General features: G+C 47.7%; 5 protein-coding genes across 8 annotated transcripts; 2 read left to right on the top strand and 3 right to left on the bottom strand.

The window, feature by feature from the left end:
- The first annotated feature begins 48,610 nt into the window (after positions 1–48,610).
- LOC111156547 (forkhead box N4) lies at positions 48,611–70,336 on the top strand. Its single transcript, XM_022517514.1, has 9 exons — positions 48,611–48,696; positions 62,565–62,710; positions 64,664–64,788; positions 64,894–65,004; positions 65,330–65,457; positions 66,063–66,159; positions 67,146–67,353; positions 68,620–69,003; positions 70,077–70,336. The coding sequence occupies exons 1-9, from the start codon at positions 48,611–48,613 to the stop codon at positions 70,334–70,336; spliced, it is 1,545 nt and encodes a 514-aa protein (XP_022373222.1).
- A 7,911-nt stretch (positions 70,337–78,247) lies between these two features.
- On the bottom strand, positions 78,248–176,741 carry LOC111156399 (acetyl-CoA carboxylase beta). The gene is made up of 52 exons (XM_022517258.1): positions 176,095–176,741; positions 156,977–157,109; positions 154,041–154,179; positions 151,863–151,972; positions 151,550–151,631; positions 150,214–150,312; positions 148,856–148,965; positions 148,640–148,750; positions 145,678–145,887; positions 145,230–145,400; positions 143,576–143,737; positions 141,745–141,908; positions 139,061–139,211; positions 138,840–138,943; positions 137,588–137,669; positions 134,947–135,092; positions 133,545–133,695; positions 132,074–132,208; positions 129,465–129,611; positions 128,850–129,038; positions 126,920–127,020; positions 124,249–124,337; positions 124,046–124,170; positions 120,620–120,733; positions 120,364–120,477; positions 119,683–119,772; positions 116,466–116,584; positions 112,544–112,681; positions 111,564–111,663; positions 111,365–111,472; positions 107,768–107,824; positions 107,477–107,518; positions 106,272–106,487; positions 104,453–104,608; positions 103,507–103,710; positions 102,475–102,630; positions 96,310–96,432; positions 95,927–96,196; positions 94,653–94,750; positions 93,491–93,611; positions 90,307–90,417; positions 89,145–89,288; positions 88,239–88,359; positions 86,710–86,806; positions 84,791–84,887; positions 84,118–84,253; positions 83,153–83,330; positions 81,915–82,027; positions 80,444–80,598; positions 79,580–79,750; positions 79,344–79,480; positions 78,248–78,468 (listed from the first exon to the last, which is right to left on the bottom strand). Exons 1-52 carry the CDS (start codon positions 176,739–176,741, stop codon positions 78,342–78,344), a joined length of 7,371 nt encoding a protein of 2,456 aa, XP_022372966.1. The 3' UTR covers positions 78,248–78,341.
- A 26,300-nt stretch (positions 176,742–203,041) lies between these two features.
- Positions 203,042–212,493, bottom strand: LOC111156546 (uracil DNA glycosylase). The gene is made up of 7 exons (XM_022517513.1): positions 212,331–212,493; positions 211,492–211,698; positions 210,847–210,942; positions 208,304–208,401; positions 207,305–207,393; positions 205,718–205,896; positions 203,042–203,483 (listed from the first exon to the last, which is right to left on the bottom strand). The coding sequence occupies exons 1-7, from the start codon at positions 212,460–212,462 to the stop codon at positions 203,343–203,345; spliced, it is 942 nt and encodes a 313-aa protein (XP_022373221.1). The 5' UTR covers positions 212,463–212,493; the 3' UTR covers positions 203,042–203,342.
- Positions 212,494–216,352: 3,859 nt separating this feature from the next.
- LOC111156371 (alkB homolog 2, alpha-ketoglutarate dependent dioxygenase) lies at positions 216,353–220,286 on the top strand. The gene is made up of 4 exons (XM_022517199.1): positions 216,353–216,539; positions 216,781–217,212; positions 218,503–218,701; positions 219,959–220,286. The coding sequence occupies exons 2-4, from the start codon at positions 216,936–216,938 to the stop codon at positions 220,263–220,265; spliced, it is 783 nt and encodes a 260-aa protein (XP_022372907.1). The 5' UTR covers positions 216,353–216,539; positions 216,781–216,935; the 3' UTR covers positions 220,266–220,286.
- A 176-nt stretch (positions 220,287–220,462) lies between these two features.
- Positions 220,463–246,731, bottom strand: LOC111156369 (ubiquitin specific peptidase 30). 4 transcript variants are annotated; one of them, XR_002641197.1, is made up of 14 exons: positions 246,603–246,731; positions 243,708–243,817; positions 242,445–242,627; positions 237,089–237,192; positions 232,932–233,030; positions 232,286–232,331; positions 230,809–230,903; positions 227,113–227,172; positions 226,521–226,607; positions 225,851–225,931; positions 225,538–225,757; positions 223,331–223,451; positions 222,251–222,781; positions 220,463–222,043 (listed from the first exon to the last, which is right to left on the bottom strand). XR_002641197.1 is itself a non-coding variant. In XM_022517197.1 (13 exons), exons 1-13 carry the CDS (start codon positions 246,683–246,685, stop codon positions 222,517–222,519), a joined length of 1,551 nt encoding a protein of 516 aa, XP_022372905.1. In that variant the 5' UTR covers positions 246,686–246,731; the 3' UTR covers positions 220,463–222,516. The 4 variants fall into 4 exon arrangements, 3 of the variants coding, with proteins under 3 accessions (XP_022372905.1, XP_022372906.1, XP_022372904.1); XM_022517197.1 differs by having other exon boundaries at positions 220,463–222,781; positions 232,286–232,328; XM_022517196.1 differs by having other exon boundaries at positions 221,239–222,781.
- Between the last annotated feature and the right edge of the window lie 12,756 nt (positions 246,732–259,487).

Genomic DNA, 259,487 nt, shown 5'->3' with positions numbered 1-259,487 from the left:
GTGGCTCAGTCAGTTAAGCATCTGTCTTCAGCTCAGGTCATGATCCTGGGGTCCTGGGATTGAGTCCCGCATCAGGCTCCATGCTCATAGGGGAGTCTGCTTCTCCCACTCCCTCTGCTGCTCCCCTGGCTTGTGCTCTCTCTTGCTCATGCTCTCCCTCAAATAAAAAAAAAATTTTTTAAAAAGAGGGTCTCTATATCGTAAAGCCTCTATGAAATGTAATTAGAAAATACATTTTAAAATTTTTTCTTTGAGGCAGTAATTTCATTCTAGGTGTTTATCCTATAAATAAGCTCTCTATCCTTATTAGACAAAATCTAAATTTCCACTAATAAGGAACCAGTAAATTAAATTATGATATAGCTAATACAATGGAATACTATAGAGGTAAAGAATCTCCTGAAAAGAATGCCACAATTTTTAAGAAATACATATGCCCTTATAAATTCATGACATCTCCCTGAAAGATGTTCAAGAGATTAGCAATAGGGACTCCTTCTGGGAAAAGAGGCTTAAGTTACATTGTATACGTGTCTGTGCCTTTTGGATTTTATATGTTGTATCTGTATTATCTATTCAAAAACAAAAGTTATAAATAAGTAAATGTCCCTAATATCCAAGATCTCTGCATTCCATTTTCATAGGACTTTCTACAACTTGCAGTTAATTACATGATTTCTTGATCTTAGGCTGACCCTTTCGAGAAGTCTCTCAAGAGTAAACCTTGTTCATTGTGGTATCCCCAGTTTCTAGTTCAGTTCTTGCCACCTAAAAGGCACTCAGGAAGTTTGTTGCGTGAATTAGAATTTTATGCCAGCCCTGTACCTTGCGTTGATTTGAAACAACCTAGAGGGTGCCTGGGTGGCTCAGTTGGTTAAGGTCTGCTTTCCGTTCAGGTCATGATCCCAGGGTCCTGTGATCGAGCCCCACCCACATCAATCTCCTTGCTCAGTGGGGAATCTGCTTCTCCCTCTTCCTCTTCCGTTCCCCTGCTTGTGCTCTCTCACTCGTTCTCTCAAATAAATAAATAAAATCTTAAAAAAAAAAAAAAACAATCTAAGAATTCAAAGAGACCTCATTGCAGTGAAAGCCATTGGTCTCGGAGATATCATAGTTTTAAAAAAAAGGTAATCAACATTGGTTTACCCAAATTTATTCCTCCTGCCAATAAAACATAATATGGATGTGGGTAATAGCCCTTTCTATTTACTGACCATGTGCTATGCACAGTGCACAGTAACTGGGCTTTTTTTTACAAATACCCATCTCTTGAAATACCCACGACCACTCATCCCATAGAAGGTATTTTCCTCCCTTGGTAAGAGTCAAAACAGAGATGACAGCTTGCAGAAAGGACTCAGGCTTTGGACCAGTCTAGAGGCTAGCGCCACTGCTGCATGACTTTGACATTGCCCCCTTTGAAACTCAGCATGGTAGGGCTGACAAGAACTGCCTCCGCACGTGCAGTCTCTTCCAGGGGAATCTGCTCCCTTCCCATTCCAGCTGAAGAGGTGAACTGAACTGGTCACAGGTGTGCCAGGGCATGGCTCTTCCCTGGGAAGGTGAATGGACCTAAATGAGGAGACAGAATCCAGCCAGGAGCATCTAAGCGACTCCATTCTTTTCACCATGGAGGTGTTGAAATTGCAAGGTTATGAACACAATGATGCTGGCCGTGCTAGCCCACGCAGATGCAAAGACATGGATCGACAGTCCTAGAAAGGGACAGACACTAGTTGTTCCATAATACACCAGTTCCCTTAGATCTGGCCATACTTTTCACCACGAGGACAGGGAAACTATCATAAGTTAATATAACTGTACAATTTTTTAAAAGATATTTATTTGAGAGAGAGAAAGTGTGTGCCCATGTGCCAGTGGAGGGAGGGGCAGAGGGACAGAGAATCTCAAGCAGACGAGCCTGATGTGGGGCTCGATCTCATGACCCTGAGGTCATGACTTGAGCCGAAATCAGGAGTCGAATGCTAAACTGATTGTACAAATACAGGGCACCTGGGTCACTCAATTTTTTAAATGTCTGTCCCCCCAAATAAATAAGACATCCTCATCTTTTTAAAACCTCAGTCCCTCTCCCCAAAGGTTTACTGGTGTCCTTCTTGAACACTGGCACATCTGTAACATGTTTCTGTTTATGCAGACAGAACCACATACTACACAGAATTTTGCCTCTTGCTTTTTCCTCACTTAATTCATCTAGAAAGCTTTGAATATCCACGGGAAAGACCTTATTTTTTCAGTGGCTGCACACTCATCGTTTGCTATTGTCAATTATCCACCAACATTCACGGAACTCTTTTTTTAATGTGTCAAGTCCTGTTCTAGAGGCTTCACTTGGGATGCTTCAATGAATAGGCCAGAAAAATAGCCTTGTCCTTGAGGAACTGACATTCCTACAGATGGACATTAGGTTATTTTTAGTTTCTGGTGTCACAGACCATTTGTCATGGGCATCTTGCCAGTTGCAACTTGGCTTTTTTTTTTTTTACGCAAGAGGACCAGCAGGAAGTTTTTACAATGGAGGATCTGCTAGATTAAAAGACAATTTGCAGAGCCAGATTAGCAAACATGCATCAGAAAGATCCCCCCAACTACCCCTTCAACAAATGGGTATGAAAATGCAGTTTTCCCCCTCACGTCTGGGATAATGGGGAGGCCCATAGAGGCAGTTCATTCCTCTCCTATCATGGCTGATGGGTCACAAATGCTCCCCATGTGTTGGCCCTAGGCCCACAGCCTCAATCATTCGATGGTCTCATCTCCTTTAGTTCTCATAAAGCTCACTCCTAGGAGATAAATGCTGGTACCTTGATACCTCAATTGTTCTAAAGGGAAAACTTGTGCTAAACTATCCAGGACCCGGGGGGTGGGGAGGGCGGTAAATGAGGGAGGCAGGATTCATACCAAGCACTTGACTCTGGACACCTGCATCCGGCTCCAAGCTCACCATCTCCAAGGAGGCTCCAGATGCCCCAGGGGAGGAAGAGATGGAAGAAAAGTACTCAGAGGAACATCCCCAAACCATCTTTCTAGACAGAAGCTTGGTCTACTTTGGTTTTGCCTAGATACCATCATCTGTCCGAGAAACATTTTCAGTTTGGCAACAAAATTAGAATAAGGAAACATGCCCCATGTTGAGCTGTATTATTACTTCTACCAGTTCAGTTCCTGGAACACTGGCTGAAGATAGTCTTTTGGTCCTTCAACATGGTATCAAATTCATACAAAGGAAAACTACAAAAGCACCATGTTATTACTATAAAATGGCAAAGGAAACGATAATACACAATACTGGCAAGGCTGAGATGAAATTGAACCAAATGCATGACACGCAGTGTTGTAAATTTTCACTAGCCCTTAGAAGGCAACATTGTCCTATATTAAAATAATGCTTACAAAGAGGGCAACAGAATACAAGTGTTCTCGCACAGTATGATTACAAAATCTGTATGCTTATGGGTGCTTATGGACCCGGACGGGACTGGGACAGGGATGAGACACAGTCATGGGGGGAAGGTGGCATGTGCAGATAATGGATTCCCATTTCTAATGTCTATCTACTTTCCCCACCGACTGGTCACACACTGAGCCCGAGAAAACTTTTGTTTCTTTTTCCCCACTGTGATGCTAGACAACTGTGTTTGCCCTCGCAGAACCTGTACCTCCTCCTTTGACTTCCCCCGGGGGTACATCCTCTTCCCAACTGGAAGGTCTCAGGTGGGACAGTCCAACAAGATGCTCCCATCTCTAGCCAGGAGGAGGTGGAAGACACATCTCAGACCTCCCACCTGCACTCTCCAGGCACTTAGATCTTGATCCCAAGCACATAAAGTAGAAAAATGGCCATTGCTGACATCTCGGTTTGGAGGTAACTTCAGTGTCTTCCACTAGGGACTGGGCAAACATGGGAGAGGCACCCCGCGGAAGAGTGTCGCAGCATTGTGGAAAGGTATTAAATGCTTATGAAGGAAAAAAAAATGTACCATTTAACTCACGGGCGGCTAACTCACATGCAAAACAAAACCGCATGGGGGCGCCCTGGCTGGCTCAGTCAGTTAAGTGCGCTGACTCTTGGTTTTGGCTCAGGTCATGATCTCAGGGTCCTGGGACAGAGCCCCATGTTGGGCTCCACACTCAGCGAGGAGTCTGCTTGTGGATTCTCTCTCTCCCTCTGCCCCCTTCCCACTGACACATTCTCCAACAAATACCTTAATCTTAAAAAAACAAAAAACAAAAAACAAAAAGCAAAGCTGTATACTGCACATGAATTTAGCCATACTTAAAGATGCAAACCAAGTGCACTTGGGGCTGGGGAGGCTGTAAACAGTGGAGATGAACACAGCAGAACAAATCAGCAAAGAGGCTTTACAAAGACCACAGTGACCAGTGTGATGTGTGCTGGGGACACACCACCTTCACCGCTTGCATCTCAGATCAAGAAAAAAAGTACTTCCTTTTTGGAATAAGTGAGAACGGTTTCTGTTGCTTGTAACCAACAAAACCAAACACAACATAGTGGATAGAAGTTTTTTTGGTTTTTTTCCTTTCTTTTGGTTTTTTGGTTGTTGTTGTTGTTGTTTTAATAATAAAATTTAAACTCGGAAAAAAGAGGAAGTTTTGACTCAAACTAGAGCTCAAACTGTAAAACCATACATTGAATACAGGGTTCAGTAAATGTCAATGGAGCCAGGCCCTCCCTCAATGAAATAACCAAGGACCCACGGCTTACCCTGATATTCCCCAATAATTATTTGGTGAGTTGGAGTATTGGGGTAAAAGCTCGCATTCTCATGGACGGAATTACAAAGCCTTTAGTAGCTGACCAATAGATGCCATTGGAAATCTGCTTTCTCTTTCCAAACTCAAACAGAAAGCCATCCACCCCCCACCACCAAAGACGGAACAAAACAAAAAACAAAAAAACACAATTATAAATGAAGCCTGTACACTTCCATTTGAATTTCTGTGTGTGCACATGCACTGAGGTGGGATTAACAACAAGGTCTACTTTTATCTTGTCCTAAGTGATCGTATCTAAGCAGTGATGTATTGGGGTTGCTAGTTTTTTTCCATAATGCACATTAAGACATATCTGCTCATTTCCGCGCCAGCAATGCCCATCTAGAGGCTTCCACTTTGTGAAATTAGTCTGATTTTTCTCAAAGGCTGTAAGTGTTATTTGCAAATGCTCAGTAAATGATTCAAAAACTGATCATGGAAATCCCAATAGTGGTTATCTTTAAGTGGGTATGAAGAAAACGGCATGAAAGAGGCACATGAAGGGTTTCTGGAGTACTAGAATGTTCTAGGTCGGTGTGTACCTTCTAATAATTACACGGCACATTTATTTTATGCACTTTTCTGTAGGTGGGTTATATCCCACAATAAGAAGCCTTTTAAAAACATCACAGGTCCTAATTCTGTTGCATCTCCTCCCAAGGAAAAGAATATGGCACCACAGCAGTCCCTGTGAAGAATTCTGGGCTTTCATTTTTCACTTGTTCTCTATAAAATTGTAGGTGGGGAAGCCAAACTGCTGAGAGGTCTTGTGTTGTGTGGAAATCCAGTTAAGCTTATAGAGATGGCAGATATACAGGATAAGTCAAAAGAGAACAAATCAGTAGACGGGAATTATGTTCATGTGTTGGAAAGGCGACTAGATTGGTTCTCTGTGGTCCTTTCCAGAAGTGTTGCTTTTTGTTTCTATTTCTTCTCCAACACAGAACCCTGTGCTAGTCCCATGTCTGGAGCTTAAAGATCAGCAAGGATTTGGGGCAGAGTCTTGCAGTCAAGACCTCCTTCTGTTGACATCTGTAATTCACAGAAGCGAAACGCTTATTGGTTCCTTTCCTCCTAGGATATTCCATTACCGTCGTGCTCGTGGAGAGAAGCTCAATGGTGGATGTTTTTGGCTCCACTCCACATATTCTCCACGAGGGCCAAGGAGGCTTTTTCTGGGGGACAAGCACAGTTACCCTCTCCCCTATGAAAAGAGATAACCAAAAAGTTGGACTAAACCTTTCACAGAAGCTGAGTCTGTCAGCATCAGCAAAGGGCAGCCGTTCTGTCTTTAGCTCCCTGCTAGTAAAGTTCCAGAGACAAGACCAGGAGAGGGCAGACCCTTGCCAGGGTGGATGACCAACTAGCAACAAGGTAGCCCTGAAATTGAAGTAGACAACAAACCAATTCAAGAAGCCCAGAAACCCCCATCAGTTTTGGTATAAACCAGAGTTAATGCACAAACCCAAGGGTCTCTGTACTTAGACACCGAAGAACCAGTCAAATCCCAGTATCTTTCCCAGTGAAACCCACCGGGAACTTCTTAAGATCACAACAAGATGTCATTTGAAATTCTCTGCCATCTCATATTTGCCTGCACACATCCAGAAGAAGGAGGAAAAAAAAAATGAAGTTCTGCCGAAGAAAAAGTGTCCACCACCCATCTGGGACCTCTTGCTCATCTCTAAGAAATAGGCTCCAAGGATCTTGCAAAGGCTGACCATTCGGCCGCCAGAACAGGACAGAGGTCCAGGGGGGAGCCGCTTCACTTTCTCAAATCAAAAGGCGGGGGAGTAAGTGAGAAAATCTCCCGAGTTCAAACATCCCTTTAAAACCCGCAACTTTAAATACTAACTGTGTTTCATGGCTGCCATCTTGAAAAACATTCGTTTGCCAAAGGCAGCCTTTGATTCCCATTTGGGATGGAAACGCTTGCAGATAATCCATTGAAACAGGTCCGTCACAAAGGCCTTTTTGCAACAATCACGGTGCTTGTGAAGGACAACATTTTTGTGCGCAAAATAAAACATTTTAATGCGCTACAATCCATTACACATATAGTCCTCCATTTCCTTTCAGGAATTATTCATTAGAAAACATTTAACGTCACTGTGGATTTCACACTGGGCAGTCTGGACACAAAGAACAAGAGATGGCCCATTTATAAGGGGCTGGGGCCTTCTTTTCTAATCTGAGAAACGCCAAGGAGGTGGAGCCCACAGGACACAACAGGCCAGCTAAATTGTGCGGTTAACGGTCAAAGGCCCCCCTGCCTACTTTGACACTCATTTAAAGATGACAGGGAACAAAAGAGACTTGTTCTGTGCAACCCTTTCTTGTTACCCCGTCTACATCAGCTCCGCACATGAAACCACCAATACTTTTTTCCACCTGCCATCCCCCTCCCGCCTTCCCCGACTCTCCACTCTGCTCCTTTGCTTGCTCCCCCTTTAACACAAAGAGACAGGTAAAGAATATCGTTAAAAGCGGTCCATTCAGCACGTCAGCTTTCATAATACAATTGCCTGTCAGGTTCCCTAGGAGCTATGAGGCGCTCTAACGTCTGGGTTCAGGCCAGAAATCCGGTCCGCAGTTCGGCTGGTTGGTGGGGGAGCTCCCCAACCACCTCCCCCACCCTCCCGTTGTGAAGGGCCATCTCCCAGGCGGACACCGAAAACCATCTTTAATAACCGCAGTTTGAAACCTTTGCTCCATCAGCAAAGGGATCGCATGTCAACTCCCGAGGGGTTGGATGTGTGTTCCTGTAATGTCTCCATTTGCAGATTTCACGAACAGAAGCCTGTTCCTGGAAAAGGCCGGGAAATACTTATCACAGAGCCATTCTCTTCGTTGTTCTCAACAGGGTAAAATAGTGGAACACGGGGGGATCCTTTGCTAACACCGACGGGGAGAAAACCGATCTCGTAAGTCTCATGAGAGGGACAGATGTAGCTCCTTGTACAGGGATAGGTACAGACCTCAGCCCTGCTCGTGTCATTTCTACTCTGCCCATACTGCAGGGTGGACAGCACCTAGGCGTGCTTCCACAAAGCAGGGGCTACGTGCCACCTGTTAACATGCTCCTTGTTGGTTTCCATAAGAAACCAGCAGGCTCAAATAGGCATTGGCTTTCCCTGATCATCAAAAATGGCTCATGTCCCTGGATTACTATCCTTTTTCCTATCACAGCAATCCTGAAGTTTGAACATCATGCTTGCTTCGGATGATCATGATGTGCTATGGAAAGAAACTGGGTCCAGTCACAGTCCAACAGCAAGGATGTGATGGATGGTATCAGTGGGGACTCAGGAAGAAAGCAAAATTCATAACGAAGCCAGTATGCAGAAGCTTCACCAGCAGTGAATGGAATTCTAAAAACAAGAAACTGATTTTGATGTTCTGTGTCTAAGGAGAGCAAACCATGCCCTGTGGGCCAAGCCCAGACAGCTGCCTGTTTTGGTCACAAGCTACGGATGGTTTTTACATTTTAAAAATATTTTTAAAGATTTTTTAATTTATGTGTTTGACAGAGAAAGACACAGCGAGAGAGGACCACAAGCAGGGGGAGTGGGAGAGGAAGATGCAGGCTTCCTGCCAAGCAGGGGAGCCTGATGGGAGCTCAATCCCAGGACCCTGGGATCCTGACCTGAGCTGAAGGCAGATGCTTAATGACTGAGTCACCCAGGTGCCCCAGATTTTATATTTTTAAATGGTCAGGGGATGGGGTGATGGGAAATCAAGAACATAATGTTTCGTGACATGAGAAACTTACATGAAATTCCAATTTCAGCGTCATTTATTGGAACACAGCCAAACTCACTGTTTCTGTATATAGGTCTGTGGCTCCCAAGAGGGATAAATCCTTGCAACAGAGACTGTGGGGCCCACAAAACCTGAAATACTTACTATCTGGACCTTTACAGAACAAGGTTTCGGATCTCCACACTGTCTCTTGGCTGGCACACATTTCTCTTTTCCTTAGGAGCCAGACCTCTGAATCAATGGTAGTTAAAGAACAAAGACAAAACAAAACAGAACTGCACGCACCAAGGGAATCAAAGTGGAATTTCAAATGGAACACTTCCCAGTGTTCAATGGTTTGTTGATACGTCGCTCAGATCGGGAGGTGTGATACTTCTTAGTTAAGGTTTTCTGGATTCCCAGCAGCTCCACTTTTGTGGTGCCCAACCATCTTGCCAAATGACGTCATTTGGAACTTAAGTGGAGACGTTCCCTTCCCGAACAGAAACCAGAAATTCACTGCAAACAGCAGGTAGCAATTTCAAGCATAGAACTTGATGAGTGTCCACTCCCCGGACAGGCAGGCGTATCTAGCTCTCAAAAGAAGCCCTTCTGAAGGTGCTGTCCCCAAATTCTGGATGACCATCTTCAGTGGCAGCTAAAATTTAAATCAAATGCCCCTTAAGAGAGCGTAGTCCAATATTTTGATTCGAGGGGTCTTAGCTGTGGAACGGACAAGGATCGAACTTGAGCGACAAAAGCGTTATAACACTGCAGGGTTTTAGGTCTCTGATTTGTTCGACAGTGACAGTTCAACAGTTGAAGTGAGGGACTGTCTTTTCATCTCAGGACAAGAGGACTGTTGGCGCTTTATTATCCAACTGCAGCTTCTTAATCACTACTGAATGAGTATAATTATGAATATCAGCAAACAGAATAATGCTCCTAAATTACCTTAGGGATTAGATGGTCTCCTAATTAAAAATGGAGCAGTTCACGGGTTCTTAATTGCCCCATGGGAGTTGCAGGTGGAGAAAACATCTGCAGTTACAGTACAGACCATATCTTCCAGGCTAACTACGCTAAGAAAATACCAAATGCGAGACCTATATGTCACTCGCTAAACTCCCAACTAGAAGTTAAAATACATGTCAAAAAAAAAGATTTTGGAAGATTCATAGCAGAGTTTTTCCCTGGTATATACATTTTTCAATTGAAATGTAATGGACATGGAATATTGTATTAATCTCAGATGTGCAACATAGTTCAATGGTTGTATCCACTATGAAAGGATCATGAAAAGTCTAGTTAATATCCATCACCACATTTACAAAATGCTTTTTTGTGATGAGAAATTTTAAAGATTTACTCTTAACAACTTTCAAATATACAATACAGTATTATTAACTATAGTCACCATGCTATCTATTACAACCTTAGGATTTATTTATTTTATCACTGGAAGTTTGTTCCTTTTGACCCCCCCTCACCCATTTCACCCAGCCCCCACCTCTAGCAACCAACAATCTGTTCTCTGTATCTGTATGCTTGGTTTTGCCATTGTTTTAAGGGTCTACATATGAGTGACATCATACAATATTTGTCTTTATTTGACTTGTTTCACTTAGCGTAATGCCATCAATGTTGTCACAAACGGTAAAATCTTCTTACGGTTGAATAACAACACACACACACACTTTCTCTATCCATTCATCCATCGATCAACACCTAGATTACTTCCATGTTTTGGCTGTTGTTAATAATGCTGCAACACAGCAGTTTTAAGCAGAGGATATTTATTTGAGAATATTTATTTGATATTTTTTGCCTTTCCTGAAGTCCATGGAAGTACCTAGAAATCCTGTTTCCTGAGTTTATAGACCAAATTGTATAAGAGGCATTTTCTTGCCTTAAGAATCTTCCTGGCATCCTCAGCTAGCTTCCCCTGGAACAAAAGATACTTCATGGTCTGTGAGCCTTAAAAACATTTAGCAGAAATTGGATATTGACTGTGGATTACACTAAAACCTAATTGGATCAAGGAATGCAAAAGTGTGGCTTGGAATTTTCCCAGGATATCCCCCAGCAACCCCCCTCCCCGCCCTGCTCCATCTCAGTCCACGTCCTTTTGGGGACAATGAGGAAATTAACAAATGTCCCATAGCAGACCATTTCTATGTGGTCTTTTAACTAGTCCCCATTCTGACATCTGCGCTTAAATAACACTCTGGTGAAAACAGCTAGGACTTCCAGCAAGTTTAGAAATCACTGCCAGTAGAGACTGGCAGTGGTTCTCCAACTTGGATATGGCAGAGGATCACCAGGCGAAGCCTGGGAAAACCCAGAGTGTGGGCACAGGAACATGGATGTTTAACAAGTAGCCCAAGCCATCCCAGTGAATAGGTCCAGGAAGCCCAGGACCATACTTAGAACCCTATTCCTTCCAGCGTGCTCTGTACACCAGCTCTATCAACAGCACCTGAAAAGGTTATTATTGCTTCCACAAACTGCAAGTTCAACTGGTCCTTTTTTCCTACGATTGGAATTCATTGGAGATTTTACAACCCTTCTTCCTCCATGTCCAATACCAGCCAAGTCATTTCCCTTTTGTGATATGGACTTGCCCCCCCCGCTTTTTTCTTCTGGGGAGGTGGACCAAAATGGACCCATCTCAAATCTATAAAAGCAAAGGGTAGGTAGATACCAAAACCCAAATGATACTGCCAGTCTTTCGGTTTCCACTTTCCAAAGAAACATACCTTTCCTGTCCCAAAATTTTAATAAAAAAATGAAACGTATGTACAAGCTCTTTAACAATGGGCTGGATAAACTTATTGGAGACGTTCACTCCATAAAGGGTAGAATTCTTATGTACATACCCCAGCAAATTGTACTCTGGGTGTCTTTGGGCTGGGATTTCTAGGGCTTCTTATAGCAAAGGGGGAGAAAGACAGCATGTAACAGGTACCCCCTAGGGACAAATATACATGAAGTAAAGATACATATGTAAAGTTTTTTTTAAATTTACTTTTCTGGGGAGATACAGGCTTCCAGTTATAGAACGAGTAAGTCGCAGGAATAAAGGGCACAGCATAAGGAACAGAGTCCATGACATCGGGGTAGGAACACGTGGGGACAGATGGTAGCTGTCACCTGTGGTGATAGCATAATGTGCAATATACATACTTGTCGAACCACTATATCCTATACATGAAACTAATGTAAACTATGTGTCAACTACACTCAAGAAAAAAAAGCCTTTTCTGGATTTTTTTTGTTGACATAGGTTCATGATGAGCTTAAGTAGGGAAAGGAGAATGAAAAATATACTTATTAAATAAACATCAATTAAATGTCCCCCACGGATATAGCTCTTTAAAATGGTATCTTTTTTCTGTCTGATTATAAAAGAAATACATATTCATTTTAAACATTCTGGAAAAAAGAGAATAAAAATCATCACCATTCAGAAATTACCACTGTTTTCATTTTGGAATATTCCTTTCTAGTCTTCCTCACCCCAGGCTTGTGTGTATGTAAAAATACTGGGATAATGTTTTATACATGCTTTTTTTTTCTCTTTTAAAAATGACATGATTGGGGCACCTGGGCGGCTATGTTGGTTAAGCATCTGACTCTTGATTTTGGCGCAGGTCATGATCTTGGGGTTATGAGATAGAGCCCCACGTTGGGCTCCACGCTCAGTATGGAGCAAGCTTGAGATTCTCTCTGCCCCTCCCTGATGCCCTCATTTAAAGTTAAAACAATAAATATCATCTTTTTTAAAGACTCAATTAAAAGTGGGATTAGGAACAGAGCCAGACGTCAGTAACAAGACACTGACATCTGAAAAGATGAAAATGACCCTTCATTTCCTGTGTTCTACTGAGAGTAACTTCTTGTTCTGTTCGGTTGTAAAATTCCAAAGCAAAGAAAGAGGGCAAATCTCATCTGACAGAATCCTGAATATCTAGAGAACTAAATGGAGGCAAAATGGAGTTCCACCAGCTCTGACAGTGATGAAAAACAGCATAATTAGAACCAGTTTCTCTGACCGCCATGGGATCCTATGTGTGAGATGCTTGGTTTAAGCAGAAACAAAATGAAATCATTGTATCAAATCAGCTGAAACTCTTGGAACTGTTGACTGTTGAGTCTGTATTGTTAATTTAAGAAGCCCATGATCAGATTAAAATGTTGAGTGGCTTTTAAAATATTTTTAAAAGATTTTATTTGTTTATTTGACAGAGAGAGACACAGCGAGAGAGGGAACACAAGCAGGGGGAGTGGGAGAGGGAGAAGCAGGCTTCCTGCTGAGTAGAGAGCCTGACGTAGGACTCCACCCCAGGACCTGGATTATGACCTGAGCTGAAGGCAGATGCTTAATGACTGAGCCACCCAGGGGCCCCTAAGATTTTACTTTTAAGTAATCTCTACATCCAACATGGGGCTCCAATTTACAACCCAGAGATCAAGAGTCACATGCTTTACCTACAGATTGAGGAACCCAGACACTCCAGAGTTTTTCTTTCTTTCTCTCTTTTTAAAAATATTTTATTTATTTGAGAGAGAGAGAGAAAGCACAAGCAGAGGGAAGAGGCAGAGGGAGAAGGAGAAGCAGGCTCCCTGCTGAGCAGGGAGGGGAGTCCGAGGGACTCTATCCCAGGACCCTGAGATCAAAGGCAGACGCTTAACCAACTGAGCCACCCAGGTACCCCAGAAGAGTTTTTATAGTAGTAATACAAACACACACACATACACACACACACACACACATCCCACACCGGCTTTGTTTAGATGAAGTTTTGCTTTAAAAATAAACCATACCGTGGGCGCCTGGGTGGCTCAGTGGGTTAGGCCGCTGCCTTCGGCTCGGGTCATGATCTCAGGGTCCTCCAATCGAGTCCCGCATCGGACTCTCTGCTTGGTGGGGAGCCTGCTTCCCTCCCTCTCTCTGCCTGCCTCTCTGTCTACTTGTGATCTCTCTCTGTCAAATAAATAAATAAAATCTTTAAAAAAAATAAAAATAAAAAAAATAAAAATAAACCATACCGAATGGGAGAAGATATTTGCAAATGACACTACAGAAAAAGGGCTGATATCCAAGATCTATAAAGAACTCCTAAAACTCAACATACACAAAACAGATAATCATGTCAAAAAATAGGCAGAAGACATGAACAGACACATCTCCAAAGAAGACAAACAAATGGCCAACAGACACAGGAGGAAATGATCATCATCATTAGCCATCAGGGAAATTCAAATCAAAACCATATTGAGATACCACCTTACACCAGTTAGAATGGCCAAAATTAACAAGACAGTAAAAAACAAGTGTTGGCGAGGATGTGGAGAAAGGGGAATCCTCTTACACTGTTGGTGGGAATGCAAGTTGGTGTAGCCACTTTGGAAAACAGTGTGGAGATTCCTTAAGAAATTAAAAATAGAGCTACCCTATGACCCTGCAATTGCCCTACTGGGTATTTACCCCAAAGATACAGACGTAGTGAAAAGAAGGGTCATCTGGGGGCACCTGGGTGGCTCAGTGGGTTAAGCCTCTGCCTTTAGCTCAGGTCATGACCTCAGGGTCCTGGGATCGAGCCCCACATCAGGCTCTCTACTCAGCATGGAGCCTGCTTCCCCTCCTTCTCTGCCTGCCTCTCTGCCTACTTGTGATCTCTGCCAAATAAATAAGTAAAATCTTAAAAAAAAAAAAAAAGAAGGGTCATCTGTACCCCAATGTTCATAGCAGCAATGGCCACAGTTGCCAAACTGTGGACAGAGCCAAGACACCCTTCAACAGATAATTGGATAAAGAAGATTTGGTCCATATATGCAATAGAACATTACGCAGTCAGCAGAAAGGACGAATACCCAACTTTTGTATCAACATAGACAGGACTGGAGATTATGCGGAGTGAAATAAGTCAAGCAGAGAAAGTCAATTATCGTATGATTTCACTTACTTGTGGAACATAAGGAATAACATGGGGGACATCAGGAGAAGGAAAGGAAAAATATGAATTGGGGAAAATCAGAGGAAAGACGAACCATGAGAGACTGTGGACTCTGAGAAACAAACTGAGTATTTTGGAGGGTAAGGAGGTGGCAGGTTGGGAGAGCCTGGTCTTGGGTATCAGGAGGGTACGTATTACATGGAGCACTGGGTATGGTGCATAAGCAATGAATTTGGAACACTGAAAAAAATAAAATTAAATTAAGATGTTAAAAAAAATAAGCTGTACCAAAATAAGTTGCAAAATTTTAAATGCAGACATCAGAAATAAGACCCAACAGCTTATTGAGCCAAACTATTCTCTGAATCCAACATATTACTTTACCTGTCTTCTAGTGACACCGCCTCCTACCCAGACAGAAGTCTATCTTAGGCATAAGGAGCTCAGTGAATTAGCACCTAAGATAACCAGGGTGAAAAGGATTACTCTTAATTGTGGCTTTTGTTTAGCAAATCCGCAGATGTGCTAAAATGGCATGTCGCTACCCAACATCATTTATCCTGCACAACATTGTACGACAGTTATATAAGATGTAACCATTGAGGGACCCTGGAGGAAGTGTACATGGGACCTCTCTGTGCTATTTTTGCAACCTTGTGAGTGTAATTATTTTAAAATTAATAATTTTTTATTTATTTAAAAAGTTACCCATGCATTTAATTAAAAAACTATCCATGCATTTGTCTCTGGTGTGTTCTAATCGTAAAAACATATAGTCACCAAAATATATTTGAACTATGGCAAAGTTCTTATTATTTAAGCATGGTGTGTCAAAACAGACAAAGAAAGGCATTATATTATCATAAAGGGGACAATCCAATAGGAAGATATCACAATTGTAAATATTTATACAGCTAACATGAAAGCACCCAAATATATAAACTAACAAACATAAAGGAACTGATAATAACAGGAGACTTGAACATTCCATTTACATCAATGGACAGTACATTTAAACAGAAAATCTACAAGGAAACTATGGCACGCTGGGCCAGATGGACTTCGCAGATATATTCAGAACATTCCATCATAAAATAGCAGAGGAGAGATCAAAGTGGCAAAGACAAGAAAGGATCAGAGAAAACCTCCAGAAACAATGACAAGACAAGTAATAAAATGTCAAGAAATATATATTTGAGAGAGAGAGCAAGCTAGCGCATGACATGGCGACTCAATCCCATGACCCTGAGATCATGACCTGAGCTGAAATCAGTAGTCAGATGCTTAACTGACTGAGCCACACAGGCACCCCTCTATCAATAATTACTTTGAATGTATATGGACTAAATGCTCCAACCAAAAGACAAAGTGTTGGAATAGATAAAAAACAACAACAAAAACAAAACAGGACCTGTCTACGTGTTGCCTACAAGAGACTCTTTCTAAACCTAGAGACACCTACAGATTGAAAGTGAGGGAATGGTGAAACATTTATGGATGGATGCCGAAAGAAAGCCAGAGTAGCAATACATATATTGGAGAACCCAGACTTTAAAACAAAGACTTTAAAAAGAATGAAAGAAACATGGTGGAATCCATTCTGTATAAACATGGAACATGGCTGGAAATCACGAGTCGCTTCCTCATTACTTGGCAGGGGAGCTTCCTGATTTCTGACTAAACGACAAGTTCCTACAATTCAACTAACTTGGAGGAAAGAGGCAACTGCCCAGATGATTTGCATGAATTGAGCTTTTGAAAAAATTAACCCGTGACCTGAAAATGCCAACATGTGGATGATACTCACTTGAGTGGTATGGACCAAGTGCTCAGTCAACATTAGCATTCATGTTGTTTGGTCCATCAAGCTCAACTCCTTCAGAGGTCATTTCTAATGGCTCCATCCCTAATATTTCCAAATCAGGCTCTAAAAAAACTTTTTATTTGGAAATAATTATAGACTCACAAGAAGTTACAAAACTAGTACAGAAAGTTCCCACGTACCCTTCCTCCAGCTTCCCCCCAAGTTAACAATAACTATAGTACCAGGAAACCAACACTAGGACAATCTTCAGACTTCATTCTGACTTCACTAACTTTTATGTGCAGTCATGTCATGTGCTTCTATATAATTTTATCCCATGCGTGTCTTTGTGTAACCACAATGGCAATCAAGACACAGAATTGCTCCATTTCCTAAAGTCCTTCCAACCAGTTTCTCCAACTCCTGGCAACCCGTGCTCTGTTTCTCAGCTCTGTAATCATGTTATTTCAAGAAGGCTATATAACAGAGTCACGGAGTATATAACCTTTTGAGACTGTCTTTCCTTCACACAGCATAATGCCTTTGAGATTCATCCAAGATGTCGAAAGTATCAATTGTTGGATTGTTTTTATTATGAAGTAGTATTTCCACTCAAATGTTTACCAAAGGAATGTGGGAATTAATTCACAAGTGAAGGAAGGATAACTCGCCTTCATTTTATATATATATATATGTATAAACACATATGGCAGAATCTGTGTGTATACTTCTACATGAATTTTATACTGCCATGACAATGGGAAATGCTACATGACACCTTGCTTGAGGATAGAGCTACTGGCTACATTTCTGTGAGACCCACTCCACAGTGAATACTGCTCTCCAATGAACCAAATTATTTCTTCCCGTGAATCATGTTTCCCAGAGTTACTATTCTGAGACATAATGTAGGAATGGCAGGTAAAATCTGGACCTCTGGGAGTTCAAGTACATTTCTGGTCAAGGGCAGTGCCATTTGGAGTTACCGGTTGCCAAGGCAATGGTATTAGGTGCTATAGAAATGGATTGGCTGAATGGATCGATGACAGGCTGTGGCTAGAGTTTCCTCATTGTGCATGAGAAGTCTGTGGCTGGCTACTAAATTATTCTAGCTACATATATAAATGCTTCTGTGACCTTTTTGGCTGTCTGGAAAAGGAGAAATTATCCTTCCAACAGATAATGCTTCCAAATGGACAATTAACTAGAGATGATCAAGCAAAAGAAAAAAAAAGAATGATCAGGAAAAAAACTTGTCCTTCTACATCTTTAAACTCTTAATGAACTCCTGGAAAAAGTCAGTAGGCTTGATACTCAACTTCTGTCTTCCACTGCCCCATAAGAATTACTGTCATTGTCTATGTGCCTAGGAAAATAGCTCAGTTTAAACTTCTTAGGATGATCGCTCCTTGAGACAATTTGGGGATAGCACATCTAAAAGTAAACACAATGTACCTGGGATAGTCTCACATGTGAGGGTCATTATTCCCCAGGATTTTATAGGTATCTACCTATTCTTTAAGGTTCTATCTGTGCTGCCCAACACATATATGGCTATTCGAAGTAATTAAAATTAAATGAAATTTAAAATTCAGTTCCCCAGCCTAGTAGTCACATATGGCCAGCAGCTACTGCATTGGACGTTGAGAATACAGACCATTTCCATGATCACAGAAAGAATTATCGAGAGCTCTGCTGTTAGGGCAATCTCCAATGAATTGGTAACACCCCACCCTTCTGTCCAAAACGATCGCCCTCCCCAAACAATATAAGTGGGACATCTACCGATCACCTCAACACAATCGCCAAATAAATTTAGAATCTTAACCGTGAGCCCATTCTCGCTCCATCCATCCTGGAGACCCGACTGCTACTGTTGTTTCAACAGCTCCAAATAGAAGAGAAGGTACGGGAGTGAGGCTGCCTCCCAGTCACATTACCTTGGATGCCATCCTGCAAGGAGAGAGCCTTATTCCGCTTGAGCCATTCAAAACTTCCTCCCTGTTGGCTTATGATCCTGCAATGCATAGCAGCAGCTATGATGCAATTCTAGATCACTGGGCGGGCAGTATTAATAATTCATCATAGGAGGCAGGGACTGGACCCTATGGCTGCCCACCTGCGGCACATGGGGTGGCTTGCAAGCGATAAGAACTGGAAACCGGACCTCCCTAGGGATTACATTACAGCCGCTGCTGATCTTGGATTCGTCACCTACATTTCAGAGCAGTCTGAGAACACGGAAGTCAGGACCCTCAGTGAGCTGTGCTGGAGAAACGTGAAGATGCTCTTGACCTCTCCACTGAGACCCAGGTAGGTCTCCAATGAATAGAAGTCACCAGAGAGGCAGAGACTATCTCCCACCCCACCCCTTAGTTTCCCAGACTTCTTGACACAGAGTCATTCTTCTATGTTCTCCCAGAGCTGTTCCATGCTTAACTATGCCAGGCATATGGAAGAGCATGTCTCACTTAAAGATGCCCAACCACGAACATACAATGTAGACGTACTGTGCTCCTGGCTTGTGTGGCTTCCCTTACCCACTCTTGGGGGTCATCCTGTGGTCTCAGTCCACTTCCAGAGGCAGACTGGTGGGGAACTGGGAATGGCACACTGGCCCAGGTGGCTATATATAGGGTATTTACAAATCATAATAAAACCAACTAAAAGTTAGTCTGCTTCTGTATCATCCCGAGACTCCGGCAATTCTAGGCAGTGTCAGGGATAGAACAGTGCATCCGTGAAAGCCTCTTTTGTTCAGCTAAGTCTTAAATGATTACAGCCCCACTATTTCTGCTGTGTTTTCATAATGTATTTGTAAGCCTCAAATTAGCCTATTTTGTGGATTACCCCTTAAAAGGCATTGAATTCTACATAGAACTTGGAGATTTCCAAGGTGTGTGGTCATCCTCTGATTTCTGTAGAAGGAAAACTTCAGAAGTTTTTACTAAATGTGAGGAACCCTAATGAACTGTTTTGGGGGAAATTTTCAACTATGGAGCCATCTGAAAGTTACAAGAATGGACCTGAAGATACAAAGACATGGATAACACTGCCATTTCTGGGATGTATTGTGAAAAAGAGTTTTTGTGATTCTCTACCAAATTTACCCTTTTATTTAAGATTTTTCCTTCTTGGGCTTGCCTGGCTGGTTCAGTCAGCGGAATGTGCAACCCTTGATTTTGGGGTTGTGGGTTCAAGCCCCGGGCTGGTGTAGAGATTACTCAAAAATAAAATCTTGGGGCACCTGGGTGGCTCAGTGGGTTAAGCCTCTGCCTTTGGCTCAGGTCATGGTCTCAGGGTCCTGGGATCCAGCCCCGCATCGGACTCTCCACTCAGCAGGGAGCCTGCTTCCCCCTCTCTCTCTGCCTGTCTCTCTGCCTACTTGTGATCTCTCTCTCTGCCAAATAAATAAATAAAATCTTAAAAAAAAAAAAAGACTTTCCCTGTTTGTATATCTGTTGCTTTATATCTACTGAACATGCATATGAAAAAAAGAGCACTATTGAAGTTGACAAATATGTAGTAGTAAAAGCTTAAAAACATAATGTAAAGTGTATATTCATTATTGTGACAAAGAGGCCAGTAGAACTTTTTCCCCCTTTGGTCCAAAGATCCATTAATTATAAAATACCAATCCAACCAGCTGCGGGGCACCTGGGTGGCTCAGTGGGTTAAAGCCTCTGCCTTTGGCTCAGGTCATGATCCCAGGGTCCTAGATCGAGGCCCGCAACGGGCTCCCTGCTCAGCAGGGAGCCTGCTTCCCTTCCTCTCTCTCTCTCTGCCTGCTTCTCTGCCTACTTGTGACCTCCCTGTCAAATAAATAAAATACCAATCCATTACTTCTTTTCCTATTTTGGACTGTAATATTTTAATTTTGAAATGTTTTACTGGCATGATTTGTACATACAACGTTCAATGAAACAAGTTGCTTTCCATGTAGTTTTCTGACAATTCTGTAAATTTGTTTCATTTCATGATTACTAGAGAATAGAATTCTGTTGTGTAGAAGAGGAAGATGATAGAAGTGACCTCTGCTGGTGCCAGATAGCTTCCACGTATGTAACCATACAGTCTCGCATTCTTTTTCATGGCCCTGTGAGTTCCTGTTGTGCTGAGTCACCATAAAATACTGACCCTGGGGGCACCCAGGTGGCTCAGTCAGTTAAGCATCTAACTCTTGATTTCAGCTCAGGTCATGATCTCAGGCCCCTGGGATGGAGCCCCGCACCCAGTTCCATGCTCAGCGGGGTGTCTGCTTGAGATTCTCCCTCTCCCCCAGCTTGCACACGCTCTCTAAAATAAATAGATCTTTAAAAAATAAGATAAAATATTGACCCAGAAGTGGAGGTGAGTATTGAGGCTGTTATAAGTCTTTTGTTATAGGCTGTTATATTACTTATCACACATCTGACTTTGAAGCACAAATATTTGTGCAAATATTTTTTTTTTTTTTTTTTATTTGACAGACAGAGATCACAAGTAGGCAGAGAGGCAGGCAGAGAGAGAGGAGGAAGCAGGCTCCCTGCCCAGCAGGGAGCCCAATGCGGGGCTCAATCCCAGGACCCTGGGATCATGACCTGAGCCGAAGGCAGAGGCTTTAACCCACTGAGCCACCCAGGCGCCCCGGGGGAGGTATTTGTGCAAATATTTTGAGGAAAACTGCAGAATACTGACGTCCTAAGTGAAACTGTGAAGTGAAGGTTTACAGGTTACTGGTATTTTGCTCAACATTGCCACACTACCCCAAATCAAGAATGCACAAGTTTACATTACCAACAGGGCCCAAAGGAGCAGGTTCTTTCCATCACAATGTGTCTTGCTTTGTATTACCAAAAGTCTTGCTTGTCACCTCTCTGAGGGATAAAAAGGAACATTTCTTTAATTGTAAGGAAGGTTAAGCCTCTTTTCACATGCCTAAAATCCATATGAATTTCTTTATCTTTAATCCGCCATCTCTCTCCTCTCCCCCCTCTCCCCCAACTCCTTTTTGGATTACGGATTTTTCTAATTGACTTGTAAGAACTCTTTATACCTTAAGGAATTTGGCCCTTTGACATGGTTTGCAAATAACCAACTCTGTTTGTTCTTCGCCCTTTGACATTTAGGATTTTTCAAAATTTGTTTTCTACTTGAGTACAGTTAAGCTTGATTTGAAGTCTTTTTCTCAATGGCTTTTAGTCTAGAATTTTGCTCATCAAGGCCTTTGCTACACTAAACACTCTAGACTTTGATGTGCCAACAATGGCTCCAGGTGAGAACATTAACTTTTTAATAGGAAGCCCTTCTTTCCGCCTAAAAATTTACAGAAGAAGCCATGAGGTGCTAGGAACAAACCACCCTTTTATGGAAAAATATATAAGCCTCCTGTAAACAAAAATACTACAGCAGGAACACTCCTGCCCCCCAACCCAGTGCACATACCTACATCTACGTGCACACATGCACACAGTGTTATCCAATGCATTACAAGAAATCAAGGAGGGGGTGCCTGGGGATCTCAGTTGGTTCCTGTCATATCTCAGGGTCATAGGATCAAGCCCCATATCAGGCTCTGCACTGAGTGTGGATGGCACCTGCTTAAAATTCTCTCTACCCCTCCCCGCACTTGCATATTCTCTCTCTCTCTCAAAATAAATTAATGGAATCTAGGAAGGAAGGAAGGAAAGAAGGAAGGAAAGAAAAAAAGGAAATCAGTCAATCGATCAATCAGTCAGTCAGGGAAGCCTATAGGGTAAGAGGCCCAAGAGTTTCAGAATCCAATAAGTAGGGAGAGAGATCTGTCTTCACTGCTTCCTTGACTGGTGACTTTGGGAAAGTGTCTTAATTTGGCTAAGACTTAGTTTTTGCATCCATGAAATGGGAAAAAAACGGTATTCCCTCCCTCCCCAAAGGGTTGTCTTTGGATTGAATGAAGTAATTAGCCCATGGAGCCCAAGATGGCGCACGATATCAGGCACTCCTATTTGTAAGCACCTGCTGTACAGGGATACAAGACACAGAAATACCCACTGGAAAGCGTAAAATGTAGATGTGGTCAGAGGAGACAAGAATACTAGCAACCGGGGCACCTGGGTGGCTCAGTGGGTTAAGCCTCTGCCTTCGGCTCAGGTCATGATCTCGGGGTCCTGGGACTGAGCCCCGCATTGGGCTCTCTGCTCGGCGGGAAGCCTGCTTCCTCTTCTCTCGCTCTCTGCCTGCCTCTCCACCTACTTGTCTGTCAAATAAATAAATAAAATCTTTAAAAAAAAAAAAAAGGAATACTAGTAACCAACATACCAGGCCAAGAGAAAGACATGAGCAAGGGGCTTTCTGTAAACAAGATCCATTTGGAGCCTTTGTACAGGAGGGGATACTGGAGATGGTCTTTGAAGGATGGGGTAAGAAATGCTTTCCAGCACTCCAAAAAAAAAAAAAAAGAATGGCAGAAAAATCAGCAAATGTCTAGATTTGGGTGGAACACAGGATACCTAGGACCAAATGGTTGGCTAGGCATGTCCGTTGTACTCAGTCTACTGTGGTCCTCTGTAAGGTTTTTCAAATGTAGAAAGCACATCTCTCTTTTCTCTTCATGTTGCAAACAGCAGGGACTCTATGTGAGGACTAGAGAATCCTTCCCCAACTGTTAGGCAGGCACATGGCTGGCCAGCTAGAAACTGTATTTCCTAACCTCCCTTGCACTTAGGAGTAACTATGTGACTCACCAATGGAACGTGAGCAGAAGCGAGGTGTCCACATTCTGCATCACTTTCCTAAAGAGGAAATTGTGTGGTCTCCTCCTCCACCCTTCCCCTTCCCATGGGCTGGATTACAGACCTGGTGGTAAGCTCTGACCATGCAAACAAGGACAGCCCCGGGGAGAAGGAAGAAGAAGACGGAAGCAGCCTGGGACCCTGGATGGCCCTGTAGGACAGAAGCACCCAGCCACACTGGGCTACTCACTCATCTCTGGGCTGTTGAGAGAAACAGCTTCTATCATCTTGAAGGCTCTGCCCTTTGGAGGTCTCCATTTCAGCAGTATCCTAATTTATAAGCTTAGCGAGTGCTGCCGATTCTAGATTCCCAGATCTCAGAATGTGGTCTCTCCTACTATCAAACCCCAGTAAATGAGGTGTTAATGGAGTTTGAAAAAGCTGAAGTTCACCAGCCAAGTGAATAATGAACGGACTGTATTGGGATCACAATCTTTAGCTCAATCATTCATTCTTTGACTTGGCATTTCCCGAATCACCGTGTGTATGTCCCTTTGCTTTTAGAATGTATCCTCCAGAAAGAGACAAATCACAAATGTAAGATGCTTTAAGGAGAGGATTTTTAAAAATATTTTATTTATTTATTTGACACACACAGAGAGAGATCACAAGTAGGCAGAGAGGCAGGCAGAGAGAGAGAGGGAAGCAGGCTCCCCACCAAGCAGAGAGCCCGAAGCGGGGCTTGATCCCAGGACCCTGAGATCATGACCTGAGCCGAAGGCGGAGGCTTAACCCACTAAGCCACCCAGGTGCCCCTAAGGAGAGGATTAAAGAAGAAAAAGGTGATAGGTGGTCAAGGTTCTATTCAGACCCCCAGTAGATTGATTACATGAGGCCCACTTTACTCAAGTCTACCAACTCAAATACTAAACTCTTCTGGAAGCGTCACACAGACACATCCAGAAATTAATGCTTCACCAGCTATCCGGGCATTCCTTAGCTTAGGCAAGTGGACACCAAAAATTAATTATCACACCTTGTTAGAATCTTCTTGAGTCAAGTATTAATAACTTCACTTTGCAGAGGGGCAAGCTTTAGATCTGAGAAACCAAGTAACTTGCCCAAAGTCACAGAGCTAGTCAGTGGTGTTATCAGGCAGATATCCAATCCAGTATTCTTAACCGCTGCTCTGGATGCTTGGAAAGTATGGTGGCTCTCATTTAGCAGGTCCTGATATATTTAAAACAAAAGGTTTCTTTTTCTCTCTCTTCTGTTCTATTGTCTTTGGGCTCTTAAAAAGAGTTAAATTAGCATTTTACAACCATCTTAGAAAAGAAGGGATCAAGTTAGAATCCTCAAAGACTACTGAATCCAGGGGAAAAACTTCAGTGAGGTGCAGTGTATCTTCCCGCAGACAGCATATTAGCTGAAAGGAGGAAGACAGTAATTATACGGTGGAGAGCTCAGACAGCTCTCCTGGGATCGAGCCCTACATCGGGCTCTCTGCTCGGCGGGGAGCCTGCTTCCTCCAATCTCTCTCTCTGCCTACTTGTGATTTCTGTCTGTCAAATAAATAAATAAAAATCTTAAAAAAAAAAAAAAAGTGAGCATCACCAATGAGGGCAAATGGACATTAAGAGCCTCCAGGTGGGATTCCTTAAGATGGATGCGGTATCACCTCTGCAGCATTGTGGCCAAGAATGCACAGCCAGAATTGAATTGTGAGGGAATGAGCACAACACGAGGAATGTTCTAGTAATAAAATGGACAGGGACTGCATTCTTCCAAAAGGTCAATATTTTAAGATTTGACTGATTGATTGATTGATTCATTCATTCATTTAAGAGAGAGTGAGAGAGAGAAAGGGAGTGCTAGCTGGGAGAGCAGCAAAGGAAGAGTGTCTCAAGCAGACTCAGCGCTGAGCACAGAGTCCAGAGTGAGGTTTCATCTCCCAACCCTGAGATCATGACGTGAGCCAAACCCAAGAGTCAGATGCTCAATTGACTGAGCCATCCAGGTCCCCTCAAAATGTCAATAAAGAAAGAGAAAAGGTTCTAGTTAAAAGAGGCTAAAGGGGGAAAGAAGGAAAAAGGGGGGCACGGGGGAAAAGGTTGAAAAAATAAGGAGGCTGGAGACCTGACAGCTAAATGTAAACCCTGACCCTACAGCGAATCCTGCACTGGAATGGGGGGAAAATGCCAGAAAGAAAGTGACTTAGAGTAAAGGAAGCACAAATGATTAAACAAATGGGATAAGCAGTTAACGATAGATGAACCTGGGCAAAGGGGACAGGGTCCTCTTTCTATTAATTCTTGCACTTTTCTTATTCTTGCAAATAGGATTTAACATTCAAAAAAATATGTAAAACCATTCTTTCTTCTTCTTCCAAGTTTCTTTTACAGGTTTCTGATGCTTACAAGGGTAATCATATTGTATTTCCAAAGAAATAAACTCTTACCTGTTTTAACTGTTGTAATGTTCTTTGCCCTTCTCTTTGTTGTTTCAGGAAAAAAAAAAAAAAATTTCTCTTTTCTCCTTTCCACCCAATCCCAACATGCAAAACTATATCTGAGATGTGCTTTTCCAAATATTCTCGCTTATATCCTGGCCTTCATAGTAACCAGGCAGCATCAGCACAGAAGTCTCAAGATACTAAATTTTTGACCCAAAGTTCTCTAAGGTCTGGTTACTATTCAGAAGTAGCATATTACCAATAATAAACTTATTCATACTGTATGGTACACAGAAATACTATATTTAAATTTTTAGTATTTTTTATTCATCATGGATTTTTGCATTGTGAATTTTAGAAAATAATGCATTAAAATATTATCTTGAATTTTTTTGGTGATCCCTTAAATTCTGCACATGAGGCAAGTGCCTCACTTGCCTCCCCCTAGTCCCAGCCATGTTGTGATTCAAAGCTTATTTAAAAAAAACAAACAAACAAACAGATGTGGACAGAAAAAAAAATGTATTGCAGAATACTGGTGAATTTATATAACTGTTTGTTATATAATAACAAATTAATTATAATTGTTATAATCAATTTGTGATTGATCCCTTTTACACTATAAAAAGAGCAATTCTGTACAATATTGTCCAAAAAAGCAAAGGAATTTATACATAAGCTGTAAGAAATGTTTTCATTTGCCACAAAGTTTCCTAATCCAGCCAACCTCCCAAAGACCATGTAGGAATCGTGGACTAAGTTACACAGCATGAAAAAAACATGTCCATCAAGTGATACTTGGATAAACAAAGAGGATATATACATGCAATGAAATATTACTGAGCTACAAAGAAGAATGAAGCCCTGACACCTGCTACAACATGGATAAACCTTGGAAACTTTGTGCTCAATGAAATAAACACAAAACATAAAACTTACGTGAGGTGTCTGGAATAGGCAAACCCATAGAAACGAAATAGATTAGCGGTTGCCGGGGACTGAAGGGAGACACAAAAGGGGATTGATTGCTAACGAGTACAGGATTTCTTTTTGAGGTGGAAAAAATGCTCTGCAATAGTGGTGATAGCTGCATGACTTTGTATATACATTAAAACTCACTGAATGGTACACTTTAAAAATACCTATTTTGGGGATATCTGAATCACGCCGATGATAGAGTATGCAGTTCTTGATCCTGGGGTCATGAGTTTGAGCCCCAGGTTAGGGGTAGAGAGTACTTAGAAAATAAATAATAAGAGTAAAATAAATATATTTTAATGGTATGTGAATTGTATCTCAATAAAGCTGTTATTTAAAGAAACAAAAGAACAGCAACAAACACGGGAGAGATTCACCACAGAACTAACAAAGATACTAAATATTAGAAGAGAAGGAAATGTGGCTGTTTGCTGCTGAGACAGCTGGAGGCAGCTGGAGATGGTGAGACGTACAGTAGCCTCAGCTGATGTTTTTAATGGATCTAGTTCTGGCTTTGCTAACTGCTTAACCTTTCTGAGCCATGTTTTCTCATTTGCAAAAACGTGGATAAGGTTTACTTCCCAGGATTAGTATGAGGGTTCATGTGGTCACATGCACACATGCCTTGACACTCCATAATGGGGACAAATTTCCCCCTTCAGGAGGGGGTCAGGGGCCCAGTAAACTTATTTTTGGAACACGCTCTGCCTCCATCCAGGGACAACAGTGCCCAAGCTTGTAGACCTTAACAACCACCAATCTACTTTCCTCCTCATTGCTAAATAGTCACTGAGTATCCACATAACAAAGGGGGTCATAAGACAGATTATTTTTGTTTTTTGAAAAGTGGGAAATAAGTACCCAGCTGCTCAAGAGTACCCCAGGAAGATCTGTGGTGAGTCTCTCTACTTCACAGGGTAATTTTGTTGCTGAAAGTCATAGCACCTCGTTGGACTATCTAGTTGAGACGAAAAGAGATTTCAGAAGGACTCTTAGACATGAGAGGGTGGCAGAAATCCCTACCAGGTTATGGAAAAGCATTAATAGCAAAGGCCCTTACCTCCAGCTAACCCAGGAGCTCATCATAAAACCGGGTGTGGGCGGGGAAATCATTGCATGGGGACTGGAAGAACTGCCCCGGCCATATTGATCCTTTCACATTCCATGGAAGGCCTGCCCCGGCCTTTCTTTTCTGAAAGGTCTAAAAAGTATCCCTGAGGAAGCAAAGGAGGGAGAAACTACTCCTAAAATCCTCCTTCCAGGGTGGTCTGCTTTGCTTAAAGCTCTTGGCTCTAAGGAGGGCCCAGATTTTTGCCTGAATATTTGCTAAGGCCTCTGGGGATGGGAGAGAGCCCCGCCCCAACCAGGCACACTCTCTCAGGGGACAGGACCCAGGCTGGACCTCAGAGCGTCTACCTCCAGTGGGCACAAGTCCTCTGAGAGCCTTTGGAAGGCGTTGGAGCTTGTCAAAAAAAAAAAAAAAAAAAAAAAAAAAAAGAAAGAAAAAAAATTATTTGCCCTCTTGGATTTTTTAAATATTTTAAAAGCGGGGGAAGCAAAAAACCCCAAAAAAAAAAAAAAAAAAAAAAAATCAGTACTGGTGCCAGAGGACACTTCTGGATTTTCTAATATGGACTTCCTACTTCAGGAAGGTAGGAAACAACTGACTGATGATTTAGCAGGATAACAATGACACACAGAAGCATGGGATACATAAAGGATTATCTGTTTGGTAGTAAATTAGAATGAGCAAATATGAGTCCCTTGAAACAAGGCAAATTTATCCATGGCATAACGCCATGCCTAAAGCAGCATTTAAATGATACTCAAATGAGCAATCTGCCAAATTATATCCAGCATTATAATATTCATTAATTTAGAAAGAAAAACTTCCATTACAGTGACACGCGTGCTAACAACAGCAACAAAACCCCTCTGACACAAACACAGACAGTCCCCATTCAATTGTTATTTTTGGTTTAACAACCCACGACTACGACTATAAATCTAGGTGAAACAAAAGGACAGAAAATAGTGTGATTTCCTGGAAATCCCACAATGCAATTTCACTTTGAACTTGCAAGCACATATACCCCCATGATCTGCATACAACTGGGTGGCATTTTGTTCTAGAAGGATGGGCCCCAATTAAAAATAATGAGGCCCGTCTCCAGCCGCCAGACCCAATTAGAGATAATGAGGACTGATAGCTCCCGAAATAGATTCATTTTTCTCTGATAGATGAATTGGGACAGGGGCCTTGGTAGGGGTCATTGGGCCAGGCCTGGCAACAAAGGATGGGTCACTCAGGCTTAAGAAGCCCTTACGAATCCAGTTATTAAATAAGGAAGTAGAATAACCCCATAAGACGTTCATCCATCAGCAGACGTTCATCCATCAGCCACTTATAATCTGCTACATTCGGAGATACATTGCTTGCCAAACATTGTGTCTTTTAGTATTAAAAGTTTTTTTTTTTTTTAAGATTTTATTTATTTATGTGACAGAGACACAGTGAGAGAGGGAACTCCAGCAGGGGGAGTGGGAGAGAGAGAAGCAGGCTTCCCACCAAGCAGGGAGCCCGATGCAGGGCTCGAACCCAGGACCCTGGGATCAGGACCTGAGCTGAAGGCAGATGTCTAACCACTGAGCCACCCAGGAGCCCCAGTATTAAAACTTTCTAAGAATAACTATGTTATTTAAATGATTGTTTTTAAAAAGCACCAAGAACTGTGGTTGACTTCATGTATGTCCGCGTGTTTGTGCTTATGTGGGGCACACACACATACACACATGCATACACACACAATTTGGAAGATTTATAGATTTACAGAAATGTTGCAAAAACAATAGAGGGTTTCCTCAGATCCTTCATCCAGTTTCCCCTAATAACAACATCTTACATAACCCGGCACACTGGCCACAACAAAGAAGTGAAATTAACATTACTGTCAACTAGACTCATTAGCCTGGGAATGGAAGTAGTGAGACCAAGACAGAGAGATGGGATTGGATAGGGGGTCGAGGCAGCCGGAAGTAGTGCTGGAGTTGCAAACTGCGGGGGACCTGGGCAACTGGTCAGTGATGGAACTGCTCACCTGGTGGAAGAGGAGAACACTTGGATAGGTACAAGCACGCAAGCAAGTTGTACCCAAGGACTCAGATTGACCTCTTTGCAAAGGCCACCGCAAGCTGTTAGCAATTCTGTGTCATCTGAGGTCCTGTCTGGACAGGCCCGTGATGTAAGAATGAAGAATAGTTATCAAGGATACAATGGTCTCGTGAAAGCCTTAAAGGAGGGGGCACCTGGGTGGCTCAGTGCGTTGGGCGTCTGCCTTCGGCTGGGGTCATGATCCCAAGGTCCTGGGACTGAGCTCTAAGTTGGGGTCTCTGCTTGGCAAGGAGCCTGCTTCCCCCCTCCCTCTACCTGCTGCTTCCCCTGCTTGTGTGCATGTACTCTGTCAAATAAATGAATAAAATCTTTAAAAGAAAAAAAAAAAAGAAGAAGAAAGCAAGCACGCCTTAAGGGAGGAGATCCCAGGTGCTCTCAGGGTGATACATTTGGGAAGACTTCAGTGTAAATCCATCATCCACTCTTGGGTCCCCGAGCAAGATTTTAACTGCTAGTAAAATGATTTTAATATCAAAGAGATGTACTAAAAAGGTGTATTTTGTCAAAAATATTTTAATCTAGAAGAGAAAAATGTTTTAAAAGTAGGTTTGGCAGATTAGATTTCTTTCTAAAACTAGTCACCACAATAGGTCCCATTCCACCTGCTCTTCTAGATCTTTCCATGCCTCTATAAAAGATGGAGTTTAATTCTCTCTCTTGAATTTAGATGGGCCTGTGACTCACTTCTAACCAACAGAATGTGGCAGAAGGGACGCTGTGTGGCTTCTGGGGCTAGCTCAAAGACACAGTTGCCGTTGACAGTCTGGCTGCCCCAGGGCTGCCATGCTGTGAGGAAGCCTAGCTATGTGGAGAGGCCACATACAGACCCTCTGAATGGTAGGGTCCTGTCCTTCGGTCTACGCCAGCAAGGAGCCAGACTTCAGAGTGAATGAGTCTTCAGATACTTTGAGCCCAGCTGTCAAGTCACTCTCAACCCCAACCCTCCAGTCTTCCCAGCTGAGGTCCCAGACATCAAGGAGCAAAGACAAGACCAGCTGGGATTCATTACCCATAGAATCAGTGAGAACAAGAAAGGGAGGAGGTTTTATGCCACTAAGTTTGGGATGGCTTATTACTCCCCAGGATTAACTAAAACCGTGAGAAATATATTCTCTTACTGACCTCCACCTAAATTAACCATTGCTTTCTCAAACCTGATGAACACACGGAGGACACCCACCTCTGGTGAATTCTCAAAAACAGCAAGAGGGGCGCCTGGGTGGCTCAGTGAGTTGAGCCTCTGCCTTCAGCTCAGGTCATGATCTCAGGGTCCTGGGATCGAGCCCCGCATCGGGCTCTCTGCTCAGCAGGGAGCCTGCTTCCCCCTCTGTCTCACTCTGCCTGCCTCTCTGCCTACTTGTGATCCCTCTCTCTCTGTCAAATAATTAAAAAACAAAAAACAAAAAACAAAAAAAACAGCAAGAGACCTTCTAGAACATTGCTGCCTAAAGATCTGTGAACTAGCAGCGTCAACACCAACTGGGAGCACTCAGAACTGTACAATCTCAGGCCTCACTGTAGACTTACCAAACCAGAACCTGCCTTTGAATAAGATCTCCAGGTGACCAACATTCATTGTGTGAAGTGTGAGAAACTGGCCTCCCTGCTTATGTTCCCACAGGTTGAACTGAATGCTTAAGTATCACCTTTATTTGTTCCCAAACCTATCTGTAACTGGTTAAACATGCTGTTGTAATTAAGTTATTCCTTTCAGCATCAAGCAAACTGATGAAGTTCAAGGACACAGATAGTCCTCAAAGAGAATGTAACCCAGGTGTTTATTTCCATTAAATAAGTTAAGGGGAGAAAGTTGTGAAAGATTTAGGATAAAAATCTAGAAGGATTTGACTCTAGACCATATGCTTGCGTCCTTCCCAAGTCTCTGTGTTGGAGCCCTAATCCCCAAGGTGATGATATCTGGAGGTTAACACTTCTGGGGAGGAAACTGGGTTTAGAGGAGTTCACCAGAATGCAACATCCATGGTGAGATTTGTACCCTCATAAGAAGAACAAGAAAGAAAGGCTGTGTGAGCACACAGCAAGAAGATGACCTATAAAAGTCTTCGTCAAGAACCAAATCTCTTGGCACCTTGATTAGACTTCCCTAGCTCCAGAACAGTGAAAAATAAGTCTGTTCTGTAAGCCACTCAGTCCACGGTGTTTTGTCATAGCAGCCCGAGCAGACTAGCCCACATCCTGTACTCAGGGTCTTAAAGAGCAGTTTCCTGCCATATGATCCAGGAATTCCACTCCTAAGAGTATACTCAAAAGAACTGAACACAGGGACTCGTGGACTCAGCTACTTATACACCCATGTTCATAAAAATATTTCTTGCAAGAGCCAAAAGGTAGAAATAACCCGAGTGTCTATCAACAGATAAATAAAATATGGTATATGTATGTATGTGAACACAGACAATAGAACGAGTGAATATATATTTATATACATGTGCAATCGAACACTATTCAGCCTCAATAAGGAAGGGAAGGGGGCGCCTGGGTGGCTCAGTGGGTTAAAGCCTCTGCCTTCGGCTCAGGTCATGATCTCAGGGTCCTGGGAACGAGCCCCACATCAGGCTCTCTGCTCGGCAGGGAGCCTGCTTCCCTTCCTCTCTCTCTGCCTGCCTCTCTGCCTCCTTGTGATCTCGGTCTGTCAAATAAATAAAAAAAAATCTTTTAAAAAACTTTTAAAAAAAGGAAGGGAAGAAAAGTCTGACAAATGCCATAATACAGATGAATCTTAAAGACATCATGCTAAGCAAAATAAGTTACAAATGGACAAATCCTGAATGATCCCACTTATAGGAGATTCCTGGAGTAGTAAAATGGGTACAGAAAGAAGAATGCTTACCAGGGGCTGGGGAGATAGGAGATGGGAGTTAGCATGTGATGGGGACAGAGTTTCCATTTGAGAAAATGATTCCATTTTGGAGATGAATGTTGGTGATGTTTGCACAACACTGTGAATATACTGAATGTCGCATAATTGTATACTTAGAAATGGCTAAGATGGTAAATTTTATGTATATCTACCACCAGTAAAAAAATTATCTCATCCATGAAAAATCTCTCCCGGGACGCCTGGGTGGCTCAGTTGGTTAAGCAGCTGCCTTCGGCTCAGGTCATGATCCCAGCGTCCTGTGATCGAGTCCCACATCGGGCTCCTTGCTCGGCAGGGAGCCTGCTTCTCCCTCTGCCTCTGCCTGCCATTCTGTCTGACTGTGCTCGCTCTCTCTTCCTCTCTCTCTGACAAATAAATGAATAAAATCTAAAAAAAAAAAAAAAAAAATCTCTCCCTATATTTATTCCTGTCTTCCTTCCAGACCTTAAGAGATTTAAAGCCTTTCTCTGTAAAACTCCTTGGCAACAATGAACTAGAAGAAAAATTAAGAAAACAATTCAACTTCCAGTAGCATCAAAAAGAATAAAATACTTATGAATAAGTGTAACCAAGGAGGTAAAAGATCTATCAGTATGCCAAAAAGTTTAAGATATTAAAAGAAGTTGAACACTAGTAAGTGGAAGTGAATTCCACATTCATGGATTAGAATATTGTTAAAATAGAGATGCCTGGGTGGCTCAGTGGGTTAAAGCCTCTGCCTTCAGCACAGGTCATGATCTCAGAGTCCTGGGATTGAGCCCCGCATCAGGCTCTCTGCTCAGGAAGGAGCCTGCTTCCCTTCTTCTCTCTCTGCCTGCCTCTCTGCCTACTTGTGATCTCTGTCTGTCAAATAAATAAATAAAATCTTAAAAAAAAAGAATATCGTTAAAATGTCCCTATAACCTAAAGGAATCTATAGGTTCAATACCATCCTTATCAAAATTTCAATGTCATTTTTCATAGATATGAAAAAAAAAATCCTAAAATTTGTATGAACCGGGGGCATCTGGGTGTCTCAGTCAGTTAAGTGTCGGATTCCTGATTTTGGCTCAGGTCTTGATCTCAAGGTTCTGGGATCGAGCCCTGCACCAGACAGCACACTCAGCACAGAGTCTGCTTGTTCCCCTCCCTGCTTTTGCTCGCTCTTGCTCTCACTCTAAAATAAAGAAAATCTTTGTTGCATGAACCAAAAAAAAAAAAAACAAAAAACAAAAAACAAAACAAAACAAAACAAAAAATCCTGAATAGCCCAGGCAATATAGAGAAACAATTAAAAAAAAAAAAAGCCAGAAGGTATTCCACTTCCAGATTTCAAACTACATTACAAAGCTCTAGTAATCGACAGCATGGTAATGGCATAAAAACAGACACAGGTTAATGGAACAGAGAGACCAGAAATAAACTCATAAGTATATCAATTAATGAAAAAGGAGCCAATTAATGCACAATAATAGAGCCAAGAATATATAATAAATGATACTCTCTTTAATGAATGGTATTGGGAAAACTGGACAGCCACATGCAAATGAACTGGACCACTATCTTACACCATACACGAAAATCAACTAAAAATGGATTAAAGACATGAAACCATAACGCTCCTAGAAGAAAAGAGGGGATCAGCTCCCTGATGTTGGTCTTAGCATGATTTTTTGAATTTGACCCCAAAAGCAAGGTATTAAGAAGAAAAACATCTGGAACTACATCAAACTAAAAAGTTTCTGCACAGCAAAGGAAACCATTAACAAAGTTAAAAGTCCACCTACAGAATGGGAGAAAATACTTGCAAACTATGTTCAATAAGGGGATCTTATCTGAAATATCCAAAGAACCCATACAACTCAATAGCAAAAAGAAACAAAGAAAGAAAAGAAGAGAAGAGAAAAAAGAAAGAAAGAAAAGAAAAGAAAAAAATGAAAAAAAAAGTGGACACAGGACTTATATGGTCATTTTTCCAAAGAAGACATACAAATGGTCAACAGGTACATGAAAAGTTGTTCAACATGAGCGAGCATCAGGGAAATGCAAATCAAAACCCCAGTGAGATCACCTCATACCTGTAGGATGTCTATCATCAAGAAGACAAGGAATAGCAAAGGTTGATGAGGATGTAGAGAGAATGGGACCCTTGTACACTGCTGCTGAGAACATAAATTGGTGCAGCCACTGTGGGAAATAGTATGACGTCTCCTCAAGAACATAGTAGAACTACCATAGGATCCAGCAAGCCCACTTGTGGGTATATATCCAAAGGAAACAAAATCACAATCTTGAAGTGGTTCCTACACTCCCATGTTCATTGTGTCATTATTCACAATAGCCAAGGTACAGGAACTATCCGAGTGTCTGTCAATGGATGAATGGATAAAGAAGATGTGGGGTGTGTGTGTGGGGGGGGTGTATATACACATACACACAATGAAATATTATTCAGCCTCAGAAAAGAAGGAAATCCTGCCATTTGCAACAGCATGGATGAACCTGGAGGACATCATGCTAAGTGTAGTTATCCAGAGAAGGACAAATAAGGCATGGTATCACTTCTACATGCTATCTAGAAAAGTCAAACTCAACACAACAGTAGAAAAGTGGTTGCCAGGGTCTGAGGGGCTTGGAATATGGAGAGGTTGGTCAAAACGTATGAATTTTCACTTGTAAAATGAGTAAGGTCTGAGAATCTAATGTGAAATGTGGTGACTATAGTTGGTAACACTGTTGTATAATTAAAATTTGCTGAGAGGACAACTTAAATGTTCTCACACATATAAAAAAATAGGTGAGATGATGGACAGGTCAATTAACGTGATGGGAGGAACCGTGCACAAAATACAGGTGTGTCAAATCATCATGCTATACATTCAAGTATCTCACAACTTTGTCAGTTATACCTTAAACTAGAAAATAACAACAACAATGGTTTGTATTCTTTGGCGAATTTTTTTCCTGTTAGTCTGTAACATTAAAAAAAAAGTAAAGTAAATATGTTATTTTATTTATGACAGAGATAGCGAGAGAGGGAACATAAGCAAGGGGAGCCGGGAGAGGGAGAAACAGGTTCCCCGCGGAGCAGAGAGCCCGATATGGAGCTTGATCTCAGGACCCTGGGATCATGACCTGAGCCAAAGGCTGACGCTTAATGACTGAGCCACCCAGGTGCCCCTAACATTTACTTTTCTTGCAGTAAGAACCTTTAACAGGAAGTCCCCACTCTTAACAGTTAACTACAGGCACTATGTTGTACTGAGCTGTAGAACGTCTTTATGTAATTCAACCTTTACATCTGGTGAATCAAGTCCCCATGTCCCCCTCCTCCCACTCCTGGCAACCACCGGTCTACTATTCCTACAAGGTTGACTGTCTTAGGGATCTCACTCCACTTAGTGTAATGTCCTCAAGGCTGACTAATTTCTATTTACTTCTTGGTTCTTGTCACCAGTATGATGTTGTACGCTTCAAATATTTTTTAAAATCCTAATTTGTAACTTAAAAATAAAATCAGCCAAAGGTGTATGAACACCTTACACCAAACACCCCATTCGTCTACCCTCCTCTCCCACCAGGAGCCCAATCCTTTCCAGAATCTGACGGATAAATAAGGTGACAGTGACTTCGCATCTGAGTTTTAAAACACCAACAAGGAATGAGATAGAGCATTCAAGAATGACTTCACCCTATCCCCAAGAACCAAAGGAGAAATTTTTTTTTTTTGTAAAGAAAAACAGTTAATGGACTCCCCTCATACTTAGACCACACAAGAATCTCACCAAGTGTCAGATCTCACAGAACTATCTTCTCACTGAAAGACCCTGTCTAATGCTACTGTGTCTATTTTTGTGACCTCAAAGGTCTTGGGAAAGAGAAGGAGGAAGTCTGCATCTCCCGATTCTGAGACCTAAAGGTGTGTTTGAATATGAACAGCTAGTTTTTACTTGCCTAAGAAAGGAGAGTAGACCTACAGTAGAAGATTCCAGAAACCCTTTCAATGTGCTCATATAATGTAAGCTCTAACTGTGTGCACAATCCTTCTACCCTTCATCTTCAGGGCCAAAGGGACCTTGGCTTCCATCAGCTTATCTGCTCCTTAGGTACCGCTGCTTGGGGAAGACACCAAGATCGTCAGAATTGGGAGGGATTGCTGACTAGGATGGTCTTCAGCTGATGGGTGCTGTTAGATTTTTAAGAGGCAAAAAACAAAGGAGCTCTAAGAGGTGTTTACTGGGACCACCAAGAGGTAGGTATGTTCTTCTCACAAGTTACTTAATTTTGGTCCCCCATTCACTGTCCCTAGGGCAGTAACAAGGGGCAGCTTTGGTAACAGTTACTGGACTGACTAATGGCAGATCTGCTCTGTTGTTCGCTCGCAACATCACCCACACTGACAGCCTGGAAAGGACGTTAAAAAGGAGTACACCCACCAGACAGGTGACAGGAGAAATACAGTGACTGAACTAAACACCTAGATAGAACTTTCTGTGAGGATGGTAATGGTCTTTACATGTGATGGCCAATATGGTAACCATGAACCACAATGGGACCAACAAGCACTTGAGATGGGGCTAGTATGGCAACTTTCCTTTAAATTGTTAAATTTTGGGGCGCCTGGGTGGCTCAGTGGGTTAAAGTCTCTGCCTTCAGCTCAGGTCATGATCCCAGGGTCCTGGGATCAAGCCCCGCATCAGGCTCTCTGCTCAGCAGGGAGCCTGCTTCCCTTCCTCTCTCTCTCTACCTGCCTCTCTGCCTACTTGTGATCTCTGTCTGCCAAATAAATAAATAAAATCTTAAAAAAAAATTGTTAAATTTTAAAGAGCCCCATATGGCTAGTGATTACCATATTGGACAGTGAAGGTCTAGAAAAATTTTTTTTTTAAAAGATTTTATTTATTTGACAAGGAGAGAGAGATCACAAGTAGGCAAAGAGGCAGGCAGAGAGAGGGGGAAACAGGCTCCCCGCCAATCAGAGAGCCCAATTCGGGGCTTGATCCCAGGACCCTGAGATCATGACCTGAGCCAAAGGCAGAGGCTTAAACCACTGAGCCACCCAGGCGCTCTAGACAATTTTCTTTTTAATCTGTTTCCTTTCTTCCCTAGTCTTTCAGTAGACCAGTGGTTCTTGGCCAAGGCAAGTTGCTTCCTGAAACCCAGGGGACATTAATGTCTGAGGACATTTTTGGTTGTCCTGATAGGGGAAGGCATGCTATGGGCATGTGGTAGGGAGGCCAGCAATATGGCTAAACATCCCACAATTTACAGGACGCCCCCCCACCCCGAAGAATCATTGAGGGGAGCCTCAATGGCTCAGTCAGTTAAATGTCTGACTCTTGGTTTCAGCTCAGGTCCTGATCTCAGAGTCGTGGGATCTGCATTCAGTGCAGAGTCTGCTTGTCCCTCTCCCTCTACTCCTCCCCTTGCCCTCTCTCTCTTCCAGAAATAAAATCTTAAAAAAAAAAAAATCATCAAGCACAAATGTCCATAGTACCAAGGCTAAGAACCCAACCACGAGCCTTTTTTTATGGTAAGGAAATGCTTTCCTAATTTGTAGCTCTCCTATGCATTTCCTTGATTAAAAAAGCAAACAAACTTAAATTGAGGTAAACATAGAACATAAAATTTACCATATTATGTTTGCTCCAGTTCGGTGGTGCTAAGGACATTTGCATCATTGTGCAACAAATCTTTAGAACTTTTTCGTCTTTCAAAATGGAAATTCTATGCCCATGAAACAGTAACCCTCCATTCCTGCCCCCACCCCAGGCCCCCGACAAACACCATTTTGTTTTCTGTCACTGTGAATTGGACTATTCTAGGTTAGAAGCGGACTAGAAGAGGGATCTAGCATAGAAGAGGAATCCTACATCATTTATGTTTTTGTGACTGGGCTTATTTAGGAGAATGTCCTCAGGGTTTTTCCTGGATGTAGCCCGTGTTGGAATTTTCTTCCTTCTTTTTTTTTTTAACTTTAAAAAAAAAATTTTTTTTTTAAATTTTCTTCCTTCTTAAGGCTGAGTGTTCCCTTGTGCAACCACACCGTATTAACCCACTTCTCCACTACTGGGCACTCGGGGCGCGTCCACCTCTCAGCTATCGACATCCTACGGCTACAAATAGCGAGGTTTCTTTACTTGATTTCAAATGAATGGTTTTGGAAGCATTTTACATTTACAGAAAAATTGCAATGATACAGAGACCTCCCATATAACCTCTCCTAGTCCCCCCCACCATCCTTTCACATTACAATGGTGCATTTGTCAGAGCCATGGTGGTACATTTTTATAAATAGACTCCAGAATTGATTCAGATTTTATCCCCCCCCCCACTATGTCCTTTTCTTCCTCTAGGATCCAACCCAGGATACCACGCAGCCTTAGTTACCATGTCCAATGCAGTCCCCTTTGGTCTGGGACAGTTTCTCATACTTCTGCTGTTTTTCAGGACCATGACAGTTTTGAAGGGTACTGATCTGGTATTTTGTAGAATGAGCCTCAGTTTGGGATTTTCTAATGTTCTAATGAGTAGTCTGAAGTTACAGGTTTTGTAGGAAGGGGCGAAGTGCCTTCTCATCCCATCACATCCTATCAGGGGGTGCATAGGATCCCCAGGGTATCACAGCCAACATTAACCTTCATCACTTGGTCAAGGTCATCTATGTGCCAGGCTGCTCCACTGTCAAGTTACTATTTCCCTCTCTAAATCCTGCAAGTTGGAGGGCGGGTCGCTAAGACCAGCTCAACAGTGAAGGGGAAGTGGGAAATCGTACCCCACCTCCAGGAGATGGAGGTCATCTGTGTACAGTAATTGGGATTCTTCTGAAAGGAATATTTGTCTCTCATACATTTATCTATGTCTTCCATCATTTATATCGGAATGTACTCATGGATATTTAGCTTACACTGTGGGTTAAAAATCAAAGTTTCTCAGCTTTGGCCAATCCTTCCTTTTTTTTTCCCCCCTCCATTTTCCTCTATTTTTTTTACTATGTTCAGTTAGCTAACATATAGCACATTATTAGTTTTGGATGTGGTGTGCAGCAATTCATTAGTTGTGTGTAACGCCCAGTGCTCATCACAACACGTGACCTCCTTAACCCCTTCCCCCCACCCCACTGCCCCTTTTTGTAAAGAGAAAGAGAAAAGCACTTGCTACCTGCACAAATGGGATGGGGGGGGGGGGGGGTGGGGGGGGGGGGGAAGGGTGGAGCCAAGGGAGAGGGAGGGAGGGAGGGATTCTCAAGCAGCTCCACACTGGGCATGGAGGCTGACCCAGGGCTCAATCTCAAGACCCTGAGACCACGACCTCAGCTGAAATCAAGAGTCTGTTGATGAACTATTGAGTGACCCAGGCACCCCAACCAATCCTTCCTTTTTAAAGGAGGGTATCACCAACCAGATCCTTGATATCGGATGCCATAAGGGGTCTCAAAGCTGATAAAACAGACTTTTTCCAAGGAATGAGCCTTGCCTCCATGTTCCTACTGTGACAAAGGTCACGCTGGTCATTCTTAACAAGCTGTTCTCCAACCCAGCTCCTATGAGTCAAGACTAAAATAAGAGCCAGTTGCAAATCACCTCTGGAATTATCCTGAGACACTTACAAGCGTCCCCTCAAGATGGGGCTGTAACACCCTCCTGGGAGAGTCATTAATGGGTCCGATAGAGAGCACATGGTCATTAGCACTCAGCTAGCCCATCGGGGCCACAAATCCCTGGGTTCAGGAAAAGCAATAAAACCAATCTGGGGTCCATTTGCCTAAAAGCAAAAACAGTTTCTCTAGACAAAGACAACAACCACTTAGACTCCACTCCCGTTTGCTCCGAGCACTGTTGACAAAACAATGTCTTAATCAAGAATATTTGGGATAAAACATTCATTCGGGTAAAGGGGTTTTGTTTTGGAGAAACAAGCCCTAGAAAGCCAAGACAATTGTATTAAATTCTTTGAAGCGTTCCAGCTTTTTGGTTTTCTTCTGAGACAACTTGTCCCTCAACCCCACACACACCCCCAACTTGTTCTTTTTTAATAGGAATATTTCTTACTTTTGAATTTAAAAATCAAAGTTGAGATGTGGGAGGGGACTTCTAGGCATGGATCTAGAAGTTGCATATGAATCTAAATTGCCATTGTGATGGCCATTTTGATTTTTAAAATTTAGTGAGTTGTTTTCAAATCTGTAGAGTTTCAAAGAGATCGGTGTTAGTCGCTGAATCAGTTCAGAGTCCCAGGCATATGACTGGGTGGTCGTTTACTGTACCATGGTCCGTACTCACAGTACTCATACTATGTGTACAAGTACCCTGTTTTCTTAGCATGCATGTCATGGGGTTCACAGTCAGGAGCTCTGCCAAAGGGGTTTCAAACTCTGGGGCACCGTACTTAGGGGTGCTTTCCATTTCGGGGACAGATTCATTTCTGAAGTGCAGAGCCCTCCCTGGCCCCCAGTCCACATGCAGGACAACTTTCTTCCCGGAGCAGCAGGTACTGGTTCTGATAATGAGCTTTCTTGTCTGGGCACATCTGCCAAATTCCCGCTGCACACCCTACTGTGAAATCGCTCTTTCAACAAATTCTAATGGAATTTAGAAGGGTTGAAGGGAAGCCCAGGGAGACAACACTTGGTAGGTTTCAAAGCACATAGGGTGCGCTGCAGAATCTCACACAGGCTAGGTGATCGAACGGGCATTCTTTGGAGCGGAGAGTCCCAAACAAGTCAGGCGCTAGGACCTCCACCGTATTCTCCAAGCTAAAGCTGCAGAGGCCTTTTTGTCCGTTATACCCATGCATGTAATCAGTGATTGTTCCTATTGTAAATCCCAGATTCACCATCTGTACGCTCCAAAGGGTTGGGTGATTGTTACTACCCCATCCCTATGGGATTAATCTGCAATTTCACACTAAATGATTTTTAAGTATAATTTGTTACAATGATACAACATTACCATTTCTAAAACAAACAGCCGGGATTGTTACCTTGCAATAAAAAGCGGAGAGTGTCTACAAAGTGTTATATTTGAACAAGTTTATGTGTCATTCTGTTTTACAATCACTTCGCTTTAGACACAAGTGGGGAGAGATATGGGGGGAAAAAAAAGAAAGAAGGAAACAAACAACAGTCCAGAGCCTTGGGAAGGGGCTTTTAGTAAGTGAGAATGCTGTTTTTTGTTACTGGGGAACAGGATCTAAACATGAAATAGTGGTACTTGGAGTTCCCTGAACCATCCTTTAAAACCATTCAGGGTTGTTTGGTGTTTGCAAGAGAGAGCCGCTTGCAGTGAAAAAACTGGAGCTTGGATTCTCTGTTGAACAATGAACTATTAAAGGTCTTTTTTGCCCACAGGAAGATCAACCCCCTCCCTCCCAAATCAGTCTGTAGTATTAAAAAGAGCTGGCGTGAAGCATGCAGAATATTCCTTTTAAAAAGGCATATGCTCCCTGCCCATGTCTTAATTATACAAAAGGTATTACTCCAAATGTTGTATCTATCCATTTCAAAATATATTGCCCCCCAAATGAGTATGTATTTGAAATAAGTTTAACCAAAGTGAGGATTCCACTTTTTTTCAACTATTTTCCTAAGGATGAAGCCGTTCCATCAGATTAAAACAAATATATCAAATTCATTTTTCCTATACTTTTGTGGGGGGGGGTCCTAAATATTCCCTTTGGGTTCAGACGGTTGAGAAGTTAGATGCGGTTATTTTTATTTATTTATTTTTAGATACGGTTATTTAAAGGAGTTATAAAGCGGTCTGTACATTGCGCTGCCCAGTGCGCTCAATTCCATGTCTTTTAATCTAGCCTATAAATGGAGTGTATGGCCTCTATGGGGCCAGTGTGAAGACCAGCAATTCCCTGGCATGTAGCTGTGTCCTTACCACTGGGACCCACTTTGTCCCAAGCCATGCATCCTAAGAAGAGAGGCCTAAAATACGCTGCCCATGAGAAGCCACTTAGTGCAGGAAAGTACAAGGGAGGGGTCCATAAACAACTTCTTCCCCATCCCCTGATGTGGTCAGACTGAACAGATCAAGTAAACCAAATCAAAGTGAGTGCCTCATCTCTCCTATGCGTGTAGTAATGCTAAGGACACAGTACCGTAAGGACTGAGCTGGATGGGCAAAGCACATTGCTGAGGAGAGGAAGTGCAGAAAAAGGGTAGATTATTTTTATTAGCTACTGATAATCCTCTTCAGGTTTTAATGGCAACGTGGGTGCATACGCGCACGGACATACACATTTTGTTTTTGTCTTCACTCTAAGAAAAATAACAAAAAAAACATATTCAAAGTCAAATGGTAAAGACCTAGACGTTACGGTTGAGCAATAAGGAGTGGTCAGGCCTGTGGCAAATTGAAGAGCATAGAGCCATCTCTCTAACTGGGGGCAGCTACGTTCAGTCCCAGCCGATGACTACCTCATGGGCTTGTTGGCTTCATGTGGCCAACTTTTCTGATTTGTCAAGAAAAGCTGGAAATCCCAGCTTGAAGGATTTTTAAATGCTGGCTTCTAATTCAAGTGGTTTTTGGGTTTTTTTTATTTTTTTAAATTTTTATTGGTTTTTAAAGTCCTTGAGCCAAACGAAGCCTGTCTGTGGCTGAATGTGGCTTGCACACCACTGGTTCAGGATCTCTGATAGACACCATTAGAAAAAGACAAAACATATCATGTAGGATTGCAGGTTAACTGCACCTGTAACATAGGTCTAGTGGTGAGAGCAATGGGACAGGCACAATGAGGAACTGCCACAGGAGCCACCAAGTGGCCGGATTAAATCAATTCTGGAATTTAGGGACAACACAGCTTTCCCCAAATGGTGATTGTCCAGGGGGATTTCCTCATGGAATGAAGGTAGGGGCTTATTGGGTACGATTATGGATTGGAGCAGAAGGCAAGGACCTTAAACATATCTTCATACCCAACACAGCACGGTCTGGAGGACCCGTAATGGAACTGCTCCCTGGAAGCCAGAATAAGTCTGTGTCTAGCCCTTCAGATCACTAGAGAACAGCTACGTTCAGACTTGGCTCTTCAAAATTTGAGACCTCCCCCCAGAGCAACTCAACCGATTCCTCATTTTTTTCCAGAAGAATGCAGCTACTGAACAAGAAGTACCTTTAGAAACATTAAGCCAGGGCCCCTGGGTGGTTCAGTGGGTTTAAGCCTCTGCCTTCAGCTCAGGTCATGATCCCAGGGTCCTGGGATCGAGTCCCACATCGGGCTCTCTGCTCAGCGGGGAGCCTGCTCCCCCACCCCCCCGCACCCTCTGCCTGCCTCTCTGCCTACTTGTGATCTCTGTTAAATAAATAAAATCTTTTTTTTTTTTTTTTTTTTTTTTTTTTTAAAAGGCAGGAGCAGAAACACGGAGCAAAGCTCCTACAACTTGCTTGATGCACATTTGACAGTCACACTAACAGGCATAATATGTATTTCTTAGTTACTAACCTTTCTGAAGAGTAGGACGGGACTGTGGTGGAACTGGGTGTGGGCAGAGGCAGGAGATCACACAGATAGGAAAACGTCATAGTATTCCCTTTCTGGAAACACTGGAGGTTTTGGTGTCCTTTTATTAAATAAGATGCCTGACAAAATTATAACCAGCAGTTCCTCTATGAACGCGCTCCCAAAGAGAACCATAATACACACATATCAGTCAGGCTAACAGGAGCAGAGATCAATGACCAGCGTACTTTCATGTTTCACACGAAAACAACAAATTCTGTGCTCCCATCTTCAAAAACGGCATTCAGACATGGAACAGTGGCTTCACAGTGCTGAAGAACCCACCTCTTAGGAAATCATCAGAAGTGACTTTTTAAGTGTGGCCTCGAGCCTAGGGGAGTAAAGACTGGGTATGTTTTCTGTTGAGAACTTTCTGATAAGAAAATGCCACTTGACTAGTTTCTAACAATGGACAGGGCAGGAGAGTGGGGGGGGATGACAACACTTTTTAAAGCCTGAAAATCTCCAGATTGTCAACTACGTGCCAGACGCAGCTCAGGACACCGTGGTCTCAAGGATCTATTTGTGGTATAATCATTTACGAGAAGAAAACAAAACACCTTGAGCTTTCTGCTTCATAGATGGTCCTGCGGTTCAGAGAGTGAACCACAATCAGAGTGGAAGAAAGAGAAATGATGATTGCCACAAACTGTGTAATCCTGACCATGTTTCCTTTCTCTCCCTACTGTCGGAAACTCTGAACAATATGCAAAGTGAAAGTCAAAAACTGAGGGATTAAAGAAGAAATGGTCAGGGCCCCATAACAGAAAAGATCAGGCTGCTTGAGCAAACAGAAGCCGCATTAAACCTGTTGAGTGAATTAATAGTTTTTAATCCTTTAAAACAAACACTATAATCATATAGTGCACACAAGGAACTGGTCCTCCCAGGTATGAGTGAGTTGGTTTTAAGCAGGTCATTAACCTCATAAACAAATATTTTGCACATAGCCATAGGCACCTTAACTCCGAGCAGACTGGGCAACTGACTGTACCGCTGAGCTATCAAAATTTATCAGAGGCCCAGATGAGAGCATTTTCCACTACATCAACCCAGAGAGTAAGCAGAAAAGCCAGATACCTGTTGTTTGTTCTCTCCTGCCGATTTTCTGTAAAAATCAGGGGTACTGGTGAACGGGGTGTCTGTTGAGCCTTTCGGAAATCTCCTAGCAGAGAAGCAGATATGTTTGCAAAGTCAGGAGTGATCTAAGACGCTCCGGACGCAGAAGCAAATGATAAGGAGCTAAAACACCGTGGACACCAGTGAATTTCATGCCCTTTCATTTAAAGAAGGGCGTTGGCCTATCACCTACTACAGGTGCCCACACTTACTTCATCGCAGAATCACGTGGGACACTTGTTGAACATAGATTCCCCAGCTCTTCCCTGTTATGGTTTTAATTTCCACCCAGGTGACTCTTATAATTCAACAGGCTTGAGAAATGCCATATATTTATAAAAGGGGAAAATGCATTAATGTAACAGAAGAAGGGTTTCTGCTAAGTTACCCATGCACTCAACTGTAGGTGTTGGAGAGGCAATATTTTCACCAACCATTCCTGAAGCTAAGAACTTAAAATGTCAATCTTTAGTAAAATAGCCACCACTCCCAGCCAAAAGTTCAGGCAGAGCAGCCAAATTCTCCAAGGAAAAGGGAGGTTTTTGAGGACTGCCCAGAGGACCCTGAATCTTTTTTTTTTTTTTTTTTTTGGTCTTTTAATGAAGGGTCCCTTCCTGTCTTTTCCATAATGCATGAGTTTATAGAACTCTCAGACTGAATGCCTTTTACTTAAAAAGCTTTACTAAATCTGTCAACTTGCAGAAGACTTTCCAAACTGCTCTAAAGATATAAAATTCTACCTTAGTGAAAAGGGCTGTCATCTCAAAAGGAGGTTGTAAGGTCACCTCCATTTACATACAACTCCATTAAGGATTAACAGAAAGAAACTTGAATACTTTGAATTCTTACAACTTAACCTTCAAATTAATTATTGGTCACGAATTATAGGTCACTAAGGGATACTCAAAGCGAAGTCAACGACCTTTAGAAGCAAGCAAAATGCAAAACGTGAATCTATATAGGTCGGAGAGAAATGAAAACTTAGTGTTTCAGGACCGTGACCTTAACTAACATCTGTAAACTCCACTCTTTCCCCCTAGAGAATGCAAGCTGATCTATTTACTCCTGGCAGAGAAGAATGGAGTAAGGGCGCCCAGGTGCTAAAAGAAAACCATTCAGGAGGACGTGGACCAGCGCCAAGGTCACAGCCCACCTGAATGAGAAATGAAATCCAGGTTCATCCAGCCTAGGGAGACCTGGCTCCTTCCCGGACGCAAGCGCCAGTTAGGAAAGCCTTCCCAACCACGGATCTGGAGACGCGGCCCGCTGCGGGATATATATTCAAGAAGCACTGGATGCCGGGCCTGGGGCCCGGCTCGGCCAGGGCGGCACAGACTTGTGCCCACGTGCAAGGGCTGGAGCCATGGCGTCTCGGCACTCTGGGTTCGAATCCTAGTTCTGCCAGGTCCTGGCCGTGCCCGCCCCTGCCCACCAGGGACAGCTCAGAGCTTCGGGTTCGCCATAGGCACAAAGGGGACCGTCCTGTCTCCCAAAGGGCTGGCGTACAGAATAAACGAAGGGACAGAAACCTGTAAGGAACTCAATCAAGGGTGACCGTGACGATGATGAATGTCGTGACTCGGGCAAATTCTCCCAGCGGAGGCTGGAAGAGCGCGGGCGCCGGAAACGTAGACTTTCTTAGGGGATAGAGCTAACTCCAGCCCCTAGCAGGGGGCTGCGGGGACCTTTGTCCGCGAGCGTCCCGCCCGCGGTCCGCGCCACCTTTCCCGCGGCGGGCGCCGGGCGGGGCGGGGCTGCCGGCGGCGCGGGCCCGGCGGCGGGGAAGGCGGGAGCGCGGGCGCACCGGCGGGCCGCAGTCCCCAACGGCTCGGCAGGCTCGGCTCGCGGCCCCGAAGCCGCCGCGCGCGCTCCGGGCCGACTCACTCTCCACGCGGGGCGGGGGGTGGGGGCGCGCGGCGCGCAGAACCCGGCGCCCTCCACCCCCGGCCCCCGCGCTGTGCCCGTCCCCCCTCCCCCGCGGCCCCGGCAGGTGGAGGCGCCCGGCGCGAGCGCTCCCGGCCCCTCAGCCCCCGCCAGCCAACCCGCGGGCGCAACTTTCTTAAAGGGACAGGTGGCCGGAATCCGCGTCTACCTGGAGCCCGGACTCGGCCTCCTGGCCGGTCCCCGCTTAGGGGGAGAGGGGAGGTCTCGGCAGAGCTCTCCGCCCACCCACCTCCTTTCCCTCTGGGGAGGTGACGGAGTGCAAGTTTTAATGCACCCGGCCTCCTTTTGCAACTTAATTCTTTTGGCCGAAATCACCCTCCCACTGCTCCTCAAAGCTTGCTCGCGTGCAAGCAGTTGCTGCCACCGCTGGCAAAGTTTGAAGAGGGGTGTCCCCACCCCTGCGCACCGCCCCGCCCCCCCCCCCCCCCTCCCCCCCCACCCGGAGCCCCGGGGCGTGCAAGGCTCGCGGCTGCTGGGAAACACCCGCTGCAATCCCCTTGACCCTGCCCTGTAACTGACCCTTGGGGAAAAAAAGCCCCCTGCACGGCTACTGCGCATGCTCTGAGCTGGACAGCTCCAGAGAGGGAAATTTAAAAACGGTTCGAGCCGCTACGGCGGCCAAATTGCGGAACGCGAGGGGCGAGCGCGAGGGAGCCCCCCTCCAAAACCCCCGCCCTCCCCAGGAGCGCCTGCAGCGGCGGCCCGGCGAGGATCCGCGCCAGGTACCACCTTGCAGGGTCGGCTTTGCTCCCTCCTCCGGGGCAGTGCCCTGCATTGCATTTCCAGGGTGGAGACCCGGGTGCAGGGGCCGTGGGGACTACCTCTCTCTGCTCCCCTTTTTTCCTTCCCGGGAGTCCCTGAGTGACTTTTGGGGCGGAACTGAGAGTCTTTTGGTGGGTTTCTGCGTTGGTTTCAGGATTGAAGTTTGAGAAACTCAGGGAAGTTTTGTTTTGTTTTGTTTTTTAGGCTGTGTTTCTGTGTGGCGGGGGGGTAGGGTGCGGGTGGGGGTTGGACTGATTTTCCAGCCAGGGTATGTGGCATTTCTGTAGGCATTTCAAGGGCGAGAGCCCAGCGGGGATTATTCCCTTTGCTAGTGGGAATTTGGTTCCCCCAGAGATACATACATGACACATTAAGCTGTCCTTTTTTTGAAAATTTTTTTTATTTTCAAAGTGATTGTAACAGAGCTGCGGTTGAAAATAGGCTGGGAGGGAATCTGTTTTTTCTGATTCCTATTTTGCAAGTCCACATTTTCCAAGACTTGACATTTGGATTCTAGAGTCTTCCTCCCCTTCCCCCACGAATTCGAAAGAACCTGCAATTCCATTCCATTCTCTTCCTTTGCTTCTGGAAACCCTGTAGACTTGCCCTGGGAAAGTGACCTGTGATGTCCAGAAATCCTCTAGTACCACTTTTTTTTTTTTTTTTTCTTTTTGAAGTGTTCTGCTAGTTGTTTGAGTTCCATCCTTCAGAACTGTGGGAAAACCGGGTTTCTACCCTGTCCACATTGTCACTGATGGGAGTTTTTGTTTTTTGTTTTTTGTTTTTTTTTTTCCCCTTCTTGTCTTTTCCCCGAGGAGATGATAGAAAGTGACATCTCATCCATGATGTCAGGAATTATTCGAAACTCAGGGCAAAACCACCACCCCTCTCCGCAGGAGTACAGGTGAGGGTTGCTTCAGCAATAACTAAGTCGCTATATTTTCAAATTGTGTAAAGTGTTTCTGTGCTAATGTTTATGGTTTCTGCCCAAGAACTATTGTTACATTAAATTCTGTGATTTTGCAAGAGAGGGAGAAGATCTCAGTCTCAAAATTGGCCTCTCTGAGGGTGTCTGGGCTTGTGGCCTGGGGAAATGGGACCTCTCAAAGCCCAACCTTTTGTCTCCTCCAAGGGAGGTCCCCTCCTGGGTGAGAGACAGGGCATCCTGGTGAATGTTAAGACAATAGATTGCTTTCCCTACAATGGCCCAAAAGGGGCTCCAGGAAATGCCCCCCAAAAGCTTCGGGGGGGTTCTTGGTGGTGGGAGGAACTGGCTTACATCCTCTTTGGATGCTGGAAAAGTTGTGAGTGGGAACTCCTGAATTCTTAGCTTGGCTGTATGATTTTGAGCAAGTCCCTTGCCCTCTCTGGGCCTCATTTGCTTGTCAGTTAAATGATACTCTTGAATTAAGGTCTCTCCTGGGTCTCATGTATTTGAGGAATAAATTTGGTGGAGTCTGAGGCCAAAATAAATGATTTCTTGAGACAGGATGAAGCAAGGTACAATTGGGTGGGGGAAAGCTCCGCAGAGCCTTTGCCTTTTTGTCTTCAAACCTCTGAGCTCAAACAGCCCCTAGGGGGTCAACCAGTCCAGTTCCCTGCTTTTATAGCTGGGGAGACTGAGGCCAAGAAGGGAGAAAAGGTTTGTGCAAGGTCACATAGCAAAGAGAGGGAGAAAAAGGAATGATCTGGAGTCTCCTCCCAGCCACTCTCCCTTGAGCCCAGGAGGCTTGAACTGGTTCCCAGTGCCCCACCCATCATGGCAGGCACGTTCATGGGTTGAGGGGGCATGGCCCAGATTATGGAGTAGGGACAGGACAGGGCCTGGCCTGGGAAGAGCAGGCTGTCACCTCGGATCAGCCCTGTTTACCCAGGGGCTGTCTGGCCTCCTGGGGGCCACTGCAACTCCCCAGCAGTGCCCTCTGGGGTGGACCAAGGCCCCCAATTAGAGGGAGGTTGCTTCCTCAGGGCTGTGGGCCTGGAGGCTGCCTTCTGAGATCCAAATGAAGACGCAAATGCAAACAGCTATTTGCTGAGAGCTTACCATGTGCAGGTCCGGGACCCCAGATGGACTCCAGGCATGCAGCACTCTTTGAGCACCTACTGTATGCCCAGCTTGGGAGCTGCTCTGATTAGCCTCCACTGTACAAGTGAAGAACCGAGGCTTGGAACAATGAAATAAAATCTTTAATGGAAAGCAGGAAAGCACACAACCACGGACCTCTAGGCTTCTTTCCAGCCCTGAACGGATTTAAATCATGGCAGGTGGACCAGGGGCAGCCTGAGGGTGAGGAGGAGCTTGGGCTGTGAAATCAATTATGATCCCAGCTCTTCTGGCTGTATAGAACAGTCTGAGTTTCCTTCATCCATAAAATGGGACTAGAAATAGTACCCACCGCATGGAGTTATTAGAAAGATTAAACACAATTTTTAGCTCAGCCACTTGCCAGTTGCATGATCCTGGGCAATTTCCCTTCTGAACCTTCATTTGTCTGCACAGCCGGGCTCATAAAAGTTACCTCTCACTGATTTTAAGTGCAGTATCTATGAAATTGTCTGGCCCGCAGGAGGCACTCCAGGTCTGGGGGTGGCTCTCCTTCTGTCCTCCCAGCTGGAAGCCAGCATTGGGAGGTGAGGGAAGCCAGTGCTTCCCTAGTACCATAGAGGCTTATTGTTGCCTAAGGCCCCCCCGTAAAAGCCCCAGAGTTAGGGAATCGGGATGAGAACAGGGGCTGCTCTGGTGTCGGATGTGTGTGCAAGTTCAAAAGCCAGCTTTGGACAAGTCGAGTTTCCTCATCTTTCAAGTGAGCACAATGAGGGCATGTCCCTCCTGTGGCTGCTGGAAGGACTGAGTCCGTTTTATAGGGCAAGAGACACAGAACCAGCAGGTGCTCTTGTTCTTATGACTTAGTTCCATCAACGAGGCTGGCTTTCTGCAAGAGAGGGGGTCTAGGGAGTTCCTTGGACCCTCATCTTCTCCCAGGTACTGCCCAACAGGGACTCCCACCTGCTCTAACCCTTGGGGTCTCAGTTCCCTGTGTCTTGGCCAGCCCAGCTCACAAACTGTCTGGGGGCACTGGGCAAGCTGCTTGTGTCCAGAAAGAGCAGAGAGCAGGCAGTAAGCTTATGGGGGGGGGGGGGGGGGACTCTCAGTACCTACCTAGTTCCCTGACCAGCTGGCAGGGCTGGGGCCAGTAGAGCAAGGAGCAGTCCAGCCTTAGCCCCCCACCCAGAGTTGCCTGGGCATCCTGCCTTTCCTGTTTGCATGGATCCAGGACTTTCTTGTGTTCCTCGGCGAGCATGCCTGGAAGGCAGGGTAGTAATAAAAAGAATTGCAGCTGGTGGTCTCTTAAGCCTTCACTACCTGCGCCACAACCATCCCCATGAGTGTAGCCTGCCTGTGCCCGGTTTGCAGATGAGGAAACCAAGGCTTGACCTGTTAAAGTGGCTTTACATGATGACACAGTTATGGGTAAAGTGGTGGTTGAACTAGAGGCTGTCTCACCCAGAGGGTATTGTCACCCCCACCTCCACTCCACTCTCATGTCCCACTGGTGAAGAATGCAAGGGCTGGAACAGAATAAGTTGCTCTGCCATTTTGCCGCTGTGTGACCCCGGACAAGTCACTATCCCTCTCTGTGCCTCACTCTCTTCATCTGTGAAATGGAGCAACGAGAGAACCTGGGTCACAAGTTATTGCAAGGATTCTGCAGTGACATTTCTGCCAAAAAGGAGTTCGGCCAGACCTGGAATAGAGTGCTTTATCATGGAGGAGAGCTTCGATGATCACGTAGCACCTCTCTGGCCCCTTCCAACCACTCCCATTTTTCTCCCTGAATAATAGCCAAGGAGAAGTTTATGGGCTTCTCATTGCCTCTCTTGTGTCTCCAGGGAATGGCTCCAAGGACCACTCAGGCTGCTGGTCCAGCCTGTTCCCAGCCCCCTTGCAGCCCTCCACACAGCCCTCCATCCCCAAGGGCTGCCTTTGGCCGTTAGCTTTCAATGGCTGCGTGTGGGGATGGAGGGGGTGGGGCCGGGGGACAGCAGCTGGAGGCTGCCCTGCCCCCCCCCCGCCCCCCCCCCCCCCCCCCCCCCCCCCCGCCGAGAGCTGTCGGGGAGTCAGTGGCTGGGCTTAGACAGCAAATTGGCAGCAGGCTCCCTGCCTGTGACGCTGGGGCCTGGGGCCAGGGCAAGGGCCAGCCCTGACCCCACGGACGACAGCAACAGCTTATGTTAGATGCAAGTTAGCCTGTTCCCCTTTGGCTCCGGGCTGGGAGGGAAGTACGCTCATCGAGGTTCTACAAAATAACGACTTCCTAAGCACCTACTGTGTGCCAGAAACCCATGAAACTCCTTAGGAAGCTCCCCATCCCCTTCAGTCTTTATATAACAACCATGAAATTAGGTGCTGGCATGATCCCAATTCACAGACAAGGAGACTGAGTCCAGAGGCATACATTCAGGAAGGGGCAGAACAGCAGGTTTCCACCCCCTGCCCCAACTTCAAGAACTTATCCTAGAGGTCAGGTCCAGCCACCTCCTTTTACAGATTGGGCAACTGAGGCCCAGAGAACGAAGGTAGACTGCTGGCTCCTTGGACCCTCACCTTCTCCCAGAGCCATATCCCCCCTCTAAGATGTGCACAAAACCCTTCCTCTCTTTGGACAGTGGTTTTTTCATCTCTGAACCACAGTGCTGGCACAGAATGGATGCCTAATAAATATTCATTGGGAGATGGCTAGCTTGCTCAGTGGCATGTAAGAACACATCCACGGAAAGGCAGGGAGGTTTATACTCAAATGATGACAGGACCCTGCCGTGTGGACCAGGGTGGGCAGACGCTACCTGCTTTTCCTCTCGAGTCCCCTGCTGAGCTGCGTGTGTGTGTGTGGGGGGTTCCCCCCATCAGTGTGGCTCTGCCCATGGGTTGTGACCTCCTTGCAGGAGGGAGGGTGGGGGCCCCATCTGTCAGGGGCAGTGACAGTCCCCACATCTGTACACCCCGTCTCTTTCCGGGTGACCAGAAGCTCCTCGGGCTACCTTGCAGGCAAGGAAAAGAGAGGTAGCCTTCCTGGGGGTCCAGGCTTCCTTTGGGGTCTTGGGTTCCACCCCAAGAAACATGGGCACACACATGCACAAACCCACTGCCCACCCTCCCACCAAGCAAGTCCCAGCCAAGTTCTAGAAAGGAAAGATTCTCTTTTCCAGGCTCCTAATCAAATCATTTCATACTAAGCTTACTCTTGGCCCCGAATTCCCGAGCTTGCTAAACTGCATTTGGTTTTCTTTTTCCTGTAAACGGTTACAAAAGATTTCAAAAGCTACGTTAGCTAAATAAACACCACCATGAAATGCTTAGTCCCTTTTGTGTAAAGGTTGGATTGGAAACAGGAACAGTTTGTGGTAATGTAACAATTTCCTACCAACCACATCTCCAGGAGGCAGGTAAAACCTCCGTGTTGTAATCAGAGCGGAAGTGATGTCCCAGGGCTGAATGTGCCTCTGTCTTCTGCTCCGCTGGGATGGTAACCTGTTTCTCCAAAGACAGTATTTGCTGTGGGAACCCCTCCTAGGGACCATGCAAAGCCAGAGGAGAGGAAAGAAGGAACGTTGTCTGAGCACCTGCCATGTGCTGGGCTCTCTTCTACCTTCTCTGATCTTATCCTCACAGCTGTCCTCCATGGTGGAAATTATTAGGAGAATGATTCCATTTTATAGATGGGAAAATCAAGATGCAGAGGGGCGACGTGATTCACCCAAGGTCACATAGCTTTGTTGAGATGGGATTTGGGTCGTAAAAGGTTGTTTCCTTCCATGGCACAATTACTGTATTAACAGCAAGGAACCCCGATATAGGAAACAGAGTTCACTGCGGGCTTTGCACTGGAGCTCTGTAAGCGAAAATCTCCGCAGAAACAGTAATCCTTCCCCCAGTACAGGTGGCCCACTGCAGGCACAGCCAAGTCCCTTAGCAAGGGCTCCACGGAGTTTTACTTTTATAGCAACAGGCTGGCAGGGGTCCAGCTCACCTCGGGGGAGAGGAGATAAATATTTGTCAAAGAATGAAAGCTGTGCTGGTCACTCTGGGACTGTAATCAGGTATAAGACAAAGTCATCCCTGACCTCCAGGAGTTTAGTGTCTGGAAGGCGGGGCTTGGCAATGCCTGAGTAAAATTAATGGGTGATCTCAGGGGTCTATGCTATGTAGACTTTAAGGCTCTAATCATTCCAGGGAATGGAAAGACTGGGAGATGCTGGACGGGTCTGGGAGGCTTCCTGGGGTGGGGGTATGGCTAAGCCAGGCAGGAAATGGCTAGAGACTGGGCAATGCAAGTCACGTTCTAGTTGAGCTGGGCGGCTGGGCTGGAGTATCCTTCCACCTTCTCTTATTTTAGTGAAGAGGTAATAAATGCCCATAGGGTGCCAGGCCCTGTGCTGAACAAAACATAGGGCCTCCTAGTCCTTACCCTCTTAGCGTGGAAAGACTGGAAACATACATAAATGAATACTTGAAAAATACTTAATGTTCTGCAGACACATACAGGAAGAACCCCCAGGGTGTGAGTGGCCAGGGGAACCCCTCAGAGGAGGAAAGATTTGTGCTGTGCTGAGTAGCATGAGGAGGAGCCAGCTGCGAATGACTGCATGGAATAGCATTCCGGGCAGAGGGAACAGCATATGCAAAGAGCACTTAGAATGTTTGAGGAACTCAAGGATAGACAGGTTTGCTAGAATGGAGGAGATGAGGGCAGGAGAGGAAGGCAGGGGTGGGAGGCGGCCAGGCCAGACCACGATGAGTACCTGGACCCTTACTCCCCTAACGGGTTTTAAGGACAGGGCCACATTCTCACGTCTCTTTTGAAAGTCTACTCTGACTGCTAGGTGTTAATTCCATTCATTCCACAAATAGTTATCTAGCCCTTGAGCCAAATGTTGTTCTATACCCTTCCTGTGGTTTGCCCTGAACCAAGTGGCAGGCCCTATTCCCCCCTCTTGTCCACACATGCGGAAGTGGAATCTCACAGGCATTGAGTTACCTGCACAAGGACCTCTGTTAGGAGTAGGGCCAGGCCTGGAATCCAGGTGTCCCCGGGCTCACCCCTGCAGTGCCCTGCCCTCTTGGCTCAGCTCCCATCCCTCCAGCGACACGGCTGATTAATTAAGGACATTGTTAATTAATGTCATCAGGTTGGTCCCCTGGTCCATATAGAATGACAGCCACAGACTCCAGTGGTGCCTCGCTTTGCCCAGGGTCGCCACGGAGGCGCCCATCTGATCCTTCTAAAAATGAGGATACTGACTCACTCTTCCTGCCCACAGCTTGATTTATTTCAGCTAAACTGGCAGAGAAACCAAGCAAAGAGGCTCCGGGGTGGGTGGTTTAAGCCCCAGCTCTTTTGCTTCCATGCTGTGTGGCTGAGGGCTATCCCTTCGCCTCTCTGAGCCTCAGTGATCCCATCTGAGAAATGGGTTTGCTAAGGAGCCATCCCGCAGACTTTTGAGAGTTGAGGGAGGTGCAGACCAAAGAGGGCTGGCAGGGAGGTAGGCACGCTAAGGGACCGACCCTCCATCCTGGGTCACTTAGAAAGTTATCTCCTTGGACAGAGGCCCTTCTGTGTGTTGCCACCCAGCACAGCGAGTCGGAGTTCAGGGAATATTTCAGGAGTGCAGGGACACTCTGATGGTATTCTACATTAGATCCCACTCTGCTGAATTCTCGCTTTTTAGAAGACGGTTATAATCATGCAAACACTGCCATGCAATGCACACAGGTGGGCTGGGAACACACATCCCCCACCCCGCAACAAATACTCTGTGAGAATGGGCACAGACGTTAGCACCCCATGGTACAGATGAGCAAACTGAGCCCCAGAGAGGTAGACTCCTGCAGACCAGTCTCAGAGCTACTAAGTAGCTGGGTGGGATTCAAATCTAGGCCTGGCTGACCCCAGAGCCGACACTTGTCATCCCTACTTTGAAATGCCCCAGAAAAGGCAACAGGGGTGGGGAGGTGGGGTGGTAGTAGCTGGGATAGGCTCAGAGTATGGTATTGCAGAAGGCTTGGGACTTCCGATGAGCAAACTCACAAGGGCACACAGATGAGACATGTAAAATTCAGCACATAGTAGGCTCTTGGAAAATGTTGGCCAGATGAGTACACTGCTGATAGACTATTCCCCTGGCTACCACCTGGCTCCTAACCAGGGTCTAACCACAGCCTCCCGCATCCCCCACTCCCTCTGCAGTCTACCCCGAGTGGCCCTGTAGGCTGTGTGTCCATCTCAGTGGCAGCCCCACCGAGATGGAAGGGGCCCAGACCCGTGGTGTTCCAGATGGGGAAACTGAGGCCCAGGGAAAAGTGCTGGAGCAAGTACCTGAGGCCATTGGCCAGAGGTTACAGAGGCAAATTCTCCTGGATCAGCCTCACCTCTCCTATCTATGAAAAGGGGTGACGACACCCCCCCCAGGGGTGTGTGTGGTGGGGGGTTCTAATAAGGAAAGGAGGGATACATCCCTGTGTGCGGTGGGGAGCTGTTACTGAATTCAGGGGACCCTGGGGAGCCAGATAGGTCTTTTTATTTTCATTTTGCCCCAAAAGCTCTCCACCTGTTAATGAGGAGGGACCCCCCCTATTGATGATAAATGCCCCAGTTGGTTTGAGAAGGGAAGTCCTGTCCAGGATCACCTTTGGGACCCCTTATCTAATAGTTAAACCTGATTTTTCAGCGGAAAACTTAATGTTTCATCTGGTCTGATGCTAATGAACTAGGGTGACATTCTTGCCCATCACTTTTGGGTAGATGTCTTTACTATTCCTGTTTTATACACTGAGCCCCAGAGCAGGTGACCAACACACAGCCAGGAATGTTCAGACCCTGGTCCACCCACCTTGGGGTTCATGCCTTCCCCTAACCATTGTCTACTCTGACACTGTTGCATAACAGATGGGGAAACTGAGGCCGAGAGAGGAAGAGGCACTTCCCCAAGATGATAGAACTTTGGAAATGTGAGCAGAGACTTTACATGCAGGCTGCTCCCATGAGCTGTAGGGTCTTGGCATCAAAGGGAACTTGGAGGAGGCTTGGGCTCATCTTTCATCCAGTAGGGGCCTGACAGGTCATCCCTCAACTCCTGCTTGAATGCCCCCCATGAAAGAGAGCTCTCTACTTTGTGAGCTGCCTTAGTACAAGGCCCCCATTTTTACAGAGCTCTCCCTATAACTTCCTCCCTGGTGGGAGGTAAAGTGGGGGAGTTTTTTATAATGAAATATACTAAAACAAAAATTCCATGAAATCAGCTCCTGAAATTTCCAAACCTTAATCAAATTTCCAATTTTAAGGCAATGTGGAAACACCACAGATTTTTCCGTCATGACTGAAAAGAATGTTCCAGACCACCACTGTCTTGTAAGAACTTTCTGCGGTGATGGAAATGTTCCAATTCCATGCTGTCCAATACAGCAGGCACTGGCCATGTGTGGCCATTGAACCCTTGAAATGTGGCTGGTATGATGAAGAAGCGAAATCTGTACCTAATTTTAGTAAATGTAAATAGTCACGTGTGGCTTCCTATGGATAGCACAGTGCTAGAATTTTCTAGTATCCACAGAAAATATTTCTTTAACTGTTCCTTATGGGGCAGGGAGAGAGAACAATGGGGCTGTAACCAGCCCAGTCCTCAGCTGGGGGGCCGTAGACAGGCCTGTTTCTCCCTGGCCTCAGTGTCCCCATCTGGTAAATGGGAAGGCGGTAACAGTAACCACACCTGCCTGATCGGGCTGGGCACACAGCAGGGACTTGCCCACCCCAAGCCATTTCCATAGGCTTTTATAAAATTAAATAAAATTAAGCTGGGCCTTTTACCCCTGCCTGGCCCTGGGGGGCAGGGGGGCAGTGAGAATGGGGACATCTAGAAGGCTGGGTCTATTTGTTCATTTGTCCAATCCGTGAGGACTTATTGAATACCTGCTGTGTGCCTGGCTCTGTACTGGGCTCTGGGGGTACAGCTCCTCCCTCAGGGGGTATAAGGTTCCCTGCTTCAGCATCCGGTTCTTCTAGGGGCTCCTGCCCCCAGCTGTGGACTCAGCCCTGGTCCTAGCCCTGGTCCTGGCCTCCCTGCCAGAACTGGGGGTGCCTGAGAGCTGGGGGTGGGGTACAGCCCCTGTTCTCTTTGGAAATACCTCCTGACCCAGAGACTGAAAAGACAGACCTAGAGAGAGTGAGCAGGAGGGGGTCTAGGGAGACCTCCAGGATGGTAGGGCTGGATTTTGCCTTTTCCTTTGAATTGCAAATGTCCTGTTTTCTCCCAGCAGAGGGGAAACCCACTCAGGAGACTGGTAGAAGGTCACACATACACATCCCCCAGGGAGGAATCCCAGACCCTCACTGATGGTGCATGTCCCACAAAAACCATGTCCCCTATACACCACCACCCCAGCTCTGGGGGTGGGTACAAGGAATCGGTGCTGTCATTACCCCTTGACCCATCTTACAGGTGGGACAGCTGAGGCTGGAGATTACACGCCTGTCCGAGGGCCTCTGGCTGGGAAGCCAGAGTAGTTCTCGAACCAAGAAGTCTTTCTCAGGTGACACCAGCTGATGACCCTGTGGTTTATGCCATTTACAAGGAAGTGCTAGAAGAGAGTAGTAATGGGGCTCACCGGGGCATCTTTAACAAGGGAACTCTAGCCTTGGTGAGGGACAGGTGGCAGGTGCTTCACACAGCACCAGCACTGTGGACAGAGGGCTGACGCTCCTCTGCAGGGAGTGGAGGAGACAGATGGGTAAGGACCTGGGCTGGGCTATGGGAACGGGACCTATTTAGGGCCTGGCGCACTGCCTCCCGGTTCCTGGCGTGCACGGGGAAGAGGTCTGAATACGGGGGATGAGGGAAGTGAGCCAGGCTTCAGGGCCAGCAGACCCCCACCACAGAGCTTCGGGGCATCCATGTCCATGGCAGGAGACGGGCGGAGGTGAGGAATGCCAGTGTTAGGCACGGGCAGGAGGGAGGACCAGCAGGGGGCACGGGGCCTGGCCACCGACCCCAAAGGGAGAATGGGGACCAGGCCTGGGTTCAAGGTGGAATACACACTGGCCCGTGGGCTCCTTGAAACCACCCAAGGAGATAGAGACAGTTATACTCCCATTCTCCAGATGAGAAAATGGAGACTCAGGGACCAGAAGTGGCTTGTCTGAGGTCTCACAGCTAGGGGTCACCAGGACTTGAACCCAGATTTGTCTAGTCAAAGCTTGCACTGTGCCCGCCCAAGATCCTGTCACACCACCCTGGAGCTGTCCTTCCCCTGGAGCTTTGCCGGGAGGTGCCAAATGTGGCTTCCCAGCCTCACAGCTCATGGGTGGGACCCCAGGCTCTGGGCTGGGTCTTGAACTCTGCATTCGAATCAGGTCTTGGGCAATGCTGGTATCCACAACCCCACTTGTGAGCCGCAAGTTCATGGGGCAGGGGAGCATCACCCCCAGGGGCCCTCTGATTCTCTGCCTGTCCTACCACAGAAACAGCCTCAGACTGGAGCAGATAGACCTGGGTTCAAGTCCTGGGTGGCCTCAGTTTCCCCATCGGTACAGTGGGGCTGCCTGCTCCCCGTCCCTGTCGGAGGCTCTTGCAAGGACTCAGGGAGGCAGAGGCTAGCTCTGTGGGTGTTAAAAGTTCTGGACATGACAGCCACTGTTGCACCATTCTCTGGGTTGGTGGCCTGGGGTTGAGCTTATTTCAACCAGACAAGGAGGCATTTAAGCCCTCAGTGATCCGACAGCGGGGGTAGGGCAGAGAGACAGCAGTGCAAACTCACTGGCCCTGGCAAGGTGCAGGGAGCAGCCAGGATGCGGAGGGGTCCCTGAGCTTGGGGTTGGGGTGGCCAAGACTTACTGGATGACAAGTCACTCTTGGGTTGGAATGAGCCCACACGGACAGCCCGGAGCCCTAGCCCTGGTCTTTCTCTGGACTATGAATCAGAAGCAAAATGTTTCCCTTCTAACCTCAGTTTCCCCATGGGTCAAATGTGTGGTGAGATTAGATGATGTCGGAAGGCGCTTTCGCAGTAAGAGGCCAGAAGACAATGTGCAGTGAGCCTCCAGGGATGGGCACCGTTTTGAAGGTTGGCGGGGCGGGGGGAAGGAAGCAAAAGAGGGGCACTCCCTGCAGGGGGAATTGCTAAGACATGGCGGTGGGACCATGCTCGGGGGTCCCAGGGTGGGGAGGGTGGGTGGAACAGACACTGGGTGGCCACAGGAGTCTGCTTGTGCTCCTCACAGGTTTGTGTGTGTGCAGGGGGTGATGCTGAAGGAATGGGGAGCCGGGGTGGGGGCACACAAACAGCAGGACCAAAAAACCCATAAAAACACAGTCAGAATAGCACCATTTACCCCCCCCAACCCCCCCACCCCCCCACCCCCGCTCCACGAGCTCAGCAGCATCGTTAACCTTCTGCGATCCTCCCTTCGTGGGGAAACAGGCTCTTAGGCATTTAAGTAATTGCTTGGGGGTCTCAGTTTCTCTGTCTGCAGAATGGGGAGAGAGCATATAGTCAGTGCTCAACACACGGGAGCCGCTGGTGGTTGCAGCAACAGAGGCGGGTCCTTGAGACCACAGAGCCCAAAGCTTCCACAGACTTCCAGTTCTCTGGGGACCTGGCTAATAGTAACATTAATACTGGTATGAATGAATCCTGATGGCAGCTGAGTCAGACACCGTTCCAAGGGCTTTCCATGTGATCACTGCTGAATCCCCCTGACACCCTAGGAGAAAGGAAGTGTTATTAGCCCTATTTTACAGATGAAAAACTGAGGCTCACAGAGATCAAGTCAGTGGCCCTGGTACACAGGTAAGTGAAGACTAGGATTGGAAGCCAGAGCCCGAGCTCTTAACCACTCTGAGGACGATCTGTCAGTCACCGGCCGGCAGAGACCCCACTTGCACCCAGAAAGCCAGTTTGTTTACAAGCCCCCTCCCAACACCACTCAGGGGGCTTTGGTGGGGCTCTGGCTTCAGAACCTGCCAGCAGCAGCTCACCTCCATTCCTTCCTGCTGCCCCAGAGCCAGACAGAGCAGCAGGGGCAATGGGGAGCTACAGCAGGTAAGGGAGCAGGAGCAGGGCTCGCACCACCAGACTCTGGGAGGTCGGCCAGTCCTGGGGTGGATGGGGACCGGCCAGACACCCCCATGCATGCGGTGGGCGGCACACCAGGCCCTGCCCCTCAGTCTCACCCCATGGTCTCCACGGGCCTGAGGAGACAGATGGCATCTCCTAGGCCTGGGCTGTGGCTGTCCCTCTCCAGATGAGTTATGAGCAGGCTGCAGGAGTGGCAGCCGGGGGTGGGGTGGGGGGCCACAACGACAATGGCACAGAGACTCTAGGACAATGGGGGCCACGTGCCACGGGGGCAACAGTCGTTTGTCGCACAATGGGCCGCCGGGGGACAGCAGCCCGGCCAACTGCTGCTGCTGACACGGCCGGCCGGGTTTTCAAATCGTTTCCAGGCCCTGTTTTCCTACAAGGCAGCCAATGGCTGGGGCAGCCTGACGGTCACCTGATGCCAGCCTGGTGGGCTGAGGGCCCAGGCCCCGCACCAAGGAGCAGTTGTGGCCATGGCAACGCTAATTGTGGCCCTAAAACAGAAGGAGAGAGAGCGAGGTGGGAAGGAGGGGGGAGAGAAAAGGCGAGGAGGGACAGCGGGACAGCGTGGGGAGAGCCGTCCAGCTGGAGGGCGGCCCGGGGGGGGCGCTGAGACGGATGCCCCATGGTGGGTCCCCTGCCCCACACGGGACAAGGCTGGAGGCTGTGCTGCTCTCTCTCTCCCCCCTTTCTAGGAAGCCCTGAGACTTTTCTTAAACCGTGGCTCTCAGAATGTGGACTGGGGACCTCTGGGCCACACTGCAGAAGAGCCCTGGCCTGGTGGCCTGGTGGGTCTGGCGTGGGCTCTGGGTCAGTTTTCAGCCACCTTATCCCGTGGACAAGACACTGCCGTGGGAGCCCAGGGCCCTTGGAGCCGTGTGGCAAGCATGACTTTAGGGGTGCTGGGGAGGCCTGTTTACCCCACACTGGGGGGACCTGCCTGCCATTCCCAGGGGGTAGCCTTTCTCTTTCTGTGGAGAGTCTGTAGAGGGGTGGTGGACATCGGTCCTATAGGGGGTCTCCAGGGACTGCTGGGGGCATGGTGAAGAGCTTGGGCTTCAGGCCTGGCTGACTGGGTCCCAGCCCCACCACTTCCTGTTATGTGTATCTTTGGGCAAGCGACTCAGCGCTCTAAACCTCAGTTTCCCCAAATACAAGAGGGACCTGTGGGCGTATCCAACCTCTCAGGGCTGCTGCAGGGATTGAACAGGATTGAAAAGGACTGTGCCTGTTGAACACTGAGCTCCTCACCTCAGTTTCCCCATCTGTAAAATGGGAATACTACCACTACCGTTTGCCTCATGGGGTGAGGAGTGTTCAATGACTTACCACCCATGAAGGATTTGATATGGTGTCTGGCACATAGTAAGTGTTCAACAAACATTAATGTTTATTATTTGGGGGCTAGGTAGGGGCTAAGGTAAGATACAGTAAACACAGGCATGACTTGAGGATGTGGGATCTGGCTGCCAAAGTGGGGATCCGGGGACCACGCCTAGCCCAAGAGATGGACACATGAGGGTGGCTCAGGGAGGAGAGGGGCCAGGGATGATTCCAGAGGTGGAGGGGTACCCCCCCCAACCCTGCCAGGAGCCGACCTGAGCTCCCCGCCCCGCCCGAGCTCCTGCCCCTCCCTGTAGGCTCCTGGCTACCTGCAGTGATGATGACCTTCCTGGGGACCTGCAGTCCCTGTCATGGCTCACAGCGGTGGACGTGCCACGGCTACAGCAGATGGCGAGTGGCCGCATGGACCTGGGTGGCCCCGGTGCGCCGCCCCCACACCCAGGTAGGCACAAGGGTGGGGTGGGGGGTGGGGAGAGGCGTGGCGCAGGGGTGGTGGTGGGAGGGGCGCAGCCCAGCACTGCCCCCCAGCAGCTGGGTGACTGTGACCAGGTCTCTCACTCTCTGCGCCTCTTACTGCATTTGCAAAATATGCCTGATGACACCTTCTTCGGAGGGATGGGGGCATTCGTGTGCTCACCAGCATGTGCCAGGCTGTGGGTGAGCTCAGGGTTCAGTGACGAATAAAGACAGCCCCTTCTCTGCCCCTTCCCCGCTTGTGAACAGCTGAAGCAGTTGGCAAACTACAGCCCGCAGGCCAAAGGCAGCCTGCAACCTGCAGCCCGTTTTTTGTATTGCCCTTGTGTTCAGAATGGTTTTGCATTCTTCAGGGGTTGTAAAAAACCCAAAGACAGAAACCATACAGCCGGCAAAGCCTCAAATATTTGCTATCTGGCCCCTTACTGAAGAAGCCTATGGAACTCCGATCTTCAGAGAGAGGATACGTTGGAAGGTGCTGACAGTCCTGGCACATAGTTGGTGCTCAATAAATGGCAGCTAGCTGCTGTGATAGCAAGTGGACAAAATAGCGACACAGGAAGTGTTGAAAACAATCATCAAGGTACATTAAAAGTGCCAATAGATGACAAATTAGGGTCTAGGAATATTTATTTCATTGAACAAATTGTTCTTGGCCAAAACGTCTGTAGCAGGGGTCTGCAAACTCTTTCTGTAAAGGGCCATGTAGTCAATATCTAGACTCCGTAGGCCATAGGGTCCCTATAGCACAAGCCCAGCCCCAGACAATGTAAATGAACAGGCATAGCTGTGTACCAACAAAACTTTATTTACAAAAACATGGCACAGGCTGGATCTGTCTTTGCTGGATCAGGGTTTGCCAAACCCTGATCTAGAACCTCCAGATCCGTGACCTTGGGCAAGTACTTTCCCCTCTGACTTATTTTCTTATCTGCAACAAAAGGATAGCAGAGCTGCCCTTCTGGGGTGTTGAAAAGATTCAATGCCAAAAGTGCCTTGGACACACAGTAGGTGTTGTATGGCACGCGAGAGATGGGAAGCATGAAAGAAGGAAGCCCGTCCCTTCTCCCCTGGGCGGCTACACCCCTCCCACACTCCTGTCTCTATGGGTCATACAAGATGTGGTCCTAGTTCTCAGGGAGCTGAGGGTCTGGTCCAAGAGAGGGCAGAGCAGACAGACCAAAGGCACCACGGATGAGCCCAGGTGGTGGCCAGGACTCAGAAGAGAGCCGAGGAACCCCAAAGGCTTCCTGGAAGAGGTGGCCCCAGGGCAGGATCATCTTGCAGGTCAGCTTGGTTTAATCTAGAAGGTAGCCCTAAAGCAGAATGGTGGTGAGGAGCAGTGTCTTTCCCGGGCCCAGGACTGGGTGGCTGGCATGCAGGCGTGAGGACATCCGCTAGCTTAGGGGCAGGGCTGGGCAGAGGGTAGAGGAGGCACAAAGGCATTCAGAGCGAAGCCTGGTGGCCCTGGGAACCAAGATATGATTCTGAGGAGGAGAGCTGAACAATGAGTTGATGTTTGGGCTTCACAATGGACAAGAATCGAGATACTAATGACATCATCGTTATTATTAGTTACTGACTCCTGTTTACCAAGATGTGGTCGTGTAGCCAACAACGTGATAAGCACTGTATAGACATGACCTCCCTTAAACCCCCACAACAACTTCATATGTAGGTGATCTCGGGAGCTCCCCTGTACAGATGGGGAAACTGAGGCAGGCCCCAGGTCACACAGCTGGTAGGAACCCACGGCTCAGCACTGCACTCTGAGTGGTGATTTGCCAAGCACCTGCCATGCACCTGGTCCCAAGGGTGGGGGTGGGGGCTCTGTCCTCTGGCAGTGTCCAGGGATGGAGCCGCTCTGCCCGCGGACCCCATCCTTCCGGCCCAGCAGCTTCTCCGTGCTTCCCTTTTGCAGGTGCCTTGGCCAGGGCGGCTGACCTGCACGTGGGAGCTACTGCAGGTGCCCTGCTCCACGGCCCGGCTGGCGTGGCCCCCCCAGGCATGCTCGGCCTGAGCCCCATAGCCAATCACGGAGCCACTGTAAGCATCACCGCAGGGGTCAGGGAGCTCGAGCGGGGGTCCTCCAGGGCAGGGCTGACCCACCCTCACCCTAACCTCCTCTATCTCCTCTTGGGGCCCCTGCAGGTGAGTCAGATCCCTGTGGGGGGCCAGCCCTCATCCGGCCTGCAGGACTCGCCACAGCTGTACTCGTCCACCCCCCAGACACAGTTACCGCTCCCCGCAGGCCCGCAGCAGGTACCGGGGGCTGGGAGAAGGGTCCTAGACTCAGAGACACACCTCCCTGCATTGGGCTGGCCGGGAACCTCTCTGAGCCTCAGTTTACTCCCCTGCAACACAGGGATAGCTTTCGCCATGCCCATGGAGTTGTTCACTGGGTTCCCGAAAACCCCCGCAAGGAGCAGAGAGAGACAGGATTGTCTCCTGGGGCTGGCGACTTCACATCTTGCTAAATAGCATCTCCTAAAAAGCAAGCCTGGGGTGGGGTAGTGTTCCTGTGAGTGGCTTATGTCCTTTCTTACCTTCTCTCTCTGCCACGCTTCCCTGCTCTGGCTGTGGGAAGTGCCCTCCCGTGAGCCTGTATGGCTCCCCATTTGGAGCACGGTCTCCATACCCCCAGCCCCGCATGGCTGTCCATTCATCTCAGGAACTGCACCCCAAACACTACCCCAAGCCCATCTACTCATACAGGTGAGGTCCGGGATGGGCCGCGGCTATGGGGGTGGGTAGGGGAGGAGAGGGGCTAGGGCTGCCTTTAGGACAGCTCAGACTTGCAAGGGGGGGGGAGCTTTTGGCGAGTAGAGAGCCCCCAGAAGGGACGTGCTCTAGGAAGGATCAGCTCCCAGGGTGGAGAACCCACTCCAGACCCAGAGCCCGATGCTCTGTTCTGTCATTCCCAAACCACGCAGCCTCGGGGAAGCGGCTTGGCCTCTCTGAGCCTTAATTCCCTCTGATGTAAAAAGCCATCAAAATAATATTGTGTACCCTGCAAGAGTGGGGGGTGGGTGGTAAGCAGCCTAGTTAAGTCTAAAGGCCCACAGACATTCACTATGGGGAAGGAATAAAGAGAAGAAAAGAGTTTTCTCAGACTGGTACCACTGTCTGAGCTCAGGGTCAAGAAGGGCAAGGGGTGGGCAAGACCTAGGGCCATGGAAAGGTACCAGAGCTAACACCATTTGAGTATGGAAGGGCTGGTACTGGTGAGATCAAGCAGGGCAGACTTCCTGGCAGAGGGGACCTTGGGCTGTCAGCCTGAGACCCCTTTACCCCTGGCCTGCCCCACCCTTCACCTCCAGCTGTCTGATCGCCATGGCCTTGAAGAACAGCAAGACAGGCAGCCTGCCCGTGAGTGAGATCTACAGCTTCATGAAGGAGCACTTCCCCTACTTCAAGGTGAGGGGCCCCAGTGGAGTGTAGGGGTGTTAAGAGGCCGGCTGCTCTGGCCTCTCCCTCACACGGCCCCAGACCAAAATGGGTCACTGTCTTAGGTCACCAGTGATGCCCATAGACACCTGTGCATTCACACAGGCATGGCCAAAGAAGCCCAGAAGGAAGAGGGGGCCTTGGAGCCGGACCCTGCCCAGAGACGGAGTTCACCGGGCATCCCGGAGTGGGGGAGGGCAGAGGATGGCGGGGTCAGCTTAGTGATTCCTCACAGACTCCCTGAAACACCCTGATGCATAACACAGACGTGGCAAGAGCTGTTGCTTCTCTGAGCCTCAGTTTGCTCATCTGTAAGATGGGGAGAATGATAGCCAGCTGGCCAGGGAAGTGAGGACTCTGCAGGTAAAGGGCTGTGGCAGCTCCTGGCGTGTGACTGGCCATCACGAACATTATTTTTGTTGGCATCAAAGGGAAATAAGGAGCAGGAGGTCAGAGGGTACCAAGCTGCAGGGTCCCTGACTTGGACAGTGTCCCTCGCAGAAATATTGCAGACAGTGGTGTGTGCGAGTGTGGGGGGCAGGGGCTAGAATGTGAGCTGCACCGTAGTATCTGATTACCTAACAATTAAGTATGAGCATTGAAACACGACTGAATATACTTGGTCAGTTATCCGCATGATAGCATCCTCTTTCTCACTTGCTTCCTAAGGAGGAGAGGAGGAGGGGACGATTCGGCATCCCTGGGCTTGTTCTCACATAGTAACTGTTGGCTGGAGCTCATATGCGGCTGCCCCTTTAAAAGGGCGTGGCCCTCCTGGTGAGCCACAGTCCCCACCAGTCTCTCTTGTCTTCCTAACTCAAGGCCGGGCTTCAGACTCACTTCACCCCACCACTGCCATGCCTTGCCCCTCGAGACCTGTGTCTGAGATGCCCCTGGAGAGGAAGGGCTTACGGGGAGGTCTCTGAGAACATCTGTGTGTCCATCTGTCCCCACAGACGGCTCCCGACGGCTGGAAGAACTCGGTGAGACACAACCTGTCCCTGAACAAGTGCTTCGAGAAGGTAGAGAACAAGATGAGCGGCTCCTCGCGCAAGGGCTGCCTGTGGGCCCTTAACCTGGCCCGCATCGACAAGATGGAGGAGGAGATGTACAAGTGGAAGAGGAAGGACCTTGCTGCCATCCACCGGAGCATGGCCAATCCCGGTGAGGCCTAGACACCCCCACTGCCACCCGCAACACATGTCCCTGCCCATAGGTCCTGGCCTCGCTGGTGGGGACATGGGTGCCTGGTGGACTTTCCTCCTTTCCTCCCGGGAAACATGCCTCCCCTGGGGCAAGTCCACGGAGGGGTCTGATCAGAGGCCTGTGGAAAGCTGTTCAGTCTCCCAACACAGCCCCTAGTTTCTCACAGAGAAATGCCAAACTAAGCAAACATGGGAGGACATCACTTTCTTACTGTGCCTACTGCCTTGGCACCAAGTTTCAAAACAATAAAATAATAAAATAATAACACCCAGTGTGGGCTAAGATGTGGAGAAACAGGCACCTTCATAGTAGGATAGGTGAGATTCTCAGTTAAACTTTTCCAAGGCAAAATAATATATAAAAACCCTGCAAACTGTTCCCTACTTTTTTGGTCCAGTTATTTTACTTCTGGTAATGTATGCTGAGGATATCAAAAATTCCAACAAAAGGTTTACAGACAAAGTTATTTTAAAGATTTGAAAGAGAGAGAGCACATGCAAGAGAGAGGGAGAGCATGAGCGGGGGTGGGGGGCAGAGGGAGAAGCAGACTCTCTGCGGAGCAAGGAACCTGACAAGGGGCTCAGTCCCAGGACCCTGGGACCATGACCTGAGCCAAAGGCAGACGCTTAACCCACTGAGCCATGTGGGAGCCCATAAGTGTCCTCTTTTCTAAAATGTGTGCCATCTTAGATAGGTCCCGGAACCCTGGTGGTCCAGTCTCAAACTGGTGTGACATTTAAGGAGACTCAAGCCACCAACCAGATATAATTTCAGAGTAATCATCTCTCTTGCTTATAACCAAGAGCATTAAGGAGGATCCAATTTTCAACCCACAGCAACACCTAATGTCTCTTTAGTAGCAGGGAGCGGCTAGGACCCCTTGTGCATTCATACATTTTGTCCCAATGTCGTGGGACCTGTCCTCTCTGCCTTGCTTCCTCTTGCAGAGCTGTTAGCTTCAGGGACGTCCTTGAGCTAAAGCACTGTCCCAAAGAGAGGACGTACCGTTGTCATGTGAGGCTCCCTCATTCCTCAAAGACCCTATGCAATCTGTGATTTCATGACATTTCCCCAACAGCACTGTGCAGAGTGTACGGTGCCCTCTCATAGACGAAGAGACCGAGGTTCAGAGAATCTAAGGGAATTGCTAGGGTTACAGGCATGCTAACACGGGGGCCTGGGAAATGCAGGCCGGCTGCTGAGGGACCTCTCCCTTGCCTGCAGAGGAGCTGGACAAACTGATCTCGGACCGACCAGAAAGCTGCAGACGGCCTAGCAACCCCGAGACCACCGTGCTGACTCACGCCGCCACAGTGGCCATGGCCCACGGCTGCCTGGCTGTCTCCCAGCTCCCACCCCAGCCCCTGGTGACCCTGTCCTTGCAGTCAGTCCCCCTGCACCACCAGGTCCAGCCCCAGGCACATCTGGCCCCAGATTCTCCAGCCCCAGCACAGACCCCGCCCCTGCATGCCCTGCCGGACCTGAGCCCCAGCCCCCTGCCCCATCCTGCCCTGGGAAGGGCCGCCGTGGACTTCATCAACATCAGCACCGACATGAGCACCGAGGTGGACGCCCTGGACCCCAGCATCATGGACTTCGCTCTGCAGGGTGAGGCTACAGGAACGGGGTAGGGCGGGACAGAAGGGGATGGTGGGGGTGGGAGAAGCTGCAGGGCCAGAAAGATGGGGGCGGGCAAGCGAGAGGAGGTCCGTCTGCATTTACCCCTCAGCTCATTCCTTGGACAAGTACTTCCCAAGCGCCTCATGCTGGTGAATTATAGCAAGCGTTTCATGAGTGCTTACTGTATGCCCTAGCCATCACCCCAGTCCCACCATGCAATGGTCCTGGCAGGCCACTGCCATTTCCTGTCCCTATTCTGCTGCTGAGGAGATGAGACAAAGAAGTGAGGTCGCTGGCCTGAGGGTCACCTGGCTAGTAAGGGGCAGAGTGGTACCTCCACCCAGGGCTCTGACCCCCAGCTTTTACTCAGTAACCACTTGAGTGTGTGTGTGCCAGCCATAGGCCAGGTCACGCTCTGACCCACTGCCTGCCCCTCGGTCGTGCTTGGCATATAGGAGCTGATCGAATGCCTGCACGGACAAGGGAAGTGTCTTATGATTTGTCTGTTCACAACACGGGAGCTCCTACCGTGCGCCAGCCAAGGGCCGAGGACTCCTCCCTGCCCCTGCCCTCTGGGAGTTCTCTGTCTAGAGAGGGAATGGACTGGTTAGCAGGTTTGTGAGTTAGCTAGTGAGGGTGTTATTTACAGCTGTGAAAGGGTATATTCTGCCCTCCCTGCCTGTCCCCCTGGATTATTATGTAGGGAAATTGTTGTTTTGTCCCCAGGCTGGGCCATGGTGGGAACCCTGAGGGAGAGTCCATGTTTCTACACATTCCCCTGTTGAAACCTTGGGAGGATAACGGGGGTGGGGGGAGGGGGATGAAGTCTCTGATTGTCTCCACTCATCCCAAGGAGCCTGAGGCTCAGAAGCGACACTCCCCGGGATGCCCAGTGGGAAGGGGGCGGGCTGGGGCTGGAACTTGTCTTCTCCATGCCCCCTCCCCTGCAATCGCTGACTTTGAACCCTACACACGGTCTTTGCCTATTCCTTAAGTCAGGACTCGATCTCGGGTCCGTCTGTCCTGAAGCCAGCTCATCCAAATGCCTTTGTCTTTGAAAGGGAACCTCTGGGAGGAGATGAAGGATGGGGGCTTCAGCCTGGACACCCTGGGGGCCTTCGGAGACTCTCCCCTTGGCTGTGAGCTGGGGGCTTCGGGCCTGACCCCCGTCTCCGGCGGGAGCGACCAGTCCTTCCCAGACTTGCAGGTGACGGGTCTCTATGCCTCGTACTCGACCCCAGACAGCGTGACCACGTCAGCCACCACCTCCTCCTCCCAGTACCTGGGCGCCCCAGGGAACAAACCCATAGCCCTGCTTTGAGGTGACGGCCTTGCCTGCCCCCACCCCAGCCCCTGACAGAGAGCTCCCCGGAGCCCGGTGTACCAGGAAGTGAGGCCTCTTCCACCTGTTGGCGCCCCTGGCCCTCTCACTCCCCCGCAGGAGGCCTTCTGGGCAAACAACACCCCCCCCACCGCCAGGTCAGAAGGACAGAGGAAAATGGACAGGCACACCAGCTTCCCCTGACCTCAGTGACGTCCCCCGCACAATGCTCCTCCCAGAGAGTGACTTCTGAGAACGAGATTTCTGGAACCTGCACCCCCACTGGGCTCCTGAGAGGACCTGCAGCCCGCCTTTGAGATGGGACGCATTGGTGCGCCATGGGAACTCTCCGGCGGGGAGGCCCTTGAAGTCATTCCTCTGGGGCTAAGCATCCACTCGGGCCTCCCGAGGCCAGGAGCAGAACCAGCAGAACCGTCAGCTCCCCTCGGCCGGGCCCGGGCTGAACTCCGGGACAGGCATGCGCCCCCCACCCTCCAGCCCTGCTTTTCCTGCAGGCCATTGCACACAACAGATCCTGCGCCATGCTGGGCCCTGGGCCCCTGTGTACCTTTATTTATATTTATTGGAGCCCCTCTGCAGCATCGATTGGACCCCGGCCCCAGAATGAGAGTCCCCGGTCCCTGCCTGCCTCCCGGCAACCCTTCCTCCTAAATTTCTCCAGGGGCTCATGGCGCCAACGGGCTCTTAGAGCCTTGGGCTGCTTTTTTAGAACAAAAAGCTCTTGGGATACTATGGGACATCCTCTTTTTCTAAATCAGAGACCAGAGACGTTTCTGACTGCTTGGTCATGATCCAGATTGCTTCCCACATGCGCCCAAGAGGACGGGAGTGTACCTCACTCCAGGCTTGGGGGCTTCCGAAGGGGAGACCGGGATGGGAATGGGAAGGATGGCGGGGGCCATTCGTGCTGGGATTTAAGACACTGATGGAAAAAAAAGCAAAGGGGACCATGTAGAGCTTGCCCCGCGTGGTGAGAGGGCTGACGAAGCTGCCAGGCGGTGTGTTTATTGGCACCTGTTTGCCTCTTCCTTGCCCTACGGCTGTCTTTATGTGGTTTTCTTTCTTTCTTTCTTTCTTTTTCTCTCATTACCAATTACTGATTTCACAAGTGGTGGATTCTGCAGACCGTGGGTGGGAGGGATAGGAGAGCGGGTCCGGGAAAAGAGAAGGTAAAAGAGGAGGACCCTCCAGCCCCATCGATGCCGAGAAGTACAGTGGTGGTTCGGACCACTGTTCCCTCTTGACCAGCTGGATGTCCGGCTCCTGTGTCTGGGCATCCCCAAACCCGAGGACCAGACTCTTCACCAGACAGCTGCCTGGAGGGCTCAAGGCTGGGGCTTGTCTTAAAGGACCATCTTGAAGTACTTGCTACCTAGTTCTGGAACTTTCTGCCAAGCAGCCATCACCTTTAGACACAGACTGGTGCTGGCCATCTGAGCAAGACCGCTCAGTGGCTTTGTGCGATGTGACCCTCGACAAGTTAAGATGTTTGAGTTGTTGCCAATGAAGACCCCGTGTTCAGGAGACGACAAGACTCTCAGAGAGTAGCGTTGAATAACTGTCTTTTGTCAGTAAAGGCTGAACCGCAGCTCTGTGGCTCAGAGGGAGGCGTGGGCGGAGGTGAAGGACAAAAGTGTGGTTTGTCACTCACTGCTCACAGCTGAGGTGCCATTTACAGACGGGGAAACTGAGGCCCAGAGAGGCAACACCACAGCAACACTGAACCCAGGGATCTGATGCCAGGTTCCCCTTGGAGATTGTCATTATTGGGAAAATCAGCACAGCCATCATTCACCAGCCCTCAGTGCCAGGCTCTTAACAGGCATCCCTAGGCAGGGACGCAAACCCCATTTATTGCTCAGAAAAAAGAGGCTCAGACCAACCAAGGAGGCAGGACTGAGGCCCTGAGTGCCAAACTCCAGAGTCAGTGCTCCATGGCGCCGCCTCTGGTGCGTTCCCAGAGTCACAGGAGGTAACAAGGTGGGAGCAAATGCACCCTTTTCAGCACCACACCCTCCTGGAAATTAGCTCCTTCAACCCTCCTTACGCCCTACCAGGCACCTGGCTTCGTTACTGCATCCGTTTTGCAGATGAAGAAACTGAGGCTTGGGGGAATAAAGGAATGTCTTGCCACCCAAGATAACAGCAGAAGGATGCATTCATTAGGAGTCAACTCATAAGCCCTTCTGGGGAGTGGCTTGCACACTCCCTGGGGAGACGGGTCCATGCACGTGTGACAATGAGCATGAAGGAAGATTAGAAGGATGACAGGGAAGGGGGACCAGGTCCACCTCTGGAGAAAACAGGCAGGTGACAGGGAGAGACTCCCTCCACGGCTTGGCTCCAAGGTGGACCTGTGACCCAAGCCTGGCCAATGAGCACATCACTCCCCCTACCCCCACCGCCCTCATTGGAGGGCGAAGCCTCAGTAGCCGGGTCACCCTAAGGAGATGGCTGAGAAGCCTTTACTTGAGTATGTCCCCTACTCCTTACTGCAGGCAAGCAGGGCCACGTATGTATAGAATCAAGGTGGAAACACCAAGGTCCTAAGGTCACAAGCTTTAAGCCAGAACCCTAATCCCAACCCGAGCCCCACCTGTGCGGGGGCTGAGCTGACCCCAGGAGAAAGCACCAAGGCGAGACCCGAGGAATGAGGCTTCACGGACCAACTTCTCTGCAGATGGTCAACTCTGGAGAAAAATGCTCAGCATTCGCCACCCTCTGAACCCCAGCTGCGTGCTGCACTGAGCTAAGCCCCAGGAAGCCACTCCTGATGAGTACAGACAGCTCAGCCCCGCACAGAGGCAGGAGACTCACCCATTTCCCAGATAAGAAAATGGAGACTCGGCTCGTGATCGTGCAGCTTTTCTTCTCCCTTGGGGAGAAATCGCCCACGTTCTAACCAATGCCGCTGGTGAATGTGGACGGGGGCTTACTTTGCAACATGTGCTGTGACATAGCTTAGTTCATTTATCCTGGTGGGGGGGTAGTAGGTGCCATCCCCCGTGGGAGGCGGAATAGTGGCTTCTGGATGGTGGCCACGTCCTAACCCTGTGACTTGGTTCTGTTACAGCAAGGGCGAGGAAGGGAGCAGGGGGCATTAAGGTTGTGTTTCAGCTGCCCTGAAACTAGGGAGGGGGTCCTGGATATCCAGGTAAGCCCTGTTGTAATCCCGGGATCCTGAGAAGTCAAAGAGGGGACAGGAGGCTCAGTGTCAGCGCTGAAGAGGACACCTCACCGGCTCTGACAAGAGAAAGGGGCCGCTCCACACGGGAAAACACAAGCAAACAGACTTTCCCTCTGAGCCTCCCAAAGGACCACAGGCTTCTCAACACCCTGACTCTGGCCCAGCGAGACCTGTCTCAGACTTGTGATCTCCAGAACTGCGAGAGAACAAGTGTGTGTTGTTTTTCAGCCACTAACCAGCCGTCTCGGGAAACAAACACCCCATTTTACGGAAGAGGAAACTGAGGCTCAGAGAGGCGGAGCCCGCTTACCTGGGAGGAGTCAGGGCTGGAGGTGGGACTCCCAGCAGCCCCTCTGCTTCCCCACCAGCCCCTTATCCATCCCCAGCTGGCTGGTCTGAAGTGGAGCTAAAACTGAGGATTTGACCGCAGGTCTGCAGATCTTCTGGCCCTTTGCATGGCGTCGCCCTGCCTTGAGGAGTGTTTGCTCCTGAAAGGCAGCTGCGGGAGGTTCGGGGAAGGGGACAGAAGGAGTGGACCGAAGGCAGAGGAGAGGAGGTGATGAATCAGGTGTTCCCTCCTCTGGACGAAGCTGGTTGTCCGACACTGTCCCTCCTCTGGGTATGAATGTGGGGCCTTCCCCAGGGTCTCAGCACCTCCACCTCCAGGTGGGGGGTAGCAGGATGAAGCCCAAACTGGCGGAAGGACAAGGCTGCCAGTCCCTGCCACCCTGTTGAAGGGATGCAAGCAAAAAGGTGCAATGACTTCTGAGTTCAAATTGCTTCTAGGCTTGACCTGTAAGGATGGCGACTGTAAAAATGAACAAAAAAGCTGGTACGTGTTGGGGAGGATACGGAGAAAACTGAATCCTCGTGCCCTGTTGGTGGGAAGGTAGGATGGTGTAGCCCCTATGGAAAACAGTACCACGGCTTCTCTAAGTGATGGAGAGAATTGTCATCTGGTGAACAATTCCACGTCTGGTAAGCTACCCCCAGAGGAGTGAAAGGAGGGACTCAGAGATGTCTTTGCACTCCCATGCTCACAGCCAGCATTATTCCCAAAAAGCCAGAAGGTGGAAGAAACCCAAGTGACTATCGATGGATGAATAGATGGATGGATGGATGAACAGAATGTGGGCACTGTGGTCTGAAGTCTGTGTCTGGCTATGCCCCCCATTCATTAGTTGGAATCCTAAAGCCGGCAGTGATGGCATCGGGAGGTGGAGCCTCTGGGATGTCCTTAGGTCAGGAGGGTGGAATCTTCATGAAGGCGACTAATGATCTTAGAAGAGGCCCCAAGAGAGCTCCCTGCCCTTTCTGAACACGGTGAGATGTTTGCGACCCAGAAGAGGTCTCTCACCTGGCCATGGTGTCACCCTGATCTTGGATTTCTAGCCTCCAGAACTGTAAGCTATGAAATTCTGTTATTTATAAGCCCCCAAATCTGTGGTATTTTGTCATAGAAGCCCGAATGGACTAAGACAGGAGTGCATATGTTCCATGGAATGTTATCCAGCCCAAAAAAGGACAGATGTTCGGACACCTGCGGTAACAGGAAAGAACCTTGTGGAACTTGTGCTGAGCGAAAGAAGCCAGCCACAGAGAGACAAATACTGCGTGATTCCACTCACAGGAAGTACCTAGGGTTGGCAAATGCACTCACGGAGACAAAGTAGCTGGCGGTCGCCAGGGCGGGGGGAAGGGGGCAATGGGAGTGTGTAAGGGATAAGGAGTTCCCGTTTGAGACAAGAATGTTGTGGAGATGGAGGGCCGTGCTGGTTGCTCAACTGTGTAGATGTACGAAATGTCGCTCAACTGTACACTTCGGAATGGCTAAAATGGTGAATTTTGTTATGTATACCTTACCCCAATAAAAAAAATGAAAAATGAGACATCCTAGATTCTTGGCCTGTGTTTCCTGGACATGAAGCTGCTTAGAGCTACACGTGGGTGAGAATATCACAAGATACAGATCATCATTGGGAGTGGCCTTTCCTATTATCTCTGGGGGTGACCACATCTCTGCCAATAAGACTGCTTTCCAAAATCCCTCTTCCGCTCAGTAGCCGGAGGGACTTGGGGATCCCTAGGTATACATTTCGTTTTCAAATCCACATTTCATATGTATATTCGTATTCTTTTGCATGATACATATGTATCATGTAACAGGAGAAGCACAGAAGCTGAGAGACCAGCTCCCAACTGGAGGTGGTCAGGGAGACCTGACTGGAGGAAGCACCATTGGATTTTTTTTTTTTTTTAAGATTTTGTTTATTTATTTGACAGAGCGAGAGATCACAAGTAGGCCAGAGAGGCAGGCAGAGAGGCAGGCAGAGAGAGAGGGGGAAGCAGACTCCCTGCCGAGCAGAGAGCCTGATGCGGGGCTCGATCCCAGGACCCTGAGATCCTGACCTGAACGGAAGGCAGATGTTTAACCAAAGGAGCCACTCAGGCAACCCTCAAGATGTGATTTAAAGAAAAAACACATTTTGAGAGATACGCTAATGCCTGCAGTTCACTCTGAAATGGGTCCAAATACGAAAATGGATTGACAGATTGAGAGAGGGTTGGACAGACAGAAAGATAGTAAGCAAAGACAAGCACAAGAGAATGTCAAGGATAGCTGTGAGTATCAGGTGATTAGGGGTCTGCGGCAGAGAATTCAACTTTTTGGTGTTTGGAGATTTTTCATAGTAAAGTGGCAGGGGGAAGAATGACTCTGGGTTAAAAGGCCAGCTGACTTTTGGAGCTGGGGAATTAGGTGGGGAGGGCACACCAAGGGGCAGAAGTTAGGGTGCCAAGTTTGGCAGCGCCGCACATTCATGATGTAGACAAGCTCTTACACTCAAGGACATGGGGCTCATTCAGGTGGTTGGTCGGGGCGCAGGGGCTCCAGAATCTGCTGACCCCGGGAGGGAGAGACTTCACTGAATAGAGAGGATGGCTGGCCTCCAGCCCAGGCCTGGCCCAGGAGGTGTCAGGTTCTTGATGGGGATCCAAGGGATGATGTTGGTTGGATTAGCCCCAGGGAGAGGAGTGGGGCCGGTCTGGATGGTGTCCTTATGTTTCAGGATACAACCTCTGCAGAGGTTCAGGATTTCTGGAAAAGCAAGAAGCTTAGCAAGATTGGGTCTGGCTCAGCAGAGAGCAGAGAGCGACGGGCGCCCCTTCTTGAAGTCAAGCTGAAAAGACCAAGTCTACCTGTGGCCTTTGGGATACAACCTCCTATCAGAGCTGTGCCTTTCTCGGATGGGGGCTTCTTTAAGATGTCAGCTGAGGCAGGAGGCTGGTGAGCGGCAGTGGTATCACCCAGGGAGGCGGCCTGCCTGTTCCGGACCCGAGAATAAGTCAAGGCCAAAGTGTTTCCTTTAAGAAATACTTTATTCCAGGGGCACCTGGGTGGCTCAGTGGGTTAAAGAAATACTTTATTCCACACATCTCCTGGTGGGTTCCCCCACCCACCCCTCCCAGGTAGTAGCTAGTCATCAACTTCTCTTTCCTTCCAAAGCCGAGAGAGCCTCTTGCACCTGGAAACGTTTCTTCAGGTCCCAAGGCAGCACAGAGGTCTGCTCCCTCTCCCGGTTGGCCTCCGGATGGGACAGCAGCTCATTCATCTTTCCCCCACTCCTCACCGCTGCCAGGACAATCTTCTTTGCCAGGGCTGTCATTGGCCGATGGCCCAACTGTATTTTTTTTTTTAACTCAGGCGTCCTCAAGCATCCTGGCTTGTGGGGGCTTCCCTGAGCATCCTCGCCAGCCTCTGAACGGGTCCGCAGGGAAACCGCCCATCCTGGCAGTAGGGGAGTGGCTGGCTGCTCCCATCCCTGTCACCGGGGGAACCCAGGGACGGGGCCGGGAGGACAGGAGGTCTGACGTGGGGCAGCCTGTGAAGCCCAGAGCTGGTGGGCCTGTCACAGAGATCTCCCTGAGCAAATCGGTGTGGCCCCAGGGGCCACAGCTCCACCCGTTGGGGCCGGATCCCTCTGCCAACATCCAGGCACGAGGTGAGAGAGTGACAGCAGAGGGCCTCTCCGGGAGGGGTAGTGTTGATCATAGCAGTGACACTCATGACCCACCTGTCCACGAGGGTGTGTGCTGGGGGAAGGAAGGGGCCGGTGGGGGGCTAGGAGCCACAGGGAAGCCGGACGATTCTGCCCATTTACTGTCTCTCCCTCAAAAACAAAATCTCTGAGCATGGACCAATGAGACATTCCTGGTGACTCGCTAAGGGTGACTTGGGGAATAATAAATCATTTCCTCTCTTAGAAAATTATTCAAACCCGTTTCCGGGTGACTCGACAGCATCTCAATAAGCATCATTACCAAAATAGGGATTTTTGTTTCTTCTTGTCTCTGCTCTTCTTTCCTTGGCCTAGTTATTCTGCTGAAATACAGAAGATGCTTCCATCAGGAATTGGTCTCAGAGTGAAAAAAATAAAAGATTCCAGGATCTGATACAAGAACTCCTGGATCCCGCATGCCAGGCACCAGGAAGCAGAAGGAAACCGGGGCGTTTGGGTTCAGGCTGATTCGGTGACGCAGCAAAACGTGTTCTCTCAAGAGACACAGACCGACCTTCCCCGAAGCAGAGAGGAAGCCGTTTCTGTTTGGAAGGGGACACTCCTGAGACTTTTATTGAGACAGGAGTGAGTGGAAGGCCAACAGCCCTGCAGAAATGTCCAGGATTTTTTTTTTTTTTTTTTTTTAGCAAACCCCCAAGGTCCTGATGAGGCCTGCGGTAGGCGGGTCAGCATGGTTTCTCTTGCCCATGGTCCCGCAAGAGAGTGCGGTGGGCTGGGTTCAGGTGGAGGTCGGGCTGTCCATGGTGGACAGGAGGTGAATGACTTGTGCCCGCTCGGCTGGGCTGACGTGCTGGCTCATGTACACGATACAGTCCGTGGCCACTTCTGGATTGTCCTGTACCAGGCTGCAGGAGGAGAGCAGAGAAGGGCTGGGGTCATCCCTGCCACTTAGGTCAGTGGGCCCTAGGGCAGTCCCCAGAATCCCTGTGCAGGGCCATGTCATATTCCAGGGTGTGTGACAACTCAGAGCTCCCAAATCTCTTCGTGCTGTGGTCATCATGGGGGTGACGGTCCCATGTAGTGGGAGGGATGAGAACACCTCAGAGGACGGTGGAGTCCATGAGTCACTAGCTGTGAGACTTCCCCGGAACCTCAGTGTTGTTCCCCAAATGGGGTCCCACGGGATCACCTGCCCACCTCACAGGGGACCCTGCTGGAATGGGGTGAGCTAATCCCTGGGGAAGGCTGATACCAAATGGGAGGCAGCAACCTAGCACCCAGCAGTTAAGAATGTGGGTTCTCACAAATGCGCTCTAGTTGGGACACCTGGGGGACCTCAGTTGGCGAAGCGTCTGCCCTCGGCTCCAGCCATGATCCTGGGGTCCTGGGATCAAGTCTCACATCGGGATCCTTCCACAGCAGTGGGTCTGCTTCTCCCTGTGCCCCTCCCCCTGCTCATGCTCTCTCTCAAATAAAAATAGGAAATACAGAGTACTGTGAATTGTGTAAGCCTGATGATTCACAAACCTGCGCCCCTGGGGCAAATAATACATTATATATTAAAAAAAAAAAAAAAAAAGGATACACACACACACATAGCGCAACGGCTGTGACCTTGGACAAGTTACCCTATAGACTCCAGCAAGGAATGCAGCCCTGAGCCCAAGGCCCGGGGACCTGCAGCCATTCTGGAGTTGGGCAGCTGGAAGAAAATTGTGGCTCCCGCACTTGCCGATAAGTCCAAGGGATGGGCGGGGGGGGGGGCGACGTGGCCACTCACCCTCTGATGGCCTTGAGGACGGAGTCGCGCTTTAGGCACTTGATGTTCTCGCGGATGGTGGAGTGCAGGCCATCCCCCGCCTGCCAGTGCTGTTCCAGCCACCGCACCACCATCTGGTTGTTGTCCCACATGTAGGCCTGGGGGAGGGGGAGAGGCTGGCTCAGAGAGAGACCCCACCGCCCAGCAGGCTAGCCTCTGCCCCCCACCCCCATCTCTACCCCAGGCCCCAGGCCCACCTTGACGGCCCCCTCGGTCTCCACGAACCAGCGCCGCAGCATGGACTGGATGTGCACGTGGCTTAGCTCCGGGCTGGCCTGCAGGATCTCCTGCCTGATCTGGTCCTCCAGCAGGAGGCGGCGCAGGCGCCAATACAGAAAGGTGCGTGAGGTCTTCCATTCCAAGATGTCCTGTGGACAAGCCCCAGCCAGGCCTGAGCCCCTCTGGGAGGGGATGCAGGGCGCCATCTGGGGCTAGGGCCTGCACGAGGCACGGGCTCTCTGATCATTCCCATTTTGCAGACCAGGCAACTGAGGCTTTCAGGGGAGGCAGAGGCCCCTGCCCCGGGGAGGTGGCAGAGGCGAGAAGCCACCAGCAGCTGACACTGGTTCAGCAGACACAAGCAGAGCTTAGGCTGGGAGGGAGCACCCCACACAGGGTGGTAGGCTGACTGTAGGATATCCTCTTGGGGGTGGCGCGATGGGGTGGGGCTCAGGATCGGCAGTGCTGGGGAGCGCAGGGCAGGACCAACCGGTCCCAAATGCAGCAGCCTGGCAGCGCAGCACGTGCGCGGACACACACACACACACACACACACACACACACACACACACACACGTCAGGGTAGTTCCCAAACCTCGCTGCCTGTTAGAACTTCCTGGGGATTTGAAAGCACACTGATGCCCAGCTCCCACCCCGCCTCCCCCAGACTCTGATTGAATTGGTCTGGAGAGCAACCAGGGCCCTGGGATTTTTTTTTCTTTTTCTTTTTTTATAGCTCCCCAGGAGATTCTAATGTGTGGCGCTCCCGCCCAGATCGCCTCCTGTTTGGAAACCAGGCCACCTCGGACTGGACCCCTCACACCCTGCCCCACAGCCCTTACAGTGAGGGCACCCTTCTCCAGCATGCAGATGGGCTTGTCGTGGAGGCTGGCGAACTGCACCGCCACCTGGTGATAGATGGGCAGCAGCTGTTGCTCCCGGGCTTTCAGCTGGCCCTCCAGGTCCTTGCGGTCCTTGTCCGAGAGCCCTGGTGTTCCTGTGGGCAAGGGCACAAACCAGGCTTTGTGGCACAGTCCTGCACTGGAATTCCGATCGTACCCCCAAATCGAGCGGCTCTTGCCATCTCAGACAGGCACTCACAATGGCAAGACGGCCTTGAGCACGCAACTGTGATGATGCCCCCTTTTATCAGAAAGAACCATGCGCTTTGCATATTGCAAAAGATAAGAAGGGAAGATTATAAACAACTCTTGCCAATTTCACACCTTAGAAGAAATAGACAATTTCTTTGAGATAAATAAATTAGGGAAGCTCTGCCAAGAGGAAACCAGATAACCTGAATAGTCCTGTGTATAACAAAGAGGCATTTGTAGCTAGAAACCTCCCACCAAAGATTTAAAGAAATAATACGAATTCAAACTCAGGCTATAGGAGAGAACACTTCACAACTCATTCTAAGAGACTGGCATTACCCTAACACCAAACCGAAGAAATAACACACACACACAGGGATAAACCTTCTACAGAGCACAGTTACAAAGATATCACCATCTAGTTATGGACTTTTTTTTTTTTTTAAGAGAGTGAGTGAGTGAATGAGCGGGGGAAGGAAGGGCGGAGGGAGAGGGTCAGAGAGAATCTCAAGCAGGCTCCACAGTCAGAGTGGAGCCCAGAGTGGAGTCTCACAACCTTGGTATCAGAACCTGAGTCAGGGGTGCCTGGGTGGCTCAGTGGGTTGAGCCTCTGCCTTCAGCTCAGGTCATGATCTTGGGGTCCTGGGATCGAGCCCCGCATCAGGCTCTCTGCTCAGGAAGGAACCTGCTTTCCCCCTCTCTCTCTCTTCCTGCCTCTCTGCCTGCTTGTGATCTCTGTCTGTCAAATAAATAAAATATTAAAAAAAAAAAAAAAAGAACCTGAGCCAAAATCAAGAGTCAGACGATGAACTCACTGAGCCATCCAGGTGCCCCCAATATGGACTTTTAAACAGAATTACACCTAAGGTTACAGGAGAAACAAAGCTATCACTCAAACAAAACTGGTAAAATATTTTGTCTGATGGACAATTCTAAAAGGACATCTTGTGAAAATGCTCATCTTCTTCACTGGCCCCAAATACTTCCATTTTTTATATTTTGGGTGTGTTGAGAAATAAATACACTAAGGCATTACACATTTTTTTTTTAACGTTAGAGGGGTTGATTTTGCTACACTGAACACTGAAAACATCTCACCATTTTTGTAGCTGTGTTTCTGCACATTTCACTTTGTTTTCACCGTACTAGAAGGCCCCGGTAGCAGAGCAGGCAGGCCCCTCTTGCCCTCTGAGAGATGAAGCACTTCTAACCCTCTCACCTAGCTGTTCCACGAGCTTCTTGTAAGCTGGGTCGATCCTTCTCATGGTCTTTATCAGATCTTTCTTTCTGTACTTAATCTCCACCGTTCCCTCCGGCTCCAGAATATTCGCCCTGAGAAAAGAAGAGGGAGGGGTGGAAGTGTAGGCGATGTTCCCCAATAAGCAACGGCCAGGAGACATGGGGTAGAGGCAGGAGAGCCAGGAGATCTGGGTGTGACCTCTTAGCTCTTTCACAGACTCACTCTGTGACTTGTGCAAGTCAGAGGGGACTCTCCCGTCATCTACTTCTATAGCCATAAAATGAGGGGCTGAGCCTACGTTTTAAAATCAAGTTTTCTGAGCTCCAGAAGGCCCTTTCAGCTCTGTGAGCATATGACTTTCTCCAGAACAGCCTAGCTCTCCTGCTCTTCAGCCTCTCCTAATGTCTGTTCTCTTCAGGCCACAGTACTATTTCTGATCTCCTTAGAGTTCACGGAGTCACAATGCATGGTCCAGTGGGAGCTGGCCTCCCATTTCAAGCCTCTTACTCACACTTCAGACTGCCCCCTCCCCCATCCTTTGATAGCTTGGAAGCCCTGAGGAATACTCCATGGACCTCAGAGCTTCCTGGTGGCCACAGTGAGAAGTTCATTATCACTCCACTGGAGGCTGCTTGTGTCCTGAGCCCTCCTGGAGGCCTGAGCCTCAACAGTGCTCCATGAGGGTCTGGGAGCACTGATGGCAGGACAGGTTTGGCTCATTTGCATATCACGATGTCTGCCATAATGCCTGGCACATAGCAGGTACTCAATAAGTCTTCACAATAAACACTTCACCAACTGACCCACCCAGGCGCCCCTCTACTGAGAAAATCTACTTGTGCACTGGATGCTAGTTTCAGTTTGCTAAAGCTGGATGCTCTCCAACCTTCAGAAAGTCAGAATGCCAGGCACCTGGGTGGCTCAGCTGGTTAAGCGTCTGCCTTCGGCTCAGGTCATGATCCCAGGGTCCTGGGATGGAGCCCCACAACAGGCTCCCTGCTCAGCGGGGAGTCTGCGCTCCCTCTCCTTTTGCCGCTCCCCCTTACTCATGCTCTCTCTCTCTCTCAAATAAATAAATAAATAAACCTTTAAAAAAACAAAAAAGAATCTCAATGCCCTGGTAATCCCTGGCCAGCGGCTCAAAGGTGACAACAGCGTTTGAGGACTGGGGCTGAGAATAAGCAAAGGCTCAGCCAGATTGAGGGAGACACACCCACCTGCTCTCCTTGTCTGCGTACAATTCTATGCACAGGGGATTGATGGAGGAGTCCAAGACCACCCAGGAGCCTCCCCGGAGCTCTGCGTTGGGTGGGATATAGGACAGGATGGGCTGTTTATACTGCCTGAGGCTGTCCACGATGTAGGCTCCGAACTTCAGCATCTGGTCGTACATGTCTGCCAAGCAAAGCAGTCACCTGGCGAGGAGGCCTCCAGCCCCAGCACCTGTCCACATGCCAAGCCCACAGCCCTCATCATCCTGGGGATCTCAAGAAAGTGTGTCAGCCAAGATGCTTGGTGGCACCACGGAAAGAGCTCTGGGCTGGGAGTCAGGATTGGGCATAAGTACAGAGGGCACCCTGACCATACATGTGACCTTGGACATGTCACTCTCACTGCCTGGGCCTCAGTGTCCCCATCTATAAAAAGGAGGCAGAGGGCCATCCCAAAGATTCCTTCCAGCTCTGACTCTGGGATGCCCTCATCAATGCCTGGCCCCCTGCCCAGCAATAACACAGGTCCTTGCCTCCTGCCCACACACAGCGTGGCCCTTATTTTCCACCAAGTACCAGGCACCTTACGTGGTTACAGTGCAACAGTACAATCAGTCATCATCACACCGAGAGCTGACACCATATGCCAGTGATCAGCTCATCAAATAGCCCCCTTGGGCCTCTTGGGTTGGTCTTAGCCTCTTCACAGGAGGAAAGTTGCCAGGGCTGCCCTCCTGGCCCTGCCCCTCACAGTGTGACCTCTGGAATTTCACATGGGGAACCCTCATGTCCTCATCTGTAAAATGGGAAGATGTGACCTGAACTGGTCCCGTCCTCAGGACTGTGGGGACCTCAGCTAAGAGGATGACGAAGCCATACAGAGGAGAACCATAGCACTACATTGAGGGGGCCTCCCTCTTCTGGGTGCTGACCCCACTGCTTTGGGGCACCCAGAGGAGAGACAGCCATACCTTTCATGCCACCGGAGAACCCCCTCCAGTTGGCAAAGATTATCAGGGGCAACTTCTCTCGGTTAAAATCCTTGATGGCCTGGGCTGTCTTGTATGCCGAGTCTGGGAGCCACACCTGGCCCACCTGCTGGATTATCTGAAACATGGAGTGGCCTGATCAGACTCCTCTCTGTGAGAGTGGCAAGGGGACACGGAGACAGCCATCTGAGCCCCACCCTAGAGGGCAGGCAATCTGGTCTGCGTTGGCACCCGCCTCAGAACCAGGGCTCACAGGGAGGGCCCAAAGCTAGTCTGTGAGGGGCTCTGTTTGCCTCCATGAGCTACAGGTTCCTTTTGGCTCATTTCAGGCTCAAAGGGCAGCTAGTCCCGACTACACTGAGTCCTAGGACCCGCCCCTTGCCTTCTGAGCTCCTCCCAGCATGTGCCACGGCCCACCCTAGAAACAGTGACGATGATGGAGGCAGAAGGCAGGGAGGATTCCCAGGGACTTGTCACCCTCTAAAGAAGAAGAAATGCTGTGTGGGGCATTTATGCATCCCTCAGAAACCATGCGGGAGAAATGGGACCCCAGGGCCAAGGACTCACCCCAGGCTCCGGCATGTGACCACCCAGGACCCGCTCTTTGTTGGCTAAGCCAGCTGGAACAGCAGTCCCAAGTTCCCAGACCCCTCACCTTGGCCTCCGAATCCAGGTTGGCAGGGTCCGCAGGTATCACCACCTCCACGGTCCGCGTCTCCACGGCGATCACTCCAACAGGGATACCCCCCAGCCTGTGAGGCCCGGCATGGGTCAGCCAGGCTGGGTCAGCCAGGCTGGGTCAGCCAGGCCACACCCCCCGTGGACTCAGGGTACATGGGTCCTCTCGGCCTTGGGGGACATCCTATGGGCATCCTGGGTACGTGGTGCTCATGGTGGGGAGGGGGGCAGGCAGAAGACAGCATTGTTTTCTCTTGAGTGGGGCATTCTCTTGGAAGCACTTCTTTGGAAGTTTCCAAAGCAGTTAGAGCCTCCTCACAAGCTGGTGGGCTGGAAAGGGGCTGTTGGCGCCCCTCTTGGGGGCACCAGTCGTGGTGGTGACAGGGACGGCCAGGCTACTGCAGGGACAGGAGCAGCGCTGTCCACTAGAGCTTTCTGCGATGCTGGCGCATTCTTGGTCTTGTGCCATCCAGGACAGCAGCTGAGATGAGCTACTTCCTGAGCACTTGAGGCATGGCGAGTGCAACAGAGGAAGGGGGTCTCTTTCAACTCATCTAGGTTTACATGGTCACACGCGGCCAGCAGCTACCACACGAGATAGGGTGGGTCTAGGCACAGAGGCCCATTTGGAAAGGGTTGAGGGATGCCAAGCCTGCAAGAGCTTCTGCTCAGGGGGGATTCTGTGACATCAGTAACCGTCACTGCAAGCTCCCGGCCGGCCCTGTGCCAGGCGCAACCCTGGGTTACTCTTGTTTATGCTCTCAAGGACCGTAGGGATGGGAAGTCTTTCAAAAAAGGAAGGGTCTCCAGGTGGAAGGGGGAACAGATCTCATTTCTGGTTTTAAAAAAATGTTTTTAAAATAAAACACTTATGGAAAAGTGACCAGCTGTAATGCTTGGCTTCATGGTTAGTATTTTAATACATATTTATTGCCTGGAGAGAAAGAACAGCAACAACAAAGACAGTACTGGAGGCCCCTATCACTTACGGAGCATTTGTGATTGATTTTTTTTTATTAAGTAGGTTCCACGCCTGGCATGGAGCCCAATGTGGGCCTTGAACTTGCGACCCTGAGACGGAGACCCGAGCGGAGATTAAGAGCTGGCTGCTTCACTGACTGAGCTTCCCAGGCACCCGCATTTATGATGTTGTAAGTGCTTAACATTCATCGTCAAAACAGTCCTCCCTCGTGGTTTAGTAGGATTATCAACCCCACCCTGCAGAGGAGGACGTGGAGGCCCAGAGAGGGTGAGTGACACAGCCGGGCTTGACCTCAGGTCAGACTCCGGAGTCGGAACCCGTAGCAACGACATCATGCCAGGAATCTGAACGGTAAGTTATAAGGACACTGCTTTGGGCTCCACGTAGGAAGGATCTTGCAGGGAGCGGGATATATCTGAAAAGAGGAGGACTACACCGCTGAGGAGTGAGCTGATCAGCTCTGGGAGCATTCAAGCATTTAAGCCATCCACCAGCTGTGTGTAGACAAAGGGGTTTCTGACCATGGCCCTCCTGAAAGGGAATTCCTAGTTTGGAGTGTATGCGCAGTTTTCTTGCAGGAGCACCCAGAGCTGTCTTCTAATTCCCCGAGGGGCCCATGGCCCCTGTGGCTATGGAGCCCTGCCCCAGGGGCAGACACTAGGGGCCAGGGTACTGGCCCCCAGCAACAAGCTAGCTGAGACGTCTGCTAAGGCCCCAGAAAAATCCAGCTTTATGAAGAAGTTCATCATCCAGAAAACAATCCCCCAGGTTGGTTTTTCTTTCAGAAAATCCTGAGGCCAAAGCAAAATGCTCTCGGGGGTCACCTGAGAGGAAAGGACCCCTGGTCTAGTGCCTGGGGGTCCCGATGCCTGGGGAGGCTAGCTGAGTGCAGCCTGCCCCGTCTTCAAGGTTACCTTGCTCGTCCTGTTACCACGGTCTGGGCCCAAGGTGCCATGATTTCCTTGAAACTGCCATGGTCGAAGAATCCACTCTGCCAGGATCCCTTCAGAGCTGCAGACAGGAGGAAAGAAGCCCAGGCCAAGGGGTGGGGTTGATGAGGGTCCTTAGGGTCTGCCTGGTGGGCCAGATAACCTGGCCTTGACGGCCCAAACACCTGCTTCTCCAGAAAACCATACAGATCCCAACCCCGTTAAAAAACAAAACAAAACAACAACCAAAAAATCCCCCAAAAAACAGAGCTGCAGAAAACACTCCAAGTCGGGAATTCAGCAGCTCCTGTCAACGCCAAACACACGGAGATCCTGATCCTAAGGATCAGCCCAAGATGGAAATAGAGTTGATGGGACACCTTCAAAAGGTGGGATTTGGGAAAGGGACCATGTGCCCTGAAAACTCATATTTGACACGCTGGCTGTAGCCTCACAACATTTAATGTGGAGGCGGGGCGCATCATCAACTTCTAAAAGAAAGAGATAATGAGACAAAGAGAGAGATGGAGAGAGACAGAGAAGAGAAGAGGAGGGGAGGAGGGAGGATACAATGACGTCCGCTGCCGCCATCCCTGGACAGGGAGCAGCGCCGTGTCCATCATGGGGTTCGGAGCCAGGTAACAGGAGGGCCACAAGCTGCCAGGGAGGAAAGCTGAGGGCCCGAACCCCAAGCAGCCTGGCCCCAGAGTCTGCTTGGGGGCTGGCCTGACCAGATGGAGAAAACGGTCAGAAACAAGTTGGATATTTTATAATCAAGTTCAAGCCACACCCCTCGGTGCTCAAGAAAACCCAAGAGAAACCCGAGAGGGGCACACAAGCAGAGGGGCGCCCTGTGCCTCTGTGCCCCATGCTGCTCCTCTGCGGGGGGCGCCCTCCTGCGCCACACAGCTGGACAGCCACGTTCTAAAGGTGGCGGCATCTGACATTCTAGACCGGGGATTGGGGGTGGGGGTAGCTCAGCTTTCCTGCTCTGTTTGGCTGCTCAGAATGTAACCACACACCTCCCAGAGACAAACCGGCCCCTTGCAGAGGGAGGGAGGGACGGAGAGGATGTGTGTGTGCGCACATCTCTACGTGTATGAGTGTGCAGAAGAGGCTGGGTCGTCTGTCCTGGGTGAACCCCTGGAGGGCTACATTTGTAAGGTGGAGCCAAACAGAGAGACGTTAAGAAAGAGGGAGGGGGGGGTAGTCATCTCTGGGAGACTCTGATGTCTGCATTTTCCACCTCTGTAACCACGGGGCAGTTTCGGGAGGGAGACCATGACCTGTGTCACGCTTCCCCTCCATGGACCAGCCCCAGAAACCAGAGGCTGCTTCCACTCCTTCTTGGTTAACAGCTCAGCAGAAGCATAGAGGAGAAAATCCCCATCCTTCCACGCCCTCTACATTTGATCTCGGGTGTACCCCTCTGGGACACGTGGCTAAGGATCCATGCTTCTGAGCGTTCCTTTGTCCCACGTGCAGAAAAGAAACCCAAGAGCTTTAGAACTTACTCGGGTGAGGCTTTCCTGCAAGCAGCCACCGGGGGTCATATGGAGCTTTGGTCGGGTAGTATCCAACTTCTCTGTCAATGGGGTCCGTGGGTGTGATGATGGGGACTGGGCTGTGATTATTCTAGAAAAGGAAACCAACTCAGTCTCCTTGTACTCGCCAGTAATACCTGCGATCTGCTTCTCCCCTCTGACCATGATCACGTCTGATTACGCAGGACAGCCCAGTCCGGACCAGCCAGTCATCACCAGTTTGAGTAGCATTTGGTGCCAGGCTCTCCACATCCCTGCTCTGAATCATCAGGTTAATCCCCCAGGGTAGGTACTCCTGTGATTCCCATTTCACAGATGAGGAAACAGAGGCTCGGAAAGATTAAGAGACTGGCCCAAGGTCTCGCTGCTAGGGAGGAGGAAGCCAGGAATCAAATCCAGCCTGGCTGCAAAGCTCCAGGATTCTTTATTGGTCAGAGTTACCCCTTTCCAAAGCCACCCTTACAAAGGTATTAAAAAAAAAAAAAAAAAAAAAAAAAGGAGGGGCGCCTGGGTGGCTCAGAGGGTTAAGTCTCTGCCTTCAGCTCAGGTCATGGTCCCAGGGTCCTGGGATCGAGCACGACATCAGGCTCTGTGCTCAACAGGAGCCTGCTCCTTCCTCTCCCTCTGCCTGCCATTTCCTCTCTTTGTGCTCTCTCTCTGTGTCAAATAAATAAATAAAATCTTTAAAAAAGAAAAAAAAAGAGCAAAGAACAGTGAGTACAGAGCTGGGTGTCAGAGAGGGAAGGAGGGAGGAGTAACGAAAAATGAACCCCAGCCACATGGCAGAGCTCCTTGTTCCCCAAACTCCCACGCTACCCAGCTGGGGGAGCTGATTCCAGAGTCTCCAGACACGATGCTGCAGAGGGTGTACTGCACCTTTGGCATATAGGACAGCCACTCCAGGATGGTGTACACGCCCTCGAAGTCGTCTGGCACAGTGGTGTGGGAGATGCCGTTGTAATGCATGATCTGCACGCCACCCAGCTGGTTGTTGGAGGTGTAGACCTCTCGGCCCAGGACCTGCTTTGACAGGGCGCATTTAGCAAGCCCGGCCCCTACCCCACCCCGTCGGGGCTCAGGACTCGTCCATCTGTTTGGAAATCAACTCCCTCCAGGATCCTCAACCTGCACATGGCAGTGACCTGGGAGCTCTCAAAAATCCTGCCACCTGGGCTGCACCCAGAACCACTGCAGCAGAATCTTCGGGGTTGGGAGGCAGCATCAGTATTTTCCTTCAGCTTCTACGTAATTCCAACATGCAACCCAATTTGAGAACAAGTGAGCCCACCGATGACTTGGGTCTTCTCACAAAACGAAACCCTACCCTGAGTTTCTGATTCAGCATGTCGGCACCGAGGCTCGAGAATCTGCTTTCCTAACGGGCTCCCGGGGGAAGCTGCTGCTGCAGCGGGTCTGGGGACCAGACTTTGAGAACTTCAGTGGGATTCTATCAGACATTACCTTACGAAGGCTTTACAGCCACTTGGGGGTATGTTTTAATACAGTGAGAACAGCAGAATACCAAACTCCACATTCACCAGGAGTCAGGCAGACAGAAGACAAGAAGGAAATACACTAAAATTTTAATAGGAGCAAATTTACTTTTGGGGGGTGGAGTGTCTCTTTCCAGTTTTCTGTAATATGTAATGCCACGTTAATAATTTTTAAATATTTAAATGGCAGTACACAAGAGAGTTCTACCACAAGAGCCTAGTATTTCTTTTTTTAAATTTTTTTTTGGCTCACGGCGCCCTGGTGGCTCAGTGGGTTAAGAGTTTGTCTTTGGCTCAGATCATGATCTCAAGGCTCCCTCTCTCTCAAACAAATAAAATCTTTAAAAACAAAATAAAGTAAAACAAGTTTTTTTTTGACTCAGGAGAGACCAAGACAAGTGCAAACTGGAAAAAGAGCTGTACATCAGTAGGAAGGACACTGGTTTCATGCTGAGAAAAGGCCTCCATCAGGAGACAGTGGAAAGGTTACAGTGAGTCCCCATCCCCCACAGCCACCACCCCCTGTTCCTGCCCCACCCACTCACCTTGTTTAGCGCGCTGGCTCCCGTCAGGATGATGTGAGAGTTTTCCACCTGGATGACTCGCTGGCCCAGCCTCACCAAGTAGGCTCCGATCCCCACAGCTCGGCAGGTCACCTGTGGAGACGGAGATGGGGCCCCGCTGAATTCCCGAGGCAGGCATGCCCCACTCCCCACAGCGGGGGTAGGAGGAGGACAGGCCAGGAACCCACCGGGCACACATGGAAGCTACAGCCTGGCCACCGGTGACCTGACTGGTGACCAAACAGCATGGGCACAAGCCAGTTCTTCAGGCTCACCTGACCCTGGCTTCCGGAAAGAATGTGGTTAACAAAGAAGAGTGTGGTGAGGCCAGATAGCAGACATGGAATGTTCTGGTTCTTGCTTCATCCAAGGCCTAGCTCTTATACGTACCTCTTCTGAGCCAATGTAGCCTCTCGTACAACCAAAGGATGCCTAGGAGCCAGGGCAAAACTGGTGAAATCGGAGTGAGGTCTATACCAAGGTAAGGGTGCTGAGCCAATGTCAATGTCTTGGTCTTGGTAATGTACTGTGGTTACGTAGGATACTGTTACAGGGGACACTAAATGAGGGGGACAGGGGACCTCTCTGTACTGCCTTGTAACTTCTAGTGAGTTGCAAACTATTTCAAAATTTTATATTTATATATCATTACATAAAATATATACTTATGATACATATATGATATATATAATTATATATATTATATAGGATACATATAATATATATTATATACTGTGATACATATATATTATATATAATAGTAAACTATTTCAAAATTATATATAAATATATATAATTATATATGATACAGATAAAACATCTATTTTAGAATATAGAAAAATATACATATCTTTATAGATTTTGGAATATATAATATGTAAGTTATTTATATATATATATCCAAAGGTATATATTTTTTATTTTGAAATACATATAATGGTATCTAGAAAACAAGCCTAAGGAAGACGCCCATGGCCAGCATTTTCCACCTTGGAAACTGAAGATCCAACACGGAATGTAAAGATAAGGTCTTGAATGACAGTGTACCATGAAAGAGTAGTACTATTACTAGGAAGAGCAAATATTCCTGGAAAGGCTAAGGGAGGGAAAGGGGAGATATTCATTTTGTGCCAATCAAAATCAGATAAAAATTCTCCTAAATACTCAGTACCTTTTTTAAAAATTTAAATTCTAGTTAGTTAACCTACAGTGAAATACTGGTTTCAGGAGTAGAATTCAGGGATTCGTCACTTACCGACAACACCCACCGCTCATCACAAGTGCCCTCCTTAATGCCCATCCCCCAGCCTGCCCATCCCCCACCCACCTGCTTCCATCAACCCTCAGTTTGTTCTCTATCATTAAGAGTCTCTTATGGTTTGTTTCCCTCTCCCCCCCTTTTCTCCCTTTCCATATGTTCATCCATTTTCTTTCTTAAATTACACATGATTGAGATCATATGGTAATTGTCTTTCTCTGACTTATTTCACTTAGCATAATACACTCTAGCTCCACCCATACATTTGCAAATGGCAAGATTTCCTTCTTTTGGACAGCTGAGCAATAATCCATTGTATAAATATACCACCTCTTCTTTATCCACTCATCAGTCAATGGACACTGGGGCTCTTTCCACAGTTTGGCTATTGTGGACATTCCTGCTGTAAACATTGGGATGCATGTGTCCCTTCAAATCTGTATTTTTGTCTCCTTTGAGTAAATACCTAGTAGTGTGATTGCTGGGTCATAGGGTAGCTCTATTTTTAACTTTTTGAGAAACCTCCAAACTGTTCTCCAGAGTGGCTGCTCCAGCTTGCATTCCCACCAACAGCATAAGAGGGTTCCCCTTTCTCCACATCCTCACCAACACCTGCTGTTTCTTGTGTTGTTAATTTTTAGCCATTCTGACAGGTGTGAGGTGGTATTTCATCGTGCTTTTGTTTTTTTTTTGTTGTTGTTGTTGTTGTTGTTTTTTAAGATTTTATTTATTTATTTGACAGAGAGAGATCACAAGTAGGCAGAGAGGCAGGCAGAGAGAGAGAGAGAGAGGAGGAAGCAGGCTCCCGGCTGAGCAGAGAGCCTGATGTGGGGCTCGATCCCCGGACCCTGGGATCATGACCTGAGCTGAAGGCAGAGGCTTTAACCCCCTGAGCCACCCAGGCGCCCCTCATCGTGCTTTTGATTTGCGTTTCCCTGACGGTGAGCGATGTTGAGCATCTTTTCACGTGTCTGTTGGCCATCTGGATGTCTTCTTTGGAAAAGTGTCTATTCATGTCTCTTGCCCATTTCTTAACTGGATTATTTGTTTTTTGGGTGTTGAATTTGATAAGATTGGACCATGATTCAAACACATCAACTATAAAAAGATACATTTTCTGATAATTGTTAAAACTGACTGTGAACCAGGTTTCAAGGATATTAAAGACTTGCCATGGATGTTGATGGGTGTAAAAATAGCACTGTGATTCTGTAAAAAAGCGGTGTATCTGGGGGTCTTTATCTAGCAAAGATCCACCCTGGGCCATCCAGAGGTGGTAAGACAAGACAGGGGGCTTGCTTTAAAATACCCACAAACATGGGATGCCTAGGTGGTGTAGTCGTGAGGCATCTGCCTTCGGCTCAGGTCATGATCCCAGGATCCTGGGATCAAGCCCCTCATTAGGCTCCCTGCTCAGCGGGAAGCTTCCTTCTCCTTCTCCCACTCCCCCTGCTTGTATTCCCTCTCTCGCCATGTCTCTGTCAAATAAATAATTAAAATCTTTAAAAAAAATAAAATAAAATATGCACAAACAGGGGCGCCTGGGTAGTGCTGTCAGTTAGGCATCCAACTCTCGGTTTCTACTCGGGTCATGATCTCAGGGTCATGAGATCGAGCCCTATGTCAGGGTTGCATTCAGCACAGAGTCAGTTTGAGTTTCTCTCTCCTTCTCCCTCTGCCCCTACCCCCCTGCTCTCTCTCTCTCTCTCCCCTTCTCTAAAATAAATAAATGAATCTTAAATATATATATACATATATATATGTATATATGTATATATATATATGGCTACATGTTGCTAATCACGGGAGCTGTGTGATGAGCACACAAGGCTCTTTTCTTCTGAGACTGCTTTAAAGATTCCATGAGACAAAGTGGAAAAGGAAAAGGAAATAAAATAGGAGACTCACCAAGCTGATGGTGACAATCTCTTCATAAGCCAGGGAAGACTCCCCCGCAATCATGCCAGAACCCCGGAGATTCTCTATGCCCACACCACTGTCCTTCCCAATAATATCCGTGATGACATACCTTCATGAACAAAACATGGGTTCAAGATTGAGCTCTAGCCCAGGAAAGTTCAAGGCTGACATATTTCCCCAGAACCCAGGGCAGGGTTGATGAGCAAGGTGAGGGAATAGAAGGTGGTAAAGCAGCCAGAGGTGAAATGAAAGCAGGGGTCTAAGACCCTCATAATTGGCCCAGAAGTTTCTAGAAGGGCAAGTGCAGCATCTATAATTATCACCCTTCCCACCAAAGATGTCTGCCTATTTGGAGGCTGTCCTAATGAAAGGTCACCCCCACCCTACATACCTCCACAAACAATCTAGAATAAAGTTTGGTCTACAGAGTGACGAGGAAAGGTGCTTATTTCACAATCAGTCAGTCAAGATTCTATGGCCTAGAAGTGAAACACTGTACGGCCTAACCCCTGTTACAGATTCACAAGACACTGCTGCAGTCAAAGCTTCTGACAAGGTCTGCAGTAAAGATGCTTGTTAGATCCCATTTAAACCCAGGGTTTCTCAATGTACTTGGTTCTTCACCATCCCCCACAATGTATCACCAACTAACATTCCAGAAAACCTAGCCTGGGAAATTATGACTTTGTCAACTTCATTGGGAAGAAAAAAAAACAAAAACAAAACCCCACAACATTCCCTAGAAAAGACAGCTGGCAACCTTGGACCTCCTCACAGAGCAGACCCCTTCCCTGCCTACACCTTCCCAGCTTTCCAAATCGCTGCTGCATCAGCTAGGCTAATTTGGTCATAGATGTAACCTTGCAGCTCTAGGGACATCACGGGAATCCAAGCTAATTCTTTCCCAGGTGAGGTACTGTATTTGTGAAAGCCATGACTCACTCTGGATGGCAAGGATGGGCTCACCCTGAAGAAAGCCCCACATGTCTTAGTCCCCAGTGTCCGGAAGGCCCGGGGATCCCACTGTACAAACACCATCATCCCGTTTGAAAACATCACCCACAAGCCCGGAGGCAAAGAGAGGGACTACCCGTCAGTAGCTGAAATCAACCACAGGCAAAAGGAAGGAGCTACCTGATAACTTACTGACCTGGATTCTCCATCTTCCTCGATGTGTTTACAGTGGACAGAATTCAGGGAGCTGATTGTGGTGTAGTCTTGGGGGGTCAGGTACAAGTACTTAAATCCCTTAAAGAAATATACACCAGTGAGGCTGTGAATCCAGTTCCCTGCACTAGACAGCCACTGTTTGTTTTTTTTAAATGTTAATATTGTAGGGGCAGATGTTAATAACGAGTTAACCATGTGTTAACAGCACCACTGGCATGTCTGACGTTAATTCCATATCAATAACAGCTACAGACTGAAGGTATGATCAGTGCCAAGCACTTTCCACTCATCCTTACACACGACCTCCCATTTCTCCTGCTCTGAATCAGCTCCTTTTCCTCCAAATCACCTCTTCATCCCTGCTCCCTCAAGGGGTCTGTTCTGACTTTTTCCCCCTTATTGCCAGCTCCCTCCATGAAATTTTGTCATATAGTTTATGTACCACGTGTATATGCATTGTGTATACATATGCATGTACATGTGTGTGTACATATGTATATATGCTTTTTACATGAAAAGATTAATTTTGGGGGGCGCCTGGGTGGCTCAGTGGGTTAAGCCTCTGCCTTTGGCTCAGGTCGTGATCCCGGGGTCCTGGGATTGAGCCCCATATCGGGCTCTCTGCTCAGCAGGGAGCCTGCTTCCCCCCCCCCTGCCTGGCTCTCTGCCTACTTGTGATCTCTCTCTCTCTCTCTCTCTCTCTGTCAAATAAATAAATAAATAAATCTTAAAAAAAAAAAAAGAATAATTTTTGCCCCCCTTTGGCAGAGGCAATGCCACTGCCTGGAGGACGCCTGCTCTGGCTGCAGAAAAGACCTGTCCCCTGCATTTCCACATCACAAAATGTGATCTTTTCACTCATTCGTCGTGTGTTTTATTGTGGTTAGTGTCTCTCCATTTCCCGGATGATTTCTGAGAATCTCCTGCGGCCAGAAACCAAGCCTTACTCACCTTTGCCTCCTTACTGTACGCCACATTCAGGGGATGCTCAGGCTACATTAGCTCTGTGTTTATAAACTTCTCGTTGTTATTATTCCCCTCAGGCGCCTTTCCAGAGACTTTTTTCCTGATCGCTACTCCCGTCTGAGAAATTTTAAGATCGATCTACCATACGTCTTTTCTGTGCTGTAAATGTGTATCTGTGCTTTATGTGCAAAGTGCACCAAGATTCTTCCCGCCCCGCTCCCCCACCCCTGTGGGCACTATCACCCCCACTGTGGGGCATCACATCACCATGCTGGTTTGGGGACATACTTTGTTGGGGTCTCCTGGGTCCACCCAAGCCACCTGGAATATGTGCTTGATCTCCTCTGCAAGGCCAATACCAGCCCCACTGTTGGCTGCGAGGTAGATTTTGGGGATGCCCTCTGCCCGGGCCATCTCTGATGCCCGCAGGTACAGGAGGTCTTCTCCCATGCCAAAGGACCCAATTCGGAACGTGATGTCATTGCTGATGACGATCACGTCCCGCCCTTCCGGATACTCTGGAGTCTTGAACCTCATTTTGAAGGCCACCATGCCCACCTGCCAAGGAGATGAATGCACAAGGAAACATGGCTTGTTTCTTTGGGAGTGGGGGGCAGGGTGTTTTTTGAAAGGGTGAGTCCAGCCAGGGGCACACTCCACGGAGTTCCTACCTCATTTCCCCCAGGAAGGCGGTTCATCTCCACTAGCTGGCCCTGGGGGTCCAGCACGAGTTCAGTGTATGTCAGGATGTCCTTGGGGTACTTGTCTGGGGTGCCCCACAGTTTAAAGAGAGCCTGGGGATAGGGAAAGAAAGAGAAAACCCAAAGTCCTCATTAGGGAGGCACATTTTCTAGTTCTTCCTCTCTTTAAATTATGAACTATGGACGGAGGCTCCTGGGAGTGGCTGTCGATTAAGCCTCTGCCTTGGGCTCAGGTCATGATCTCAGGGTCCTGGGATCCAGCCCCGCATCGAGCTCCCTGCTCAGTGGGGAGTCTGCTTCTCCCTCTGCCTGCTGCTCCCTCTGCTTATGCTCTCTCTCTCTCGCTCAATCTCTATCAAATAAATCTTAAAAAAAAATTATGAACTATTGAAAGCACACAGAAAAACATGCAGAATAAGCAACACCCACGCCCCTATCTGGTGGTTTTCTCAAATCATAATTTCTTCGTGGCCGCTTATGAATTTTTTTTAAAGGAATAAGAGAAATGCAGTTGAAGTCCCTGGTGTACCCCCTCCCCAAGCCCAGATAATCATTGTCTTGAATTTAGTGTCCACTGGTCCTGTGTGTGTTTTTATGCCTTTTGTTATAGAGGCATAAATTTTAAACACACAGGGGCACCTGGCTGGCTCAGCTGGAAGGTATGCAACTCTTGATCTTAGGGTTGTGCATTTGAGCCCCACGTGGGATGTAGAGACATGACTTCGACTTAATTTTTTTTACAAGATTTTGTTTATTTATTTGACAGAGAGAGAGATCACAAGTAGGCAGAGAGGCAGGCAGCGAGAGAGGAGGAAGCAGGCTCCCCGCTGAGCAGAGAGCCCGATGCGGAACTCAATCCTAGGACCCTGAGATCATGACCTGAGCCGAAGGCAGAGGCTTAACCCACTGAGCCACCCAGGCACCCCTTAATTTTTTAAAAAATATTTTATTTATTTATTTGACAGAGAGAGCGATCACAAGTAGGCATAGAGGCAGGCAGAGAGAGGGAGAAGCAGGCTCCCTGCGGAGCAGAGAGCCTGATGCAGGGCTTGATCCTAGGACCCTGAGATCATGACCTGAGCCCAAGGCAGAGGTCCAACCCACTGAGCCACACAGGCACCCCTTAAACTTAATTTTTTTTTAAGATTTTATTTTTAAGCAATCTCTACACCCCATGTGGGTACCCACATACCCCAAGACCAAGAGTCGAATGTTCTTCCAACTGAGCAAGCCAGGCGCCCCCCGACAGGGCTTACACTTTAAATAAACTGTCTTGTGATGGACACACCCTTCCGTACCTTACCCTTTTGGCTCCCCCATGTGTTTGAGAGATTTATCCACACTGAGAAATTTAACTCTATTCATTTTCTCTGCTATTCAGTTTCCATGGCGTGAGTAGATCACAACTTACCTATTCATAAATCTTTTTAAGGAACGTTTAGGCTGCTTCCAATCCTACAGTATTAACAATAGGGCTGTAATAAGCATTCTTTTTTTTTTTTTAAGATTTTATTTTAGAGAGAGAGAGAGAGCTAGCACGAGTGGAGGGAGGGGGAGAGGGACAACCAGATTCCCCGCTTAGTGTGGAGCCTGACGTGGGGCTCAATCCAGGACCCTGAGATCATGACCTGAGCTGCAGTCAGACATTTGATGGACCCCCCCCCCAGGCACCCCTGTAAGGAGATCCTGGTGGTCTCTTCTTATAAACATGGATGAGAGTCTCATCAGGGGAGTACCTAGGAGTGGGACTGCTGGGTCACAGGGTTTGTGAAGCTTCAAGTTCACTCAATATTATCAAACTGCTCTCTCAGTTTTTCAAAATGCTTTACAGTCCCAGGAAGCAAGGATAAGAACTCCTTTTCTCCATATGCTTGCCAATACTTAGTTTTGTCAAATATTTTCACATTTATCCGTCTGCTGGGTATGGGTATTGGGGAACTAAGCCGTACTTCATTGATTATTAGGAAGGTGAGAGCCTTTGAATATGTGTACTGACCATGTGAGTTTCCTTTTTGCCAATTTCCTCCCGTTTATAACTCCTGCTCATATTTTCTGTAGCTTTGTTTTTCTCTAATTGACTAGTGCTCTTTAGACAATCTAGTTGTAATCCGTTGCTAGTGATAGGCATTGGGACATATTCTCCCCGTCTGGGGCTCATCTTTCGTTTTTTGCATAAAGAACTTCAAAATTTTAATATAGTCAAGTTTATGGGTCTTTTCCAGTACAGTGGAAGCTTTTAACTGACTCTAAGTGACTTTAAGCCTCTTGAAACTTACTTCTGTATACTAGATAAGGTAGAAATCAAGATTTGCTTTTTCCAATTAGGTGAGCCCTCCCTTACCTATGGGGGAAATGCTCCAGGACACCCAGTGGAGGCCTGAAACTTCCAACAGGATTGAACTCTCTACGTACTATGGTTTGTTCTATATGTATGTACCCAGGATAAAGCTTAATTTATAAATTAGGCATAGTAAAATAATACTAATAAAAGAACAATTATAACAATAAACAATAATAAAAGTTATGTGAACATGGTCTCTCTCTCCCTCAAAATGTCTTACTGCATTAAACCCACCCTTCATCTTGTGATGATGGGAGATGATCAAATGCCTACGCGATAATGGGGCGCCTGGGTAGCTCAGTGGGTTAAAGCCTCTGCCTTTGGCTCGGGTCATGATCCCAGGGTTCCGGGATCGAGCTCTGAGTCGCGATTTTTGCTCAGCAGGGAGTCGGGCTCTCTGCTTTGCCTCTCTGCCTACTTGTGATCTCTGTCAAATAAATAAATAAAATCTTTTTAAAAAAATGCCTATGTGCCGAGACAAAGTGAGGGGCATGATGTAGGCAATGTGACAGAGCCTTAGGCTAACACTGACCTTCTGAGCATACGTCAGAAGGAGGATCATCTGCTTCCAGATGGCAGCTGACCACAGGTAAGTGGAACGATGGAAAGCAAAGCCATGGATAAAAGGGGCATACCGTACCTTCTAGTGAAGTTGATTCCCTTAATTCATCACCCCACCTCTGCATTCTGTCAAGTCTCCACTTATGAGTGGGTCTGATTTCAGGCTCTGTGCTATTCTTTTTTTTTTTTTTTAAGATTTTATTTATTTATTTGAGAGAGAGAGACAGAGAGCATGAGCAGGAGGGAGAGGAGGAGGAATAGGGTGAAGCAGATTCCCCACTGAGCAGGAGCCCAACATGGGGCTCGATCCCAGGACCCCAGGATCATAACCTCAGCTGAAGGCAGATGCTTAACCGACTGAGCCACACAGGTGCCAGGCTCTGTGCTGTTGTACTGGTCTACTCATCTAGCTCTATTACAACACACTGTAGTAAGTACTGCTACTTTAAACCAAGTAGTGACACTGGCTAAGACGAGTCCTCTTTGCTCTTTTTCAGTATTGTTTTTGCTATTCACAAGCTTTTGCTTTTCCCTATGAATTTTTAAGTTTCACCAAAAAACTTTGGAATTATACTGAATGTATTGATTTGGGCAGAACTAATAGCTTTACAATATTGAATCTTCCCATCATTCATGAGCATGATAAACCCCTCCATTTCTTTAGGCTTAAAGTGTTTCAAGAAAATTTTAAAATTTCCTCCATAAAGGCTTTGTATGTTTTTTGACTTATTCACAAGTAAACTTATACTTGCTTTTACTGTTGTAAACAGTATTTTTTTCCAACTACATTTTACAGGTTCTGCTGTTCGGTGAGAATGCAGTTAAGTTTTGGACACTGATCGTGTATCTAGCAATCTTGCTATATTATTTCATTGGTTCTGTACATTCTTACATTTCTTATATAGACATTTATAACATCTGCAAAAACACCATTTCTCTTTTTTTCTTCTGCATTTCAATCTTTACACCTTTTATTTCTTTTTCTTGCCTAATTGCACTGGCCAGAAACTCCAATAAAAAATGTTGAATAGATATGGTAATAATGGATATATCTGTCCTGTATCTATCTAACATTTATTTCACCATTAAGTGCTATTAGTTTTAGATTACTATCTTTTATAGAGATAAATTCCTTTCTATTCTTAGTTCATTTAAAGTTTTTAGTATGAACAGAAACTATCTTCTCAAATACTTTTTTGCATCTATTGACAAATTTAAATTTTTTCTTCATCTATTAGTCTAAGTTACATTAATAGACTTCCTAATATCAAATCATATGAACAGGATAAATCCTACTTAGTCCAATAAAAAAATATATCATTACTGGATTTCATTTACTAATATTTTATTTATAATTTTTGTGTCCATATTCATAAATGAGACAACCAATTTTCCTTCTTCTAATGTTCTAATCTGGATTCATATTAAGGTAACAATAACCTGATAAAAAGAGTGAAGAAGCATTCCCTTTGTTTTTTTCCTACTCTCCAAACAATCAATACACAAAGGGAATTATCTGTTCTTTAAAGACTAGATAGAAATTGTAAAGCCACCTGCACCCAATTTTAGTGGACAGATTTTTTTGAACTATTATTCAATTTCATTAATGCTAATTATTTATATTTCCTATTTCTTCTTGAGTCAGTTTTGATAAGATATATTTTTCTTGGAAATTTTCTTTTGTCTAAGTTTTCAAATAGTATTTTCCATAGTATTATGTTTCTTTATGTAAAAGAAAAGGGATGGATTTGTTCCTGATTTGTCTTCTTCTTATCCTACGGCCCTTGAGGTCAAAGGTAAAAGGATAAATGATATTCTTAATCATACAAGTTTCTATTTAATTACCGACTTAATTATAAATAGTTTACATATATTCCTCACAATTAACTTTGCATAGGAGGTACTATTATACCCTCACTTTACAGAGGAGGAAATTAGCCCAGAGAGGTGAAGGAACTTGCCCAAGGATACACAGAAAGCAAAGGACAGTTCCAGAAATGAAACCCATGCCTGAGTGACTGCAAATAGCGGCTTTTCCTACCATGCTGCCTCTCCTATGCCTGAAGTGAACTGAGGCTTTCCTGCCTACAGGGGAAGGTCCATGATCACAGATTCATGAACATCATTTAAAAGGCAATGGAAGGGTTGTAAACAGATACCCATGTCACCAGTGCCAGCCTGTTCAGTGTCCCTGAAAGGCCCTACTACATAAAAAAATAAAGGCATAGTAACAATACTTCAAGGAAACACCAAAATGTTACTGTAGTCATCAACGGTGAATAGATTATATAAGGGTGGAATTTTATTTACTGAGTCCTATTTTCCAATGAATACTTTAATATTCAGGAAAACCCAAGACACTATTTTTTTAAAAGTAGACTAAAAATTCCTCAAAGCAGTGAATGACTCCAACCTCTTCCTCACAGGCTACCTGCCCTTAGAATGGAGCCAGGCATGTGGCAGGAACTTAAGTGAGTGTTAGGAAACCCAGAGGAGGGGTGCCTGAGTGGCTCAGTGGGTTAAGCCTCTGCTTTCGGCTCGGGTCATGATCCTGGGGTCCTGGGATCGAGCCCTGCATTGGGTTCTCTGCTTGGCAGGGAGCCTGCTTCCCTCTCTGCCTGCTGCTCTGACTACTTGTGATCTCTCTGTCTGTCTGTCAAATAAATAAATAAAATCTTAAAAAAAAAAAAAAACCCCAGAGGAAAGGGCACCTGGGTGGCTTTGTTGGTTAAGTGTCTGACTCTTTCTTGATTTTGGCTCAGGTCATGATCTCAGGGTTGTGAGATCCAGCCCCACATCTGGCTCTGGGCTCAGCACAAAGTCTGCTTGAGATTCTGTCTCTGCCCCTCTCCCTTGCTCACATGCTCTTTCTCTCTCTCTGAAATAAATAAATGAATCTTAAAAGAAAAAAAAAAAAAAGACCAGCAAGAAACACATCAAATATTAAGCAATGTGTCTTTAGGACATGGAATGATGAGTCACCTTTTCCTTTTTTCCATGCTCCTTTAGTTTCCAAAGTTTCCATGTTATATTACTTTTAATCATTGGGAAGAAAATGGGTTCATTTTAGGAAAAATATTAGGAAGGCAATTTCAATATTGATTTCTTTTTCTCCAAGTAGACCTCATTCTTCCAACTTGGGGTCTTCAGAAGAGTAACTAAGGATAGGGGCCGGGGGGCTGGTGGACTCCCTAAGGGCACCCGGGGTGGTACAGCAAAGCTGTAGGACTTGCCTGCCTGAACATCTCTGGGAAGTCATAGACGTAGGTGGTGCCCAGGGACTGGGCCTGGAATCGCTTGGCCTGAAGCAGATCCTTGGTGACGTAGGGAGTGTTGATCAGCATCCCGTGCTGGCGTCCCTGTTTGTCACCAAAGGAGTGAAACATGATCTGGAAAGGAAGACAGAAAAACAGAGTAAAGGAGGGAACTTTCAGAGAAGCATATTCTTGTCCCTTTTAATCCTACTCTCCTCAAATCATGTCACAAATCATGTCACATCACATGACAAAGTAAGTGCCTCACAGAGCTAATCTTTTCTCTGCCACTGTGGGCAACCAGAACAAGAAGGGACAGTGGCAGGTGTGGGAGCATAGCTCCAAAAATGTGACTATCATAGTACTTTACACACACACACACACACACACACACACACAACCAAACATGAGTGCACAAATACTGGTGAGATCTGAATAAAGTCCCCATTTGAGTTAATAGTACTGTACCAATGTCAATTTCCTATTTTAACAAGGTCCTGTGGTTATGTTGTTATCATTGGGGGAAGTCAGGTGAAGGGTACATGGGAACTCTCTGGAGCATCTTTTTTCCCTCTGTACTATTTTTCTAACTTCCTGAGTCTTTAATCATTTAAAGAGTTATATATTTAAAAATGGAAGCCAACAGGATATTTGATTCAGTTGACAAACGTGTTCTTAAACATGGTTGGGGAAAAGACACCCATTTCCCTAAGTGAACCGACCTAGGAGCTGCATTATAATCAACCATGGTATTCCACATCTTTTCCCAAATATGGTCCTAAAACAGATTAAACTTGAGATCGATTCTCCTTCCCAGAGGAATGAACAACTGGGATTCAGAAGCTAACATTTATTGTAAACTCAGAGGAGCTACCCCAACCCATCATGGCTGGCATGATAGCCACCAAGTAGCATTTTAGCCTGTGTCTTGCTCTCGGGAGCAGATTTGCTCTGCCTCTGCTCTGACTTGGATTATCTGTGGCACCCCCTGCCCCAGCCTCCCAGCCTTACATTTCCAGATCTGGGGTCGGTGACTTCTTTGTAGAGGCTGATGTCCAGGTAGTAGCCCGACTCATTGGTGATGAACAGGCGGATGGGAACAGCATTGCCAGTGGTGGTCTGGCGGATGTTGATCTTGACCTCAGCCTGCAGCACACGGAGTTTCCACAGCCGACTGCCATAGCGCATAACCATGGAACGCACGGACTCCTCGATCTGCCCCAAATGACAGCAATTCCGATCTCAGGGCCCATTCTGTGCACACTTGTAATAAATAGTTCTAGCACTGATAACATGGGAACGATGACATACGCTGAACGCAAAATACCAGGACACAGTACGTATCCAACAACTATTAGCCAATAATAACCAGAGTCGCCATGCTAAGCATGTCAGGAGCATCATCTCCTTTCATCCTCATAATTACATGGAAAGGCCAGCACTTTTATACTCTGGTGACAGACGGAGGCTGGTAAGCGAGAGAGCTACTGTACCTACGTTACATCATGTTTACCTCCACCACGAAGCCCAAATGTTTGCATTTTCTCTTCTGGGAACTATATGGGTTGGTGGAGTTTGGGCATCAGCACGGGCCCTGTGCACCCCATGGATGCCAAACTGATGACCCAAGACTTCTTTTACCCCAGAATCACCATCATCAACTCTGCCTACTCATGAAGAACCAGCCATAGGAGAACGGTTCTCTTCCCCCTTCCCTCCCACATGCACTCCCCAAAAGAGCCAGGAACCAGGGATGACATTTTGTTTTGCAAGACACTTTGGGCATGCATGTCATCCTAAAAGGGAAGTACGCTGTCCATGGAGGGTGACCATCAGAACAAGGATGATCCTAAGGGTGGTGGCAAAAATATGGCCCTGGAATTAAATGACAGAAGGTTGTTCACCCACAGCAATGGAGGCTCAAACATGCACATGCGACCTTGGAGGAGGGTGCGACCTTGGAGGGGTCCATGATGACGGTGGGCACGAAGTTCAGGAAGATGTGGTTGCAGTCGGTGCGCACGTTGGTGTTGTTGAACGCCACCTCCAGCTCGTCCATGGCCTCCAGGAGCAGACGCTCACCCTCATTCTGCAGGTACTCAAAGGAGGCTTCCTGCCAAATTGGGGGTGGGGGCGCAGAGGGTAAAAGAAGAGGCCCACGGCTAGAAACAGAGCCTCAGAGAGAACAGAGAGAGGAAAGAATTTCCCCTCCTTCAGAAAGTGTGGCAGAAGAGAAGGGTAGAGCCCTACCTCCAAGGCTTTTTATAGTCTATTATAGTTATACCTCCAAGATATTTACCAAGTTTTGCATTTTCTCTATTGGGATGCTCTGACCACTGGGCCTTCCTGACACTGGAGGGACTGCCCCTCCCAGGGTGGCCAATTCCTAGAGATGGTAAACGACTCACCCCTGAGTGTGGTTTTCACAGGCAAACCAGCCAATCCAGAGCACACACCTCCTCTCTGGGCTTCTCAGGTCCCAGGTCACTATCCACCTGCCCTACTCACCCCAGGCCCAGGTACCAGACACCTAGAGACAGCCCCTGAGCTCCAGAACCCACTGAAATTATTCAGACTAGCCAATCCCAAGCCTGCCTATCCTGCCTCACTGGTTGTTCTTTCCTGCAGAAATCACAACAAAGACTCTTATCCCATTTCCCTCTCCTCCCCTGCCTCCCCACCATCCCATGTGGCTCCCCTTGGGATGATATGCCCCCTCCTCTTGGAATCTGAGAGTGACAATCTTTTTTGGTGGCAACTGTCTTCTAGCCTGTAAGTAAGTACAGGCCTTACTGTACTTGAAAATAATAAAACCCATTAAAATATCTCATTGACTGAGGTCACCAAAAACTGACATTAGCTTCACATCCATCAGTAGAGGATTTGGGAAAAAAAATTATACACACGGTAGGTACATCCATGCAAGGACAGAGCATGAAAGCAATCATCTCCATTACCACGAGAGATGAGAGCTTCAAGGATCTGACCAGTAGGGGCACCTGGGTGTCTCACTGTGTTAAGCATCTGCCTTCAGCTCAGGTCATGATCCCAGAGTCCTGGGATCCAGCCTGGAAGTCAGGATCCCTGCTCAGCAGGGTGTCTGCTTCTCCTTCTGCCCCTCCCCCTACTCCTGCTTAAATTCACACACTCTTGCTCTGAAATAAATAAAATCTTTAAAAAAAAACAAAACAAAACGGAATTCACTGTGGTGCACCTGGGTAGTTCAGTTGGTTAAGCACCTGCCTTCAGTTCGGGTCATGATCCTGGGGTCCTGGGATGGAGTCCCACATCGGGCTCCCTGCTCAGCAGGGAGTCTCCTTGTCCCTCTCCCTCTGCTCTTCCCCTCTATACATGCTCTTTCTCTCTCTCTCAAATAAATAAAGAAAATCTTTAAAAAAAAAAAAAAGTAGTTCTTAATACTGTTTGAAAAGTCCACAATATAATCATAGGTAATGTGTCTGAATGCAAGAAACGATGAAAAGTGATCATGGCACTCAATAAGCAGATACAAGAAACTGCTTTAATACACTGGTATCTCTCTTCTCAACTCCCTTCTCATGCAGACGGATCCGTGGGACGCAAGAAGCTCATCCACGTGCTGCCAGCCGGGACACGCACAGAAACCACTTTGCTGTCAGCCTCCCCCGTGCTGGCCAGACAGGGGTCACAAGGGCGCACCCCACGGTCCCCAGTACAGAGCGGGGATGCAGGGAAGGGCAGGCCGGCAGACGAGTGAGAGGCTCAGAGGGAGAAAGAAGTGTTCGGTGGCGTCTTACCTTTGTAATGAGGTCCGAGTGCCTGATGATGGCGCGGATGAAGAACCTGTAGTCCGTCACTTCTGCCCCTTCTTTCACTTTGGCGGCGCCCAGGTACAGGTGCATCTTGTGGTTGGCGCAGGGCACCGCGGTCAGATCGAAGCTGCGCATCCGACTGAGCTCCAGCTGGTAGGCCAGGGCGGGCTCCAGGTGACGGTAAATGCGATCTTCTGCAAACTGCAGGGCCAGCCAGGGCACGGAGACAGACAGACACACAGACACACACAGAATGGGACCCTGGGCTGTGTGCCTGCTGGGTCCATGCCCTGTCTTGCAGACCACCTGTGTTTGCGGCTTTCGCATCAGGGTGGGCAGCCTTCATCACGTCACCTGTGAGCAACCCCAGGGCTCGGGGATTTGGGGTTTGGGAAGGTCCAGAGGAGAGCCTCAAGCCCCGCGGATCCTGCACACGCTGGCCCGAGCCTCTTGGCTCCGGGGTGAGCCTACCTAGTCCTCAGCACCTGCCAGGACAACCAGCCTCTGATCGTCACAACACAGAGTACCTCTCAAGAAGTCACTAAGTGCCGATTTCTCTGTGGAGACGGGTCCCCCAAAGGAAGCAACAGACAGTGCTGGAGACCGAAGTGGAGAGAAAATGAAGACCCTCACCGAAGGGCGGGTCTGAATTAGAACTGAAAGGCTTTGGATAAATTCAACTACAAGCTACTGAAGAGGATGGAGTCTAGAGTCTGCGTTGGGAAGAAGCCCACCTGTTCTAAAGCAGGGACCAGCAAAGCTTTTCTTAAAGGGCCAGAGAGGGAACGTGTGAGGCTGGTGGGCCACATGGTCGGTCACAGCCATGCCATCTCTGCCACCGGCACAAGAAAGCCACAGCAGACCAAGCAGATGTAGCTGCATCCCAAGCAAACTTTGTTTATAAATATAGGGACCCAGCCTGCAAGAACATAAGAAAATGAGGTTGGGGGAGCCATCTGAGGACAAAAGTGATCCAGATGAGGGAGACACCGGAGTAAAGGCCGAAAGGATGGGAATCCTGGGGTCCTATTGAGCTCCACAGGGAAACACAATCCCAGAGGAAGGCTGGTGGCTACACATCAGTTACATGTTCTAGAATACAGGGGTACCTTAAGGACTGGGGACTATACTCTTCCTGAAGAGCAAAGACGTCAGGGAAGTGAGAACAGTACTACTGCTCTATGTCATACCTCGTCTCTTGCTCTAAACGTGAAAAACTTGGGAAATTCTTTCTGCAAAAGAAATCCATACAAAAAAACAATGAAATCAACTCAGATTCATTTAAATACTGATATACTTGTTTTGTAATTTTTTTTTAACCATAACCCATCTGCTTCTAGCATGAATCATTTGGAAAGCCTTCTCTTTTTCAGCAATTGCTCTCTTCCACCCCCATCGACAGAGTAATCACCAAATCAACAGTACTGAGTCTTGAGGAATGTTATCATACATTATAGGGTCGTACTGAGAATCACACTGACCTCTTGGGCAATCAGGAATGTGATTCTTCGGAGTCCATAATCCACAAGGATGTTTTTCTGCATTAAAAACAAAACACACAATGGAATATTACCTAGCTACAAAAAGACATGAAGTACAGATACAAGTGTCAACATGGCTGAATCTTGAAAACACAATGCTGACTCAAAGACACCAGTCACAAAAGACCTCATGTCGCAGGATTCCATTTCCATGAAAGATCCAGAACGGGCAGATCCAACAAAGACAGAAAGTAGATTCGTGGTTGCCTAGGGCAGTGGGGAGGGTGGTGGACTGAGGGAAAACGGGGAGTGATTACTAATGGGTTTTCTTTTTGGAGGCAGTGTTGGTGAAAATGTACTAAAATATATTTATCATGATGATGATTACATGACTGTATGAATATGCCAAAAAGCACGGAATTGTGTACTTTTAATGGCTGACTCAGTCAGTGGAGCATGTAATTCTTGTTTGTTGTGAGTTCAAGCCCCACACTGGGTGTGGAGGTGACTTAAAAATAAAATCTTTAAAAGAAAAAGATGAGGGATGCCTGGGTGGCTTAGCTGGTTAAGCAACTGCCTTTGGCTCAGGTCATAATTCTGGAGTCCCAGGATCGAGTCCAGTGGGGAGTTTGCTTTTCCCTCTGCCCCTCCCCCTCTCATGCTCTCTCTCTCTCTCTCTCTTTCTCTCTCATTCTCTTTCAAATAAATAAAAGCTTAAGAAAATTTTTTTAAAAGATGAGTAAAAAAAGCCCAAAAAAGTACACACTGTATGATTGCATTTATACAAAATTCGAGAACAGTTGAGACTAATCTATGTTGTTAAAACTTAGGCTAGTGGTCAGTTGTCTCTGGAAAGAGAGGAGAACATTCACTTTTTGATCTGCATGCTGGTTACACTTGGGAATTCACTATGAAAATTCATCAGGCTGTACTTTTACAATTTGTACACATTTTCCATATGTTAAACTTTAATAGGAAAGTACTCAAGAAGGGCAAAAAATTATTTTTAGGTAATCCCTAAACAAAATAAATATTTTTTGAAGATTTTATTTATTTATTTGACAGAGAGAGACAGCGAAAGAGGGAACACAAGCAGGGGGAGTAGGAGAGGGAGAAGCAGGCTTCCCACTGAGCAGAGAGCCCGATGTGGGGCTCGATCCCAGGACCCTGGGATCATGACCTGAGCAGAAGGCAGATGCTTAACAACTGAGCCACCCAGGTGTCCCCAAAATAAATATTATCATATATAGTATTATGGGGAAAGAAAAACCCAAAAGACAAGGAAATACAGTTCTTGCTTAACTTGTCCACACAGTAAGGAAAATTATTAGGGGAAATGAGTAGTCTTAGCCCATTTCAGAAAGATGTTAAGTAGACAAACAAAAGAATACTTAATGGAATGTGGGTTGCAAAGAGAACAGAATAACCACAAAACGAAAAGGGTTTGAATGAGGGGAAACCAGCCTAGTTATGGGGAGCCTCAATCATTTGTTCTCAACTAAGGATGTGTATCAATGTGTGAATGTGTGGGGGAATGTATATGAATGTGTGTATGGGAGAATATGTATGTAGGTATCCACTTAATGTAAAAAAATTTAAATACAAGAGCAATATGTAACATTAAAAGTCCTTCCCCTAGCAGGTGTATATCTTCCAGCTCTCCTCTCTTCGGTATGTCATATGTATATTACATACTTTTGTACAGAAGCACATATGTTCAATCTTTTCTAGTTCTTGGATACCTTCCTGGGATGGAATTTAGAGGGCGACTTCTTCATCCATGCTTGGGGAATCCTCATGGCCCATACTTTCCGCAGGTGAGTCTGGCATCCCTCCCACTGCTCTCTCCAGGCAAGAAACACCAACTTCCTTGAGCATCATTTGATTTGGCTTATAGGGTAGGATGAGCCCCAACAACCCAAATGTCATCTTATCTATACTGTGGGATGCCAAGTGTCAACCCAGTAAGGACACCAGCTATGTCAAGAAGAAACCTGCAGAAGGGAAATATGCCAGTATCTTCATCCTGGGACTGCATGGTAGGGGTGTGGGTTTTGTTTTCAGATTTGCCTGTGCCTTAAACATTTCCTACAGCGAACATCATTACCTTGCTGATTAATCAAGTCATGTCTAAGTAAATCACGACAATAGTGTTCCTAAGCTTTCAAGGTGTTACCTATGACTCAGCATCGTTCATCATCTCCTGCCCAGGAATTATGAGGCCAGGTCCTCTGAGGGATGCCAAGTCAGAGGAGGTAAGAGATGTCCCTCTCATCTGGATAATACGGAGAGTATAACCAATGTACAGGTAAATAGATTAACAACAACTGGAAATGTCCAACTGTTCTTGAAGTTGAGACCGACTCAGGAGAACTAACATTCAGACCTGGTAGATCTGATTAATTTAAGAGTTAGAAATCTCAGCATCCCATTTTATAGATGGGAAAACTAAGGATCAGAGAGGTACAGTAACCTGCCTGAGGTCACACAGTACCTTCCCACTGTTTGCACTACCTAGGCTTGCCAAGCTGTTCCACATCTGTTTGCGGCTGAGGTCCTTGAGCCGACCCTCCTCCGGGGGTGAAAATATATGCTGGCAGTGGCCACATGTTTATGTAAGAACAGGTTCTTTGCACATAGGGCAGTCAGTATAAGTGACTCTTTAAAGATTTTGAATTTTGGGGGTTATTTCAACAAAAACATTCCCCCCCCCAACTATGTATTGAATATGTCCTCAAAGTGGTATATATCCCACCTCATTTCATCATTCATTGCCCTCTTTCCTGGCTAAGTGGTATACAGCTGACCCTTGAACAACATGGGGGGTCAGGGGTTCCGACCCCCTGCACGGTTAAAAATCCATGTACAACTTTGGACTCCCCAAGAACTTAACTATGAATATCCTACCGTTGACTAGAAACCTTACCAATAACATGAACAAGTCAACACTTTTTGCACGTTATACATATTATATACTATAGTCTTACAACAAAATAAGCTGATAAAAAGAATTAGTATTAAGAAAATTACAACGAAGAGAAAATACATTTGGAGCACTGTACTATACTTGTCGGAAAAAAATCTGGGTATGAGTACACCTGCCTAGTTCAATCCATGTTGTTCAAGGTTCAAGTATATATATATATTTTTTTTAATTTTTTTTTTTTTAAGAGATAGAGTATGGCAGTGAGGGGGCTTTGGCAGAGGGAGAGGTAGAAAGAGAATCTTAAGCAGGCTCCACACCCAGCCTTGAGCCCAATATGGAGCTTGATCCCACAACCCTGAGATCATGACCTGAGTTGGACGCTGAACTGACTGAGCCACCCAGGTGCCCCTATGCATTGTCTTTTAATCATCACAACCCCCGAGGCGAGAGAAATGCTGCCCCCATGTTATTGGAGAAGAAGCTAAGGCTCTACCGAGTTCACCCACTTCCGCCCAAGGTTATAGGCTCTGAGGAGTAGTGGGGCTAGGCTGAGAAGCAAGGTCTGTGACCCTGAAGCACCCAGCAGGCCTCAGGCGCATGGGACACCCTCGCCACAACAGCCGCTCCTTCCTCCTCCAGTGACGCAGAACCAGAGGCGGTGCCCAGCACACCTTGGACTGTACGAACGTCCGGAAAATCGGCACCAGCTCCTCATCTTCCAGGTGGTCCGCATGCTGGATGGCCACATTCAGGATGTGGATTGGCTCTTCTCTGAGGTTCTGGAAGAGCAAAACAAAGGCAGGTGGTAGAAGGACTCGGGGACCCCAGCCTGCCCCCTCCTCAGCATGGGCTCCCTGCTCGGACACTGACCTTGCTGTCTTCCTCACAGTACAGGGAAGTGCAGGCCTTGCTGAAGAGGGGGGCTTCCTGGGGCACATTGGCAAAGCAGGAGATGACTTCATCAAAATTCCTGGAGGTGCAGGGTAGAGAGGTAGGGCTGAGGGGCTGCTGCCCCGTGACGTCAAATGTCAGGATTTTGCTCTGGGCAGACGAGAGACTTGGGTCCTCGCTCCTTCCCACCAACTGCTCTCTGAGCCCATCCAGCTCTGTGCAAAGCTCACGGGGGTCCTGACCAGGTCCAAGATACCATCGATGGGGTCTTTCCCCAAAAGGGAAGAAGGAACCTATGTGATCTGAGATTGTGAATAAAAGGGAGTCCCGCGCTCTGGAACCTCAGGTGGGTTCCCCCTGGGCCTCTGTGCCCCTGCCTCCCATCAGGTGGGCTCCCCTGTCCCCTTGTCCCCCATCAGGCCAGGACACCCTTGCTGTTCACCTCCCGGAATGAACTAAGACTGCTATGGAGTTACACAACAAGATAATCCAAACACAATGCATAACATGGAGGAACAGGTGGGGGGAAAGGGCAGTAATAATAGAACTGACTGCTGACATTTACTGAGCATGTCACTTAGACCTTAACCACACTTTATTATGATTATTTTTTTTAAGTAGGCTCCACACCCAATGTGGGGCTTGAACTCATGATCCTGAGGTCAAGAGTCACATGCTCTTCTCATTGAGCCAGTCAGGCACCCTTCCCCTTCAACTATACTTTAAATACAATATTTAATATACACTATCTCATTTAATTTTCCTGGTGATTCTGTAAAGTAGATCCTTCTCTTATCCCCATTATAAAGATGGGAAAACTAAGGCACAGAGAGGTGAAGTAATTTGCTCAGAGTCTCACAGCATGGAAGCGCACAGCCAGGCAGGCTACCACATAAACAGGTGGGGGCCAGGGGAAGCCCCTGCTGGGGGTGTTTGAAAGACTAGGCCACTCTGGGTACCTTACGAAGTCCTCAAATCTCCTGAAGGCGACCATGGCCCCCATCCGCTGGCACAGTGGGGAGAAGCCGCTGTCCATGAAAAGCTCGGTGCTGTGCCTCAGTAGATCGGGGTTGGTGACGCTGATGGGCACGGCCATCCTACAGGGGGACCGGAAGAGGGGAATGTATCAGCTGCTTGAAGATCTGGCCCCGAGAGCTGTTCCTGTCCGGAAGCTTCGGAGAGCCAGACTAGCACGAGAGCCTGCCCACAGCAGGACGGAAGATTGTGGGTGGAAGGGATGGGGTCTGGGTCTGAGGAGTCTTGTCTGGTTGCTCAGGACCCAGTACAGACTAAGAGCTCCACAAGTGAATGATGAATGGATGAACGACATGCATGTACACAAGTCCAACCTTGACGTGGTCCCAGGCAAGCCCAGATCATGGACTCAGCCACAGAGAAGGAACAGGCTTAGTGCCCACCTCTCCCAGACAGCCCAGCACCAGGCGGCTGGCTGAAGGGGCAGGCCACATGCCAGTGCCTCCGCCCCTGTCAAACCTGCTCCTGGGACAGGGTCAGAAACCAAACCTGGACCCTCGGCCAGCAGCCCATTAGAGCTTAGCTGGTCTCTGCCCCCAGGACTGGCTGCTCACCAGCAGCAAAGAGAAACGGGTCCCCTGGAACTGTGACAATTGGGCCCTGGAATCAAGTGAAAGAGGGGCTATTGATCAGATGGGGTTCAGAAGAGAGTCAAAGAGCAAGCCCAGCGCCGCTCTCCTGAAAAGGGGACCTGTTTACAAGGTTGCCCCTTGGCTGGTGTCTGGGAGCTTGAGGAGGGTCCCCGCCACTCCCTAAATGAGAAGAGGCTCACTGTGCCCAAATTGTCTATGCTGAGCACCTGCTTTCCTTCTGGAGTCTGGGATTTGGGAGCATGCTGAGCTGAGGGTGCGTACACGACCAGCTCCCTGTGAAAACCCTGGGCACAGAGTCTCTAACCAGCGGCCGGACAACACTGCACACAGGTCATCACAACTCATTGCTGGGGGATGAAGATCATCCTCCGTGACTCCCCTGGGAAGGACTCTTGGAAGCTTGCACCAGGTATCCTCCAGACTTCCTCCCCCACCCCCATCCCCCGCACCCATGACCCTTTCTCTCTTGCTGACTGTCCCTCGGCTTTGCTTCATGTCCTTTCACTGGGACAAGTCCCACCTGGACACATCCTGAGCCCTTAAGTCTTCTTACTGAATCCTCAAATACCGGGTGCTCTTGGAGACCCATGACGCAGGTGCGGGGAGGCCTCTGTGACTTCCTGCTGGGTACCCCTGAACTCACTGTCGAGGCCCATGCCCTGCTCCTGGACAGCTAAATGCAGAGTAGCAAACTGGCAGGTAGCAAGGGCTGAGTTCAGCCCACAGATTGACTTGGGTCCCTGCAGCATTTTAAATATATTCTGACACATTAATTACCTATTCACAATGAAGTTGAAGAATTTCATTTATTTTTTAAAGTCTAGATGTCCTGCTTCTCTCGTGGGGGAAAAATAAGGGAAGATTTGGTCGGGCTGACCATTTGCCAGGAACTAGAACAGCATTCCCCCCAGGTAGGGCCATACTCTCCAGGTCCTGCCTCCCAGCCAGACTCCCCATACCTTGGGCCTCGCTCTAAGGCCTGGCTGCCCCATGCACGCAGCTCTCCTGGCCTCCAGTCCAACCTCCCTGGACTGGTCCCCTGAGTCAATTCACAGGGGGTCCGGTGCTATAGCCAGGCCCTGCTGGGAGGTGGGACTTCACTCGTCATGGCCCTTCCTGGAGGCCCTGAAGAGTGGCATTTGGTAGCGACAGCAGGCAGAGTCTGCTCTGAAGACACAGGCCCGGAGCAAGCTTCTGGTACTCCCAGCCAACAGCCACAGCAAGGATCTGAGATGGTCAGGGAATCCCTCCAGGGTCCTCAGTGTCTGTGTGGGTCAAAATAGAACCCTGGACCCATATTGGTCACAACCAATAACCCAAATATGCATGTAAGTTCCTCCTAAGAAACAAGGGCTAACTGACCCACAGGCTTCTGGAGAACTGCCTTCCTATCCTAAGCGGGTTGAACTGCTAAGACAACGGAATCAAGGAAAGAAAAGAATGCCTCCTCACTGGCAGACAGTTTCAAAAGCTCTTGTACCACACCTCCCACAGTCCCCTAAATGATTCCAAGGCCACAAACACTTCGTCTACTTTTCTCTCAACTGGACAAAATAGCATGATCTTTCTTTTCCTTTTTTTTTCTTTTCTTTTTTTTTTTTTTTAAATAAGAAGGGTGGGGCGCCTGGGTGGCCCAGTCCTTAAGCATCTGCCTTTGGTTCAAGTCATGATCCCAGGGTCCTGGGATGGAGCCCCGCACCGGGCTCCCTACTCAGCGGGAAGCCTGCTTCTCCTTCTCCCTGCTTATATTCCCTCTCTCGCTGTCTGTCTCTGTCAAATAAATAAACAAAAATCTTAAAAAAAATAAAACAAAAGGAGCACCTGGGTGGCTCAGTGGGTTAAAGCCTTTGCCTTTGGCTCAGGTCATGATCCCAGGGTCCTGGGATCAAGCTCTGCTAGGCAGGGAGCCTGCTTCCCTTCCTCTCTCTCTGCCTCTCTCTGCCTACTTGTGATCTGTCAAATAAATAAAATCTTTAAAAAAATAAAAATTAAAAAAAAACAAAATAAGAGTAAAAAAAATGACATAAAAATAAATAAACAGTGTATATAAAAGGAGGTCTTCAGGGGGAAGCACTTTGTTTCTTCATCCATAACAGAGTAATACCCTTCTTCTTAAAAGCAATGGAAAGAAAAACATGCTTTGAAACTCCAAGAGATCCAAATATTCCCTGCTTCAAGAAATCATGAGTCCTGCTGCCCAGAGAGAGACAAGATCTGATTAAGTCAACACCCAAATCATGACGAGACCATCCTAGCCACAAGCCAGGCCTGTAGGGACCCCCAGGAGAGCCAGAGCCAGAGGAGTGAGGAAGAAGGAAAGGGAAGGCTCCCAATCCCAGGGAGAGGTATTTGCTTTAGCTGAAGGTAACACACTCTACCTGACCAGGATGGTACTTCAGGTCCTGAAATAAGACGGATTAAAAAAATGGAAGGTGACAGAACAGCACAGGCACACCAGGGTGACCCCAACTGAAAACACTTTAGGGATCCAGACGGGCCAACACACTTGCCCCAGCCGGTGGCTCCAGAGGACCCGCAGGGGCTATGGAGGGCCCTCCGACGGAAGAGGCATGTGCTCAGATCCCTACCCCATGTGAATGAGCACTGGGCCCACACCAAGGGAAGGCCAGGGCTCCTTGTGTGTCAAATGGAGACGACAACACATTTTTGGCCAACAGATGGCGAGGACTGAATGATATAGAGGATGGAAGCACTTAGCATGGTGGCCGACCAACAACATGCCATCGGGCAGTAATAGCACAGTGATCATCATCATAGGGGTCCCGGATGCTCACCAACTTTCTACATGCCAGACACTGCCCTAAATGCCACATGCATCGTATCTCATGGTTTAGGAAAGCACTGTCCAATGGAACTTTTGATGGTGACAGAATATTCTAGAACTGCAATATCCAATATAGCAGCCACAAACCACATGTGGCTGCTGAGCTCTTTCAGTGCGGCTTGTATGACTGAGGAGCTGAATTTTTAACTTAATTTCACTATTTTAATTTAAAAAGCCCACACATACGGGTAGCGGCTACTCTACTGGGCAGGGTGGGTAGAAGCGGTAGACACCAGATTATCTCATCTTAGCGATGAGAGATGGAGAAGTAGGCAGGTCCCACGGTGGAGAAGCGGTATCCCTGATTGTCTTCCCCAGACATAATTGCTTGGTCCCTCCAGAGCCAGGACTAGGGGGCTTAGGGAGAAAAGGAAAACACACTACCCCTGAGTGCATACCACTCCATACCTGTTTGGGTGGGAGGAGGGCAACATGAACTGGAACTCCACCACGCAGGTGCCATCTGGGAGCTCCCGGTGCTGCAAACTGTTTAACTCATAGGCAATGTAGCCCCGTCGCACATACACCTAATAAGCACAGAAGACATTCTCGCAGGGGGCACTGCAGAGTGCCCGCAAAACCCACTGAAGCTCAGGCCGGAGGGATCCAGAAATCATCTCTAAGTGATCCCCAAGCAGAAGCAAAGAATGAATTTGCCCACATTTTACATTACTTTTCTTTGCCAAGGGCTAGACGGTAAATGTTTTAGGTTTTGCGGGATATCTGTCTCTATCCTAGCTATTCAGTTTTGTTGCTGCAGCCTGGAAGCAGCTGGGGACAATATGTACGTGAAGGGGCCACCTGGGTTCCAATAAAACTTTATTTACAAAAACAAGCAGTGGGCCATGTTTGGCCCACAGGCTACGGTCTGCCGATTCCTTCTCTAGAATATTCCATTCTAGAGAAGGTGCCACCCAAGAGAAATGTAACATAGTCACGTGTGCAATTTTAATTTTCAATCTTCTAGTAGCCACTTCACAAAAAGGCAACAGGTGATTATCAGTTTAATAGTATACTTGATTTCATCCCCAATAACCAAATGTCATACCATCTTGACATAGATTCGGTACAAAAAAGTGTTGATACAGTAGCAATTCTTTCTCCATACAGTCTTTGGAATTCAGTGGGCACTGTATACTCAGAGCATAGCTCAACTCCGACCCGCTGCATTTCAAGCCCTCACTAGCCACAATGTGGCCAGTGGCCACCATATCGGACAGCACAGTTCCAGAGGTTAGACAGGAATTTTTTAATTGAATAAGGAATATAAGAATTGTGTAGCAAGAGTTAACATAGCAGACCTTAACTACTATCCTTTAAAACACCCGTGGCTGGCCTCTGGGAACTTGGATTTGGGAGGGTTCCCATTATTCTCCGATAAGAATGGTTCATGGCAGCTTAGTTGTACAAAGAGTGATTTTATGTTGAACATGCACTTTCCTTCTGGGAATTTAATATTTTGTTACATACTAGCACCAGCCCCCAGGAAACCCCTGGGGCACTGAGTCTCTGAGCCTCATTTCAAATATGTTGTCGTGGGGTGCCTGGGTGGCTCAGTTGGTTAAGTGCCTTAGGCTCAGGTCATGATCCCAGGATCCTGGGATCAAGCCTGCATTGGGCTCCCTGCTCAGTGGTGAGTCTGCTAGTCCTCCTTCTCCCTCTGTCCGTCCCCTCCCTCATGCTCTCGCTCTCTCTAAAATAAACAAATAAGATCTTAAAAGAAGGAAAAATCACATGTTGTCATAATTCATTCCTTGAAGAATCTAAAGTGCCTACAGGACCACCGTCAACTTGTACTTGGTTTCCTCTGGATGTCACCCCACGCACTTTGTCCCTCTGCTGATTGTGCTCTGTGTCTTTTCCCTGTAACAAATCAGCCATGAGCATGGCCATCTGCTGAGGCCTGTGAGTCTTCCTAGTGACTCATTGGACCTGGGGCTGGTCTCAGGGACATCCACACATTTAGAGCACAAACGAAACTCTACACATCTCAGTAGACCAAGTAAAACTGTAATGTTCACAATGCTCATCTTGAGTCGTGGAGAAAAGGTTGGATTGTGTTCAATCAACATGCCAAACAAAGGGGCAGGATGCTCAAAGAGATCTGGAAAATTCTCCAACAGAAAAAAAGGGGGGGTGGATTTAGCACTCAAAGCAAAGAAGGTGGGCTGCTGCTTTCCATCTGACATAGGGTTGCCCCTCAAATAGGACAGGTGCTTGGACACATCAGATGCTTACTCATCTATATTCAAATAACCCTGTGAGGTAGGTATTACTGTCCCTATTGCGACGTGAGAAGCTAAACGTCCAGAGAAGGCAGGCAACTGGGCAGAGGTCACACAGCCCATACCCTTGCACCGCTTGCTCCCACTGACTGGAACCTCTTTGCTCTTTCCACCAATTCTGACTCGCTCTGAATGCCTGTTTTCATGTCACTTTCTCATCCAAGTTGGAGCTAACCCTCCCTGTCAGGTTCTATCTGCTGTCTGCTTCTCAGCGTGACAGCTGCATTCCCACTGCAACCTTATCGTGTGGTAAAGAAGAAAGCATTTAGCACGTGTCTCTCCCCAAACCAGAGAGAAGCTGCCTTAGGGCACACTGGCTGTTCCCTGGTTTATCCTCAGCATCCAGCACACAGTGGGTCTCGATATAGTTGAACATTGGAAAGAGGGGGGAAAGGCACTGATGAGTGCTACTGGGTCTCACTCCTAGAAACAGGGAGACCTGAAAAGAATTGGTTTTTTTGTTTGTTTGTTTGTTTTTGTTTTTAATTTGACAGAGAGAGAGAGTACAAGTAGGCAGAGAGGCAGGCAGAGGGGCGGGGGGAAGCAGCCTCCTGCTAAGCAGAGAGCCTGATGCAGGGCTCGATCCCAGGACCCCGGGACCCCTGGAGGCAGAGGGTTTAACCCACTGAGCCACCCAGGCGCCCCTGAAAAGGATTCTTTGAGCTGAAACCAGGCAGGAGGGAAAGACTGCAAGCCAAGGAGACTCTGGGGCTGTGAAATGTTCGCAAGCCCCAAACATTCCCCATGGAGACCCAGTACCAGGATGGGTGACCAGCAGGGTCTACAAAGGTGGCAGAAGAGGGAGTGGGGGCCATACGGGACAGAGACTCCAAGATCAGAGGGTTGTGCTGCTGGTCGCTCCCTTCTCTGCCCCATCACAGCGGGAGGTCACCTGAAATTGCCACCTAGGTTCCTCCCAGCTTTTGTGGTTCCCAGCAGATGAGTCTTCCAAAGGTATGTAATACAGGGAGTCAGGGAGTCAGCACAAGGGCCTGGGCTCTTGGTGGCTAGTATTTAGAAGTGCCCTGCCGAGATGAGGACGGGATGGCACAGGAGTTAACAGGGATTATCAGCAAGGACTCTGGACTGGGACCTCGTGTGAGTCCTGGGCTTGCCACTCCCCAGCTGTGAGACCTTGAGCGAGTGGCTCCACTACTCTGAGCTTCAGTTCCCTTCCCTGGAAGATGGGTATAGCAACAGTCCCTACCTCGTGGAGAGAAGGACAGGATCCCGCACTTGAGGTACGTGGCCCAGGGTCAGGCGCATGGCCGGCAGGCAGTGGGTGCAAGTACTGGTATTTTGGGAACAGATGCTGTTCCTGGGGCCTCCCTCCTACTTACCTCCAAGGATGCCATGCAGACGACTTTATTAGCATGGTAGAAGAAAGTGGGCAGGACATCAAATATGGTCGTTTCGGAGAGTATTAGTTTCTAGGGGATGGGAAGAGAAGGAAGGGAAACATGAGCGAGTTTCAACCACGGGTCAGATGAATGGAGGGATGGGGCAGGGAAGAGACACGCATAGTGGTTCTATCAACAAAACGCTGCCAGCGTGCAGCATCGATCAACGGTTCTGGGAGGACAGCACCTAAGGTTCCCCGTCCAGAGGTGGAGAGGGTGGCTGAAGGCTTGCCAATGATCCCAAGGTGTGGGGTGGGGGAGCCCAAAAGATGAAGCCATGACCTAGCCATGTGAGTGTGCAGGGTTTCCAGTAAGCTCCACAACACCTGAGTTTTTAAAATGGCCCTTCTGGGGGGAGCCTTGCTGCCCGATACCCTGTCCATCCTTGCTGCCCGATACCCTGTCCATCCTTGCTGCCCGATACCCTGTCCATCCTCTCCCAGAGGCTCCCTGAGGCCCCCTCAGGCAGCCCCGGCCACATGGGGCTAAAGCATTAGTGTTTCCAACTGTGTGCTGAACCCAGGTGCGGGTGCACTGATGGCACGGGGAGCGCATCTCCCAGACGCCCCACCCAGGGCACAATGTGTGCTCTGGAAGGGGGACCGAGGGCGGTGGCCTCACCTTGAGGTTTTCTGGACAGAACTGGTGGCCATACATGTCGATGGCAGACAGGAAAATGGACTCCACCTGGTTGTGCCTCAGCTCGTAGGACGGGAGGTGGGAGGCGATCAGGACCTGCAGTGGGTGGGGACAGGGAAGCCAACCTTACAGGGGAGAAGCCAAGGGCCGGGCCCCAAGATGGGTCACAGAACGGCAGCAGAGGGGCTGTGCCCTGTGAGGGACAGGAGTGGGGAGGGATGGCAGCCCATGACCCTACCTGTCTGGCTCTGAGGGCCACTTTGCAATGCTCACTCTTGCTCAGCTGAGTGAGCTCGTTGAGGATGGAGGTCAGCTCTTCCGACAGGGAAGGGTCTGGACCACAGAGCTCATCCTTGAGGGGACAAAGACAGAATCCAAATGGCTTTCCTCCACCAGAATGAAACAAGCCAGCACTCACCCTCAGCTGGGGGGTGCAGGTACCCCAACAAGCCAGATGGCTCCACAGCTCCCTGGGCATCCCTGGCACAGCCTGATAATCACACCCATGCCCTAAACACCCACTTGGACGAAAAATACAATTAAGTCTTTACCTATATCACTATTAATAACCAGCTGTTATCAGGCAAGCAACTCCACACTTGACATTCATTTCCCCAAACCCTCCCACCCTTCTGAGGAGTTACGATATGATTCCCATTTTACAGATGAGGAAACTGAGGCTCAGAAGCAGTGTGCCCTGCCCCCGGGCCACAGAGCATGGGCAAAGCCGAGCCATATCCAAACCCCGGTCTATTCCGTCCTCAAGGCTTCTAACTCTTTCCTGCCTGACTTAAGGGTTTGACAGTTTCAGAGAACAGTGAGGAGGGGGACTAGAGTTGGGTACAAACAAGAGTAAGGTTCACACGGGATGCTCTAGTGAGGGTGGTAAGCCACCTTCTGGGAGTCCCCAGGGGGAGAATTCTGGAGACGTCAAGGGCAGCTTCTTACAGAAAAGAGGATTTGGAGTTGCAGAAGAGGTAGAGGGACTGTGGTTCCCATGAGTATCCCTCCTCCCACTTTGGAACAAGGGACCTTTTGGCTAGAGACCAGAGGGCTGTGAGCACCTGGTCTGCCCTAAATGCAAGCATGGCTTGGGAAGGGCTCAGAGCAGGTGCTCCCCAATACCTGCTAAAGACATAACAATGACTTGCTGGGAATGGGAACACTCCAGCAACATGCCCCCGCCCCTGCCCCAGCCCAGACTATTCTCCAAGAAGTCACCAGATGGGGGGGACCATGGGTACCCCCATGAGCCTGTTCTGTTTTCATGATCAGAACATTTGTAACGCATTAATATTTCACACTTGTACACAAACACACAAGCCTGTTTGTGCTGAAGAAATCACATAGTTATTCTAAACTTTCTCTCCCTTCCCCAGTGTGATTTGCTTTAGAAACTAAGTCCCTCAAAGACTCAAACAATTTCATTTCCAAGTAAATATTCAATTAACAAGTATTTCCGGAAAGTCTCCTAGGCACCAAATACCATCAAATGCAAAGAACTCATCATTTTTAACAAATGGAACCAAGAGAGCCAAAAGAATAATGGATCTTGCCACACATCCCCCAAACCACACCTGGTACATCTTCAGCCCCCTTCACTAAGAAGCCCCAAGCAAGTGTCCTAGTTCTCCGGTCTGGGCCCCCCTCCACCAGGCTGTCCTCTGGTATACATAATTTTTAGCACCTTCCTGCCCAGAAGAGAGTCAGTATGTACACAAAGAGTAACGAATAGCAGGATAATCCACAGCTCTCATCCCTGGCCTTTGAATGGCGAGCAGGTGCTAACAGAAAACAGGCATACCTTGCTTTACAAACACTCAGCTGAAAAAACCTCTATCCAGGGGAGGTATTTTGCAAAGTATTATATACAATTTTAGCAGTGGCCTTTCCTGCAGAGTGGACATCTCTTTAGGCATAAGTTCCCAATCATGGCTGCATGTTGCAATCCCTTAGAAAGCCCTCCCCCTCGCAATTTAATTTTGAATAATTTCAAAAACTACATAAGAATTAAGGATCAGTTGGGGCTCCTGGGGGCTCAGTCAGCTGAGCATCCAACTCTTGATTTCTTCTCAGACCATGATCTCAGGTCCTGGAATCGAGCCCTTGGTTGGGCTCCACACCCAGCGGGGAGTCTGCTTGAGGATTCTCCCCACTCTCTCTAAATAACACTCTCTGCCCCTCCCCCCCAACACTCTCTCTAAAATAAAAAACAAAATTTAAACAAAATTAAGGATCAATACATTGAAAATCCCTATACTGATGATCCAGATTCACCAACTGCTAAACTTTTACTACTATTATCACATCTACTTTTCCTCTGGTAAGCATGCACACGCACACGCACATATGCACGCATATGCGCACATATATGTTTTCTTTCTTTGAAAGTCAGTTACAGACACCATGATCCTTCCCACTAAGATCGTACCTCAAGAAAAAAGATCTCTTAGCTAACTAAAGAGCCATTAAAACACCCAAGAAGTGGAACATTAAACTGATAATATATAACATACAGCTTGCATTTGAGTTTCCCATTGGGAAAGCTTTCAAAAAGTATTAATGCCTGGCCCACATCCCCAGAAAGCCTGATTTAACTGACCAGGGTAGGGCCTGGGCATCTGTGTCTTTTAAAAGCTCCCCTACACCTACCCCGGGAGATTCTCATGTAGAGCTAGGATTAAGAGATCCTCATGTTACCCTAGATTTCAAAATGATTCTTTACAAAAATTTCAGTATTTATGAATCCATCTTGTTAGGGTGTTAACTATCCTATAGGCCCAAGCCCAAATCTGGCCCACTGCCTATCTTTGTAAATAAAGTTTTATTGGCACACAGCCACACTCACTCACTTATAGATTGTCTATGACTTCTTTCATGCTACGACAGCAGAGCTGAGTTGTTGCAACACAGGCTGTGTGGTTCTCAAGATTAAAATATTTACTATCTTTACAAAAAACAAAACAAAACAAAACAAACAACAACAAAAAAACACCTTCTAGCCCCTTCTTGCTATAAGCCAAGTCCACCTCTCTCTTAATCTCTCTTACTATCTGCGGAGTCTACATTTTCCAAGGGGGCCATCAGGAACCATATCAAGGAAAAACATCTTTACCTATAACGGACGCTAATTATCATCTAGTAGGAAGAGAAATAAGAACAAAGAAACTCTACACTTCTCCAAGAAGGGAAAATAAAAATCCTCCCACAAGACTCAGAATCCAATTATTGCCTAGTAACTCACTACTCTGGGGCCAGGCCATGGGTTCAAATCCCAGCTCTGCATTTAGAAGGTGGGTGCCCTTGGGAAAGTGACTACTTCAACTCCGTGCTCTGCCAAAGCGAGTGAGAACAGGATGTGCATTGCTTGCTGTGAGAATTAAATTAGTATTTGTAAAGCATGTTAGGAGTGCTTGGTGTCTGGTAGGTGCTTTGTGTGAATCATGATCTCCTGCAGTGACTCAAAAATCCCACCCCCTGCCTGGTTTTATAAACAAAGCTTCATTGGGACACAGCCACATCCATGTGTTTACATTGTACAAGGTCAGGACTGAGCCAGTATGAACCAGCAAAAGCTGGAATATTTATACTCCGGCCCTTTCCAGAACGTCTGTGGATGCCAAGCCACTCCCACAGTGAGTACAGGGCGCCCTTTCTTGCTTACGATCAACATGATCACCAGCTGGTTCTTCTTGGCCACCTGTGCGTGGGAAAAGATGCAGTCCAGCACCTGGGACATGTCTGGCTTCAGCTGCTCCCTGAGGTTGATCACACACTTGTCGTAGTGAGCTAGAGGGAGACAAAGGGGTAAGGCTCAGGGCCCTCCCGCCCTGTGGGCTTGTCACCAGTGCTGGTGGCAACTCTTGCCTTGTTGGAAATGGTGCTCCACCCGTAAATATCTCCGCAGGAGGTCCAACACCACCGCCTTCATGTAGCCTCGGGTCCCGCTGCGGTATCTGGGGAGGAAGGAGAGGCTGCTTGAACCATCAGTTCCACTTCCTGGGGCACCCGCGTCTACAGCGGGGCTTTTAGGACTTCCAAAAGGAGAAAAATAGTAATCCAGTATCTGGAGGCTATATCTCCTAATCCTCAAGGCTGGGAGCGATATGTGAGTCGGTTCATTTGGATGCACTCTGTAGGCCAAGGACAGCAGTGACTTGCCCAAGGTCATACATACAGCCAGAGTCCAAGTCTGAGCATTTGGATGGCTCCTGCCCATCCCCAGAAAGAAAGGACAGGAGGCTGAAAAGGGTCAGCCTTGCATACACAGTTGATACCAAAAATGATCAATTAACCATCCTAGGTATAAAGAGAGCTTGAAAGATAATTAAACGAAACTTGGAAGATGTTTATCGATAGATCCCTGTGTAAATTTCACTTCCTTTTTAGAAAACAAATTTTAACCTGGATGTTTGCTAAAACATTCTAAATCATTTCTGCATGTAGGAAACTGAGTTTCCTAAGTGATTTAGGACATTGAGTTTTAAGGGCATTAAGACCAGTTTAACCCCAGAGTTACTGACAACAAAAGGAAGAACCTAAAACATGCATTTATTCAAATGTGATCTTAAAAGAATACATAGAACGGAGCTTTGAGGGGCGCCTGGGTGGCTCAGTCGGTTAAGCATCCGACTCTTGGTTTCAGCTCAGGTCATGATCTCAGGGTCGTGCGATCAAGCCCTGCATCAATGACGGAGCCCTGTATCAGGCTCCATGCTCAGTGGGGAATCTCCCTCTCCATCTGTCCCTCCCCCCACTCACGTGCATGCGTGTGCTCGCACTCTCTAAAATAAATAAACCTTAAAAAAAAACAGGGGGAGGAGTCAAGATGGCGGAGAAGTAGCAGGCTGAGACTACTTCAGGTAGCGGTAGATAGCTTATCTAAAGATTGCAAACACCTACAAATCCAACGGGAGATCGAAGAGAAGAAGAACAGCAATTCTAGAAACAGAAAATCAACCACTTTCTGAAAGTGAAATCATTTGGTATTTGTTGAGAGTGTCTCTGCTTTGACTTCTCATATCACAGCCCTGTTTGGAGGACAAAATATTCACTGAAACTATTATAAGCTGGTTATTAGAATGCTATTTGACTAATTGAAAAATCTTCATAATTCATGCAGAAAGACCAACCTTTCCCTTCATGAAAAAGAATTCCATATTCATTTAATAGGAAATGAACTATTTAATTAGGAAATTTAATATATGGTTATTTGCTTTAAATTCTCTGTGAGTCAGTCTGTTCAAAGACTTCAAGTGAATTCTTGATTATTCCAACAAAGGGAAAACTGGCACAGATATTTATCCAGTGAGACTGGGTTCAAGTTCCTCCAAAGAACACTGGAAAAACTATCCTTGGTACAAGTGTAGCAGATTGCGGTGGTTCTCAAAATGCGGCACCTGGATCAGCAGCAGCAGCGGCACCTGGGAACTTGTGAGAAATGCAGATTCTTGGGGTGCCTGTGTGGCTCCGTGGGTTAAGCCTCTGCCTTCGGCTCAGGTCATGATCTCAGGGTCCTGGGATCGAGCCCCACATCAGGCTCTCTGCTCAGCAGGGAGCCTGCTTCCTCCTCTCTCTCTGTCTGCCTCTCTGCCTACTTGTGATCATTCTCTCTGTCAAATAAATAAATAAATAAAATCTTAAAAAAAAAATTACCCAAAAAAAACAAAAAACAAAAAAACATTGCTGTGATATTTATGTTTAACAGAAAAATCTGCTAGGGGATTGTTCATTTTCTTCTAGGTGTTTCTCTGAAGCTAAAGTGTGGGTTTAAGGTTAGCGGCCAAAGAGTTCTGGGGAGGGTCTTCCCTCCTAGCCCTTGGCTGCGAAACTCATTCTTCGTGGGGAATCCACACTAAGACTCCCTTCCTTGGCTCAATCCTATATAGGCAGTCTGAGTCCCCATGAGACAAGGCACTCCCTGAAAAGAAGGGCAGTCTCCCAGGGCCCTACTTCTCTGTGCCTCTGTTTCCAGCACATGGTGACCGTGCATGTACTTCATCTCCTCCAATTTCAAACTGTTTCAATTCTGTCTTCATAAGCACAGCTTTCCTATGAGGTAGAGTTTTCATACAATAGGGTGGTTCTTCTTGTCATCAGAAAGGCTACTCAAAATACAACTTCCTCATCAACCCTCTTCAACAGTGATTTCAAAACCACAGGATAATCTGTAGAGTCCTTGATGGCCTATAAAATCACCACATCCCATGGTCCTATAGGCAAAGCTACCACAAGGACTCACCGTGTATCGGCACTTTAGAAGCGTTAATCCACTCATAACTCAGAGTGACTAATTGTGGGTGAAGGGTTTTTATTCCCATTTTACAGACTGGCAAACTGAGACCACAGGAGAAGAAAGCCTTGCTTGGGGTTTCTGGGGTTAGGAATACCTATGCCAGGATTGTAATCAGGGTCTCTGGACCCCGTGCTCTGTCTCTTGGTTGGAGCCTGCCCTGAAGAGAACCCCAGAGTGCTGTATTAGGGTAATGCACAGACAATGAATGTGAAAACCGCCCCACACAGAGGGCCAAAGACTCACCTCTGGACAAGCTGCACAATGCTCTGAGTGTTCATGAAGAAGACCTCCCGTTCAGCCTTCCGCTGCAGGGTGGCCGCGTGGCAGTCTAGGATGGTGGCTATCTGGATGGGGACAACAGGACAGGCCTGGCCACTCATAACCACACTATCTGGTCACCATGCAGGAGTCACCAGGACGACCCACCCAAGGCTCATTCAAAATCTGAAAATTTCAGCTCCAAAGCCCTCTCTGGCCACCTGGAAATAGCTGTTCATCCCGTTCAACACAGTGTTTGACGAATCTGAGCTTAGAATGACATCAGTCCCATAAAGACCCATGCATTATTCTTCTCCACAAATACGAACAGACTGGGGGAAGGAATGCAGTTTGCAACCCCAGGGAAATTGAAGTGGGCTGGGTCGGGGGGGTCTTGTTTTTATAACTAAATTTAGTGTTATGAAGCATACTGTTTTTGGCAACACAAAGTATTTTTAATGAAAAACCTGTGCCAACAACAAACTCCTAAAAGGTCCAAATAGGCACTTTTCTTAACCGGGGTTCTTCAGAGTTTTATCAAGATATAATTTACATATCATAGTATTCCCCTTATTCATTCATTCATTTTTTAAGTAGGCTCTATGCCCATTGTGGGGCTTGAATTCATGACCCCAAGATCAAGAGCTGTAAGATCTGGGGCACCTGGGTGGCTCAGTCGTTAAGTGTCTGCCTTCAGCTCAGGTCATGATCCCAGGGTCCTGGGATCGAGCCCTGCATCAGACTCCCTGCTCGGCGGAAAGCTTGCTTCTCTCTCTCCCACTCCCTATGCTTGTGTTCCCTCTCTCGCTGTCTCTCTCTCTCTGTCAAGTAAGTAAATAAAATCTTTAAAAAAAAAAAAAAAAAGCTATAAGATTTATCGACTGAGCCATCCAGGCACCCCCGCCTTTACAGTATACAATAAATTGAGTATTTTTCAGTATAGTTGTGCAACCATTTACCACTATCCAATTTGAGAGCATTTTCACCACCCCAGAAAGAAACCTGATAACCAGTCAGAGCTACACCTGAGCCCTCTCCCCCAGCCCCTGGCAACCACTAATCCACTTTCTGTCTCCATGGATTTGCCTCTTCTGGACACTTCGTGTACACAGAACCATGCAACGCGTGGTCTTTTATGACTGGCTTCTTCTGCTTAGCACGTTTTCAGGGTACATCTATGTTGTGGTATAAATCTGCATTAGATTCCTTTTTATGATGGAACAACATTCCAAGCTCTAGAGTGGTTGACCTCCAGGAATGACCTGATCTATGCTGACCGGCAGATCTATGCTGACCCACAGCTCCGCAAATCACAACCACGTGGGTGGGGGCACCATGATGGTATGCGGCCCTTCCAACCAGAGGGCAGAAGAAAACTGACAGAGGAGGTTCTTCCAAATGCAAATTACCTTGAAAATGCTTGATAAAGCAACACTCCCTCCTCCGCAAAAAAAAAAAAAAAAAAAAAGCACAAAATCAGGCCAACATAGAACTCTTAGAGATATGTCATACTACTCTGGAATGCTTTCCATTATTTAAAATTATTCTACATACATAGGGCCCCAAGATGATCACCTTACAGATACCGGAGGAAGAAAATCAGAGCTACAGACTAGCAAGAGAAACCAAACACCCTCTGCTTCAGCCAGAGTGCATTGGGGGAAATGTTCCCTGTATTTGTACCAACTGCTAACTCCTATTCTGAACCCGAGTTTTACGGAGTAAGGCCCCATAACTGTGTTCATCTCAATGACTTTGGGGAAAATGCCGGGGTTCGGTAGCAAAGGGCTCAAAAGGAAATGCTCCCTGGGCGCCATCTTCGGTGCTTGATCAGAGGCCATGGCGGCCGGAAATGGAGCTCCCAAGGCGGAGCCTGCAGGCCCCCCAGTGAGGCCGGGGGTGGGGGGACACGCACCTGTTGGCTGGGGAACTGGCACAGCACTGAGGTGATATTGCTGGCGTACTGAGCCATCACCCTGCGGACAGACTTCTCCACGGGGGCAGGGATGCAGCCAGACACGCTGGTCATGATTTCCTGCAGTTCCAAGAGCGGCAGTGATGGGTGCCGGAGGGTCATCATGAGCTTCTGCACCCACTCCTTCAGCTGAAGCAGGGACCAGAGCATTAGCTGGACGCCCTGTGTGGGGGCATGGGCACTGCCACGCTCCACAGGGCACCCGACACACTCAACCCATCCAGACCCAGTACACAAGGAGCCAAACATCTACACCTGGCAGCCTCTGGAACTGTCCTGAGTGGAATGGCCCCCTGACTCCAAGGGGAATGCCCAGTTTCCCCCACACCCCCTTCCCTCTATGCATCCAGACAGCTGGCATAGTGTGGGAACAGAACAGGAGGCCATGTGAAGAGCTAATGTTTGTGGACACTTTCCACTCTAAAACATTTATTTGTATGTTCTCTAACTTCCTTCACTAAAGACCTCAGATTTCATGGCATAAACCCTCCTGGCTCTTCACACAGACCAGCACACGTGTGTAGAATACACACCTGTCCCTTGCACGTGACTTACCTTTGTGCTAAAAATGGGCTCCGGCAGACAGTAGCCACTCATGACGTTGGTTAGGTTTTCTAGGACATTGTGGAAAACCTGGTGCAGTTTCTCTCCCATGATGGGTAGAGTTTGCTGGGAAGGGAGCTTTCCTGTGAATGGCTTGGCCTGAGGAGACACAAGAAGAACCAGAGGTCAAGGACACCTGCCTCTTGAGAGAGACAAGAGAAACAGAGGAGGGAGGCAGATCTACCAGTACAGTGCACAATCTAATTAGGATGATGCCTGAGGGGAAAAGAACAAAACCGCCTATAAGAACATATATTGGAAAGTCAAAATTGCTAAAATCCCACTTCATGTGGGTTTCCCAAACCTCCTCCATTGCAAATGCCATAGTCTATTGTTATACACTCCTAGTCATTTTGAGGAAGTAAGATCCTTTTGTTTTGCTCTGCTTTCTAATCAAAATTATTTCCCTTGTTTTCCTTATTTATTTTAGGTCTTTACTGAATCCCAAAGATAAACAACTAGCAGGATGGAAATTTATGAAATTCTCATGCAAAGGTCCCAGCTTTTTGTAAATCATAAACATTTGTCCTTAGAGAACAACAACAACAATAACAACAAGCCCACCCTCAAGGGGCAACCTTGACCCCAGGAGCCTGTTTATTTATTTATTCATTCTACAAATGTCCACCAAACACCTATTATGTGCAGCCCTGGGGCCCAGGAGCTTTAGGATGAGCTACTCTTCTGGCCCAGAACCCTCAGCTCCCTGCCCCCTCCCCTGTCCCAACCCTGTGGGCTCATCCCGTCCTTCGAGATGAACTGGAGGGTCTCCTTCTCCACAATCTGGTGCTGGCTTCTCCTGCTGGGCACCCACGGGGGGAGGGGTGCAAGGGCAGCCCCTCTTACTGCACTTACAGCGCCAAAGGACAATCTTGTAGGCAAACATGAACCAGCAACCAGGGACTGGTGGCTGGGCCCTGCCTCCTGAACCTGGCATGGGAAATGGCTGCTGAAAGGAATCGCATACAGGCACACACACCTTTCTGGTGATCTGAAAAGGCTCAGTCTATTTCTGACTTTGGGAACCCACTACAGAGAATACTGAAAAAAATGAGAAGGAAACTGACAGAATATTCTGGGAAAAAAGAGGCGATCTGGTTCCTTTCTAAATGCTCCCCACTCTGGGCACAAGTACTAGCTATTACAGAAAAAAAAACACAATATAGGCACGAATGAGTAGCTACCTCTTCATGCCTTGCTTAGGAGGGTGTAAACATTCATGTATTCAGCAAGACCTGCTTTCTTCTGAGGACCCTGTATGCCCCACGCACTGTGCTAGGCACGAAGAATACAGCGATGAACAAGAAAGTAGTCCTTGACCTCAGAACTCCCAGTTTCATGGGAAAACTTAACAATTAATTATAAGAATCTAAATTGGAGATCGCCCTGGAGCTTGACTTCAGGGCCATACATATTACTGATACTCTGGTACCCCCTACCGCTGGTTCCAAGGACAGGCTACTGCCCCCACAGCACCCGAACCCCTGTAACTATGTGCCTGCCCTGTTTTAGGAACTGGGCATCCAGCAGGGGCGAGAACGACAAAACACACTGGTCTCTTCTGCTTCCCACTTAGCGAATGCCCAAAATTATACCAAAGGGACAATCAGTGAGACACCTTGTCTGTCTCATCATGAATGACAGTACCAGGGAGAGAAGGGTAGCAGGGCAGGAGGCTGGGACTGCAAGGTCAGGTGTGTGTGTGTGTGTGCCATTTTGTAAAGGGTGGTCATAAAAGGGGCCTAAGGGGATGAGGCATCTCTACATGATACGCTAACCTGAATGAGTTCCTGGATTTGGGCAAAAACTACAGGAATCATACAGTTAGTGTCCTAACACTAATTTTGAAAGTTAGGTTAATAAGGTGTAATTTAGGGGTGCCTGGGTGGCTCAGTGGGTTAAGCCTCTGCCTTTGGCTCAGGTCATGATCTCAGGGTCCTGGGATCGAGCCCCACACTGGGCTCTCTGCTCAGCAAGGGGCCTGCTTCTCCCCTACCCCCACCCTGCGGCCTGCCTCTCTGGCTACTTGTGATCTCTCTCTCTGTCAAATAAATAAATAAAATCTTTAAAAAAATACATTTAAAAGTGTTCTAAAAGTCTCTAGAAACGGGTGGCAGTATTGGTCGCACAAGAGTGTGAATGCGCTTAATGGCACCGATCTGCACTTCCAAACAGTTCAAATGCTGAATTTTGCATTGTTTCTCTTACCATTTAAACATGACCACTAAGGAGATCTGAATAATATATGGACATCAGTGAGTAATAACGTATCAATATTGCTTCATTCATTATAACAGTATTAGCTACTCCTTGTAATTATATGCTAATAACTCCATATTACAGTATGCAGCCTGAGTTTTACTCTGGGTGGGCTGGTGAGCTGCAGGTGGGAGGGGTGTGAGCAAAGGGTAGGCGGGCTTCTGTACCCATCACACTGGCTTCTGAGGGCTCACAGAGGCAGGACAAGAGCTGGGAGCGTTCAGCCAGCTCCGCTCCCAGAAGTGGCAAAACAGTGAGCACTCCTGAGCCAGCCAGGGCAGCTGCGCTGGGGTGCAGCGTACCGGGTGCACTTTGGAAGGGTCATCGAGCTCCAGCCTGGCCACCACACAGCCTGCTTCCAGCGCGGCCCCCGGGCGCTCAATGTATTTGATCCGGCCACTCTCCTGCACGTTCAGGGTCATGATCATCTTCATTACCTGTTATGCAGGAAGGAAAAATAAGATGAGCCCACCGGGACTGGCTTGTGTGTGTGACAGCACCAGAGTCATCAGAACTAGGACTCTGAAGCAGCCGGTGCTTGGTCATTTAAACACAATGATTCCCTGGGCAGAGTTCAAGTGTAAAGGACGGAGGGAACTTGCATTTGCCAGAAGCCTGCTGTGTGCCAGGCTCAGGGCTGTTCATGAATGATCTCCACCTGCAAAGCCAGCGAGGGAGGCAGGTTATTTATTGTACCCATTGTACAGACATGGAAACTGATCTGTATTTGTAAAGTAAAGCCCCTCTCTTAGAAATACTGTTAAATCACATGTGGGGGTGCTTCAGACACACATTCCTAAAACATGGTACATTTTGTGACCAGCTCTTTTTTAAAAGGCAGTGAGAAAACCCTCTGGGGAACCTCTGGTGAAATAAGAATGTGCTCCCTCTAGGGTCGCCAGCCCCTTTAACTGGCCTCTCCAGGCAGGAGTCCACGTGCGTGGACATGATGCATTTTGTTACTGTGGTGTGGGCTGCAGACACTCAGCATCGTGCTCCTTTTGCTCAGCAGGTCACAGCTTGGGCACCTATGACAGGCCTGGGCTGGAACCCCAGCACCCACCCTTCACTCTGTGACCTCCAGCAGATGCCTTCCCCTCTCTGAACCTCAGTTTCCCCAACTACCGAATGGGGAAGAATGACCATCTCACCTCATAGTGCTCTTATAAGGGCCACTCAGGAGGAACCTGGTGCATGGCAGGAGGCCGGCTAGCATGAGCTCCTACTTCCGCCCAACTTGCACTGTCATCGTCATTTTCATTGTTACTGACCTTGGCGGCATAGAACGGAGGCCCGGTGTGAACCCTAGCTCTGGGGGACCTTGCATTCCGTAGCCTGCCTGGGCCCCATTTCTTTGTGTGTGAAATGGGGATCCTATCTGTGCCCATCTGCTATGATTGCTGGGAATATGACAGAAGGTAATTAAACAGGTAAAATGCCTAGACTAGCACCTGCCACGTGGCAAGCACTGTGTTAAGTGTTGCCTTACAGCTTTTGAAATCACCGCCATGGTTATTATTAACCCGTCCTTCCTCACTCGCACGGAGGTGTACACTTTTGAGGTTTTTCCCTTTGGATACTGCAGAAAATTGGAGCTGAACCCCATGCCCCGACTCTCTGAGGAATCGACAGATGGTAGCCCAGGGGAGAGGTGAGGCCAGCTGGCCCGGGGTGCAGGGGTGCAGGTGCAATGCGGGATGGTCCCTCCTTGGGGAGCGGGGTGAAGGGGAGGCCTGGCTACAGCCCCAACCTGAGGGCCGGCTCTGTACTCACCTCCATGTCGGCGTAGCTGCTCCCAGCCTCAACATGGCCCCCGTCTTCCACTGTGTACTGTATTAGCTTCCCAGCCGAAGGGGCCCTCAGGACCGTGGGATCGTTCTCCTTCTCAAACACGCAAGTCTTGTTGCCGATGGTAATACGGTAACTGGGAGACAGAAGGGGCGGGTGGGTAGCTGGGGGAAGACCATCAACCCAGAGTGCCCATGTCTGGCTTTTGACAACGTTGTCCCCTTCCTGACGGCAGCCCAGAGTGTCCCCCTCCCCCCACCATGTGTGGTCTGCGGGATTCCACTCACCCTGATGCTAGCATCTGACATTACCACAAAGATACTGGGAATGAGTGGGATGTGCAAAGGGTATGACCCTTTTCTGGCTGAAAACCAGTTCCTTTTCCTGATACAATTCTAAGAGGCTCAGAGAAAGCCACTGATATTCTCCAAGAAATATTTACTGACTCTAAGGCTTCACCTTATAACTGAACTGGCCAGAGTACGTCCCAGGAGGTGGGGGGTTTGGGGGGAAGTCTATGATAATCTTGAATATTCTTGGCAGACAGAACATGGTTAAAAAGAGGTAATATAACAGTGCTCTGGTTGGCATGAATCCAGTCTGCCTTCTTTCAAAACTTCGAGGATTGGGAAGGGAGACAATTCTCTAAGTGGAGCTTTCCAGGCATGGGGCCTGTGGTGCAAACCACCCCCCTCCCCACCATCCCCCAACCCTGGCCTGATTCTCCTGGGCTGGAGGGGCAGAGGAAGTCTTGGCTGCCCACTCAGCCCGGCTGGACTACACTTCACTGTACAAGTTCAAGTGTGGTCAAGTGCACTGCAAAGGGAGGGGCTCTGGGGGAGAGCTCATGATGCCTCCGTGCTAAGTACTTCCTGCACTTATGCATCCTGCATTTCGCTTATCCAGGTGCACAGTGATCAGTCCTGCTCCTTCTGCTTGCTCGATATGTCATGTTCACCAGCAGGCTCCATGAGTCATGACCGTGGTCTTATCCCAAAACCTTGTCCTGTGCCCGGTACATCCAGCCCTAACTGGAAGGCTGCCTCTCCTCCAAGCCTGAGCTCAGACGACTGTGGGCGCTGCAGCTCAGACAAGGAGCAGCTGACACGCTGTCGTACACCTTGCAGGCCCTGGACTTGGGAGTCACGGCCCATTTGGCTCTGGACCCTCCCACATTACCAGAAGCAGGCCTCTTGGGAACCTTCCGAGTACGTCTGCCAGCTTTGAGGTTGTCCAGCCAAGAGACTGTCCTCTCCAGGGGCCCCAGAATCTACTGGGGAAGGTATTTTTCTAAGACCCTTGGGCTGCACAGAGCTGGCTTTATATCTTTGAGCCCCGTGAGAAAGCGTGGCTCTGCGTCATGCCCCTCGCCCCGCCCCCTACATACCTGTCAAACTCTTCTTTCATGTAGGTAGTATAGCTGTTACCATTATAGGACAGCAGCAGCCCCCCGTCGCTTAGCCGGTGGGCATCGATCTCGATATGACAGTCGTTCATGATGAGGATGAACATGGTCAGAGATTGCCGGGCCACCTGTGGGGACAGGTTCAGTGTCCCTGCCTGAAACCAGGAGACGTGCTTGTCCCTGGGCCCCAGGGCACCGTCTGCCCCCACACTACCACCACCAGGAGCAAGGGCTACGGTCCATGGTGGAGTGTACCCTCGGGGAGCAGCTGATGGGACCACAGTCAGCGTGCTGCACCTGTCCCACAGCAGGGCTAGTGGCCACCGTCTGTGGGTGCAGCCCAGCCTGGTCATCTCCTGCCAATCACATGCCCTTCTCATTCCTGCCTTTACGCATCAGCCCCAAGCAGGGCCCCCAGGAGCAGCAGGGAAGGTGCAGGGGTTGGGGTGGGATCTCACCTTGGATGAGACAGCCCTGGAGACTCCACCAGTGACCAGGACTCTGCCCCCCCAGCCCAGCTCTGCCAAGGGGCACACAAGACCTTTGGGACCCTCAAGAGAGGCCAGGTGGCCAGGCCCTGGCCTCGGCTCTGCATTTCGATCTGACATACTAGCCCTGGATTCATTCTGGGTGCTCTCTCTCAGAAAACAGATAGCCCTAAAGAGCCCTCGACCTCTAAGATACATATGTTGAGAGGAAAGGTCCCAAGAAACAGAGGAATGTTTATTGCAACATTATTCATGGTAACAGTAAGACTGAGACACAAACTAGCTATTCAGCAACCTTGCAATGGAATGCTCTGGACCCCCACTGTCAAATAGAGCTAGGCTGGCTATTTACATGTAAATTAATTTAACTTAAATAATGTATAGAATTCAGTTCCTCAGTGCTCAGTAGCCCCCCGTGGCCACACTGGAAAGCACAGATACAGCACATTTCCGTTCCTACGGAAAGTTCCATTGGGCCGTTGGCTCTAGACACCAAACTGATATTAAGAAAACTGTTTAGGGGCGCCTGGGTGGCTCAGTGGGTTAAAGCCTCTGCCTTCGGCTCAGGTCATGGTCCCGGGGTCCTGGGATCGAGCCCCGCATCGGGCTCTCTGCTCAGCAGGGAGCCCGCTTCCTCCTCTCTCTCTGCCTGTCTCTCTACCTACTTGTGATCTCTATCTGTCAAATGAATAAGTAAAAAAACAAAAAAAAAAATCTTAAAAAAAAAAAAAAAAAAAAGAAAACTGTTTAATAACATGGGAAAACTTCAGGCCATGATAATATCAAAGCAGTAAAACAGTATTTGCACCAGGATCTCAACTTTGCAAAGTCTGTGCTGAAACGTTCATGGGGGTTCCCTCGATGTTTTATGCTTTTTTTGAAAATTTAAAATTTTATACAGTAAGCATGTGTCACATTTAAAATCCTGCTGGGGGAACCAGGCCCCCTAAATAGTCAGGAAGCATGGATGGGTAAAGAGGAGTGGTTTCAGAGCAGGGCCTCATGGAGAACATACTTGTTTGACTACATCGGCCCTGAAAATCCCCAAAGCTGGAAGGGTAACACGTGCTCAGTCATCTTAAAAATAAAGTAACAGAACAAAAAAATTCTGCCTCAAAGGCAGACTTGAGTTCTATGTTATCTTTTCCCTCCCAAGAAGGAGGCCTTAGCTTCTTGGGGACACTTGGCCCCCACGGGTCACCCTGACCTGGACCCAGGGTCTGATCCTGTGCCCACACATCTCAGACACGCTGATATTCTCTCTGAAATGACCTCAGATGCCCCAGGAAGGGTAATGGGATTCTTCTGACAGAGCACAGCAGCACCAAGTAAACCGCCCGGGAAACCCAAGGTGGACCAGGGAGAGATCCGAAAGCCATACGTTGACCTTTGGTGCAGACACACAGGACACAGCTGGCCTCATGGCCCCTGGAAATGGAGTCACACACTATGCCGGCTCAGCAAAGGTCCTGCTCATGCTTGGTACTGAACTGGATACTGTGCCCCCAAATTCATGTCCTTCCGGGCACCTGGGCATGTGACTTTATTTGGAAATAGTGTCTTTGCACATGGAGTTAGTTAGATGAGGTCATCCTGAAAGAGGGCGGGCTCTAAATCCTGTATGAGCGGTGTTCTTCAGAGCAGAGACACACAGAGGAAGACAATGTACACAAACACACACAGACACACACACAGAGAGAAAAGGTGGCCATATGAAGCCAGAGGCATAGCTTGGAGTGACGGTCTACCAGCCACGAACACCAAGGTCGGCCCCACAACCACCAGGAGCTAGGAAAGCATGAAACAGATTCTTTCCTGGAGACTTCAAAGGGCCCAGCTGACACCTTAATTTTAGACTCTGGCCTCTAGACTCGGAGAGAACACACTTCTGTTGCCTGAAGCCACCGGCTCATGGTTCCCTGTTACTCAGCCCCAGAACCCAAATACACAGTCCCCTGTACACCGTGTGTATTGCACAAGGCTACACATGCCCAAGCCCTAAGTGCTTAGGTTTCAAGGGCATGGGACTGCCTGGGGAGTCCCAGCACCCAAGCAGGAGCAAGTCCACTCCAGAAAGAAAAACTCCCATCAGCCTCCAAAATGCTGGAGACATCCGAGAAACCCAGGGTCTTCACCTTGAGGATGTACTTAACACCTCCATAAATTAATTCCACATCCACGATGTTCAGCAGAGAAGCTGCAGGAAGGACCTGGCCCCTGAAAGAAAAGAGACTTGCAGTCGGCTGTGGGAATGAACGAGAACACTAGGGCCACCCTCTGGATTTAAACTAATCACCCAGCTCTTTGCCTTGCCTAAACACCAACACATCTGGCTGTATTTAGAAAGCTAAATCCGATGGAAAGGCAAGGAATGTGACACTGCTCAGAACTTAAGGGAACAGCACTTGCTGAAGGGTGAGAAATTTCAAAAGGGCTTTCCAGGAAGCAAAATCCTTAATGCTCGTTCTGGGAAAAAATTCCCAATGTGGGAAGGAAGGCGACACAGGCATTGTGACTCTATTACTCTGCACAAGCATAACAACCCGCTCTAACATCTCTTGCCTTTCTAAAGTTGTTTTGGTAGCTTTATTTGCCTATCACAGTGTCTCTAGGGGTGATTTCTGCCTCTACCCCAGGACATTTGGCCATGTCTGGAGACATATTTGATTGTGGTGACTCCTGGTGGAGAGATGGGGGACTCCTGCTAACTTCCCACAGTGCACAGGAGAGCCCCCACAATAAAAAAATCAGTCAAAAATGTCAAGGGTGGGGACGCCTGGGTGGCTCAGTTGGTTGGACGACTGCCTTCGGCTCGGGTCATGATCCCGGAGTCCCGGTATCGAGTCCCACATCGGGCTCCTAGCTCCATGGGGAGTCTGCTTCTCCCTCTGACCTTCTCCTTGCTCATGCTCTCTCTCACTGTCTCTCTCTCAAATAAATAAATAAAATCTTTAAAAAAAAAAAATGTCAAGGGTGCTGGGGCTGAGAAACATTGGCCCATCCTCATGGTGAGCCCGTGGCTGCTTCCACGCTGGTCCACTTCACTAGCCACGCCCGACTCAGGTGAGGGTCCGGAAGGAACATTTGCAGAGGTGACCCATCACCTGCTTTGCTTCTCAATTCACCTCCTCTCTGAACTCAAGTGCTATGAAGTACCTTACACAAGTCAGCATGACTAAGACTACAGCCATGTGCCTGGGGCTGGCTGCCTTGAGACCCCCCCGCCCACCAACGGCCTCCTCTCCTGCAGCCTTGGTTCACAGGAGAGGAATTTCAGAGGCAAGCACAGAGGCGGGATTCCCTAATTGCCTGCTGCCTGATTGTCTGCCTTACTTGCCACTAACACACATCCCGTGGAGGAGGGAGTGAATTACCCCTGCACCCTACCTTTCCAGCGAGTGTAAGAAATCCGTCATGCAAGTTCTGAACATCGAGTCGGCCACGTTCAAGGCCCCGCACACCACCCCGAGCATGATATCTGGTTTCTCAGCCTAGAAGAGACTCCGCCCTTCAGTGTCAGTGGTGACCAAGCCCACGGGGAGCCCGGAAGTGGGGCGGGGGTGGGGGGCCTCCGTGACCCTGAGGGCAGTACAGGGAAGCTCCCCCACCTGCACTTTCTCAGCAATGAGGTGATCCAACCAGCCAGTGTCGATGTCATTGTTCTGGTAGTGCTCAGTCTCCAGCAGGTTAATGAGATACTCCACGGTGGTCCTGAAGTCGCCCCGGATGGACAGTTCCTTCAAAGCCACCACCATGTTCCTTGAGGGGAAAGGCACATGGATCATTTTCCAAATTAACATACATGTCGGCAGAGCTCCTGCCTGGCTCTCAGAGAGCCCAGAAGAGCACAGTTGAGAGAGGGGCCTGAGTCCAGCAGCCCAGGTGTCCATCTCGGCTCCAGCATTTACTGGTCAGGCCATCTTGGGCAAGTGACTTAATCACTCTGGGCCTCAGTTTCCTCATCTGGAAAATGGGGAAATAACCCTGACTTCACACAGGTGCTGGGAGAATTAAAATGAGACAATCCATATAAAGCACATAGTCTCCACTAAATAAGGTCAGCCATTATGAACACGATGAATGGCCGTGATTATGATTCTTATTAACCACAGCCAGTTGCTCTGCCTCCCTGCAGCTGGACCTCTTCAAATCCCCATGTCCCAGAGCAGGTGCTACCCCCCACCGCCCTGGGCAGTCCACACAGCTGCTCTTCGGGGTATGCACGAGGTGTGTCTAACAGAAGGCCAATGCTGTTACCCCACCCAGGGTGTGGCAGTCACCTGTCTGCATGTGCTCAGTTGGTTACCACCTCCCATTTCCCAGAGGGATGGCCTCTCCCCAAAGAGGGCTCCAGCCCGAAGGGCTGAAGCCCCCACTCCCTAGGAAATCACAGGGAGACTGTACCAGAGAAAGAAGGGGCACTAGAACAATTCTCCTCCTGGGAGAGGAGAGCTTTTATACCTGTCATGGCATTCCCATGTGCATTCAGCAGGCGTGGCAAAGGGGTAAGAACAACCCCAATTTGGGGCCAGGGAAAGAAAGATGCACTGAGGTCAAATGAGCTCATCAGTAGTCAGAGGAAAGTCAGGTGCGGGCCCGGAGTCTGCAGGTAAGCATCAAGCCGTTGGGCTCAAGAGTGACCAACTTGTTCCAATTTGCTCAGGATGTGCCCAGTTTTAGCAATGAGAAATCCTAAATCCTGGGATGCCCTCAGTCCTGGGGAAGGGGACACAGCTGGTCCCCCTATTAGACCGTATTAGCGGCCCCTCGGTGGCTCAGCTGGTTAAGCAGCCAACAAGATTTCTGCTCAGGTCATGATCTCAGGGTCATGAGAGCCCCTGCGTTAGGCTCTGTGCTCAGTGGGAAGTTTGCTTAAGGTTCTCTCTCTTCCTCTCCCCCTGCTCCTCCCCACTAGTGCTGTCTCTCTCAAAGAAATAACAACAGAATTTTTCCCTCTGAATTCTTAAGTCCATAGGCCTATGACCAACATAGGACAAGCCATAGGCTGTTTCCATCAGAGATCAGAATGGGCCGGACTGACTGGCCTCCCTCCCCTTTCAATTTTTCACTCAGCCTGATTAAAACTGATTGCATGGGGGCACCTGGGTGGCTCAGTGGGTTAAAGCCTCTGCCTTCAGCTCAGGTCATGATCCCAGGGTCCTGCAGGGAACCTGCTTCCTCCTCTCTCTCTGCCTACTTGTGATCTCTGTCTGTCAAATAAATAAATAAAATCTTTAAAAAAAAAAAAAACAAAAAACTGATTGCATGAAGCTAGCAAAGAAAGCCACTCATCAAAATCACCAAACTCAATTTAAATCACGACTAAGTACCCTGGGCTAGATAGATTTCAATGTTTTTTTATTATGTTTTAAGTTTATTTAAAAAAATTAAAATTTTTTTTTCTTTTTTTTTTTTTTTTTTTTTTTAACAGAGAAAGGGGAAGGGAGAGAGGGAGAGAGAGAGAGAGAGTGAGGGGGCCAGGGGAGGGAAAATCCTAAACAGGCTCCATGCTCAGCAAGGAACCCTAAGTGGGGCTTGATCTCACGACCCTGAGATCATGAACTGAGCCAAAATCAAGACAGACACTTAACCAACTAAGCCGGCCAGGTGTCCCTAAAGATTTTATTTTAGAGTCAGCTTTACACCCAATGTGGGGTTTGAACTTACAATGCTGAGATCAAGAGCTTTGTGCTCTACCCATTGAGCCAGCTAGGAGCCCCAATTATAATGCTTTTTAAACAAAACATCCACAAAGTCTTTGGGGATTTTTCACTCTAAACACGAGAATGTTTAAACACAAGAATGTTTAATTACAAATTGAGCTGGGTTTTGCGTTTCTGCGCTCAGGGCAAGGCAGGAGAAACAGGAGATGTGGGTGTTTTGGGATTCAGGAACCCCTTTGTCAATGTGGGTTTCTCCAGGACCTACTTATAAGGTTTAAATTTAAAGAAGTACCCCCACACCCCTTTTTCTTAAAAAGCTCTAGTACTTGGCACCTTTTAAATTTTGGAATCCCCTTGGAATCCCCTTTTGGAATCTCTCCCAAGTGCGACCCATAATGACCTCAAGACCAAATGACCTTGGTGAGCTCGTAAGCAGATTTGAGCTCACAGATCTCAGATACAGGAAGAGGGGAGACTTCGCCCTTGGACTTCAGCAAAGGTCACTGAAGATAGGGTCTGCTCTGTGATTCACTCCTTTACCTCCTAAAGTATTGCTGTTTCTGAAGCCCCAGGCTTTTAGCTTCTGCAAGGAAGGAGGGAAAAGAGGAGGGGTGCAGGGAGATACTAACGAAATGGCCTCTTCCCGGTTCTCTCCCCAGGAGAAGCAGTGCCCAAACTGGGAGTCAGCAAATTCATGTAAGCCGCCAGCAGCCGCCACGCTGAAATAACCCCAGACGTTCTTGCTGCTCCGGAAATTCAGTTCCTGAACCGTTCCGGAGCTTGGCTTAAACCCCTGGAGTGAGGAAAGCAAAAGCAAAATGGGAGGCGGGGGTCATCACTCCAGATATATTTGCATCAGAATTAAATCCTAGACAAACCCAGAACCTCCACCACAAGTCACAGCTTAGTGTGATCAATAGAACGTTGATCTCTCCCACTAGCAGTGTGGGTGTACCCATGTCAAGATGTTCATGCATAAATGTAATTTTTACTTTAAAAAAATCTGATTCTCTCTTGCTGTCTCTGTCTCTCTCTAATAAATAAATAAAATCTTAAAAAAGTGGGGGGGGCATCTGGGTGGCTCATTCGGTTAAGCTGCTGCCTTTAGCCCAGGTCATGATCCCAGGGTCTAGGGATCGAGCCCCACACGGTCTCCTTTAGCCCAGGTCATGATCCCAGGGTCTAGGGATCGAGCCCCACACGGTCTCCTTGCTCAGCAGGGAGCCTGCTTCACCTTCTCCTCCCCACTCCTGCTCTCTCTTATCTCTGTCTTTCTCTCTCAAAGAATTAAATAAAATCTTAAAAAAAAAAACTATGAAAATAATCATGTTGGGATAGGGGAGAAGGTACAGGCACAATAGGGGAACACTGTTCACTGATGGAACTGAGTGAAAGTTCATTCTGGTTTTATAAACTTGACATTGTCAGTCATGAAAAGTTTAAATGAAAGAGAAGAGGGGATGGATTTCGAATTCCGGGATTATGAAAATGCCAGCAGGTAAAGAAATGTGATGCGAACACACATCTAATTTGCTTATGGGATGTGGGGGTGGTGCAGAAGGCCCATGCCCCTGAGTATAATTTTGGTAAGGGTGGGTGGACGTGGACCCTCTCACTGGAATTAAGGCTCTTGACCTGTGTAATGGAGGCATCCGTTCTGAGAGACGGAGAATTGCAGGTGCCCGGGCTATCTCCACTCTGAGTCCTCCACCCTCCCAGGCACTGTAAACAAGCCATCATCCCCCTAAAGAATTCCCATTTCACTTGTCCCCCAGCAGAGTCCATTGTTTGCAGCCAAAGATGCCGAGCTGTTACTGCTACCATAGCTTACAATTCTTTAATTAAAAGGCGGGCAGGGGAGACAAACCTCTCTTATCCCAAGTTTCTTGAATGTAATCATTAAACAATGAGGTTGTGGTAGTCTATGCAGCTGATGTGACAGTCAACCACAAACAAGCACATCAAGTGTAACAGATGCCGCTGGCTGGTTTTTGAAGGCACAGAGAAGAACAAGTCACAAAGGAACTCCTTACAAGGGACCAGACTCCATCTCTGGTGCAGCAAAGAGGACAGGGGTGGGGGCAGGAAACCAAGGACCTGGGTTCAAAAGCTGGCTGCTTGTCCCAAAGATGGATGTGGCCCAGAGGGTCCAGCCCTGGGGCTCCGTCATAGCCTCAGCAGATCCCAGGCACAAGGCAAGACCCCAGCCTCTGAAGCTATAGCACAGGGAAAACTATGCCTCGCAGTGGCACTGTCCTGTACGTGAGCAACGAGATGCCGGACGGGACCTGCCCCTGTGCCGGGCACATCCTTCCTACCAAGAAGCCACTGCCTTCCCACGGTACAGTTCCCTTGTCTGTCCTCCCGGAAACCTGGGCATCTCATTCAAAGCTAGCGTTCAGGGTCGGCCCCACCCTGGGAGCCTGGAGGTGGCAGGCGCAGGGGGACACCCTAACTTGCCTCATCAGGGTTCTCACTGGTGATTCTGGCCGCGATGACATGGCCTCGGGCGAGCGGAGGGTTGGCAGGAGTGTCAAACGAAATGGGCGTCACACCCCATGGCGACTCTCCATACAGAAGCCGGATATCCTTCAGCCGGTGCAATGGCACCCCCATGGCAATCTGAAACGAAGAAATGCACCCCACAGACGGTCAGTACCCACTAGCACCCAGGCCCCCAAACACTGAATGCATAGCTAGACGCCACGGAGGAAGAGGTGCAGGAAATATCTCCGGGATCCCGAGCACCTGTGGGCCAGCAGACACTGGGCCACGTGGTGGCAGGAGAAGCACAGCAAGAGAAAGAAGGGGCACCGGGGTGGCTCAGCCAGTTAAGCGTCTGCCTTCAGCTCAGGTCATGATCTTAGCATCCCTGGATCGAGCCCCAGGTCAGGCTCCTTGCTCAGTGGGGAGCCTGCTTCTCCCTCTGCCTCTGCCTACCACTCCTCCTGCTTGGGCTCTGTCTGTCAAATAAACTAAATCGTTAAAAAAAAAGAAAAGAAAAAGACAGAAGGTTTGACTCTGCCCCCAGGGAGCAAACAGTGTCGCTGGGAAAAGCAGCAACTTTCTATAAAACCACATCACGCGATAAGAAAATGCTGGCATCAGGGGCACCTGGGTGGCTCAGTGGGTTAAAGCCTCTGTCTTCTGCTCGGGTCATGATTCCAGGGTCCTGGGATCAAGCCCCGCATCGGGCTCTCTGCTCCGCGGAGGGCCTGCTTCCTCCTCTCTCTCTGCCTGCCTCCCTGCCTACTTGTGATCTCTCTCTCTGTCAAATGAATAAATAAAATCTTTAAAAAAAAAAAAAAAGTTAAGCCAAAAAAAAAGAAAAGATCACACAGACACACAAATAGAAAGAACACAAATGTGCTAGCGGTTAACAACCAGTAGGTCGAAGCACAGGGGATGGGTAGTAATTACTATCCTTGTAATTCCTTCTAAAATTTCCCAAGCTAAAAAAAAAAAAGAAAGAAAGAAAGAAAGACAAAATAGAAAAGAATAAAGACGATGATGGAGGGAGGGAGGAAAGGAAGCAAGGAGACATACACATTTTAAGCACTGGAGTTCCTATTCGTGCAGGAGTTCCCAACTCAGTACGGACAATACTGTCCCTTAAGGGGGTAAATCTGCTCCTGGGGATGAAACGATTCTACTCTTGTAGGTATCAGGCCCAGATATGTCTTCGGCAAAAGCATATACAGTATACCTGTGATATTAAAATTTTATAAGGGGAGAAATTAGGGGGGAAAAGTGTCTAAACAGGCTCCTTATGGGGGCAGGGATGAAAAAAGGTTGAGAAATACTTCTCTGGGTCTGTGAATGGAGAACAGGGGGGTCCATGAATGCCTAGAACTGTATAAAATATTTCCCTCCCAGGAAAAAATTCAACAGGTTTTTGCCCATGTCTCAAAGGGCCACACAGCCAGACAAAGGTGATGAACCACTCCATGGGAGGTTCTCGGGCTGTGTGGCTCTCGATGCCACTCACACGATAACACACTCACATCCCCGGGGACAGCCCGCCAAGAGGGGAGCAGGATGGGCTACTAAGGGCAGGACAGGGGATGCCAGCCCCTCTGGAAGAAATCCCGGGGCTCTGAGCCCAGGTCCTTGCCTGCAGCTGGGCAGCCGGCAGGTTGACGTCTGCGATCATCTCTGTGCAGGGGTGCTCCACTTGCAGGCGGGGATTCAGCTCCAAGAAGTGGAAACTGCCATCTTGGCTGTAGAGATATTCTACCGTCCCCGCGCTCACATAGCCCACAGTCTTGGCCAGGCGGACAGCACACTGCAAAGAAGACACAGAGCCTGAACGGCTGCCAGTGGTTTTCTAGGATCATCTTCACGGGGAGCTTCCTAGGTCCCCCACCAAATGCTGAGGATCTGCTGGGTATCCTTTGGGACCTCGGAGATCGCACTCCCTAGTAGGGCCCCTGGGTGTCTTCATGGACACCCACCCCATGTTAGCAAGACGGACTATAGGGCACTCTTGCTGGCTGGGCAGAGACAGTCTCTCCCTGCGGCTACCCCCACCCCTTCTCCGACCCGAGCCCTGCAGAGCCCACCTGCTCCATGAACTCGAACACAGCCGGTATGGCGATGGTGGCTGGTGCCTCCTCAATGATCTTCTGATGCCGCCGCTGGATGGAGCAGTCACGCCCAAACAGGGACACGGCGTTCCCATACTGGTCAGCAAGGATCTGGACCTCCAGATGTCGGGCATGCTCAGCCAGCTTCATGAGGAAGATGGGGGAGCCAGGGATCTCAGTCTGCACCTGGGGGGACAGCAGAGTGGTTCACTTTACCCTGGGAGACCAGGGCTGGAATGGGAAGCCCTCTGAAAATATGTCCATGATTTTGCTGATTGTTTAGCTTTGTTTCGCTTCTCTCGCAGACATGCCGTTCTCCTCGTTTGAAGTCCGACACTGTCAAAATACACCATGTGGCAGGCGGAATTTCCCCACAATCCCATCTCCTAGAGATAATGTGCTCTTAGGATTTGGGAGCATGCTGGGTAAGAGTTCAATGTCGTTAAGAGTTAATTGGTTAAGTTAATGTGCCGGTAGGAGCTGGGTACATACTGGTTTCTGCTGCACATTCAGGAACACACACAACACACAGAATGTTTTGTGAATAAAAATGGGACCAAAACATGCCACCCAGCAGGTCTCTTTTCCTCCTTCTTAAACAGTACTCTCTTGGCCAGCTGTCCATGGTGGAATCCACGTTTCAGACTTACATCTTCCTTTGGATGGCTAAAGGGCAATTGTCCAGAAATTCTTAATGATGATGTAAAAAAAAAAGTGTTCAAATGGGATGATTGCTAAGAATTTCTTTTAAAAAAAGTAAGCTGTAGGGGTGCCTGGGTGGCTCAGTCATTAAGCGTCTGCCTTCGGCTCAGGATCCCAGGGTGGGAAGCCTGCTTCTCCCTCTTCCACTCCCCCTGCCTGAGTTCTTGCTCTCACTCTGTCTCTCTGTCAAATAAATAAGTGAATAAAAATAAAAATAAAAAGCAGGCTGTAGTAATATATGGGATGGCCCCGCTTATATGAAAAATAATAAAATAGAGCTGTTATGAATGTCTACATAAAAGTAGACACAGAGGTGCCTGGTTGGCTCAGTCGGCACAGCATGCGACTCTTGATCTCGGGGTTGTAAGTTCAAGCCCCACATGGGGTGTAGGGACTACTCTAAAGAATATTAAAAATCTGGAGGCATCTGGGTGGCTCAGTGGGTTAAGCCTCTGCCTTTGGCCTAGGTCATGATCTCAGAGTCCTGGGATCAAGCCCCGCATCAGGCTCTCTGCTCAGCTTTTAAAAACTAATCTGCTAATCTTAAAAATCTTAAAACTAAACTGCTAATCTTTTAAAAACTTCTTTAAAAAATTGGTTACATCTGGGAAGGGGGAGGAGTTCAGAGGTGGTGGTGAAAAGAGAATGTTCCTTTTTTATGCTTAACCTATCCCTAAAGTGTTTGAACGTTCGTGTAAGAACATTTTCATACTGCGCTCACGTAATCAAAAGAAACATGCTCGTGCGCGTGTGGGGGCAGTGAGTATACGGGCCTCCTGTATTTTCCACTCTCTTTTGCTGTGAATTGAAAATGGCCCTAAAAAGTAATATCTACTTTAAAGAAAGGAGGGGGGAAAAAGATTTAAAACCTACATGACCCCTAAATGTAATAGAGGATCCAGGACTGGATCCTGACACAGAAATAAGAGATTAGTGGGGGAAACTGGTGAGATCTGAGTCCAGTCTGGAGTTAACTTAATAGAAATGTATCTCTGTTAATCTGTTGGTTGTGACAAACATGGCAGAGCTAACAAAGACGTGAACAATGGGAAACCAAGGGGAGATGGAGACTGCATGCTACTTCTGCAACTTTCAAGTAAACAGAACGTCTTCTCGCAAAGTACCCCAGAAACCTATCCAGCCCAGGGGAGACACGTGATAGAGAAACCACAACTTTATAGAACACTCATATACTGCCCACATCTGTTTAACTGGCAAACCTTTTTAGAAAGCAATTTATTGACATGTTTTTGTAAGTGCACATGCATGTTATTTAACTAAGTCCTTGGCACAGAGTTTTTACCCAAGAAAACAATTCAGGAGGAAAAAGAAAAAGCATTATTTATGTTCCATGTTATTGTATAACGCATTATAATATACAATATACAATATAATACATATTGTATAATATGTATTATAAATATTATATATTATTATGAAACATATTGAATTATAGTAGCCTTACTCATAACAACAGAAATGGAAACAAGCATAACATTTCACAAAAAAATGTGATCTTCCTTGATAAGGAAGACTACAGACACATAGGGATGTTACACAATCATCAAAATAATTGTAAAGACTGGAACAACATGGAACACCTGTCTGTGATCTCCAGTTTAGAATTTTTTTGAAACATAGAACAAAACACCATGGAAAACGAATGCAGCTCTTTAAAACACACATGTGAACAGAGTCTAGAAGAAAGCCTAGAAATTCTAAAATAGTTGCATTAAGAATGGGAAGATCGTTAGCCTACCTTTTTTAAAAAACATTACCAATGGGCAACTAAAACAGGTATAAAGTCTTAAAAGTGAAAAGCCAGCTACAAGTCAGTAAATACACGGTTCATTCCTAGAACAAAAGTCAATCACCTAGAGATGTTAAAAATACCAAGGCTACTAAAATTGACAAAATGTCCCCTCTTCCAACAGACATAAATATAGTCACAAACAGATAGATACTCTAGCCCTGTATCTCTGAAATCATTTAAAGTCACATGCATTCACAGGATAGAACATCCAAGGAAATGGGTACGGATCAACCCAAACCAGGGACTTCTGGGAGAAAACATACACATTTGCTTCAGCCCACAGCCCAGCAATATTCCAGTTCCTGAAAGTGTCTTCCTTGTTTCCGACACAGTAATGCTAATGAAAATCATCTGGTGGTCAACAACTAAACACACACAGTTCCCCAAAGATATATGGAAAAGTGCTCCGAAAGAAGAGCTCACTTGTCTGAAAAGGACTGGGAAGTCCTCGGCACTCTCTGCCTTCCGGATTCCTTTCCCTCCGCCGCCTTCAGATGCTTTGATCATCAAGGGAAAACCAATTTTTCCTGCCACCTGGGGGTGAAGGACAAACAGACCTCTTTAGAAGGTGGGCAGTTTCCAAGCTACTGGGACAATGATAATGTTCCAGCATCTTGGCCCCCCAAACCTTGTATTTACCTCTAAGCCCTCATCTATATCTTTCACACAACCCTGGTTGTAAACATCTTCTGGGACAGTGATTCTTTTCCCCTGCTGCAGATCACCTTCTGCCCATTCCACCATCAGACCTAGAGAACCACAAAAAAAAAAAAAAAAAAAAAGCTGAATCCTCCCAAGGATGGCAGAGATACACAACACAGAAACCATAGGGCCATCCCTCACCAAAGCCTCTCTAGACCTGGGCGCTGGACCAACCATATACAGACATGGTCTTTTAATTATCCCACAATGGCTTTTAATTTTCTTTAGGGCTAACTCAACCTTGAATGGGAAATCAAACTTAAGAAATTCAGACTGAGCCTACCACAAACAACCACATCAACCTGAACTCAAAAAAATTCCAATTCTACCCACTGGTGTCATCTATATGTAAATCACCGTTTTCTAAAACCCTGTGAAGATTTAAAACAAATAAACTTTCCATTCTGAATTTAAAATTTCATCTTTGGATGAAAAAAATCAAATTGGATAGGAAACGCCCAAGACTTTTTCCTGTTTTCAATTTATCCTAGAAATTCCACTTTTCAGAATTTATCCTAAGGAAATGATTAAAAAATACATAGAGATATAGCTAATAGACTATCAAGACTCTATTACTTTTAGTATTTTTTTTGAAAGATCTTATTTATTTATCTGAGAAAGAGAGAGAGAGCAAGCATGGGAGGGTGGGGGGCAGAGGGAGAAGGAGAAGCAGACTCCCCTCTGAACATAGAGCCCAAGGAGGGGCTCAATCCCAGGACCCTGAGATCATGACCCATGCCAAAGTCAGATACTTAATCAACTAAGCCACCCAGGTACCCCTACTTCTAGTATTTTTTAAAAATTAGAGTAAAACAGCCTGGAAACAACCTAAACATCTAACCATAGAGGACTGTTAAATAAATTACAATATCTCTATTTGATAAAATCCTATGCGGACATTTAAAATGTTCTAAAGTGTATTTATTGACATAGAAGGGTTAGTGAGAAAAAATAAGTCACAAATGATAGTAAATATAAGATCTCTGGATTTTTAAAGGATGCGCCTAGGAAAAAAAGACTGAAAAGGTAAAGCACCTAGAATATAACAAATGTTCAACACCAGGCCATAGGATTATGGATGATTTCTATTTCATTTTCTTTTTTTTTTTGGAATTCTGTGTTTTCTAAGCTATCTACAATGAAACTATACTACCGCTTTAATAATTTTAAAATTTAAAATAATAATAATTTTATAATTTTTTAATGAAAGAACAAAAAATGCATACACCTGTCACCCCCTCTGCTCAGACTGGGTGGAAGAGATACCCCCGCAAAGTGAAGCTCAGGCCACTCACCGCTTCCGCTCCAGGGCAATGTTGGGATCTGCAGTGTCTGGGCCACAATGGTGGAGGCGATCTTATCTCCCAAAGCCCACATGGCCTCACTTGGAGGGCCTGAGGAATCAGGGACAAAGGGGGAAGGCAGAATAGAGTTAGTCACAAGCCACTTGCAGTCAAGTGCCAGCCAAATGCGCAAAGAAAAGTGCTCAGGTCCTAGCTCTCCAGCAAGTGAACAACAAGTTGGGGAAGGGAAAAATCTGGTATCTGCTCCTTCATCAGATGTGGAAGGAGTCTGCTGTTTTTATGTGGATTGTAAACCTTGTCGGAGTTATAACCGAAGCTACGTGGCCCCCACAGAATTCACTTCTTAGGAAGAAGGTAACAAGCTAGACCAAAGGGCAAGCTAGCACCTCAAAAAACTAGACCCTGGGTTAGCAAACTTCTCCTATAATGAGCCAGATCGGACCTATTTTCAGCTCTGTGGGTCTGCTTGTCTCTGTCACAAATACCCAGCTTTGCCAGTGTTGGGCCAAAGCAGCCACAGGCAGGACATAAATGTGTGAGCCAGGCTGTGTTTCAGTAAAACTTCATTTACAAAAGCAGGCAGCGGGCTGGACTTGGCCTGTGGTCTGGATCACCAAGCTCCAGAGGAGCTAAGGGGTAACAAGGGCCCCATGTAACAGCCAGTCAAAGACTACAGACAGAGAAAACATCAGCAAGCATAAGTTACTGGGCAGACCCTTGGGATAGCAGGTGTTGATTCATACTGAGTTGTTTCAAATACGGTGTGTATTGGAGGCCCAGCATGAAGGAAGGAGTGGCAAGAGGGATTTATTGTGGAGGGTAAATGATTCCCCTAAACCATGCAAAGATGTCAGCATGACAGCACACACAAAGTTTATACATGCAAATCCTAAAACAGACCCCATCGGCAATAAGCATCATTTTCCCTCATAAGTCATAGACTTGGTCCCTAAATTTGGAATCCTAGGGCATTCCAAAGCCCTGAGACTAGCCCAAGAAAGTCGTGAGCTTATCAGAAATGTGACTTCCAAACCCGGTCAGAAATCTGAACATAGCTGGTATCTCGGTACTGGCAGGGGCATGAGCAGAGGGTCCTGCTTGTTCCAGCGTCATTCTCCTGTGGGACCCGTGGCAATGGCTCCTATGTCCCTGGGTTGGCCAACCTTCCCTCCTACCCTGCACCGGCGTGCTCCTGACCATGAAAAGGTGAGTTGGGAATATCAAACTGATTCCCACCTTGCAGGGCTACACTGGAAAGAGGACACAACCCGGCAGAATGTCCCATCAATGCCCCGATTCCCCTCTATTGAACAGAGACACATTGTACCTAAGAAAGCAATCTCATGCTTGCACAGGAGCTCCGGCAGTTTGGGGCTTTCGGAAGCATGGCCCCAGCCAGCCCACACCGCCTGTAAACACAGAGAGGCATGAGTGAAGATCTTCCTTTGAGGAGAGCCCCCCCTCCCAACCCCGTCACACATGGAAGGCTTTTCGTGGCGTCACAACAGCCCTGGATTTCAGAGTCTTGGAGGACCTGGAGCCTCTGTCCCTCCCGAAAGGCAGGAATGAGCTGCTCCAGAGCTCAGGGCATCACCCAACCTCCCACTGCGGGCAGACTGGGGCACGCATCCGACTTAAACCTGCACGGGGATCCTCTTGGCAATGTCCACAACCAACTCCACGTTGGCATAATTGTTGTTGTTGGGCCCACCTGGGACAGGGACATACTGATCTGCCATCTTGATATACTCTGGAATTAGATGAGAAAAGGAGAGAAAAACTGAGAGGCTGAAGTTTACTGCATGACAACCTACGGCCATTGGAAGGGTAATGGAAAAGATTCTGTGGCCACAAGCGACAAGTGTGGATGATCATTTGAAGACAACTGAACATGACTTCCACTATGGGAAAACACAGAGGCATCAGGACAAGGCCTGGGAGGGAACAAAGAAAGAAGGAAGGAAGCTTCAGAATGGCTGGGATGAGAGGTGGGGTGTTCGATTAATTCCTATTTCCAGTTTCTCTTAATACTGTTTTGCTATTAAACAACAGTGTTTTTAATCACAGTGAAAAACATACCACATAAAATTTACCACCTAACTCATTTTTTGAGCGTACAGTTCAATAGCATTTAGTACATTCACACTGTTGTAAAACAGATCTCCAGAACTTTTTTCTTTTGCAAATCTGAAATTCAACCCATGAAACAACACCTGCCCTTTTCCCCCTCCTGCAGCCCCTGGCCAGCACCATCTTTCTGTCTCTATGATGTTCACGACTCTAGGACCTCATCTATGGGGAATCCTAGAATACTTGTCTTTTTATGACTGGTTTCTTGCACTTAGCATAGTGTCTTCCAGGTCCTTCCATGCTGTACCATGTGATAGGACTTCCTTCCTTTATAAGGCTGAATACAATACAATGTTTTGATTTAAAATACTCATGCCCTTTACGCCAGAAATTCTACTTCTCGGAAGAAATATGTGCTAAAAAAAATCCTACTCATCGATGAAGCTCAAGAGTGATAAGAGGATGTCCACCGGACAGTGTTTTAAAGTGTGACACACTAGACTTGTGCCCAAGGCAAGGCTTAGTCACTCTGTACTATCGAATTTTCTGGGATCCTGAGAAGGAACAGGGTAGAACTCTATGTGTGGATCCTGAAAGAGAACCAAGAGTGGCATTTCCTCCCAGGCTGCCTGCCTCCAATGTTTATGGAACACAAAAGTGTCAGCCACAGGGGAGGTCCCAGAGGTGACAGAGTGAGAAGTCAGATGAGCTCCCTCTCGTCCCTGAGTTTTTCTCTACTGTCAGAGAAGAGAAACAAGAAAACAGAGTAACACCAGGCTGGGGTCAATGCCAGGGCCCTCTGGGAAAGCCACACAGGAGGACACGACCGGAAGGCTGGGACAGGGAGGGGTGGAGGCCTGCTGTGCCAGGAGCTTTGGGGAAAAGCATTGTCAGCAGAAGATCCAGCATGTTCCAAGTTTCTGGGACAGGAAAGAGCTCCACTGGCCCAGGAACCAAAGAGGCCAGCATGGCTGGAACCCAGGGTTGAACAGCAGAGACACTGGATGGGGCCAAGAGGCCGGCAGGGCACCTTAACTGGCCTGAGGACCTGGAATTTGAGTCTGAGCATGATGAGAGCCCCCACAGGGTAAGGCAGCCCAGGGTTCCAATCCTGCCTTTGCCACATACTGGCTGTATGACATTGGGTGAATGATTTCTGTCCTTATGCCTCATCTATAAAATAGGGTTGATAATCAAATCTGTCCTCTGAGTTAAAAGGAGACTGCTTCTGGGCAAGGCCAGGGCCCAGGCTCTGGGAGGGACTGGGGCACAGCATGGCAGCCTCTTAAGCATTTAGAGCTGCTAACAGGACCTGAGCTGTGTTTTTAAGAAATCATTTTGACTACTGTGTGGATAAAGGTCTGTAAAGGGATGCGATGGTTCACGGGAAAAAAACAAATTGTCCAACAGTTATTTACAGAATGATCTGTGCTAACAGACAGAGAAAACAAATGAACAGAAGAATGCATGATTGAAGTACAATACAGACATCTGTGGGGAAAAACACCTGGAGGAAGAGGGGCCAATCTGCTGTAACATGGACATTTCCCCAAGATGGGATCTCCACTTTGTATAGTAGCCATTTGCATTTTTAGTTAAATAAGGAAGAAAAAGCAAATAAATGCGAGCTCAGGAGAGGTACCGTGGGACTCTGGGGCCCAGGGTGGACTTGCCTGGGTATAATGGAAGAGGTGAGGGCAGGTAAGAACAGGGGGTGGCAGGAGGGGAAGGAGCCAAGGCCCTGGTACCTGCATTGGCCTTCAGGTCCTCTGGGGTCACCATGACTACAAACCGGATGGCCCGCTCGTTCCGGAACATCTCATAGGCCCACCTGCGGATGGAGCGCATGCACTTCACGGCGGCAATGCCATTGTTGGCGATGAGCACCTGCACAGGGGAAATGAGGAAGGGGCCAGAGCTGCACATCTACCTGTGCTGGGAGCTGCATGCTACCCTGGGCTCCATGTCACAGCTCCAGAGCTACTTTACAGCACACAGCCTGGCAGAGAGGTGCTCAAAATCTGCTAGCTGCACGAATACAGAACGATCAGATGGTGGGTGGGTGGGTGGATGGTCAGGTGGAGAATCGAATGGATGGTTGGAGGGGTGGGTGGATGGATGGACAGATGGGTGAGTGGACAGATGGATGGGTAGGTCGGTGGATGGATGGATGAATGGTCAGGCAGAGGATTGGATGGATGGATAGATGGATGATGGATGGATGGATGGATGGATGGATGGATGGATGGATGGATGGACGGACAGGTGGACAGATGGGTGGCTGGGTGGATAGATGGATGGACGGACAGACAGATGGATGAGTGGGTGGGTGGATGGATAGATGGATGGACAGATGGGTGGGTGGGTTGGATGGATGGACAGACAGGTGGGTGGATGGATGGATGGGTGGATGGACAGAAGGATGGATGAATGGATAGGTGGGTGGATGGATAGAAAGATGGTTGGGATGGCTGGAAGACAGAGGAATGGATGGATGGGTGGACAGATGGATGGATAGGATGGACAGGATGGGATGAATGAAAGATTTTGATTCCTTGGTTGGCACCATCGAATGTTGGCACTTAACATTTTTGAAGGCCTAGTATGTACCAAACTACAGTACAATATATCTCACCATATATTTCACTTCACCCTCACATCAGCCCTTGAAAGTGGTTGTATTCTTATATTTATTTGGGGTTAAAGATATTAAAACTCAAGGAGTTCAGGCACTTACCCAAGATCACACAGCGAGTAAGTGGCAGAGATGTGATTTCTGAGCCCCACACAGTCGGACCTGTGTTCTGAACTGCCCCAATCCCGTGGCTACCTCTGCATTCTGGAGATTAAAGGCCCTGGACTTGGTGGAGAGGAAAGGCAGTGATGCTGCCTGTCCTCAGCAACTGAGAGCAACAGAAAAGGTCCTGGTTTCAATTCTTAATGAGCCATGACCTTCCTGTGTGGCATTAGGCAGACCCCTTCCCTGTCTGAGCTTCATCTCCATGTAAGGAGCTCAGACTGGTCAACTTCCTGGCTCGGTCTATAAGAAATAAAACCAAGCTCTAGCGTTCCTATTTTAAAAAAATAGGCATATGGCTTCAAAGCTTTGACTTCCACTGCAAGAACGTAATTTTAAGGCCCCTCCTATTTCTGACTAATTTTCATAACAGCTCTGAAGGACAATTCTCATTAGAGAGTGGGAATGTGTTTGCAGAAGGGGAAACTGAGCCCATGTGTCATATCCTGTGAGTGGCCACAGCAGATGCAGCCCAGAGCTGTGGGCTCAGATTCAGTGTTCTCTCCTTCCAGAAATACCTCCCGGAGAGCAATGATGGAACAGCATGGCTTTGGTTTTCTTAACCTTATTACCAAAGCAAAGCTTGGTCAAGAAGGAAGGGCTCTGGGTGACCCCAGGACAGCCAGTTTCCCTGGGCCCCATTTTTTCTAGCACATTCTGGGAGCCCCCAGGGGAGAAGGCCACTGCAGGCTGGCTTGCTGTTCTAATCCCACAGCTCCAGCGTTCCCACAAGGAGTCTAGGAGAAAGGGCAAGCCACGGTCACTCCAAAATCACAAAGTGCAGCCGCTCTGGGCTGCAGCCTTCAGCGGCCACCCAGCCTCTCGGCTCCCCAGGACCAGATGCCAGCCACCAGTCAGGCTGGCTGCAACAGTCCCCTGGTGAGTGTGGCAAAAAGTGCAGCCTCTGGATCCCCACCCAGGAGATTCTAACTCCGAGGGTCTGGGGTTGGGTGGAGGAGTCAGTATTCCCAGTCGGCAACCAGGCAGTGGCCAGGTTTGGGAGCCAGGACTCTGGGTTTATGGACGTGGACTCTGGACTCTTGACAACCGGAGTTCAAATGCCAGCTCTGCCACTGACCAGCTGTAAGACCGGGCAAGCCAGCTCCCTTCCCTGAGCCTCAGTTTCCTCTTCTGTAAAATCATATCGACCAGCAGGACGGTGGGGAGGGTAAAATGAGATATGATACGTAAAGCACTTCACAGGATGCCGGGCCAAGTAGGCCCTCAAAAAATCGTAGCTGCTGCTGTTATTAAAATCACTACCACTACACGTTCAAGTAAAGTGGAAAAGAACAAGGTCTTCTCGTCAAACAGACCTAGGTTCAAATCCCGACTCCAGCACTAACTAGCTACATGACTTTGGACAACCAATGTCAAATCTCTCATCTTGGCTCCTGTACGAATACGCTGGGAATAATCAGTCTGTGGCCCAGAGTCTTAACCCCACGGAACAGGAAACAAAGTGAAAAGCCTTTATAAAATATGGCAAATATTGGCTGTTTCCCTTCATCACTATTATTTTAACATATGGGCTTTCTCTCCTGGAAGGAGTTCCACACCTCAGAAGGGCAGAGCTGGGTTTTATGGCTGCCCCCGATAACCTAGAAAGCAGTCCCTTGCACGAAGGCACCTCGGGGTCTCTGTAGACCTCAATCTCCTCTCCCGTGAGATGGGTGTCATGCACCTGTTGCTTCCAGCTGTTGGGAGGGTGAAAGGTGATGAATTCCAGCACGTAGCACTTGGCCACTCCTCTGTGAGCACTTGTCCTCACAGAGGAGTGGCCTGGCCCTTTCTCTGTAGCGTGACCATGAGCCTGAAGCAGTGCTCTCCCTTCCAGCTGGGAAGAGGGGCCCCAACCCACTCCGACTGCCAGGACCCCATCTCTACCTTCTCAATGACCCGGTTCCCCCCAAAGCGTGTGACAAACTCAGCCGGGGAGGCCACGGTAAAGTCTCTGTGCAGGTCCAGCTTCTTCAGTTCTCGGCCCCTCTTCACCAGGTGGAGTCCAGACATGCTAGGTCTGCAGAGGGAAGAGGACAGACCTGATGAGCCAGGAAGCCTGGGCCACTCGGGGAGAGAGTCAGGAGCCCAGAACCTACAAACAACATCAATAGAGAAGTGGGAGCCCATCAGACGCCCCCATTGCTTTATAGTTCTCACCGGGGACCTTGAAGCATTTCACCAGGAGACTCAAGAGGCCGGCGCAGGAATGAAGCAGGAGCGATCCCGACCTGCCCCACAAGCTGTACATTGAGCTCTTTAATCCTAAAATAATTTTTACTTTCTTTGTTCCCAATTCGGGAGCTCAAATAATACAAGAAAAAAAAAACCTTACAGGGAGGGGAGGTTTATGATCAGGGAGAAAGTCTACACAGTCCAATACTTGAGACTTATTAAACAGTACTGATTGCCTTCATGCATTTTTCTGTACGTGCATCTCAGAATTTTTGTAACTGAAAACCAAAAAATGTGTTACCACCAGGGGACCTGGGTGGCTCAGTTGGTTAAATGCCTGACTCTTGATTTCAGCTCAGGCCAGGATCTCAGGGTCATGAGATTGAGCCCTGGGTCAGGGGAGTTGTGGTCCATGCTCAGCGGAGAGTCTGCTTGAGATTTTCTCCCTCTCCCACTGCCTGCCTCCCTGCTCACACACTCAAAGAAAGAAAGAGAGAAAAAGAAAGAAAATTCTTTTTTAAAAACTGTATGACAACCAAATGGTGGCTCCTTGCCCCATTCCCTCCAGAACCACACACACTTACTTTCCTGGCATCGATACCTCTCCATAGTTCTGAGCAATGTCACCATTGTATGTACCATCTAGTGCGACATCATTTAAAACACGAAGTACAGGGACGCCTGGGTGGCTCAGTTGGTTAAGCAGCTGCCTTTGGCTCAGGTCATGATCCCAGCGTCCTGGGATCGAGTCCCACATTGGGCTCCTTGCTCATCAGGGAGCCTGCTTCTCCCTCTGCCTCTGCCTGCCATTCTGTCTGCCTGTGCTTGCTCTCTCTCCCTCTCTCTCTCTGACAAATAATTAAATAAAAAAATCTTAAAAAAAAAAAAAAACACGAAGTACAGCTCTTTGATCTTGAGAGTCAAGGAAGGAGTTCTCTTACTCGGCCATCCCATCTTCTTCCCATCCCCCAATCTCTCAGTGCAGGCATAGTGCAGCCTGGCAGATTTCATATGTGGGATTTCATGAGTCTGGGATTATTCATGGATGAGGGCTGGGGAAGACCAGATCTTCCTTTCTTTTTTCCTGGAGACAGTGGGGTTTTTTTGTTTGTTTGTTTTTGGGTGTTTTTTTTTTTTTGGTTGTTGTTGTTGTTGTTTTGTTTGTTTGTTTGTTTGTTTTTGCATAGCTCTCCTTGTACCTGTTGCTAATGCCATCCATTCCTTCTCATATCCTCCATTATGTCATATCCATGACATAATTGATTAGCTCCAGCATTCTTCATTGGCGACATCCCTCTTGGAGGCCTCTACTCTCTACAGTCATCCAGAGTGGTTCTTCTCCAGACCCCTACACAACTGTCATTCTGAGACTTCCTTTTGTTGATATCCGTAGGATTCCTTTTGTCTTTCCTCAGGGTTTGATCCCTAATTTGGGGGATCAAATGGCTCCCTCTTTTTTGGTGAACTCCCTTGTTTTGGAGGGACATATCCTCCAGTAGTTCTATTTGGTTGAAAAGATGGTACAATGGGACAGCCCCTGATGATGGTACCCTCAACATGCATACCCTGCTTTTGGCTGCCCTGGGCTACCTCATCACTATCACCTTGGAGATTCCCTTTGATTCTACATTGGATCTCTGTTTCCCATCTCCCATGTATTGCTCTTCTTTGGTTTCTTATCTTGTTTCAGTGGAAGGCATCCTTCAGTAGCTTTCTAAGAAAAGATGTTTGGGAGTGAGGGATGGGGTAGTACATGATTCATAGTCTTGCAAGTTCTCAAACTGTCTTTCTTCTGATCTCATGTTTGACCCTATCATTTGGCTATGTATGGAATTCTATAATGGAAAACCTTTTCCTTCAGAGTTTTGGAAGCCTTGTGCCATGGTGTCATGGCTTCCAATGTGTCTGGCTAGAACCAGAGCTGTTCTGATATCTTGATTCTTCACAAGTGACCTGTTTTTCCGTATCCAGAAGCTTATAGGATCTTGTCTCTGTCTTCCATAGTCAACAGTTTCCCAGGGATGTGCTCAGGTATGTGCCTCCTTCCATCTAGCGGGGCTATGAATCTTCAGACTCCTTCAATGTGGAAACTCATATCCTGGGATTTGTCTTCAAGTATTTCAAATGATTTTTCTGCCTCACTTTCCTCTATTCTTTCCAGAAGCCTTATTATTTGGATGTTGAAATTCTTTTTTTTAAGATTTTATTTATTTATTTGACAGTGAGAGAGAGATCACAAGTAGGCAGAGCAGAAGACAGAGAGGGGGTGGGGGAAGCAGGCTCCCTGCTGAGCAGAGAGCCCAATGTGGGGCTCGATCCCAGGACCCTGAGATCATGACCTGAGCCGAAGGCAGAGGCATAACCCACTGAGCCACCCAGGCACCCCTGGATGTTGAAATTCTTAAACTGGTCTGCAAATTTCTGTCTTTTTCCCCCTCTCCTATTTCCTATCCCTTGTCTTTCGCTTTTTGGGCTAATTCCTTCAGCCTTCTCTCCTAACCTGGTGCTGTGTTTTTTAATACCCAAGAGCTTGTTACTGGGTAGCAAAGTCTCCTTGTTGTGAAACCTGTTCCTAACTGTACAACCCCCTCCCTGGCTTGAATGAGGGTATTAATGGCTGCTTTTTCAAGTTCTCTTCTCCTGGCATGGTTTCTGTTTCTTCCAAGTCTCTTGTGTTCCTCTGTTTGTTTGGGATCTCCTCTCCATACTAGAAACAGTACTCAGAACTCAGTCACTTCCTCATGACCAAGAGCAAAAACTAAAGGGCTGACAGAAGGTACTGAGATGGGGCCAGTGGATGCTGAGCTCGATGCTCAAGATCGGGGCGGGGGGGGGGCTGCTATATACCGGGGAACCCCAAGTACACTAGAGTCTTCTTCCTTCAGTGGTCCAATTCTCAAATGGCCAGGAGCTGGGGAAGGGGTGGTAGGGGAAGGAGTGGTGGGAGAAGTGGTGGGACAGGTCTGAGGGTGGAGGACAGGGCAGATTTCAGAATTCAGCCCCTACACAGACCCTGATCCTCATGTTTGGGATACAGACCTCATATGCCTCCGCTATGCCCATCAGTGCCCAATCCCAAGACCCTCTGTTTTTCCCTCTCCAGGGAATGAACCACCCGTTTTCTGTTGGGGTACAAGTGGGCAGGCAAGAAGATCTGGGCATCTTTTACCCAGTTCTTCTCATTTTGGTACCTCCCCTTCCCCCCAGGTGCAGAGGTACCTGACTCTGCCAGCCCCCACAGCTTTCGGAGTACAGATCCAGAAGGTTCTCAGCTGTCCCCACTGCTGCTTTAGGACTCAGCCCTCTTGGTTCTACTAAGCCAGTTACTGCTTGTCCATTTGCTTCTGGCCTCTAAAATGCTGTTGCTAATCTTCCCCACTGTTCTGCCAGGCTTGATGGGTTTCCATCTCTCTTTTTTAAAAAAAATCTCTTTGCTGTCATTTGGTGGGATGTTGACAAGAAGAGGATCAGGCGTGCACATTCAGTCCACTTTCTCTCTTTTCTTTTCCTTTCAAGATTTATTTATTTGAGAGAGAGAAAGCACAGAGTGGGGCAGCAGGAGAGAGAGTCTTAAGCAGACTCCGTGCCGAGCATAGAGCCCAATGCATGCTTGATCCCATGACCCTGAGATCACAACCCCACCCAAAACCAAGAGTTGGATACCCAACTGACTGTGCCACCCTGGCAGGTGCCCCTCAGTCCACTTTCTTAAGGTAGCGATAAGGCACTAAGCTGAGAACTATCAAGAATTAGGGTAGCAGTTAACCACCCACATGTGTCCAGTGGCTATTGCGAGGGCAAGGATGGATATGCCTCCATCTATCATCTGAGCAAAACCCAGGAAAATTGGAAGCAAATACAGAGTCAGGAAAGAAAAATTCCATTTTATAGATGGGCAAATGGAGGCCCAGACAGGCAAAGGGGTCACGGAGCACATCAGTAGGCCTGGGGCTGTTTCTACCACACCAGGAAATGCCGGATGTGGGCATTTCCTGCTATGCCAAGTGTTCGTGTCTAGTACAAGTTCCGTATGGGAAAGCCTCTGACAAACCTGCCGTCTGCCCCACTCCCCAGGGTGAGCTGCCAAAGGATCTGCTCATCACAAAGGAAAACACAGAGCTCTGGGCCAGGGGAACAAAAAGAGAAATGAACAATGTGTTTCCAGGCCACAAGAGGGTATGTTTTCAATGAAGACTTTCTCCACTCAACTGGGTTTAGCCACAGGGCCTGAATGAATGAACAGACAGATGAACAGATCTCCAGCCTGAGATAAACTCACTATCTACCACAAACGGTGAGCACATTTTCTCTAAGACCTCCTCGGACGGAACTGCTGAAACAAGATCTTAGAAAAGTACTTTGGAAAGTCAATATCATCTTGCAAATGAGAACAGTGCTTTTATCATAATTACATCCCATCAACCAGCAAGTAGCTCAGTTTATTCTTAGTGACTTTATTTCTTTACAGAAACAGGCAGATGTGGCTGGAAGGCCCTAACCTGCAGGCTCCTAATCTCAGAAAACAGACGCCAAAACGTTAATGGCAACCATCTCAGGTGGTGGAGTTATGGGTGGTTTCCGTTCTCTTCTCCAACTATATTTGTTAAGTTTTTTGCAATGATATGTTATTCTTTTAAAGATTATATTTATTTGAGAGAGAGAAAGAGAACACAAGTGGGTGTTGTGGGGGCAGAGGGAGAGGGAGAAGCAGACTTCCTTCTGAGCAGGGAGCCCCATGGAGGGCTGGATCCCAGGACCCTGAGATCATGACCTGAGCTGAAGGCAGATGCTTAACCATCTGAACCACTGAGGTGTTCTAATGTTATATTATTTTCAATAAGAAGAAAGCTATGAATTTTTTAATAGGGAGGCCAAAGCTCTGGCCATTTTGGCATCCATTGGGCAAGGCGCTCAGCATTTCCAGCTGTATGATGAGCATAGTAACATATACCTCACTATGTTGTATAGGTTAAATAACACATAGAAAGTAAAAGATGGCTTTTGGCACCAGTGAACTCTATTATCATTTCAGTGCAGTGAAACTGAGAGGATCAGGGGCTGCTGATCTCCCAAGCTCACCAGGAAATGCATCAGCCTCTCCTCTGGCCAGGGTCTGCTCACCAACCAGCCACTCTGTTTACAGCCTTCCCCAACTGGCTGGCTTGATCTTTTGGCAATCAGATGGTCTCAGACATCCCACTTCCAACACAAACATTAAAACTCTAGCAACCTTGGGACGCCTGGGTGGCTCAGTTGGTTGGATGACTGCTTTCGGCTCAGGTCATGACTCTGGAGTCCTGGAATCGAGTCCCGCATCAGGCTCCCAGTTCACGGGGAGTCTGCTTCTCCCTCTGACCTTCTCACCTCTCATGCTCTCTCTCACTGCCTCTCTCTCAAATGAATAAATAAAATCTTTAAAACTCTAGCAACCTGGCCTAAAACACAGCAAAAAAAAGGTCAACCAGGAGAAAACCACTATTTCATAGCCTGGAAAAACCATTCTCAGCCGCCATTTTGATTCCAAAACTGATGAGAGAACCCCTCCTTCAAGTGGGTCACAAGCCCATCATAACTAACTAGGTGGGTGAACACACAGTGTGTGCCCTGTTTCAGACCCAGCCTCCAGGCTACTGAATATTTTTATTTGTTTTTGACAAAGCTAGAAGCCAATCAGCATTGGCTCTGGAGGGCTGACCTTTGGCCGACATTTGTTGCAAGGTGGGCAGAGGCCAAACTATTCCAGGATGACTTTGGAAATGGCTTCATGTGCAATCCACTACACAGCAGAGCTGTCAGCCCAGCGCTGAGCACAGTCAGCTGCTCAGGCACAAGCCCAGGCAGAAACACCAGGAGGGAAGGAATAAACATTCTTGAGTGTCACTGTGAATCAGGCACAGGGGGCTTCATGCTGAATCCCCGCATCCCTGTGCATGGAAGGCCACCATTCCCTGCTCATGAGGAAGAAACTGAGGGTCAGAGATGCTCAATGACCTCAAGTCACATAGCTGGCAGATGGCAATGCTGGGCTTCCAATCTGACTCTGACCGCCCACCCCCCCGCCCCCCACCCCACCCTACCCTGAGTCTAAGTTTGAGGCAGAAAGATCATTGAGATAAATGGGAGTGACTTTATAGTCTAGACATCAAAAACCAAGCACCTACATCAGGGAGGCAATCTGTGGGGCTGCAGGGCTCTCAGCTGAGGCCAGTTTTGTTCCCCAGGAGACATATGGCCCATGTCTGCAGACATTTTTTGGGTTCCCAACTAAGCAGGGGGTGGGAGGTTGAGGGGGATGCTACTGGCATCTAGAAGGAAGAGGCCAGGAATGCTGTTCAATATTCTAGAATGCTCCGGACAGCCCCCACCACAAAGCAGCACAGGGTCCCAAATGTCAACAGAAACCCTGATAGGTTAGAGCCATCCCCCCAGGCTTTGAACGCAGACTCTACTTCTGAAGACCTACACAGTCTTGGGGAAGCTGCCTCAGTTCCCTCACAGGATGGCAATACTGACAACATTAATAGCGTCTGCCCCCTAAAGTGTGTGTCCAGTGTTCAGCACAGGGCATTCTGTGCAGTAAAGAGCTTTAGCTGAGGTGCCTCTCTGCAGGGGCGCCATGATTAAGAGCCCCAGTATGGAGCCATCAGGCTATGGCCTTGACATTAACTAGCCCTTCCATCCCTACCCTGGTCCTCCCTTCTCATTTATAAAACAGGGATGGCAGCTGCTGAGGACTGATGGACGTAAAGTCCTCACTATTATCACTAAGCAAGTAAGGAAGAAAGAACACTGTATAGCTTAGTCAAGGCTGCTGACTTTGAACTCATCTTTGGGATCCTAGACAAATGGAACCAATGGAACAAATAGGAGATTTCTTAGGCTACCTGCCCCCTCAGCACTTCCTGGGACGGCCATCTTGGCTAGACCAGGAGTCATTAAGCTCGGGTCCAAACCCAAATTCAGGCTGCCACCTGCTTTGGACCTCCCACAGGCTAATCATAGCTTTTACATTTTTAAATGGTTGAAAGAATCTTACTGCGTGACATGTGAAAATTACGTGAACTTCAAACTTCTATAAATTAAGTGTGATTAGAATACCGTCGCACCCATTCAATGATGTATTCTCTGTGGCTGCTGGGGCAGTAAATGGCAGAGCTGAGTAGATGTGACAGAGACCATATGGTCTCAAGCCAGAAATATTTACCATTTGGCCCTGGACGAAAATAGTTTGCCAACTCTGATTTAAGCAGTGCTTTTCAGCCTTGACTCTATCCTCCAGCACGAGAGGAGATTTTAAAAATACTGGTGGCCAGGCCCCACCTGGACTAATTCATCAGCATGCCTAGAATGGAGGGATTGTTGGAGGTGGAGGGAGCACACCCAGGTATCTACTTTTTCAAATGCCCGCCCCCCTCCCCGGGAACTCAAATGTACAGTTGCAGGTGAGAACCACCCATAGATCACCAACCAACATTTCAACATGGCAGCTGGCCTTGGTTCTGAGCAGAATTTCCAGGGCAGTGAAACCACTTGTAATGAGACAATTTCAATTCCTGAAGGTTTATGGTTTGTGAAAAGTCTTCTTTGGGACTAAAGTGTACAATAAAATGCGATTCAAGATTTATATGTTAAACTTTTGTGTAAATAGCCTTACAGATTGGGGGTGGGGGTGAGGAATGTGTCCTTTGTGGACCACATGGCCCGCTTTGGGTACACTATAGGGTTTGAAGGGTTTTGCCAGAGAAGTTAGGTCAGGGCTTGGAAAGTACAAGAAACAGGACTACCATGCTCCACCAAAAACTTAGTGCACAAGAAAGACCATGATCCATACCCGACCCCTGCCCCTCTGCAGGTCCTTTGCTCAGACACACCCTGAGCAATCCAAGAAGGGTCCCCCTGAAGGCCCCATTATTCTCCTTTGCAGAAGGACCAGGGAACTAGAAGGTCAGTCTCCCTCCTGGAGGGCTGGCTAAATATCTGAGGCATATCTCTTGCCCTCTCTGGACCTTCCATCTTTGGATCTAAATAACCGTACTTCTGGCTCCAAGGGACCTCACTTCCCTGACACGCTTAGGAGCTCAGGAAGTATCCAGCAACTGTTAATAAAGATCATGGGATCTGCCGTGGTGAGTTGTGGGAGGTGGCTACGGGTGAATTTTGTTCCTCTTTTCGGCTTATCTAGAATTTTCTGACTTCTCAACAACAAACATAACATTATTTTGATAATTTTTTTTAATGCCATAAAATGAAGACAAGAAATCAAGCAGGTGGGGCCAGGAAGCGCTAGGGCACAGAAATGCCTACACATTGTTCATTAAATAACCTTAAATGCAATGCCTGCTCAGGTGGCCCTTGATGCTCCCTGGGATTCATAATCACTTCAAAAAAGGCTTGCCTTCCGCAACTGTCAAGGCTAAGGGGAGGAAGAGGAGGAAAGCATGGCCCCTGTCAGCCTATCCACCTGTGTGTTCCTGAGGGCCCCTCCAATCAACATAACAGACAAATCCGGCCAATCCTGCCTTCCCTCCAACCACCAAGGTCAGCTCGCGTTTGCAAGGCGATCTCCATCTACCCAGCGGGCCAAACTGAAGCCTGCAATTCTTTGATGGGGGCGGGGAAGAGGAGGTGGTACTAAGGGGACGCAGAGCTTGTCTTTACTGGGGGCGGGGGGGGGGGGACACGCTGCATAAGTTGGCAAAAGATAATGGTCATTAAAATTGCAGACTTACGGGGCGCCTGGGTGGCTCAGTGGGTTAAGCCTCTGCCTTCGGCTCAGGTCATGATCTCAGGGTCCTGGGATCGAGGCCCGCATCGGGCTCTCTGCTCAGTGGGGAGCCTGCTTCCTCCTCTCTCTGCCTACTTGTGATCTCTCTCTCTCTCTCTCTCTCTCTGTCAAATAAATAAATAAAATCTTTAAAAAAAAAAAAAAAAGAAAAAAGAAAAGCCCTCTTGGCTACTTTCCTCCCCAGCTCCCCTGACGGGGAAGAAGGGTTCCAGGATGGTAGCCCCCCCTACATACTGGCAACTGGGGAAAAACTCGCAGGCCTTTAATGTGCTTGAATACACCCAAATAGAGAAGTGGTAGAAAATGAGGTTTATTTAAAATATGAGCCAGATGTCAGCAGAGTGCCTGGTAAAAGTCCCCCCAAGGTATGTTAACTTCTGGCTTCCAAGTTCCTATTTTTGCTTATTCTTTCACCACTACTCCCGGGGACGTGTTTGCTCCAGGCCCTCCTGGCCCCAGAGTGAGCTCCTAACATGCACTTTGGACCACCTAGGTCACCTGGTAAAGGCAGCTCTTTGGAGAGAGGAAAGACGCCAGCTGCCCTGTGACTGACCCTAAATAGGTTTCTTTCTGACTTCCAGTTACCGAATGAATAAGTCACGGGAATAAAAAGGCACAGTACAGGGAATCCAGTCACCGCTGCCATGGTGGTGATGTATAGTGACAGTTGGTAGCTACACTTGCCGCGAGTGCCCCATAAGGTACAAATATGCTCAAATATGTCATACACCAGAAACGAATGTAACATTGTGTGTCAACCACACTCAAAATAGGAACATCCTTAAAGAATAAGCATCTTTCTGGTTAAGACTTACACATGCTGGGGGCTCTTTTTGTGCCTTTGTCTTCTTTCAGAGAGGTCCTTTTGTTTTTATTTCCCTAATGCAGATAAGGAAATGTGACCCAGAGATGCATGCTTCACCAAGGGTGACAGAGCTGAGCCTTGAACCCAGGCAAACCGTTCTAGGTCGAATGAATGAATGCTTCTGCAAGGAGTTATAACAAATAAAAGGGATTGAAAACACTGCCTAGAAAATATTCCATAATAATAAATGCAGCCTATGTTCATAGCCAACAAAGACCAAAAAATAATGGAAATGTTTGCAAATGAATCCCCATGGAAAGGCACAGCTGGGGCCACACCTCCAGGAGTCCCACTCTGTGTGGCCACAATGTGAATTACCCTTAGGAATTGGAAAAGCGGCCCAGCTTGAGGGTACCGGTTAGCTGTGCTCTAACCATTTAGTAACTTTTTCAACAGAAGGATTAAAAAAATAAATAAAACAGGTGAACACAATTCTCAGTTCTTCAGAGTTTCTCACAGGTTCTTCATGGCCTTGTCTTCACTCCCTCCCCAAAAAACCAACCCACCACAGGCTGATCTCCTTTTTAAAGTTCCAAACCTCCCCCAATTTCATCTTCTAAATGACCCAAATTTAAATATAATCACCTCAAAATAGGGAAAACAGTTAAAACCAGAAAATGAAAATATTTCAAAACACCTCTATCCCACCCCAAGGATCAAATGGGAGAGAACTCTCACCAGCGTACTCGCATCACTCTGGATTTTTATTCTCTATGGACAAAACCCCAATGCCTGCTGAACACTGTGGTTATGCTAATTCTCCACTAATACAGCCTTGGAGACATCCCGCCACGCCTCACTTCTCAAAAAAGGCATTTCACTTCGATATCTGCACTTTGCATGTTATCAGAGCGGTCATGACTTGGATTTTTCTCTGCTTTCATTATAAGATATAGAGAAGATGGGAAGGAAAGAGTAATGTGCACGCATACACACAATATCGCCTTTACATAAACATCCCCTTTAAACAACCGTCACTGTGATTCCAATGACACACTCCAACTTGGCTGGAGAGGCAGTCTAGTGCTATAAGGCCTTCTGATCAGACTCCTCAGAGGCGAAATTTAACTAGTTGGTATTGCAGAGGGAAAACCCAGGTCAGCGGCAAAACACACATGCCAAGAGAGTAAACTTGCTAGTGGCTAGCCTCACAGTGTAAAGGCCTGAGCCATGAGTGGCCTCAAGCCTGTCCCTACACTCTGTGTGACCTTGAACAAACCCCTTCTCTCCACTTCTCTGACACCATCCACCTATAGAGTGCCTTCGTTCAAAGAAAAATAAAGCAATCCCTCTTGATATGTGATGGGGGAAGTGTTACATGAAGCATAGAGCAGAAGTGACAGATTTTTCTAAAGCGGGATACAGATACTTGAGACAGAAAGGGATGTTCGGGCACTCTGCTCCCTGCATGAATGCCAGCCTCTTTCGAACCTCAATATCCAGTCCACAAATGAAATAATGCAAAAACAGGGGATCCTCCCCCTTTCCCTTAAACTCCCAGAAAACACCTTAGGAGCTAAAGAGTTTTGGAAATGGGGCTTCTGCCAGCCCTTCCTTACGTCAATAAAGGAAAGAATAAATTAAAACACGATCAAAAGATTCATGGGATTTCATCGAGGGACAGATAAAAATATTTATAAGCCATTAAAAATTTTCTGACCTGCTTGCTACTTGGAGCAGGGGAGAGGTGCAGAGGACACCTGGGGGTGCCCACTGCAAGCTGCCCCAGGATGCAACTTGGGATAGAAGGGTGAAGCGAGGTCCTAGGGGTCAGCGTGCTCACCTGCTGTTTCTTCACTATGCCTCCTCGGGATCTGAGGTTTGCCTTGCAAAAGGTCTCTTAAACTCTACACTCGTGGCATGGAAGCGAGCAGTTGCAGGGAGGGGAAGAAGGGGGCAGGGAAGGTCCCACGTATTTCATCCATTTGTCAGGGACACTTCACCTGCCTCCTTCCACTTCCTCCTCTGTGGACACAGGTTGCTATACCTTAAAGCTATATGCCGGGCGGGCCTTGCGAAGCTCCATGGCCACAGGGGAGAGCTCTGGAAGATGCCCATTCCAGTGACAGCACCCAAGGCTGCCCCTGGGCCGTCCGCCCCTGCCACTTCCTCTCCTGTGATCTCAGCACGCTTGTGAGGTGGACCCCAGCATTATCCCGTCACGACAGAGAAGAAAACTGCAGCTGAGAGAGGTGGTGGGGCTGGTCTGTGATGGGACCGTGGGTCCCGGGTAGGACACCTGTGCTTTACATTGAATGACGGAGATGATGCTGAGGCACAGCTTGAAGTACAGCGCTCCCAGCCATTCAAGTAAGCCTGACAGCAGTCCTGTGAGGTAGGGACCTCACTGTGACCTCGTTCTGGAGGATGGTGAGGCCCAGAAAGGGAAAAGCTCGGCCCAGGCCACCTGACAGCCGACTGGAGGAGTCCGCGTGCCAGCCCGCAGCTGGCCACTCTCTCTATCTACAATGGGAAGTGCTCTGGGCTTGTGGCCTCTGAGGCTCCTCCAAGGGCCTTCCCTGGGGCAGGAGGCCAGTCCCACCTTCTGTGCATCCACAGTACTGTCACAGAGCCTAGCACCCAGCAGGGCTACAGTAAATGCTTCCAAGCCAATGAAGCCAACATTAGCTTCTCCACTCGACTGTTTCACCTTTGACATTGACCTTGTCCTTAGGCTTACCTGGTACCCACACCAGCCAAGGAGAAAATGGTTCTAAATGAACAAACTTGATCCCAGCCCCTCATGTACCCTTCCACACATGAAGAAACGAAAGCAAAGTCTCCTAGAGCCACCAAGGACTTCAGAGCATCCCAGTCCAGCCCCCTGCCAGGGTAGGGGACATCCTCAAGGTCACACAGCTTAATGACTGCCCTGTCTCCTGACTCTTCTCACTAATGCTAAGAACAGGTTAAGACGAGGGTGGAGACACCTTTCCTGGAGCCCAGGCTAGGAGTCAACAGTGGGAGTTTGCAGACCAGTTTCTGATCTGCACCTGCTGAGGGTCTGGGTTCCAATGGCCCTCAGGAGCTATGATCATCCTGCTGGGATGATCCCTGATAGACACCTGATAGACCCCTGAACCGCTCTGGGCGTCAGCTTCTTATCTAGGAAGTGAGATGACTGGCTCACACCCCTCCAAGATTTTTTATAATGTTTTATTAGTAAACATTATTAATACTTGTTATAACAATATTTACAGCAGGAAGTTAGAAAATGCAGAAGAAAGTCTGAATGACTTATAACTGCACCATATAAAGACAATGATTGCTAACTATTTTGACACATTCCTTATAGACTTTCCAGCCACACACGCACAAACACATTTATTAAGCACAAGCATTTTCTGTGCCTACTAATTGACAGGAACATTGTAAGCACATTATATTACCCATAATCCCTTATCTGAAATGCAAAACTCCCAGGACCAGAATGCTTTGGAGTTTGAGAACTTTTGCGGGGGGGATGGTAAAGCTTTATGTTTTACATTTTCATGTTACTATTTCTGCAGCAGAAGGCATGAATATTCACACAAAACAGGATAAACAAAGACTCCAAAGAACTACACATCTATTCAAGCTGGATTTTTCTTCTAAATGAGTTCATGGCCAACTGATGAACTTCTGGGTCATAACTTCAAATTTCAGGACTGCAGTTGAGCGGTCCTAAACCTGTCCCATTCCATTCAGTTCATACATGCACCCCACAGGGTAGAACTATTAGAATAACAAACTAGTAGGAGATGGCTCTGAACCTGTATCTTACCCTAGACCCATTATGCCCCTTGTTGACCCAGACCAATCACATTGCCCCTTGTTGACCAAAGTGGGATTACCCTGTAACCTTCATTTCACAATATGTGAGCAACTATTCTGTCACATGTAATGGTCTCACCAGATTTATCTCCAAGTCTAAGGAAGAGTTGATCCCAACCCCTGGCCTGAAACAAACCCAAAAGGGAAGAGACGAGAAGCCTACTTGGACAGACAACACAAAGTCTTTGGGTCTATACAGCCTGCCCTCACCAGCTGGGAAGATGGAAGGGAATAGGGAGATTGTATAACCATATAAAATGCTGAAGAAAAATTAGGGTTTAACCACAAAACTAGTCTACAAAATCACAAGATTGAATCGGAAAGAGTTTGATGAAAACAAAAATGCTACTGCTACCAAAAAGCAACAATAAAATGCCTATCCATCCATCCATCCATCCATCCATCCATCCATCCATCCATCCAACTACCCACCCACCCATCCATCCATCCATTCATCCATCCATCCACCCATCCATCCATCTGTTCATGATCCATCCATCCATCCATCCACCCATCCATCCATCCATTCACCCACCCACCCACCCATCCATCCATCCATCATTCATCCATCCATTCACCCACCCATCCATCCATCCATCCACCCATCCATCCAACCATCCATCCATCCATCTACTCATTCATTCATTCATCTATTAATTTGTGCATTCATCCATACCCATTCATCTATTCTTCCATACACCCATTTGTTTGTGCATCCATCCATCCATTCATCCACTTGTTCCTTTCCTTCCTTCCTTCATCCATCCATTGATGCATCCATTTGTTAATTCATTCATTCATCCATCCATCCATTCATTTGTTCATACATCCATCCATCTGTTCATTCACTCATTCATTCCTAGATCAATCATAAAGTGTTTTGCATCCCCCCAGGAATGCAGAATTCTGTCTTTGGCAAGCCTGGGTTGCTCACTGCTTCATGCATTTATTTATGCAGCATTTACCATGAACCCACACTAGATTAGGAGGTGGGGAAAAGCAGAGACCCATATGGTCCCCATTTTCACAGAGTTTGTCAGCCAATGTAGGAGATAGGTAACAACCAAGTCAACACATAAGGAAATTTAAGCCACAATCTCCAGGAGTGATTAAGTATTGTGAAAACACACCAGAGCAATCAATCAAGAAACAGGGCCGTGTAGGGAATACTTTAAAGATGGCATAGGGGGGACCTGAGTGGCTCAGTCAGTTGAGTGTCTGCCTTTGGCTTAGGTCATGATCTCAGGGTCCTGGGATCAAGCCCCGAGTTGGGCTCCCAGCTTAGTTGGGAGTCTGCTTCTCCCTTTCCCTCTATCCCTCCCCCTGCTCATGTGCCCACTCTTTCATTTTCTCTCTCAGATAAATAAAATCTTTAAAAAATAATAGAAATTAAAAAAAATAAAGATGGCAAAGGACAGGGAAGGCCCTTCAGAGGAGGTGACTTTGAAGGGCAGGCAGGATGGGCTACAGAATGTGTGGACTCCAGTGCAAAATGAAAATGTAGAGGCCCTTGTTCGAAAGTTAATAAGAATTTCAAGAGGGTGACAGCAGAGCTGACCACACAGGTCACACACCTGGATGCAGGCCCTAGGGGGAGGTTTAAGGGCATGAAGGAGAAAGTGAGCATCTCAGTTCAGAGGGACCAGCAGACACAAAGGCCCAGAATGGGGATGCAAGTGTAAGTATTCTGGAAACGTGATAGCACAGGGGGGAGACAAAGGACCTGTTGAAGAGCATTCAAAAAGAGCTCCCTCCAAGCCACAGAAGTAAACAGGCACTTTTTCTATCCAGCTGCCTGGCTCGTGGCCTGGCAGGAAGCAGCATGGACCACAAGGTGACCTTGAGGTGACACGGAGACCAAGTGGCTCTGTAGAACCTGCCTGCAGCAGGAGAATCCACAGACATACCTCTGCCACTGCTTTGCTGTGGCTTCCACGTGAGTGCAGACCCCTGGAATAACACCCCCCCCCAGGTCTCAGCTCTGTCTGTGACATGGGAAGGGCTGCAAGAACTAGTTGAAACCCCCACTCCCAGCCACCATATTGCAGAAACTGAGCCCCCAAAAGTTAGGCGATGTGCCCAAGAGTGCAGGTTATTTAGCAGCTGATCAGAAAAAAATAATAATACAGGGAGCCTTCGGGAATCTAACAGGGATGCTTTATCACCACATTGGTCTTCTATATCAGGCTTCATTCCCTCAAGCCTCCAGATGATTGCAAGTTACCTGCCCACATCTAAAAGTAGGCTGGGCTTTTGACCTGTGAGCCCCAGGGAAGAGGCATTTCCATCCTGTATAAGGGGAAAAGCCCAGCAGTGGCTCTCCGCAAAGCAACACTCTGGAGGGTTTGAGGGGGATTGGGAGGTCCCCCTGAACATTTCTTCAGAGTTGACCCAAGACACTACCAATGGATGTGAGCAAAAGGGTCAAGGTGGGGGCTGCCAAACACCAGGCTACTGAGGGTCCCAAAGATGCAAAAACATCAGAGGCAAAAACTCTACAAGAGGATGATGGAACCCTCACCTTCATTCTGATATCACTGCTTCCAACAGGCAGGAACACACAGGTTATGACATCAACTTTTTTATCCAACCAACCACCAGAGACAGCAGCACCAGGACAAGGGTCTAAGCCTTGATTCCCTGAAGATACCGCCCCATGGGATTCTCATCCCAGGTCATTAGGAACAACGAACCCCTGCTGGTCTCCTTCATCAGAGGCCCCTCATTTGGGGCCCCTGCTGGAGCCTGCAACATTCCTCACAGAAATGCCAGTATCTTGGGAGGCACCAGCAGAACTACCTGAGTTGTCCTAGGTGCCAAAATCCTCAATTCCAGACTCTGAAAAGCACATCGATTGGGGGCAAAATAACCGTAGGCCCAGTGAGATTTGTGTCACACTTCAGGGGGCTGCTCCAGCCTCCTCATGTTGGAGATGAGGAAGTAGAGGTTCAGAGAGGGTAAGGGTCCCACCTAAGGTCACACAGCGCAGTGTCCTCTTTGTGCCCTCCTATAGCCCTTTGCATCTCCCACCACCCCACAGTTTATAGAAAACCAAGATCTCTCTGAACCCCCTTCCCCCCAGTCCTGGGATAAGGCATGATAAATGATTTACCTATAGTGCTAAGATTCTACATAATGAAGATACAAAGGCAGAAAACTCATTTAATATTTTGGCTTGCTGTCATGCAAAGATAGGTCCTTACTTAGTTAAGGATCCTTTGCCTTCATAAATTCACCAGCTCAGAAAAGCTGTGGTTTAAGCACAAACCAGCAAAGACCCCTAAAAATGGTGGTGGAAGACAGTGAGCTGTGCTGTTGTAATAGCCAGCAGACCCATGACACTACTTAAATTTTAAGTAATTAAAATTAAATTTTTCAGTTCACTTCTTCCATCACACTAGCCACAGGTCAATCTCCATAGTCACAGGTGACTAAAGGCTACCATACTGGACAGCACAGTCCTAGAACATTCCATCATGGCAGAAAGTTCTGTTGGCCTGCTCAAGTCTAATCTGAAAGTTGCCTCTTCGGAGAGCTCTCTACTGACCTGACCACCTCATTCTAAAATAGATCCCCTCAGGGGCCCCTTCTCCTGTAACCTGTCTTCCTCCTGGCATTGGTCACACTGAGAGATCATCAGTTAACCTGTTTATTTGTACTTTTCCCATCTCCCTGCTGGGATGCTCCTTGAAAGTAGCAATGTATCCATCTTGCTTTCCGCTGGGGCTGTTGTGATAAATGTATCTCGCCCACCTGGCCTACTTAGATACCACTTAGCAACCCGGGGTCGGACATCCACTTCTAACATAATCTTGGATGTTTGTCAATTTGGGGGAATTCATTTCACTTACTTTTCCCTAATCCCTATCGAAATTGCCATGTTGAAAGTTAAGAACCAGTTCAGAGGAACGCGAATGCTGGCGAACACTGGAGGGACCACACCAAGGCACAGTGGAACCCCGTCTGCAGTCTGGAGAACCTGGCCTCGAAGCTTCGCTCTGCTGCCTCCCAGCTGTGTGATCTTGGGAAGGCACTTCACCTTTGAGTCCCAGTTTTATCATCTGTAAAATAGGGACGCACCGCCACCAGCCTTGTACTGTTGTTCTAAGGGATCAGTGGATAGTTGATATAAATGTGAAAGTGATGGGTGAAGTGGGTGCTGGGGGTGGGGGAAAAAGAACAAGCCAAGGAAGGGAGCTGTAGGGGAATCTACCACTTATTAAGTACCTACTGTGTACCCAACCCTGTGCATACTTCACAAACATTATCCCATTGAATCCTGTGAGCATTTTCCAGATGAGGAGCTGAGGCAGGGAGAAGGGAATGCCACGCCCAAGGTCACACAGTAGGGGGTGGAGGGCGGCAGAGCCAAGGTTGAACTTTATACCAGACCCTGAAGCTTTCCCTTCCTTGAACCCTTCCAGAACCTCAAACTAGTTTCACCCTGGAGATCACCAGGATGGGGAATACTTGACTTTTTTCTTTTCTCTACCTTCTACTTCCAGTCACCAGGGCTCAACTTAAGCTCCCTGGGAACATGGGTGCCTGAATGGAAGAAGCCACCTCCTCATAAAGCTTTTCGCATTTGGGAGAGAGAGTACAAGAGGTGCTGAAAGGAACAGCCAGTGAGATTGTACCCCTAGTGGAGGGAACAGACCAGGAGGAGAGAAGAAACCCTGGAAGGGGGGCAGAGAGCTCTCTGACCTGCAGAGTGATGGTTGGCGGCTCTTTTCCCTGCTTGTCTGTTCCCTGCATTTCCCACCTGGAACTACTGTATTCTGTTTGTAATTGGGGAAGGGAGGTGGCAAAGCTTGAACACGACTACAAAAACAAACAAACAAAGCCAAGAACTGCACACCTAGGACACACTCCCACCAGCAGGGACCTATGGGCACTGGTTTCCAGCAAACATACCTGAGTTTCTGCTCTGAAGGCACCCCTAGGGGAAGGCATGGATTTCAGTTGTTAGTTACCCATTGAAAGAACTAGCGAACAAATACATGACTGTCTCGTCAGGAGGCAGGGAAACTGGCCCTCCCTCCAGGCCCCCACTGTCCCGTGTGGCTCTTATCAGCCCTAGCTCACTCAGTTTAAATTCTAACAAATCACATACAAGGCTGTCTTCCCCGACCAGGCCAAGTCCTTCTAAAAGGACAGTCTCCCGGCATAGGGCCCTGTAGATGCAGTAAGATGCTCAATAAATAATTTTGAAAAGAAGGAAGGAAAACGGCAAGATTTACGTTTCCTGCATTTTCCATAACTACCCTCGACACGTGGGTATGAGCGGACAGCTTGACTGAGCGGGGAAGGGGGCAGCCCTCACCCTAACTCTGCACTCCCCCCTCATGAGGACCCAGGGCACGTTACCTCATAGCGGAGACGGGGTTCTCGGACTCGCCTACAGTCGGAGCGGCCTCCAGGGACACGGTCCCCAGGCTGGCCCGGCTGCCCTTCCGGGAAGACTCTCGGAACAAGCCAGCGCCAGGGTCCTCATCAGAGGAGTTGTCATCAAAGGAGCCCAGGATGAAGTTGGTCATCAGCTGCCTCTTAATGTGCTCTTGCTTCTCGTCTTCTTTGGAGAAGGGTCTGGCTCGCTGGCCCTGGGGCTTGGCTGGAGATGGCGGGCCACTGGTATCCAGGGTCTTCAGGCCTTCGGTCCCCGTCCCATTGGCTTGGAGTGCTGCAGGGTTGTTATCCGAGGTATGGGGGTTTCCTGGGGGATTCTGGTGTGGGGGTGGCTTGGAAGTTCTCTGCTGACAGGCATCTTTGGGACCTTTGTGGGAGGCTGGCTTGGCCTGGTTAGGAGTCTCTGGCAGAGGGCTGCAGTCACTGTTTTTCTGGGGTGGCTCCCCTGAGCTGTCTGAGGCTGGAAAGGGCTCCTGGCTTGGGATACAGCTCCCTTCTGATTTACTCTTGGTGACTTGCATAGAGTCAGTCATTTTCCCCCAGATTTTTAACCAGGAAAGGGTCAAGCAGGAGAAAATCAAACAAGATAGAAAAAGAAGCAATATCATTCAGAAAACCTGCAAGGAAAAAGGAAAAGACATTTCAGAGTCTACGAAATTGAGTTATTTCCATCTTCAAGGGGCTCATGGGGTGAGAAGCAGCTGGGGTTCTGTGCATTCAGCTGAGAGGGTCAGAGGCCAAAGGCAGTGGGCAAAACGGCTCTGCCCACAATGTGCTCCGCGGTCCTGGGCACATTCCTGAACGCCTCGGGATGTCAGCCTCTCATCTCTAATTTAGGTACATGAACACATGCTCACCATGAATCAGAAACATGCATGGAAGAGAGAAACAGATCACACCTCTTAAAGGGCTCTTGTTACAGACTCATAACACCCAAAAAGTAGAAACAGTCCAAATGCCCATTAACTGAAAAATGGAGAAACAAAAATGGAGAAACAAAAGGAGAAACAAAACAAAAATAGAGGAAAAAAAGGAGAAACAAAAGGTGATTATTTAAGTTGTGAAAAAAAAAAAAGAAAGAAAGAAATGGAGGGATGTCTGGGTGGCTCAGTTGGTTAAGCAGCTGCCTTCGGCTTAGGTCATGATCCCGGGATCCTAGGATGGAGCCCCATGTCAGGTTCCCTGATCAGTGGGGAATCTGCTACTCCTTCTCCCTCTGTTTCTCCCCCTGCTCCTGCGTATGCTCTCTCTCTCCCTCTCAAATAAATTTTTTTTTTAAAGCGAGAGCTTAATAACAGATAGAAATTCATTTTGCCGAAGACATGAATCCAGATATTCTGATTTCTTACCCATGCCTCTTCCTGGCACACTAACTCTGCCTACTAATGAGTAGATCATTGTTATTTGATGTAAATATTGTTTTTTTTTAAAGATTTTATTTATTTGAGAGAGAGAACATGAGTGGGAGAGAGAGCAGAGGGAAAAGCAGACTCCCTGCTGAGCAGGGAGTCCGATGTGGGACTTGATCCCCAGATTCAGGGATCATGACCTGAGCCAAAGGCAGGCAGTTAACTGACTGAGCCACCCAAGAGCCCCAGAAGTAAATATTGTTAAGAAGCAAACAAAAACACAAATGAACATGTTGAAATTTCAGAACAAATTTTACCACAGGGATACAGAAATATTAAAAAATAAATAAAAGGCTAGACCACAAAGCTCAAGCATATCAATTTAGTATCTAACAGGTTCTTACTTGGGGTGCCTGGGTGGCTCAGTGGGTCAAGCCTCTGCCTTTGGCTCAGGTCATGATCTCAGGGTCCTGGGATCGAGCCCCGAATTGGGCTCTCTGCTCTGCGGGGAGCCTGCTTCCTCCCCCCACCCCACCCACCTGCCTCTCTACCTACTTGTGATATCTCTCTCTCTCTCTGTCAAATAAATAAATAAATAAATAAAACATTTTTTAAAAATAAATAAATAAATAAAAGGTTTTTTCTTTTTAAATTTCAACATCATATTCTTTTTTTAAAAGATTTTATTTATTTATTTGCAGAGAGAGAGAGAGATCACAATTAGGCAGAGAGGCAGGCACAGAGAGTGGGGAAGCAGGCTCCCTGCTGAGCAGAGAGCCCGATGTGGGGCTCAATCCCAGGACCCTGAGATCATGACCCGGGCTGAAGGCAGAAGCTTAACCCACTGAGCCACCCAGGCATCCCTTAACATCATATTCATAAGGGAAGTGGAAAAGTTCTCAAGTTTTCCTAGAACAGTGTAATCTGAATAATTCCTGCAGACTTTGCACAACAGAATTTCCAAAATGTTGTCAAGGGTATTTTCCAGTTATACCTAGGACCAGGAGAGTTTTTTTTCTTTTAAAGCCATCAAGTTTCTTTTTAAAGGAAAGTCAGTCAAGGGTGGTTCAACATCCATCAATGTTCATTGAACATTCATTGAACAAAGAGGAAAACCACATGATCACTTCAATTAACACCAAAAAAAGCATTTGGCAAAATACAACACCCTTTCATGATAAAAAACAGAAAAATAGGAAAAGAAAGGAACTTCAGTGTAATAATGCATAATTATGAAAAACCTACAGCTGATACATACTCAGGGGTGAAAAACTGGAAGCTTTCCCCCTAAGATCAGGAACAAGACAAGGATGCTCACTTTCACCACTGCTATTCAACATTGTTCTGAAGGTCCTAGCCAAAGCAATTAGACAAGAAAAAGAAATAAAAGCCATCCAAATTGGAAACGAAGAGATAAAATCATCTCTAATCATAGACGGCATGATCCTATACAGGCTTCCCTGCTATCCAAAAGTAGAGAAGTTCTTACGAAACCTTTTTTTAAGTTGAAATGGCATAAAGCAAAGAAGCAATTACCATTAATTTATATGGACACATTTTTGAGCATTCCTAGACCCATGAAATAACTTCTCTTAGGCTTTTCTGGGTAGCTTAGGATACATCTTGCTAATGGATACACAAAATAAATCAACACAAAGCTCAGATGCTCACAGACATAGTTCAAAGCTATGGTGGCTTTGATGCTGAGGTGCTGAGCGTAGTTCTTACCAAAGAAGCCTGGCAGTGCCACTGCCACTGCTCAGGGTACAAGCTGCCCCTTTAACAGCTCTCTGCAAAACAAACGCTGAATGCTATTTTTACTTTTCACCTTTTCTCCTAAAAGCAAAACTCCTCCTTGGGTTTCTTCCAGTTAGTGAAAATAGGAATTAGTGTAGATCTAATATAGGTCTTTTGCAGAAGGAAAGTGGTATAACGTGAACTTTCAAAAAGCAAGAGATACCTGTGTACAGGAAATCCTAAAGAACCCACACATACAAAAAACCCTAATAGGAGTAATAAACAAGTTAAGCAAAATTGTAGGATACAAGATCAATTAGTTGTACTTCTGTGCACCAACAATGAACAATCTGAAAAGGAAATTAAGAAAGCAATTCCAGGGGCGCCTGGGTGGCTCAGTGGGTTAAAGCCTCTGCTTTCAGCTCAGGTCATGATCCTAGGGTCCTGGGATCGATCCCCACATTGGGCTCTCTGCTCAGCAGGGAGCCTGCTTTCCCCTCTCTCTCTGCCTACCTCTCTGCCTACTTGTGATCTCTCTCTATCAAATAAATAAATAAAAATCTTAAAAAAAAAAAAAAAAAAAAAAAGAAAAGAAAGCAATTCCAGGGGTACCTGGGTGGCTCAGTAGGTTAAGCATCTGCCTTCAGCTCAGGTCATGATCTCAAGGTCCTGGGATCGAGCCCCCTCATTGTGCTCCCTGCTTAGTGGGGAGCCTGCTTCTCCATCTCCCTCTCCCTCTGCTACTCCCCCTGTTGGTGTGCTCATGTTCTCTCTCTCTCTCACTCAAATAAAATCTTAAAAAAAAAAAAAGAAAAGAAAAAAGAAAACAATTCCATTTACAATAGCATCCAAATAAGCAAAATATTTAGGATTAAATTTAACCAAGGAGGTAAAAGACCTGTGCAATGCTGGTGCACAAAACATTGCTGAAAGTAATTAATGAAGACCTAAATAAGTGCAAGCCATCCTGAGCTGGTGAGTTGGAAGACTTTCTGTTGGTAAGGTGGCCCTATGCCCTGAAGCAATATACAGATAATGGAACTGCAAGGGAACTGCAAGCCAAAACAATCTTTAAGAAAGAACAAAGTTGGAGGACTCACACTTCCCAATTTCAAAACTTAATGTGAAACTACAGTCAAAATAGTGTGGTACTGGCATAAAGACAGACATCTAGACCAATGGAACAGAATGAAGAGTCCCAAAACAAACCCATACATCTATGGCCAATAGATTTTCTATGACAATATCAAGACCATTGTGGTGGCGGAGGGGCACCTGGACAGTCAGAAGAGTGTGCAACTCTCCATCTCGGGGTTGTGAGTTCAAACCTCACGTTGGGTATAGAGATTACTAAAGAAAATAAACAAATAAAAAAAAATTCAAAGGGGAAAGAATAGTCTCTCCAACATATGGTTCTGGGACAACTGATTTCCACAAGCGAAAGAATGAGGTTGAACTCCTAACTCAGACCATACCCAAAAATTAACTCAAAATGAGTGAAAAACTAGAGAACCTGAGTGGTTCAGGTGGTTAAGAGTCTGACTCTTGATGTGGGCTCAGGACATGATCTCAGGGGCATGAGACTGAGCCCACCACCCACACGCCCTCATCCCTCATCAGGCCCTGATGAGGGCCCAGAGTCTGTTTGGGATTCTCTCTCCCTCTCCCTCTGCCCCTCCTGCTCGTGCTCTCTCTCTCTAAAATAAATAAATCCTTTTTAAAAAGACGAGTCGACAACCTAAATATAAGAACTAAAAACCACAAAAAGTTTAAAAGAAAACATAGGAATAAATTGTCGTGACCATGCAATTGGCAATGGATTCTCAGATGTGACACCAGAAGCATAAGCAGAAAGTGAAAAGACAGCTTACAGAATGGAAAAAAAATCTGTGAAACACATACTTGGTAATGATTTAATATCCAGAATATATACATAAGACTTACAACTCAACAACAAAAAGACAACCTGAAATTAAAACGAGAAAAGGACTTGAACAGACATTTCTCTGAAGATATACAAATGGCCACTAGTTCATGGAAAGATGTATCCTTGTCATAACATAAATGCAAATCAGAACTGCGCTGTATCACTTCACACCCACAAGGATGGCTTGTGGGAGGGGAGAGGAGAGGGGGGGAGAGAAAAAGCAGGGAAGGAAAGAAGGAAGGGAGGGAGAGGAAGGAAAAGAGAGAGGGAGGGAAGAGAGAAGAGAGTGAAGGAAGGAAAAGACAGGGGGAGGAAGGGAGGGAATAAGTGAGGGAAAGAGAGGAGGTGGGGAGAGGGAGGGAGGGGAGAGAGAGAAAGAGGGGAAGGGAGGGAAGAAACCAGCAAGTGGTCTTTGAGGACAGGGAGAAACCGGACCCCTGCACGCAGCTGGTGGGAACGTAAAACGATGCAGCTGCTGTGGAAAATGGTCGGTAGTTCCTCAAGATGTGGGACATAGAACTGCTCTAAGACCCAATACTTTCACTCCCAGAGGCAGAGCCCCAAACAACTGAAACCAGGGGGTAAACAAGTACAGATGGACGGAAGCGTGTGCCCAGCAGCGCCCAACTGTCGGATGCCCTTACTCGGCACTCTCCCCAAGGTGCCCCAGCCACAGCACCATGGGCTTCAGGGACTGGAGCATTCCCAGTGCGGGGACCATGCTGTGCCTCGTAGGGTGCTCAGTAGCACCCCTGGCCTCTACCCAGCAAAGGTGCCAGGAGCACCCTTCCCCTCCGTTATGACAACCAAAAATGTCTCCAGACCTTGCCAAACGTCTCTGGGGACAAAATTGCCCTTGGGTGACCACTATTGGTCTGAACACCCCAGATCTACTCCCTCCCTCCCTCCATTTCCAAATGGTAAAATCCTCCTGGGAGACACATGAAGTCTTTCCAGAAAACTCTTCTCTGGCACAGAGCAAGTTTGCAAAAAGTTTAAAAAAGGGAGAAAGGTCAGCATCCTGAAACTGCTGGCTCACACATGTCCCCTGAAGAAGATTTGGAAACTAATCATTGGCAGATGGCATTGCCAAAAACGTTGCAAAGGCCTCCGGCCCCCTTGGCAGCCCAGCAGGTTAGAGGGCTGCATCTTTCCTGGGTGGGAGAGTGTGATGGGGTAGAGGAATCCACGCCCACGGCCCTCCACTGTGGCAACAAAGACAACACAGCGGAGAAACACAGCGTTCGCTGGTCTCCCCAGGCCCATCTGGAGACCCCCCAGAGACACGGACCGATTGTCATTCATTTCAGGATCCTTGGGCCCAGCTTGGTGTGAGGTACGTGGGAGGTACCCCAAAAGCGTGTACTGAAAGAATGATAAATCCAGGTGCACACACACTGAGCTCCACCTGATAGGTGAAGGCAAGCTGGCATTTTGCATAAATTTGAAATGCTAGCATCTCCTTGCCCTAGAATAAAGAGAAAAGCATTTGAGTCACCCCCTGGAAGACAGAAGAGCTACATCGAGGCAAAACCAGGCTGCAGCGGTTTGGGATCTGGGAACCCCGAGAAGGCATTCTTTACTTTGATCCTCATTGGGAAACTGACCAAACTAGGCAAGGGTTGCATCACAAGAACTCCTTGGGCATTTGCTCAGGTAATCCCCGCTGGCTGGGCAGGGCATTGCAGATGGCAGGCAGGCCGTGTGATGAGTGACACAGGGAGAAGGATGAGGGGAGGGCAGGTGGGCAGGCTTGTGGGGGCAGGTACAGGCCAGGTCAGTACACTGGAACCTCTGATGAATGGAGCGACCAGCAATTCTCTCCAGTTCGGGCCCCCTCTCCCACCCAGAAAATCCTTTAAGATCTGCAGTTATTCTGAAAGGGGCCATGGATCTAATACCCCACACCGACCTTGCAGAGGTTACCTGCAGAGAAAAACCCACGTATCTTTTTTTTTTGCAGAGTAATGACATGGGACCCAAAGGCCACCATACTAGAACTTTTTCCCAGTGAGTACACAGAAACAAAAGGAACTGGTTGAGAAAGCTTCCAAACTCCGGGTCTCAGTTTTCCCATCTGTAAAAATGGGGATACTCACTCTTACCCCATTTACCTGCATTTATTTGCTCCTGGGATAACCTAGAAACACAGCATTTACACATATGTACAGATTGCAAGTGTAGAAAGCCTGCCAGCCTCCAATCTTCAAAATGGCTGTGATGGATATTAGAGCTATTGTCATTATTTTAACTTCCATTTCACAGCTCAGTAAACTGTGGCTCAGAGAAGCTAGGCACCTTGATGCTGTTCAGATCCAACCCTGACACCCATACCTTTGCACTGTCCCCCTCCCACCAAAAGTGGATATGAATAAATTCCATAAAAGGGACAGTGTTACAACGAGCACATGGATACAATCATAAAACCAGACACCTGGCTGTGTCCCTGGAAGATGGAGCAGCAGAGTGACATGTCAACTAACAATGCCAGACATGCACAGTGGTCCAGGAGGAGCACTGTGCAGGCAGCTGGATCCCATGAGCAGTAAAAAGGCTAGAGAAGTCCGCCCATTGAAGCTCTCCAGACCATGCCATGCCAAGCTGTTGCCCTTCGCTGAAATAATCCACCTGACCTGAAAAACGAGCTCAGCCAAAGCTATTTTTGTTTCTTGACAACCAAACCCAAGTGGTAGCTGCCAGGTGTCAGAGCAATCGTGGCTCCAGTCATCGTGAATGTAGGAAACCACTCAGTACCAACAAGTACAGCACGGAGACCAAATGAAGACTGGAGGGGGCTGGTGGGGGAGGGGGGACTTGGAGTTGGGGGTCATGATTTACTTACCAACTGCTCCCCACTCCCACAACACATACTCAGACCTGGCCAGGTCTGCAAGTTTCCCAGGCAGGGCAGAATGTCAGCGTTCGACCATCAGTCCCATGTCACAGTCGGATTTTTCCTCCCATCAAGATGAACTCACAGTTGTGTGCTAATACTTACCATCGCTGTGGCCACGCCCACCAGCTCCAAGGTCGTGTGGGTATGAGAGGCGCCTACAGGGTGACTAGGGGCCCAGGATGTCATCTTTTAAGGAGGAGGCTGGTGTCATGCATCAGGCCATGGGGGGAGGAGTCTGGACAGGCCAGTGCTCCAACTGGGGTGAATTTTTAACCCAAGTCAGCCATGTTCTTATTCATCACCTGCAAATATAAGCTATTTGCAAAGGTCCTTGCTCAGCCCTCCCCTGATCTCAGCTCAGCAACTTAAGGGTCAGCCCCTCGGGCCACCTCCCTTTAGCTTGCCGCATTCCTGTATTTAGGCCTACTTCACTGTTTATATAATCACCCTCTTGCCCAAATCTGTCTCTAGAGTGTGCTCCCCTAATGCTTCCCTAATTACAAGTGCCTTCTGTTTCTATGTGTTTATCCATCAGTCACTTTGCTGGGGTTTGGCCAAGTGAGGCATGATGGAAAGAGAAGCAGAGTGTCAGGGCGACGGGTGGGTGGGTAGCCAAGAGCCCTCCGGCTGCCAAGGGGATGGCCCAAGGTCCTTTTGCTAATTCAGAAATAACGAAGTTGAGAGGAGCTAGCCACATGAGCGTTCCAAGCTGACTAGAGGATACAGTAACCTGCACTCCGGCCTCTAGGAACCAGGGGTCACAGGTCACCGAGTTTCCCAAAAAATCCACCTGCTCCAACCTGCACCCTAGGAGGGGACACTTGGGGGTCAGTGAGGCCAGTGTCCTTATTTTAAAAAAAAATTTTATAGATTTTATTTATTTATGACAAAGAAAGCAAGAGAGGGAACATGGGAGAGGGAGAAGCAGGCACCCAGATGAGCAAGGAGCCCGATGTGGGGCTCCATCCCAGGACGCTGAGATCAATCACCTGAGCCAAAGGCAGACGTTTAATGACTGAGCCACCCAGGTGTCCCACATCCTTAGTTTTAAATGAGCAGAGGCCAGAGGTCCCACGTGAAATGAGGGACATAGCCATGACCAGCGCTAAGGTCCCAGCTCCAGGCCGGTGCTCTTTCTACACCAAGACACCATTCACGGCAAAATCTACTGACCTTGAGCATCTCTCATCTGGTGCCCTGGGAGGTGACCCAGGTTCACATCTCGGCTCTGCCCCCTACTAGTGGGGTAAGCCTTGGGCAATACCCTCCGGGAACTTCAGGTGGCCACCCGCCACATAGCGGAAGGACATCCCTAACCAGGAGTCCAAGGTGATTGCCTGTGCGGGACACAGGATACAGCGCCTGGAGCTGTTCAGGGTAGGCTGAGTCAACACTGTGACAGCCCCACCACCCCACAGACTGTCATCTCAGACACATTGTGTTCCTGCTGTGTGCCTGAGGTTCCTTGTCTAGAAAAAAAGAAGCAGAAGGACAAAGGCCCACCCACATCAGAGGATTAGGAGAAGGAGAAGCCAAGACCCGCATAGTCACTGAACATGGCCTTCCCCTTCTTGGGGTGGCGAAATGCAAAGGACGAGGCAGGTGACCAACAGCGTGGTTTCTGCCCAGCATCCACCTGCACAAATGTACACCGCGGACTCACATTTGGGTGACAGGTGCCCGTGCACCACCAGTCAGGTGTCCTGGCAACTCCCTGAGGACCTGAGGATCAGGCCCAAGTGGGACAGGCAGACCCCCAGGGGATAGCCCTAGGACTCATCAGCTTCTCCAGCACCCAGCCTCAAGCTGTCAAGGAGGGCACCGCAGGGCAGGTGACTTCCCGAAGGGCGGAAATCTCTGGGACATCCACAGCCTGGGCTAGGCTGGATTAACTTCTTCTCTAGTCCCTCATCCAACGGGGACATTCCCGGGGACGCTGTGTGATTCTGTTGCTGCTGCTCTTGTTTTTCCGGGGGGGTGGTTTTTAATGCTGACATGGGGTTAAAGAAAGGAAGGCAGTGCTAGAGAACGCCACAGGGAATCAGAAGTGATGCCTAGTAAGTCACTGGGAGTGTTTTTCTGTCACTAGCAGCTGGTGAGTATGCAACCTAACACAGCTCTTGTGCTACAAGCTTTACACACATCCTCCCATCAGCTTTTCCTTGTACGCTCTTCCACCCCTCTGGAAGCTCAGTCCCTCCCAAGTTCAGACTTTTAGGACCCAGGTGGCCTCAATCAGGAAGCCCACACTCCTAACCCTCATGTGCTCTTGCTCTCTGGGCAGAATTTCCCTCCATAAGCCCTGAGATGGCTCCCAAGTTAGCAGATCTGGAAAGTGACTGTCAGTACTGCTAGGTTTCTCAGAGCTGTGACCTGGTTCCTAAATCCCTGGGTCCACTTGCTGAGGGGCTAAAATGCAACCAAGAAATAAATAGCACAACCACTTCTCTGGGTTTTGGTGTTCTTCTCCTAAGAAGGTCTTTGGGGGAGACAGGAGAGTCCTGCTCAGACCAAGAACAAGTCTTTCGAACCAAGATCTAGCCACTAGACTCCCAGAACCAGGAAGAGGCCAGTCCTTCCAAGGGTGGAGACAGGCATGAGGGAGAACTAAGAGTGACATCTGCTCTGGGCCTCTGAGGGATGAATAGGAGTTTGCCAGGTTACTAAGGAGGGGAAGACGTTGCAAGCAGAGGTTGCCCTTGGTATCATGCCAGATGGTGAATTAATAACACCACTGGACAAAGATGGGGCACTGCCAAAGTTACTTAACCAGGAGCAGCAATTAGCAAAGTGTTCTACTGTGAAAGATACTTGTTCTCTTAATATATATATTTTTTGGATCTGAAGATGACACGTGACGGTGCAGATGAGAGGGCAGGAAGGGACTTATTCAAGAATCTCGCCTTCCCTTGAGATTAAGCTGAGGGCATTGGGCGTGTGAGATGTCATGGCTCCTCACCCAAGAAGGAAAGTGCCAGGGAGAGCAAGAGAATTTCACCCCTCACCTCACACACACACACCACACCGTCCCTAATTCCCTAACCACAGATGCTAAAGCTCCTCGTGCTGATGACACAGTGGCGCCTTCCATCGCTGTGACTCTCCTGTGTGCAGGTCCTCCTTTACTCCTCAAGAAAGTGCTTCCGGGGAAGTAGTGTTCTCATCCCATTCCACAGACTGCGCACGAAAACCCAATGCCCAGAAAAGGGGAGTGACTCGCCCAAAGTCACACAGCCTGGAAGTACACAGAATTCAGCCCTGCTCTGCCTGACTCCAAAGCCTCCATTTGTAAGAGGGGGCAGGGGGCAGGCTGTTGATTCCATTGATTAATGGGCTACCTTCTTCGACAGGTGGAATCCGAAGTCTGGAAATGAGAACCAGGAAGGCTCGATAGTTCTCAGACTAGTCATTTGTCAGAACATCTGGGGCTCCGGAGAAGCCCAAGGACCATGCGAACAGGTCTAGATCATCTACATGTCTGTGCTTTGGTACCAAATCCCAAACTGTCTGATGTGAGTCGAGCAGGTTTGTAGCATCAGCAGACAACTTCTGGGAGGAAAACCCACTTATGAAAAGCTAGTGAATTTCAGTTTTCCCAGGCTCACTGCAGGTGCTCAATGAGCGCCTGGTGAGCCAAGCCCAAATTTGATGGGGTTGATCTGCTGGCCCAGGCAAACCTAGCCCGAATGGTTTCAGCTGGGTGCCTGCCTTGTGGAGAAATGTTGAGAGGCGGGTCCCCACCTGAGCCATCCTTGTAGAAACTGCCGAAGTTGATGGTTGGATGTGCAGGAAAGTGGAGGAAGAGTGCTGGTGGGCTATGGTACAGGAGGCATGAAAACCTAGAAGCAGGAGGGGCCAAGAACTTTGGCGCTTTCCAGGAACCAAACAGCCTGCCTCGTGCTGAGAAAGGGGTGGGGGGGGGCAGTGGACAGGGACAAATGACCCTGCAGGGTCACGGGAGGTGGAAGGGATTTACAGCTCCTTCCCGGAGTGATGGTGAGCTACAGTGCAAGAGTCAACAGACTCTGCACTCTGACTGCCCGGAAAATCAGCTCCACCACCCTCAGTGTGACCGAAGGCAGAGCAGTTAAATCCGAGCTCAGTAGTTCCGTCTGTAAAATGGGGATAGTAACAGGACCAACCTCAGCACCCCGAAAGGCAAGTCAATGAATTCACGTATGTAGACTGCTTAGGTTGGCATAAATGAGGCATGCCATCAGGAGTTTCTGCGATTACCGTCGTTCTTTTTCTCGTTAACACTCCTACTTGGGGTTGTGCTGAGCAGCCCCTGCCTTAGAGACCAAGGGACTTTGTCGAGCAAGTCTTCTCCCTGATGTTGAGCTGAGATGTGGGGGGTTATCCCTTCCACCAAAAACCCCTGGCTCTGCTGGCTGAGGGCCTCCCCCAAACCTAGTCCCGGGGCAGGGCCAGTGCACCATCCAACCTGAAAAGCGGTGATGTGACTCCCAACCTGAGTCAACCTGACCTTCTGGGGACAGTTGCTCTCCTTCGAGGCCGTGCCAGCATTTCCCGCCAGCTTTGGCAATCTGGTCGCTAATGTTGGGAGGAATCATCAGAGTCCCATGGGTGATTTGTCTCTCTAAAAAGGAGCAACTTCTCCTCTGTCCTGTCCCTTCCAGAACGAAAAGCAAAAATGGCTCTAGACACAGAATCGGGGTTGGAGCCTTGGCACCACCAGCAGCCAGGAAACTCTGCAGTGACAGTTCTGGATTTGAATGTCTAGACCTCAGCTCTTCAGTTGTGAGTGAGGCCAACCTCACAAAGGCTCTGGTAAAGACTAAGTAAAGAGCTGGAAGAGCTGGTAAATTGTGTGGACAGAGGGCACATTTGCACCTGCTAAAGGGCACGGTTGCAGAAATCCCTGGGGGCAGGGAGAGGGTCTAAAGCATGGCCTGCCCCTGGAGACCCTCACTGGAATCCCAATTTAACAAGTGTAAGCAGGCCAGCCCTGCTGGTAGGTCACATTTTCTGCCAGAAACCAATTTAGGTCATTCCCGGGTTTGAAATTAAGACGCAGTGTATTGGTTGGAGTATGGAATCCAGAGTGCCTAGCTCCAAGTTCTGTTTCTGCTCTTTATTTCCTGTGTGACCTTCAGCAAATTTCCTCACCTCTCTGTGCCTTGGTTTTCTCACGTATTCAGTGGGGATGGTAAGACTGCCTTCCTCAGAGAGTTTTCGGTGATGTTTACACAAACTGATATAAAGAACACAAACAGAGTGTTCTAATATTTATCGTGCTCTCCATGACGCACCAGGCATGGTGCCAAGTGCTTTACTTAAGATCAAGATCAAGCCCCTGTTATCACTTACTTGAACCACGTACAAGCCTCTTGACCCAGCTCCCTGACCCCAGTCCACGATGCACAGGAGGAACCTCTAAAACATTCCTTGTCCCAGATTATGATTTCTAAGTATGTTTCCCACTGCAAGGAACCAGGACTGCTTGGGGGAAATGGCTCACTCCAGGCCTGGGGCAGAAATGTACACAGTGAGTTGCAATTTCTTGCTCTGCCTGAAAGCAAGGACCCTGAGGGGGTTTGCCCTGCCAAAGTCGAGATACATGGGACCATTAAAAGGTGATCACTGCAGTGGACTGAAATACATCCAAGCAGTTTCAAAAACCATGTGGTCATCGTGTTCCTCAAAACAAAAACAACCTCACTGATACCTTGGGAGCTCACAATGGTACCATCATGACTCTGACAACGGATTTGGGGGATTAAAAAAAAAAAGGACGCAGCAGAGCATTTATCCTGCCTTTCCTGTAGGAAAATGCTCTGTATTTCAGATGGTGGATGAAATTTGTATGTTATAGAGTGATAGCTAGTAAGTGAACGAGGATGGAGGGAAGCAGGAAACCACATTTGCAGCTAGTAAGGAAATAACATGGGCCTAGGTAGGGCTTTGACGGTCCATGGCTTGTGAACTATTCAGTCAAGGCCTACCAGGGACTTTATAAGGCTGACGTTGGTTCCCACGTCTACCGAGGAGTTCATGTCACTGAAAGCAGGATAACCTGACATTACACTCTTTTCGATGCCACGTAGTAGACGGCATGTGGTGACATAGCAGCATGTCGAAGTAGTCTTGCCAAGGATTTGGACCTGAACTGATTCACAAGCCTCAAGACCCGAGCACTGATTTACAGGGACAGAGGAACTCATTAAATGACGCTTGAGAGATGCGTCATCAGCCACATCCAAGATGTGGAAAATTCCACAGGACAAATGACCGACTTTCTTCTATAAGTAACTGGCATTTGATAAAGGCAGCAGGGTGGTTATTACAGATGAAGAGAGGCTTAATGGGACCTTAATGGGTCCTGATGGGAACAGAATGAGCGTTCAACATCTTTGAGAAAGAGGGCGCGGAGCATGAATCGGGTACTGGGTACTGGGTTAAGAAATGCTGTTAATGGTGTTGGAAACAATCATGGCGATGCCTTTTTTAAAAGGCCATCTCTTGTAGAGATAGGCACTAAAGTATTTAACTGGCTCTGAGAGTTGCTTGAAAACAATCTCCCCTCCCCGTGACTGGGGGACCCCGGAACTCTAGTTAAGGACAGGATGCAATTTAGTACTCAGGGAGAAAGGTACTGATGTCTGCAATTGACATGAAATGTGATGGGTGTATGGGGTGCTCCCACAGGATTCTTTTAACTTCCTTGCAGGTTTGAAATTTTTCACAGTAAAATGGGGGAAACACAGGGAAAAGGGTGTATGTGTGGGTGGGTGAAACTGGATGTGCAGAAAGTTGATGGTTACCAAAGAGGGTGGTAAATGCAGAGAGGGGGCATTGTGCTAATTCTCTCTACCACTGAATGTGTTTTTGTTTTTTTCTTAAAGTTGGGGCTCCTGGGTGGTGCAGTTGGTTGAAACTCTTGGTTTTGGCTCAGGGTGTGACCTTATGATCTTGGGGATATGGGATCAAGCCCCGTGTCAAGCCCTGGGTCGAGCTCTGAGCCCAGTGTGGTCTGCTGGAGGATCTCTCTCCCTCTCCCTGTCCCTCCCACTTATGTGCTCTCTCTCTAAAATAAATAAATATATCTTTAAAAAAAAAGTTAACTTGACTTCTGTACCAAAATTTAAGACACCTGTCAACTGATTAAAACCTGTATATTGGTACTGTTAAAATTTATTAGTACTTACTATGTGCCAGGCTCTGTACTAAGCATTTTTATAAGCATCACCTCATTCCACTCTGTGAGATCAGTATCATGAGAAGCCCCCCACCTTTTTTTTAAATGAAGAGTAATCTTAGAGTTCAAGAGTTAAACTTGCCGCAAGTCTGCGTGCTCTGGTGGTGGGCAGCTGAGCTGAATTTCACATTCTCAGTGGCTCTACATTGTATTCTTTTGTGATCCACATGGCCCTGGAGATCTGGCCCCCCTAACCACTCTCTGGCCACTGGACCCCTTTGGGCCCTCTGTGCTTGTGGGCCCATGTTCTGGAATGTTCTTTCCCACCACTGCACCCTGGCATGGTTATCTCTTGCTCCTTTCTCTGCTTTTGCTTCTGTGTTTCCACCCAGACCCGCCCTGACACCCATGGATCTTATTCTTGATGACATGTCTCTTTCCTTCACCTCACTTGCCACAGGCTGAACTGACACTACATTGTCACAGATACACTCACTCATCCCCCCCACCCCCTTGAACGTAAACTTCTTGGGAGAGGACTGGCTCTGTCCTACCCCCGGCCCCACAGTGCAGTGCCCGGCACACAGAAGGGTCAGTAAATACCCATGGGATGCCTCAGTGCCTCCACCTGGCCCAGGTCCGCCTCTGTGTCCAGCCCATCCTTCCCACCTCCCTGGCAGGTCCTCATGCCCCAGTGAGTTTCGAGGGTGTGAACATCAAGGTCAGGCAGTGGGCTACTACCTGGACGTGAATCCCCACCCCTACCCTCTCCCTGTGACACAGGGGGCTGCCAGAGCTGCTGCACGGAGTGCCAGGCTCCTACTCTGTGCCCTCGTGACTCCCTGTCCTCTCCCTCCCGGGGCTCCTCACAGACCACTGTTATGGGTGAGGTCACTTGTGTGCACACCTGTCTTCCCCACTAGAAAATCAACTCTATGAGGGTAAGGTGGGGCCTAAAACCCAGGTCTGTTCAAATTTTTCAACATTCCTGGTACAGGCTCCCTGACCCCTTCCCTAGGCACAAGCGTTCCCCAAAAATGGCTCTTGTGTAAATGGAGGGTAGATACAGTGGAAGGCATACAGCAACCCTTCAACAAAGCAAGGAAATTACTAAACGATAATAAAGGCTAATGTTTGTTAAGTACTTCCTGTATACCAGATCTTAAACTCTGCGCTTCGACCTTATTATCCCTTTGCTTGTCCACAGAAACTCCGGGAAGTATGTGTTCCCATTCTGCAGATGACGAGCTGAGGCAAAGGAGGGATCTGTTGCCCAAGGTCACATCGTGAAGTGGCAGAGCTGGCCGTAACAGTCCAGCTGCAGGGTCGGTGTGTTTCCTTGCCCACCACCACCTCGCCCCATGCCCAAGTTAATGCAACAGCCTGTTGGCAGATCTCCCTGTTCCAATTCATCCAGAACGTGAGAGGCTGGGCTCTGGCTACACACACACACACACACACACACACACCCTTGGAGCCCTGTACTCAAGCTCAACTCCTGTGACATTTATCCATGGCAGGATCCTGCCTCCCAGGATTCCAAAGGAAAATTGAGGAAGGCACAAAATGAGACTATTTCATGCTTCTCAGGAGGTACCGATGGGACTGCCAGCCCTGAAAGATGGTCCCCACCTCTGCTCAGTCCCAAAGTCACATTTTAGAGAGACCCACCACAGGTCAGTATATTCAAGGCTCTGAGAAGTCCTGCCAGAAAGGATCTGAGCTCCCCATGAGCAGCCCAATGTTTCCAAAACTGGAACCAGAGCCCCTTCTCCATCTTACATAGGCTATTCCTCCAAAGGAGTCCCATTTGGTTGGGAATGTGGAAATAAGAGACCACAGCCTTCCTCATAACAGAGGAAGATCTGTTAAGAGGGGCGTTTCCAATAACTAACTATTCTAGTTACTACTGGAGTCTGAGACCCGTTTACTTCCAAATAGAAGGAAGAGTGTGTGCAGAGTTGTCCTTTCTTATCACTCTCACCCATGATTGATTTGATTTGATTTGATTTGAAAAGATGCATTAGCGGGTCCAACAGGAGGTGGCACCAATCCTGGGCTAATTGAAAAGTGAGGCTGTGTTATGGGGGCCCAGCACAGGTAAGGGTGCTAAGGTGTCGGGTGGCCCAGAGAGGTCCAGAGAGCCCCACTTCTGTGTGGGGCTGACCTGAGTGGAGACTCTCCCATGTGTCATGTGATTGACCTGAGCCAGTCACGTGAATTCTCCAAACCTTGGCTTTCTGGTTGGGGCAATGGAGTAAATAACACTTCGTCCTAGGGTTGTCCTTGTGCGTAATTCAACACCAGCTGCGTGCCAACCACTTAGTAATCAGTACCTCAGGTTCCCTGTTGTGCAGCCCAGACTATCTAGCACAACCTAAACAAACCCGTCCTGTCATCCTGGAGAACCTTCTTACTTTATGGTAGTAAGTTGACTCTTATTATAACAAAGATCTATTACAATAGAACGTGAAATGTGCATGAAGTTTTCAGGGAAAATTCATGACTTCTGACCATCCTTCCAGGCTTCCATGGATGAAAGGGTCCAGATGCACACTCCTTTGAAGATCCTTGAGTCAAAATTCAGAGGAAAACTGAGAATAAGGTGTTGCCAAGTTTCTACAGGGATAAGGCTTTGAGGAAGTCTCCATTTGAAAAGCTTAAAATGTCTATTGCCCCCTGAAGATTAAGTATCTCATGTAATACTCTGATTTATGTCTCATATCTAACGGTGATAAAACAGAGCTTACGTAGCCCCTGAGTAGAAGAAAAAAAAAAACTCCTTTGCATAAAATCAACTACTAGGACCCCATCAAAATGAAAACCTTTTGTACAGCAACGGAAACTATCAAAAAAACAAAAAGGCAACTTACTGAATGGGAGAAGATGTTTGCAAATGCTGTATCTGATAAGGGGTTAATATCCAAAATATATAAAGAACTTCTACAACTCAACAACAACAACAACAAAAAAAAGTCTGATTTTAAAAAATGGGCCGAGGACCTGAACATTTTTCCAAGTAAGACACACAGATGGCCAACAGACACACGAAAAGGTGTTCAACATTGCTCATCATCAGGGAAATACAAATGAAAACCACCATGAGATACCACCTCATACCTGTCAGGATGGCTAAAACCACAAAGACAAGAAATAACAGGTGTCAGGGAGGATGTGGAGAAAGGGGAACCCTCGTGCCCTGTTGGCGGGAATGCAAACTGGTGCAGCCATTGTGGAGACAGAATGGAGGTGCCTCAAAAAATAAAAAAACGAATTACCATATGACCCAGTAATCACACTACTAAGTATTTACCCAAAGAAAACAAACATACTGGGGTGCCTGGGTGGCTCAGTCGTTATGCGTCTGCCTTCGGCTCGGGTCATGATGCCAGGGTCATGATCCCAGGGTCCTAGGATCAAGCCCCACGTCAGGCTCCCTGCTCAGTGGGGAGCCTGCTTCTCCCTCTGCCTGCTGCTCCCCCTGCTCATTCTCTCTCTCAGATAAATAAATAAAATCTTTAAAAGAAAAAAAAGAAAGAAAACAAAAACACTAATTTGAAAAGATACATTCATCCCTATGTTTACTGATGTATTATCTACAATAGCCGAATTAAAGAAGCAGCCTAACAGACCATCAACAGACAAAATGGGTAACGAAGATGTGGCGTAGATAGATATAGATACATATTTATATATTTATAAATAAATAAATACCTATAGATAGATACAGTGAAATACCACTCAGCCATAAAAAAGGAAAGAAATCGTGCCATTTGCAACAAAACAGATGGAGCCGGGGGTATCACGTTTGCTGAAATAAGACTGAGAAAGACAGACACTGTATGAGTTCACTCATAAGTGGAATCTTCAAAAATGAATAAACAAAAAACTGAATCAGATCAATAAATACAGAAAACAAGCTGATTTTTCCAGAGAGGAGGGTGGTGGGGGGATGGGCAAAATGGGGGAAGGGGAAGGCCCTGTCATGGAATGAAGTCTTGGGAATTAAAGGCACAGCATTGAGAAGAGAGTCAATGATAGCGTGAGAGTGATGGGACAGACGGTGGCTACACTTGTGAGCACGGTGTGACATACAGAGAAGCTGAACCACTAGGCATACACCTGAAACTACTGTATCATTGCACATTAACTGTAGTCAATTAAAAAAAAAAATGTTTTAGGGCACCTGGGTGGCTGAGTCAGTGAAGCATCTGCCTTCAGCTCAGGTCATGATCCCAGGGTCCTGGGATCTAGCCCAGCCTCAGGCTCCCTGCTGAGTGGGGAGTCTGCTTCTCCCTCTGCCCTTCATCCCTGTTGCTCTCTCTCTCTCCCAAATAAAATCTTTAAAACAAAATGTTTTAAAAATCTCCTTTGCATAAACATAAGATGCCTTCCTAGAGCTGCTCAAATAAACTCATCAAGTGAGGATGTTTGTACCTCCAATCACATGACTGAGGATCGGCGGAGTCTTTCCATTTAAAACTCGGAGAAGTCAGTGAGGAAATCACATCTTCTAGATATTTCCCAAGACACTGTTAGAAGGAAAAAAAAAACCAGTTTATAAAAAATTGTCTCTACTTTGCAGTTTTAAATGTAAAGACTGGCTTCCCAGGAGTTCTGCCTCAGTCCTCAGTCCTGGACTACTGTGGATGGTGGGTCTCCCAACTTCCACGGAAGCCCACTGATGGTAAAATAATAATAATAAAAAATAATAATTATGATCATCGGGAGAGACAGCTGTGTACCAGGTGAAGGCACAGAATAGGTCTTTGAGACACCAGGTCTGGGAAGGTTTTTTGTTTGTTTGTTTTGTTTTATTTTGGTTATTTTTTTCTTTAGAAATAAGATTGGGGGTGGGAGGGGGTAGGCAGCAGGAGAGGGAGAATCCCAATTAGGTTCCACACCCAGCACAGAGCCTGACGCAGGGTTTGAGCTCATGCCCCTGAATTCAGGACTAGAGCTGAAACCAAGAGTTGGATGCTTCACTGACTGAGCCACCCAGGAGCCCCCAAGGTCTGGGAAGTCCTATGCCCAACTGGGCACACCAGGAGGAGGAGGGGCAGGTGGAAGGAGAGCACAGGGAGACCCGTTTTACTCCATGCTGCTTGCCTTTTACTTCCTAGTGCACTTTAGAAACATGAAACATCTTTCTAGTGATACAGGACCGTTACAAACACTTTACTCTTGGTCTGCTTTTATTTTTTTTTTTTTAAGATTTATTTATTTAGTTATTTGTGACAGAGAAAGAAAGAGAGAGCGTGAGCAAGGAGGGAGGGGCGAGAAGGAGAGAGAGAATCTCAAGCAGACTAACTCCCCACTGAATGCACAGCCCAACGCGGGCTCGATCTCATGACCCTGAGATCATGATCTGCGCTGAAACCAAGAGTCAGGCGCTCAACCGACTGAGCCACCCTGGTGCCCCTAGAGTCTGTTTTAAAATAATAATAATAATAATAATAATAAGTAACAGTCTGAGAGATGGGACATCTAGAAGAAACAGAAAAGTTTTCCTTAAGATGCCTTGGGGGCACCTGGGTAGCTTGGTCAGTTAAGCGTCTGCCTACGGCTTAGGTCACGATCCCTGGGTCCTAAGATAGAGTCCCACATCAGGCTCTTAGCTCAGCAGGGAGCCTGCTTGTCTCTCTCCCTCTGCCTCTCCCCCTGCTTGTGCATGCTCTCTCATAAATAAAATCTTAAAAAAAAAAAAAAAAAAGACGGCTTAGAGGGAAGGAAAAAAAAAAATCACACAACTGCCTGTTCAGTAATCCTAAAACCTAACCCTCCCATTTTGGTTTGTGGAACTGATGAAAAGAGTCTGCATGGACATTCCCAGCAACATAACCATTTATAGAAGGATAGAATGGCTGTTCCTCATCTAGGTTCCATTTCCAGCCCTCTGATCAGCTCCCCGAAAACTGAACAGGAGTTCTCATTCCCCTGGAAAGCCCACCTGCCCTCTTTTGGGGAAGGACAGCCCAGTTCCCAGGGACACCGGCTTTCCAGCCAGGGACCCCAGGGAGGGGGAAGCTCACTTACCACCTGTCCCTCCACCTTTCCTCTTCCAGGTCTCCTCAACTGTGCCTTCAGGGTTGCATGTTCCGGGCTCCTTGTTTGCAAAGGGCCCGACTCTAAGCTGGCTAGCTGCTCGCTGCTGGGAGTATGAGCGTCACTTTTAGATTAACTGGTCCCTGCTGTTTAAAAATATCTCTGAAGCACTTAACCTTCAGGTGCTGGCTCTGTCCCAGCCCAGGCTGTGTGGAACAGGATCCACCCCCCTCCCCCCGCACCGTGTGGCCTCACCACTGCAGGACGGACCTGCTTGCCACCTTTCAATCCCAGACCTTTGCTGTCTTTCACCATTGTTCAATATCTAAGCTGTGGGGCATCTAAAGTCCTTGTCGTCATCAGCGATCTGAACCAAGTCATTCCAGTCTTTCTCGGATAGGAAGAAAATTGATTGTACACAGGTTGCTGGGTGTTTGAGAAACAGCTTCTGAGCCAAGCCTGCAGGGAGAAGCTCCCAGGGGGTTGATGTAACTGTTACCCAAGGGTCACCTGGCTTCTCTGCCCAGGAAAAGATGGCACAAAACCTTCTGAATGAAAACGCCACTAAATAAAGTGTGCCTTAGAGAGGGAAACAAAACAAAACAAAACAAAACAAAACACCAACCCCAAATAGTTCCACTTCCATCCTGGGTGGCTGGTTCTCTCTGGGGCCCAGCAGGGAAGGTAGGAACCCAGGCCGCAGGGCCCGTGTTCTGTGCCAGGGGGAGGGCTGGAGGAATGTAGGACAAAGGTCACCTCCAGGTCCAACCCAGGGCAGGGAGAGCAGAAGCCACACAAAAGGGCGCTGTGCTCTGACAAAAGGGGGAATGGCAGCTCAGGGGCCACGATCTCAGGAAACCCAGGATGTGCCTCACTGAGGAGCAGGTAGAAAAAGAGAAAAAGAGCCTGAACCTATGCAAAGCGGTTTAAATGGTGGCGTGGACAGGTGCAGCCAGGGTGACTTCCTGTGCGGGCCTATCCTCCAGAAAGGAAAAGTCAGCACACTGGACTCCGGATCTTCTCCACTGGACTTGTAAGCAGGAAGCGCGCTTTGCGCCCGCTCTTAGGCCCTGACCCCACCGGCTGTAACACATGGGTGTTGTGTTATGGGACAGCACCACACACGCTTTAGAGGAGGAGAGGGTGAAATCATCCGTCTTATGAGAGCGGAGCTCATAGTGCATGGCCCATACACCTTCCACCCTCCCTGGTCAGCAGCCCCAAGGCTGGGGTTTTGGAGACTCATCCAAACGCCGTCAGTCACTCAGGAGTAGCTCGCACAGTCCTCTCAATGAGGCACATTTTTCAACTACAGACATGTCCCGTTTCTCCTGGGAGAGCCATCGGTGACTTAGGGAACTTCTGTATCAACTCCATTCAGAAGTCCCCTGAGAGCATCGCTAACAGTGATTGGGACAGAGTGTAAGTAGTGGAAAAGCGACAGGGCTTTGAAATCAGGCTCACGTGGGTTCGAGTCCTAACTCCTCTACCTGCGGCTCTGGGCAAATGGCAGAGCCTGCTGCCTTATCCAGCTATTTTACCACGTGGTTTGGGGAAAGGAAATAAAATCACATATGCCAAACTTCTGCATGGTGGCTTGTTTTTAAAGGTGCTTTGTAATGGCTTCCTAATGAAACTCCTTACTTTCAAAAAGACTACAAATGCTCCCCACACCCCCTACACACACACACACACACACACACACACACACCTCATTTTGGTAGCTCAACTACCCCTCAACACTGTCTCTCTCTTTACTGTCATAGGTATTTCCTAGAAGCTGAATGGTGGGCTGGAAACCAGTGAGCACGTTCATGAACTTTTCCCACCACACACAAGAACATTCATAGAGAAACAGACTTCTTTAAATAGATCTTAGATTCAGAAAGTCCTAAGTATCATTATTGCCAAAAAGAAAAAAATTAAGTGACCACACCACATGAGGAAAATGGGGCATCCAGAAAGAGGCTGCTGGTCCTGTATATACTGGATGCTTCGTAAAAATACTGATGTCTCCTCTTCTCCCTGAGGACCAGTTAAATTACAATTTCTGGGAGTGAGCCTGGTGTTGATATTTTTTAGTTTCCCCCATGAGACAGGGAAACTGAAGGGACCCCATGAAAGAAAAAGCTGATTTTCTTTCTCTATGTCTTTTCCTACTTTTAGTCTTGCTAGGACCTGCACCCCTGCCCTACCCATGCCTAAATATGCGTCCTCCTTGCAAGGGACAGGAAGTTAATGGTTATCTTTGGAGTCTTCCAGGACACAACAATGTATCTCAGGAAGGACCACACGAAGCCATCATGTACGTACTGCAGACCACTGGCACTAGAAGGCCTGACCCCCAGACCCGCTAGCTCCAGGGAATAAGAACCTTAGGATGGACCCTGTCCTTGTTCTCACCAGTTCCTACATGCCTGGGAGGACACGTGCCGAGACCACAGTCAGTCGGTAAAAACCCCAGACTCCAGGCAAAAACGAGACTCATGCTCCTTTTCTTTTCCAAGTCTTCCAGACACTCTGGCTCTGTTGTCTTCCATAAACTCTGCTCTCACTTCCTGCCAGCTTGTGTTTGATTTCCACCTTGCATGAAAGCCAAGGACTCTCGTGGTAGACCTCTGGGTCCTCCGGCCTGGCCTGCCTGCCTCACCCAGGCGAGCATCTGTGCTACCGTAATGTCTAAGGCCTACTAAGAGCTTGTTGAAAGCCTTTGGATCCTCCCTCCCCACCACAAATGCCACTAGCTGAGATGAACGGGATTCAGGAAATACCAAAGAATGCAACTTATTGATCTCCTCGTCTTCCCCCCTCACCAACATTTGCATTTCTAAACATACTTCAAAAATGTTAAGATTCCGGGGCCCTGGGTGGCTCAGTGGGTTAAGCCTCTGGCTCAGGTCATGATCTCAGGTTCATGGGATGGAGCCCCACATCAGGCTCCTCTGCTCAGCAGGGAGCCTACTCCCCCCCCCCCCGCCTGCCTCTCTGCCTACTTGTTCTCTCTCTCTCTCTGTCAAATAAATAAAATAAAATATTAAAAAAAAATTTTAAGATTCCAACCAAGATCATCAACACAGTGACTGACCTGAGGTTGTGAAACCCAGGTTCAAAGTGTGTTAGGACTCCCACGTGGGAAGAGAGACCACCCAAGTTCCAGACTTTTCTCAGCTTGGCTCACCATCAGACAACAAGCCAGGCCCCTCCGAAGTAGCACAGAGAACCCTACCTGTTTTTCCTTGTATGTGTCTTGAAGGATCGACAAGGATGAAAAGCCACTGCCACATTTATGCCTCGTAAAGTTTGCTTCTCCAGTCCCAAACTCTAAGACTTTTTATTCTAGGTGCAAACCAAAGCAGAGAATGAATTTTAGGAAGGACAGAATGCATTATGTATTCATGGGAGCATATTAACAACATGCTAAAGTCTAAAAAAAAAAACCCTCCCATTCTCTGACTTTGCCCTGCCGGACTGAGTTCACAGATAGTGACGTCCACACTATTATTTTATAACTTGGGGTTCGCAGGACTTTTTGGAGTAACTGACTTCCTTGTTTTCTGAAAGCCCTCAATAGATGCTCTTCTCCTTGTCTGAGAAGAGGGACAGAATCATTCTGAGCAGGATTTTCACACGATCCCACAACGGGCCACACAGAACTGCCCAGTGGTGGCACACAGTATTTGTGCCCGGTGGGCAGTCATTGCAGACATCTGGGTGGAAGCTCCTAGAACAGGGCTCTGTCACCTGTGGCCCATGCTGCCTGTTTTCCTACGGCTCTCAAACTAAGAGTGGTTTTTACGTTTGTTAAATGCTGGAGGGGGGAGGGGTAGAAATCAAGATTTCATGACGTACAAATCCTATTCATTCCAATTTCAGTGTCCCTAGTTTTATTGGAAGACAGCTGCACTTGCATACCTACATTCTGCACGTGGCTGCTGTCTCTACAACAGGGAGTGGAGCGGTTCTCGTGGGCAGGATAACTGCAGAGCCTAAATTACTATATAGAACCCTTTATACAGAAAAAGTATGCTGACCCCCAACCTAACAAGCCAAGATTGCCTTTTAATCATTTTTGCAAATACGATGCTGTGATCATAACACATCCAAAAATGTTTAGGAAGAACCCACAACTATGTAGCTAAAAGTTCGTCAAAATGAGCCTTCTTAAAAACAAGTTATTAAACCTGCATTTCTTTTGGGGGGGGTGTCCTAAACCACTTAACACACAGCTGTGTTCAGTTTAAAGCATCACTGGATGTTCTACTATATTAAAAAAGAAAAGGCACATGAGTTCGCTCTTTGATTCATGGTGATGCAAAGCTCGTGGCTTCTTCCCTGTTCACAGCCCCGCCTTGAGAGAGAATCCTTTATGAAAGCCAAGCTGATAGGATTCCTTCCTTTCTCTCAGATCAGTAAGTCCACTGTACTGTAAGGGAGGCCCCCAAAGTTACCAGAGGGCAAACTGAGAGCGCATCCTTGCCGCTCACCTTCCTTCTGTGAAAGCCTGCTTGCTTATGGCACCATGTGCTATCACACCCTCCGTCTCATGTCAAAAGGAAGGCCTGGATGGGAAGCAATGCTCTCCAGCAATGGTTTCCAAATCTGTCCCCCCTCCCCCAAAAGAAATGAGGTGGTCTTTTCTCATTAGATGCATTTTTTTTTCCTCAGCCATTGAAATACCCGCACGTGTTAACCAGGCCTTTCCCTGTACTTCTGGCTTCCTTATCACACACCAGGAGAGTCCAAGCTTTGATCGTGATAGTCCACCCCCCTCAGGGCGTCTTCCCAGTGCCCTGCCCTCAGGCTTGCAGGGCAGTCTGGAAACACTAGCAGAGTGTTTCCCCTTGCACTGTCCCGGGTCTTGGCAGGACACGCAGCCGTGATCGCAGGAGAAACGCTTTTCACCAGCCCCAAATGGCCCCTTCAAGGCCTCCGCGACTCCTGGCTGGGGGTAGGGGGTCAGGTGGCATCCCCCAGGTCACCGACCTGCTCGTGCCCCTCCCGGGAATCCGCCCAGGGCTTACCCGGCCTCTGGAGGGTGGGCGGCTCCATCCGAGGGGCGGGGCAGGAGGAGGGAGGAAGGAGGAAGGGCTGTGTAGGGGCGGCCCTTCCTGCCCACAATGGTTGCCATGGCGACCAACTACCCGGGCCCAAGGGCGGCCCAAGGACGTCCGCAGCGGCCCGTGGGTGCAGAGGGAACTAGCATTAAGGGCACTAGGCACCAAGTGAAACTTCAACAATCTTTTATTCCCATACTCAGTCGGGGTTAACTCTTTCCCCGGCTAACATATCAACAGCATCCCCAACAGGATCTAGGATGGAGGTGCGGACCTAACGAAGATTGTCTCCCCAACAGGAAATTACAAAATATATATATACATCTGCATATTTCTAAAACAGTAAAATTCACCAGTGTTGCAGGGGGAAAAAAAAAATCCCCACGTGATTTCAGTCCGGCTTTGGCAGTCTGTGCTGCCTTAAAAACCTAGGAGAAAAGCATTTCCTTGCTTAAAAAAAAGTAAAAATTCCCCCTTTCTTCAATTTCCACTGCTCACTCCTAGAAACACCCAGAGAATTAACTATGAAAATAAGCCCCAGCTCATTTCCCTCTGCTGGTCTGTGAAGACTCACACAGCATTCTTCAATTTCTAGGCACTTGCAAACTGTCCTGCTTCCTTCAAGGAGGGGGGGCCTGAGGGCTCAGGAAAGGATGGAGGGAACAGATTTACTTGGCTAAGAACTGGAATGCCAGGCAGGGCATTGCGGGGGGGGGGGGGGGGGGGGGGTTGTTTGATAAAAACACCCGACACCCTTAACCTAAAGTCTAACCCACCAGGTAAAAACAAACAGCAGCCGACTGTACCAAGAGGTGCTTCTGTCCCCTGTCCCCTTCTCCCATAAGGTGACAGAAGTTGTCTCTGTATTTGACCCCCCACCCTCTCCCAAACACCGTGACAGCAGGTTTTAGGCCAAAGTCATGTTGCAAAGAGAGCCATATAGTCCCAGCCAGGGTAGAGAGCCCTGGAGGCTTCTGTCTGGGTCATGCGGTCACTCCTGGCAAATACTTTGATAGCTTCCAGAAAACTGCCCAGGTCAGAGTCACAGGTCCTTCCAGTTGATGGGCTCCTTGCCAGACTTCTGCAGCAGCTCATTGGTTTTAGAGAAATGTCTACATCCAAAGAACCCTCTGTACACCGACAATGGGGAGGGGTGGGCTGTCTGCAGCACGTGGTGGCGTTTCTGAAAGAGAAGGAGAGAAGGAATCTCCAGCAGCACATTTGGCTACGAAGGCACCATCTATGCAATGGCCACAGCCCCCGACCTTAGGACCCCACAATCCCACTGCTAAGAATGCAGTTGCTCAAGGGCCCCACGATGCGTATACCCGTAAGAAGATGCAGGTGTGAAGGGGTCCATGGCAGCATGGCCTATTATCAGGTAAAAGCTCATCCAAGTCCAGTGTTATGCAACTGGCTAAAAGGACTTTTCTGAACTTCTTACAATGGAACACCACAAGGCTACTAGAAAAATAAGGCTGAGCTACACATGCTAAGGGAGGACTAGATATATCAAGTGGAAGAAAAAAAGGTAAATTGCCTAAGTTTTTCTGGAAAAAGACCCAAACGGTATTTATAGTAGTTCCTTGAGGAAAAATAGTGGAAGGCATTTACTTTCCATTTTGCACTTTTCTGTGTAACCTGTATGGTCTACAAAACCAGCATACATGATTTTTTAAATATCAGCCATACTTTCCGAGCAGGAAAGACTGGGCCAAGTTTATTTTCTTCTTTTTTGTATTTAAATGAAAACCACCTCACAAATAATTGTTTTCACAACATCCCTGCCTTTGAACAGTTCAGTCTCGGAGGGGCCACATCTGAAGGCAGGTAGCCCAGTGTGGTGCACAACCCGGAGCCTGGAGCCAGTTGGCCTAGTTGCTTCTGATTGTCAGGCTACTCTTACAACAGCTTTCTGTCAAAGCCAACCATTTTCAGTAATAAAAGCTACACACACGCAGAGGAAGAGCTACGCAGACCATGCGCAGATGGGTGAATACTCCCGGGGACCCCTTCCTGACCTCGACACTGATCATAGCGGCTAGTTCATTCACGTCAGATCTTACTCCTACTATTCGCTTCCTCAAAACACCTGAAAAGATCTTGTTCATTCCCACAGAAACTTTACAGACAACCGCACTCACACACTCCACTGCCGTTCCCATCAAGGTTTGGGAAGGCGACATCAGAAACTCCACGCCAGCAGCCATCCGCGCCAGGCAGGCCCCTGAGCAGAGGGGACTCAGTGGGGAAACTCCTCACTGCGTACCTTACTATCCTGTTTTATTTTTTTTAATCATGTGAACCTACTACCTTAAAAAAATAAAATAAAACAAAAACCTAGGATGAAAACCAATTCCATTTAAGAGAAAATGGAGAAGTGGGACAGGCTACGGACTGGGTGGCCAGCACAGAACCCGAATACACCCACCAGGCCCCTAGGTGAGCAAGGCGAGCAGAGGCTCTGACCTCGGCCCCGCCGCCCACTGCAACTTTCTCACTTTAATACTTTATGAAGCATTAATCGAGATTCTGCAGGTAAAGTGCTGGGTGTGATGCTGGATGCAGGGAGGGGGACTCAATCCAAGTGACATGCCAGCTACTTCCTGCTGTCACACAAGCTACTGTCAGGTCACCTCACTGAACCCCTTTACCTCACTCACTGCAGCGTTTACTCGCTGACTTCTCCCTGATTCTCACTTCTGAGTCCTGTGTCTCCTAGGAGCCCCAGCCAAGGCTCGCCTTTCATATCTGCCTCCCCTGCCCCCACTTCCTGCCCCCATCTCTCCTCCTCCACCATGCTGTCCTCCATCCAACCCTCAGCTCTGGTCTGTCACAGCCTAGAAAGAAGTGACAGTGGCTCACTCCAGCAAGGGAACAGGGTCAATGGCGAGCAGCAGGACTGGTATGTTCTCAGGAGGTAAGGGGACAGGGTTTGCTGGTGGAATGGGTTTAAAGGGATGAGGGGAAGGATTCAAGGATGGCTTCTGGTTTTTCATCTCAGCACCAGGAATGTTGGTACTTCTGTAAATAAACAGAGAAGAAACAGAGGAGCACATGGGGGGTGGGGGAACAAAGGATGGTTTGGGGATGTGGGGTCCTTGCCTTCTTCATCACTTACTGCACCGCATTTAGTGAGTAGAGTCTGTTATTAATCTATGTACGTGGGAAGCGTATGCCTGTAGTACTAACTCTAGTACATCTGAAGTTGGCCCTTCGCTTTCCTCACACACAACTCATCATGCCTATAATCTGTCTGAATTTTGCTTAATTTTCAATGGGAAACACGACCCTCACTATAAGCCTTTAGGGAAAATGAATTTCACCTTGTGACATGGGTTTTCCAGGACCACATAGCAGGGATTCCTAGGATTTTCTAAACTGGTTTAAACTGTTTAAAAAACAAAACCACCATACCCTGTCAATGGCACTGCCTTTCTTCTGAGCGTAAGAGCCCCAGAGCAAAAAGACCAGGCCACTGGAGTTCTGATTTAGCCAGGATACAACCGCATCAGTGAACTGCTCCCAACCTCTCTCCTTGTGAGAATTAGCCTGATGTGCCCGGACGGTGAGGACAGCATTGAGTAAGAGAACACCTATGGACACACACCAAAGAAACAGGTTAAGAGACAAATAAGCCAAGAAAACAGAGCCTTTAACTTTAACCTCTGTAATTTCATCATCTTCTGAGTTTTTAACAGTGATTGTACCTTACATCTGTCATCAGAGTTGTTTTAAAAATACACTCCAAGGGGAATCTGGGCAGCCTAGTTGCTTGTATCCAACTCTTGATTTCGGCTCATGATTTTGGAATTGAGAGAGTGAGCCCCCCACGTTGGACTCTGTGCTCAGTGGGAGGTCTGTTTGAGGTCCTCTCTGCCTCTGCCCCTCTCCCTGTTCACTGGCTCTCTCTCAATCTTTTATCAAAGATTTTATTTATTTATTTGACAGAGACAGCGAGGGAAGGAACACAAGCAGGGGGAGTGGGAGAGGGAGAAGCAGGCTGAGCATGGAGCCTGACGCAGGGCTCGATCCCAGGACTCTGGGATCATGACCTGAGCCGAAGGCAGACACGTAACGACTGAGGAACCCAGGCGCCCCTCAAAGTAAAATTTAAAAACAGGTATGTGTATCCCATGTAACATTAAGTAACCCTAGAAGATAACAAATGGAAGCTGAAATATTTCACTGAAACAAAAATCCAACTGTAAGAAACCAGACGGTAAACATTCTTTACTTATCCTGGTTATAGTTCATTTGTAGAAAGGAAGGAAGGAAGGGTGGTGGTGGGGGGGGGGGCGGGGAGGGAAGGAGGGAGGAAAGAAAGGGAGAAAGACACACCTGTAAATAGGTATTAAACACAAAAAAACACAGCCTTATTATTGAAATGAGAAAGGTGAGGTCATCTCCTAAGTGGTCAAAGTTAGCAGTTAAATTTAAAATATTAATAAAAGGGGGCACCTGGCTGGCTCAGTCAGAGAAGCATGTGACTCCTGACCTCAGGGTTGTGAGTTCAAGCCCCCATGTTGGGCGTAAAGATTAAAAATAAATAAACTTAAAAATAAATTGGGGCACCTGGATGGTTCAATGGGTTAAAGCCTCTGCCTTGGGCTCAGGTCATGACACCAGGGTCTTGGGATCGAGCCCCGCATCGGGCTCTCTGTTCAGCAGGGAGCCTGCTTCCCTTTCTCTCTCTCTCTCTGCCTGCCTCTCTGCCTACCTGTGAACTCTGTCAGTAAAATAAATAAATAAAATCTCTTAAAAATAAATAAATAAATAAATAAACAAATAAATAAATAAATAAAATTGAGAAACAAATTTCTCTTTTGAATTATGATTAAAACATGAAAGAAAACATTGGCTAGAAAATAAAAAGGGGGATACATCTTTATTTCTGTACACGCAGCCATTTATTTCCTGTTCCTTGATAAACATAAGCCAGCAGGACAGAAGGAAAAGTGTGCTGAAATCTGTCCAAAGCACATCTCGGAGTGGTTGGCTCACCTTGCTTGGCCCACCCGGATAAATCTCCGTGACCAGGATGAACGAAACCCTCTATGTCTGTAGACAGCTCTTTATAAATGTTCTCCAAACTGAAAGCAAACCAGAAGAAAAAGAACAGGATCTTGAGCACAAGTCTGAAAATTCAGTAGCTTCCAACAGATCTGTGGATCACAGCCAGCACCACCAGCCCTTGGAGGGGAGGGCAGCATGAACCTGGAGGATTTATGAGGAAGCACCACCGTTCCTTCTGATACAACCTTGTCAAAGATCTTTGGTCTAGGGGCGCCTGGGTGGCTCAGTGGGTTAAAGCCTCTGCTTTCGGCTCAGGTCATGATCCCAGGGTCCTGGAATCGAGCCCCACATCAGGCTCTCTGCTCCGCGGAGAGCCTGCCTCCTCCTCTCTCCCCGCCTGCCTCTCCTGCCTACTTGTAATCTCTGTCTGTCAAATAAATAAATAAAATATTTAAAAAAAACAAAAACAAACAAAAAAAAAACCTTTGGTCTAGGCTCAGATATAAGAAGAGCATGCTTCAGAAGTTTTAAAAGTATCAGCCTAGAAGTTAACGACCTTTCAACTAATGCTTATGGCTTGATAAGTTTCTGCATTGGTTATAGTCACAAGGGGCATCTGTAAAATTCCCCAAAGCCGTGGGTTTTAACCACGGGTGATTCTGCCCCCCAGGGGACCTTGGGCAAGGTCTATAGACATTCCTCATTGCCATTTTACTAGTGCTCTCTGGTTCTGGAGGGGGTGGGGGATGCGGGGTCAGTGTTGTGAGCATCTAGTGGGTGAGCCCAGGCGTGCTACTCAGCATCCTGAAGCGAGCGCACAGAACAAAACCTCTCCGGCACAAAAACACAACCCCCAATGTCAACACTGACAAGACAAAGAAACCCTGCTCCAAAGGCCACACTGTAAGTCTCCCCCCCAGGTGTACCTAGAGCCTGCAAAGTACACATCCAAAAGTAATCACACTTGGACCCAAGCCATAATCATACCTGGGTGGCGGTGGAACAGGTCTTTGAACACTAAAGCAGAGCCCATGGGCTTGGTTGGGTCCATGATACGGATCCTGTCCCAGGATGACAACCTTCACCTGTGAATACCAGGTGGCAAGAAATTCAATAGTATCGCACGAGCAGGTTAAACAAACACCTGGCTGATAACCTGTACAAAGGAGCACGATGATGAGAAAGGCGGCCCGCCTCTCCCTGACCCAAACTAAGAACCCCCAGAAGGGAGTGGGTCATCATCACTGGGACCCATTACTTTCCACTGTCAAATTATCCTTCACTCCATCACCTGCTACACCTACTCCTTCTTTGATGCAAGTGGGTGAAAACAAGTCCACCTCCTTCATTTTTCAGATTACAGAAATATGCCCTTGGCCCAAGGACAACCATCCAGAAACACACAAAGTGGCTCGTTGTCTCCCACTCATCCCTACCCCCTCCTGATTCAACCCTGTAAAGTTACCTATATAATTGGGGTCATGGTACTCATCACCCTATATGTTTGTGCTTCTCACATCATGCATTTTAGGCATCCTTCGTTGCGCCTCTAGAGCAGTCACTGGTAGGCAGGTGGCTTGTTTCCTAGTTTTTTTCATCAAAAAAAGTGCCACAAATATCCTAGTATGTCTTATCTTTATGTCCTTTTTTGTTTTTATTTCTATGAAACAGATTCAGAAGAGGAGGTGCTAGTCCAAGGACAAGTGTATTTTAAATTCTCATAGACATGTACCAAACTACTTTTCTGTGAGTTGAAGCTACCAAATTCCCTACTACCCACCCATGAAGATGCCTCTTCCCCACATCCTCTGAGGGATGAAGACAATGAGGTCAAAGGGCCATGGAGAAGGTGGCAACATGCAATGAAATGTAATGAGATCAAGGTCAGGCGTAGTGTTAAGATACAGCTAGCCCTTTAATCTGCTGCCTGCCTACCTCTTCTTCACTCTCCTGCTTCTGCCCATGGTGCTCCTTCTCAGAATCCTCCCATAGCCAACATACATTACATCCTTCAAATCCCAACCTTCAGACACCAGGAACCTTTTGTGGACCTCCCTCTCGCAACCACTGGTGCTCATTCTGAACGCAGCACATTCTCCCTTATGAATCAGCCGGTCCCAGCAGGAAAGCTTTTGGGTTCTAGTCCTGAATAAGGGATGACCTTGAAGGAGCCACTTAACCTTTCCGACCTTCCATATGCTTCTCTGCAAAGAGGATCTGCTAGGCCATCAGATACTCAGAACTTTCATACTCTCTTACTCCTCCTTGTTGACACTGGGCATTGGCATTCAAAACAGGACCCACAGATCAAACAAGGCACAAACTAGGACTGAATTTAAAAGGACTTAAGTCCGGGAATACCTGGGTGGTTCAGTTGATAAGCGTCTGCCTTCAGCTTGGGTCATGATCCCAGCATCCTGGGATCGAGCCCCGAATCGGGCTCCCTGCTCAGCGGGAAGCCTGCTTCTCCTTCTCCCACCCCCCTGCTTGTGTTCCCTTTCTCGCTGGGGCTCTGTCAAATAAATAAAAAATCTTTAAAAAGGAAAAAAAAAAAAAAAAAAAAGGACTTAAATCTCTTTGACTTTATAAAACCAAGAGCTATATTCAAAGTTCTTGCTCGGAAGTGAAAAATGGTCAAGTCTGCAAAGTTTTAGGTATGGCAGCTTTATCCACAGGGGTCATTCACCTACTTCACTTCCATTTGGTTTAACAGACACGGTATGAAATCACAGGATTCCTGCCTTCAGCTTACAAAATGGGGGAGAGAAAGGGATAAGATCAGAATGGTAGTGGCTTCAAGCAACAGGCTTCAAGGGAGTTGCCATCGATGGATCTAGTTGGGTTTTCAACAGAGAAAACTGTCACACTTGCCAACTCTTTAAGTAGGAGAGTTGGGGGTGAAGAGGAGGCTGGAAGGTCGAACAGGGCTATTTTCATGTTCAGCTTCCATCGTTCATACAGTGACTGAAAGCCGTAAACCAGTTTCTGAGGAGACTGAAGAGACAGACCAGCTGGTCAGCAGCCTGTACACAGAATGAACCAGAGCAAAGGAATGCTAACAGAATAGTAAGACGGATGCGCCAGAAGTCAAGAGCTTGAAAGCATCAACTATAAAAGACAGCATGGGTCACACAGAAATACTGAGCTGCAAGTGAAAGGGGGGGGGGGGGGCTGTGCTAACCAGTTGCAAAAGACCTCAATGCTTCATGCCTGTTTCCTCAACACCACCCTAAGACCCCACGTTGGCATGTAGTTGGTTCAGGATTAAATACAAAAAACTAGAGCATACAGACACAGGTCTACATACACTCTTTTTTTTTTTTTTTTTTTTTTTTTTGGCTGCATGGCCACACATACTCAAAGTTAGATAGCTAACAGGCTAAATATTTCGGTATTTTTTTATTACCCCAGCAGGGACAGGCACTTGCGGGGTGTGTGTGTGCGCGCGCACGCGCGCAAGTAATTAACAATTGCATACTATTTGACTCCCATGCCTCTTTTACTTACACTCACCAACCACAGGTACTTACATGTCTTATGTCACACATCTGGGTCCACGTGAAGACTTGGTGTGGGGGTGGATAAACAGTGTAATGTTTTCTTTCTTCCGCGACAAATCCCATTAGCTGACGGTAAAGACAAATCAGATTTCCAATCAGACTCACCGCCAAGTTTAAGAATTCAGTAAGGAGGCTTCCAGTGGAGGCTAACTGAAGAAACACTATTTAACTCTCTGCCACGTTGTATAGGCATATTCTTTTGAGAAACAAAAACTAGACTTGCAGGTCGCCAAAGAGATCCCCAGTCTGCTTTGGCACCCTTCCCCTTTGTTTGGACCAGGTCTACGTAGACTGGCCTCTCTGCTCTCACTTACTATTGGTGTCAGCCCCTCCCTCTTTTTGTAAAGGATGCACCGGGTTTCACAGTCTGGTTTGCGGTTTTACCGTGCAGCTCTTTCCTGGAGAGCAGACCCGCTGAACGGTTTACAAGGAGCCATGCCATCTTACAGCCTTTTTTAAAAACTTCAATAAAGCCTCAGTAGGCAAAACACCGTGGCTGTTATTTTACTATTTTACCGGGAAAAGGACGTTAAGGGAGGGAATACGGGAGCCTACAAACGTGGACTCTGCAGGCTATCCTAGCAAGACCAAAGGGCCCGCAGCCTCCAGGTTTACCTTGATGAAATACGGTTTCCCGAACTCCGCGCTGAGCGGTTTCTTCCAACTCTCACCGAAACCCACTGGCACGTTGCGCGCGGCGAGTCTGAGCAGGGCGGCGGCCTTGTTTCTCTGGATACGGATCAACTGCTCGGGGCTCAGCGGCGAGGAGGGCGGCGTGCTGGGGTCCTCCTGCCCGGCCCGGGCCTTCTTGGGGGGACTTGCCTGCAAGTGGTCCCCGCAGAGGCGGGTCACGAGCTGCAGCGGGCCACGCCCAGGCGCCCGCAGATGCCGCCCCCAACCCCACGGCCCATGGCGGAGCAAGCCCATTTGCGGGGCTCCAGCCCCCACCGGGCAAGTCGCAGCAAAACCGAACTCTGGGAGTCGGGTCCGGGAAGGCTGACTGCTGCCCCCAGTACTGAGTTTGGTATTAAGATGCGGCTGCGAGAGGGGTTTGGTGAGCTAGGTCCGCGACGTCTCCCGCGGCGCTGGCGGGAAGGGAGGCCCTGACCCCGGCGCCCGCCCCCTGCGTCCCCACGTGGTCTTTTCGCGGCAAAACCCTCCCGTGGTGAGTCCCGCCTCTCTCCCCTCTTGATTGGACGGCGAACCGAGCAAGGAGGCTCCCTCGCCTCTGATTGGCGCCGCGGGCCCCGAGGTCCATCCCCATTGGCTGGCCCCTCAGAATGGCCGCCGACAGGGGACAGCACGGGCTGTTTTGAACACGTGCAGTCTGCTTTGAACACAGGGACCCAGCTTACCGAGTCGGTGGCGCGTCCCTGCAACCCCTCGGCCAAGCGGGGCCCGTCGCCCTCCTCCCCGTCCCTTGCCCCCGGTGCCCGGTCCCCGTCGCGCCTCACCGCCGCATCCCCGCTTTCCTCAGCCACCGCCGCCACGCCGGTCCCCGGGTCGGCCGGCTCGGGACTGCGGGCACGTCGCTTCCCGGCGGGGGTGGGAGAAAAAAAGGAGTAGAGGGTCTTCTGGCCGATCATCCCGGAGCCGAGGAGAGCGGCCGCACGCCGCTCGGAGAACCAGCCGTCTGAGCCAGCTGCGGCGATCCGAAATTGGCGCCAAACGGCTCGCGCATGCTCCGACCGGGGCGGGGAGGGGGAACGGGGGGCGGCGAGGGGCCTAGTGCGCCTGTGCCAGAGGGGCTGCTGCGAGAGGCCCCTGGGACCAAGTAGGGCTTGAAAGCGTCAGGTGGTAGGCGGGGTCCTTGGGTGCGCCCGCTCCGGAGTTTACTCTTTCATTCATAGTACTCAGCCATCACACCCCTGCCTTGGGGCTCGTCCCTCTGCCTCTGCCGCGGGGAAAAGGAGAAAAAAAAAAAGCACCTGCCCCGAGGAGTAGTCGTGGGAGTGAAATTAGCATTAAAACAGTCCTTTGCTTTGCTCTCAGGTACAGGTCCTCATCCTGTTTTCACAAAACTTATTTTACTGACAGCAAGCTAGAGCCAGGTGCGGTCGTGCGTTTTGCCTAACCTGTAAGGTCTGGGGGAGACTTTAATTGAGGTCTTGAAGATTAAACTCCAAACTCCGCATCCTCTTCAAGGCACCACCGCCCCCCACACACACCCGCCGTCCTTCTTGTTCCGCGTTCCCTCCCCACATCCCAACCGACAATGGGTCCTCTTGGTTCTATCTGCAAAATAAACCCCAGATTCGACGGCCGCTCTTCATCACCTAGCTACACTCCCTGGCTGCTCTCCTCTTTATTCAGAGGGATCTTTTTTTTTTTTTTTTTTTTTTTTAAAGATTTTATTTATTTATTTGACAGAGAGATCACAAGCAGGCAGAGAGGCAGGCAGAGAGAGAGAGGAGGAAGCAGGCTCCCCTAGAGAGCAGAGAGCCCGATGCGGGGCTCGATCCCAGGACTCCGAGATCACGACCTGAGCCGAAGGCAGCGGCTTAACCCACTGAGCCACCCAGGCGCCCCCAGAGGGATCTTTTTGAGATGGAAATTATGTCGTGGTAATCCCGGCGTAACAATTCTCCCTACGGTTTCCAAATTTTAGAATAAACCCGTTTCTTACCCGGCTGGCAGAGCTGTTTCCCTCTAACCGAAGCCCCTACTACTGTGAGGTGACTGCCATCGCCAGCTTTCCCTTGTGTGGCCTGTACTCTCTTGCACGGGCTGTCTCCCTACCTGGTAAGCTTTGGGTCTCAACTCAGGTCCCTTCCTCTTGATAAGGGAACAAAGCAAGCTGAGGACGGAGCAGAAGAGGATACCCTGCCCCTCCCCTCCCTGGTTGGGACCTGTGTGACATTCTTCCACGAATCTCCCATCTTATGTTAAATACCTTGCTAGAGGGGGGAAAACAACCTTAACCTGACAATGGCAAAGGCCTCAAAGCCCCAGGTATCTTGTAGGTTCTCTTTAGTGTATGAAAGTTCTGTTGAAACCTTTTTCCTTACCTCCCCCAATCCCATTGTATATAACCTGCCCCCACCTCACAACCCTGGGGCAGCAGTTCTTTCTGCTCGAGGGACCCCGTGCTTTAATAAACCATCACTTTGCACCACAGATGTCTCAAGAATTCTTTCTTGGTCCTCCAGCTCTGCACTCCACCCCACTGAACCTCACCTATATTCTAAACCTTCATCACTCTGGAAGGCCTTCCCCTCTGCCCCCACGTTCTAGCTGGTCACTCCATAGCTTCTGCGCTATCTTAAATTATCTTATGCATTCTTTGCTTGTTTATTTGTCTCCATCTCCAAAATTTAACCCTGCTGGGGGCAGGTGATGTGGGAAAGAAAGGCAGAAAATTAAATGTCCTTATAACAGGCAGCCCACTGACAAATACTTGAGGCAGGCAGAGTATAATGTCCTTCCTGGAAGCTCCTAGTGTTCTCAATGCCTTGCTAGAGGGAAAAGCAACCTTAGTTTGACAATGGCCAGGCCTCCGGTGACCTGTGAGTCTTATTTAGTATATGAAAATGCTTTTGGAACTTCCCTTATCTTTACTTCCCCCACTTGCAAAGTGTATAGTCAGTTGCTCCTCACAGTCCCGGGGCTCTGGGGAGCAGAAGGCAGCAGTAGCTAATTTCGCCTGTGGGTCCAGTCTTCGTGCCTTAACAAAACTATTATTTTGCACCCAACATGTCTCAAGAATTCTTTCTTGGCTCTTGGCTCGGGACCCCAACTAACCTCATCTATATTCCAAAAAACGACATCACAGGGACTTTATCCCTTATTACTATCATGTTTCAGTGCCTAGGGCAAGGAGCCTGATATGTTAGGGGAGAAGCTCATAACTCAAATCAGGGTGCCTGGGTGGCTCAGTGGGTTAAGCCTCTGCCTTTGGCTCAGGTCATGATCTCATGGTCCTGGGATTGAGTCCCGCATCGGGCTCTCTGCTCAGCAGGGAGCCTGTTTCCTCCTCTCTCTCTCTCTCTACCTACCTGTGATCTCTCTCTGTCAAATAAATAAATAAAATCTTTAAAAAAAAGAGAAACAAATAAACTTACATATCTTCCTATTTAAAACAAACAAAAACCTCAAAATCATGTACCCTTCCAGCCACTTTGAAATACATCTCAGTTTGGATACAAAGTGAAACACAACACTTAACATGTGCCCCTGCAATCCCACTCCTAGGTGTTCACCCAAGTGCAATTAAAATCTGCATTCAGAAAAGCTTATACCGGAATGGATACAGTGACTTCATTTGTAATTGCAGGGAGCTAGAAACAACTCAAAGGCCCCTCAGCTGGGGTGGGGTGATGGGGTGAACAAATCATAGGGTATCCATACCACACAATGCTACTGAGCCATAAAAGAAACAACCAAAACAAACAAGGGTACATCCTAAAAGCATTAAGCTGAATGAATGGCCAGACACCAAAGGCTATCTGTTTATGATTTCATTCATAAGAAATTCTAGAAAAGAGGCACCTGGGTGACTCAGTAGGTTAAGTGTCTGCCTTACACTCAGGTCATGAACTTGGGGTCCTGGCATCCAGCCACACATCCGGCTTCCTATCAGCAGGGAGCCTGCTTCTCCCTCTGCCTGCTGTTCCCCCTGCTTGTGCTCTCTCTCTCTCTCTCTCTCTCTCAAATAAATAAAATCTTTTTTTTTTTTTTTTTTTTTTTAAATTCTGGAAAAGACAGAAGTATAAGGACTGGAAACTGCCGGTTGCCAGGGGCGGGGCGGCGGGGGCGGGGGGCTGTGGCATCGGACAAGGGCGAGTTTCTAACCAAGAGGCTTGGGAGAATTTTGTGGGGTGACACAACCGTTCTGGATCTTGATTGTGGTGGTGGTCACACAACTCTGTACTTTGGCCAAAATCTGCGGAACTGTGCACTAAGAATTCGGGACCTCCCAAATCCCACGGAGCTTTCATTGCACTGGGGGAGACAGAGAATCATCAAAAGTGAGGAGCGATGACAGAAGCTGACATTTATTTGGAACGCAGAAGCATTCCTCATGGGTCCCGTCATCTAATCCTCACAGGGCTCTCGCGGCGAAGGTTTCATAGCCCTCACTGTGCAGGTGAAGCTACAAGCGACCTGCAGGAACCACACAGCCAGAGTGGTGGAGACAAATGCGGAAGCCATGGGGTCGTGCTCCCACCAGGCGGCCCACCTCCCAGTCTGGACGCCCACAGAATCCCCAGGCGGAGGCGACAGCGAACAACAGCCCCCAAACCACAGAGGATCCTCCTAGGCCAGGGACCGAGCAACTGGGCAGAAAACCCTCAGGGCCTGCAGCGCGTCCAGGAGGCCAACAGGTGGCGCTAGGGAGCAGCTCATCACACTGCTTCCGCCTAAGTGCCTACATTTCCCAGCGGGCCCCGGAAATCTACCCGGAAGTGACTTTACGGCCCCGGTGTTGTCTTTTTCCCGCCGGCCCCGCCTCTGGTGTTTGCAGGGTCCGGGGGCGGCGCTGCTGCTGTCTGGGGTGTCAGAGCCCCCCACCCCGCCCCGAACGTCGTCACAGTTCTTATTTTCTATCGGAGTTTGGTGTGCGTATGACCACGTGTAACTGTTTTGCGTTCAGATTCTGAGTCCTGGCCATTTGAAGATCACTATACTTACTTTACCTAAGAGGATACTGGCGTGGGAGGCTGGTCGGTAGTGAGGGAAAAGGAGACCGGGAATCTCCTCTGGGTGACTTTGGGCAAACCCCCTTCCCTTCTCCAGGAGTGCCAGGCTGGGCTTTCTTGAAAAGGTCAGGTGCTTGGGGATGGAATGCAGGCATTTGGGGTTTTGCAAGCCTGCGGGCTGATTGTGATGCATAGCCAGGTGTGGGGGGACCCAGGACATCCGGAGGGTCCCTTCAGACTTCAACATACTCTGCTTCCTTTCTAGGATATGGTGTTAAAAGTGGGAACTTGAAAACACCGAGGAGAATTCTGTAGGACCATTTGGCCAACAAGCCAAACTTTTAAGCATCTGGGCCAGAGTCTGGCCCATCTCTCTCTGCCCTGCCGCTGGCTCCCATATCTTTGCTTTGTGGAGACAGAATGGACAGATTCCTGGTGAAGGGGGCATTAGGGGGCCTTTTGGGAAAGAGGGAGCGAGAGGAGAGCAGAGAAGGCCCAGCAGGGCTGAGAGGAGACAAGGAGAGCAGCAGGAAAAGGTCCAGGACAGAAACCCCGGGGAATGCAGGCCACTCGGCCGGCCCCAGCTGGCGGCACATCCGAGCCGAGGGCCTGAGTTGTGATTACACAGTCCTGTTTGGCAAAACCGAAGCAGACAAGATTTTCCAGAAGCTGGAGCAAGAAGTGGAGTATTTTACAGGTAAGCCGAGGACTTGCAGGGTGTGTGTGTTGAAGACTTGTTTTGAAAAAAACTAGTGCTTTGTGTTGGGAGAAATCTGAACTCAGGAGCCATTAATTGCTGGTGACTTCATTAACTGATTCAACACATACTCTCTGGGCATCTCTGCTCCAGGCACCATGATGGGCACTTGGCATACAAACTGGAGAAAAGATTGCCTGCCTACCAGGAGCTGACAGACTCGAGAGTGATTTGCCACCTGGCTGACATTAGAATCAGCTGGGAAAGTTAAAAAAACAAAAAAGATGCTGGGTTCTATGCGAGACCAGCTGAATCGGAGTAGCTGGGCGGTGGGGGGAGGGGTGTACAGCCTGGGCATCAGTGTTTTTAGAAAGCCTCCAGGTGACTGTAAAGTGCATCTGGTCTAGTAGAAGAGACAGCAGATAACCAGGTAATTCCCCCACAGGGGGGTTCTTGGCATCATCACCAACCCCCCCCCCACCTCCTCCCTGAGTTGAGGCCGAGTTGAGGCCGGGGGCGGGGAGGGGGAGACCTTGTTGCTTCTGAGAACTGGGATCGCCTGACCCCTCCCCACCAGTCAGTAGTTGTTCCCAGGTGCTGCTGATGCTGTTGGTCCTGTTGGTCCAGGAACACACATGGAGAACTCCTGCAAGGTGGCAGAGCACGAGGAGGCAGAGAAAAAGGCCATGGAAGGGGCACCTGGGTGGCTCAGTGGGTTAAGCCTCTGCCTTCAGCTCAGGTCATGGTCTCAGGGTCCTGGAATCCAGCCCTGCATCGGGCTCTCTGTAGAGAGGGAAGCCCTCTCTCTCTCTCTGCCTGCCTCTCTGCCTACTTGTGATCTCTCTGTCAAATAAATAAATAAAATCTTTTACAAAGATAAAGCCCACAGAAGACCCCTCCCAGCCTGCAGCCTTCACTGTTTCACTTCATCTCTTGGGGACCCCACACCCTTAGTCCCCACGGTTGGCAGAATCACCCTAGCGTGTAGCCTGACTTCAGCTTGCTTGCATTTCAGCCTCTTATTAGTAAGTCTCTCCTGGAGTTAAGACAATTAAGGCATGTTGTTTTAAAAAAAAAAAAAAATTGGACGAGAGCATGTTTCTCTAAGTGTAGGACAAGATCACTGTCTTCCGTGAACATTTTGGGCAAGCCACAGTGATTTTTGTCTTCGGTCAGAAAGTGAAATATTAATCCTTTTTCAGTTTCCACTCGATCCTGAATCTTCAGGGAGCAAGCATGTGGGCTCCTCACCCGCCTGCTCTTCTGAGCTGTCCTGTTTTATCTTCGCAGGTGCACTAGCCAGGGTCCAGGTGTTCGGGAAGTGGCACAGTGTGCCCAGGAAGCAAGCCACCTATGGCAACGCGGGGCTGACCTACACGTTCTCGGGCCTCACTCTGTCTCCAAAGCCCTGGATCCCAGTTCTAGAGCACGTCCGGGATCGTGTTTCTCTGGTGACAGGAGAGACCTTCAACTTTGTGCTTGTCAACAGGTGACTTTCTGGGGTTTTTTTCCTTTTCCTTTTTAGGGTACTGGACTAAATTGTATAAATCTGCTTCTTCCGAGGGCAGGAGTTTAAGATTCCATCTTTTTTTTTTTTTTTTTTTTTTAATTTAAATTCAGGTAGCCCACACAGAGTACAACCTTAGTTTCAGAGGTAGAGGTCAGTGATTAGTCAGTTGCGTAGAACACCCAGTGCTCATCAGATCACGTGCCCTCCTTCATGCCCGACCCCCGGGCCCCCTCCCCTCCAGCAGCCCTCAGTTTGTTCCCTAGAGTTAAGACCCACCATATTTTATTCATTTGTACAACAGATACCTCAGTGCAGCAAGGATGTGGCCAGGACAGCATCTGCTGTTAGGTCCTTACGGAGCCCAGGCCTCAGTGGGAAGTTGAGAGGTGATTCTCTTGTGAACAAACCGCTGAACAAGATCATTTCAGATGTTATTAAGTGTCTTGAAGAAAATTAAACAGGCTGATTTATGGTTTGAGGGCAGGGTTTCGCACCAGCAACGCTCCGATGTTTTGGGCCAGATAATTCTGTTGTCGGGGCCATCCTGTGCTTTGTGGGATGTGAGCAGCCTTCCCCGGTTTCCACCTGCTGGATGCCAGCAGCATCCCCTCCCCGTCACAGCCACCAGAATGTCTCCAGACACTGCTGAGCATCCACTGGGGGAGAGAACCGCCCTGCTTTCCAACCCTGAGTTCAGGGGAAGGTGGTTAGCGGAGGGCTCCCTGAAGTGCTGACGTTGGAGCTGTAGACTACATGGAGAGAGGGAACAAGACACACAGACATCCTGAGGAAGAGCAGAGGGGGCTTGGAGCGTGTATGGAGCGGAAAGCCCACCGAGACTGCTGGAGCAGCAAATGAGGGGAGGGAGAGAGGGCTATTGTGAGCTCAGAGATGGGCAGGGGCCAAACTGGCAAGGACTCAGGGTTTTTTTATTCTAAGTGTGGGGAGAAATCATTTAAAGGTTTACATACATGAACCGGGAAAACCCCAAGATGAGTTTTCGGCTGCTTTTGGTGAGTTACATTTTAAAGCACACGATTGAACACGAACAGATTGAGTGGGAATGCTTCAGGCTTGGCTCATCTGCAGACCCAGAGGAGGCCCTCTAGCCGCTGCAGAACCACAGCAGGAGCCGCTCGCGGCACCTGTCACACGGTAGGAAAATGAGGATTCTGCCCTGTTGGCACGTTCTAGGAAAGGGCTGTTTTGTAAACTGGGCCTGTGTTGTCACTGCAGGTACAAGGATGGCCATGACCACATCGGGGAGCACAGAGATGATGAACGAGAACTGGCTCCCGGGAGCCCCATAGCCTCTGTCTCCTTCGGGGCCTGCAGAGACTTCTTCTTCCGGCATAAGGATTCCCGGGGGAAAAAGCCCACCCGGAAGGTAGAGGTGGTCCGGCTTCAGCTGGCCCACGGGAGTTTGCTCATGATGAACCACCCGACCAACACTCACTGGTACCACAGTCTCCCCATACGAAAGAAGATTCTAGCTCCACGGGTCAATCTGACATTTCGCAAAATTCTGTCCGCTAAAAAGTAAAAACTTTGTCGGTGGTTTGTACTTCTCTTTTCTCCTTCCCTCTCTACTCCAAGAGGGAGATGGCATCTCTTTTCCCAGCAGGGAACATAGGAAAGGCTTCATCCTTTGAAGCCTTTGTAATAAGCATGGGGCTTATTACATAACAACGCAGAATTCAGAGAGGATGGTTGTAGCAAATTGGTCATTTATGAAAGAATACCAGTTGATTTTTTTTTTTCCTAACAAAAAGATTTTTTTATTACTATAATACACAGCAGATACAAAAGGTACCTTTAGCAAATACAGAAATCAGCAGTTATGGCATAAACTACTAGTGTAACTTAGGTTTTTGCCAAGAGAAGCTGCTCTGTAAATAACTTAAAGCTAGAAAGGTGATGTTGTGGCTGCTACTTAATGCCTAATAATTTACAAAACGAGGACGTCAGCTTTACATCCGGCTCAGAGACCTTACACGGACACCCCGGCCTCTGACCCACCATCTGCTTCCAGCTGAACGTTCCGTGCCCAGCATCTCTTTAGCGGCAGGTTTCAAAGAGGAAGCGGAGGCAGGAAAGCAGTTAACCGGGAGCTACAGCTTCATGGTTCGATGTAAGGTCACGTCACTGGGTGTTTGTTCTCCAGATTTGGGCGAAACAGCTCTGCTCATGGCAACATCCCAGCCAGGGCCTGCGACGGAATCGGAAAGGACGCTTCACATGGGTCCTCTCTCCCGGGTGTCCATGGTTCATAGAACCTTCCACAGTACCTTCAGTCAGTCGTTAAGTTGTGAGTGGGGCGTGTGCTGGGCCTGTGGGACAGCGATGCCCCGGGCCCCTGGCTCCCTTAGTGGACACCCGGGCCTGAGCTGGCAACACTTGGCAGCCCGCACCCCCACTGGAGGAAGGCCAGGGATCGGCCTCGCCTCGGGGGACCTTTTAGAAAGCTCTGATTCCAAATCTTAACTCTGAAGAGTCCATTTGAATTTTGTTTTGTCTTTAAATAAAAAGCCTAGCTAAAACATAGCTACTACCGTGTCCTCACTCTCCCTGTGGCGCTGGGCTGTATCCAGGAGCCTTCTCCAAAGAGGGACGGGAATGCTCAGTAGAGTCTGTGTCGGGCTGCGGGGAGCGAGTAAACGTATAGAGTATGGACCTATAACAGAACGGCAGTACTAGATGATCAGCTGCAAGGATACATTTTTTACAAACTGATAACTTTCTTTTCTTCTGTGGAAAGGGCTGGGGTTTGGATGCCCGCTGAGCGTTAAGCCTTCCCTCTGCTAAACAAGGAAGCCCGACTGCAGCCCTGTGGTCCGTGCCCTTCCGACCCCAGCTCCCGAACCCAGGCAAGGACTGTCCTCTCACATGGCCCCCAGTGGCACCTGCAAACCTCAGGAACACTGCAGGGGCAACAGAATTCAGGGTAACTGTCCATCTGGCCCATGCGGGGAGGCTTCGTGTAAAAACAGGCTTTGTCCAGAGTGGTTGGCGCAGACACTGCTCTGTGCCCACTGTTCACAGTCCAATGACGGACCATCATCACGTCCCCCGGCCAGCGTGCTGACAGCAGAAGCGAGCAGCAAGCAGCTCAGGGCTGATGGGCCAGATGTGGCAGGTGCACTTTGATGACATAGAAAGAATCCAAAGATTAGAAAAGACCCACAAAAAGAGAAGGCAGGTGTTCTTCAGGCATCTTTTAGCTGTCCTGTTGCTCTCCGTGGAGAAACTTGGAAGGAGCAGAGCTTTTCAAAAGTTGTTCCGAGGACTCTCAGACAAGGTGTATTTTCCAGAATGGACGTGCTACAAAAGCAATCGAAAGGGAAAGGCACTTTTTCTTCTAAATTGTTGCCTTTAATAATTTAACCTTTTATGGGCCTGCTTATTAAAAATAAAAGATCTATGCTGAAACCGACTGGAGGATTAGGCAAAGTTACCTCCCCTCTGAGAACACCTAACATAGCCGAATATAAAAAAGGTGGCTTCCGGAACCGGGTTTCATTTAATTACCTGTATCAGATGAGTAAAAAGACGTTGTAGACAGAGTGAATGCTGTCGGAGCACAGCAAGGACACCACCCAGTGCACACTCGCAGAGCTGTTCAGGGGGCCGGATTTGGTTTGAACTGGGGTCAGCGGCTCCTTTACGGAGCCTGCTCTGAGAACACCCAGAAGGCGGAGGGCTCTGGCAGGGGCCGTCTGCGCACACACACACAGTCAGATCTTGCCTGGTTCCTGGCCGGCGTGGACAATGCCATCGGCTCTGAGGCAGGGCAGTCATTCTTCTGCCCTGTACTCCCGGCCCTGGTGCTGCATCTTGGAAAGAACGCGCTCATAGAACAGCAGGTAGGCACTGGAGGACAGGACCTCCTGCAAGCTGGCCTTGCGGACCGTGTCGTCAGAGATCCACAGCCACTGGTTGCTGGTTGAAAGAGGGTTCTTGGCTGATGGCGGGGACCGTCGGTAAGTCACAAAGTGTCCCGAGTGCATGTCTCCGTGGTGGACCACAACTGCCATCAGCCGGAAGAGGTATGTGGAGGAGCTGAATGGGAGGAACACAGGCAAGCCGTTTACAGACACACACAAAAAAAGGGTCATGGGCAAAACCAAAAAGTGAAAGAATCCTAGATGTTCAGTGATGGGGGACTGATTCAAGGGTACCTTCGTACAAGTGAATACTACACAACCCTTAAAATGCAGACAGGGGCTTCCTGGCATGGGGAAGACACCTATCCTATGAGTAGACGTCCATTAATGTTTAAGGTGTACATAGAAGGCCTTAAAGGTTTGACTGCTGATGTCTAGGGGGTGTCCCAAGAAATCTGAAATTCCCTCCTTTGTACTTTATACATGTATTCCCACATGTATACACAGAACATACATATTTAAATTCTAAGTACTTCAAGAATTCTTATTTTTAAAGTGCTTTCCATTTGGGACAAAAATAAACAGGAATGTGTAATAGTGAGATTACACCTTAAGATGAAAGAACAAATGTCTGTGTTGTCATCCGTTTCTGTGCAAAGCTAATTCTGGAAACAGAACCAGCAGCTATGAGAAATGAAGACTGTGCCTCCCCAGAGCAGCTCACCTGTAGTCAGGAACCACCGGGAGCGGGAAGGGCATCTGGGCTGGCAGGGGAGGCAATAAAGATGGGGAGCAGGCGCCATTCATAAAAATTTGTGGTTTGGGGCCCCCAGGCTGATTCAGAACTGCAAGAGAAAAAGGCTCCAGGTGATTACAGTAGCAGTAGCTGTGGGAGAAACAACACAGCCTCCACTACCTTGAGTTTAACTCCCCGACAATGCCGCAAAGAAAACAACAAGCGGTTCATTTTGTGTTAGGTTGATTCCTACCTTTTGTGGGTTTTTTGTTTGTTGTTTTTTTTAGATTTTATTTATTTGAGAGAGAGAGCAAAGTGAGCAGGGGAAAGGGGAGGGGGAGAACTGTAGTCCCCACTGAGCGAGAAGCCCGACTCAATCCCAAGACCCTTGAGATCATGACCTGAGCCAGAGGCAGACGCTTAACGGCCTGAGCCACCCAGGCACCCCTACCTTTTTGTCATTGACATTCTTAATCCAGGGTAGGAAAAGTGGGTCTAGCTTCCGGTCTGCTGCTTACTTTGACAGCTTTGTGAATCTTGAAGCTCCCTGTCCGTTTGCTAAAGATCCGCCAGAGTTAGGCTGTAGCTAATTTACTGGCATTTCAACCTAAACCAAGGTTTCTCAACCTTGACACTGCTGACACATTGGCTGAATAACTCTTGCTTGTTGGGGCTATCCTGCTCATCAGAGGGTGTTTCCCGGCATCCCTGGCCTCTACCCACCAGATGCCAGTAACACCCGTCTCTCGGTTGTGACAACCAAAAATGCCACTGGCCACTGCCCCACGTCTCCTGGGCAACAGAACTCCCTGGTTAGAACCACTACCTAAACATTCTCTATTCTTTAATTTCCAGCTTCTAAAGAATACCAACATATAACCATGCTGATAAATGTTGATGGGTGTAGATAAAATAGTGAAGGAGATATTGACCTCTCTTTTCCTGTGTCACACGCAAGGGCCTGTAAGTACCCAGCAGGCCCCGTCGGCCGTACAGTAGCCACAGCCAGCATGCTGTGGCAATGAGCAGACCCGGAGCCCCAGCTGGGAGAGGAGGGATCCAGGGTGAGCCGGGCCTGGATTTAAAACAGCGGCCGAGGCACCTAAGTGTCTGCCTTTAGCTCAGGTCATGATCCCAGGGGCCTGGGATTGAGTCCCGCACTGGGCTCCCTACTTGTTGGGAAGCCTGCTTCTCCCTCTCCCACTCATCCTGCTTGTGTTCCCTCTCTCGCTGTCTCTCTCTGTCAAATAAATAAATAAAATATTTTAAAAAATAAAATAAAATAGCAGCCAAAGACTGAGCCCTCTTCCCACTGCAGCGACTCTGATGTTCGTTTACAGATCTGCTGAAAAAAGGTAAAAAACAGTCTTTCTGTGAATGGCGTCCTGCCAGGCCGCACAACTGTGGAGGCAAGAAATTAAACACAGCAAGGGGCTACTGAGTCAGGAGCATCTGGGGTGTGGGGAAGCCAGGCCTCTGGCTGGACTGGAAGCAGGTGCAGGTGGGGAGTCTGGGCTCGGGGCCCTTAGAGTTGGTGGGTTTTCCTCGTCTACGTAATTCTAAAGAACTCAAGGAGCTAGAAAAGATAGCTTTTAAAAACTGCCCAATGCTGCCTTCTGGTGCCCGTTCTCCCAGCGGACTGATGTTTGTCCTTAAACCAGTCCTTTCAGCTCCCGGGGCCTCGATTTTCCCCTCAGCAAGACTGAGGGCAGTTAAGAGCGACCTGCTCCCTGGGGGCCGAGTCTCCCCGGGGGTCCAACTCGGTGATTAGTCTCCAGTGAGAAGGGAAGTGGAGGGAGATCAGTAAGGAGCTCAGTAATGAAGGTGTGATCTTTAGCCAGAGCTTTTCCTCCCCACATTTGCATAAAGGACATGACCCTACCTGGCCAGTTGGGTTCGATGGAATGCTAGGGGCCAATTATCATTCAGTCAAAAGGTCAGAAAACCATCTTAAGCTTTTCTTCCCATATTTTGTCAACTATGATACCGTTTTTAAAACCGTACACCTTTTTACTATGTACGTTTAACCTCTTTTTAGGACTCTTCCCTCCTGTACCCCCAGTCCTGCTGTTCTCAGGAATTCAAGCAACCGCTAGACTAGCTCCCCTTGTGGCATAAAGGCCCCAGAAGGTGGTGACGCCAGACTCCTCTTCCCTGTGCCGGAAGTTCCGAGCAGTGGCTCCTTAGGCACATACCTGGGGCGGGGGCGACTGGCCCATCCTGCAGGTCCTGGGTGGGCCCCGTGGCCTCGCTGGGCTTGGGGCTCGGCTGCCCAGGTTTGTGCCCGAGGAGGTGATACTTGTAGATGTCCATCATCAGGAACTCATTGAACTGCACGTGTTCTTGCCGCTTCAGGGGCGTGCCATGGCTGGACCAGCTCAGCCGCTGCAGGTGGATGCACAGACACTGGGGGAGCTGCAGGGGGAGAGAAAGCAGAGGAGACCACGTGTTGGACTGGGGGGGGGGTCCCTGAGGGCAGAGCCGACAAGGTGTGCGGGTTGGGCTCACCTTGCCTAGTTTCAGCTGTTTAACAAAGGTGGTCCTCTGGTGCTCCACCTTCTCCCCATTCAACGTCCCTTTGGCTTCGATCTGAAATAAGAGAAAGATGGCTCTGCAGAATTCCTTGGAACGAAACGTCTGTGGAGGGCTGCAGCCAGGTCGGTGTTAGGTCTGTATTTAGTTGGCACCTGACTTGGACCTGCGAAAGGAGCTCGGCTACCCAGTTAATTGTGAGATGCTCTCACTGTTTTACTGTTAAGTAAGAGTGACAGTGGGGACAAGAGAAAGGACGGCATGACAAGGAACTCTGCTGCGGCGCGTCATCTATTTTGTTCTACGTCTTCAGAAATTCTGGTCCCCATGGTTCCTCTTCTTCAGAGGATGACATGCGGACACTCAGGGGAGTCAAGCCCGTGAGAATTGGCAGGTGAGTGCTCCCATCTCAGAGCACCACACTCACAGTTTCTCTTTAAATATTCTGCAGATGAAGTAAACTCATCTGGGAAAGAGCTCTGGTCCACAGGCTACCGATTTCCCAGCCAAGTTACGTAGCTGAGGCCGCAAAGCCCCCCTGGCTCTAGTTGGAAGAGCTCAGGCCAGTGGAGAGCAGCGGCATGAGAGGTACTGCATCAGGACACACGGGCCAGCTCGGGGGTGACACCGGGCATTAGAGGCATACCTGCGTACAGTTGTCACATACGACGTCCCGCACCGATTCGGAGGAGATAAAGTGGTGAAGGCAGTGGTCCAGGGTCAGTGGATGCCCCTTAAGCACCGGAGAGCAAAATTCACGATTACCGGTCAATTACAAGGTAACTATTAACAGAAGGCAATGTGATCCCAGAGCTTTATTTTTGCTTATATGGGCAATAAAGCTTGACAGATGCAACTGGACGTTCCCTGAGCATATGTGGAGCTCTCAAAGCTTCCTACACTTGCTGTTATGGGTGGATTCAAGGCTATGAGGACGTATATAACACAGCAGAAACTTACAGACTCCCACAGCATTTTAGAGATCTTTGAATTTGAGATTAATACGTTTGTGTGTGTGTGTTGAGAAAAAGCCGAAATTCCTGGAACTGGAGAAAAACCATTCACTCTCTTCTCCCCCCAGATTGGGCCATGGTACCACACATGACAACCAAGACAGGTTCAGCCAACCATGTGCCTGAGTAACGCACAGGACATCGGCTACACAAAGTGCCTCAAAGCCCGCTCAGATTTCAGTGTCTCCAAAATGGACCCCAAATAAACCATCGCTCAGTACATACCCACGTGGCAGCTGGGATACTCAGTGAAAGGCTGTCGAAGGTATCAAATCGAACAGGACTCTGAAACAAACATTGCAGAAAATCCAGAAAGGAAGCACGTTCAAACCAGAGCTTTAGAGATGGGAAGACACACACCTATGAAACAGCTTAGTATTTTGATGCCCAGCGCTGACATAATGAAACACGGTGTACTTACCTAGAAGCAAATTCTGTTACAAACAACCCTGTCAATGTAAGCGGTACAGTAATACCGAAGGCCAGTTTATAAGATCACGGTAAGAGAACATCCCTGACCGGTAATGTAGGGATTTTATCCTCAGGAAATAACCATGGACAAAACTGTAAGGATGTTCATCCCAGCATTATTTATAGCAGCAAAATGTGAATAGTTGAAATTTCTAGGGAACAATTAAATGAATTACATCATATCCACAGAAGAGCACGCTCTGTTCCAAATAGCACAGTAGGAGTGTGTGAGTGTACAGAAAGACACACCTATTATGTTACTAACTGCAAAAAAACCCAGATGATAAAACAGGATAAAAATTGCTGCTTTTGGTGATGGCAAAGTAGCTTAGCTAGACTAGCTGTCCTTGAGATAATGCATAGAAATTCTGGACCAAAACAAAACACAAGCATTCGGATGATTGGAGAGCTACTGCCAAGTCCTGGGAAAACAGGAACTTTACAGTGAGATTTGCACTGTGTGACTTTTTGCTTGAGGGAACTCCCCAGCTTATGCTGTTCAGTATCAGGTGGCAGAAAGCTGCGTTCTCACAGGATGGAGGTCTCAGAAGACAGAGCCCAGGCTGGTACAGAGGCTGGGGGAAATCCCAGAAAGAGGGCAGCCACAGAGAGGATGAGGCCCCAAATCAATGTACAAACCCTGCCCAGTTCCAAGGCACGGACATGCAAGTGTGCACACCCACACAGGGAAACCCCAGGAGCCTAGCCAAAAAGCTAAAGCGAGAAGCTGAAAAAACTGCCCCGAGATTTTGCTGCCCAACGTGAGGAAAGCAGTTTGGCTTTGAGCTCAGCCCAGTCAACTGCACATCGGAACAGAATTCATTATTTTTCAGAGAAACGTAACAGAATCCAAGTCTCTACTACAATGTTAAATATGCAAAAAAAATTACTAGACATACAGTGCGAAAAGGAAAATATGACCCATGGTGAAGGATCCCATGGATGACCTGGATACTGAAATTAACACGAGGGCCTTAAAAGAGAATTGTGACAAGTAAGCTCAAAGGAACAAAGGAAGAGAGTTATTTAGTCCTGGTGGAGGACAAATGGAGAGTCTTAGCAGATAAATGGAAACTATAAAGAACCAAATGGATATTATACAACTAAGAAAAATAACTGAAATGAATAGTTCCCTGAGGGGCGCCTGGGTGGCTCAGTGGATTAAGCCTCCACCTTCGGCTCAGGTCATGATCTCAGGGTCCTGGGATCCAGCCCCGCATTGGGCTCCCTGCTCAGTGGGGCATTTGCTTCTCCCTCTCTCTCTCTGCCCTCCTGGTGCCTGCTCTCATGTTCCCTCTCTCATAAATCAGTAAAATCTTGAAAGAAAGAAAGGAAGGAAGGAAGAAATGTTCACTGGACAAGCAAAGTGAAGACAGAGCAGAGGCTATGAACTCGAAGATAAGTCCACAGACTTATCCAATTTGAAGGATGTGGAGGAAAGAGGTTGAAGATAAATGAACCAAGCCTCAGTGAGTTGTGGAACGATACCAAGCGGACCAATGAGGAGAGAATGGGGTATACATAACATTTTGGGAAAAAATAATGGCCCCCAAAATGTGCAAATTTGGTGAAAAACATAAAAGGTACAGATTTATGAGATTCAGCAAATTCCAAACAAATACAAAGAAAATGAACCTGGGCGCAGGGTGGACAAACTGCCGAGGCTCAAAAGTAGTGAGAAAATCTTACAAGCTGGCAGAGAGAGAAAAACGAGACGTCACGTACAGGAGGACGATGTGAATGATGCTGGGTGTGCGTCCAAAAAGCTGGAGGCCAGAAGGCAAGAGAACAGAGCCTTTCTAGTGACAAGCTGGAAGAAAGCAAGGCAGGCGTGCGGGCGCCCCTGCCAAAGTCACCGCTGACTTACCGTTTCACCATGCAGGGAGACGAAGGGGAAGATCTAGGTGGAGGGTAGTGCAGGCCAAAGTTGGATCAAAAATAAGACAACAGAAAGAGATATCCTATAAAAACCCTAGTTAGGGGCACCTAACTCTTGATTTCGTCTCAGGTCATGACCTCGGGGTTGTGAGATCGAGCCCTGCCTCAGGCTCCACGCTTAGCAGAGTCTGCTGGAGAGACTGTCTGTGCCTCTCCATCTGCCCACCCCCACCCCTCGGCTCTCTCTCAAATAAATAAATAAATAAAATTTAAAAAAAAAAAAAAGGGAAGAAAGAAATACTACTTAGATGGAAACTAACCAGACAAAATAGACTCCAGGACAAAGATAAAATACTTACCAGAGTGAAAAGGGGACATTTTATCAAGACAGTGAGAGTCAACTCATCATTAGTAAATGTCTGTGTACCTAACAGCAAAGTCTCATACGAAATTCTGCAAAAATAAAACTCAAAAAAGAAAAAGAAATGGATAATTCTAGCAGATTTAAGGAAGATTTAATTTAAGGAAGAAATAATACCGATCTTAACCAAAGTCTTCCAGGAAATGGGGGAAGGAACACTTCCCCACTCACGTTATGAGGGTAGTATGATCCCCGTAATGAAACCTGACAAGACATTACAAGAAAACTGTAAGACTGATAGTCCTCATAGACATAGACACGAAGTACATCACAGTAAAGTGTTCATTCCAGAAACACAAAGCTAGTTTAACCTTAGAAAAAGCAATCACTGCAATTCACCATGTTAATGGAATGAAAGAAAATCATGATGCTAGAAAAGGGGCTAGTCAGAACCCTCTTGACTAGAAGGAGCTAGTCAAGAACCATGTATTGTATGATTACACGCATACAAAATATCAGAATACGCAACTACAGAGACTGAAAGTGGGTAGTAGTCGCCTAAGGCTAGAAGACTGGGGGAAATGGAGAGTACAGGGGGTTCTTTTGCCGGGAGGTGGGGAGGCTGAAAATATCCTAAAATTGATTGAGATGATAGTTACACAATTCTCTATTTTTGTATTTATGTTGGAAACTTTCCTAATAAAAAGTTATTTTAACATGTCAAAATTAGGGCACCTGAGTGGCTCAGTTGGTTGGGCCGCTGCCTTTGGCTCAGGTCAGGAGCCCAGAGTCCCAGGATCGAGTCCCGCATCAGGCTCCCGGCTCTGCCGGGAGTCTGCTTCTCCCTCTGACCTTCCCCCTCTCATGCTCTCCCTCACTCTCTCTCTCTCAAATAAATAAATAAAATATTTAAAAAAAAAAAGTAAAAAAACAAAACACCCAAACCCCACCAAACAACAGAATCTGTTGTCTACTGTCAGTGTAGACCCAACCTCAAGACTCAGGTCTGCTACTCTCAGTGCAGAAGATGCCACAGAGGGTCAAAGGACATGCGGGCACTGAGTAAAGGGAGGCGGTCTATCCATGAGGTAAGCAGAGCCAGGCGACCACAAACGCCGTCTACCAACATCAGTCCACACTCCATGCCTCCCGAGTCTCAAGTTGAAAGGGAACCTCACCAGAAAACAGCCAAGCACTGGTACTGTATTTACCTGGTGTTCACAGTGTTTGCAGACCATGTTGCTCGTCAGCCTTCCATGGAAAGGATGCTGAGATTTCCAGTGATTGGATGTGGGGTGAGGTGAGCCTGGAACACAGAACATGTCTCGCCGTGTGCCACCTTGGCACCAACCTCAAAGCTCACCCTCCTTTTTAGTATTTGGTGGTAACTCCCTCTTTGAAATAAATGTTCCTGAAAAGTAAACTGAAATAGCTTTCTTTATGGACTTCCATCAAAAAGACAACCCATCCCATTCACAGGAAAATTTATGCAAGTCCTTCGATGTGGTTTCTGTATAATGGGTACAGCCCATTTAAAAAAGGAATTTGTACCATATGTTAGCTAACTTGAATTTAAATAAAGACTTGAAAGGAAACAAAATTAAATAAAAAAAGGAACTGGTGTTGAATAATGTATTTATTAGATGTTTAAGATATTTAGATGTCCAAGGAAGGACACCACGAGAGACTATTCCAGAAAGGGAGATAAACTTCTGAAAATCATCAGAGTAAGCAAGTTCTGAAAAACAGGAATTTTTTTTTTTTTTTTATAAGATGGGAGTTGGAGTAATCAACAGTATGGTAGGCTAGTCAGAAACACATGCCCTATAGTCAGGCAGCCCTGGGCTCTGTCCTGGCTTAGCTTCTCATTAGTTTTATGACCCAGGAAGTCACTTCATCTCTGTGAACCTTGGTTCACTGGAAATAGGGACAATTATTAGCCCATTATCCCCACGATCAACTTCACACCACTGTTGTGAGGCTTAAATGAGACGCTACAGGGCGCATCACACAGTTTGGGCCTGAAAAGATAGTCACTGTTATTACTAGTGATGCATAACGGAAGTCACATGTCTTTTTTTTTCCCCCTTAAGTTTAGGTCTTAAGAAAAAAACAATCTCTGGGGCGCCTGGGTGGCTCAGTGGGTTGAAGCTTCTGCCTTCAGCTCAGGTCATGGTTCTGGGGTACTGGGATCGAGCCCCGCATCGGGCTCTCTGCTCCGCGGGGAGCCTGCTTCCTCCTCTCTCTCTCTGCCTGCCTCTCTGCCTGCTTGTGATCTCTGTCTGTCAAATAAATAAATAAAATCTTTAAAAAAAAAAAAAAAAGAAAGAAAAAACCATCTCCTCCTAACGAGGACTGTGATCACTGCTGAGGACATGGCAGTTTCAGCTTAAGGAGCTCTTCATGAGATCAGTTCAAGAAGGTAGAAAGGAAACCCTTGTTGGAAGTAGAAATAAGTCCGTTGCTTTTTTTTCCCAGGTGGGAAACAGAGCAAGGTGTGAGGGAACAATTCAAGATGGCCCAAGGGAACAAGGTAGAGCTGTCTGTAAAACCCAAGCTCCTCTGCAAGTACACACAGCTCCAGCTGGACTGGATGTCCCCAGGAAAAAAGTTGTTTTAAACAAGCAAATCACTGTCACATCTCAAAAGTACCCATCTTACATGTTCTAGTTCAAGGGGAATGATTACCTCTTGTGCGGCAGGTTATTTGTTTAGGAGTTATTTCTGGCTGCTGCTATAGGGGAAAAAAGAAAAAAAACCAGACTGAAAATCCAGCTGCGATCCCTTTTACCCCACCTCACCCTGCTCCTAAAGCTTACGAGTCTCCCTGCTGGTTGCACCACTTAAACCCAGTTTCTAACCAGAGATCCTAACAGAAGCCCTAATGAGTCTCTCTGGCTAGTAACCGTACCCAATCTTTCATTAAATGGAAAACACATTTCCTGTCTCTGGAACATTCCTCCCCACTCCTTTATTAGTTAACTTTTATCGACTCCCTAATATTTATCATGTTCCAGGGAAATGAGGATTCATTTAGCATTCCTGTGGCTCCTTGTTCCCTGCATTAAATAGAGGGAAAAATACCTTCTCTTCTCCAAACCAAGACAAATTGCAGTAATGAAATCCTTTTAAAGAGCCCTGACACCCCTAACCAAAGTCACCAACTGCAAAGGTTGCAGCTGAAGACAATCCCCCAGCCCCACGCCCACTCCTGATTTTTACTGAGACTTAGTTCCGAGTTTAGAGTCGTACAAGGACTATACTCACGTTCCCTATCCATCCCCGTGAAAAAGGCACAAACCACACACACATCTTGTAACTACTACGGGCTTACCTCCAGGGAATGCACATCAAATAAATGGGTGACCCGGGGCTGTCGGTCCCGCTCGTCTTCCAGGGACGAGGTAATGACATGGAATAACTCGTGGGCATCCTGTCAAAGGGCAAAGCAGCTTCAGAGACGCCCGACGGGGCCCTGGGTGCACCGCCAGGCAGAATCCTGCAGCTAAGAGGGCAGAATTGCTTTCCACCTTCTCAAGCTTCAGCCTATTGAATGGAACTTTATATCCCAGACATTTTCACCCCAAAGGCCACCCAAGGGGAGAGAGAAGGAGAGCGAGCTGGGGTTGGGGGGGCTGCCTTCACACCAGCTGTCTCTGAGCCTGTTTCAGCTTTGTCAACATGACCCTGACCTCCACTGGGCTGCTTCACTGTGGTAAAGCGCGCATGTGGCATCCAAGCTGCCTTCTGAGCCTGTTTACATAGCCCTATGGGGTGAAGCACACTCACACTGTTGTGTGACCATCAGCATAACTCATCTAGCTTTCCCAACCGAAACTCTGTCCCCATATAATTCTGACCCCACCCCCTCCCTGGCGGCCACCTCTGTGTCCAGCAGTTTGGCTCCTTGTGGGAACTTGCACAAGGAATCATAGTGTTTGTCCTTCCATGACTGACTGGCTCCACTGAGCTCGAAGTCTGTGAGGCTCACCCACGGTGTAGACCATGTCAGCATCTCCTTCCTTCGTGAAGTTGAGTAATATTCCTTTGTGTGTGTATATAAATACCTAAGCACATACAGGCATATATATCCTATTGCATGTGTGCGCATGTGCGCACACACACGCGCGCGCGCGCGCACATGCACGCACACACACACACACACCCCCCACATCTTGTGTATCCATTCCTGCGCTGATGGACACGGGGCTGCTTCGACCTTCGGCGGTCATGGATAGTACAGCTATGCATATGGGTGCACGAGTATCCGCTGGAGTCCCGGCTTCCGGTTCTTTGGGGCACACACCTGGACATGGAATTGTTCATCATATGGCAGGGGGCTGCTCTCCCCAAAAGCCAAAACCATCCCTGGCTCTTCAGGGATGGGCGGGTCTCTCCTCCCCGGAATTCTGGAGGCACTGAGAGCTGTGCTCCCCCTGCAGCCACCAGGGTGATCTTTTAAGAGGTAGATGCCTTTATTCTTCGGCTTTCAACGGTGAGCCAGCACACACGTTCCCATCTCGGGGCCTGCTCTTCCCGTCCCATCTTCACACAGCTGCCTCCTTCTCATCCTTCAAATTTCTGCTGAGAAGGCATGTCCTGAAGGAGACCCTCCCGCAAGGACCCTCCCTGACACAAGACCCCCACTTCCACCTTCTGCCAGTGCAGCTGGGGGGGTCCTCTACCTCCAACACACACCCAAATTTCAGAGGACTCTGTCTCCCCTGCCTCAACGCCAGTCTGAGCCAGGCCATCAGCAGCCCAGATGCCTGCAACGGCCTCCCTACTTTCCTGTCCGCTCCCTCTGCCCCACTATGGTCTCCCTGGTACAGCACATCCTGTTAAAACACAGATCAGGGCATAGCAATCCCTGTTCCAGGCCGCCAGTGGCTCCCCACCACACACAGAACAGAAGCCCAACTCCGGCCCAGGGCACCCGGGGGCCCGCACAATCTGCCCCTTGCCGCTGTCTGAGCCCCTCCCCCCGACTGCCCTCCTGCCCTTGGCCACAGCCATGCTGGCCCCCTTGCCCTTCCCCAAACGTGGTACCCTCTCACCCTTCGAGGTCCTGTCTGAAACACTCTGTGCCCAGCTCCTCACAGGCCTCCCTCATTTTCAGAATTCAGGTCTCAGCAAAAACCTCACGTCTCCAGAAGAGCCTTCCCTACCTAAGGGAGTCTCTGCACTGCTTTTCTCCCCCCCCACCCCAGCTCTAGGCCCCCCAGCTCGCACTGGCACATCAGCACACTTTTCTTCTTGTTAGTGGATCTTGAAATGACCTCTTTACCATCCACAGTCCTCTGCTAGAATATGAACTCCCTGTGAGCAGGAGCCCGGCAAGTCCCATTTGCCACCACGACCCCAGGCCCTCAACAGGCCCCACCTGAGGCAGGCATTCCACAAACATTTGCGGCATGTATCCATGAATCCCCTCCCAGGCTAGGAACAGCAGTTAGCAAGAGAGTGATGGGAGGTTCAAAGATAAATGAGGCAAGGCCCTGGAGGGACTCACAACCCAGGGGTAGATGGGGCAGCCTGGCTAGTGATCTAGCAGCGGCGCTAAGCCTGAAGGTGGACTGGCTCATCCAGGGAGGCTCGCGGACAAGGCATCTGAAGCAGGAGCAGGGGTTCACCAAGGAGAAGAATCCCAAGATAGGCTGGAGTCAGACCCAAACCCTATTCTATCCCTCTCAGCCACGGAACTACTTGGCCTTGAGACAAGGAATGTCTTGAAGCAGAGGGTAGCTTCGCTGTGCACTTCTACACCAGAGTGGCCCGAATCCTGCCTTTGCACCTTTAACAGCTGTGTAACTCTGGGATTCTCTGAACCTCAATGTTCTCCTCTGCAAGATGGGGACAGTAACAGTGAGTCCTTACAGGCATGCCATGGGGATGAACACAGAGAAGTCACACGAGTCCAGCACCTGGCCCGATATGTCCCCCATGGCTCTAGCTCCGAAAAGTGGGTGGGAGTGCGAGTCTGCCACTGACTGACAAGATCAGTAATGATGAAGATGCGCACAGGCCCCAGGCCAGGCGGGAGGAGGCCGATGGCCAGCCACGCCTGCCTCTTTCCCAAGCACACCACAGCACTGAGTGGCTCGGTGATGACTGCAGGCTGAAGCTGCTGGAAACACTTCCCAAGAGGAACGGGGACATCGGTGGGTCCTTGACAGAAGAGCAGGACTTAGACAAGGGACCTGAGGTCCTTGGGACTAAATCGCAGTCACTCACTCGGTTTAGGGAGAGGAAAACGAGGCTAAATCATGTCAGCTACCAGAGGAGGATTTAGTAAGCATTTTCTAAGTGGAAAAACATTTCAATAGACAAGGGATTCATCGAGACGCACTATAAGAGAGTTGAACCCATCAACACTGTGTTTAAAAAGGAACACCTGGGGGCACCTGGGTGGCTCAGTGGGTTAAGCATCTGCCTTCGGCTCAGGTCATGATCCCAGGGTCCTGGGATCGAGCCCCACATCAGGCTCTCCGCTCAGCGGGAGACCTGCTTCTCCCTCTCCTCCTGCTTGTGTTCCCTCTCTCACTGTGCCTCTCTCTGTCAATATAAACGAAATCTTTTAAAAAAAAAAAAAAGGAACACCTGCTTGGCTTCAGCCTAGGATGGAAATAGAGGTAGTCTTTAAAAATAAGGGGAGCTGGAAAGCTTTCCCACCTCACTTTCCAGCATTTTTAAATGCTTTTCACTCCCAGCCCACCCTTTTGGGGGCCTAACAGCCATCTCCCATTTCTCAGGTCCGCTGTCTGGACAGGTGAGGCAGGAGCACCCAACACAGAGCTGGCCGAAGCCGGCCCGGAATGTGGCCAGGGAGGACGGTAAGACGACCTATCCCTACAACTTCACCGTCTCAGCTTCGGCCAGACTCACTGTCCAGACTAGCAGTCTTGAGGAGGAGGACGGTGGCCAGGACCAAAAAAGGCAGTGAATCTGTAGTTGTGGGAAAAGGGGTCCGAGGGGCTGGAGTAAGGCCCTGGGGCTGCTCATGACACCTGCTCAAGGTCGGGGGCCACTTCAATTAATCTAGCCTCTAAAAACGGATTTCTTTTTTTTTAAATGAGGATGTGGTTCAAAAAAGGGTCTCACCTGAATCTCTCAGCTCTTATGGTAAAGCCACCTGCTTGCTGCTCTCCAAAGGACCCAGGTAATCGAGCGCAAAGTCACTCAAGGACCAAACAGAGGCTCGCTCTTTGGCAACTGTTCGAACCCTATCCTGCTAACCTTCCAGCCACTGGGAAAACAAAACCAAAACCAAAAACAGCTGTCTTTTTCGTCTGACCACGAGAACAGGAACAACGTTCGTGATCTGGTCCCAGAGTCCTAAACTGCCAGAGAAATGTACGCTCAGACCAGGCAAGTGCAAGGTCAACACTAGCATTTATTCCTCATGCCGCAGCATCGAGGCTAGTTTTCAGCCCTCATTGCCAGTGCAGGCCCCAGCGCGTGAGTGCGCAGGACTTTGAATGGGGTGTTCACCTGTTCTTCAAAGGAAGAGATCTGCCATCTGTACATTCTTAAGACATCCAACAAGCAGCTTGCGTCTAAGACCTCATCGTCGGTGACTTCTTGGCAGGACAGAGCTGGAAACCAGAAAGGCAACTGTTAGATTCACGGGCGAAACACCAAACCAGGAAACCTACCCCGCGCAACATATCAAAGCTAATTAAGCATCTCACTGTACAATTCACCTTGGAATCACAGCTCTTTCATTATTCCTCTCTGTAGCCTCACCCAAGGCTTAGAGGGCTGTTAGACACTGTGTGTTTCCTGAGTGAATGTGGTTTTTTCATGAGCCTGTAGCATTTAAATGAAGAAACCGGCTTCAGCTTTTTGAATTACTGCCTCAATATAAATTGTTACAAGATTTCTACTGAATGAAATGGTTTTAACTCACAACTCTGAGGGCAGAAGGGCCCTTAAACATTTCATCTAGTCCAAGCCACACTCAGTGCTTGACTCGCCTCTATCGGACCCTCTCTGAGGCCACAGGGCCTTCGCTTGTGTCCATCCGCCCTGGAGTTTCTGATTATCACGGTAAAGCACCAAGTCGTATGTGGCAGCCTGAAGGGGACTGCTGTGGGGTTTACTTTTCTTTCTTTCATGTAGACCCCATGGCCAGTGTAGAGCCCAACACGGGGCTTGAACTCATGACCATGAGATCAAGACCTGAGCTGAGATCAAGAACCAGACACTCAACCGATTGAGCCAATCAGGTGCCCCTGAGTTTACTTTTCAGTCCTAAGTAGAATCAAGCCTAATGAACAAAAACACAAGTGTGATGGGCTTATGAGTTTACATTATAGTTACAGCTAGATCAAGGGTTGGCAAACATTGTCAAGGGTCAGACAAGAGATATTTTTGGCTTTGCGGGCTCTGCAGCAGCTACTCAACTCTGCTATCAAAGCACCCCAGCAGCCATAAAGAGCAAGTAAATGGGCACAAATGTTTCAATAAAACTTTATTGACGAAAGCACGCAGTGGGGCAGACATGGTCCGCACACCATAGTTTGCTGATTTCCTGATCTTGCTGGCCCCCTACCACAGTATATTTCACTGGACCACGACTGCTAGAGTATGGAAGATAAAAATACTGGGGCCAGGGGCGCCTGGGTGGCTCAGTGGATTAGGGCCTCTGCCTTCGGCTCAGGTCATGATCCCATGGTCCTGGGATCGAGCCCCACATCGGGCTCTCTGCTCCGTGGGGAGCCTGCTTTCTCCTCTCTCTCTGCCTGCTTGTGATTTCTGTCTGTCAAATAAATAAATAAAATCTTTAAAAAAAAAAAAAAATACTGGGGCCTGCCACCTCAGGGCAGCTTCCCAAATGCAATTAACTCTGGGAAAACGAAGCCAGCCTATTTCTTCTCTTTGATCTGCAGTTAGTGTACTTGAGACATTCCTTTGACTACTTCAGGCTCTGACTTGGGAGGTTCTCAGCAACCTCCATCTGGATCTGAACGTGGTGGTGCCTCTGGGTGGTAACGTGGTGAGAAGCAGCAGCCCAGTAGTCAGTGATAAGTCCTGAGGCCTGTTTTACCAGGGCAGATCTAGCCTGGTGTCAGACCTTTACCCTCCAGAACAAAGGGAGCCTTTCAGAAGGCAACTATACTTCCCTTTCTCCTCCTACACTCCTCAGGCAGCCTGTCAGTTGGCTTTTTTTCCTCCAAAGGAAAATTTTACTGTCCCCTTTAGCCTAATTTTGCCTAAAATGCTGTGGGACGATTTGGCAATATCTACGACTTTTCATATCCTACAATTCATATTCTAGTAATCTCTCTCAGGATCTATGCTAGGGAAACAAAGGCTTGTGTGCACTATGGGCGCAAATAAGAACATTCACTGTAGCCCGTTTATGACAACAAGGCCCCGGAGGCAAACAAATAGCTAAATAATAGTATCTTGCCATTATGGATACTGTGCAACTGTGAAAGTGAACGAGGTTTGCAAATCGCACGTCTGATAAGGGACTGACATCCAGAACATATTAAGAGTGCCTGAGACATAACAATAAAAACACAGACAACCCAATTCAAAAATGGAGAAGGGACTGGAGTAGACATTTACAAAACGAAAACAAACACAAAAAACACAACGATACAAATGGCCAGAAACACAGGAAAACTCCTGCTCAACAATACTTCTCAGTAGGGAAATGCAGATCAAAACCACAATAAGATGATCGCCTCACACCCAAGACTGCTACTGTCAAAAAGACAGACAATAACAAGTGTTGGTGAGGATGTGGAGAGTTAGAGCGCTGCGTGCACTGTCAGGGGAAGGCAAAATGGTGCATCTGCCCTGGAAAACAGCATAAGTCCCATAAGAATTAAACAGAATTTCCACCTGATCCAGTAATTCCGCTTCTAAGTATAGACCCCAAAAGAATTAGGAGCAGGGACATGAGTAGAGATCTGTACACCCATGCTCACAGCAGCACTATTCACAGTAGCCAGTGGGGGGAACCACCCAAATGTCCCTTGACTTATGAATGGACAAACAAAATGCCACATGTACACACAATGGGGTATTATTCCTCTGAAGCCTTAAACAGGAATGGAATTCTGCCCCACACTACAGCGTGGATGAACCTCAAGGACATGATGCTGAGTGAAATAAGCCAGAAGCATGAGGACAAACACTGTAGGATTCCACCTCTGGGAGATACAGAATCAAACTCAGAGACAGAAAGTACGACTGTGGTTTCCAGGATCTGGGGAGCGAGGAGAATGGGAAGTCATTGCTTAATAGACAGAGTTTCAGGATGGGATGATGGAAAAGTTCTGGTGAAGAGAAGAGTGGGTTCGGTTACCCAACGATGTGAAGGTACTCAAAATGCTACCCAAACATGCACTTAAAAATGGTTAAGATGGTACATGCTTCATGTTATGGATATTTTACCATAATTTTTAAAAAGTGTGCAGTAGGAATGAGCAGGCAACCCACAGAAGATATAAGCCCGATAAACTCACAAAGAGAAAAAGACGAATTTAGGGCTATGTGTGCTAAAACGGACACTCTTCCACCATAGATGATATTATGCTATTTGGTTATGAAAAAACATAAACAAAACAATATATAATTTCTACAGGTGCTTAGAAACATATTTAAGTCCACAGAAAATGGTCTGGAAGGATACATTTGTATTTTTCTTTGGAAAGAAATGAGGGGAACGGGAGCAGGGCAGTGATAAAGGGGAACTGTCACTTTATGCGTGATGCTTTAAATTTTTACCAGCAGAGTGTAGTCAAGCGTTACTTGTGAAATTAAAAATTATCTCTAAAACCCAAAATAAATGCCCCTGAAAAGCAGAGACAGGGAAGGGAGCCTAGACTCTAGGTGTAGCACGGCTCCGGTTCCCAGCCCTGGGTCATGCATGTGAAGAGGGGAGACCAGTGGTCATGCTGGGACAGGTACTCAACCTGTGTTGTACCGCCCACATTTCAGCTTTCCGCTCTGGGATGGTACTTGCTTACAACAGGGGAGCAGAAGAAATTACTTTCAAATTGCCTGTGATACAGAAGAGCAGAACTCGCTTTCTGTGTCAAGCTGAGATCACCAGGGAACACATCTCCGCAAAGCGACAGTGAACTGAGTGTTTTCTAAATCCAGTTTTTTTCCTGACTGTGAGAGGGATATATGCTTACCGTTGAGAGCTTTAGAAATACGGTTGTTATAAGAGACTCTTAATCTCACAAAACAAACGGAGGGTTGCTGGGGGGAGGGGGGGAGGGAGAGGGTGGTTGAGTTACAGACATTGTGGAGGGTATGTACTATGGTGAGTGCTGTGAAGTGTGTAAGCCTGATGGTTCACAGACCTGGACCCCTGGAGCTAATAATACATTATATGTTAATAAAAATTAAAAGAAAATTTTAAAACAGAATAATAATAATTTTTTTTTTTTTTTTTAGATTTTTTATTTATTTGACAGACAGAGATCACAAGTAGGCAGAGAGGCAGGCAGAGAGAGAGGGGGAAGCAGGCTCCCTGCGGAGCAGAGAAGCCCGACTCGGGGCTCGATCCCAGGACCCTGGGATCATGACCTGAGCTGAAGGCAGAGGCTTTAACCCACTGAGCCACCCAGGTGCCCCTGAGAATAATAATAATAATTTTAAAAAAGAAAAAGGAATGCAGTTGTTTTGTTTTAAGGTTTCCAAACTGTCAGCTGCACAAGACCAAAATTGCCAAGGTGAACATTTTGGTGTTTTCCTGTCCAGCCTCTATCTGTGGAAATCTTTGCTTTGCTGAAGTCAAATACAACATATTTCAAACACCGCTCTTTTAAACTTAACATTATAGCCTATGCCTCTCCCACATTAAAAACATCAACAACAAAAAACACTTGGCAAAGATGATTCATGATGGCTACATAATATTCCAGTGACTGCTTAATCATTCTCCTGTTGGACACCCCCATGCTCTCCTCCCCTGCTTTCCTTTGTAACCAGGTGTTGGGAAATCTTTGCACACATCCCAGCATTTCCCAAATTGTGTTCTGTGGAATGTCCTCGGGATGTGAAGAGATGTTATGCGAGGAAAAATTAGTTATACAGGCAAAAAGCTGGTTTAAAAATGAAGGTGGACAGGTGACCTCTTCAAACCCATGCCAAGCCTGTATAACAGTGACTCCCTTGGCTCAGGGCCCCTGGTCAGCCACTCCGGAGCTCGTGGGCTCTTACAACTCCATTTCAGGCTAGTGTCAATCATGGTCAAAGGAATTCCCAGGTCAGATGGTACTGGACACTTTGCAAGCTAGCACCGTGTCATTCCAAGCTGCTCTCCGTAAAGGTGGCCCTGTGTCACCCTGCCACCAGCACGTGTGAACATGTTGTCCAACAGCTGGGCAGGACCATGGAGTTTTCAGTCTTTGCTGACAGGCAGCGCAATGATAACTTCACTGTTAAGGTTATTTCTATGTCTTTGATGACGGCCAAGTTGCATATCGGAGTGCCTATTAGATACTCTTCCCATCTACCTAAGTACAGTCTGTACTATTTCTTCTGTGAACTACCTTATCGCTTAGGCTAAGACACTTCTTTTTTCTAAACTTAATAAGCCAGAGTACTTCTTACAACCAAAATGCTTAAGTGGCAGTGGATTTATTCTCTTCCCTAAAAAGCTGTTAATACACTGACAATTTTCAAAAACAAATGGTTACGTCTTTAAATTTTTTTTTTTTTTAAATAGCTGTTTGTATCTATTGCACCCACAGTGTTTTTTGGTTTTCTTTTTCCATGATGATCGGTGTTTCACACAGAAGCTATTAACCCTCTGCCTGCCCTCAGGGCTGCTGCTTTCAAAAGGCACACAATCCCCTTGAAGTTCCCGGCTAGATACCTTTGAGGAGGTGCAACAGCGTTAAGGATAAATACTGGTGGGGGGGGGCCTCCTTCTGATCCCGGGTGTACTGGGTGGTAAACTCTTCCAGCCACTTGATGAAAGTGGGGCAGGCAGACAGGCCTTGCAGCAGGGAGTTCATGAAGCAGGTGTTCCCTAAGTTGACAAGGCCAGGCACCAGCCCTGAAAAACGTTGGGGGAAGAAGAGAAAAGCACATCACATTGGACCAACTCTTTCTCTCCCACTTGGGAGCCAGGGTTTTTGCACTGGAACCTGACACCGAAAATCCCAATCTCAGAAAGTCCTTATCCACAGACATCAGGGGGCCAGGCATTCTGTTTGTACCAAGGTCTGGTCCTAATGCTGCTCCTTCAGAAGACTGTAAGCGACAGAAGGACAGGTCCCCGGTCATGGGTTACTTCTGACCGCCACCACAGTGTCTGGCACGGCTTGTACAAAACACTTTGTAACATCTCTCTCTCATTCTCTCTCTCCTTTGATAAGAAAGCAACATCAGAACAGAAGAAAACCATTGTTCTTTTGTTGCTCCCCAGGACAATGATTTTGTTCTTATAATCAGTGCGAAAGATACCACCAGAGAAATTCTGATCAGTCTTTCTGCGAAGAGATCAACAAAATTTGACATACTTCCCTTTTCTGCTGAAACTTTTTCAAAAAACTTTTTATTACAAAGGTTCTCACACATGCACAAAATGAGAGGATATATAATCAACTCTAATCATAACCACCCCCCCGATTTAACAATGATCAACATTTTGCTATACCGATCCCTTTTTTGTTTGCTTGTTGTAGCTGAATTTTAAGCAACATAAGGAGAGTAGCATTTACAAAAGGGGGCACATTTTAAAATAATGAAATAGAATTTTGTATTAAAGACGGTAGCTGGGAACCCTTACTAGCAGCTAGTCAGCGAAACCACAAACGTGTCACACAATCTGTCAGCTGTACTACTGAACAACACAGGCACCAGAGGAAGAACAGTTAGACAATTAAGCCACGTGAACTTTTTCATTACAGAGCATGTCTCAAACTCAAGATTTTAGAGGGGGAGGAACAGAAATCTTTGCATAATAGGGTCTAAAATAATGAGTCATTAAAAATAATTTCTGCTTAAAAGGAAGCAATGTCCCAAAACTGGAGATACAAGAGAACAAAAAATGCCTTCCTCTTTTTGTACTGTTTTGGGACAGTAAGGGCTTGGGTCAAGTCTACAGACTATGATGCGATAACCTCATTCTTACCTTTTCTACGCTTCTTTCTTTCTGTAATAGGACCCCAAATCACATAGATGCCCGCAGCAAGGGCAGCAGCAATTCCACCTATAACACCCCAGTTCTTCATGACTTTATATCTAGAAAGGAAAATAAGTTTACTATCTTCCCTCATCCCAAACGCAGCACATGTAAATACAGATACAGGTACAAAGAAATAACATTTCATCAAAATAACCGACTGGCCCACCAAACCCCTAATGTTCAAGCTGAACATTCTCATACAGTACAGGGTTATGTCTTGAAACTCAGCATGTTCAGACACTAGGATTTAAAGCTTAAGGCAGGTCACAGAAGCCCCGTCTCACTCAGAGGGGGAGCTCAGGTTTTCCCCTTACTCTGCCTCCCATGCTGGCACCACACTGGCTACGTCAGGGCCTTTGCCTGGAATGCTCTCCCCACTCCCCGGATCACTGCATGGCTCTCTCTCATACCTCCCCTGCACTTCTAACCAACAGTGAGAACCTGCACTGCTGGTCCCTTCTACCCAGTTCTTCATTTTCTTTTTATCACCTTCACTTATTAACTACAGTTATTGTCCCTCACTGGAGAGCAAAGTCCCTGTGGGCAGGGATCTTTGTCTGTTTTATATACCCCAAGTCTCTAGATCATATTTGGCACCTAAGAGGTTCCTAATAGTATTTACTGGATGATTACACACTGGAGAAAACATATAGAAATTAATCTATCTTTTAGAAATAAACAGGGAGGGGAGGCTGGGTGGCTCAGATGGTTAAGCATCTGCCTTCAGCTCAGGTCATGATCCCAGGGTCCTGGGATCGAGTCCCACATCAGGCTCCCTGCTCAGTGGGGAGCCTGCTTCTCCCTCTTCCACTCCCCCTGCTTGTGTTCCCTCTCTCACTGTCTCTCTCAAATACATAAATAAAATCTTAAAAAAAAGAAGAAGAAGAAGAAAGGGGAGTTGCCTTAATCTGGTTCAATTAAGGCTCTGCTCTTCCTTAGAGCATCATTTTCCCTTCTCAGGCTCATCTCTGTCACCTGTACAATGGGGACAACCATGAGACCTGCTTCATGGAGTTCCGACAATCAAACAAGCGCTAGGTCATACGAGGCAAAGGTAAGGGCTTAACAAAAATTAGCTACTACAATTATTAAGTATTAACCATCTCAATTGCATTCGGGAAAGCTATTCTTGAATTTCTTAGTGCTGTATTGTGCTGACTTCCACACAACAGGTGTATTAACAAAAGTGCCTGGAAAAGTTAAAAGAACCATTACTGAAATTCTAAAGCACTATACAACTGCTTTAAATTCCCTAAGCAAACACTAATATTTAAGGGTGCATACTCTATGCCAGGCACTGTGACAATCTTATCTCATCCTAAAGACAATCCCACAGAGGTAGGTTCTGTTATCATCTTCATTTTCTTTTTTTTTTTTTTAAGATTTTTTTTTACTTTAGAGAGAGCAAGAGCAGGGGAGAGAGAGAAGCAAATTCCCCTGCTGAGCAAAGAGCCCGATGCTACGCTCGATCCCAGGACCCTGAGATCATGACCTGGGCTGAAGCCAGATGCTTAACCGAATGAGTCACCCACATGCCCCTATCATCTTAATTTTCATGTTAGCGATGCAGCCAACTTGGTCAAAGTGAGTGAGGCAGCATTGAACTGAACTCATGCCAAGTGTGTGCTTAAAATCACAAACCTCCTGAGGGAAACTGAAGGACAGAGAGTCTGAAGGGATGGGAGAGAGGACTTGCCCAGGTCCTCGGCAAGGTATGGACAAAAAACCCAGTGAAATTTGGTGACTCTGGAAACCCCCATCTCTCTGCAAAACGACAACACAGGAGAGCAGTGGAGTCTAGGAGTAAAAAGATCTGTCTTTTCCCCCAGCTCTACTGTGAGGTCAGCTGTAGGCCACAGGCAAAACCGTCTCAAGGCCCGTTTCCCATCTACAGAATGGGGGCACTGGACAGGACAGCCACTGAGAACTCCCAGCCCTGCCATAATAAGCTCTTTAAATCTGCTCCAGTTCCAGGGGAAAGAAGCTAGGCTGAGCAACAGGTCTCAGTCATTTAGGTTCAGTAATGGGGATGCAGTGTTCAGCTCTCAAGACTGGAGCCCATGGGAGGATGAAGAAAAGAAGGGAAAGAGGGACCCTGACACGACTGGGGGCCCATACTATTGGGGTTCCTAGCAGGAATGGGAGACCTTAACAGAACTGGAAGCCTTTACAGGTTAAGGAGTCCTGATCTGTTCTGGGACCCTTGCAAGACAGAGATTCACAAATCAGACTGAAGACCCACATTGAATAAAGGATCCCTGGCTTGAATGGGGGATGGAGGATGACAGGAATAGGGGTACTGACAAAATGGGGGAAGGGCTAGCAGACCTGGGTGGCTTTGCAGGGCTGTGAGAACCACGGCAGGACTGGGGAGCTTGGCAAGACTGAGGAACGCTGGCAGCCCAGGGCACGACAAGACTGGGAAGCCCAAAAGGACTGGGGGTACCCTGAAAGGATTAAGGGGTCCTGGAAGGCCTGCGCGGCGGCACTGAGAGGGCTGAGGGCCACTGGCAGAATTCGAGGCTTTGACAAGCCTGAGGGTGTCTGGAAGTTCTGGGCACAAGGACAGGATTGGAGGAGGATATGGCAGGTGGGGGGCAGGGCACTGAGAATTTGGGGCGCTAGCAGCACTGGGGAGGGCTGACAGAATTGGCGTTGCCGAAGAAATGGAGGGCCTGGAGGCTCATCCGCCGTCCCGCTTCGGGGCCTGGGCCTCCAACCGAGCCCGACACAGAAGCCTCCGGAATGCTTGCTCCTGCTAGCGCCGTGAAAGGCCGCCGCAGGCCCAGGCTGGGGACCCTGGCCCCGGCCTCTCCGACCGCCCCGCCCCCCAAGTCTCACCTGACGGCCGCCCCGGTCCGCAGGAAGCGCTGGATGGCCCGGTCCGCCGCGGTCATCGCCGCCTGAGCCCGGGTGCTCAGCATCGCGGCCGCGCAGGAGACCCGCGGCCGCGCAGGAGACCCGCCGCCGCCCCCGCCACTACCACAGCGCTGGACCGAGGGCTCGGAAGGTTCCCGAGGCGGCGGAACCTGCAGCCGTAGTCCCAGATCCTCTGGGGAAGGTAGGACAAAGGACCGGCTCCCCCGAGAACCGGAAGCAGCTGCCGCCGGAGACCAAGAGCCGGCGGACCACATCCTTGTTTTCCCGTCTCCCGCTTAGCAACCGGCGTCAGCATCGGTTACCAAGGGAGGCCCTGTGGCTCCGGCCCGCTGGGTGTTCAACCTGTGCTTTGGCTCCGTGCATTTTAAATGTCCCACTTCCAACTCCTGGGACCATTTTAATCTTTTTAGTTATAAAGAGGGTAGGCCCGCCCGAAAGCGGGATCAGGCCTCGGCCACCCTTAGTTATTATTGTCGTCGGGAGTGTAAATAGGTCGCGGAGGAAAGGCCTTTAATGAGCACGTAGGACCATCTCTGACCGCATCACCGAAGAGCGCGAGGCCTTCGATGATAGCCACCGAGCTTACCGTTTACTTACATGCATTGCTAAGTACGTCACATGCATTCGTCCCATTCAACCTTCACACCAGCCCTAACGTGACCCATACTTTGCAGGAGATAGGAAGTAGCTGATAAGTGGTGGAAACAAGATTGGCAGCCAAGTCTGTCTCCAGAATAGCGCTGTCCCGTAGAAATATAACGGAGGCCACATTTTACATTTTCTAATAGCCACGTTAAAAAAAAATAAGATGAAATTATTATTAACAATACCTTTTACTTGACCCGCTATGTCCAAAATATTGTCATTTCTTTATAAAAGTTTTTATAAAAACTTAAAAAAAAAAAGAGATCATTTACATTCTCTTTTTTTTGTGCAAAGTACATCTCAATTTGAACCAGGTGCTTCTCATGCGTTCAGTAACTGCACGTGGGCAGTGGCTACCACTTTGGACAACACAGCTTCTAGAATCTTAGAGCCAGAGAGATTTGCACTCCCTTTTAATCATTCTCCCCAACTCTGGAGCAAGTGATTGCACCTGCTTTAGAAAAGAAATCAATGTTTTAGCTCAGTGGTTCGTTCTCAAAGTTTTAGGCCTCAGGACCCTCTGGTATGCTTAAAAATTACTGAGAGCTTTTGTTTAGGTGGGTTATAACTAAGTATACTTAGGCTGTTAGAAATTGAAATCAAGAAATAATTTTGAGGCGCCTGAGTGGCTCAGTGGGTTAAGCCTCTGCCTTCGGCTCAGGTCATGATCCCAGGGTCTTGGGATAGAGCCCTGCATCTGGCTCTCTGCTCAGCGGGGAGTCTGCTTACCGCCCCCCTCCTCCCCGCCCACCCGCCTGCCTCTCAGCCTACTTGTGATCTCTGTGTGTCAAATAAATAAATAAATAAATAAATCTTAAAAAAAATAATTTTGGGTTTTTTTTAAAAAAAAACTGAAGTACCATTTATGGAATAAGATTCACCTATTTGGTTCTGTGAATTTTAGCAAATGCATAGTCATGTAACGATGACCACAAACAAGATATAGCAACTTCACCCCTCACCTCAAATAAAATTACTGCCTATCCGTTTGTAGTCCACTCCTCCACCCACCTCCAGTCCTTGGTAACTACTGATCAAGACTGAGAAAAGTTTTAAAATCCAACAATACCAAAGCATACATTCCATTAGACATTGAAGCTATGACCTCATCACCTGTTGTGTACCTCTGGAAACTCCAAGGTACACTCATGAGTGAGTGAAAGTGGGAAAGGAAAATTTAAAAATGTCTTAGTGATATTATGAAAATAGTTTTTACCTCAATAAACCCCTGAAAAGGTCCTCCAAATGGGGTCCTGCTACAGTATTTTGAGAATAGCCATGGTAGCCTGCCTAGTGAAAATTCTGCCATCCCAACCTACAAGTATGCTCTCGAGTCTATGTACCAGACTCTTTTAAATAATTGGCACTTACGGAGTATAGTCAATCAATTCACAAAATTTTGACCATTTTATATGCCTAACTTCAATTTAATGCTTGCAATGACCCCTTGAGTAATAAGAGTACAGACTATCTCCCAACTTATGATGACCTGACTTGAGATATTTTGACATTACAATAGTTTGAAAACTACATGCATTCATTCAAAACCTTACTTCAAAGTTTGAATTTTGATCTTTTCCTGGGCTGGCCATATGCAGTGCAACGCTGTCTCCTGATGCTGTGTAATGGCAGCCAGCCACAGCTCCCAGTCAGCCTGGCAACCAGGGGGTAAACAACCAATACACTTACAGCTGCTTTGCACCCGTACAACCATCCTGTTTCTCACTTTCAGTAGTCAATAAATTATAAGAGATAGTCAACATTTCATTCTAAAATAGGCTTTTTGTTAGATGATTTTGCCCAACTGTAGGCCAATGTAAGTGTTCTGAGTCCATTTAAGGAAGACCAAGCTAAGCTGGAATGTTCAATAGGGTAGGTGTATTAAATGCATTTTTGACTTAGTAAATTTTAATCTACGTTGGGTTTATGGGAATGTAGCCCCATACAAGTCAAAGAAGATCTGTACTCCACATACCATGAGGTTAACAATGTCTGCAGCCTGGTCCTTGTTACTCCTCTAACCAGTAGGGGTGTGGCTGTCACTGACTAACAGAAGTTCTTAAAAATAAGGATGTATTACCAATTTATGATGATGACTGCTGCCAGGAACAAGGAGGTGTCTGCTCTAACATCCATTGGGCGGGTCAAGGATTTGCAGCATCCTGGGAGATCACAAGGTCATCTTTCAGAGCCTTTGGCATCTCTCAACTGTTGGGATTATTTTGTAGATAAATGGCTTATTTGAGATCTAAACTCCATGGGGTAAAAACCGGAAGTGGTATTTTTCCAACTGCCCGCACCTATACTAAGTCAGACCTCCTCCTTTCACACCATGGAGTAGGTCCCTAAATAATGCAACCAAGTAGACACTTTCAGAGATCCGTCTCATTTCAATAGCCTCTCCTATCAAATAAATAAAATATTAAACAAAATAAAAATAAAAGGGACGCCTGAGTGGCTCAGTGGGTTAAAGCCTCTGCCTTCGGCTCAGGTCATGATCTCAGGGTTCTGGGATCGAGCCCCACATCAGGCTCTCTGCTCAGCAGGGAGCCTGCTTCCCCCCCCCCCTCTCTGCCTGCCTCTCTGCCTACTTGAGATCTCTCTCTGTGTCAAATAAATAAATAAAATCTTTTAAAAATTAAATAAATAAATAAATAAAACTCAAACATGATTCTGAAGTCTTCTCCCAGACTTCAGAGGAGTGAGTGATGTGGAGAAAGAGGAGAAGTCCTGTTCTGAATACCTTTCTCACGCCCTCTCCTAGCAGGGGAGCTAGACAGACTCAGAAACTCAGAAGACAGAACTCAGAAACTATAATCATATTGTCACACAAAGCCACAAGAAAGATCTAGAATCCAATCGGGGGTCTTTTTAATATTTTTAAAAGTTATCATTGTGCTGTATTTTCCTACCAGATAGGTAAACTATGAAAAAGAGTATTGAATTCCTTTCCAGTTTTTAGAACTTGCTGCAGGATTTGACATAGAATTTTCCTTGGGACACTCTGATTAATAGAGACCTTCTCTATCAAAAGCCACATCAACCCAACCCCTCTTAGGAAACCCTGAGGGCAGGACCGGCCCCAGTGGCTGGCTCTGGCTGGCAACTCTCTCAGCTTAGACTATGTAGCACTTGGTGTCTTTTTTCCTCAGATTTGGGCCTATATGTCTCCTCTGGAAAGACAAGAAGATAAGATCCTTTCACATGAATGGAACACTTGCTTTTTAAAAAAATTTATTTTATTTTATTTATTTGACAGAAAGAGAGAGATCACAGTAGGCAGAGAGGCAGGTAGAGAGAGGGGGAAGCAGGCTCCCCGCTGAGCAGAGAGCCCAATGCGGGACTCGATCCCAGGACCCTGAGATCCTGACCCGAGCCGAAGGCAGAGGCTTTAACTCACTGAGCCACCCAGGCGCCCTGGAACACTTGCTTTTATTTCCAGGCAGAGAAAATAAAAACAGAAAGATACAAGCATTAGCAGAATTTTGTTGTTGTTTTTCTTACGTGGTTGTTTCATAGACACCTCCCCCTCAAAACCCCAAAAAACAAAAAAACACATAACAACAACAAAATGGCTCAAAAATGGGTAAATTCTGCCTTAAACAGCACTCCAGGACTCTCCTGCCTTCTTCTGTTATGTTTTTCCCAGAAGTCTTCTTTTTTTTTTTTTTAAGATTTTTTTATTTATTCATTTGACAGATAGAGATCACAAGTAGGCAGAGAGACAGGCAGAGAGAGAGGAGGAAGCAGGCTCCCCGCCGAGCAGAGAGCCCCACGCGGGGCTCGATCCCAGGACCCTGGGATCACGACCGAGCCGAAGGCAGAGGCTTTAACCCACTGAGCCACCCAGGCGCCCCTCCCAGAAGTCTTCTGACCACACAGTTGGCCCTCATGATGTCGGCAACACGTTCTTTTTCTTTTTCCTTTAAAGATTTTATTTTTTTTATTTAACAGAGAGCGAGCGAGGGAGGGAACACAAGCAGGGGGAGTGGAAGAGGGAGAAGCAGGCTTCCCGCAGAGCAGGGAGCCCAATGCGTGGCTCAATACCAGGACCCTGGGATCATGACCTGAGCTGAAGGCAGACCTTAACGACTGAGCCATGCAGGCATCCCAGCAACACATTCTTGAGGCTGGTCCTTCCTCCTCCCCAGATGAGTTTATGAGCTGATCCCCAGGGCCAGAGGGGACGGGGTAAAGGATAAACACTATCTCAGATTTCTAAATGTTTAGCAGAGTTGAAAAGGGTTTCTCTGCTTAAACTGGACACTCTGGGAAGTCAAATGTAAGTGTTACTAGTATTAAAACTACAGGTCTGAACTGGGCTTAGATAAAGAGATCCTTGGTTCTAGGTATAGACCAAAACTTTCATCTGGCTGGCCATGTGAACTTCAGCAATTCATCTCCCCTAGGTGTGATGGTTTATTTTATATGTTAACTTGGTGGGGTCACGGTGCCCAGATATTTGGTCAAACATTATTCTGGATGTTTGGGTGAGATTAATATTTAAATCTGTAGACTCTGAGTAAAATAAACTGCCCTCCCTAATGTGCGTGGGGCTCATCCAATCAGTTGAAGATCTGAATAGAACAAAGAGACTGATGTCCCCCAAGCAGGCAAGAATTCTGCTGGCAGATGGCCTTTAGACTTGAACTTCAATATTGACTCTTCTCTAGGTCTCTGCCTTGCTGGCCCATCCTGGATATTTTGGACTTGATAACTTCCACAATCATGTGAGCCATTACCTTAAAAATGATCTCTCAGTCTCTGTCTCTCTTTCTCTGATTGAATATATATCAGGTTGAAAGCATGAAAAATATGATGACACACAGTGGTGTCGACTATATGAGGAAACAGGCACTCTTGGGATTCCCTGTGGGAGCATAAATGAATATCTCCATCCAAGGCAATTTGTACTACTTAGAGAAACTAAAAATCTTCATATTCTGTGATCTAAGTATTTATCATACACACATAAGAATAAAGATATTTATTGCAGTCTTGTTTTTAATACTAAAAAGTATGGAAGCAACCTAAATACTCAGGAAAATTATGGCAACCCCACACAGCATAGTACTGTGTACTATGAAAATAATGAGCCACCTCTTTGTGGACTTACAAGGAAGACTCTAAGATTCCAGGACGTTGAGAGAAAACAGTATGGCGTGGGACAATGAAATGGAATGTTGTTATTTGTGGGAGAGAATAAAAATGAAGTGTTTATAGATATAGAGAGAATCAAGAAACTGGGAATACTGTTTGCCTCTTGTAAGGAAGCTATGTTACTGAGAACAGGGAAAGACATCCTTTTGTCCTTTGTGAATTTTGTACCATAGGCATGCATTATTTATTTAAAAAAATAATTAAAAATTTAAAACCTGAAAAACATAGGAGAAACAGTATCAAAATAGACATTCCTTTTGGTCAGAAATATTCATTAGAAGCTTGTGAAAAGTGAAAAAAGCAAGCCTCCATTGGATAAATAAGATCTCAAATTTATAAAAAGATATTTATGTATGGGTGTCCCAGCATAAAAAATGACCAGAAGGGTATATTCCCAAAGTGATAACTCACGTTATCTCTTTGTGGTATATAGTAATAATTTTTATTTTCTTCTGAATGCTTTTGCATGCTACCTGAATTTCTATAATGATCATTTATTTCTTTTACAATTAGAAAAACAATTTTTAAAAAATATTTTATTTATTTACTTGAGAGAGAGAGACAGCAGGAGAGGGAGAAGCAGACTCCCACTGAGCAGGGACTCAGTGCAGTTGATCTCAGGACCCTGGGGTCATGACCTGAGCCGAAGGCAGATGCTTAACTGACTGAGCCACCCAGGCACCCCTAGAAAACCAATTAAAAAAAAAATTTTTTTTATTAACATATAATGTATTATTAGCCCCAGGGGTACAGGTCTGTGAATCGCCAGGTTTACACACTTCACAGTACTTACCATAGCACATCCCTTCCCCAGTGTCCATAACCCAACCACCCTCTCCACCCACCCCCTGGCAACCTTCAGTTTGTTTTGTGAGATTAAGAGTCTCTTATATAGAAAACCAATTTTTAAGAGAGGTCTATATGTATGATTTTGTCTTTCTTTAAGCAATAGCTCTGAATTATTGCAACTTTTGTTATTCATATCCTGGTTGATGTCCAGTCTCCAGAGGAATCCTAAAACTCAGATTTAAGCTCTTCTTAATAATATTAAGCCCACATTTAGCCCTTTCTAGGTAGCTCTTCAGTGTAAGTCCTTTATAAAAATACTTTGCAATAAGCAATTGCAGTAGTCATTACCTAATTTATATGACTGATCAGTTCATACATTTTGTATATTCACTTTCTTTTTTTAAAAATATTTATTTATTTATCTGACAGAGAGAGAGAGATTACAAGTAGTCAGAGAGGCAGGCAGAGAGAAGTGGGGAAGCAGGCTTCCTGCTGAGCAGAGAGCCCGATTCGGTGCTCAATCCCAGGACCCTGGGATCATGACCTGAGTCGAAGGCAGAGGCTTAACCGACTGAGCCACACAGGTACCCTGTATATTCACTTTCTTAAACTAGCAAGCCCCTTTAAGCTTTTTAGAACTTGAATATGGTTAATCGTGTACACTTCTTCCTATTTGATGTTAATTTATGTCTTGTCAAATTGTGACTGGATTCTTTTCTTTGTTTTCCCCCAGTAAGAATGTCATTGAAAGTCACTCACTCCTGTTCAAACAGTAGTCCTGTAAGATCTTAGCACATTGCTTTAAGAAACTGCCAAATAGTTTTCCAAAGTGTTTGTATCTGCCCCCCAGTTTCTGGCACAAGGCTCCTGAAACCTCTGTGATTTCCTAAGTGTTAAGAGAACTAGGAGCATCTTTCATTCTATTGAGGTGACTCTGAGTGGGCTCTGAATGGGAGCTGGCTACCAGAAAGCCCAGGCCATGATTAGAAGGTTGGAATGTTCAGCTCTACCTCCCATCCTCCAGAGAGGGGAGAGGGGTTAGAAGGGGAGTTAATAATTGATCATGCCTGCATGAGGAAAACTCCATACAATCCCAGTAGTAGGGGTTTGGAGAGCTTCCAGGTTGGCAAATGCACCCCAACTCCATGGGAACAGAAACTCATGCACATTTGGGACCCTCCCAGTCCTCACCTTATGTATTTATTCATCTGGCTGTTCATCTGTATCCTTTATCATATCCTTTAATAATCTGATGAATGTGAGGAATTGTTTCCCTGAGTCCTGTGAACCACTCCAGCAAATTAATTGAACCTGAGGAGGGGGTCATGGAAACCTCCAATTTGTGCCAAATTGGACAGAAGTTGTGGGTAACCTAATTGTGATTGTTATCTGTAGTAGGTTAGAAGTCTCATAGTCTTCTCATGGGATTGAGCCCTTAACCTATGGGATCTGACATTATCTTCAGGTAAATAGTGTCAAGGTTGAGTTAAATTGTAAGACTCCACCTGGTGTTACAGACAATTGCTTGGTGTGAGAAATCATGGTATGAGAACTCTGGTGACAGAAGTGTGGTGAGTGTGGTAGTAGTTTGAAAAGTGAAAGAGAAACACAGTAAGGAGCTGGGGTTTTTTCCCTACTAAGGAAAACTGAGCAGGTTTTCCCTATATACAGGTATGAAGAACTAAGGAAAAAGTGAGAAAAATATTTCATCAAATAGAGGATGTTGGGGCACCTGGGTGTCTCAGTCGTTACGTGTCTGCCTTTAGCTCAGGTCGTGATCCCAGGGTCCTGGGATCAAGCCCCGAGTCGGGCTCTCTGCTTGGCGGGAGGACTGCTTCTCCCTTCCCTCTCTCTCTGCTTGGGTTCCCTCTCTCACTGTGTCTCTCTTTGTGAAATAAATAAATAGAATCTTTTTTAAAAATAGAAGATGTTAATAAAGAGATAGAAATTATAAAAAGAAATCAAGTAGAAATTCTGGACTTGAAACTGAAATGAAAAATTCACTACAGGGACTCCACAACAGATCTGAGCAGGCAGAAGAAAGAATCAGTGAACACAAAGGTAGATCTATTGAGATTATTCATTTTAGAAACAGAAAGAAAAGTACATAAAGAACACTGATCAGTGGCGCCTGGGTGGCTCAGTCGTTAAGCTTCTGCCTTCAGCTCAGATCATGATCCCAGGGTCCTGGGATCAAGCCCCACATCTGGCTCCCTACTTGTCGGGAAGCCTACTTCTCCCTCTCCCACTCCCCCTGCTTATGTTCTTTCTCCCACTGTATCTCTCTCTGTCAAAGAAATAAATAAAATCATAAAAAAAGAAGAACATCAATCAGAGTATAGAGACCTGTGGAACACCATCAGGCATATAACAGATGCACAGTGGAAATCTCAGAAAAGAGGAGAAAGAAAGAGACAGAAAAAATAGTTGACAAATAGTGACTAAAAACTTCCAAAATTTGATGGGAAACAATAATCTACACATCTAAGAAGCTCAGTGAACTCCAGGATAAATTCAAAGAGATTCACACTTAGACTCATAAAAACAGACAAAAAAAAAAGAGAATTTTGAAAGCAGAAAAAGAGGTGACCCTCACACATAAGGCTCTCAGTAGGATTAACAACTGATTTCTCATCAGAAACTATAGGGTGCAGAAGGCAGTAGGATGATATATTCAATGTTCTTAAAAAATAAAAAAGGATTGTCAGTCAAGAATCCTATATCTGGCAAAATGACTCTTCAAAAATGAAGGAGAGGGATGCCTGGGTGGCTCAGTTGGTTGGACGACTGCCTTTTGGCTCAGGTCATGATATCAGAGTCCCAGGATTGAGTCCCGCATCGGGCTCCCAGCTCCATGGGGAGTCTGCTTCTCCCTCTGACCTTCTCCTCGCTCATGCTCTCTCTCTGTCTCTCTCTCAAATAAATAAATAAAATATTTTTTAAAAAATGTAGGAGAATTCCAGATAAGCAAAAACTGAGATTTGTTTTCAGCAGTCTTGCCCTGCAACAAATACTAAAATGAACTTTTTAGACTAAAATGTGAAGACACTAGTTAGTAATTCAAATCCACCTGAAGAAATAAAGATCACCAGGAAAGATATTATAAAGGTAAATATAAAAAATGGGAAGTGTGATTTTTGTTTATAACTCATTTTTGTCTTTATTTACAGTGCATAAAGATGTAACTTACAATCATAACAATTTTTAAAAAGATTTTATTTATTTATTTGACAGAGATCACAAGTAGGCAGAGAGGCAGGCAGAGAGGAGGAAGCAGGCTCCCCACTGAGCAGTGAGCCCGATGCGCTGCTCTTTCCCAGGACCCCAGGATCATGACCTGAGCCGAAGGCAGAGGCTCCAACCCACTGAGCCACCCAGGCACCCCCAATCATAACAATTTAAAAGGTGGCAGAAATGAAGATATGCAGAAGCAAAGTTTTTGCAGAATAATGAGATTAAATTGGTATTAATCCAAACTAGATTGTTATAAATTGGGAAGTTAATGGTAATCATCAGAGCAACCACTAAGAAAATAACTAAAAATATATATAATAAAAGAAATGACAAGGGAATTAAAGTGGTACACTAGAAAAAACATATTTATCACAAAACAAGGTAGGGATGGAAGAATGGAGGAACAAAATAGACATAAAACATAATTTGTTTTCTACATGATCCATGATCACATTAAATTTAAATGGATTAAACTCTCTAAAATGCAGGGATTGGCAGAATGGATGAGACAACATGATCCAACTATATGCTGTCTACAAGAGTTTTTATTCATTTTAGATTCAAAGACATAAATAGGTTGAAAGTAAAAGAATGGAAGAAGTCTTGCCATGAAAATGGTAACCAAAAGAGAATGAGGTGATTATGAAATATGAGACAAAATAGGCTTTAAGACAAGAAAAATGTTACTAGAGACAATGAAAGACATTTTATGACGATAAAAGGGTCAATTCATCAAGAAGAGATAACAACTGTAAGCGTGCATGCACTTAACAACACAGACCCAAAATACATGAAGTAAAAGAAGACAGAATTTAAGGGGAATATAGACAATTCAAGAATAACAGTTGGAGATTTCAATACCCCACTTTCTCTTTTTTTCTTAAAGATTTTATTTACTTATTTGACAGAGAGAGATTACAAGTAGGCGAGGTGGGGGGAAGCAGGCTCTCTGCTGAGCATCGAGCCCAATGTGGGGCTCGATCCCAGGACCCTGAGATAATGATCTGAGCTGAAGGCAGAGGCTTAACCCACTGAGCCACCCAGGTGCCCCAATACCCCACTTTCAATAATGGATAGAACAACCAGACAGAAGATCAGCAAAGAAAGAGAAGTTTGAGCAACATGATAAACCAATTAGATCTAACAGACATCTACAGAACATTTCCCACAATAGCAGAATACACTTTTTTTTAAAGATTTTATTCATTTATTTGACAGAGAGAGAGATCACAAGCAGACAGAGCAGCAGGCAGAGAGAGAGGGGGAAGCCCCACTGAGCAGAGAGCCCGATGCAGGGCTCGATCCCAGGACCGTGAGATAATGACCTGAGCCGAAAGCAGAGGCTTAACCCACTGAGCCACCCAGGTTGCTCCCAGAATACACTTTCTTCTCAAATTTACATGGAGCATTCTCCAAGATAGACCATAAAACAAGTCTCAATGGATTTTAAGACCAACCGTACAAAGTATGCTCTCCAACCACAATGCAATGAAATTAGAAATCAGTAATGGAAGGAAATTTGGGAAACTAATAAATACATGGAAATTAGACAACACATTTCTAAATAATAAACAGGTAAACAAGGAACTGAGAAGGGAAATTAAGAAACACTTTGAAGTAAAGAAATTGAAAGTACAAGTCACAAGACTGCAAAGAAAAGAACATCGCTTCTTCAGTGTTGACTCAGATATCTTGAACTTCTTCTGCTTGATAACCTCTTCCCTAGGTCTGGATAGGTGTTCTGGCCTCTGATTCACATTTATCTCTTCCTTATTTTATGTCCTTCTGAAAATACAATGTCTAAGAGATCACGGTTTTATTAGGAGAACTTTAGAGTTTGTCTTTTGAGCCAGCTGCCCCAAAATACAGGAAGAAAAAGAGGACAGAATTGAAGGGGAAAATAGTTCTCTTTGCCCTCTCCAGTCCTCTCTCATTGTAGATGAGAACACATCTTGTGTTTCATTGAAGAATAAGACATATGAGCAAGGGACTCTTTGAAGTTGTATGCTTTACATTTTTTAGCAAGGGCTTACCCTCCTGGCCAAGCATCCCCTTTCTACTGGCTCCTGGGTAAAGTCCATAAGTAATTAACAGCTCCCAGCACAATGCCAGGGACCTGGGAATGACTCCAGGTGGAAATGCCATCCTACCAGCAATGGCTAGCAGAGCAGGGATCTACCATCAAAGCCTTATTTGCCCCTTTTGTGTTTTTCTTTAATCCAATTTCAGTCCTAAAGAAAAAAAATCTCAATAATAAACAATAGGATTCAGAACACAGTCGATAGGAGAATTACTTGTTCATAACATGTAATTGTATATTCAGTATTTCAGGCTATGGGACGGCTTGTCAGTCTTTATTCCAGCCCCTATAGGTTTTGTTTTAAGAATCTGAGAGGAGAGATCATGATGCATCACTCTGATGTGAAATAAAACCCATCTGGCTTTTGGCATGTCCCCATCTCCCGGGCAGATGGATAATGTGGTTAGCTGGAAGTAACTGCCTTTATAATATTCATATCTATTCAAGGATGTCTCAAAGACCAGAGGTATAAACAAACATGGGTCATATTTTTCTTGGCTGATAATCTCATTCAGACATAACTTTAGAACAGGAGTTCTCAGTGTGGTCCCCAGACCAACAGAATCAGTATCATTTGAGAACCCGTTAGAAATGGAAGCTCTCAGGCCTCACCCCAGACCTGCTGAATCAGAAACTCCGGGGGTGGTGCACAACCATATGCATGCCACAAGCCCTCCGGCGGATGCTCACTCACACTCAAAGGCGGAAACCACTGCTTTAGAAAAGTGTAACCATATTTCTAAGAAAGAAGAAAAAACATTAATTCTTTAGGATTTTTAAAATACCTATTACATACTAAGTACTGTTCCCCCAGTTTTCAGCAGTGAGTGCCTCAAGTCTCCAAAGGGCAGTGAGGGAAGCTAAATGTGTGAAGCCTTGATAAAGCCCGGCAGGCTGCTTGGAAGCATCACTTCCTAGTGGCCAGACAGAAAGGCAGA

The sequence above is a fragment of the Enhydra lutris genome, unplaced genomic scaffold (assembly GCF_002288905.1).
Source record: "Enhydra lutris kenyoni isolate GAN:26980312 unplaced genomic scaffold, ASM228890v2 scaffoldscaffold46, whole genome shotgun sequence".
NCBI classification, from domain to species: Eukaryota; Metazoa; Chordata; class Mammalia; order Carnivora; family Mustelidae; genus Enhydra; species Enhydra lutris.
Note: the sequence above shows the minus strand (reverse complement) of the source record. Positions and strands in the feature narration are given on the sequence as shown.

Coding starts and splice junctions, on each gene's coding strand:
- LOC111156369 (XM_022517196.1), bottom strand. CDS start 246,685: ATGCTGAGCACCCGGGCTCAGGCGGCGATGACCGCGGCGGACCGGGCC. Junction 227,173..230,808: donor GCAAACACTGTGAACACCAG/GTAAATACAGTA, acceptor TGTTTGTTTCAG/AGTCCTGTTCGATTTGATAC. Junction 226,608..227,112: donor GTATCCCAGCTGCCACGTGG/GTATGTACTGAG, acceptor CCGGTGCTTAAG/GGGCATCCACTGACCCTGGA.
- LOC111156399 (XM_022517258.1), bottom strand. CDS start 176,741: ATGATATTGCTTCTTTTTCTATCTTGTTTGATTTTCTCCTGCTTGACC. Junction 124,338..126,919: donor ATTGTGCAGCTTGTCCAGAG/GTGAGTCTTTGG, acceptor CTTCCTCCCCAG/ATACCGCAGCGGGACCCGAG. Junction 84,888..86,709: donor GTGGTAACAGGACGAGCAAG/GTAACCTTGAAG, acceptor CGGGCCTCACAG/GCTGGGGGGTATCCCTGTTG.
- LOC111156546 (XM_022517513.1), bottom strand. CDS start 212,462: ATGATCGGCCAGAAGACCCTCTACTCCTTTTTTTCTCCCACCCCCGCC. Junction 205,897..207,304: donor ATCCGGGTGGGCCAAGCAAG/GTGAGCCAACCA, acceptor GTGTGTCCATAG/GTGTTCTCTTACTCAATGCT. Junction 203,484..205,717: donor AAGGCAGTGCCATTGACAGG/GTATGGTGGTTT, acceptor CTTCTCTTTCAG/AAACGCCACCACGTGCTGCA.
- LOC111156371 (XM_022517199.1), top strand. CDS start 216,936: ATGGACAGATTCCTGGTGAAGGGGGCATTAGGGGGCCTTTTGGGAAAG. Junction 217,213..218,502: donor AGAAGTGGAGTATTTTACAG/GTAAGCCGAGGA, acceptor TTATCTTCGCAG/GTGCACTAGCCAGGGTCCAG. Junction 218,702..219,958: donor AACTTTGTGCTTGTCAACAG/GTGACTTTCTGG, acceptor TTGTCACTGCAG/GTACAAGGATGGCCATGACC.
- LOC111156547 (XM_022517514.1), top strand. CDS start 48,611: ATGATAGAAAGTGACATCTCATCCATGATGTCAGGAATTATTCGAAAC. Junction 48,697..62,564: donor CCCTCTCCGCAGGAGTACAG/GTGAGGGTTGCT, acceptor CCCTCCCTGTAG/GCTCCTGGCTACCTGCAGTG. Junction 67,354..68,619: donor CCGGAGCATGGCCAATCCCG/GTGAGGCCTAGA, acceptor CCTTGCCTGCAG/AGGAGCTGGACAAACTGATC.